This window comes from Pempheris klunzingeri, chromosome 11 (assembly GCF_042242105.1).
Source record: "Pempheris klunzingeri isolate RE-2024b chromosome 11, fPemKlu1.hap1, whole genome shotgun sequence".
Taxonomy (NCBI): domain Eukaryota; kingdom Metazoa; phylum Chordata; class Actinopteri; order Acropomatiformes; family Pempheridae; genus Pempheris; species Pempheris klunzingeri.
In genome coordinates this window covers 2,255,118-2,496,861 of record NC_092022.1, presented here as the reverse complement: position 1 = coordinate 2,496,861, position 241,744 = coordinate 2,255,118, and the positions used below count along the sequence as shown (strand labels likewise).

General features: G+C 43.4%; 4 protein-coding genes across 7 annotated transcripts; all 4 read right to left on the bottom strand.

Annotated features, from left to right (window-relative positions):
* Window positions 1-823: 823 nt before the first annotated feature.
* On the bottom strand, window positions 824-121,512 carry klhdc8b (kelch domain containing 8B). Its single transcript, XM_070840308.1, has 5 exons — window positions 121,122-121,512; window positions 45,192-45,356; window positions 37,466-37,690; window positions 12,241-12,342; window positions 824-1,020 (listed from the first exon to the last, which is right to left on the bottom strand). Exons 1-5 carry the CDS (start codon window positions 121,510-121,512, stop codon window positions 824-826), a joined length of 1,080 nt encoding a protein of 359 aa, XP_070696409.1.
* Window positions 121,513-161,720: 40,208 nt separating this feature from the next.
* LOC139209236 (uncharacterized) lies at window positions 161,721-165,789 on the bottom strand. The gene is made up of 4 exons (XM_070838874.1): window positions 165,544-165,789; window positions 163,488-163,648; window positions 163,271-163,403; window positions 161,721-162,104 (listed from the first exon to the last, which is right to left on the bottom strand). The coding sequence occupies exons 1-4, from the start codon at window positions 165,787-165,789 to the stop codon at window positions 161,928-161,930; spliced, it is 717 nt and encodes a 238-aa protein (XP_070694975.1). The 3' UTR covers window positions 161,721-161,927.
* Window positions 165,790-170,698: 4,909 nt separating this feature from the next.
* On the bottom strand, window positions 170,699-195,278 carry usp19 (ubiquitin specific peptidase 19). Of its 4 annotated transcripts, none has more exons than XM_070838814.1 (26): window positions 194,981-195,278; window positions 193,453-193,847; window positions 186,920-187,048; window positions 186,553-186,689; window positions 185,848-186,432; window positions 184,325-184,715; window positions 183,886-184,042; window positions 183,706-183,777; window positions 183,039-183,154; window positions 181,530-181,768; window positions 181,081-181,273; window positions 180,406-180,539; window positions 180,025-180,183; window positions 179,684-179,794; window positions 179,481-179,591; window positions 179,254-179,355; window positions 178,952-179,092; window positions 178,741-178,859; window positions 178,466-178,609; window positions 177,489-177,877; window positions 177,279-177,389; window positions 176,800-177,016; window positions 176,560-176,712; window positions 176,288-176,454; window positions 175,989-176,164; window positions 170,699-171,896 (listed from the first exon to the last, which is right to left on the bottom strand). In XM_070838814.1, the coding sequence occupies exons 2-26, from the start codon at window positions 193,679-193,681 to the stop codon at window positions 171,756-171,758; spliced, it is 4,623 nt and encodes a 1,540-aa protein (XP_070694915.1). In that variant the 5' UTR covers window positions 193,682-193,847; window positions 194,981-195,278; the 3' UTR covers window positions 170,699-171,755. The 4 variants fall into 4 exon arrangements, with proteins under 4 accessions (XP_070694915.1, XP_070694916.1, XP_070694913.1 ...); XM_070838815.1 differs by having other exon boundaries at window positions 181,530-181,762; XM_070838812.1 differs by lacking the exon at window positions 170,699-171,896 and adding an exon at window positions 174,356-174,929.
* Window positions 195,279-196,547: 1,269 nt separating this feature from the next.
* Window positions 196,548-225,092, bottom strand: lamb2 (laminin, beta 2 (laminin S)). Its single transcript, XM_070838794.1, has 33 exons — window positions 224,930-225,092; window positions 224,679-224,814; window positions 221,328-221,401; window positions 221,025-221,213; window positions 220,281-220,344; window positions 214,815-215,017; window positions 214,590-214,710; window positions 214,311-214,499; window positions 213,863-214,042; window positions 213,395-213,507; window positions 212,529-212,608; window positions 211,202-211,337; window positions 210,924-211,082; window positions 209,621-209,748; window positions 209,397-209,529; window positions 209,077-209,269; window positions 208,448-208,591; window positions 207,791-208,022; window positions 207,414-207,583; window positions 204,033-204,257; window positions 203,719-203,936; window positions 203,519-203,615; window positions 202,790-202,971; window positions 202,497-202,687; window positions 202,150-202,334; window positions 201,821-202,062; window positions 201,460-201,663; window positions 200,635-200,779; window positions 200,323-200,530; window positions 200,081-200,222; window positions 199,766-199,942; window positions 199,515-199,674; window positions 196,548-198,211 (listed from the first exon to the last, which is right to left on the bottom strand). The coding sequence occupies exons 1-33, from the start codon at window positions 224,969-224,971 to the stop codon at window positions 198,075-198,077; spliced, it is 5,199 nt and encodes a 1,732-aa protein (XP_070694895.1). The 5' UTR covers window positions 224,972-225,092; the 3' UTR covers window positions 196,548-198,074.
* Window positions 225,093-241,744: the final 16,652 nt, after the last annotated feature.

Below are 241,744 nucleotides of genomic sequence, written 5' to 3'. Positions count from 1 at the left end.
CGACAGGTTCGACCACAGTCAGCTTTTCTGTAACGAGAAATAAAGAAACACAGTGACTGTGGTCAACGTCAGCCAGCGATTCAATGGTAAATGGATTGGCGCCTGACTAGCAGTTGCTTGAGAGTGAGCACACGTCAGAGAGCCACTGTTGTTGACACTGTGGCAGCGGTTGCTAGCAGCTCTAACTTTCACACATATACAACACTGCGAAGAAAAGAAGAAGAACCAAAACAGACATTCACATTCCCAGAACGTCACTGTCCAAAACTCAACTAAGTGTTGTTTCTAAGGTCATAGAAAAGTGTCCGAGCTTGCTGTCGCAGCAGCTGGGGAGAGCGCCGCCGCTGCTGCAAAGAAGAGATACAGATATGGCCCTATGTTCCTTTAATATCCAGAAAAGTACCCTGCTTTTATTCTGAAAAATGCTCAACAGTTCAAAGGCGTGTTGTTTCTTCAGACACTGTGTGTGTGTGTGTGTGTTTTTTGCTCAATTGTATTGTCTTCCTCTGATTTCCCCAGTGTAGAAAAGCTGTCAGTTATCAGTCCTTGCCAGTCACAGCGGTTGGCTCGAATGTCCTTCATTTTGCGTCCGTGTCACAAACTGTCTCTGCAGCCCCCATCACCAAGCGCTCGTTGAACGTGAAGATGTTTCTTACATCCCAGTGTACAAGAGGAACCCATCAGTTGGACATAAAGGTAGAAAAGTCTCTAAATGCGACCTGTGGATCCAATCCATGTGTTTCTGTCTGTAGGCTTTATGCACATACATGAGTAAAATAACAATGCCGGGTTACATATTCCTGCGTGTGTGTGTGTCTGTGTGTCACACTGTTTCGGGTAAGCAGAGGGCTTCCACAGCATTACTGGGTCCCTGGGCGACTCCACCAATGACAAAGAGCATGCTGGTTGTCTGCAGGAGGGCAGAGGAGCAGCGTGCGGTGGGCATGGGCGCCACATATTCCCACCGCCGCTTCACCGGGTTGTAGCTCTCCACAGAGCCCAGCGGCGACGGCTCATTACCTGAAACAATGGAGAGCAACATGTTAGGACAAATTATACCTCAAATGCAGCATTAACCACATTCACATAGACGTTCCTCTCTTTTTCTGGAGTGGACTATGGAAGCAAATAATGGATGCAATGTAAGTGTAACTGAACGAGTATTAAATACTGCTGGATATAAAACCCTGAAATATTTTACTTGTTTTATTTTACTTTAAAAACCATGAGGCTCTTTTGCCTGACATACTGGATGTTGACGTCTGCCTGTCACATCTTCAATATTAGTGTCTGAAAGTGAAATTAAGTTTTTCAAATGACACAACTTGAAATTTACCACTGACACTTTGAATTATGGGAATTCAGAACAACATAGTTGGCACTGGTGTTGTGGCAGAGCGGCAGCAATTTGAAATGGGATGAAACCCACTGACGGCAGACAGCTCAAAATAGTGGTCGAACGTGTCCGCCCACAACATGGAGCACAATGCTCATCCACGGACCTCCGCTGTCAAAAACATCTAATTTCTGACACTCGAAGGAGAAATAATAATAAAAGATAGCATACTGGCAAGTTATCAAGGACATTTTGGTGGTTTTGTGTTGAAAAATGTTAGAAATATGATTCAAACAGTGCAAGTTACATGGTGTCAGCGATAGCAGCATCCATAGCAACCACCATAGCAACGATATTTCAGACTTCTTGCAGTAACTAAAAAACTAAATATTGTGTATATTCACTGAAGGAAGATTATAAAAGTAAAATGCATATTTCTCACTAGAAAAAGTCATCAAAATGCATTTGAATGAATTTTAAAATATTTCATTTCCCCCTGATAATAATAGCAATTGTATATCTGCCATTCACGATTATGTGGGTCACATACGAATGATAGTGCATCACTTTTCACAAGTGTAAGTGCAAACAGTGAATGAGAACAGCCTGGGAAACACACACACACACAAAAAGCACTTGAAGATTATGACCGTGTACTCATCACACCTCTCGTCAGCGACTTATCTTCTAAGCGGAAAACATGTCGGCGTAAACTGACAAACACTTGACCTCCAGGGCAGTTGTGACATGCACATCTGCAGCTTTGGGATTAACTCGTCGACGCAGTCACGCTTGCACTCGGAGCTAATGTACACACACGTACTGTAAAGACGCTAAATCCAAGATAACACCTCCTACAGCAATGTGACGAAGATCCCCATGACTCCATCTCCCCCGTTGTCATAAACACACTAAAATAGTGTCTGAGCATCAACACAACAATCAATCTTTCCCTATAGGGAACGTTACGTGGTAAAATGGAGGACAACCTTCTATGATTATAAAAATATTTGCAGCTCAGTAAAGGAAACTGATCTCTGATGCAACAGCATATTTGATTTAAAGTCACTTTTTTTAGCAATATTCTAATTTGAAACTTATTATAATACTGAAATGTGAATTATTGTGTGTGTGTGTGTGTGTGTGTGTGTGTGTAAAACTATATATTTAACTATATTTGGACCTTTTTGTGGTTGACTGACATCTGAGAGGTGGCATAGCTGGGAGATACTGTCAACTACTGTGGTGCTTCTACTGACTGGAGAACTGGAGAACATCTTTGCCCTGTAGCCTACGGAAGTGATTTCCCCTTTTTCTACAAGTTCACAGTGTCGTTGGGTACGTAACATTTTAGAATCAATATCTGGAAAAACCCATCATGTTGTGAACGAGTATTTCTCTGATTTAACATTGTCCCACTAACAAAGGACAGTATTTAAATCAGAAATGCAGCAGAACAAGATAGAAATCATCTCTTCTATTCTTTGGATGGTTCTTACTTGTCAAACCCTGCCAAACCTACCTTACCCACAATGCAAGTTAACTGCCAGACACTTTGGAGATTGGGGTGTGTTAATGTAGCCTGGAGCTTCTAGCCTCAAGCAGAGATGAGGAGCAGTCAGCAGGAGTGTGGTGAACTCATGTCAGTAAGCTTGCTTAAGAGCTATTAATAGACTGTTTAAAAGTGGTGGAACTCCCCTTTAAGTAAGGAAAGTGGAAGCTATTAGCCTCGCTTCTGAACATTAGCAGTGATTCCCAGCAGACATGCATTTCATTCATGTTGTTTCAACACCTGCTGAGTCGTCGGCAGCTTGGCCGAAAGTCTACCTAGCGCTGGTCGTCTGTGGTGACAGCAAATGACCAGGCAGTCAAAACTCAAAGGATACGTACGGCAGTCAAGACGAACTCATTGCTCAATAAAAATTTATTTCAGTTGACTTTAACATTGACTGAAGTGACGTGTAACATGCAAGGGGTTACTAGGTTACAGTTTCTTTAGTTCTATGATGTGCTTAAGCATCTTTTGGCTCATTGTTCTGGTTTTATAGCAACTCCGTGGTGTCATCGCCGCTGTTTTCCTACACTAATAACCACACTGTAGTCTACCTGCCCAACACCAAACAACAGACAGACAAAATCAGCCAACAGCTGGTGAGGATTTAGCAGCTAAAGAGACAGATATTTCAAGTTGTTGGACAAAACGGCTAAAAGGGAGTGAGCAGGGCATTTATATTCATGCATATGAATTCTAATGTTGCTCCACGTCTGCTGGATGTGTTAACATTAACTGTTTGTTGTGCTGTCCGTAGTAATGCAGGTTTACAGTTGAAATATGTTGATGCTGGATCATCTCAGAGTACTAATCTGCAAAATCAATGCTGTCTTCTCTTTTCTTCTATGCTTTCCATAATCTTCCCTCTGGAACCAGAGCTGTCAGTATTACTAGTAATTTCCAACCCCCACGTTTAACAGAGCAGAAATATCTGGAAAAACAAAAAGAAAACAAACAAAAGCCCCTGGATGTGCAGCACAGCTTCATGTAAACTCTGTCAATTAACTCGGGTTGCGGGTTGAGTTGCTGTTCTTCTACATAATTTAGAAATGCAAAAGAGCCAAACAGATTAATTTAAATGCAAATGTTGCAGGATATTCATTTCATATCGTTACTGGATTTAGAATTTGCTCCAGGAAATTCTGATACCAAGAGCTCTGCAGCACAGTCACAATAAGCCCAAACTACAAAGCCTTATTTAAGAATTTAGATTTTATTTTATCTACGACACGTTACGGCGTCTCACCACAGATATTCGTCTCCTCTCTGGTGCTGTGATCTTCTCTCTCTCGCCGCTTTCGCTTTCCCTCCCTCCTCCCACTCTTTCACCTCAGGTGCAATGCTCACTGTCATTATACATCAGCCAGCACTAAGTTGTTGCCGTTTCCATGGAGACCCACATCACAGCAAGTCCCCAAATGATATGGACTGGTGAGTGTATGGTGTGTGTGTGTGTGTGTGTGTCTAAGGAGGACTATTATCTTCATTTTGTTGGAAGAACAAAGTGACAGTGCCGAGCCGGTCTTTTCAAAGCCGTTCAGGCCTCGGCTCCTTTATCATTTTTTTTTATGAAGGCACACATATGAACCAACACCCATGACTGCGCGCGCGCACACACACACACACACACACACACACTAACACACACACCATGCTGCTCAAAGGCTTCCTGTCGTCGCTTTGATTCATGGCCCACAGACGTCATGTCAATTCAGTGGCTGCTCATCCAGCCGCTCCTCTCCTCCTCCCTGCTGCTCCTTTTGACCTCCATTCGTCACCTCCCTACACCCATCCTTCTTTGCTGCCATCTCCTCTACCTCTGCTTTCTGTCTCCATGAAGTCCGTTCTTCATTTGTTCCTCTTATTCTCCTCTTCTTATCCATTTCTAATCCTTTCCTAGAAACCATTTCCTGCTTTATCGCTCTTAACCCCTGCTCATCTGTCCTCCTCCTCCTCCTCGTCTACCATTTTTCCTTTCCTTTCCTGTCATTCTCACTAAACATCCAACTCTAAACTCTCCTGCTCTCATTTTGGCTTCACTTTTTTTTCCTCTTTGATGCCTCTCGTCTCAAATTGTCCTCCTTTCTTCTGCCTCTGTCACCCTTCCAGCTCTCAACCTCTGCTGCACTGTTCTTTGTCTAGTCTTACATAAGCTACAGCACATACAACACACCGATTTAGTCTTTTTGTTTGATTCACTGTCGGCCTCCAACACACACACACATCAAAATCATCCATATGATCCCAGTACATGCTTCACTACGGTGCTTCATGCTAATATTTAGGTGAATAGTGCTGCTTCTCATCAGCCCATGATTATACATTAATTGTTGTAGTCACAATTATTCACTGTAATTCACTTAGCCACTATCCCTCAACTTGCCTCACCTTCTTCCTACATTTCCCAGGATGCCTTTCACAGCCTTACTTGGAGAGTGCCAGCAATAACGTTCCCTTACTGCAGACGAGCACAAATGAGAATCAGATTTTTTACTCACTGTAAAGCAGCTGTGTTGTTGTAACCAGACTAACACAAGCGGGATTTGAGTGTGTTCACACCAGAAAAGTGAAAGAAAAACACTCAAAAATCTGTTTTTACCATAGAAGAGAAGAGGGGAAAAATACAAAATGAATGTGGATGGTGATGAAGGCGTTTGCTGTCTTCTTCAACTGTGGCTGAACAAAATAACTCCAGTGATGTCATCAAGGTTATCTTAGGATCTTCATCCACGTTATCCACGAAAAAAAGGATAACTCTATAAAACGATCATGTGTGTGGCTGTAAACAGAAATGTCTGTCTGAGGCTTCTGTCTGTGACAAAACAGTCATCTCCTAAAGGTCCTTGGTGGGTTTGTTTGCTGAACATCTTTTCAAAATAAAGAGCTTAGAAGAAAAGTCCTTGACTAGTTTCCAAGCAAAACTGAACTGTTGATAGATTTTTAAAGTTTTAGACATTTAGATATTCTTGGTTGAAGATACGTCTTGAGAGGAACTATTACGTTTCTTCAACATTATCTACTATGAGTCTTTAAAGTTTGGAATCCTCATTTTATCCCTTTTGAAATAATCCCACTCACCTACTGTAACATGAGTCGAGGATTTATTGAAGTCCTGCTTGTGTCAGTAAAAAGATAAGGTCGCAGGGCGTATAATGCTTTGAGGGGCAAAAGGTTAATCTGACGGGGGCACATAGACCAAGGCCGTCATAGCTGCTGTGAGATTTCTGCCCTGCCCCCACACATCGGCTATTTCCACAATAAACAGGATTTCTTTTACATATTAGACAACATATAGAATATGATTAAGGTTGTAAGTCTTAGCAATTCCCAAAACCCACTAATTCTCAGCTCTTCCTGTAATGAAAACAGTAACCGCATGTCTTGGTAATTAGGGGATATGTTGTGTGGAAAAGTCAGAGGGGAAAAGGTTAAACCTGGAAGTCATGGTGGATGGAGAGATCAAGGCAAAATGGACTGAAGTGCAGAGAGAGCTGGAGGTGAGGAAACCTCAGAGCGAGGTGACCTTCAAGTGGACTGTGGCTTTGCACTGAGACCTCATGGGCTGGATTATAAAATCATTCTCACTCCACACTATTTTATCTGCATTGCTTGCTTTTTTGTGGGTGCTGCACATAGATGAAAAGTCAGAGGATCACCAAGGTTATTACATTTCATCCTGATTTCATGGCAGCCCATCCAGTAGTTGACAAGATACTTCACTTCAAACCACAGACCTGAACCTCACAGCGAGGCTACAGCAAAGGTCAGGGGAGTCCGTCAAACATCGTCTGGGGATCCATGAATGTCCAACACATCCTCATACCGATAAACAACAAACCAGGTAGATTTCCAAACTTCCAAAATAACACTTCCACTATAGGATGGATGGGAACAAGTTGCAAGCAAGCAAATAACTTGACTTATGTTCCGTAAAGTGGTCATAGTTTGCTCAGGTTTAGACACTAAAATGACTTTGCCCACGCCAAGAAAGCATTCATAGCAAAGCATTCACTTCATTAATCTTGTTGAAAACAATTCAAACAAGTGAGATCCTTGAACATCTCACACGGTTGGAATTTGTTCCCACCTGCTGGCACCAACTGTACCAACACACTTGGTCTGGTCTGTCTCATCACAGCTGTAACTGAGCCCTGCAATCATAATGCGTGTCCTCACCATAGGTTGTCCAACTGAATAATCTCCCCAAAACCTCTGAATAGCTGTTGTAAAAATACAGTCCTAGACAATTCATGAGGCTTGAACTCCTCTTACATCTGTTCTGGTCTGTACCTTTTCCATTTGCAGCTCCAATATCAGTTCCATCCTCTGCTGTTTCATCTCTATTTTTCACCCTTTCTGAAGCTCAAGTGTGTATTTTCTGTCTTTTCTGTCCACCCCTCTCTGACCTCCCGTTGCTTCTGTTTTCAGACAGTGAGACAATAGCACAGCACTTTGGGTCAAACACAACACACCTGCAGCAGCGTCTCTTTGATCTGTGCTGGAAATAGTGTCATTACATGCCGTCTTTTCAGCACTTACCATAGTTTGGCAGGTGCGCTAATACGCGGCACTCATCCTTGACCTTCTTGCTGGCTGCCTCCAGTTCTGTGCGACTTATGTTTGTGAAGTTTGTGTTGAAATTTAAGTTCTCAGCGAGGCCTATTAGATTCCACTGCAGTTGTTGGGGTCTGAGTGCAATTCTGACTTGATAAATTATTGGGTTTTATTACGTTACATTATTATTCTTATTGTTATCACATAGTGGACCGTAGTGATGACAGGAAATGAGGAGGGAGACAGAGAGATGGGGAACAACATGCATCAAAGGTCTCTGACTTGACGCGACCCGGGGATGTTGTGTTCATGGTCAGCCGAGTGCTGAGATATTCAAAGTTCAGGTTCAGCAAGCTTTCAAAATGGCATAGTCTGATGCAGTCAATTATCTCTACCTCTCATGTATATTTACAATAAAACACATTTTATTTACACCACACTGTGTCAGTTTGTCTTCATTCATATGTTGTTAGTTCTGAAATGCTTTGTGATGTACCCTAAGACCGGGCTCTTAAAGTTACGACTGACACTCTTATCTTTTAAGTGTTTCTCCTAACTCTGCCAGTTAGAGCTACTTTTAGCCTGAACATGTGAATACTGCCCCTGAAGCACAATGTTTTTAATTCCAAATTAACATTAAAATATCGGTGAACGTCGTGACGCCACTTTGCCTTAACACGCAGATACAGACACAGATACGCAGCCTATCAAAATGTACAAACACAAGGATTTGGCCGCTGATTTGTTGGTTTAAGCCACATTAAGTTCAGATATTTTTATTTATCTGTCATTGTGCTATTTCTGGTGTGCTTCCTTTAATAATACCCTCCAATGTAATCGGCTTAAAGTATTTCATGACGAAAGAACTGTGTCAGTGATGATGATGATGATGATGATGATGTTAAAAGCAAATTTGATAGGTTGAGAGGCACCGATGAAGAAAACAAAGTGTGAATGCATGGAGTTTAGTTGGGAGCAGATATGTGTGTAGGCATTTGTCTGTGCAAGTGAATGTGTGTGTGTGTTTCTGACAAATAATCTGATAATCAAATGATACAGCTGAGCACATAATTGCATCTCAAGTCAGTCCTCTCTGACGACTTGCATCTAATTACAATTTACATGCAGATATCAAGTCGTCGGGTGTTCATCTTGAATTAAAGGCGGGTGGGGGTGAAAAAACAAAATCAAGAAAAGATGAAGGAGAGATGGACTGATACAGGGTGAGTGGGTGGAGGTGGCGAGGACCATCGCATTACTGTCACTCTAACAAATACACAGAGAAATGCACCATACCACACAAGTTGACAGTCACTGAGTAGCTTCTTTAAGTGCTTTTTGTAATGTATTCTTGCATTGTACACTGATGTTCAGCAGAGAAGAGCAATAAGTTTAAAAGCCATCCCAAAGCATAATGTCATGGCTCGCTTTCCTCAGGGCACCTCTTAAACTTGTTATGCCATGTACAGTATTAGCCACCAAAATAAAAGAAAAGTAACTTTAATTGCTTTTTCTACACAGCTCCTCAGGTCTGAAAATAAACTGTAACAAACGAGTATCCAACTTTGCCATCGACCATCTTTTTCACCGTGCCGAAAATGATCATTAGCAGTGAATCAATAAGCAGCGAGGAGCCATCTGGCCTGTTTTAAAGTTTTTAACTTTAAGATTTTTTTTTTAAATAAAAGGACTATTTTAAACTCAGACCTCTTCTAGTTCTTTTTTATATAATTTCAGAATGGTACTTGTCTTTGGCCTTTATTTATGTAGGATGTCTCACAAAGATCAGGAACTATTTTGCACTGCAAGGACGGACACACACACACACACACACACACACACAGATTAAAAACATGGTATTTGAAATAACATCAGATGGATCTTAATGAGAGAAATTAGTGTCTATAACTTGTTTTCTGGTTCATTCCAGTTGTGAAGTACCAGAGACCTGTTTTCCCCACTCAATGTGAACTCATGGTATAGCGGATAAATAACACATCACTTTTGAAAAAATTTCACGCGCCATTTCTACTTATTTTAAGCGTTTTATGTGACATTTAACGTTCGCCTAGCATCAAAACTATACTCCATGGTGAAGTCACCAATAATAAATATGTAACATCTGGTTATACTGCAAAAATTAAAGTTTGCGGAGTATTTTAGGTAGAACTGAAATAAAATGCATACAAGATGGTGTCATCAGCATAGAAAAGGACATTTCTTAATTGGAAAATACATATCTATATATATAGAGAGAAAATAACAGAGGGACTAATATTGATCCTTGCGGACACCTTTATCAACCATCTAGGGCCATGAGCAAAATCATTAAACCAGTGGAAAAGAGCTTATTAAACAAATCCTTCAATAGATCTACAAAGAGTGCAGAACAATACTGCTTTTTAATTGAGTGAGTTCATTTATATTGTGCATACTATGTTACAAGACAAAGACTATACATGTATATATGTGCACATACAGACAATATAACTGCATTAAGGATGCTCTTTGGTCTTTGTGAATGTGTTTTCCTTTTATTTCCCAAGTCAAAAGCTGAGGGTTGGAAATGTGCCATAAACCAGCTATGACTCACAAGCCCAAAATATCCCCATGGATTAGATGGCGAGCCGTCCTCACAGCTGACACTCACACAGAGAAAAATATATCTACCTCTTTTTCCTCTCATATTTCCTCACTCTGTCGCTTTCACAATAGCAAACGCACACACACACCCATTTCATTCTTCTTCTCATACAATCCTCTTTCCCGTCTCTGTGGTGCTGAATTCCTGTCTCCCTTAGCAGGACAACATTGACGTTTTCCTCCCTTTCTCACACACACAATCTTAACAGGTGTCTGCCACATTACTGACTGTCACTCTGAACTGTGGACCGACGAAAAAAAACGTATTAGGTGTGTGCTCTAGGCCCACGTGGGAATTTGTTAAAGCAATTTGAGATTTCAGTCAAAGAACTTTTTAAAGTAATTTTAAACATCTTGACAACCCTGGTAATGCATCTGGGTGTACCTTATTGGTAAAGCTAGCATCGTTTCAGTCTCACTGCATAGATGATGTCTGCTTTCTCTTTGAATTCATGAAGAGGGTAAACATTGCTTACTGATATTTTTCTATAGTATCTCACAATTGATGCAGCCATAATTTAAACCGCAGATGACAAAACACCACACAAATCAACTTTGATTGAGATGTAATAGAAAAATAATTGCCATTCATCGAGCACAGGCTGTGTTAGTGTACAGAGAGACGTTTCTTCTTTGTGTGTATATGTACACCGTACATGCATGCGTGATCCCGCTGATGTACGCAGGTGTACAGAAAAGAGACTCAATATCGGCTTAACAAGCGTGTCATCAAGCACAAACGCAGAGCTCTGATTAATTTGTAGCACTGCTCAGTCTCTCTTCACACTATATTTACTTTAACAAATGCAGCTCAGTCAAGGAGAAAATGGAAAGTTAATGGAAAATTAATTTAGTTGTGTTTGTCTGTGTGAGCATGTATATGGTGTGTGTGTGTGTGTGTGTGTGTGTGTGTGTGTGTGTGTGTGTGTGTGACAGATCAGAGTTGTGGTGATTTTCTAGTAGCATTGAAATCAGCACTAACAACTTCACTGTGGTGAGGCTTTTTTATCATCTGATGAAGCCAACAGAGTATATTAGGGTAATGTCTTCACTGAACAAATTATTGCAATCAGTGGAGAAAATAGTTAGTAATAGTGATGCTGTGGATGTTATAGTAAACCTATAGAAACCACCAGAAAACTACCCCTGATTTATAGGGGCGCCCCACTGGGTTTATGCTCCAGGATCATGAGGACTACTCTGCCTGTGAAAACATTTGCATGTCCTCTCTGAATTTGAAGGTTGTTTTCTAAAGTCAGTAAAAAAGTAAATAGGCTTGAGCCTGAAGACTGCAATCATCACAAACTGGGCTGGAGACGTGAATGTTTACGGGGTATTAGGAGTATAATGCAAAACGGGAGACTGTCAACAGACCGCTATGACCTGCAGGGTCTTTATCAGTACCAAGAGCCAGCTGGATGACGGCTATCGGCTGTAGAAGCTGTGAAATCATTACAGTGGCACTGAGGTGTGTCTCCTTCGTCCTTCATTGTCTGATATTCCTCTAAATGCTCTGAACGGAGCTGCTGGAAGTCTTCAGCCGGGCAACAGACTCAGAAATTTGAGGGAATTGTTCTAATTAAACCACAAAAAAAAGCTCGAGAGGGGTGAAAAATAAAGAACCACAGCAGGTTGAATAACAGCGTGACTGTGTTTTTCTCTGATGTGGAAAGTTTTACTTAGTTTGTGTATATGCATATGCGTCTTCACTCTTCATCTGTTTCTCTTTTTCTACAGACAAGCTAGCAAGGCTATAGAGAACTAGCATAAACTACATCAGCGGTGTCTGTTGGTCATGTGACCTTCATCCCGCAGGTGGCAGCTGTCTGTCAAGTGGTCCCGAGTGAAAGATGCTTTTAATGTAATTGTTTTTACTGGCATGAGAACTTAATTTTCTATTCCCATATAACTTAAGAAGCATTACACCATTTACTTTCTACAGATAAAACAAATAAACACCCACCATTGTAAGGTATGGCCATTAACAGACAAAAGGTGCTGCGACATTGGAAATCAAGCACAGGATGACCTGTGTTGGTGTTCTGCCTCACCTCTCTCCCCGTTTCACCCTTCCCTCTTGGGCCAAAGCACAGTGCTGGATTTAATTGACAGAAAAGAATTGGAGAAAAGGGGGGAAAGAATTGGAGGCACTGACCTAGACCACCAGCTGCAATCACCCTTCCTCCCAGGCAGCCTGCCACAAAGTCGGCCCTCTTCTCCCTCATCCTGGACGTTCGGCTGGGTTTGATCCAGATACCTGCCAGGGGTGAGAGGACACGAGATTCAGTCAGTGATCTGTGACAAGGTCAGTCATCCACAGCGGAAAACTGAAGTTCCTCATCGCAAAAGGACACAGCCCACAGTAGGTCTAACTGTGAAACATTCGATTCCATTTAATTTGTATTTAATTCACCAGATTTTGGAACCTGGCCGCAGGGACGTCCAACACTGTGTTGGGTGATAAAGTCCGGCTCAAAGTTGATGTTGTATTTCACCCCAAAGGTGTTGGATGGGGTGTAGGTCAGAGCTCCATGTATCAGTCAAGTTCTTCCACACCAAACTCAAAAAAAACAACATTTCCTTATGGAGCTGGCTTTGTGCCCACGTGGGAGCACTTACAAATGTTGGGTTTTGGTTACACAATACTCACAATACTGAGCAGGAACAAGCAAAAATATAAAACAGAGATTAGAAAAATGTAATTTACCCAATAACAATAATAACAAGAAAAAGACCACATTTCCCTGTTACCACAAAGATGAAAGCACAACAGGTTCTAAACTGCAGCATTATGATTTCCCCCAATTAGCCCAAACCATGAAAAACAGCCTGGTAAGTACACAAAAGTACTCATTGTCCACATGGTGTATACCAGCGACTTGTCTAAATGCTGGTTTTAAATGGGACAGTATGCACCATTCAAATGGGTCAACTGTCAACTCTAAATGAATAAGAAGCTACACACGACACTGGAGTTGCTGAGCCAAACTGAAATTGGCATTTGTTTTTAGACACCAAAATGCAGAGCCAATAAGCTGAAATCACTCATGTGTGTTTGGTGACTATGAAGCTCCAGCCAGCAGGCGATTAGCTTAGCATAACAACTTGAAGCAGGGGAAAACAGCTAGCCTGGCTCTGGCTCAAAAGTATTACAATAACACACAGTACATGATCCAGTGTATTTTTTTCCAGCATCCTTGTCTTCATGATTCCTAGAAAATGCAAGGTTGACAATCCCTCCTCTGCTTGTAACACTTGAAAAAACAACAAATGATTCATAGATAACAGAAGAGGTCACTGCTAGACAGAGGAAGAGAGAGGGAAGATGCCAAAAGGAAGATGAAGAGGACAAAGTGGAAGAAAGTGCATTCAGGGATGTGTATTTGACAGCACAACAAGGTCCACCTCAGGAACTCCCTCACTCTCCACCTTTCCTCTGTCTCTTTCTCTTTCTCTGGCTTGAAGCTCACTACCCAGCAGCAGATTAAATTTCTATATTTGGGACAGTGATACGTAGTGACACATAGCCTTTCCGACTCCTCCATCTCTCCTCTGCAAAGAGCCACGGCGAGGCAAATGAGCTGCAAATTCACTCAAATGCAACAAAACACACCACAGCACAGGCACTAAAAATGTGCTGCATAGACGTAATGTAAATTAATGCAGAACACTGCGAATGGCCAGATGCTGAGGACCCATCAGTGGGACTGAGGTACTTTTTTCCCCAGCAGTGCTGCAGCCCTCTGGCCTTAAACTCATGTGAATGTCACCAGTCGCCTGTCATCCATGATGACAGGTAACGTGGGCATTCACACACGGACATTATTTCAGTGGACACCCTTTAGTTTGGGCAGTGCAGTTCGCCCTGTGGGAATTACGCCTCCAGCACTGTGCATTGTGGGACTGAAGAGCTTTTGGTTTGTTCTGTTGTTCCATAGCCATGTTTTCTCTACAGTCTGCTTGTGTTGAGGCAGTTTTCCTACAGAAAAGGCACCAAACAGACTGTATATAGATGTTGCTCGTCCACACCTAAAGCACATTTACACCAGGCCCGGCATGAATTAGGGATCCCATCAACCCAGAAAATGCCAAACTCCCGTCCAAAGTGGTCTGAACGCACTTATTTTGCATTGATAAAGCATCTGCAAAATATATCTGATGCCAAAGTAGCGGTGGATAATTCACACATGGCTAAAAGATTGGGAGAGTTCAATTCCAACGAACTTCATAGTCAAGTTCACAGTTGATCCGGTTTTATTTGGAATAGGTGAGACACAAGAAGGGAAAAAAAATTAGCAAACTCATCATAAAGAACAATGTATTTCATTTCCAAAAGGAGAACAAAGAAATAAGATTCATCATTTAAACTTAAACATAAATATTCCAGCTTTCTGCCCCCAGTGCTCACCATTCAGCTCCTTATTCCTTTAAACTTAGTAGATGGTAAACATGTTTTCATATGTGATCCATAAAGTCACACCTCTGACTGTTATACAATGATATTTTTAAGTCTTCACTAATAAAATATATTCTTCTTAAATTGCGTTGACCTGTTTTACTTTGTACATGAACGAGCTCTTAACATTTTGCTACTATTAATTAGTGAGTGAGTGAGTTAGTTTGGTGGTTTTGAAGGACGAAGATTGGATTAATGTTTGTTTTCTCTGTGGTTCCCCACTGACAGGAGCTGCCTGACCTTGCTGCCTTCCTGCGGAGAAATCACTTAAAGGAAGTGTTGGAGGAAATAGTGTTGGGGAGATAAAGGGACATCTGCGCTGCAGGCCTAAGCAGCATGATAGGAGATGGAGGTATTGATCAGAGGATAGATGGATGGCTGAACAAATGAACTGTCATTTGACAGCACAATAAGCTTAGTTTCCCATTGTCCCACAGGTCGAGGCCACTAAATGGCCACCAGGGAGCCGTTATCTCACCTAACAAAGGTGTAGGTGTGCGTTTACTCCAGTACAGACTGACATTTACAACTTTGCTAACACTGAGCACGACAACAATTCAGTTTTTATCAATTCAGCAGTTGTTAAAGTGTCTGAAAGGAAGGTTGTTGTGCATCTGTTCTCTTAAGTTTCATGCATACACATTTCTGATACTTTCCTGTTTACAGCTGAACTGCTGTTCAAATTTGCTATGCATCACCAGCCAAGAGAATTAAAAGAAAACACCAGAAATTCATTTTCTCATTCCTCTTAGTCAGCACTTACAGCAGAGGAAGATAACAGGATAAAAAGTAAGCTCTCAAGAAAATTAAGAAATCAACACATTTTCAATGATGTTCAGAAACTAAAAAAGAAAAATCTTGTACTTGACTTCCTGTAAGCAATGAAAGGCTTGAGGAGAGGAGAAGAGGGGATGAGGAGGAGACTAGGAGAGGAGAGGTTGAGAAGGGGAGGAAGAGGATGAGGAGAGGCACATTTGTGAGATAACACAAATGGCTTGCAGAGTTGCTGTAATGCTGGCTGTAGAAAAGTCACGGAAGAGTTGCAGAGCAGCTAAATGGTAATCTGAGTAAGAGGAGGGGACAGCGGAGCCACCGGCAGCTCACTAATAGATATGCAGGCTGCAACACATCAGCTATTCAGCCGTGGAAAATTGAAAGGCCAGATAACATGCAAATATAGTGCAGATATATGGGAAGAGAGAAGTGAGGAGTCGAGCTTTCAAACAGGCGTGCGAGCTTTACTAAGTTTGGCTGCTTTCTCTTCTTCCCGGAGCAGTCTGCAGAAAAACAGCCATGACAGTGGTGTTGTCTCATCGTCTTCAGTTCAGCTTCTGCACTTCTTCTCTGATTGACTGATAAATGAGTTCATTTACTTATGGATGTTTATTTCCATATAGAGAAGCATGCAGCACGCACACCACATCCTTTACAGCCTGAGCTAGTTTATAATGCACGTCGATAGATAAGCCTTTAACTGTACAAACTAATTTAAAAAAAAAGAGAGAGAGAGAGCTTGGAAGGATTACTTATTTTTAATAATAGCACACTCTTCACGGTTACAGAGGATTTGAGTTTGAGTTTTATCACAGAAGTTAAATTTGAGTTTAAAAATGAGGATGTTATGGTAGTTTTATCACCTTTATCAGATGTGTGTGTGTGTGTGTGTGTGTGTGTGTGTGTGTGTGTGTGTCCTCACAAAGGAACCTGTCACATGTGTATTCTCACACACAGCCTCTCACAAAGCTTGTCAAGCAGAAAGCTACCGAGACACAGAGCAAGCCACTCTCCCATGCATAAAGGAAAAAGTCCCATGCAAGCAAGCATTTTTCACTGCTGCTTTAAACTCTAGGAGGACAAATGAGCCGCTTTGAGGCGGCGATGCTGTCATTTATCAGCACAAATTATTAATTCTATTGTCCTAGCCGGTGACAAACTTTGAGGAAAAGGAATGAGCAGGCGATAATTTACTCTGGCCGACAGTCCTCTTGTTCCTGTTGGACTGAGTGACTGCCAGGGCTGCAGACACACAGGGTCTGTAAGAGAATACGGTGTAAGAGCGGCTGAGCTGAGTGACGTGTGGGGCAGATATGTGTCTGGCGGACCCAGCTGGAAGAGAGGAGAGGGTGTTATTTAAAGCTCAGAATCAATCCTCTTCCTTCTCCTGTTTCACCCTCCCAGACACCAGCACTTCACTGCGTACCCATTACAGAGCTCAATAAGGCATATGAGATGGAAGCAGACGCTCACACACACACACACACACACACACACACACACACATATATATATATATATATACGTATGAAGACACAAGCCTTCAAATTAATACACACACACACACACACAGATGAGCAGATTCTCATATGCATGTAGACAGATGTGGACATGAATATGCACAAGTTCACATGTGCATTCAAAAACTCTCTTTGGCACACAGGCGCACGCACACACACACACACACACACACACACACACACACACACACACACACACACACACACACACACACACACACACACAACATCTGTCCAAAGGACGGACAAGACGCACCCCCCCTCACCCTATTTCAGAATGTCATCAGGAGAGAAACGGGAAGATACTGCCAAGGAAATGAGGTGGTAATGACAACAGTCTCTGTCTAGGATCACAGAGAGGGACAGAAATGCATTGAATAAATCAGGCAGAAATCAAACAGCTACACTGCATGTGATCACAAGCTCGAAACACAAGTTTGTTTCTTTCATAAAAAAAGAGGGAAATATTGGCAAACGTCAACCCTGTTTGTTGCATTTTTCGGCTGCTCGCAGAGTGAAGACAGCTCGTTTTTCAGATGACAGACATTTAAAATGTATTTCAAGCTTTACCGTCCTGAAAAACCAAAGTGCAGTAACTATATATTTAGAGCGAAACTGTTTCCCTTTGTATGTATTCTGTTAGTTTATGGTAGTAATGCCCCGTGTTTTTGTTAAAAATAGAACATTTGTCATTTGGAAAAGCTGCCGTAAAGATAACTATCATAATGGAACACCCTTAGATGTAGTTTGTACCTATTATAAAAGACATATCCATCTCAGATCTCTTAAATTCCACTTATGAAACAGTACAATCCAAGCCATGTTGACAAATGATCCACATTATGAGGATATAATATCACATTATCTTATCTGGAATGCAATATATAATCATTAAGATATTCCACAACAGTGTTCTCCACTCAAACATACACAACACTAATCTCAGCATGTGAATCATCACTGAGAGGGTTTGCAGAATGAAGACAAATGACATTAATAGGCCGAGTGTATTGGAAAAGACTGACTGATTGACAGCTGTGAGAAGTGTGCTGTTGTCGCTACACATTCGACTGAGTTACATCAAGGTCTGCAGTGTGTTTAGATGTGTGTTGTCCCCATATGGTCGAGTGCATCTGACAGGATGATGATGATGGATCCACGCTGACCCGTGCAGGCAGGTAGGATGTGATTCCACCAGCGTTACGTAAAAAAAGACGGAGGCTGCTTCTGAAGTGCTAGCAGTCACTCAGCCAGCAACAAACAAAGTGAAACCAAACCGATTGCTGTTAAAAAAAAACACCCACGTGCGTACAGGCTGGTGTTGGAATGATGCAATGTAACAGGCTGTCAGGCAGCCAAACAGGCAGCCAAACAGCAGATCGAAGGCCAATCAGACTCCTGCAAGTTAGTGTGAGAGGGAGTCGGAAAGCCGTAACTATGAGCACGGCTGCATTTATTTAGCAGAAACCAACATTCTATAACATCAGGTCAGTCAACCAAAAGGAATTCCAAGAAGTGGAACAAGAGTTGCTGAAGAGTGCAGTTTCTTTTCAACCCTTTAATGGTTTCCTCTATTGTGTTATAGAATGTGGCTGGCTGGTCCACCACTTTGCTCCAGACAGAAAAATACCTCAGCTATTCGACGGACTGCCTTGGAATTTGGTCTAAAACATTCATGCCTTACTCCGGAGGAACTGTAATGACTTCTGTAGTACAGTGACATTTCATCTGGCATCATCATCAGGTGCAATAACTACCTGTACAAAGTGTTAGCATGCTAATATGTGTAACTAAGATGGTGATGCGTGGTAATATTGGGATGTAATTGGTCACATCACTTGCTAAACATCAGCACTTTAGCTCTACTCAAAACTGGGCCCGAGTCCAGCCGAACAGAGCCACTGGTGAGCCTGTAGACCCGTGTTTTTTTTAAGTAGTTCAATGTCACAATGATGTACATGTATACCCAAACAATGTCTGACAACTTAAAAAGAATTACCACCCGTTGGTTCAAATGTATGCTAATGTCCACTGAACTTTATTTTAAAAACTGAATATTGCCATCTATCACAAAGCTTTATGGTTACAAACAGTCAATCAAATGAATGTAATGTTATTCCATTGTAAACAGTATTTGTTATTATATTGGCATGACTTTTAAGGTCATTTACAGATGTTTTCAATGTGAACTTTACCGATAAGTGAACACACTGCTAATGATGCTAATATCGGTAATAATGATTCAAAAAAAGACAAATATGAGAACAATTACAGTTGCAGACATTCACCAAATCATTGTGATCACTGGGGACGCTGTAAGGAAATCATCTTCTTGTGTTTGAGTCAGTCAGTAATGATCCTTCACCCAAAAAAAACACTGTTGGACTGTTGCACCACAACAGAATTAATCTTAAAGTCTTTTGATATTACTTCCCAAAGTAACTAAGGAAAATATACAAATATCTTTTCCTCCAGCAGCTTCTATTTCTTCTGCCCCTCTCCATCCATTTTTTAATGCTCACATTTCACTTGCTGCTATATAGAAAGCTTTCCAAACTCTTTGTCTTGGCAGTTCTTTCCTCGCTTAACCAGGTTTTCTGCTGGATCCACTGGTGCAACGTAAAGCCTTTAGCAGTCTCTCTCCCGCTGCACTTCTTTATCTGGCCCTCTGATAGTGAGTATCTATCTCTTCTCTGCCACTGGATTTGCATCCGGGGCAGGCAGATAATCAAACCACACACACACACACACACACACACACACACACACACACACACACACACAAGATGCATAAATGTATATCTTGACGCAGTTGCTGCAATGCAGGTTTGATTAATAGCACTCTACCATTGATTACCAGGATCAATGCACTAATCCGCATGTCTTATAGGGATTTAGAGGATGGCAAAGCAACTGGGAAAAAACGATACGCCCTACAGCATTTAGAAAAATTCCTGTGAGTGCAGCGATAAGAGTGTGTGTGTTCATTCCTAACGTGGAATACAAGCGAGTCCCTCGGCACCGTGGACAGCTCGACGTGACGGGGAAAGGCAGCTGTCAGAGCTGAATGAGGATCTGGTGAACGAGGGGAGGATACTGCCCAGCTCATTTTGGAGATGATCCTGAACAAACCGATTATTGCGGCTCAGTCTTATCCAGCGCGGCTTTAGGGGACACCAAGGACCAACATGGTTCGGGCCGGGAGATACAAGCTGCGGGTTTTCTACTACGTCTGCTAATGAGTCTCCTAATCTCATAAATATTAATCCTTAGTGGGTGGGCCCACGAGTTCATGTGGGCTTCAATCAGTTCCACCGTCATGGCCACATCATGCATCCTAACACTGCTCAATTACTAACGCACAGCATTCCCACGAATGATAATTCCTCTCCACTCTGATGCTCCTAAATTCCCTTTGCTTAGGTGGTTACGAGAGAAGCGTACTGTGAATGACCTTCAGAGTGCAAACATGTGCAGATCAATCAAGCAGTCAGCTGCTGGAGAGAATACAGAATTCCACCCACTCAAAGCAGAGCCCAAGCTACTGCAGGCCCACATGAAGATGAAGAGCACTCGTCTACAGACATCACATGTTAATAAATATAGAAATCTTGGACTCTAAAAGGACTTAACTGCAGCAGGTACATAAGAGGTGCATAAGAGAGCAGCTGTGGGGGGGCTGTGGCTCAGTGGTGGAGCGGGTCGGTAAACATTCATACACTCATACCTGCACCAGCGTGTGAATATTTAGTGTTACGGCACTTTGAGAACTGAAAAGAACATAATGATGCTGTACTTGAGAAAGACGCATGAAAACCATTCATGTGGATGTGGGTGACTCAACCGGTGGCAGGTGTGGAAACGTTCACACTGGGTGAGAGTGTGTCACACTTGTTAAAGCAGCATAAATGTTGACACTGATTTAAAGCAATTATAGCAGCAGTAAACCATCAATAATATTAATTAAAACTCCAAAAGCAGACGCATGAAGCGATAACGTCTCTGTCTGTGAGGAACATAATATGTTGTAAGACGATCCATAATCCCCACTGGGAAGCGGGAAGAGAGACAGCATAGCCAGTGTGTTGCATCACCCTGGCGAGCTAATAGTCAGCAGTGAATGGATGATGAAATAAAGCAAATACTTGCAAAAGGGGAGCTCCTTAAAATCCACAGGGATTTAGGGAAATTGTTTTGACCTTGTTAAAAAAAAACCCTCAATCTTCCTTCACAAATTCTGCTCAGGATTAAAACTGTTGGAAGTGTTGGGATGGATGTCTGGAGTTCACCAGCCAACTTCAGCTGGCCAATAATGGAAAAAGGTGGATCTACAGCTACAGTGCTGTTAGCGCTACATGCTTATACCTGTGATGTGTGAACCATCACTGTACCTTTGACTTATTGGCTCGTAGAGGTTATAAAGGTTTTGGTGCTGGTGGGCAACTATGTCGTATTCTGTGTTGGTCTGTGTTCAGATCAGATTAGTTTTTGTTTAAATTTTATTTCCAAAAGCAAGCATCAGTCTCAGGTCTGGATTGGGTCTCTAATCCTGCAACACCAGGTGTGTGTGTGTGTGTGTGTGTGTGTGTGTATTGCCTACTCACATTCCTGCCGTCCCTGCTGCAATTTTAGGAAAAATTCTGCTGTAACAAAAAAATCTAACTACATTTATACATTCTTATATAGAAATCTACCTTCATCTGAAGATGCAGTTGCATCAAGCTTCTATTTCAGCTCATTCTCTCAGTGCTACATGTGCTTCATTCATTTTTACTGATAAGTACGACCACAGACGACCAATCAGATGGTGGGGGGGGGCATACCAACCAGCTGGCTCTTCCGTTGTTCATAATAGACAAATGCACATCTCTGGAGTCTTTTCAAACAATGAGTAACACACAGAATCAGCTCTGGAGGCTTACAAACCAGAGCAGGAATCTGTGTTTTGAATGCAAAGAGCTTCTTGTGTAAATATTTCACCCACCATCAATTTATACTGCTTCAATTGGGTTGAAATCTTAATAGTCCCCATGGGGACGCTGTGTCATAGCAACAGTTTGGAATAGTAAGTGTTTCAGGTGAACAGGAGAGGAGGACACAGGAAAAGAAAAGAGTTGAATTTCCAAAAGATGGATGTTTATTCTTCTGTTCTAATACTACATTTCTACATGCCAGTTATGATTGATATAATTTCACTGTTTTGCTTTCACACTGTAAGATGGAGCAGGATAAAAAACAGGATTTTTGTCTCAGAATGGTTGCACAGCGAGATCAACGATTCCCCATGAGAAAGGTCCACCTGTCTGAGTCATATGCTTCAGTGTGTCTGTCATTCGCTGTCACCCATTGACTATCACCTATTTATACAGCACCGAGTGGTGAAAGAGATGAAAACATGGTGGGAAAAAATCCAACATCAAAACATCAACTCCTGAACTGACTCATCGTTTCACACCTCTGCAGTCCCCCCCCCCACCCCCCCACGATGAAAAGTATCACTGATTTGCACACCATAATTATTCTGCAGACCGTGCTTCAATAGAAAGAGATGTAATCAGCAGAAGGCCTAACAAATCTATTTGATAGTTTCTGCAATCACGCGATAACATCAGCAGAAGCCGGGCAGAATAACAGGAATTTGGCTGCTGGTTTTTCAGGCCACCGTGGACTGTAATGTCTCTCCCTCTGTTTAATCACATGATGTTTTTACACCTGTGCTTTTTAGTCCAGTTAAATCAGGTTCAGACAGCTCGCCTGGGCAGGTGTGGACACAGTTATCACACTCTGGTCTGGGATGTGCCTATCCAACGCTGGATTGGTTTGTTTGGGTGGGAATGTGATCCGACTTTGGTACAACACACTCCTGCAGCCACTTTAACATGTTGCTCAGTACAGGCTCAGTCATCTGCAGGCAGCAAGTCTTCTTTGCAAAGTGGGAAGCAGTATAGCATTTAATGCATTCGGCTTCCTGCCGGTTTAGCTTTGCGTGGTATATCGTCCAGATACTGATCATGGATATGACCTAATGCCATCTGTGTTGTTGCTCCATGTTAAATAGCAGAGAAATCTTTCTCTCACAGAAATATGCACTGTTCCAGAATGTGGTTTTGTAGTGATGCTTGGGTGCGCAAAGAAACTGCAGTGGTCACTGAAACTTGGACCGGAGCAACCGAACTATAGATGCTCACTCTTTCCGACTTATATCTGTTTCACTCAACGTATTGATTCAATTCCTGAGGGTCAGTCAGGTAAAGATTCACTCTCCTATCTCTCACGCTCCCTCACTTTTCCACCCAACAGCCAGACCCATAAGCATGTGGATAAAACCGAGTGTTGCTCTATTACTGCGTGACACACAGCCCGCAGCGGCCGGGGCGACAGCACAGTCCACGGCCATTAGCCTCTCAGCGTGTGTGTGTGTGTGTGTGTGTGTGTTCACATGTGGTGACGCACAGATATGAGACATATTGTACCATGTATGAGTCAGAGAGGAGCACAGCTTTGTGAATGTGTGTGTGTGTGCAAACTGCGACAGTGAGTGTGTGCGGTCCGAGGCTTTGAGACTTCTGCCGCTGACCTGACACAACAGAGGTGAGTGAAATTTCATCCGTGGTGCTCACAGCATGAATAAAAAACAAAAACAACACTTTTAGATGTGTGAGACTGTGTTAGTCCACAGACTGAGGGTGGTGATGTTCTGTGGATTACCCAGAGCGACCAGGGAATAGTTTCCTGAAAGAATATGCTGCTGTTTAAATGTGACTTCTTTAAGGATGAGGCTGGCAGCAATCTTTACCTCAGCTGTTGTCAGCAAGTCGACAAGTCGAAAATAAAAGGACGTGTCTCTCGGTGCTTTCTGACCGGCCCGTCTGTGGCACGTAGCCTCGAGCCCATTTGTTCCTTCCAAATAAAATGACGAGATTCATCATTTCTTACAACCTTTCAGAAGGCAGACGAAGACGAATGCCTTACGACATTGTTACAAATCACCAGTGGAAGAAATAGAACAGCTGTCTGATCTGACACCACTCTGGTCTGGTCTGGTCTGGTCTGGTCTGGTCTGGTCTGGTCTGGTCGGGCACAAAGACGAGATGCCTTTATTGTCGTAATACACAGATACAGTGTGTGCCCCCTAGCAGCGGTGCTTAAGTAGGTAATAAAACAATAAACACAATAAAATAAATTAACAATAAAAGCAAGGCCGGTAATTGATTGATTGAGTCGCAGTGTGTTTGTTGAGAGTTTGTTTAGGAGTCTAGTGGTACACACAAACTAATTACTACAGTTGCTACTCAAACAACACTGAGAAACAGGGGTCTCTCCAAGTCTTGTCCGTCCATCCACCTGACCTCCGTCTGCAAACTTAACAGCTCAATAATGTCAAACTATTTCATCCTGATGCATGAGACCCAATTTGCATGGCTGCTTGAGGACTTTGTAATTTGAACCTAACATTAAATTACTGGGCATTTTTGTTGAAATGACTACTGAAGAAGAGGACTTTACCCAAACAGGGGTAAAATAATGGCTTCTTCTGGGGCTATTCTCCTCATTTTAGTACTCTAGTGACATTTAATGATAGCAGGACAGTGGACGGTATATGGTACTGGCTCAAAATAAACTACAGTGCCTTTGTAAACCACAGAGAGAGACCATATCACCTGTACCTGTGGCTCACCGATGCATTTTTAATAGCTTTTGGACAACAATGGAGCTCTATGGCACACGAGGGATACAAACAATACCTTCCAGCAGGATACATCCACTGTTATAGATATACAGAATAACATTGCTGCATCCCGGTCCCCTGAAGCATCAGCCATCCATCCATCTATCCATAGATAGTATAGAACAACATCAGACTTCTCCTTTTAATGCCGAGAGCACATAAATAAAATTCCTTTTACCTCCACTGTGTTGGGCTTGCAGCAGAAACCAATGTTTGAGACCGGAGGCTAAAAACTCAGCGCTTGAGTAAACAAAACTAAGTCACTGGAGGTTAATAAGAAAATATGTGTTTTGTTCTGTCGTTCAAAGTGATAAAGAAGTAGCTAGAAAGCGGGTTTACGTTGAGTATGATCGTGTCGGGGAGAAAGATTGGGCCGGAGAGGAAACTATGCTGGATCGAAACAGGGGGTCAAAAAGTCAACACGCAGTCATATACGTGCCGAAAGGAGCCTGGAGGAGGATTGATGGTCTGATGGAAACACTCTCGTAGAGGACACACCACCCGGGCAAACCGCTTTACCCCGACAAGGTCATTTTCAAGAGGTGATAGACTTCTGCCTGTAAAGAAATTAAGAGTCCACCATGTGTTTCTTAGTGAGTGTGTGTCTTTGAATGAGTGCTTGGGGCAGCGGGGTGTGTCAAGTGTTTCTGCAGACCTCTCGATAAAACCTTGACTTTGTCCAACAGGCGATTTAATCACTCTCTTGTTCACCCCTTTGTGCTCTCCTTGCCTGGAACAAACCTGACTCTAGTGAAGAGCCCCGCGGTCAATAACTCAAGGTCATCATTGTATTTACACTCAGCGCGGTGGCACCGGTGTGAGTCATGTGTTTGTGCCGCTGAGATAAATGCCTAATTTTTCATTTCCACTTGTAATAAAAAGTGGATTCGTGTCATTAAGGTCACAAACACTGTTCAGTGCTTAGAGGGCCGTGTTAATGCTCCTGTGCAGTTATGTGTCGCCATGTTTGATCAGAGTAATGACTACTTAAGATGCCAGGTGACGAGACACCGCATCCATTTACAGGTTTGTTTATTCTCCTTCTCTCTTCTCCACAATCCAGTATTCAAACCATTATTGTTCATAGTGGATCTTTAGATTTATGTCCAATGGCAACGTGAAACACCGATGGATGTGTTTTCTGTGGGCTCCTCAGGAAGTAAAGGTGTAAATGTCGGGATGGTAAATGGGAATGTAGCCAACGACTTCCATGCCGGCGTTTGTGTGTCTTATCCTGGAAATTCTGCTATTTTATTAACCAGAGCCACGATCTTTCTCTGACCTTAACCATGTGCTTTAACCAGCCCTAAAGAAAGAAAGATCAGACCATAGCAGCCATTTCGCCATGCTTCACACACCAATGTAGTGCCCACACTGCCCAGGTGCTTAGTTGACCAGTAGCGTCGATTTCTGAGGATGCACACAATCATACAGAGGGGAGCCATAACGAGCATGCAAGTGATTCAGCACAGAAGACATGTTCTGTATGAGGCTTATCGTGAGAAAATGATAATAATGATGAAGAAAAAAAATCTGTTTCCTGTTTTCCTCCCCCTTACTGCACCCAGCCTTACTCATCTCCCCCTCTGATGTTCACACACACTTGGCCACAGCTGGGAATCGCCACTGCAGTGACGAACGAGGGAGCTTCCTGTCGTCATTTTTGGTAAAACATGCCTGAACTTCCTGTCCTCACAAAGCACCATCCCACCACTGCTATCATCTTGTTAACATGAGGCCCATGCATACAGAAACACACACACACACACACACACCATCATCATCAACAACACCACTCATTTAATCACATACTTGGACAACAGACACGCAGCGCCTGCCCTGTGATGAAACAGCTTCATATTTAACGTAATTAAAGGTGCTTGCAGCTCCTGTCAGTTAGAAGATCAGTTAAATATACATGGATATAATTTGCATAAATCAAGTGTTCATTCGCGCACCGATATGTCTGCAGCAGCCACACCTTTGCTTCTGTGCTGCATTATGAGCCAAAACATGCAGGAGGAAAACAAACCACCGTGGTGACCTGCTGCATTTCACCGTCGCTTCAGTCCCCCTGAACAAGATCCCATTTTAGTAATGAGCCTCATCAGCTGGGAGAGGGGAAATGACTGAGAGAGAGAGGGAGCGTGAGAGCAGGTGAGGTAAACAGAGGAAAAGAGAGCCACCAGCTTCAGATTGACTGTTTTTCTTTGACATTTCCAAACTAAACTTCTGTCCTAATCAACAGGCACTCCTAATAAAAAAGCACTAACGTCAACTGAGCTGATTGCTGTGTAATTATCTGTTAATCAGCATCGACGCGGGGAGCAGGAGCAGTGAAATGTGGATTACAAATAACGCCGTGGGTAGTGAACTGGTTTGTGAGAACATTTTCTTATATATGGGTTTAATGCATGTATGAGAGGAACTGAGATTGGGGAGGTAGAATCTTCAGATATCTATTCACATGTTCACTTATTTCAATAACTCTTATGCAAGAATGTTTACAATAGTTTGGATGGGTTTTTTTCCAGGAAAGTCTTCTGGTCAGTGCAGCATGATCTCATGGGACGGTATATGAATACCGGGCCACTGTTAAGGGCACATTTCTAGAGGACACCACACATCCTCATTCCATGAACAAGTTAGCAATAATAAATATGCAAGGTCCAGTTGTTCTTTCACAATAAACCTTGCTGAAGAACATTTCAGGAGAGCAGTCAACACTCGTCGTTAACACTGGTTATCAAGGTGGGGGTCGACTATGGTGAGAAGCCTTAGGTAGGCTAAGTGGCGTTGCAGCCAGAGTTAGCAGCAGGCTAGCCCCCAAAACCTGGATCAGTCTGAAAAAATGATTCAAGCCAAACATCATCTAGACTTAGCAGCTGAAAGGTAGAACCGGTAAAGTACCAGCGGTACTGCATCAGAAAATTAACAGATTAAAACATGATAGGAGGGGTTGCCACAGGATCCTGCATGTCCCACAGCCCCACCCACTGCCTGCATTTAGGCACGGGTGGGTTATCACATGATAAAACTAAGGTAATCCTGTTCTGACCCGGTACAGCATTAAATGTAACTGATATACCACTGTACGGGCCTCTAATCTCAAAAGGAACCCATGTGATTATCATAATCTGAAAATGGATTTATAAAACAACAGTGATAATGGACTTTTTTGAATTGTTACCCTCACACACTGTATATTTTCTATTAAGAGTCTATTTCTATTTTAAATATCTCATATGTTCATTTTCAGGATCATATTTGTAGTCATGCTAAAACAGGTTTACACGGTGTAATGTTAAGAGAACATGTACCATTACCTGATCATATGATATTATTTTGGTGTACACTGTCTCTTTACCACAGCGCTCTTGTATATCTTCTTTATATTTTGCCTTGTGTTCCTATTTTAGTTTTTATTTTTATTTATTTTTCTCACTGTCTACACATACTAGTACTTATTTCTGTCCTGACTGAAGTTACTCTCAGGGGATTGATCTATTTTATCTTACCTCATTTTATCTCATCTTACCAGCTCTGATTTTGCAGAGATCAATCTGTCTACCTATCCTCATGAATCCAGACGTCACTGTAAATATCCCAAATCTCTAACCAGTGAAGCTCAGAATCTGAGCCGATGTCAATCGTAGAGCTGAGATCAGAAGGAGAGCGGGAGGGAGGAAAGGAAGAAATCTTAAAAATGAAGAAGGGGTTGGCATAACATTCCCAATACAAGCAATCTGTTGGCAGATCAAAGCCCCGCATCCTCACCCTCTGAGGAGGGGTGTGCTTGATCGGCACGCCACCTCTGGGAAGAAGGTTTGCAGGCAGACGGGGTTAAGGCTCGATCGCCTGTGTGAACTCTGAAATCCGTATTAACTCTCACATAAGTTTCAGCCGAACGACCTTTGAATGACTTTTATGCCGAGAAAGAAGACTGATAGTAAATATCAAATCAACCCAATGACCCGGCTCAGATGGCAGAGACATGAACAGGCTATTTTTACGCTGGCGAGAGAAGTGGAGCACTCTCATGAGGGCATTACGTTGTAAGAGAACAAGACAGAGACAGAAGGAGATGTAGAGTGAAAGTAGGAGCACCCATCAACACGTCATGCAAAGGGTGTGCAGAGAGTACAGGGGTGTTTCACATGCCAGTCACAACATTGTTACTGAGATTTGTTACATCCTAAAGTGAGTATTATGCAGCACTAAGCCTCCGTGAGTTTGGATTTTTTAATTTATAGGACGGAAACGTAGGTACACAATGATATTTGCTCCAGCGACGACCTACTTGGGAATAGCCTCTCATCTTTCACATCCTTGTGGGAATGTCATTTCACACTACAGACCAAATTTTAATTCATGTGTTAATGCTCTAAACACTGTCTTTTTTTTTTTTACTTTTTCATCAGTAGTTTCCAGTAGTGAGTGATTTAGCAGAATGAGCTTCATTTCCCAGAATATTCCTGAGCAGAGCCACATTGGGAGAGGTATTAAAAACTATTAAACAAGCCAAGTAGTGAGGGTTAAAGCAATTAAAGTGATTAAAGGGCAGGAAATAAGATTTGCAGGAACTGTAAAATATAGGATAAGTGTTTCTACAGCAATTCATGTATTCTATAAGACATTTTTAAAGGTTTAAGTCATCTTCAAACATCTCAGTTTGGCATAAGTGTTATCGTTCTAGGACTTTCACCCCTTTTTCCTCTTAATTATCAGGCTTGGTTAAACTGCATTGGAAATAGAGAATGAGCGTTCACGCTGAGCAGAGGGTCAATTAGTTTGGCCACATTTGTCAGCAGTGTAACTGGCTGTTACTGCCAAAGTCCCTCAGCAATAAAAACCAAACAATCAGCCTACTTGAGCCAAAAGCAACAGGCTGTACTGCAATACACAAAATATATGCATGCACTGGAGAGGAAAAAGACACTGAAGGATCACAACACACTGTGAACCCTGTTAGACAACCACTACAACAGTGGCTGACATATTAAGCTCTGTATAGATGAGGAATCTCTATACACGAGGATGGTGAGTTATCAATCTATTATCTCCACTCTGAAAAATAAAGTGTGTATATAGCAGCATCTCGATGCCGTTGCATGAAGCCTGATATACAGTTGCACCTAAAATCATTCCACCCCCACTACAAATTAGGTGTATTGGTAAAATGTACAAACTTTCAGCTGTGTTCAATAATCAACTCGGACAATTAGCTCAGCACATCTAATATTACAGGTGGTTTCTACAAACTTGCACAATATGCCACTTTTATTGACGACTGCAGTCTCAAAATTATTCAACCCCCTGAATAGAATCCCTCATTAGAGCCCTCATTTGCAAATCAGATGTCGTCTCAAGCGCACCTGATGCAGCTAATCAAGGGCCTCATTAGCTGCATCAGGTGTGCTTGAGATAGAACACATTAAATATCCAGACTGGCTGTGGGTTCTCGTTCACCGTGATGTTTGGTTGCATGTTAGATATATGAGTAAGTCAAGAAAAGTCAAGAGAGGAGATCATTGCCTTGCACAAACAAGGAAAAGGATTAATAGGACTACTGCACTATCTGCACGTGGCAGAAAGAGGAAGCTATCAAAAGCTGCCAGCAGATTTCTGAGGAGGCAGGAGGCCAAAAACCCCGGAGTGACTGCAAAAGACCTGCAGCGAGACTTGGTGGCAGCAGGCACTGAGGTTTCAGTTTCTACAGTAAGGCGCATAACTAAACGCTGAAGGCCTCCATATGCCTGAACTTCAAGACGACCACTTCTGACCCAAAAGCACAAGATAAGTCGGCTCCAATATGCTCAAAACCACATAAATAAGCCACAGAAGTTTTGCGAATCTGTTCTGTGGAGCGATGAAACAAAACTGGAGCGTTTAGGGTGGATGGATGAGCAGTAGGGCGTCTGGAGGAGGAAGAATGAGGCAGATGCTGAAAAGAACACCCTGCAGACAGTGAAGCATGGCGGTGGCTCGGTGATGCTCTGGGAAACGTCATGTCTGACCTGGAACTTGATAATTACTGGCCGAGTTCCCTGAATCACTACAAATCAATTCAATAACATATTTAAATTTAAGTGCTTTGCTGACAAACTGGATGATGAAACAATGAATGAGAGAAACAACAGTGTACCTTTGGTAGAAAGACTGGATGCTGTTGTGTTTTGATGGCATCTACATCCCCTCAGTGCTTTGCAATACTTAGAAAATGGTTTTGAAGCCCGAATGTGAACGGCCTGAGCCAGTTTGACATCAGGGTGTCATGTCACCTTGTGATATTCATTGGTCTGTTGATCCAAAATGAGGCTGCGTGTACTTGAAGTGCCTGTGGCAGTGATATTAGCGGTGTGCTGCAGCTTCTCTGAGCTGAAGATGCTGTACCCTCCACACAGCAGCAGTGACTCACAGCCAACACAAGAGCATCCAGTAACCCTACAAGCCGCTCTGCTGCTCTCCGGCTCCGAATGCTAATGCGGGAGAAACATTTAAATGCAAATCACCTTCATTAAAACATTTCAGAGACAGTACAAAAAATGAAAAGGTAATGAACTTGCTCAGTATTAGCGAAGGCTCAGAGGGTTATAACCTCTATTAGGGAACATAATCACACAACAGCTCTCTTTCACACTCACACGTATGATTATCCTCTGGATGAACGTGATAAACAATCCACTGCGTCGCTAAATTAAACTATATAAGTCTACTTGTAGGCTTTGTCCTCTCATCCTCCCTCTTTGGCTCATTCCTCCTTTTCTTTTCTCTGGTTCTACCTGCTCACTGCTTCCTTGAGGGTCAGACATGTATTGTCTCACTGCATGACAATATGTTGCTGTTGCTCTGATGGCCAGCTCCTCTGATCGATAATCTCAGCGTGTCAATCACAGTCCAAGCCCACAACCCGGCAGTGGGTTAAGGGTTAGAGCCACCCTCCGACTCGATGCCCATGGCTAACCTGGCTGCAGCGCTGCTAGTGGTGGTGCTCCATTAATTCCTATAAAAGTAACATGAATCCAAAAAGCTACTTTGTGCTGTAAAGACATTACAGCTGGATCCTGCTCAGTTAACTCCAGTTAGCTGTGTAAACTTCCAGTTTAGCCCTCTGCTAACTTGAATGGAAATGTTTTTGCCGTAGACTTACACTGTGAAAGAGTACAATGGTGGATGGAAAGAATTATTTTTGGGGGCCAAAAGCGCCACGTAATGGATGCCAATGTTGTAACTGGCAATAAAGCCCAGCGCACTCCCTCAGCCACAGATACTCAAAGGAACAACATTAAGAGACAGCGACAGGAATAAAACGGCAAATTCCCAGCAGCAATAGCGATGCAGGGAAAATTAGTTTCACACACTGACAACACACACAAGTACAGACCACATTAACACACACACACACAGCATGTAAAACCACATAAGACTGAACTCAGGCTTACATTATAAAGTATGAAATGTCAACGTTAAACTGGAGTTATAACAAGAAGACGACGACGTTTGCAAAGAATCATATCAGCAACTGCAATTCAGCTTTTTGTCATTTGAGTACGTTTCCTCTCCTCTGCTGAAAACAAGATTGGACAGCTGCGATGGGTCTTTTATTCTAGTGTACAGACAAAATGAACAACAGGCTGCCACAGTCACAAGAAAAGTTGTCACAAAATTGGTCACCTTCATGCTCAGGCTGAGATAACCCTGCTGACATGATCAGGGCTATTTTCTCCCATTTGAGAAAAGCTCCTTAAGAGCCACAAAAAACATTTTTTTTTTTTGTATTCACACGTAAACCACAACAGATTCAATGCTGCATTTTACTTTGCTTTCAAGTCTGGGCTCCCAGTGAAAGGCGAGTTGCGAACGTGGCCTGATAGCTGAGAGAAAGGCCATTATGCTTCAGAGCCAAACAGATTAAACCTGACTGAGAGGATTCACAGAAGCAAAAGGATAAATCAAATGTTGTATCGCAAGCCGACAGGCACAGGGGTGTGTGAAAGAGCGCATTATTGATATGGATGGATGGAGGTTAGACTCACTTGATTTTACACATAAATGCCCACCCGCACACTACTGTACGCTCAGAGGGGGGGATTCCTTTCTACAGTGAGCAACCGCATAATCTTGCACACACTGAAACGCTTCCCACACACACACATACAGAAACACACACACACTCAGATCTCGGATGCATGCAGTAGTTAGCCCCCTAACAATATCCTTTATGGCTTAATCCATTCATGCAACAATGAGCAGCTAAATCATCCTGAGTTCTGTTGTAGAATATTGAATCGTTCTCCTTCACCTGATTTCACCACAGCAAAGGACACGCCTCAGCGTGTGTGTGTGTGTGTGTGTGTGTGTGTCGATTGACTATTATTACTATTACGTCTGCTTACAGACGTTTCATTTGAAAGCTCAGTAACTGAACCATCACCAACCACTGAACCAGCTGGTCGTAGAGCTTTTTCACAGCATGCATTTTGACTTGCTCTAGAAGGAGCCAGCATGCATTAGATCAGGACCCTGCTGGGACTAGCTCAGCTAAATGGAACGCAGCCCCTTTTTCCATGGCATCAGTTACACTTGTGCTCTTCCAGTTATATAAAGCCAAAAAATGTCAGGAATGAAAGTGGTCCATCTCCACACCACCTGCTGTCCCACGGTGCCTCAGAAGGTGATCCACTTGTGTCCCTCTTCAGCTGGAGGCGAAGCGCAGTAGACGACGCGCTGCTGCCAATCCAGCTGCACGCCGCAATCTTCCTGCCAAGCATGACCACGTTCTGAGCCATCTGCCGCCCACCTGCTCTGAGCAGGTCGGTGTTCTGGGCTCCTCCATCACTTTATTTAATGAAGCTACACCCAAATGAACCCCGCTGTAATCACACAAACCTTTTATTCAACATATCTTCTATTCCACATTCTTCTACCAACACACACCTGGACAGTTTTATTCAAATCAGGTTATCGATGCCAGCCAGACAGAATAAATATTAATGGTAGATTCAAATCAGCTATGTAGGTATGTAGGTAATAAGTTCCCTCTCACTGAAGGCAGATTCTCAAACTGCCAACTGAGCCCAAATGTTAAGTCGGAAGTCGGAAGTAAGGAAGCTTATCAAAGGGGCTTCTGTCTGCTCAGTGTCCAAAACACTGTGAATCTCAGCCATTAGCTTTTTCTTTGTGGTTTTTTTTTTTTTGGCTCCTCAGTTTTCTTTTCTTTCTGCAACTCAAGCTGGATCCAACCACGACTCACTGCACACAGCTTTGAGCAACTGCCATCTATCCATCCACTTCTGAGACGCATTATGAATCAGCACAGTTTCCGTGAGTGAAGAGAGGACATTGCCCTAATGAATATCACAGCTTTTAGGCTCTCTGGGGGACGGAGAAGATTCATGCAGCGAAGCTGCATTTGATGAAAAATACACTTGGACGACGTGACAGTCATGGGTGTTAAATTAGACGGCTGCTGTTCAGCAAACACTGATATTTTCCATTCATCCATCATGCACACACTTCACACTCACCTTGACGTTTGAACTCACATACAGCATTTAGCTGCATGCCCACACATCAGAACTTGTGTGGGCCGTTTCTAAATTTATATTATCAGTTCTTTTTCATCAGCTCTCAACTCTCGTGTAAAATCTGTGTTCCCAGCATTTCGAACTTCATAGGAGGCTCAAGATTCGAAAAACGAATGGTACGGAAAAGGGTTTAAAATGTCAGTGTGAGTGAGCGTAAAAAGCCAAGATATGAGAGCAACATTACACAAACAGTGCTTAGTTATTATTATGGGATGAATCACGACAATGTTTCTGGTGCATGTTTTGCTGTTGGATTGCAGCAGCAGAACATAAGTGTGTTAAAGACGTCAACAGAAAAAGAAGTAGTCTCTGTGATAATCCAGTGGACGTAGCTGCAGCATACCTGTGGAGTCTGCAGCAGCTGCTGCTTAGATTTTCCTGGTTATTACAGTGAGTCACTGCACCATCTTTGTAGTGACATCAGGCTCATCCTGCGGCCGCCTTTAACACTCAATATCCTGTAAATTAAGCTACTGAAACATGACGAATGGAACAGTAGCTGCAGCAGAGCAGCCATCCCTGAGCTTCTTGCTGAGATTGTCTCACTGTGTGCCCTTCTAAATCTAAAGCAGCACATTTGTTTCCATCAACTGTGAATGGGCAGGGCCGGCCTGGGGGGGGTTTAACGGAGGAGCTGATGCAGCTATTGCCAGCTTGTAGCGCACTCAGCCAATAACAGGAGACACTGTTTTCACTCAGGTTGTGGCAGAAGCTCCCATCAGCACCATAAGTCCTCCAAATTAAACAACAAAATACTTCACTGGTCCTCCCCACAACACATGAGTGGTTTCTGATCTGGGCCCCAAAAAAATCACTTAGTACGGGTTAGTGGACAATCACTAGTATGTTAAAGGGGAACTCCAGCTACTACTGCAAATGTAATGAAAGTTGTATAAAGCGATCTGTGGCTCCAGAAGGAGCTGCGTGAAGTCTGATAAATGTCCTGGAATGACGTACTCTTCATCTCTGCTGCAGGCTAGAAACTCAAGGCTACATTAGCGGCCACCAGCATAACTGTCAATGGCCAGCAGCCGGGTTGCTTTGTGGGTAATGTAGGCGGTAGGTTTTGACAAGTTTGACCATGCTAAATCAGTGAAGTAGTCCGTAGAGTATTTAATGTCAGGGAAACATCGCGGTTTGTCGTGGCTTCAGTAAAAACCCTGTAGTTACAGGTACAGGGAACGATTGTGGTCATGTTTAAAAACCTCAATGTTGACTGTTGGTATTTTTTTGTCCTCCATTGATGTCCTCCCTTAATGGACTTAACAATGGATTTCATAATCTGTGAACACACTTGGTGTTAACATACGTAGTTTGTGAGCATTTGCTAAAATGACTGATGCCGTCATTGTTTTTGGGAGGACAGTCTTGAATCTCTGATGCTTCTGTTTTCAGGTGCAGAAACTCTAAATCAGCTGTCGGTGGACATATCTCACATGTTTTTCCGATAATTGACAAGTGTAAAGGTGTAAAGGGGCCCTTATGATTGGTCTTTTGTTCCAGATTCAATCTTACATTAGTGCCTGTGACCTCTAACTGGCAGATAAGTCTCTCCTTTGAATAAGATGTCCTGGCACGGTTGTCTTAATAAACTGCAATCAAAGTCAAGTCAAGAGGGCACACTATATAAATATAATATACTATACAAATATAGTTGATCCACCCTTTAGCCAACATTCAACTTGCTGAGTTACACCAAGAGGAAGACCACTGTCCTCCATCTTCCTTCAAAAGATCATACTGTTTCACAGAGCTGCAGAAACCCATCTGGAATATCAGATGTCTCCGTCTTGCTAACATCAGACATAATTACATCCTAATATATGATGGAGGAACACTTTGTTCGGATTTCATGGTGCTTAAAATAGGATTGGAGCAGCTGTTGTGATGCTAGCACAAAAGTACAAAATAATACCCTGGGCTAATTAAAGCTCATCATAGCCCAAATCCTCTTGTTGTCAAGGTAATGATTCATTTTGTTCCTGGTGCTAATTCACAGTGCAGCAAAGCGCAGCCTTAAAGTAAATGGCACGAGTATGGTACGGAGTTTAAATCACTCGCAGATTTACAGCAGTTGGGGCGTCTTTGAACCACTGATGTGTTTGCTTCCTCTAAATCAGCAAGCAAGTTATTACCCACATTGCATATATGCATTTGGTCAGTTATGTTTTATGCGACAGCATTTCGAGGGAGCCATAACTCAGATGCAAAACGCCCTGCGGGAGCATTTGTTTGTTTCTCTCACTGGTCAGACATCTGGTGCAGGGAAGGAATTTTTCTATCAGCTTCACAATCAGCTTTGATATGATCTGACTCAACTGAGGCATAATCTTTCTATATTTGGGTTGAATTATGAGCACAGAACACATCATGTCCCCCCCTCCAGGGTGGCATTGGGTACACTGTGAGAAACGCAACCAGCAATTGTTTATGGCAGCATCTCTCTTCTTGTGTATTCAAATAAATCAAATTAAGAAGGACTCACCTCCGACTATATATGTTTCCTTATGGCTCCTATAACTCCTCACTAGCTTTGGCCAGTTCTTTTGTCCTATTATTCTATCGTTATTGTTCTATTTATCATTCCCACCTTGTGGTCAGTCCTGCCAGGGACAGACTGGAAATTGAAATGCAGCCCTGGATGATAAAATTTGGACCAGACACCCACACCACCACACGACAAGATTTAAGGAACGTGCTCGCTTAAATTAATTATCATCACTGGTAGAATGAGGACAATGTTGTTGTGAGTGGGACAAAATGTCAAAAACATCTTTCCCTGTATTGTAACATCATCCACTACAACACTAACACAACAAACTAGTAGCAGCAACAAAAACTGTGCCTTAACACGCAAGTTAGCCAGCATGTATGTATGACCATTTACACTGCACAGGTTCTTGTAGTTTTCTATATTCCTCTTGGTGTACACTAAGTACTGTTGGTACATAATTCAACAGTACAGCAGCGACATAATTAGTTCAATAGCTTTTCTTCACTGAATCCTTGTCAAGGAAAAAAAGAAGCCCTGCAAGGGAAGTTTAAGCTTAATCACGCAGACAAAATACTTTGAGTACTTTTGTTTTGTAGGCATATTAGAAAGGCTGCTAGCTGTGAAACAAACCTCGATTTGATTTTCTGTGTCGTGTGGTTTCTGCACACCACTTCAGCTGCAAAACCTTCACTGGTCTTGATGGGCTGTGGTCCTGAATTCACTCCAGTAGGCCTCCTGCTGCCACCACGAAGGCTGCCCGTGCCTCAATAGTGGTAGCTAAACATTATAACATACTGTGTAGAGGAAGGTCAGCACGTACCTTGATCCAGATCATACTCCTCCATGGTGCTGACAAAGTGAGGTCTGGAGTAGAAGTTATGCGGCCCTGGTTGCTGGAGGCCGCCTAGGCTGAAGAGGCTTCGCTCATTCGTGGCGCAGCAGCAAAAGGCCCTCCGGCTTGGGATGCAGGGGTAACGTGTCCAGCTCTTCATCTCCAGGTCAAAAGCCTCCAGCGCCGTCACCGGCATCTTTCCCTGGCGGCCACCTGGAGGAGGCAGGAGAAATTCAGGGTCATTTATGCAGATGTAGGGACTTTGCATGTCCGCAGAGCTTATATATCTGTTATTATATATCTGGAATATGAAGCTGCAATACCCTGCTACAAGCTACTGTCTCCATTGCTAAATAAAAGATGTAGCATCTGCGTATACCATCTGGAAAATGCGATACATTTCAAGGAATATTGGCATGTACATAAACAACACTAAGGCCTCCCAGATACAAATTTTCTGTGAGGCACCGTTTGTCCTTATTTTCTATTCCTCTTTTCTTTTCATTGCTTTTTTAATCCCCTGCTTCTGTCACAAAGTTTTCTTGGCATTTTTATCTGGCAAGCGTGCAGACCTGGGACCACATTTCAGTTTGGACTAAGTGCAGAGCAGAGCAGAGCAGCAGGGCGCTCCCCGAGGACGCCTACAAGTTGTTTACTTCCACAAATCATAACTTAACCTTGCATAATACAACTACAAGGGGAAAGCAAAGTGGTAAAAGAGGGAGCATATTGCAGGATGTGTAAGAATGTGAATGATGGTGAAAAGGGAGGCTGAGGCCAGTGTTGGACAATGTGAGGGGCGTCATGAGGTTTAAACCAAAACCAAAACAAAAGGTGAACTGAAAAGAGAAGAATACAGAAACAGATGGTGAAAAAAAGAAGGCGCAGGACGTGGTGGACGATGACAAAATGAGACAATGACACAGAGAAATTGCGCATGAGTATAGCAGGGAAGAGAGGAGAATGTGGAGGAGGGAGAGAAGAAAGTGGAAAAGGGTCAACTGGAGTGGGCAGGGTGGCATGAAGATCGATAGCAGCAGCGAGACAAAGAGCTGAACCGAGTGGGAAGCATTAGAGTGAGAGAGGTGTGAGGGAAAGAAGGGAATTTTGAGCTGAAAGGTCTGTTGATTACAGTACAAACGCTCAGCATGCAGAGGCATTAAAAATCCGCATTAAAACAGAACTCACCCATGCAGCGTGTGCAGAATACAATTACAGTGCAAATGCCTGTGAGACAGTTTGAGTTTTACCAGAAGGGTCCAAATACAGCTTTTTTTCATACTATAATAAACAAGAGAAACTGTTGCCGCTGATGAGAAAGTGACGTAATCAGTCAGTATTAAAAACTGTCTTCTGTGTAATCTTCAGAATTGACAGAACTGAAGGAGAAAAAAACTAAACGTTCATGCTGAAGAAAAGCCAAAACACATTTATGCTCAAATTACAGTGATATCATGTATCTGGAAACCCAGAGACAAGCGCTCCGTGTTTATGCTGTTTAGCCGTAATCAAATTGGATGCTCTTTAGATAAATAGTCTGACATTTTGGGAATTACACTTATTTGTTTTCTTGTCAAGAGACTGATGAGCACATTCATACCACTTGCTATCCATGAAGCCGGGAGTAAATTAGCTGAGATTAGCATTCAGACTGAACAGCTAACAAACATGTCTACCAACATCTCTACATCTCACTAATAAACTAATTGCATCTTGTCAAATTAAAGTTGTGGCTGTTGGGGGGAATGAGCCCAGCTAGCTGCTGTCCTCAGCTTTCAGTATTCATGCTAAGCTAAGCTAACTGACCACCTGCCCTCGTACCGCAGTTACTCGTGGACATGCGAGTGGCATCGATCTCGTCTTATTCTAGACAATTAAGCAAATAAGTACCAAACTATTCCTTTAGATGGTCATCAGCAAACAGCATTGAAGCTTAAATGTGAACTTCAAAAACAGAGCATGGTGCAAAAACTAATGGTTTCAGGCTCAGCTGTACTTTGTGTTTGGTGTTAATTAGCAAATTATTCAGCATGTAGCTCGTTCATTTTCAACTGTATCTGCTTTAATGCAACACATTTAAACAACATAACGTATATAACATAGCCTACTAAACATGCCAGCTAAAAATGCAAAGGGCGGATTCTGCTGGAGATATTACAACAATATCATGAGTGTTCTTTTATTCTACTTTTTTTTTTTTTATGCTTCTGAAAAGGGCAAAGGAAAACTACTACGTGTTCCTTTCCATCTCGTGTTAAGGAGAACCAGGTATTTACCACCGTGGCAAGCGGTATGAATTTCCATTTGATTTGTTGATGCATTTCTTTTTGTTGCTGCGAGCTGTTTGGCTCAAGCTGCAACAGCCACCATTTGGATCCCTTCCAACACGCCTGAGAAAGCAAGTGAGCAAATTGATGTGTGGGGATTTGTGTTTCTACAGACCATAATGCTTGCCGTTATATCCACTTTCCCTGCTGCATATGAGGTACAAGATACTGACCGCTATTAACACCGGGGGCCACTTCGGATTTACCTGCTGTTATAAAGGTACAATATGCAGCATCGGACCAGAATTCTAGTTTACAACAATCAAAAATTCACATTATCAAGATGAAGAAATGAAGAAATAAGTGTTGCAGAGATAGCATGGTGAGTTGAGTTAGCAGGTTAACCAGTTAACCAGCCTGGGCCCGTACTGTCTCGTACCACTTTGTTCCCATAGACTCTATAAATGAAGTGGCCGTAGCCACTGTGGTTTGTGCACCGCCGTTTTGAAGCCGTGAGTTTCGCTTTAAGGGTTTCACCAGGAGTGGCGTTCATGCCACGAAGACCACCTCTAATCGGTTAGTCATAACGCAGTCCCGCCCTGAAGCAAACGCTGCTTCATTGTCTATTTTCCTCTAAATGGGACCATCATTTACTAAATGAACATCCTGCTGTGTTGAAGAAGACTGTAAACGAACGCCTGAGACCACAAACTCATCAGGAAAGTGTTTACTGAGCTACTAAATCAAGTGAGAAGTAGATTCATTTCCCATTGACTTCCATACAACCGGATGTCATCCCCCCTGCTGGCCATTTGAAAGAATGCAGGTTTAAGGCACTTTCACATTGGCTTCACTTTACAGACCCAGAGGATACGTCCACTTCTAGTCTGATATGATCTAATATACTCTATGTTTGTAGCGCAGGGCCGATAATGAGTCACTGCAGCGTCCAACCTGCTCTCAGTCCAACATGAGAGAAAGAGCCGCACATGTCGCATCTTTAGCGTAACTGTCGTCACAAACTGTTCTGATTCAGCACCATTTGTGTTATAATCTGTTATTCTCTCAGTTTAAGAGTAGAGGACTGTGAAATGATCGGTATCCACACAGACCAAACATCGCAGTGTGTCAGAAATAAACTCATTTAGAAAGGCAATTAAAAGCGTTGGTATTTGGATTAAAGCGCTATGTTACGACCACCAGCAAGACCAGACCCGACAGTGGGCACGGTGGTGTGACCACCTTAGAACACAGCCAGGGTTACAGCAGGATAACAGCTAAGCTAGCACAGCCTGGCCAAGTAACAGGTATCTTTACAGAGACCAGGCTTCATGTCATGTTTCTGTCATGTTGAACTTTTAATGTGAAAGACCATATTAATATCACTCTCTTGTTGCTGCCGTTGACATTCCCACAGATGCAAATTAAAAAGAAATGACTATAGAACTATTTCCTGGGGGTGTACATGTATATAAATAACTGTATATATTGCTTTTATTCTATTCTTGATGCTTGTCTGTTTTACAATTAATCATCTGTAAATGTTTTATGTGTGCAATATTTTCTTTCTGCAACCTTGTGTTGTAAAACAACAAATTAATTAACCTTGAGTCACTCTACATTTTTGAGGACACTGTGAGGTTTATTAGGGCAGAACAAGAACAAGGGTGGGAGGAGGAGGTGAAATCACGACCCCCATTGTATTGGAGCAGGTGGCCAATTTTTATTGCATCTTAACGTGATATATAGTTCCGATAATAAGAAGGCCTTCGGGGAAGTGTGGAGATTTGCCTTTATGGTGATTTAAATTCCTTATCCGTCCTTGCAGCTGCAGGAGGGTGGTGTTACTTTCATATATATCCCACATTCCCTCATCCGAGAAACATCCAATAATACACACACGCAATAAAAGGAGATTCTGCATGTGTGAGCTCAAGGACTGTGTGTTTGTACGCATGTCCTTTTGTTTCACAGAAGAACTTTTGATCATCTTTCACTTGCTGACAGCGTCTCTTTTTTTAGCTGCACTTGTGTGTTGATCACCAACCCTGCAAGAAGATCCTTGATTCAAAATGCACACACACACACACACACAGAGAAGAATTTGAAAGCAATAAGAAGCCCAGTGAGTTATATCATATGCCATCATAAGTCTGGTGTTGACTGGGAACACACAGAATTTAAATTAAAAAGGGGGTTCAGGCACCTCCTGATCCAAACACAGCCCCGAGTGGTGCTGCAGCTGAATATCCAGCACGAATTCACGAGGTAAGTTTGTTTTCAGCGAACGTCCGAATGACTCAGACAGAAATAAGAGAAATGAGAGAAAGAGAGAGAGAGAGAGAGAGAGAGATGACCTTATCTCTCAAATGATTCTATTATTCTCAAATTATTCTGTTTGCAAATCGCTCATAACTCTGTGTGTAATGTGACATAATGTGATTAAACTCCCATGTGTGTTTGCATTTGGTGTGTGTGTGTGTGTGTGTGTGTGTGTGTGTGTGTGTGTGGGGGGGGGGGCTGCACTTTAGACAAGCCACCCCTCTCTGTCTCATGGACTTCCCAGGCATCATTAGCTGCAGCCACTCCAAGATAAATTAGCTTTACTGGTCTGCAGAGAAGTTGAACATGTCGTATTTTGGGGCCAAAATGCTCTTTTTTCTGCATCGTTCTTATCTTATTTTCCATTTTTTTTAATTTTTGTTCCTCCACCAACTCCACTGATACCCAGCACAGTACTGGCTTCACCGTGTCCACCACCTCTCCAGACAGCGCTGTCAGGTGCAGAGCTGAAAACATGTGCACTGGACAACGTCTACAACAGAGCCTTTTTTTTTTTATTATTTTCTTTGTAGTGTGACAGCTCTATGAGATTTTCACTTCGCAGCTGGGAGCTGCCAGAAAAACAACACAAAAATCCCAGGTAGGACGTGAGATCTGATGTGGTAAAAGGTCGAAGGTTTAGCTGCTGTGTGCTCAAAGTTTAGAAACCATGTGTACGGCTACAGCCAGCAAACAGCCGACTTAGCTTAGCGCAAATACTGAAGACAGGCTCCATCCAGCAGTAGTAAAATCCACCTAGCAGCACTTCTAAAGCTCAATAATTAACACGTTATTTCTCTGAAACATCTATGAGACTATTTCTTGACTAGGCACAGCAACTTCCTGGAGTCTGTGTGTGTTGCCTGGCAACCGCTGAGAGTCAGTCCTCCCAACAAGGGATGCAGAAGATGGAATAGGAGTAAATTATAACCTTAAAAATGACGTTTGTGGAGAAACAGAGACAGCCAAACAGGAGCACTCATTACTGTGATGCAGATCTTAACATGTTTTATTCATTCTCACGATAACCAGGAATGTTTTAGCTCAAAAAGGCAAAATACACAATTTCTCTCAAAGTGTTTTAGCACCACGGTGAGATTGAGAGAGCAGAGGGACGACGTCAAAATGTCATAAAGCCACAAGTACGTAATGGTTGGAGGAAAAGTCCAGCTCCTGCCACTGTCAGTGATAGAAATGCGGACTTGACTGAACCGAACCTGAACATCGACATCGATTCAAGGATTATTATGTCTTGTGTGGCTTCACATATAAACACAGAAACACCACAGCCAGAGTGTTTTCAGGGGTCAAAATGCTATTGAACAGTTCTATGAAGCTGGATCATCTATTGATGAAGGTACTCAAACCCAGCTGACAGCACTGTGGGGGGAACGTAGCACAAAACAAGTCGGGAACTACTGGTCTCTATTGTAACCTTATATTTCTGATTGTTATTTTTGTTCTGCCGGACATAAAAGTTCAAAACACAGGTTTCAAACTAATAATCTATAGACTTGGCTGGTAGCAGAAGCATTTTTTAGAGGCCTCTAAATGTTCGTACACTGTAAAAATAAGTAACACTAACTAACTAACTAACAACTCTACGATGTAAAAATACACCATCACAACTATTAGTGCTGAATTCTATTAAAAGCAAAATTACTCACTGAAGAAAAACTATTCCCATGAGTCCCATGTTACTATCAGTTATTATTACGTTTGCATTGACATCTAAGCAGCATTTTAATGGGCATGATGCTAATACAAACTAGGAAATAGCTGCTGATACTTTAATCTATAGCAATGGATCATATTTTATAGACTGACTTGTGGAATAGAAGTGTAAAGTAGCATTACATGAAAACGCGCCGTGTGTCGAGCTCCTTCGGCCACTGCACATAAGCCAAGAGTCATTCTGCCCCTTCGGTGGAGCGTGTGATGAAAACATTGTTATGGAAATGAGCAAAGCTCCTGCTCTCAGGAGGTTACAGCTACTTTGTGCTGAATGTTAACTGCGTTGTTGCTTGTGGCGTGTAGTGAAATGGATTCATCTCTTTGCAAAATGCTTCTTCAGTGAGATAAAATAATCGCGGGCTGCCTCGTGCGATTCCAATTTCTCTCCCAGCAGTGGTGGGAAGTTTTAAGCAAGTGTCAATAAGCAAAAAGAGACCCCAAAGAGACACAATGAGAGCAAATACAACCTGTGATCATGGGTGGAAAGTGACTGCATGAGTGGAAAAACAAAACTCAGGATCTGCCCTGAACACACACTCCCTTTTCTCTCCTACAGAGGAGCGTCTAACTGCACCCCTGATCAATATTGTACAAAGACAGAGACTCCTTCGGACCTGAGAGACACATTTTTGTCCTTCCATCTGGTCCTTTCACAGCTCTAAAACCGCCAGGCAGATAAAGTCACAGAGCTAAAAGGCTTATGGTGAAAACAGTGCAACGCTTGCACTTCTCTAGAAACACGGTACACCACCAGTGTGTCAGACAGACTGGACCAAACTTACAGTTTCTATCCCTTTATCTGCTCTTTGTGAGCACTGAGTGTGAATCAGTGGGGGCCAAGAGGTTTAAAATGGTCCCACAGCACCAAAGCCTGAGCACTTCAAATATGCCACCCGTCACCAGCTGCCAGTGTCCTTCACAAAATGAGTGAACACGTCCGTCCAAACACTACAGAGCCTCTGAACTGATCGCTCAGGTAGTGGGGGAGAACAGTGGTTCCCAGGGGTGCTTTAAGAAAACAGACCTCGGGTGCTGCAAGATGAATATTATCTCGCCACAGAAACAAGGTGACTTTACCCTCAGCTACAGTTGTGACGGAGCAGCAGAAGCAATGGGCATCAAAATAACAGTATTTAAACCTCAGTCTGGGGAAGCTAAGCACTGCGTGATGACAGCTCACAGCTCACGGTTGTTATAGTAACACAGCACGCTTTCCGGCATCGTCTTGTTACACAGTCAGAAATATTGACTGTCAGAGTCAATGATGAAAAGACTCTTGGCCCTCAACAGGACCAAACCTGAGCTAACCAACGAAGAGTCACTTTGAAGCATTGCAACAGAAGACAAAAGGTACACAGAGAGGAATGAGACGATGAGATCTTGGTTCCTACCCATCAAGTAGATTTTGTTTCCTATTACGAAGGGCGATGCTCCGTACCGCGGCGTGGGCATGGAGGTGATCGGCTGCCACTGGTCCTTCTCCGCCTCATAAACCCTCACCAAGGCCTGTGGCGTCGTGTCGGCCCCCATACCTCCCAACGCGTACACCTTTCCATCTGCAGAGAGACATGCAAGAGAAGCACTGTACATTAACAGCTTTTAAAGGGCTTTTTTTTATTATATATATATATATATATATATATAATTGACTGTCTTGGTGCAACAATGCTGTCAGCAGACATTTGCTCTAAAGCTAGCTTTTCCAAACAGCCAGAGAAAGTGATGCATCGCGGTGCCCTTTAGTTCCGCCATTTCTGGCCCAGCTCTCATGTCCTCTACCTGTCTCATCCGTCTACAGTCATCCAAACAATCTGCAATATTTATGCCGGGGTCTCAGAAGCTCCCAGATGACCCTCGGATGACTTTTTCACAAGGGCACGCAAACATTCCCAACTACTGCAGTATCATTAGAATATACAGAGAAGCGAGTGAAAGTGCTGAGCAAGCAAAGACAGTGCTTCTGTAGAAACTCTGGGGGGGGGGGGGGGGGGGGGGGGGACAGAGGGAGAGGAGAGGAGAGGAGGAAACACGAGGAAAGAAAATATCAGTGTGATGGATTAACAGACCATCAGCACTCAAAGTCATGACAACTTAAATGTGAGAGAGAGGCAGAGGAAGGAGAGAGCGTCACCCAGACGACACACGACAGAGCTGCGACTTCAACTGTGAAGAATAAAGCAATAATAAATCTGTCACTCGGCATGCAGATCAACGCAAGTGCGATTGCCACGCAGTTCAGCCGTTATGACTGAGTAAATCCAATTTTACTGTTGTCCATGAAGTAAATGACGTAGCGAGGACACTTTTAGCGCATAAAAAGCGTGTCCCAATGCACACGCACGTGGGGAGGCGGGGCGGCAAAGGAGAGGAGGAAAATGCACACAGACTCCTCAGCTTGTAAAAAAAATAAATCAAATCACCAGGGAGTGCTGTGGGTTGAGCTGAGCACTAACACTGTAATTGCAAAGGGCCAAACTCACCATAATGTGAGCCCGCATGGTGCCGGGATGAGCTCTTTATGTAGTATATCCTCAACATTTAGCCTCATTTGTATTTTCACCAGTGTGGAACCATGGACCCCATAATGACTTTTTATGACTGCATTAAAGGAAGTATTGAATCATGGGTAAATACACTGCACTGAAAAAACAAACTTTTGGGGCTAGTAAAATATATTAAATTGGTATAGTAATTTCTACATTGTAATATCAAGATTCTAGGAGTACTAGAATTTCCTAAGTAAAACTATGCATATTTACACACTTTATTCAAGTGATAAATGCACTGTGTGGGAAAAGTAGCTTTTAATGTGGATTTGCTGATAGCACTTAAGTGTTTTATAGTCATAACATAACAACCTGAAAATAGCGAGTAAATTTTAATCTGAAAAATCCACCTGGTTTGGGCGGGAACTATGGGTGAGACACAGGAAGTGAAGCAAGGCATCATGGGAGCTGGGAAGCCGCGCACATGGGACAAGAGGAGAGAGGCGCATTACCTGGAGTTACAAGGTGTGTGGAAATGCCAATTGAGCCGTAAGTTTCAGTCTCTCTGTTTGTTTAAAGTTGTTATAGATGCTTACGAGTGATATTTTAACTTGTATAACATCACGTGAACGACTATTAATGCAAAAGCATCACTAACTTATGTAAATAACTGCAAACCTTGTTAATGTTGTGTACACATCTGCACGCTGCTGTGCTATTTTAAGTGGTAGCCTCCGTAGATTAATGTAGCATGTCTTAGCGACCCGTGGAGATCTGTAGCGGTAACCTGCCCATGAACGTGAGAAAGCCACAGGTGGAGGTTTACCTGTTGGGCCTGTTCAAACGATAGCTGCGCTAACGGCCGTTCATACTTACTTTACTTGCGTACTTTAACTTGCGGCTACGTCATCTGGGCTACAGCAATCCATCTCTGCAGATAGCTAAGGAGGCTAAAATAAATATAATTCAACCTTTAGCAGGTTTTATGGAGGTTTGAGGTCATGTTTTTCGCAGTGGAATCACTATTTCTATAATAGCCAGTGAGTATAACCCGCCATCTTCCCAGATAACGGCTAATGCCGAGGTCCCCAACCTTTTTTGCGCCATGGCCCGGCTTAAAGTCAGTCAATACTTACGGACCGGCGGGCGGGCGGGGGGGGGGAGTGCCTGAGCTGGACGCTAGCGGAACCATGAATAACATGATCTCGCTGGATACATGACAAAATAAAATGATCCGATCGGTAATTTTTCAAAATAAAATGTAAGTTCAAAAAATGTAAGTTATGTATTTTTTCTCTGCGACCCGCTGTAATGTACACTTAAAAATGAGCATTGTAATTGTTGTTCTATTATTAATAATCATATTTCTTCATTTTTAGGGCAAGGAGAAGAGTCCAGCCGCTGCTGATTTTAAAGAAAGATGGCCGGCTTTGTTTTGTGAAGCTGAGGTAGGTGAAACTCTTGAAACAGGACATACACAAAATGCATCGGATTTCCATTCTGTCTGTTAACCATGGATGTGCTTGTGAATCTCATGTCATTTCAGATCAAGGAAGAATTCAGGAGAATTACAACAATTTCCTTGGAACATACCTTCATGTCTAAACTGGACAACTACACACCTAAACTGATTGCCCTAATGAAAATTAAGGGAGGTGTCCTGGCGACCAAGCTGAGGCCATTACTTGACAAACTAAGTCAGGTGTGTAGACATGACCCAGATTTTTGTCAGAACAGATTGACTGGTCCATTCAAAGATTTGCATGCGTGGCTTCTCACAGTGCTGCACTATTTTCTTCTATTGTTACACATGAATATGTTCCTACCTATGGTCTTGCGTTTTCATTTGTTAATTCCTTGTGTATGATTCATAGTTCAGTATTGACACAGTTTCAATTGTTTGACAGAACCAAGGCATTGAGATGAGGCGTGAAACTGTGCTCCGCAGCCTCATAATCTACCTCGGAGAGAAAGAAGAGGAACTATTTGAAGATTGCCAGGTAAAGCATGGTTTCTTAAAACACCACAAAAGTTTAACACTCATACCTTGTTTTGAAATAGTATGTATGTTAATATTTTTCACTTTTTTAAGCAATCATTTTTATCAACTTTAGCCCTAATCATACATATTAAATATTCAAATAATTTCAGAATTTTAACCCTTTTAAATGCCAATGTTTGTGACATCATCACAAATTCTTATTAAACAAATATTTTCAATATACTGAATGCAAACTGGTTCTTTGGAGCATTATTTTTTGTATAATTAAAATAATTATACAAAGAAATGGAAAATTATATTAACATATGACATTTCTAGTGTTTTTGAAGACACTTTTGTACCTTAATGTTAACAACATAACTATTTTGGTTACAGTGTAAAAATGGTCTAAAATGGAATTTGTTTGAAATATAGAAACTATGTATTACCTGTAATGAGTAGCTGCAAAGTTAGACATGAGAACTCATGTTGAACTTTTTCTGCAGTGTTTATTCAAATTGTAACCTTCACTGTATACAGGGGATGCAAAAGTTTGGGCACCCCTGGTCAAAGTTTCTGTTTTTGTGAATACTTCAACAAGTAAAAGATGAAATGATCTTTAAAAGGCATGAAGTTAAACATGAAACACTCTTTTCAATATTTGTCCGCAACTTCATCCTTTTGGAGATCATTGCATCTTGTACTGTTTAATTGTTCACAAAAACAGAAATTTTGACTACGGGTGCCAAAACTTTTGCATGCCACTGTATGTACTTGCCAGCAGACAACTTCACTGATTATTTTTAATCCCTTTTCTTCTGATCAGAAACCCCATGTCAGTCCTGAACATATAGCCAACATACTTTTCCCCCTGTTCTTTTACCTTTATGCTCAGCCTATATACACCCACCACCCATCTTAGTAGAATTGTGATTTTTGTAATTTTTATGCAGGACGACAGCCGCAGTGATGCCACTCAGCACACCCTAAAGATTCTAGTTGTCCATGGGGCGGATGGAGAAGATCCAGTGAACGTATCCATCCTTCTTGAAGGCCAGGAGATGTTGCCCTGATGTGGCAATACTGCCAAAGCGTGTGCACTGCTAATGGGACTGATTTATGCCCTCAACCTTGCATACCCCTCACCACTGCGCTACACCTGTGAGGTATTTCAGAAACTTTTCTTGGAACTGGATGGGATTAAGTTATCCCCAAAAGTGCAAGCTTTAAAATTGAAATTGTTGTCTTAAATTTTGTAGCCAAGGAAACAGTTTATAATCCTGGCTGACAGTGTTCCCCATGCTTCTCCATCTTGCAAAAGATGATATTTGAAGATATAGCTGTTATAATATTTGAAAGCACTGTTTTATATTTGAAGAAAAGCACTGTTATAATTGAAAAGCCTACATTTTCCATTACATACATGTATGTACAGTAGGTTGCACTGTTTGTTCAAAAAATGTTTTAAAAACAGGACCTGTTCAGATGTGAACTTGGGTAAATAAATGTTTATTCTTCTGTATTTTTAGTTTTGTGATTTGTGATAAAAGTATATCATCTGGTCATATTTACCAAAATAAAATAAGCATAATTTACATAATTATAATGAGTAATACAACTTGATCGAATTGATTTCATTTTAAGTGTCAAGATAAAAATCTACTTGTATTTTTCACAACAGTAAATATTACAGATATATTAGATTTACTTCACTTTTTCATGTTGGGGATTTCCCTGTCTATGGAAAAACTAAATTAATTTTACTTAATTTGTTTGAGTAAATACAACATCTAAATTATATAAAACAAAATAAAATGTACTTAATATTTTCATGAACTTTAAGTTCTGCAGTAAGTACATTTTACTTGATAGTGGTGAGTAAGTTGAACTTGATATTACAGAAGTAAAATTTACTTAAAAACTGTTAGTGCAAATTGTTACGAGGATTTAATCAAGTAAATCTTACAAGTTTGTTTTTTCAGTGTGGGTATTATCATTTTATAGGGGTCACTATCAACGTGGGTGTGAAATGTCTCTAACATGCCGTCATATCTGCCTTCAAGAAAACATGAAAGTTGATAAATTAAAGATTACAAGGACAAGGAAGAGGTGAAGTGAACAGTGTGTGTGTGTCAAAGCTATTCAGCAGAGTCCTGAATGGCCTGAGTGATTTTCTCCTAATGGCTTTCTAATGGTCTTCAACTAACTTTCAAAAAAGTTCTTCATCATTTGCACTTCACAGCCTAAAACGGACAGATACAAAAAAATCTGAAAATCTTGACGAAAATGAGGAATTATTTCAATTTTCAGTGATGATCTCCATTTAATGCTTTAATATTTTTAAACTAGAGTCGTATTTTGACATATTTTGAGTTTGAAATACTAAAAAAGGTACAAAAGCCTTTGGACCAGAGGATCGTCTCCACCAGCAGCTGAGAGCTGCGGCAGTAATCCTGCGGGGAAACCGCGCCAGTCAAAGTCAAGTCCACCGACGGGTTTAGTTTATTATTCTATGTGTATGACAGCGTTGCAGTGAACAGCCGTTATACTGCTGTTTGAATTGGTTTTAAGGTTATATAAGGTTATAATGGTGTTTAGGTTACAGTTGGGTGTGCAGTTTGTGATGGTTAAAGTTACAGTGGGGGGGGGGGGGGGGGGGGGGGGGGTTCATTACATTGATAAAGTCTTCAAAAGTGCAGAAATACAAAGCGACAAAGTGTCTGTGTGAATGTGTGTGTGCACGTTTGTGTCAAAGGGAAAACAGAACAGATAATAAGGAAATAAGTCAGATTAAACAACTGTGTGTGTGTGTGTGTGTGTGTGTGTGTGTGTGTGTGTGTGTGTGTGTGTGTGTGTGTGTGTGTGTGTGTGTGTGTGTGTGTGTGTGTGTGTGTGTGTGTGTGTGTGTGTGTGTGTGTGTGTGTGTGTGTGTGTGTGTGTGTGTGTGTGTGTGTGTGTGTAAAAACAATTCAAAAACAGCAGAAATGAAAATAACTGTCAAGACGTCTGTCAGAGTAAATTGCTTTTACTTGAGCTTTGAGACCTCCAAAAGCTCCTTTGTTACTGCGGAATGATAAGCATTTCCATGTACAATGAAATGAGACCCTGCTCCACGGAGATTAAACGTAGAATAAAGCATTTACATGCCCAGCAGAGAGCTTGGGAATCTGAGGTTTTCTTTCTAAATACATTCTACGGGGAATTTTCAGCTTTTATCAGGCAATAAATCACAAAATGCAACTTTTGTCTTCTTGTAAAACACACAATAAAGATACAAAAGAAACCGTATCTATAACTTTTCCATTATGTTTCCACCTACTGCATGTTACCAGTTGTTTACTATTTCAAAAGCACGTTGTTAACAGTACACCTGATTGTACATAATCAAATGAAATCACTACAGAGCAGAGGTGATAATTAAGAAGTTACAGTTACAGTGACTGAGGGTTTAAGTCACTGCAACTTGAGAAAGCAAGCAGGAGAAGAAAACGTCTTGAACGTGTATGACTGCAAATGAAATTCGTTCAAATACAAGAATGCTGAGAGTTGCACAGATGCCCAAATCAACTCAACTGACTCGCTCGAACTCGAAGGAGCAGCGGTTCCACTCGAGACTGCTGGAGCCCGTCACCCCTGTCGCTAAGGGTGAGCCCAGCCTCCCTCAGAGGGAAAAGTCATTTTATCTGCCTGTCAGGTTGGAACACGCATCGTCCGGTGAATCTAGAGCTGCGCCTTTTGACTCGGCTACCTCTTCACCACGTCAGCAGTAATGACAAGACCGTACCGGGCTGACCTGTCAAATCTCGAGACTCAGCACGGCTTCAGCTCCTGCAAGAGCTCCGGCTCCCTCCCTGCCACTTCCCTAGCAGGACAAAGCCCTCATGACGCCATGCGCAGGCGAGATTACTTCAACCTGAAGACTGATGCTCTCAATCTGGACCCTCACCTGCAACCACACTGCCATGGGAGACCCCGCCAGGAGATAATGTCCCTTTCACCACAGAGAGTAAAGAGAAAAACAGACGATAAAAGCAGATGATGTACTTTAAGGTTGTATAAGGATGTATTTTGTGTTGCTTCCGTGTCAACAAATGCAAATATGCATTTCTTTCCTCGTTTAACGCTCACTTTTTTGAACCCTGAATTGTTGCCGAGGGTTGATGAAGCTGTACGCAGCCTAAGAGGAAGAGCCTCTTTTACTCCTGGCTGAAAAAAGTATCTTCAACTCTTGTGTTCATCATACAGATCATTTAATCTACCGTATATTGCATATGCAGCTAATATCCTTCTGTAACATTATTCTATGAGTAAGACAGAAGTGACCATCAATCATGTTAAGCCAATTAAACACAGCAGTCTGTTATCATGAAGTGCCCCATTTCTATCAAGGAAACATTAAAGCACTGATATAATAGCAGGAAGGAGCTTCTTTTATTTGTTCTTTTTCTCCTTTTGGTTGAAGAACCGGACTTCGTTGCATTCCCCCACTTATGGAAGCAATCCGTTTGTAAAGGTTGATACACCTGGAAATAGAGCCAGTATGACACAATGATAAATATCTACCAATCCAGACTGACTGTAGATGCTTGATCTTCACTGTCCACCCACACGGTTGCCTGTGACCTGCAGGACCTCACAATTAGAGGTGTGTGTGTGTGTGTGTGTGTGTGTGTGTGTGTGTGTGTGTGTGTGTGTGTGTGTGTGTGTGTGTGTGTGTGTGTGTGTGTGTGTGTGTGTGTGTGTGTGTGTGTGTGTGTGTGTGTGTGTGTGTGTGTGTGTGTGTGTGTGTGTGTGTGCTCTCGTCTTTTGGCCCAGCCTTGATCTAATCATGCACAATCTCTAATTAAGGAGACAGTGGTCTATTCTCTGCTCGTCACCCCGGGAGACGCCATGGTAACCACAGCCTAACCTACAGGCTGTTATTATGGGCTGTTTGCCAGGTTGGTGCTCGGTGAACAAAAGCCGCCGTCGCCGCCGCTCATAGCCTGACCACTGCGTCACTATGGAGCTAAATAATAATAAAAAAAAGCTTTCCTGACAACATGTGCACGCTGGACTGAACCTCACCAAAAAGAAACCTGCAGAGGACTGACGGAAGAGATTAAGGACTTGTTACACACTAAACGTGCTTTATAGTTTTGTCCTTCTCCGTCATCACTCTGATGCCCAAACTCTTTGATTCCTCCGCAGCACAACATCTGTCATCACTCTCTGTGTCCCTCTTTGTTGATATCCTGCCGCCTCACTATTTATTTATCTAGTTGTTGGGAGCCCCGCATCCTCCCTTTTCCCTTTCACTCCTTTCATTTAACTTTCATCATTTTCTGTCCCGCTTTTTTTTTTTCCTTTTCAGTTTAACTGACTGCTTCATCCATCCCCTCTCACCCTCTTTTTTCTCTTGCCTTTCATTTTATCCTTTTATCTTTTCATCTCGTTTCCAAGTATTCCTTATCCATTTACAGTTTAGCCAGGGTATTGGATGCTGCTAAAGTAACAGCAGACGATTACTGCAACAATAATGATAATAATAATAATAATAGTAATAATAACCCTTTACGTAAGTTAGAATGATCATAGAAAGCAACACACTAAACACATGTAACACACATTAAAGTTCTCCAAAAGGTTCCCAAGAGGTGATGTTCACTCAGTGATTTGAACATGGACAGTCAAATTCATTTGGGGAGAAAGTTCCTGTCCCCCCAGGTGACTTATTGTAGGTTATTTAATGCAATTTCAATCAACAAATATCACATTATGATAAGAGTGACTTAAGTGGACTTTTGCTTGGAGAGTGTGTAATATGCATGCAGTATGGAATACCATTACAGCTACAGAAAAAGGGAGAAATCCAGTTTTACAGCTTCAGAGAGACGACTCAATGCATGCATAAAGAGTGTGTAATGATATAATAATTAATATTTAGTCCTTCATATGGTCTAATTGTCACATTCTGTCTCCTCAAGGCAGAGCTTAAAGAATGAAAAAGGCTGATTTTGACTCCGATTCACATTTAATTAGTTTGTCCATTCATACTGTTTAATAGACCTGTTGGAGTTCATTATAGCTCAGTCCTCTCTAAAGACTGATAACATTCAGTTTGTCCTGAAAGTCAAATGTTTTTTATTTCTAAGGGCTTTGCTCACTTTTGAAACACTTCTTTACTGGCGACCTGGTGGCCTCTTAAGTTCTAGTGAGGTTAGTAGGGAGCTTATACAATAATCTGACCAGCGATAAATCATCAGACCCGTGCTCCTATTTTTAGAGGCCCAGTCTGGATTAAATACACACTGAGGAAGAGGATGGCAAGAAAGTTTGCAAGAAGCGAGAGAACAAATAAAGAATGAGAGCAAGAGGCCTGGAGCAACATTTCACACCTTTCAAATACATTTTGTTAATCTTTCATACATGGTAGTTCGGCAAAAATGTAACGCTGTTGCTGTTTTACCAAACTAGCAGCTGTATGATTATAAAATGTACGACCCAGAGTTTTTAGTTAATGTTAATAAAGCAAACACAAGCTGGTCAAGTTTCAAGTCTCCAATTTTTTTAATTATCTTTCTTTTTCTTAACCAAGTGCATAAAAGCATGATTGGACACAGACGTGATGTCATGATTGGACACAGACGTGATGTCATGATTGGACACCGACGTGATGTCATGATTGGACACCGACATGATGTCATGATTGGACACCGACATGTCGTCATGATTGGACACAGACGTGATGTCATGATTGGACACCGACATGATGTCATGATTGGACACAGACGTGATGTCATGATTGGACACCGACATGATGTCATGATTGGACACCGACACGATGTCATGATTGGACACCGACATGTTGTCATGATTGGACATCGACATGATGTCATGACATGATGTCATGATTGGACACCGACATGATGTCATGACATGATGTCATGATTGGACACCGACATGATGTCATGACATGATGTCATGATTGGACACCGACATGATGTCATGACATGATGTCATGATTGGACACCGACATGATGTCACAATTGGAAGCTGTATTGCAGGAAAGCAAATGAAAGTAATCAACACGTCCTCATACTGAAACGACAGAGTAGGTTGATTTCCACCGACTGTTATGTTGCATGTGTGAAGTTAGTTAACGTGAAATTGTCACCAAAACAACTTGGCTAGGTTACGGTTCGGGATAGATGAAAGTTAAACGTAAATTACAGTCCAGACGACCGCCGTCCTGTGTTTGTGCTGGGGGGAGGCTGGGGTGGATGGAGAAGTCAGTCTCTTTACATCACCTGACTTCCTCCTTTGTTCCTGTCAAAACTACTTCAGCAATCAGAGCTCACTGACGTAAACATCGGTCGTTTTAACCACCTTGAAAAAGAAAAAACAACCATTGTTGTCCCTTTTGGTATGAAGATGGGCTGATTGATTTATATTCCCAGTGAACATTTATAGCGGGTACATTTTGATAAACTTCTAAGTTCTAATTTTATCTGGACATTTGGAAGACCCCTCTCTCTCTCTCTCTCTCTCTCTCTCTCTCTCTCTCTCTCTCTCTCTCTCTCACAGGATGATTCAAACACAATCAACTACAAAACAAACTTTCTGGTACGTTAGACCGACCTCATCCTAATTTGAATAGCATACAGTAGCTACAGTGTCCCAGATATCCAGCAACTAAGGGTAATAAATGACAATATGAGCGCAGCCTCACATAAATAATGAAATAAACATAATATGGGCTACAAACATAAAACAGGATCTGCATTCTGATTCCGTTCAGCAAATAAATAATAAATATTCTGCATGTATGAGGCTTTTATCCATCATAAGCTTTGTTTCCTCACCAACTCCAGGCTTTAGAAATCTGTACAGTTATGGTACAGATGGTACAGACTTTCCATCTGTGGAAACTCGCAGCAGGGACAAAGTTGTCCCGTATCGACAGCCCTGACGGACGGAAGACGATCTCCCACAGTGACATTTAAAGGGCACTGCTCTCTTCCTAATGAACGCTCGTCAATACAGGATCAATGAGCAGCTACAGTCACCGCGTCCTGCCTTTGGACAGAGAGCGACCAGGCCGGGCTCGCTTCTGTAGGAGGACCTCACAAGAGCGGGAAGATGAGACGAGTCCGGCTACTTCTGTCTCTCCTTCTTTTTACTTCATTTATTTATTTCCTTCATTTATCTCAGTATTCATTTCCTTCATTGCTGTCTGTTTCTTTCTTTCTTTTTATTACTTCCCTTATTTATTTCCTTCATTTTTCAAATGATGCACAAAACTGTTTAATCAATTTTAGGTCTTCTTCCCTGATTTCGTTCTCTTTTGCATTTCTTTCTTTTGTTAATTTCCTGCAGTTCTCTCTTTTTTCTTTCTCATCTTCTCTTTTCTTTTTCCTTCTTCCCTTATTTCTTTATTTTTCAGTTGACGAACAAAACTGTTTAATCAATCTTAAGTCTGCTTTAACTCTTTCTGTCAGATTCTGTGTGATACACGATGGCTGGTCTACCCCCACTTGATGCTATAGACTTAATGTAACAGACACACACTCACACAGAGGGGTCAATAGCAGAGGTGTACACTGGAGCAATCACAATGTCTTTAGCGGGGCTAAGGGCCAATCAATAGTCCCGTCAAAACCTCCATGTGAGGACCAGCTGGAGGAAGGGAAAGATCAGAGTGTGTTTATTGGATTAAAAGAAGTCGGACGATTGTGGAGGTTTAATGACGGTCGCACAAAAGAAGCGGGGCCACATTCACGCCGAGTTCGGATTCTCTCCGGAGGCAGAGCCGAGGTGAGAGCAGCTTCCTCTCAGCTGACCGAGTTAATGGAGAGAACACAGACCTGCAGCAACAGTGTAAGTGGGGCGTCCATTTTCTCTGCACGCAGCATGTGGATTTGACAGAAATAGATGGGGGATATGTATAATGTATAAATATCAGCTCACAGCTACATTCTGTATATTTATATTGAATTTTTTTGTTCTGTTTTTACACATAGATTTCTCGTGTTGGCCACATGAACCTGGGAGAATATTCTGAAATAATTCTGTAGAGGATTTGGATTTGAAACCACAGACTGCACTTAAAGACGGACGTCACGTCTCCACCTCCTCCCGCTGCGCAAAAACTAAGCCAAAACATCCAGACAGAGCCAGCTCTAGCCATAATGGTGCCCTAGGCGAGATGCACACCGATCATTCGCCCCGCGCCCCTTCCATGGTGTAGGACCGGACGGGGGGGTGCGCGCGTCTCAACAGCGGCGGACGGACCGGGGGCGCCACTCGGGGGTGCAAATTATTACCGGCAGCGCCCCTCCAGCAGCTGGCGCTCTAGGCGACCGCCTATATGGCCTATGCCTAGAGCCGGCCCTGGTCCTGCAGATGTTGAAGGACCTCAACCGCCTCAGAAAACAGAGACGGCTCTGGCCCTTCCTATAAAGGGCATCAATGTTCCTCCCCCAGTCCAGTTTGTTATCAATGTGTACCCCCAAATACTTATAATACTCAACAATGTCCACACTGACCCCCTGAATGAAAACAGGGGACACCGGCACCTTGGTCCTCCTCAGATCCACCACCAGTTCCTTTGTCTTTGTCACATTGAGCTGTAGATGGTTTTGCTCACACCATGTGACAAAGTTGTCCACAACAGCCCTGTACTCGACCTCATCACCCTTGCTGATACATCCAACCACCGCCGAGTCATCAGAAAACTTCTTGAGATGACAGGTCTCTCCGTGCAGTAGTTGAAGTCCGTGGTGTAGAGGGTGAAGAGGAAAGGAGAGAGGACAATCCCCTGTGGGGCCCCGGTGTTGCTGACCACTCTGTCTGACACACAGCGTTTCAGGCGCACATACTGTGGTCTGCCAGTCAGATAGTCCACAATCCAGGACACGATGGCGGGGTCCACCTGCATCGCTGACATCTTCTCACCCAGTAGACCTGGGCTGATGGTGTTGAAAGCACTGGAGAAGTCAAAAAACATGACTCTCACAGTGCTCGCCGTCTTGTCCAGGTGAGTGTAGACGCGGTCAAGCTGGTAGATGATGGCATCCTCCAACTCCAAGTTGGGGCTGGTTGGGGTTGGTAGGCGAACTGTAGGGGGTCCAAAAATGATTTGACCACGGGCCGGAGCTGCTCCAAGATGAGTCTCTCCAGGGTCTTCATGATGTGGGAGGTCAGCGCCACAGGTGTGTAGTCCTTAGAGTCACCGGGGCGCGGCTTCTTTGGCACAGGAACTAGGCAGGACGTCTTCCACATCACCGGGACCCTCCGCAGACTCAAACTCATGCTGAAGACGTGCTGAAGAACTCCACAGAGCTGGATGGCACAGGTTTTGAGCACCCTGGGGCTGATACCATCAGGGCCTGCAGCCTTGCCAGAGTGAAGTTTCCCCAGCTGTCTTCTAACATCTTCAGCTGTGATAGTCACTGAAGATGGGGGTGAGGGGGTGGGGATAGAGGTGAGAGAGTGGCCTTCCCTTGAAGATGAGAGGCTGTAAGGAGGGTGAGGGGGAGAGAGTGGAGTAGGTGTTGTTGGGGGCAGAATAATCAAGGTGTTGATGTTAGTGTCTATAGGGAGTGCAGGGGCCTGGGCATCAAATCTGTTGAAGAACAGATTAAGTTCATTGGCCCATTCCACACTGCCTTCAACTCCACTGTTGCCAGCTGACTTAAAACCAGTGATTGTTGTTGCCAGCCCTGAAAGCCCTCTTCTTATCATTCAGGAGGGCCTTGATGTCCTTTGTTACCCACGGCTTGTTGTTTGGGTAACAGTGAACAGTCTCTACTGGAACAATGGAGTCTACACAGCAGTTGAATAACCAATAACCAACAAAAAATTGCAAAATGTATGCATGTTTTAATTCCAAAAGTTCATGAGAGATTCACGTATGAGAGTTACTTTCAAGATATGAATTTAAACAACATTTAAGGCAATATTTTATTTTTTAGGATGGAAATTGTTAATGTAATTCATTGTAAAGGCAAATAAACAGGCTCTCCAAACGTATGAAAAACAATGACAATTAGCATTGTAACAACAGAGAAATAATCTACAAAACTATTTTTGTTGAGTTTATTATGGCATAGTTCTGTTATCTGCACAATAGTATAGTAGAATAGTAGTTACAAACTGCATTCTTTATGAGAAATGAATGTAAAAACTGCAATGTGACCTGTTATAAATATTACAGCATTTTTCCATTATCAGCACAACAGTTGGTGTATTTAACATTTAATATATGTATTTTTAGCATGACGTGTATGCAAAAATTGTGGTTATAGCTGTCATGAATATTAAATCATGTACAATAATGTCCGTTATTAACACAAAAGTAGATCAATTTCACAGGTATAAACTGTCATGTTTCCGTTATTAGCACAATAGTATGTTCATTTAACTGTGAAAAATTGTATTCTTTTCTAGAAATAAATGCAAAAATCACAGTATTGAATGTTAGACATATTACGGCATTTTTCCATTAAAAAAACAGTGTAAGAGTAGGGAAATGTATTTTTTCGAGAGAAAGACTGTAAAAAATAATTTTTTTTCCTGATTAACTTATTTACGGTGATTCAGTGTTGTATAAACAGTATCAAACTGTTTTAGAGTTAACAGATTTTTACTGTCATGATTTGACAGTTTTTCATCGTAAAATCTACGAAATTTTTTTACAGTGTACAACATCTGAAGACATTAGTTTCCAGGCAACCAGCACCTTTGTACATCGTGTAATTTCTAAGCTGACAGATGCTTATTGGGAATGGCAATTATACTCATAATCAGGTCAACAGTGGTAATGCGTATCCCCACCTCAAGAGAGACGTGACCCTAAATTGGAGAACAGATTCTTTAAAAACTTGACTGGACAGCGACAACAAAACACAAATACATATACAGGAATTTTATCTAATTATCTATTTATTATTATTATTATTGTGGTGTGGGGGGAACCAGAGCACCCGGAGAAAACCCCAACAGGCACGGGGGGAACATAAGACCTCCACACAGAAATACACCAGCCGTTTGGCAGGTTCTCTCCGTGGAAGACCACTGCACCTCCATGCCGATGTGAAATGACATGATGTTGCCTTGTTTGGGTGTATGGTTTTCATCATGTTATCAAATAAACCTTTTTCACTGCAGACATTTTGGCTTGTCTTACTATGACAAGACAAAATGTTTGCTGTGAAAAGGGCCTATGGACTTCTTGGCCTCAGTAGGTGGGGGGGGGGGGTAAAGTCCGGTAAGGTGCCTCAGTTGGATGGAGACACGTTTTCTTCTTTCTTTTTCTTCCAGCACTTTGGTTTTCTCAAACCCAGAAAGTGGCGAAATCTTTTCAAGCCTGAAATCCGCTTAGTCTCTGGGAGATTCTCCTGAGAGACATCAGCTTTCTTCAGGGCATCGATAGCCGGAGCATTCGGAATGGCTTCCTCCTGCCCGCACGGCATCTTCTCTAAGATCTTGACCTCCTCCAGAAGTTTGATAGCCGGAGCATTCGGAATGGCTTCCTCCTGCCCGCACGGCATCTTCTCGACCTCCTCCAGAAGTTTGATAGCCGGAGCATTCGGAATGGCTTCCTCCTGCCCGCACGGCATCTTCTCTAAGATCTCGACCTCCTCCAGAAGTTTGATAGCCGGAGCATTCGGAATGGCTTCCTCCTGCCCGCACGGCATCTTCTCTACGATCTCGACCTCCTCCAGAGGTTTGATAGCCGGAGCATTCGGAATGGCTTCCTCCTGCCCGCACGGCATCTTCTCTGGGACACCAGCCTCCTCCAGAAGTTTGATAGCCGGAGCATTCGGAATGGCTTCCTCCTGCCCGCACGGCTTCCTCTCTGGGACACCAGCCTCCTCCAGAAGTTTGATAGCCGGAGCATTTGGAATGGCTTCCTCCTGCTCGCATGGCTTCTTCTCTGGGACGTCAACATCGGTTTCATGTGTCATGGCCGGAGCATTCGGAATGGCTTCCTCCTGCCCGCACGGCATCTTCTCTACGATCTCGACCTCCTCCAGAGGTTTGATAGCCGGAGCATTCGGAATGGCTTCCTCCTGCCCGCACGGCTTCTTCTCTGGGACACCAGCCTCCTCCAGAAGTTTGATAGCCGGAGCATTCGGAATGGCTTCCTCCTGCCCGCACGGCTTCTTCTCTGGGACACCAGCCTCCTCCAGAAGTTTGATAGCCGGAGCATTCGGAATGGCTTCCTCCTGCCCGCACGGCTCCTCCTCTGAGACCTCAGCCTCCTTCAGAGGTTTGATAGCCGGAGCATTTGGGATGGCCTCCCTCTGCCCGCACGGCCCCTCTTCTGAGACCTTCTGACGGAGGGCGTCCAGCTCAGCCCTCAAGGTCTGGATCAGACGCTGGTCCTCTGACACCCTGTCTGCGTGACACCTGATTTCCTTCTCAAGCTCACACTGACGGGTTTCAGCCTGCTGTCTGACAGTGGCCAGGTCCCTTTCATAGCGGATGCTGACCTCATGGTGTGAAGCGCTCATCTTCTCCAGTTCTTCTTTGAGACGACTGATCTCCGTCTGGAGCTCAGCCGTGTACTTCTCGTAGCTAGTTATCACCAATTTAAGCTCTTTAAAATCATCTTCAAGAAGAATCTTCTTCTTATGCCGGCTGGTGTCCCTCACCTGAGCAGCAGCCTCTGCAGCGAGTACAGTTTCTTGATCGCAGCACTCCTGCAGCCTCTCTAGCTGTCTTCTGGTTTCCTTTTCCCTGTTGATATACATTTCTTTCAGGGTTTTCTGCTCGGTCAGTTTCACCTTTATGTCATCCAACTCTTGGACTCTGATTTCTTTCTCACTCAAATTGCGGGCTTTCTCTCTCTCCAAGAGTTCATTAAGCCTCGCAACTTCAGAACGAAGTGAATCAGACTCCATTGGGACATCGGTTTTGTGTGTCATGGCCGGAGCATTCGGAATGGCCTCCCTCTGCCCGCACGGCACCTCTTCTGAGACCTTCTGACGGAGGGCGTCCCGCTCAGCCCTCAAGGTCTGGATCAGACGCTGGTCCCTTTCATAGCGGACGCTGACCTCATGTGAAGCGCTCATCCTTACCAGTTCTTCTTTGAGACGGTTGATCTCCAGACAGAGATCAGCCGTCTTCTTATGCTGGCTGGTGTCCCTCACCTGAGCAGCAACCTCTGCAGTGCGTAGAGTTTCTTGAAGCCTCTCTAGCTCTCTTCTGGTTTCCTTTCCCCTGTTGATATACATTTCTTTCAGGGTTTTCTGCTTGGTCAGTTTCACCTTGATGTCATCCAACTCTTGGTCAAGTTGGACTCTGATTTCTTTCTCACTCAAATTGCGGGCTTTCTCTCTCTCCAAGAGTTCATTAAGCCTTGCAACTTCAGAACGAAGTGAATCAGACTCCATTGGGACGTCAACATCGGTTTTGTGTGTCATGGCCGGAGCATTCGGAATGGCCTCCCTCTGCCCGCACGGCACCTCTGCTGAGACCTCCTGACGGAGGGCGTCCTGCTCAGCCCTCAAGGTCTGGATCAGACGCTGGTCCCTTTCATAGCGGGCGCTGACCTCATGGTGTGAAGCGCTCATCCTTTCCAGTTCTTCTTTGAGACGGTTGATCTCCAGACAGAGATCAGCCGTCTTCTTATGCTGGCTGGTGTCCCTCCCCTGAGCAGCAACCTCTGCAGTGCGTAGAGTTTCTTGATCGCTGCACTGCTGCAGCCTCTCTAGCTGTCTTCTGGTTTCCTTTTCCCTGTTGATATACATTTCTTTCAGGGTTTTCTGCTTGGTCAGTTTCACCTTGATGTCATCCAACTCTTGGTCAAGTTGGACTCTGATTTCTTTTTCATTCAAATTGCGGGCTTTCTCTCTCTCCAAGAGTTCATTAAGCCTCGCAACTTCAGAACGAAGTGAATCAGACTCCATCGGGACGTTGTGGCGAGACACGACTGGGGCCTGCTGACTGGCATCCCTGTTGTATCGCCTTGGCTCGCGTACTGGCCGCATTTCCTTTGGCTGGAAGAACCAATTTAAAAGAAATGCTGTCGTGTAAAGTTGCAGTTGGGCTCTGATGAACAGATGTCGTCTGTATCAGTGGTCTGCGTTGTCAATTCTTCCAAGATATCCTCGTCTCACAGTGCTGTTGAACGGGTTGAAATGAAATGACGTGACTGCCTGAAGAAATGTCACCTACTTATATACTCTTCAGAACCTCACGGAATTCTGTCTTTGATGATGCGAGAACATTCCATCCTGTCGGCGTGTGTCCGTTCAAAATCTGCGATTCAAATGTCAACACAAGAGCTGCCCCAATAACAAGCTTCCAAACAGCTATTAATGATGCAGGAGCTAATATGGTTGCCTCTGTCAGAAGTTTAAATCTAAGACATGCACTTTGCTTTGCTCATTCACTAAATTTAGTGGTGAAGAAGTCTCTTGATGCAGCTTCTGGCCTACAAGACCTACGCACAATGGCACAAAAAGTAGTCACATTCTTCAAAACCAGCACAACAGCAAAAGAGAAGCTCAGAGAAGTGCAGGAGCAGATGAATCACCCAGTGATGAAGCCTATTCAGGAGGTGGACACACGCTGGAACAGCACCTTCCTCATGCTACAACGCCTTTTCGAAGCGAGACAGTCAGAACAGACGTGAGACCTCTGTCCTCTGAGGACTAAACAGCTGCTGCATGCCTGCCATTGCTTGTCCCTTTTACCAGGCAACAGTACAACTGTCCGAGGAGTCTCAGGGTCAAAGGTTATCCCAATGACGAAAATGTTAATGTTATACTTGTATGACACAATGGGGAAAATAAGCCACAACACAGCTAAACTACTGGGACAGAACTTGGTGTCAGTGATGCAAAACAAGTTTGACACTACGGAGAACCAAACAGCACTGACCCTTTCAACGCTGCTGGATCCTAGATTCAAAACCATTGGATTCTACAATCAAGTACAGGCACAGGCATCAGTAAAACGACTGCCAGCACAATGCTCACAATTGATAAGATACACACCACCTGACACACCTACAGAAGCAAGCACCAACCAGCACCAGCAAATGTTGAACATCCATCATCCACAGGTAATGTTATTGATAAAATGCAGGACAAAATACATACAAACAAAAAAGGATACAAATTGAAACCTTTCAGTACTGATGATTACCTTTACTTTTGTCTTTCAGGTATTAACCTTTGGGAAACTCTGAACAGAGATGCTTCTGAAGCGAGGAGGGCAAGGAATGCCACAGCGGATGCTACAGTGGAGGTGCAGTGACTGATCCACCGCTGGAAAGATCAGAAGACCCACTGGCTTACTGGTTGATCCATCAAAACGTGTACCCTCATCTGTTCAAACTAGCCAGACGATTTTTATGCACGCCAGCATAATCTGCTCCTTGTGAGCGAGTATTTTCCAAATGTGCAGAAGTTGTGAGCAAAAAAAAAGAAACTGGCTCAATCCAAAAACAGTTGAAAAACAAATGTACCTCAATAAAAATCTTTGAGTGTTCCCCATCCCACATAATCACCCCAATCTATGCCATATTTTCCCAGCACTCTCTCCTCAATAACACAACACACACATTCATCAATCTTTATTTGTAAATAGACGTGATACTTCAAATCCACTGCAGCCTCGCACTTCGCCAGGAGAGGTCACTGTAACTGAAGCTTCGAGTAATTAACCCATTTTCTAAACAACTGGCTCAAGTGGTTCAGTGCTTCACAAAAGCTTAATTTTACTTTGGATATCTTTTAATATCCTCTTCCTGATTTATAAAGCTCAACTACCTTTTCTCGCAGGTCCTTGGACAGTTATTTTGCTTTCCCCATGGCTCAGTATCCAGAAAAACTGTGCAGCTCTGGATGAAAGGTGCAGGGCTCTCTCCAGATCTAAGAAACCCACTGACTATTTATACACAGACACTAATTACAATCAAACAAGTCACAGGTGTGGACACTTTCCCCTAATAGCCATTTAAACCCGTGTGTGTCAACCTGTGTGAATATCATCGGGTCAAACCTTCAAGGGTATGTAAACTTTTGATCAGGGCCATTTGGGTGATTTCAGTTATCATTATGATTTAAAAAGATAATAAATGGCTTCACCTGACCACTATCTCTACATAAAGGAAAAGTTTTCTGCATGATCAGTCATAATTTCCAAAATAAAAGCCAGGGTATGTAAACTTATGAGCACAACCATATATGACATTGACGCAAACTCTCTGCGCACGTCTCAACAGCGGCGGACGGACGGGGGGCGCCACTCTGGGATGCAAATTATTACCGGCAGCGCCCCTCCAGCAGCTGGTGCTCTAAGCGACTGCCTATATGGCCTATGCCTAGAGCCGGCCCTGCATCCAGAATACAGGATTTTACTTTTTATAGCATCAAAATAAAAACAAACGTATCAGAAGGAAGAAATTTACATACATCAGCGTGATAAGAAGTGTATATACAGTCTATGGTTACGACGTTGAATTAAATTGAGTAGATTTTAATTTAATTTAATTAGATTTTGTAATTTCGTAGTTTTTGGCCTTGATCTGAGAAAACATAGTTGACATTATAGAAACATCACTTTGTGGGATTTCACTGGATCTCATAAATCTACTGAAGTGTTCTTTCTGACTGCGATATTAGATCTAAACCTTTAAGCATATTAATAATGCATTCAGCTCATTAATTAGACCATATGGTTAATTGGTCCACTACAATAGAATATTAATGACTTTTAATAAGAAAGTATCAGCATCGCCAAATGTTGTGGTGGAGCTCAGCCTGCACGTGGCCCCACCTCGTCACTTGTCTCATGCTCAAACACACACGACGAAAGCTGAATGCCAGAGTTACATTGTTATGGAGCGACCAAAGGGGAGAGCGTGGGGGGGGGCTGAAGGTCAGGCATCAGCACAGTCCAAAAATAGTCCAGTCTGGCGCTAAAGATAGACACCCACCAACAGAGGCATCATCTCGTGAAAAGGGCAGAATCAAAGATGCACTCCTGATTACTACAACCACTCATTTTGATTTGTGGATCATGCAATTTCATGCAACATGCAAACTTGAATTACCGCCCTGCCAAGATTAGTGTCACCAGTCCAGGATCCAACCAAATCTGAATCACAATCTGCCCTTATGGTGGAGTTATGGTGTTAAATAACAGCTGAGAAAGCATTTTGCAAAATATTACCACGCCACAGCGAAGTTGATTTTTGATCTTTTGTATATAAAATGTCGTCACTTCATCATTCCATCCTGTTAAATGTCACATACAGCTTCTCTCTCACAAATGAAACACGTTTTCCCTCTAAGTGCTCCCAAATGTGTGTTATTTCTGTAATTTCCTCTGTATTTTCTTTCTGCACTGCTTGGGTGAAAAAAATATGAAGTCACAAAATACCTCAAATTGAGATTGAATTTTATGCTTCCAGAAAATTACTCCGTGGGTGTGAGAGGCTCTTACACTTTTACATATATACATACATACATATATACATAATATTCACATTACCAGTGCATGCAAACAGGAAGCAAAACTGAGCTGCATGTGTTGATCGTGAAGTGGCAGCCTGAACAACAGGCCCCACGGTATCAAGGACAAATATCACCAAAAAAAAATGTTTTATGTTTGAGTTGGAAAAGTTTGCATGAATAAAAACAATATGTGACAACAATGAATTAATCATGACAATCTGATGAGGAGACTAAACATTCTTACATTCATACAACAAAACAAAAACACCATCCTTCCACAGTTTTCCATCCTTCCACATTGCTCGAGTTTGTTCTGCGCTCTTTTGATATCACCTCATAACGTCCTCTTCCTCTTCTATGGTTTAATGACACCCGACTGAGGAATTTGCATCACCAGCTGTTTAACTTGACAAACCAACTCCTAATAATCATAATCATGTGCATTGGCTGGAAACTTCTATTAATCAGCATTTTCTTTTGCTCATCTTCCGGAAACTTGTTTAAAATGTAGGCAAAATCTAGACACAAATCTCGTCTGTCTCACCTGTTGAGTGGCTACAAGAGTTCTAGGTTACTTTATGATGTGATAAATCTTAAGTTACAAAACTGTAAAGATAATGAGCTTCTTTGGGATACTTTACAAATTGTATTAAACCGTCTAATGCTCACTGTTAGTATTAGTGAGGTATTACAGAAATATTAAAGGCTACTGGTTTGAAAAGACAAATTAGTTAACAAGCGCTCCAGATTTGATGAGTTGAGTAACATAACACATCTCATGCAGTGCTGAAATATTACCTAACATCATCAACAACAACTAAAAATATCACATTTAGCTGTGTTGTTTTTTATAAATGGAAGCCCAAAACTGACAAAAGGCATCAAAAATGATTATATCAACAAATGATGCTATAAAACTTTATCATACACTACTCACAAAAAGTTAGGGATATTCGGCTTTCAGGTGAAATTTCAGGATGAACCTAAAATGCATTCTAACCTTTCCAGGTGAACTTAATGTGACCTTCTCTAAACCTTTGAATGCACATGTCCAACTGTTCAGTGTTTCAGTACTTTTTGCACCAGTTGCTGTTCTCTAACAAGAAGTTTAACAGCAACATTCACAACAGGTTTGATCCATGAATCCACCAATACATTTCCTGCTTCAGTTAGAATTGGTATTTAAACAGTCCTCCTCATCCTGCTGTTCACATTCTGACATCATGAGACCAAGACGACACCTAACAGTTGATCAGCAGCACCTCAACACTGGAGGCTTCAAACAGGAAGTCCTCAGACGGAGGTGTTCACTGAGCTTAGAGGGTCACAGAGTGTCATCAGGAGGTTGGAACAGTGATACAGAGACTGGAAGAGTCACAGAAAGGAGAGGAGTGGACGTCCTTTGGCCACATCCCAATTTATTGAGACACTGAAAATGTTTTGTTGTGGTATACCCACCACTGTTGTTAGATTTTCTTTCAATAAATTGTTTAAAATGAATAAAATGACCATTGCATGCTTCTACTTAAATGTCCTACTTTCATGATATAATATCACTGTAGCATTCACTTTTTACATTTTCCATATATTTCACCTGAAAGTCGAATATCCCTAACTTTTTGTGAGTAGTGTATATAGAACTGTTTAAAAAGGGAAGAGAAAAGCTTTGCACTTTTCTTTTTAACCACCAGTTGATAAAATACCGCTGATACATTTCAATAGCTTAACACACCGATGAATCTTTATTTATATGGCGCCAATTCATAACAGCGTTATCTCAAGACGCTCTCCATAGAGAGCAGGTCTAGACCAAACTCTTTAATTAAGAGAGAGACTCAACGATCCCCACGTGAGCAAGCATCAGATATTTATATTAGTTATGCTAATCAGCCATCACTATATAAACTCTGGTGACAGTGGCTAAAGCATTAAGGGAGTCAGATCACTGACTTTATGACTCTTCCTCACTTGTGCTACTGTTACAGTAGCTTAGCATGTCAGCTAAATGCTTCGCAGCACCTTTAGTGGTGGACGTTGAGCACAAGTTACACGCTGCAGTCTTGCTTTAAGAAATGAAATACTCTCATTTTAAACAGTCTCCTCCCTCGGGGCGCCACCTGTGGACCAACCAGCACACAAACTTCTAAAGCTGTGAGCAATTAGAGGTCAAGCAACTTTCTCAAGGAAGGGCAGAGCGTTCAGAGCAAAAAGAGTTTCAAAGGTTGACTCCTCTGGTCTGATCGGCCACCAGGAAGCTGCCTCATGCTCTCTCTTTCACTTAACTCACAATCTCGCAGCACAAAACCCCCTCTTGCCCTCTTACCAATTACTTCTGCGTCCACTGACATTTAAGTGTCTTTCTGAAATAAATGATTCATGTGACAGCATTGTGCATGCTGCACTCCTAAAATAGTCAAAATGCCACTGAGGCTGGGATTCAAAATCATAATTACAGTATCTGCTGGTGGCATCCGAGCTCATTAAGCGTTGTGCTGCTCTGCTTTGTTATGTGTGGTAGCAGTGAGCACACGTCTTTACACTCGGATTGGGGTGCAGGAAACCAGGCGCTCAGAAAATTAGCTTTTGATTTGAAGCCCAGTGAAAAAGTCGATTCGTTGTTCAGAGGGAGGCAAAGTAGAGACTCACATTAGGTCTGACAGGAATCAGAAGGTGCGAACAGGGAGAGGCTGTGTTAATTATTGCTGCTGTGACAAAGATCTGCAATGCTCAATGAAGTGCACTTGAGTTACAGACTTTTACATGTAAAATAAATGAATGGCTGTTATATTCAAGCCCTTGTTCAAACAAGGTCACACAATCTGTATTTCGAAGTACCTTTGAGTTTTTAAATCTGCCGTCTGTGGCAACATTTCCATGCCGGCACACTGGTAGCGACGTGTTCCATCTACATCTACCAGCAATGATTGGATGGTCGGAGCTGAAGGGTGCAGCGAACGCAGCAGCTGACCCGTCTGCATACGTCATGAACACACGTCGACAGTGTTTAATCTCACCGCCAGAAGCAGGAGACAAAAGTTCAACAACACAAGTGTTTTCTGCCTGATTGAAGTTAATTCAACTCGTCAAACATGCCAAAACATCGTCCTTTTGCATGCTGGTACCCCGTTCAGTTTAGCTGACACAGAGTTGAATTAATGCTGTAAGGGCTCGTCTCCCCCTGGGGCTCCAATCATTTCCATTCACAGCGCTGCAGGTTAGGTTTTAGCATACATGGAAGCACACGCAGAGAGAGCGCTGCTGTACTATTTCAGGGATGAGTGAACACTGCCCTCCCAGTCTACTTTAAATGGACCATTACCTGCGGAAAAACACTTCAAATCGCAGCATTCAGTTGGAAAAATGTCATCACAGATCATTTTTAGCATAAGATACAAACGTGTAATGATTCTATTCGAACTTCTTCACAAGTGGCCACGAAGGAAAAACTCATTTCAGCTTCAATATCCAATAAGAGCTGATGAACAGTAGAAAATCACCTCCGTGGTTTCTCTGATGCAATCAGACTCTGGAAATGACGACAACCAGGTCGTATGAACGTGACTTGTTCTGACAGTTTGGTAATTTTATTTTGCTGGTGTTTGGTGCACAGGCGGGAGCCTCGTTCAAGTGAGGCAGCGCAAAGCCAATCGTTGGCAATTTGGCAGAATCTGTGTCTCAGTCAGTGACATGGAGAACAGACGTCTCAGGGCCACATCCTGGTGCAACGGCAGTGTGCTGTCAATCAGATGAACAGCAGCAAACTACATTTGGAACAAATAAATACACTGCACGGCATCAGAGACACCTTTCGACCAGACGACCTCAACTTACTATCTTTATATAGAGTGTTTACTACTGTTTTATTATTTATTATGTGTATTTATTTTATCTGATTCTCATATGTATATTTGTGTATAGCTTTTTTAGTTTTACTTTTATTCTGTATCTCATTACAAAGCTGACTCTGAGAAACTGTACCTGTTCTTACTTGTGCAAACACAAATTGGTTAAATTCCTGGAGAGGAGGAAAACAAAATGGACAGTAAAAGGCCTCTGATGTATTATGTTTGTGTACGAGAGCAGGAGCAGGCCGAGTCTGGAGAACTACGCTTCATAATGTTACGATTAATACTGAAATGATGTCAAGTACAGAAGTGGAGCACTCACAGGGGAACCAGCATGCACTCTGTGTGTCTTGAACTTTTTTTGCAGACTCAGGCAGAATGGAAATGGATAAAACAAAGACTATTTGACATGTAAAGAAAAAACAAACAAACATTCAGGACAGGCTGAGTGGCAAAACCTCACCCTGCCATTACCTCCTTGTTTCCAAAGTAAAACTGCAGCGCAAACTTTCTCTTGAGCTGCGCGTGTCCACTGTAAGTAAGCAACAACAGCAGCAGCTATATGCTCATTGATTTTACTCCTATTTCAAATTCACAATGAAGCCAGCAGCCATCGATCCCCTGCAGACAAGCGATAAACTGCTTGTTGTTGAGAGAAAATTGGGGGATATTGATATCTGGCAGCCTCTCCTCTCTGCAGATAAACCCATCCAGAGCATTCAATTTCCTGATCAGCGTCCTGATCCTCCTCACTGTGCTGTGACATTTACCACACGGCACAGACTCTATGTATAACCAATTAGCACAGAGTCGGGGGGGGGGCGACTTCTTACAGTAAATGGCGCATATGAGTGATTTATGGGAATTCTCTCGCATTCACCATTTTGTATTGAGACTTTTTTCTCTCTCCTGTGATATCAGTCAAGCACGAATAATCGGTCTTAGAGGAGTTCACTAGTGGCCCTGAGAGCAGTCCCCACTTCACTAAGCTTCTACAGCGCTGCATATTTCACACTTTTCAGCTCCACTGTGACCAGGCCTTTATTCTGAAGGATTTTGAGTTTAAATATGTGTCTCTTTTTTTTCTTTTCTTTTTTTCCCTCTTAGATAACATTGTTATGAATAAATGAAACGCTCTGCAAAGGGAGGGAGCACAACGGGAAGCTTTTATATTGGCATTTCATGGCCACAATGATTCAAATTTCATATTAAGGCGGCATTGATCAAGCTGGAACACAATAATTTACAACACGTTGCAGAATGTGGTTCTAATGTTCTTGCATGAGCCTCAGCGTCACTGAAAAGGTTGTCTTCCATCTGTGTGCTGCTGTTACACATCCTGACTTCATCCTGCCGTCTACGTCTGCAGCTACTTGCATTCATGCACGCTGTTTAATCACATTTTCACATCACAGTTCCCTGCTGTTATTAACACCTTACAGCACCTCTCCACTCTTACAGCTGCTTCCTCTCCACAGTCTCAGGCTGCCGCTTCCCTCTGCACGCCGCACTAATCAGATTTCCCGTAAAACCACTGTTGAAGTGATTGGGAGCAACTGTAATGAGTCCTCTGTTTGTTAACCGCTGTTTTAATTGGTGAGGCTTTTACAAAGAAGAGCATAATAGATTCTGCCTGCGTGCACTTGTAATATTTAGCAGTGGGAGCATTGCAAAGGTTTGTTTATGAGTTTTGTGTTTTTTAAAAAAGTGCTAAAAGCCTAGTCGATCATTGACGTACTTGGACAAATTGTCTGACTTGGCCTTGATGGTGGTTAATTTACCACACCATCAACGCAAACAGGGATCTCAGTTCAGCACAATTGCCCTTTGCATTTAATGGGATTCGCACCTGAAGAGGCTGTGAAACAGAAACAGCTTGAGAGTCTGTGGGAGTGAATCTCGCCATGCACTTTTGTGTGTGTAGATGACTTAGAGCCGGGGGAATCAGCACGGATACATACATGTCAGTGTGACATAAAGTGTGTGTGTGTGATGATGAGATACTGAGACAACCCAGCTGTGATGTTCTGCAGGCTTCTCCTTGTTTGTCAAACACAAGGTAGCGGACATAAACCTAAAGTGACAGCTTTGGCAATGCAAAGCACAGGCTACTGCAGTCTCTCTCACACACACACACACACACACACACACACACACACACACACCATCAGTTTATGGCTTTATTCATCTTCCTGTTTCTCTGTCATGGTCTTGATGACACACACGTAATCAGACATGATCGTACCCCCCTCCACCCCTCCACCCCTCTCAGATACAGACACACACATTGTCTAATTTCTCAGATCTGCCCCATTCTGCAGATGTGACAGCGGTGATTGTGTTTGCGTCGCCTGAGCTGATGACAGGGTGGCGACACAGCGAGCCGGCAGCAGGCGCCGCTTCGCACGGTTCAAACGCAGTGACAGAACAACATCATTACCCGTCAGTCTGCGGGTGTCAACACTGACACAAACGGGCTGCGACAGCCCGTCTCCTTCCACTGCAAAACAAACAGTGTCTGAGGGTGTAAATGTCTGTCTGAGGGTTGCCGAGATGGTTAGCAATGTTCTTCTGGGCAACAAAATCAGATCAGTGTCAGATACTTCGACACAACTGCACACAAGTGTGGGGGCTACACAGTCTCCATGGCACTGAACCACCTCGCCCAAATTGCAAAAACAAATAATGACTTAGTTTTACACACTCGGGTTTTAAGACATCTGCTTCTGAGGTTCAGTGCCTCCACAGCAATACAATGGCGGTAAAAAGAAGTGAATTTGTGGTGATCAAGCCGCTGAAAATGGCATTGGAAATAACTTTTATTTCCAGAAATAACAGGGTCCAAAACAAAACCACCATGTTATAAAACACTGATCAGTTTATCGATCAAAACGCCAAACCACTAAAGGACAGACGGCCAAACTACCTCCAGCCACAGCAAGATCAATACCAAACTAGATATTTCATGCAAAAGGATTCATTTGCTCCACACACTCATACAGCTTCTCTTATTCATCCACAATAACATCTGCTTCACTGTAAGAAACCGCCAAGTTGTCAGACCTATGGGGGGGGGCTGTTAAATGATGCCTCTACTTATTTCCATTGGACAACGTTGCTCTCCTGATAGTATGATTTGCCCATTGGTGCTTGAGCATCTGTGCCTAAGTCCAGTTTATTCTGCATGATCGACGGACCCTGTTGCACCAACTAGTCCTGCAAGTAGTTACTAAGCTTCCAGCACCACATGTTTCACAAGGACGTGTGGGTGAGTGTCACTGTGCTACTTGTTATTGTGACAAAAGCGCACAGTAAATAAGATGTGGATTTATTATATATACTGTCTATTTCATTTACTTGTGCTTCAATAAAATAGCTCCGATGCAACCAAACGCTGCAGCTCTCCGTCAGTTTGATCGTTTTTACCTTCAGTATATTTCTTCAGGGAAGGTCGTCTGAGAATCACAGAAACAGCCTGATACACATTCATCTGCTGAACGCCGCTTTCATCCACCTCGCAGATATGAGTCACACTGAGTGCCTTGCTCAAGTGCCTCAAGACAACGCAGTCATCAAGAATTTCAAATTGCTAACGACTTGCGCCCCCCCCACCCTTCATGTGCCCCTCTGAGAGATGCAAATCCCAGAATCTACTGTAATCATCTAGGATTTGTTTTGCTCTAAAAATGTGCCAGACACCATCCTCGGCGTTCAATCCAAAGAAGTTTAAGAGATTTTCTTCTTTTCAATATGCAGTAAAAAAAAGAAAAGGGTTTTTCATTCTGAAATCAATGGACCTAGATGTCTCATGAATGTGGGTGATCTTGTTAGTGCAGAAACATCCCATCTAGGGTCTCTCCTTGCCTTTTTGTCCAATGGATGCCAGCTGCAACCCTCCACAACCCTGACAGGCCACATAAATCCCACTAAATTCCCAGTTAGATCACCAGAACAGATGTAGAAAAACGTAAAGATATTTATGGAAAAAAAAACATCTCCACTTTCTCTGGGTTCTCCTTAAATGCACGCTTGTAAGATGTCGACACAATTGTCTTTTATTCCACCGTGGCCGACACACTGCAGTGCGTCTTCCCTGGTAAGCTTGGCATGATGCAAGTTTTGATGGCATCGTTAGCTAATGTTCCGCTGAGGATTTCGCTGAAGCAACACAGCTCTTCCAGCACACTGGAGCATAACCAGACAGATGGCCGGGATTCGCAGAAATAACCGGAGCTCTTACACAGTCCCCGAATACACTGAGACACACACACACACACACACACACACACACACACACACACACACACACACACACACACACACACACACCAAGAATACAGAAATGAATCATACAGTAGCAGGTGAGAAAGGCAAGGTAGGACTTTAAAACACCAGTTTCAGCAGCTCTTTAAGCGTCTAGTTGATTAGAAATTATTCAGCATCTTGAACATTTTTATGTTTCCAATCAGAACTCCACATGGGACCTATGGCTTTTGAATTAAAAAGTTTAAAATGTCTCTTCACAAGATTCAAGAGTTGTACCAGTTTTCTTTCCCCCCAATTTGCATTAATTAGACTGGACCTTTATGCAAATGTTAAGCAGTCAATGTGAAGTGCCCCCTACTTGAAACACTGCTAGCAAAATGCATATATAACATGGAAAATTAATGGGAAAGCTTTTAAATTACCTCCATCCATGGCATTTATCAAAATATATCATTAGACTCCAGTCTGAATGACCCCAGAGGCCTCCGAGATGCATACTGTAGGAGTTTAAACTCAGCTAAGGTACATATCGACCAGGAGGAACTGTAGGTCAGGACAGAGAGCAGGTGAATGTGCTGCACTGTATAAATGGCCACTGCCTGTCGAGCTATTTACTCCACTGAATGTGTTTATGTGGACGTGATACAGTTTTTCAAGTATCATGTTTCTGTGTTTAAGCATGTGAGCATCATATCCCAACTTCAAAATCTTGGATAACCTGGTTTTGAGAAACCCGAATATGTGAGCTGGAGCACTGGACACTGTTACATGCAAACATGTTATCCAGGTCTCTGACCCCTGCTGACTATCAGCTTCAGCCAAGTGACGTAATAGAAACACAAAGAATGGTGGCAGCACTTCTGGAGCAGTGAAGAAACTGAATGGTAATGAAAGAACTGATTATACCTGGTAGTTAGGTCTGTAGTGTACAAGTTATTGAACGCCAGTTTCCCAACGCGTGCAATTTCGCACAGCAGCCCTCTGTAGCACAGCTCTGAACACTCTTTAAGCTCTGCAGCACCATCTCAGCAGCTGAGAGTGACCTTCCACAGCAAACTTTGTGCCAACTGCACAGGAAGTCATTTTTTCCACAATGTGTATAACAAAACTTCTACAGCAGCAGTTTTTATGAACATAGAGATGAAACACAGGGATGTTTTCTTAGTATTGACTGACATCATGGAAATAAAGTTGCTTAAAAAAAAATACTTAAAAAATAAAACTTGGTTATGCGAGATTAAAAGGAAAAAGAGCAGCAGTAGTCGTTTTTCCTAAGTGAGCTGTAGAGCGTTGAAAGGTCTTAAAATCACTTGCTAAAACTGAATTTGGCCTGTGGAAACGGCAGTGCGGTAAAGAGAAAGGGGCCCCAGAACCCCGTCGCCTTATTAAAGTGATAAATGGTCTGACAGCCACCTCGGCGCTCATCTCATTCCTCCTGCATAGAGCAGAGCCAACAGAAAAATGTAGTCCTCCTCCGAAGCAGAGCAGGTTGCAGACAAGGCAGCTGCTGTTCTCTTGACATGATGGCGTCCCAGCGTGATGACAGTGTTACAGCACTGTGCCTTAAGGTTTCTAATGGAAGACATTCCCCCGTTGCACCTCACACAGTGCTCGGGCAAAAGCTTGAAAGTGTGCGTAGAATATCAAGAACATACGGCACCAGGCACGCCGTCTCCCTCCTCACACAAGCAGTAAGACACTATTTCAGTCAGCAAGTTGGTAGATAGCAAATTATTCTTCATTATGGTGATGTGTTTCTTGAGTATGGGCCATTAGTGGAGGATGGCATGCTGTTAAGAATTCATTGGCTGCTCGCTTTATTTGCTCTGGGGAGGTCTGAGTCATTTGTCAGAAACAGAAGGTGTTGGACGTATAAACAGAACAGTCTTAGTCGGACTTAACAGGGTTAGAAGTCATTGAGGATGTCCAGCAAGACTGTTTAAGGTTTTCTTATTGAATTAAATCAGGTGTCTGTTTTAACAGCTGTTTAACAATTACAATCATTCACATGCGATATTCCAATATCAACCAGATCAGTGGCCCCCGACACGCCGACAGGCCGTAGTTAAGCATCCAAGGTCAACCATCACCCGTCGTCTTTCCAGTACGTCCGGCTCTATTATTGGCCTTAATTGTTCATCTGAGTTGATTGAGTTTTACACATTTCTTCTCCTTTTTCTACCCCTCTACCTACTCTGCTCTAACTTTTTATCAAACTTTTTAACTAGCAACGTGAAAACGGGAGGCTAATTTGTCTTGCTGTGAAGTTTCTAGCCTTGCTAGCATCACGGTTCTGTGATAGCACTACCAGATGGTCGGTTGGTTGGTCAGTCGAACAACTATTGGATGGATTTGCTATGAAATTTGGTGCAGATACCCTCGGTGCAGAGAGAACGATGCCTAGTGCCTGTTCTGATCCCACGACTCTTCCATTAGCGCCGTGAGGAGGTGGACATTTGTGGCTTCAATTATTGAATTGAGCATCACGAAACTTTGTTGTTACTTCGTATCAGACAGGAGCAAGACATGAGTGAACGTCTGCATCACTCGGCTGTCAGCTGTCGTCTTTGCATCGCGCTGCGTTCCAGTGCAACTTTTAACAGAAGCCATGAGACACGAGGCGACGTGAGGTGACATAAATTGTTTGAGCAGCCAGCTTTTGTCTGCGCAGGTGTTTTGAGGTTGGCTTCGTCTGTCAGGGCCCTGAGAACCCAAATAGGAGCCAAATGTCCACTACTTTGGGTACAGTCACTGCAGTTGTCTGCAGAGTGCAACAGAGAACAGATCAAATCATGTTGAGATACGAACGCATTAAATCACATTTCAAACGACTTTGTTTGGTTGAGATCTGCTAAAGGGCTAACTCTGCACTGAAACATTTAACACATTGGGTCTCTCTGGCTAGATAACTGAATGATGTGAGTAAAACAGCAGGTAGGAGAGCCCGTGGCAACGTGGCTCATACTCATCGTTCACTCACACCAGCTTGAGCACCCACATCATATTAATTTCCAACAGCAACATATCAGAGTTTCATTGCAAACCAGCGTGGACAGAGAGAAACACAGTGAAGCACCGATACTGGTCTCACCAAGGGCTGAAATGTGCTATTATTTATAGTCCAAGTTCAAGATGAGGCGAGTTAGGAGACAATCATGCTCGTGTGTGTGTGAGAGAAGAAAAAAGGCTTCTTCGGGAGTCTTTGTACAACAAGTCTCATGGAGGTGAGGTGTGATGAAAAATAAGTATAGAAGAAGGCTGATTATATGGCATTTAAATCCAATTATAAAGCCTGGCCGGGCTGCCATACGAAACAAGGGTGGATGGGAACGATTACATTATTGAGGTTATGGAGTGGGCAGCTCCTGTCACTGATACTTCCTATTCCCTATCCACCCCCTGTGGATCTCTGCAAGGCAGTGTCTGATTCTGATACCCACTTTTTCAGTCACCTGTCAAGAGCTGGCAAACCAGAAGAAAAACACCTCCCAAACTGTATTTTTCAGCAGCAACAATAATCAATCATTTGCAGTTTTCACACAAACATGCCGGCCTGCCTGTCAGGGCGGCCGTATGATGCCAGATTCGAGGGTGGGAGCCTCGATAGGACAGATTTAGAGATTTCATTTCAGGCATGTTTTTCTACGTATCAACACAGGGAAATAATCTGTGACTGAAGACGGGCAGAATAAATACTGGATGAAACAAAGGCTATTACATGTTACCAGGCAGAGTGAGCTGACAGCACTATGTGGGAGTTCACTTTGTGCCTGCACACCTACACTCACCTAGCAGGCTTGATTGTGCATTGTGTGACGTTCAGGCTCACAAATTGACACAAAACTGATGCTGAGAGAGGAATCAGAAAACATTAACCAGCTGGTCTGTGGGTGACAGCATGCAAAGTTTTGACAAAATCCTTCACCTTCTTCTTGCAAAGCTAACAATTATGTTATTACATTAAAAAAAACATTCGGATGCTTGCCCTCATCTTCATCTTCAAAGAACTCCAGTGTGTGCACACAGTTGGGATTTGTTTGTTTCCATAAATTAACATTATTTAAGACTAGAAAAAAAGATAAAGATAAAACCAGACTTGTGTTATATGTGATGGCCCCAGATGAGGTTGACAGCTCCTGAAGCATAAGTAGTAACCTTTGACCTTTGTTAAATAACTGTAGAGATTAATTCATGCGATAAAGCAGAAAAAAAAGAAAGAAGTCAACATTGGTTTTCATTTTTGTAAAGAAACCAAAGTTTAAGGCCAAGCTGTGTTTAAGGCAGGCAGGTCTTCGACTTCACATTTTACTGAGCCCATTTCAAAGCTTATACAGTACGATGGATAAAGTAAATTCTTTTCAGCCTTTTTTCCTTTTACAACAATCACTAACATCAAAGTGAAGCCCATTACAGATTATGTTTGCAGTTATGAGACAGATCAACACCAACACTTACTTACTAAATTATTCTCACCGACCTGAAAGTGTAGGAGAGTGAAAGCTGCAGATGAATAGTTTAAGACCAGACGGAGCCCGGAATCCTTCAGTCCCGCCCCCGTACAGTGGGCTGAGAAAAGTCCTTTGGTTGAAGAGGAGACAGGTCGACCATGAGGCCAACCAAGAGAGAAAACTGCTTACGTCAACCCGGAGATTTTATCCTGATGGAGGACTCAACACCAGAGCCTGACAAAGAGCTGTGAAGACAGACATTTTTCTACTTCCTGCTTTTCTCTCTGCACTAACAGAAGCCACTTCTGAAAGTTCCTGCAAAAGGTCTATAGGGACGTGATCCACAATGACACCAACATGCTTTTTTTTCTTCCTTACCCTCTATTGTGGGTTTCTCTATTGATTTTGGCCTTGATTTCTGGATCAAACTCCGACCTTTATGTGTGTTGTCAGCTGTCACTGAGCATTGCTACTACATACTCGTACACTGAAAAGCGCAGACTTCAGTATTTGAGACACTCAAGTAGCTGCATGGGAAATGAACGGCAGCAGTGAGTTGTTTGAAGCATGAGGCCATATTGTGCATTTATTAACCTTTAATGTATCCTGAGGGGTTTACCTCGACGCGCTCTGTTGCTACAACACGCTACACTTCTACGCAAGCTGTCTGGTATTCAGTGCCTTGCTAAAGGGCAAATCAGTGTTGTCAGAAAAGAGGAGGAACAACCTTTATTCTCCTGTTATTTCTGCTGTGACATGATTCAACAGTAAAGAAAAAAAAAAAATCTGTTACTACTCATGCAGAAGTCAACAATTCCAGGAGTTTAAGTGTTCGGTCAACAGCAAATGTGCATGATGCATCTCTCATAATAACGACTATGAAACCTGCTAAATTAGCTCTGCAGCCTGTTGAACTTCGCTGCCATCCACACCACTGCTGTGTATCTGACATCTGAGTGAAGCTGTAGCATCCACAGAGAGGCTGAACGACAGTCAGCACACACAAACACACACACACACACACACAACAGCTTAATCCCTCATGGACAGATTTCTCTTGCTGTTCTTGATACATGCGACCCGTCACTCATCCTGCCTCACCTCTTCCACTTCCCTTCTCTGAGTGCTGCAGCCTGGGCTGTTGCCACCCGATGTTATCACCATGTGATCTGTCTGATGAAACACTTGGTGTATTTTCATTTTCCGTATCTTCTCTTTGTGTACGTTTGCTACACGTCACACAGCAGGTCAACTACCATCTGCAGCAGCTAAATCAGTCAAAGTTTACTTTCTTGAAGCTGTGGACGGTTTACTGCACATTAAGCTTCGTGTTCATGCTGAACTACTGTGCGTATAAGACGTTTGGTTGTTTCAGGAGCGTTCACCCCACTTTCCAGGCAAAGTCTGGATGGGATCAGGCTGCAGCAGCAGAGGGCTGCAGCAAAAGAGCTCCAGTCCAGTTAATACAATACTTAAAATTAATGTATAGCCGAGCATTTACATTTAAAGTGTGTTTTTGTAGCACATAAGTATGTGAATGACTTTGCATACACATCATGTATCATGTTTTCTGTCTCTTTGGCTGATAAATGTCATTTATGAATCCTTCATAAAGGACCAGACAAATGAGTCATGTTATTGATCAAACACCTGAGTTAATCAGTCCTTTGATCAGGTGACAGACAGACGCCTCCGATCATGCCCTTAATTAAAAAAGATTTTTTTTCCCATCTCACCACAATGTGGACAAATCCTAAAACAAAAACCAGGCGTGTCAATGAATGCGCATCGTGACAGCATTGTTTTCGGTTTTGAGTGCCCTTCAAGCATCTCTTCATTGAGAATAATGAACTTGTTTGCAAGGTAGGATGCATTCTGGTCATTTTGCCAACAGGTGGGATGGCAGTCCTCCCTCAGGACACCTACTAGAAGCAGAAATGTAAGAGCGCTCATAGAAAACACTCTGAATGTCTAAGGATGGCTGTTACGTAACGTGAAAAAGGGAATAAAATGCACATAGTGAGTGTGAATGAGTGAGGATCTGTACCGGCAACAGCATCTCTGGTCTTTGTCACAAACCTCCCTCCTGTTCTGTTCTCTGTTAGCACATGGTGCATGAAGGAAGAGCGTCGAAGTGCCATATTGAGTCCTATAGGACATCTTACATGACAATCCTCATTAGAGCTGAGATCTCCCCCGTCTCTCTCTCTCTCTCTCTCTGGTGCTGACGGACGCCCACACCTACCCAGCTGGAGGTTCACCAGTCAGATATCACACTCACTCACTTTACAGCACACACAAACACACACAGGGTGGAGAGAGGGCTGCAATCAATAAAGAATCTAGCAGACAGGCCATCAAATGCCTTTTTTGTACGGCCATTAACTGTCAACTGTACATATATACTGTATGTTAATGACCAGCAGCCACCTGCCAGGAACAAAAGCACACAGGTGGTGGTGACCTCCTCTGTGCAACATGCCCACACTGTGAGCAGAGAAACAAACACTCCCTGTTTGAGTTTTCCCTCTTCACCTTCCAGTCTCATCTCAAAAGAGCATCGCATATTTGTCAGGATTATGCAGCTCTAAGGAGTGCGAAATGTCATTCTTCCTTTACAATCACTTGTACCTCCACTTTTTCTCTCCCAGCTGTTGCCTGCAGCTTGATCTTACAGCCGGAGACGCCGGAAAGAAAGGGGAGATAGTGCTAAGTGTATGTGACACGTTTATTCCATCTGTATGATGTACGCTGGCCTACATTTCATTGCCTCGCGCTAACACTCCGGAGGCTCCCATTTATATTTAATGCTAATCTGTGATAATTTAAGTACACATGAAGTCTCATGCCGAGTTCCCTGACAGATTATTTATGTGTGTTGTAAACAGCTCAGCAGCTGGCTTTGGCTCTGTAAGGTATGATTAATCAATAGGTGACCACCATATCTGCTGCTGAAGACTTCAAATCAAACAAAAATACAATTAAAGATTCTTAGATGCATTTCTTTTGTAAAAATACGTTTACTGTCATATTTAAATTGTAAACAAGGACGATTATTTAGCTTTTTGTCTTTAACCCTGGAGAACCCATGGGGTCAAATTTGGCCGCTGTTAATTGCTGCTACCCAAAGTGAACAAACATAACAAAAATTGTCAAATTTAACTTCAAAAACCCAGAGTGCCACAGAAGTGACCCCATGGGTTCTCCAGGGTTAATAATTGCATTTCAGTGTAGTTCAGCAGAGACCTGTCACTATCAAATACAAAGACGTGCAAGGAAGCATTTTCTATTCTGAGAATGAGACACTTTGTCGGTGCTAAAATTAATCAACTGTCCGATCAGAGTTTAGGGGCATGAGCATGGGAGGGGCGATAGAGTAAATCACAAAGAGAGCCAGATGTACAGTACTTTAAAATAACTTAAGACCTTTAAAGAACTTTTAATACCACAGAATGCAATTTAATACCCGTTTCATGCAGCAATAACCATTTCTAATGATACAGTTAAATGAATGTAACCTGGACTCTGGATAAGCGAAAGGCAAAAAATGGATGGATGTTTTAACCAAGATGAATTCATTTTGGTCCTTTAAGTCATTAAAGCTAAAACTGACTCTGGCCCGTCGTGACACGATGAGCCTCCGAGCCACTACAGCTGCCAACAGCAGCGTGAGCCACAGGTGCTGAGCAGCATCCCGCACAAAAGCCACAACATGATTTATTCTATAGATGTATATAATGTCTACCAAAAGGCCGCGATCCTATAGGAAACCATTTCTAACCAAGCTAACTAAAATCAACACATTTTAAAACCTTTCAAAACCTGTTCAGACTAGAAAAAAGCTCTCCGTCACGTCCTCATGAACATTAACCCCCTTAATTAGGACAGTGAATGCACAAAAAGGAAAAGGAAATGCACATAATAATGTTCATTATTTCACTTTCTTTGTTGAATTTATTTTCCTTTAGGCACTTTTAACCTTCCATATGTCTGCTGTACATACTTGCCACTGAAGTTGGCCCTCAACACACTGCAGAGGCAGACCGTTAACACACGCAGGTAGGAAAATACTGCAAGTCTCTGGGGATCAGAGATTCTTCCTTTCATACTTCTGTCTTTCCTCCCTTCTCTTCATCTCTATTCCTGCAAACAAGTTGGCTCATTAACGCATCATAAGACAGCAGCATTAAGGAATGGGACTTCATTATGCAACCTGGCTCTCTCTGGTCTGTATGTACGGAGGGATGAGGGGGAACAAAAGAGACGGCGAGTGATTCAGACAGACGGAGAGGAGTCCGCTGAAATGATGGCTAAGGAGGTAGAATTCAAACTACTCCTGCAGCACACCCACACGTTCAGTACCCAGGCGGATGATCCTGAAACAGAAAAACTAATCAAACAACAAAGCTTTTTGCCTGTCGGTTCGGCTTCTCTCTTCCCAGATCGACATCAGACGTCTTTTCTCTCATCGCCGCGGGAAGAGGCAGCATCTGCTCCGTCTCGCCCTCATGATATGTGGCACAGGATAAAGCTCATGGTCCCCACGTTCCCTGTGAGGACCTGCGGACGCTGTAAGCCAATTACAAGCTCCGCTGACTCCCAGGCTTCTCATTTTAAAAGTGTGCTCTAAAATCAGCGTGACAAATATGCAAGATTGGTGCAGCTCATTCCCGTGGCCTGCAGCAGCAGGGAAACACCTTGTTATTGTTGTTTGCTCCTGTGTTTGCAGAGTAATCTTTGTTTACTGGCGATATCTGGTTAATCAATTAGTCCTTTTCATGTGGGATCAGCCTTTGTTCGTGGGGTGCAGCTTTTCTGTGTGCTGAAAGTTTTTGCAACCTCTCATCCAGGTAAAATGCAGGAAAGTCAGCGTTAATATACTAATATATAGAACAATGTGCAGTACAGTAGATGCCAGTATATGGGAATGAACTTTTCAAGTATAATATTAAATATTTCAGCAGAAAGCTGGGTTTTTTTTTCCAGGTGTCAACTAACCCAGCAACTTAGCTCTCCTCCAATTTTCTTAGAAAATCAATAGGCCACCCAACTCTGAATGCAGCGATCTTTCCATCTCAAACTTTAAATCCTCTGAAAATCCCGGTAACACCTCGAAATAGACCGGTTCAACAAGTGAAACCGGATAAAATCCCAATAATGTCACAGCTACCTATCAATGCATGGAAGTCTTCCTATTTCACTGGCCAAGGATATAAAATGCTGATTTATATTCACAAAAGTTTCTCATTTTCACTTTTGTGTTAGGCTTTATTTGTCCAGGTTTAGCGATATCCATCTCCTGGATTTCACCCCACACACAGATACCATGAAGGAGACTGGACTTTGGTTTGTGACATCAACTGTTTATAAACCAGTGTGACGTCATCCACTGGTTCGAGGACTGCGGTTTGAAGCCTCGAGTGGCATTTTGCTCATTTTGACGTGATGCAACAAGTGGAGTCGCCCCCTGCTGGTTTAAGGCACTTTTCAGCCCCAGAGACGACGTCCACTTTTACTGTCTGTGGTCAAAGTTTTCAAACACAAGCATGGACAACAGTCCAGTTCGAAGCCTTTTCAACAGTGTGGCATGTATAGGCATTGCTCTGTTCTGTCGCTGTGAGTGACCTGTCAATCACAAGGTGTCATCTGTTTACTCTACCTGGGATGATAATTTACTAAATGAACATCATGCTGTGTTCAATACAACTCCAATCTATCGACTGAGACCATAAACTCATTAGGAAAATGTTTACTGAGGTAATAAGTAAGGTATAAAATAGGAAGTAGGCACATTGTCTCATAGACTTCCACACAATCCGATTTCTTTTTTGAAGCAAGTGGAGTCGCCCCCTGCTGGCCATTAGAAAGAACGCAGCCTTCAGCTTTGGCTTCACTTTTAAGACCCGTTATTTGCCCCTCGGTTTGTGAGTAGGAAGCATTTTCAGTGAAAACTAGTGAATCTCTGCTCCTCTATGTAGCCGTCTACTAGATATTTCCACTGTCACGTGGTCAATCTGTAAATACGGCTGGCGATACAAACAATAGAAATGATTTGGGTTAGTAAAAAGAATATTATAATCCTTGATGTACTGCCAGTAAGACAACCAGTTATATCTCAGAAATAGGAATGATTGCCCCCCTCCCATAATTTGCATGTGGGTTTGGGTGGTGGCTAAACGCCTCCTGTTGACTGGCTTGGCAGTTTATATTCAGTCCCATACACACTGTCCTGTTTCCCCAAATACTCTTCAGCACACCAAATCCGCCGCAAATAAACAGTCCAACAAACTCACTTTCTACTCCTGTTTGTAGATTTTAGCAAATGTTACTCAGACAAAAGAGGAAAATTCATAATCGTCCATTTTTAAAAATTCATGTCTTCATTAGGAATAAAATGAGCTTCTGTCTGAGAGCCACAGACAGAGAAGACGTCTGGATGTACTGATGGACGGGCCAAGACAGAAAAATACATATATCACCAGCCTTTTCCTTCCTTTTAATAGTAACTTACTTTATATCGGGAAATGTGTCCATACCCACACAGAGGTGTGCTTGTCACACGAAAACAACCTTCACCTTCAGTCAGCGTCACAGTGAAGCTGGAAGCACATCCAACGTCAGACCACGGAGAAACATGTCGTTCCACGTGAGGTGCTTGCATGACTGTGTTTGGCATGCACATGTGTGTTGTTTATTCATGTGTAAGTGTGTGTGTAAGTGTGTTCTCCCTTTTATCTATGTGCACTGCAGCATGTAGATTTTCTTGTGCCTGAATTAGTGCGCGTTTTTGATTTTCCTCCGCTGTTGATGCGTCTGCGTTCAGCCTATTTAAGCAGACATCCCTTAGCCGGGCAGCCAGAACATTACAGTCATTTATCCTCATAAATATATCCGAAGCTCCTGCAGTCCTAAACAAACGCTCTAATGATCCTAAGCACTCAAATGAAGTGAGCTCGTGTTACATGAAATTACAGCACAAAGCCTGGTATGGAATGCATAATGCTACAAGGCGGTTGTGGCGAAGAAAAGCTAGAAGAGAGAGCAAAGGGTATTCACCTATCTTCTCTGTGTGTGTGTGCATGTCACACTGAAATGTGTGATTTGTGTCAAAGATTTCAAAACAGTGGGAGATGGAGAGATGGAGAGATGGAGGAGGAGAGACGGTGGTTCAGGCAAGTGGGTTGGTTGATCTCACACACACACTTCCCTCCTTTGAGTGCCTTGGGCATTTTCGGGTTCAGTAGGAGAGCATCGTGTGTACACTGGCTCTACGAAAAGCCGAGCAGCCAAAAGGCAACGCACTGGGCTGTATGATCAACAATGACATGCCCTTGTGAGACCAGGGGAGAGAGAGACACACACACACACACACACACACAGATAGACAGAGCCGGAGAGGAGGTGGTGGGGAGAAAGGCGATGAGGAGGAAGCAGACCAGAGACAGGTGAGAAACGGGGAAGGCAGCTGAGAGAGATGAAAGCTACAGGCAGAGATCAGGTGTAGAAGATGTCATAGCATTGACAGCAGTGAAACCTCCAGACTCCCAGAGTGAACTACCGACCCTGAACCTGACTGTAAGCCTTCAGTCACACGCCACGCTACCTAGAAATATAACCTGTGTCTTATATCTTCTACATCTTATTCTTAATACTCAGATATGCATTTCTGTACAGATGAATGAATTACTAGGCCAGAGCCTCGGAAGAGATCGTTAACATTCATCATTCATCCATTATCTGTACTGCTCATCCTTAACGGTCATAGGGGGGCTGGAGCCAATACCAAGTCCACCTTGGACTGGTCACCAGCCAATCACAGGGCCGACGCATAGAGACGGACACTTCTCGCTCACACTCACACCTGCAGGCAAGTTGGAGTCACCAATGAAGTCATTCAGAGTGACCAATGAAGGCCGAGTACCCGGAAAACACTCAGACAAACAGAAACAGAACAGACAAACAGAAAGGCCCCAGTCGGCCTCGTATTTGGAATTTGTTGACATTTGTTGACATTTCTTGTTGGTCAAGTCAATCAAATGACCGTGAAGAGACTCAAAAAGGTTACTAGGAGACATTACATAAACACAAACACTCAGCACCTGCTCTTGGACTCTACCGCCCAGAGGGACTGCAGGTCACTGGTCTCTGCTGCTGTGAGGCTCATCAGTCATGCTGTTCTCTGTGGTCCGCAGCGGATGTGTTCAAGTTCAATGTAACCTATACCATACTTTGTTGGTGAAATAAGCTGCCAAGGGCTGATTTCTGAATTCGAATCAATAAACTGACAGACAGGTTCGACTCTGTTACATTTTCTTCTCCAAAAGATTTTCTGTAACTCTGCAAACAGTGTTCCGAGACTGCAGATGCACAACTTCAAATGCACTTGCTGGACTTGTAATGATTTTTTTGATGACGAGTGCGTATTGCTCCAGAGATCTCTTCTGCTCACAAACTTTTCAGCCTTGTTCCTATTGAAGAGAAATGTGTTTTACTCCATGACCTCTGAAGTCACATGTAAAAGGCACAAAGGATGTTAGTTACTTGGAGTTTACTTGGTTTTTTTTTGGCTTTTTGGTTTTTCAGTTGAATCTCTGCAATAAGTGAATTCACTCCCGGGGGGAGGAATCATGAATCGTTTGGTGAACTTGAGACGTGAATTTGTGCCACTGACTGACAGCAAACCATCTTGACATCGCCGTCCTTTGAGAGGCCAGAGAGTTAAAAAAAAAGAAGGGGAAAATGCATGATGTGATATTGACCAGCGTCAGCATCAGTTGAGTTTTTACCAAAAAGTTCTATTTTGGTTTCATCTGACCATATGACATTCTCCCAATCCTCTTCTGGATCATCCAAATGCTCTCTAGCAAACTTCAGACGGGCCTGGACATGTACTGGCTTAAGCAGGGGGACACGTCTGGCACTGCAGGATTTGAGTCCCTGGCGGCGTAGTGTGTTACTGATGGTAGCCTTTGTTACTTTGGTCCCAGCTCTCTGCAGGTCATTCACTAGGTCCCCCCGTGTGGTTCTGGGATTTTTGCTCACTGTTCTTGTGATCATTTTGACCCCACGGGGTGAGATCTTGCGTGGAGCCCCAGATTGAGGGAGATTATCAGTGGTCTTATATGTCTTCCATTTTCTAATAATTGCTCCCACAGTTGATTTCTTCACACCAAGCTGCTTACCTATTGCAGATTCAGTCTTCCCAGCCTCTTAAAGAAGAAGTTACAGACAGACCAAATACTTATTTTACCGAGGAATTTACCAATTAATTCATTAAAAATCCTACAATGTGATTTCCTGGATTCTTTCCCCCCATTCTGTCTCTCATAGTTGAAGTGTACCTATGATGAAAATTACAGGCCTCTCTCATCTTTTTAAATGGGAGAACTTGCACAATTGGTGGCTGACTAAATACTTTTTTGCCCCACTGTACATGTTCTACTTCATCATTGCACCGCGTTCTCCTTTTTCGTGACCCTGAGCTTTTTGTGTGGAGGCAGAGGACGGGGGTCTGTTGGTTGGGGGTTAACGTTGTCTAGTGAGGAAATGTAAGAAAGGAAACAGCTCAGAGAGAAAGTCAAAACTGAGAATGAGAGATTAAGAGAAAACAGTCTGAGCTCTCAGTCCCCTGTATAATGAGAATTTAACTGTCAGAGCATCAGAACGAAGACGGCGACTCGACTGTTTAACTGGTAATTTCAGCCTTAGGAAAAATTGAATACTTTGCATGACTAAATTGGGTCCGACATCATTAAGCCTGCTGCTCCCTTGTTGATGAAAGCAGAACGATTTAATACAGAGCAGTTGATAAGTGTTGCAGTGGCACTTTTGTTTTGTCTTTTGCTTTAGTCGGCTGAGGAATTAGTCGTCGTTTCATTTCAAATCCAAGAGATTAAAAGTGCTGAGTTTCAGCTTTGAGGGTTGCTAGATGGCGTTTATAGTCCCAGAGCACTGATGCGAGTCCAACAGAGCATATGCTGAAGCCCAGTTTGAAGGCAAAGGGAGTTAAAGTTAGCAGGAAGGCTGCAGCGCAGGCTTGGCTGAGCATCAACAGGGACGATAACAAGTGTCGGCCGATGTTTGTAGGTTCAGAGACTTCAGAAAGTCATTGACAACTCACGTTTCAACACTAAAAGTGTGAAAAGTGTCACCAATAATTCATACAGCTATGGTGCAACGGATGAGAAATGTTGTATTTCCCTTTCAGGCGCTGCTGCCAAACTCGTTTTTTTATTTCATTAACTGATAATTTCAAAAATCAAAAAAACTTGTCTTAAAAATATTATAGGAGTGGTTCTTAACATCTTAGGAAATATGTTAATTGGAGTTGTTCCCAAGAGTAAAATGGGAATAACGATACCATTCACATCTGTGTCTGTCCAACATGAAGCTACAACTGATTAGCTTAGCCAGGCTCTGTCTGCCAGAACCTCTAAAGCTCACAGGTTAAGATGTTGTTTCTAACTGTGGTTAAATGCTTAACCTATAACGCACCTGGAACTTTCACCTCACACAGTACGTTTGCCTCGTGTCTCCTTTCACCTCAGTTAGAAAACCTCAGCTTAAAAAAACATTTGGAAAATTACTGCCATTCTATTCTCTGCTGCCAAAGAGACTTCAAATCAAAACAGAGCAGACCCGCATTTCCTATCGATTTATTTTTGGCGTCCACCACAACAACGACTGCCACATATTTATTCTACATCTTTACTATTCAAAATGCGTAAAACATGATTCAATTGTGAAGCCGTCTGCTTCTTAACCTGCCGTCTCTCTTACAAACGCCGTTAGCAGACCCGTCTGTGAAGGGGCCCTCCTCTCTGTGCACCTCGGCCACAACCGCAAAGCAGTTTGGGGTACAGATACTGAGAAGAATGAGAATGAGAATACACTGATGGTCCAAATCTGGGTTCACAGGGGAGAGAATCACCGCTGGTTCAGGTCGCGGCTGACGCTCCCTCAAACCCCAATATTCTAAATGAAAAAGATAACAAACTAATCTCATGTTGCCTCAGTGGGCTGGGGGGTCCTGGTACCATGATGCTGGAATGAGCTGCAACATCACCCCCTGGTCGGCCACCCCCACACCACAAACAGCATCAGGCCGCTCTATTCCTTAGAGGAAAACATACACAGAACATTTATGTAAGAGTATATTTAGACGAGCAGAGTATTTCCAACCCAGTCAGACTTTCAGACACTGATTCAGTAAAAAGAGTGATGCAGTGTGAGCAGGATGGCTTTGAGCTGTGATGCAGCAAAATGTCCACTGCATCCCCCCTCCCTCCCCACTCGATTTTCCTTACGCTCTCCTCCCTCGGCTCCCTATCTCCCCCCTCAGCACTCTACCCGCATCTACCCTCCCCCCTCTGTCAGTCACCTCCCACACCTCGCAGCTCTCCTCTCTCTTCCTCTTTCTGTCTCCCATCACTTTTTTTTCCACCCCGAATCGCTCTGGTTCTCACCTCCTCTCCCATGTAAGAGTGGCTGAACTTATCTCCCAAAGGACATTGGCAATGAAGTAATTTGCCACTCACTCACACACACACACACACACACACACACACACACACACACAGGTTTCAACTGTACTACATCTGCAGGCAGTCTGCAGAGGCACAACAGAGCAAGGAAAAAAAAAAAACTCTCATACACAGAAGATTACTTTTAAGTTGCCTGCAACAGCTTATGCCCTGCACCATCTTGTGCTATAAATATTCAGAGTTATTAGTTTTTGGATGGATTACAGTGGAGTCGGGATAAGACGGTTCAGTTGCCACTGTCCTGACAAGGAAAAGGAACCATCTCCAAAACCGTCACTTTCTCCTTTTCCATCCCATCTTCCTCAATCTTTTCTTTCTACGACGAGCCTTTGTGCTTTCTGTGTTCTGGTGGCTTGAGTCCTAAATCCTCCTTCTTTGTCTGTGTCAGTACTTCAGTTTTCCACCGACCAGTTGGGCTGCTCTGCCTCGTCCTTCACCCCTCTCCTCGCCTGGAAGCCTGCAGCTCGGGGCAGCTTTGCAGTTCCTTCCTTTTCGGCAAATTAGCAATTCAGATGAGCGTAGAGAGAAGAGGTAAGGCAGCACCTGATCCCTCGCTGACCGCTAGTGAATGTGTGGCACCGTTGCATCAAACATCAGGTGCAAGAGGAGGAAGCAAATTCTGATGGATCGATTTTAGAAATGGTTTGGACTGTTTCAGAGTGTTGTCATGATGAACACGAAGGACGAGGGCGAACTCCTTCCCTGGCCCGTGTGACCGTACGCTCTCATACAGTTTTATAGTTGACGCTCACGCTTTCCTCTTGATGAAAGGCCCACAGTGATCACAGCTGAGGATGACACCAGAGCAAGGACACCAAAGCTATCCTGAGCTCCAGTAGATTCTTTATTAGCCGGCTGATATTTATGTCACTGTTATCCTCTCTGGTGCCTGGATGTGCACAGGTCACTGTCAAGGACTGTTGGTGGATAAAATGATACTAACAAAGCTAAAAATACTCAAATAATCCAATGTGTCTGTGCCATAGTGCACCACGACAGCCGGGTGAACTCCCTCTGCCCACACGACAGTTACTAATGGCCCTCGTGCTGAGATTGTTTCGTCAACTGCTGTTTTTCCAAGGTCGAGAATGAACTTTCCGTCTAAAACATACAAGAAATAAAAACACTGTTTCAAACACTCTTTTATATAACATGAAACGCCCACATTATTTTTCACAAAGTGACTTTTTTCCCACACTCAATAGTGTCGGTGTGGACCGAGCAGAGCAGGACTCTGCAGTATCGACCTTTCAGGAAGTCCTCCAGCCTCAACGACAAAATAAATCTTGTGACATTTTCTTCCAAAATGACTCAGAAAATGATTTTCAGCATAACATCGTGCGTCTGCTGCCTCCATGGTTTGGTTGAGTTTAGACACAAAACAGAACTTAACTGTTAAAAGCAAACAACTGTCTCTTTACTATTTAACCCAGTGGATTTCAAATTGCCGCCTTTTTTCAGGCCCACATTTACAGACCTGATTTATCTTAACTACAAAATCACCTGACTTTTGCCATAAAAATGTGTTATGGGGTTGAAATAACGCAGCAGAACCGTCATGAAGCATGAACCCAAAAAGCTCGATTCAACACAAAGGAGTTTAAGTATTCAATTAAAGTTCTCATTAGAAAAGTAGAACAGGAAAATCCCTCGTAAAGAGGAGAAGTTTAACTAAAACACACGAATCAAAAGGAAAATATGATCCAAAGCTCTAAGAAAACACACATGGACTTGACCTGACTAAATACTGGCTCTCTGACACAAAGGGCAAGACAAACTGGCACAGGATGGAGGGAAACATGGACTATAAATACATGGCAAGGTGCGTGTAGACAGGTGGAAACAATCATACAGGTGGGCAGGAAGTGAATCTAACAAACGAGAAGGAAACGGAAACTACAAAGTAAAACTGGAAACCACAAGATAACAGACACAACAGTCCGTCAGCCTTCCCAGGCCAAACCCTCAACTTGCTCTCAGTGTTAAAAAGGAAACAGCCAATTAGTGTGCAATGATCTACTGTAACAGCCATGGGGGAGCGCTGTGGAAGGACATATTAACCCCCCGATGAGGAAAGTGGTGTGTGCCTTCAAACATGACTCTGGTATCTCAGCATGAGGAGCAGCTGCCACTGCACTTCTGCGTCTTTGGAAGAAGTTCAAATGAAAAGGAGACAGAGACTCTGATCTAAATATGAACGCTGTCACCGGCTGCAGCGTGCTGCGAGTCACGTCACAGAGTTCTCAGCTGTCAATCTGAAGAACAGAGACTAAATGATAGAAAGAAGTTTTATTGAAGCGGGAAGCTGGAGCAGTCCAGTGAGTAAATCTAAGACCGTCTCAACGGGGCTGCAGAGCACGCAGAAACCACAAGAATCCTCCTCTGCGTCTAATTCAGTCGTTCCCTACAGTGAGTATGACAGCACCCTGGGGTGCCTTTCAGACAGGCCAAGGTGCTGCAAGCTTTACTTCTATTTTTGTTGCCACACCCACACACACACACACACACACACACACACACTACACATTATACACATTTTTCCAAAAATTGTGAGTTGATATGAAGATTATTTACAATCCAGAATTACAATAACTCTGATACGACCTGAAGGCATCATTAGCTCGTGTTCGCTCGTGTTCAGCACGTCATCCCCCTGTGAAACCACAAACGGTTGTTTTCTCTCTTTGGTTTTTGCACCGATTGAACAAGCAAACATTTCCCGTAGCCGGGCTAGCTGTTCCCGGTCTTTATGCTAAGCTAACCTACCCGGCTACTGTTCCGTATTAAGCACACAGATATGAAAGTGGCATCGAAGGTGAAGGAGCAACAACCATCACAGAGTCCTCAGAGGAACAGTGAGGCTTCTGCGTGGCTCCGATTATTTACACCTGGCAGTGGTTCTAGTTCTACATCACCTGAGTGTCCAGTTCCTGCTGGATTGTGAAGTTGAGTGAAGTATAAACTAGCTCCAAATTTGGGCCGAGCAGGGAAACGTTTCTCAGGCTCATGTGGAGCAGCCCGGACCGGGACAGACCACGTCCGCCCAGTGTGATGCATTTGGTCTACAGATGCCCCTAAATTGGGACACAGCACCTGTGTTGCACATGCTAACCTCTCCTGTCATCACCTGACCCACTCATCTGCCCACCCAGCTGCTCCTCATTCGCAATCAGCCACCATTCATGTCAGCGGATATCCATCAGTCACGCTCTGCCAGGTCGTCCGTGCTGCCTGAGCAAACGTAGCCTTTATTCTGTCGTGGCCGCCTGCATCCGTTCTGAAGACCATCTGCTTGCTTTAACCCCGTGGATTATTTCTCCTGGTCTGACTGCCTTTTGACCCAGAGCAGACTGTTTTTAACCACACCTGTTCTGCCTCCTGAGCCTTTGTGCACCAGATTTGTGATCAGCGTTACATAAATAATGTTTCACAAATGGGTTTTCAAGCCAGAAAAATATTCAAAGGAAATTACAAAACGCTAAATTGGCCATTTTACCATCAGCTGGGCAAAACATTGTCAGACACTACATCCATTAAAAGAAATTGCAAAATGGCACCGCTGAACGGCACAGTGACTCAACCCGATTCATTTACAGACAGGCACACACATACATGTGCACTGGTGTAACAAGCACTAGCTCAGGGAGCATGTTTTGCACAGCTGGCATAACTGTTACCCCGGAGAAATCCTGCACTGAGCCCTCTCAAATTAAACATGTCGGCAGCAGGTGTTTTGGCCTGTTTTAGGCTTCGCCGTCTTTGCTCTTGTGGGAACATGACTTTTGTGTTTTGGAGAAAATGTGTGTTTATTCACACAACTGTGATAGTCTGTGTGATAAGAGCCTGAAGGTCTCATCCTATTGATCATATTAATGATTTAAGTATATTAAGGGAAAATCAACTCCCCTTGTCAAGTGGTTTGTAGTTTTTACACATTTTTGTCAAACTGAGCGGGAGTGTGATTTTAAAAAGATTAGAATAGTGGGAAGTGTGTGGCAGGTCACCAACATCCATCCATCTTAAAAGTAAGAAACTTAGCTTTTAATCATATTACAGTTTGCTAAAACTTTGTGTGGTACTTCAGCGTGCGTTGATGCAGCGAGTCTGACAACATGACAGAAAAGGGCTTAGAGAGGCTTTTATGGGCTCACTGAGGGAATTCCAGCTGGCAGCGGCACCACAAGTTCTAGCACAAGGACCGGGCTTCTGACTTTTGTGTCTCAGCATGTTGGAAAACACTTTGAGGCCAGCCAAGCGTTCCCTTGCAGCTACATGGCACTGCATCCACTGCAAGTTATTTTGGGTCGGTTCAGCTTCATAACAACTAATCTATATGATATTGGCAGAAACACAACTGGGTCTGTGTTAAGGCCTAGCCTAGTGTGAGACACAAAAAGTCTGGATACTCACACACATAAACACACACAGTATTAATGTTAAATGAAGTCCTGCAGTGGTTATCAGGCTGTCTTCGGTCTTATCTACTGATACCAGTCTGACCTAAGGCCCCTTTAAAGGATAAAGTTTGGGTTCGAAATGAGTGGTGGGTACAAAAGTTGAAAATTAGACTCAGTCCAGCAGATCGCCTCGACAACAAGCCGACAAATGGTGGCCAACGAGCTACAGTGGCTGTAATGTTGTCCTTCAGGGCAATTGCACCAAATCAAATTACTTTCACTAAATTGCTTGTTTTGCTCGGATTCATGTCAGACAACATTAAGCAAAGGATCCCTACAGAGATGAGCCTGTAAGATCGTGTTGTTTCACCAGAAGCGGCCGTTATATCAGTCAGTTCAAAGCAACCAGTCGTCATTAGGAAGAGCAATTTTACGCGGGTGTTGCTGGACCACTGCTGCCTCAATCAATTAGTTTGTTTGTGTTATTATTACTCTGGATTTTTTTTAAAGGGTTAGCTCAGACACAACATAATATTTGTGTAACGCACAATAATGCAGATAAACTAACCAATCGAGGCAGGAGTGGACCAGCCAGTGTGCTGGGTGTGAATAGAGCTGGTTAAGAAATCAAAAAAAGGATCTTCCAGGTCTCTCTCTGTAGGGATTCTCTCTATAATGTTGTCAGACACTTTGAATAACAGTCTGAGTCTGTCGGTGGCTAAAACAAGAACTTAGGGCGAAGGATTGCAGCTTGTTCAAAGTTTTTTTTTGTTTTAATAACCATAAATCCCTTTAAGCTCAATGTAAGTCCTGTTCTCACCCAAGCAAGGAGCAGATACTTGGATGCTTAATCCGTCCTTATGTCTATATTGTGTGCGCTTCACCTAAATTACAGTGGCTGACTCGATTGACAGCTTCATCCAAATGTCCCGCTGGTCTTCCCGATAACCACTGGTTAACAATCCCATATGAATGTGTGCTCCAGTATCCCAGCACCACCAAATAATCCAACAGCTATTTCACCTTTGCCATTAACACTTACTGTCCGATGACGAGCCAACACCGTCAAGTTACATGTCCGCTTTGCTGTAACCTTTCCCTCCGCTCTCGTACCTATCTGTTCATTTCTCATGTTTTTCACAGCACGTCGTTCACAGTTACCCTTTCTGTGACTCGGGCTGCAATCAAAGAGCATATGTAATGCCTGAGTTGCTTTGCATGCCTCAAAACGTGAAGCGATAATAAAATATGTAGCATATATTTCTATAGAGAGGTGCTTTCTCTGCTTAAAACAGTCAGCTATAAAAACATGACTACCTGCTAGGTCGGATCTGACGATACAGTGTTGTTTTTCTACGATGCCTCTCTTTGTGAAGTGTAAACCTTCCTGAGGAGCACATTGGAAAGACAGCTGATCGTAGATGAGTACAAAACATGGCAAACACTGATATCAGAAGTGAAGTTGGCAGAAAATAACAAGCCATCACAGTGCTCTGAGCGTCCCTGTGTGCCGCTATAAATAGTGGGTGTGTGTGTGTGTGTGTGTTACTCACTTTCATAAGTCAATTATTTGTGGAGGCTGTGAAGAGAGTTGCATTGCCACATCACCTAAGGGCTTCGTGGATTGCAAAATATTATATAAGACAGTGTAATATTCATCAGACACCCCCGATGTAGTGTTCAATGTACAAAACATGCATATGCAAGCATGCACACCTCCTCTAGCATGCATCTAAATAACTATTCTGCGGCAGAGAAGCAGCATGAACGGCCTTTAATCTTTCCACCGCGCTGATCCACCAGGGCTCCCCTACATTATTCATCTGATTAGCTTCTCATAGAGCAAAAACTCAGCCTCGCATGTGGTAGCTCACACACACACACACACACACACACACACACACACACACACACACACACACACACACACACACACACACACACACACACACACACACACACACACACACACACACACACACACACACACACACACACACACACACACACACACACACACACACACACCAACTGGACACTGGGGTTCTTGGAGCATGATTTGGGCAATCATTGACGCAGGGGAGAGTGAGAGCTGGAGTCGTTACTCTAAATATATTGATTGCTACACCAGCTGCAGTCCACACAGCGTTTTCTTGCGTGTGGCAGATCTGCCTACTGATGCAACAGCCTGGACAGCTGCTCTGTATTTGTTTAATGTAAAACAATAAAAAGCATGTTGTGTTCGAATAATGTACATGTAATAATGTGATCTCATATGAATGGAGATTAAACCTTTCAGAGCTGAAGTAAACCAAGGCCGTGCTTTGCTAGCGAGGCTTGCAACTCTTTCAACTGTCACAAAATATTATTGCTTTCTTTGATTTTTATATGTATTGAATACCGTGTTTTGAAAAAGACACACACAAAATACCCAGGCCATGTCAGCTGATGCCAAAAGCGGAAGACATCTTGACCAGCTAGGCTTCACTCAAAGGCTTATAGACGCAAAAGCAAGCTGAAATCCAAATAAAACTCAAAAGTCACAGCAGATAATGTTACAGCAGCCCCCCAGAAAATGGCGACACTGTTCACTTACTGTCGAAACACTGTATTTGCAACTTTAGAGTCAGCACCTCCTCAAACTACAGTACACGCGGCATCGGCTGGTTATGTGCTGGATAACGGATGGTCATTATAAAGAGCTTGATGACTTTTAAGCATCTTTATCATTAAATTAATGGCAGGACCCCATCAGCAGCGGCAGGCCGACAGAACTGAGCACCAGACCAGCTCTCCGGAGTCAGGTGTGTCCCTCGGAGCAGGTCGGCCACGCCGAGAGACGCCTGGGCAGCTTCCTCTCTCACACTGGCAGCCCTGCACAATACCGGAAACGTCACAGGATTCTGGAAATACCATTGCTACCAGAACATTACCTGGAAGATTATTATGCAAGTTGCGTACTCCACCCAAGGCCAACCTCACTAAGCCCCACCAACACACGCTCTGCTTTATTAGTTGGCTTGTTTGCCATGTTGGAAACCAGCTGTTACCCCTGGTACTTGGATTTATTATCACCTACTGAGCAGAGGGGGGCAGAGGTCAGAGTCATGACCTCAGAACTTCTCATTAAGTTCCTGTGGTACAAATTGGCTGATTTATCAATAAATAAAGGGTACTTCTGAGAATCGATCTGCTGGATGAATTAATAAATGTGCTGCGTTTCCCCTCAAGATTACTAGCAGAACAGAAGCCTTAGCCAGCTGAGCCAGACACCATCCAAACCTTCAGTTGCACATAATCGCAATATTGGAATAACGGTGTCCATTTTGCATGTGGAGATGTCCAAGTCATTAAGTACAATTAAAAAAGCAATCAGTGGTCCATAGATAATATTAGCCAACAGTCACAGACCTCCAGTATGGCCGTCCGAAAGCCTTTCACAGGTTTTCACACTCCGACACTGCTGTTATCCCTTAGAGGGATAAATGGATTCGGCCCATATATGAATAATAAAGGGATTAGATTATACAGGGGGAAGATGGCGGTAGATGGAGCAGCCTACAGAAAGCAAGAAGGAGAGCTTAAAGATGAGAAAAATTAGTCAGCATGGCAGAAAGAGTACAGATGGCATTCAAAGAGGGACCGTTAGTAGATGTGTGGGTGTCCGAGAGAGAGAGAGAGAGAGAGAGTGGATGAGAGAAGAATATACCTTACCTACCTCTACGGATCTTTGGCCATTTTAATGGGCAATTTGAGAGGGAGAGGGAAACGTGGTTGGCGAGCCACAGAACACATTAACTAAATCACTAATGAAACTTCCCTCCTTAGAACGGAGGTCCCATCCCACCATATAGCCGCCTCCAGTGGAGCAGACCAAAGCCAGAAAGGATGGAAAATTGAAGGTAGTAGCAGGTGGGAGAGGAAAGGCGGCATGTTAAAAGAAATTTAGTCCAACTGAATTAATCAAATTCAGAATGGAGTGATGCTGCAGCTGCTGTATATATACACACACGTTCCCATGTTTCACGTATATTAGTGGAAACAGCATCTAAGCTTGAGGCCTTTCCCACGGCCGAATGACATCTGTGACATCTCCTTGTGCTACTGGACGAGTGGACGCTCCACAAACCAACGGGTGACATCATGGCGGCTACGTCCATTTTTTATATACGGCATGTTTCTACTGAAGAGGAAGTAGCAGCTAGTTAGCCTAGCTTGCAAGCTCTCTGTAGTCTGGTGGAAAAAGGGAAAGAAGTGTCTTGCTTTAAGGCAGTCCTTCTCAAATAGTGGGGCGCGCCCCCTGGGGGGGCGCAGTGCGATGCCAGGGGGGGCGCGTGTGACCCCGGGGAATAGGGTTTTTTTTGGCTGTACTAGAATAAAGTGTAGTTGCACGTCCCCTACAGTAGGTGGAAGCCAAATAAATTAAGGTGTCACTTAAAGACATTACACCCCGATCACGCTCAGAAGCCGCTTGAGTTTTTTTCGGCGAAAACGTGCCGAATATTGTCAACAATCATGCGGCGTTGTGAAAGCTACTGCTAAACATTGAGCAGGAGCTGAGAGTTGCAGTATCATGCTTCAAACGCTGTGCACTGCAAAACGTGCTCATTGTAGCCTAATAATCTAATCTTTTTTTCTTTTTGTTGTTTTCTTTAATGTTAATAAGGATGCATGTGATGCAGAGGTGTACTTATAACAATTACAAGAATTATAGACAAATGATCCTATTTATAGTCGCAGCGGAGAATGGGGGGGGCGCGAAAGTTTTTCTTCTTCCTGTGGGGGGCGTAACAGAAAATAATTGAGAAGCACTGGCTGAAGGACATCGCTATCTTGTTTTTTTTTTAGTGACATTTTTTAGTGTTCCGCGCTAAAGCAAACCCTATTTTATCGTCCATTTTCCTCTAAATGGGACCATAACTTACTAAATGAACATCCTGCTGTGTTGAAGAAGACTGTAAACTAGAGACTGAGACCAGAAACTCATCAGAAAAGTGTTTACTGAGCTAATAAATCAAGTGAGGAGTAGAGTCATTTTCCCTTAGACTTCTATTCAACCACAGTCGCCCCCTGCTGGACATTAGAAAGAATGCAGGTTTTCCGCATTGGCTTCACTTTACAGGTCCGGAGAAAACTTTTTTATATCGTCTATGGGTGCAAACTAGTTAGCCCCAATGTTAAAATAAAAAAAACTACATCTCTTGGGAATCTGTCCTTTCTTATAGAGAGGATTGGGCTAGCTAGTTAGCCGTCTCTCACCCAAAGAAAAACACAACTCAACTCTGTGATTGTATTTTTTTTTTACCAAATAAGTACATATGTCAAAAAAAACTGTTTTAATTCATCACAGCTTTCTCGTAAGCAGCTGCTGGGACAAAGTCTTATGTAAGATTTATGGAAAGCATGCGGTGGGTCTACTTTACATGTCACCCACTTAAAAAAACACCAAAACACATTTCTAAATGGTGGCTGGCAAAACACCAAACCACGGCACTCAAAACCTCAAATCTAAATACAAATAGAGAGAGAAATATAAAAAAGGAGAAAGCAGAAATAACAGAAATTTAACTAATCTCAGAGGAAAACATTTCAAGTTCTGTTCCCTCTTCTGTTCCTTTTGTACCCTTTAATATCAAGCAGCCGCACACATTGGCAAACATGAATTCATTCTTTACTGGATCCATGTTGGGGGATTCAGGCTGAACTACAAAATTCAAACTGTTACAGCTCATTGCAGTTTGGGGCGTTGCTGCAGAGCAGCTTTAGAGGAAAACATGCACTAAAGCTTCTGCACTGACGCAAGCCAATGACATTTATCTAAACATCATTACAAATCAAAAGTCATCAAACTGGACTTGAATCTTTCCACAGAGATTTGGATGAGTGATTTGTTAGATCAGATATTGATTCTGAATTCTCGTATAAAGAAGAGGAAGCCAAGATAAAGTAGAGCCACTACTTCAATTTCCAGACCCAGAAGCTACGTCCACTTCTTTTATCGAGTCTCTGGCAGGTAGACAGGCAGGTCGGCCATCCAGTCGAGTTCGTGACACCTGATTTTTTGTCTTTTTTGTCAACCCATTTCACTTATTAGTTGCTGCTGAGCTGTCAGGAGAATTCCAGCCAATATAAGAAAAGGTGCCTCTAAAATAAGCTGCGGATCCTCCTCTTAATCCAGACGCGTTTGACTAACCTGGAAAGATTTTGTGGAAATGGCAAAGGCCAGAGTGTTAAAGAGAGACAGAACGAGGACAAAGAAGCACGAGAGACGCCAAGGGGAAGGTAAAGGAGGTGAGGGAGGTGAGGGAGGTGTGATTAAGGAAGGAAGGCCAAACATTTTGCAGCTTTTGTCTTAAATCATAGTAAATTAAGTAACTTTGGGTTTTAGACTGTTGGTTTGGCTAAATGAGCTGTTTAAAAATGTCGCCTTGGGCTTTTTCTGAAACTAATTCTGAAAATATCTGCTACTTGCTAATCCTCTGACCTCACTTATTGCACATATGTCTACACACTTTGTTCAGGTGTCCATATACTTTTGGCCATGTGGGGTATGTACATGTAAGTCCTGATGTATCCCAGACAAAGCTTGAGATACTGTAGGTGTCTGCTAGTTTATAAAAACCCTGCTGCTGGTGATCTGTTCTTATTTCACTATTACAGTTTATCTGCAATGCTTCAGTATCCACAGATTGAATGCAATTTCATTTTATCCCAACAGGGCAGATTGTGGTTTGTTCTAGGCTGTCCATTACAGAGATAAGTCAACACTTTGACAAAGTAAACAACCTCCACGGGGACTATTAATTCTCTACGACGACGTCCCATTCCTCCCCGTTTTATTCTTCACTTCCTGTCCTGAATAGAAGCAGATGTGTTCCTGAGCATTGTGCTCAAAGAAACTATTGTCCTGTTGGTGTTGCCGACCTCGGTTAATACACAGACCTCGAATCTGGTTAGACAGATTAAATTAGAGTTTCTTCTCAAAAGGAGTGTTCACCATTCTATTTGTAATCATCGTTATCTGTCCCCCTACCTGCCCCGAGCAATAATGAGCCTCTCATCCATATTCACACGGTGTCATCACGACACCACTAATACTCTATTATCTAGCTCACCATTATTATGCAAGCGGAGACGGAGCGACGGCCGGAGGCAGCCGCGTGAGACGAGCCGGCGTGAACAACAACGAGTGAGAATTTGTGCAAAATGGGAAAAGAAGAAGAAAAAAAAAAGATGAGGGATGATTTGAGAGAGGGGACGAGAAGCAAATCTCTCCAAACAAGCAGCCAGTCACCGCCACGCAAACACACACACACCGTTAACCAACTTTCACCCGAGAACTCGCTCCTTTTAGCTGTGCAGTGAGGCTCATTAGTAGAGAAAACACAATTTGATCCAATTACAGGAAACAAACCGAACACAACACAACAGAATCCACGAGGAAGATTTGGGAGCTGGTAGTCAACAGTAATTAAGTAAATTAAAAATGTAACCCAGGCAGCACGACAGAGAACCGAATACAGACCAGTGATAAGAGGAACAGGCTAGACCACAGCCACAGAGCTTCCTGTAAAAGCAAAGCGCCTCAATAAAAAAAAAAAAAACTCTGAAACATTGAAGTGACAGCATGAGCCATGAAGCTTAAGAGCAAAGCCACACAAATAATGTGAGGAGCTGCCCTGCAATTATGGAACCCACGGACTTGCTGCTCCTCATCGTAACATCTAATGGCCCACAAACAAGGGAGCAAATCAATCTGTTTACATCCCAACAAGTGAGGGGTCGAGTATTGAGTGTGCAGGTCACTGACTCACTGGGTGTTAATGTAGGCTGTTATCAGGTCTTACACTTCACTCTTTAATTCCCTCCAAGTGTCTTTAATATGCTTTGATAGCTGGTGTCTTTATTCTCGTGCTCTTCTCCATTCTCCTTTTTAATCTCCTCACATATTTTGCATCCGTTCAAATGCACTTCAGCACGTAACACAATAAGAGTGCAAAATACACAAATCGCTGTGGCTCCAGTTTGGGGAGGCGCTCACAGACACACCTCTCTACAGGCGCCTCATTCACTCCGTTCTGCAGCTTCACGTCTGTTACAGCTTCAAATCTGCACAACACATCCTTTAATGCATTAAGAGAGACTCTCAGATTAATCAGGCTCAACAGGTTTTGTTTGTTGTTTACAGCCGTTTGGATGAGTCTATTAAACATCTGCTGGCATCACACAGCAGCAGGATCCCATGTGATGCTGCACGTTCATGCCCTCGACGTGATGAAGAATTAACAGCTTTCACAGAGGACTGAATTTTCTTCGCTGAACCTGGTGGCTCGTGATCTTTGGGGTCAAAAAAACAGAACAGCAGGATGTCGAGTGCCCACATGTGGGTGCCAATTAAAGCCTTTTTTGTTGATTTACAGTGTGTTCAGAGTCCTGCTTTTACAGCATTTTGACATTTTTTATACACGGCTTTGGTGATCATATATAATACAATATAATATTGGTGAAGTACACAGGCCGTCGCTTATGCATAACACTTGTATATCATTGCTATGAACAAACTTCTGATAGTGGAAGGTATAAGATCATTTTTAAACCAATGAAATTAATATTTCATGTCAGATATTTGGTTTCTTTAGTACGAAGTTATGTAAGAAAAAAGCCGACGGGGTGATGCAGGTGATCGGCCCTCACATGACTGCCCTTCTATAAGGGCAGTCAGCGAATATTGGTGCTTCAATTCTCCGTCATAATCTCAGTGACACTAAATGTAAAAACTGATGAATGATAATAAAAAGTACTGTTAACACACTGTGTGTCAGTCTGACTGTGAAAATAAGATTCATTTCATTCATTGACACCAACTAAAACCATCATAAACTCTGGATTCCCCTTGTTTAGATCCTTTGGTAAAGCACCAGATATAATCAAGCAACATACGTGCACAAAACCACCAACTTGACAACAGCTTACAATAAGATCATGTAGTTTGAAAAAGCCAAATCTCTCAGATTACTGCGTGCCTGTCCCTCCTCATCCTCCTCATCCTCCTCATCCTCCTCATCCTCCCCGTCAGGAGGCGCAGACAGGCAGTAAAATCTAAATTCCTGTCCGTCAGTTTCATTCTCGGCAGTCGTCGTATTTTTAAAACTTTCCTGTCGAATCTATTTAAAGTATGACACATTGTTACGTTCTTTAAAAAAAAAAAAAAACGATGATTCCACAAACCGTCTCTTTAACCGTTACACATCACTCTGCTTTGCTAATTATATAAATCCCTGAGTGCATGCTGACTCGCACTAATCTCAAACATCTTTTTTTTCTTAATACATTAATCGTGCTGTTTTTAAGCCCACTAAATTTAACATCGTGTGAGAGTAGAAATAAAGTCCATGCGTGATAATCAGCTCTGTTTATAATCCCCACAGCTCCTTCCTGTAGTAGAAACAATGGATTTGTAATAGTTTCCCCAAACCTCCATACAGTAGATAACATAACGGCTATTATTTATCCCTTTCTGGGTGTTGCCCGTTTAATTGGCCTTATTATCAATGAGCTGGAAGTGAGCGTGAATTCTCAAGTGTTTTTACTTTACAACTTATTTGTTATAATAATTTGTTTTATGTGACATGTGGTTTTACACTTCATTAATTATGAAAACTGCAGTCTCTTCATTATTGGTTCTCCTCATTCCCCCGTTAAAAACCTTCATTGCTACTTATTTCAAAGTGTAAACTCTACTTCAGCTGCTAATGTCAAGTCGCCCCTGAGGAACGCTCAGCTCCACTACAGCTGTTTAGTGGCCAATAGAGTGTGTGTGTGTGTGTGTGGTGGGGGGGGGGGGACAGCACAAACAAAGGCTGGTGCAGCACACTAATGTCCACAGGTGTCTCTCCTTTCATAGGAACCATTTTAATTTGATTAATTAAAAAAAAAAAAAAAAAAAAAAGGTGGCTTTTACACAACTCTGTTCTATCATCTTTTCTGTGTTATATTGCATCTGTGCAGCTCTTATCATGCTCATGTTGTTTATAAGTTCAGGCTGCAGTGGTTAACAAAACTAAATTCATTTGTTTCAGAATTTAAATCTGTTCCAAACAACCCAAATCTGTCTGAATCGGATGTTGTATTGTGCGTCAGCCACTGGAAGGTGCTCTAATAAAATCGTCTAGCAGATTTCCAACATGGTGGACGGGACATTTTGGTGTCCTCAGCCAGTTATACACCGGCACCCCAGAGGGATTTGACAGTTTCCTTACAATATTTTGCAATTTTGATACTTTTATAGTGTTATAACAACTTCAGCTTTATTTACTTCTAGTCTGCGTCATGTCATCACCACTATATAGTCTGATTTATCTTGTTCTGGTTTGGGCCATGATACAGTACGGATCGCAAAAATCCAGCTCCAGTTGTGAAAATAAAAATGGATCTTGATCATGCAGATCAACCCAGGACGTGAATTACTTTCATTCTAATTACACGGTAGGGACGTGCGGTCAGGGGAGGCAGGTGAGGCACTGCCTCATGAGATGTATACTAATGATAAAATAAATATTTGTCCACTGATCTGTGCTATAAATGCAATTTCTGTATGATTCAAATAATTTCAATCATTTTTATAATCAAAATCGCTGTATTCTACGTATTTCCTGTTCAATTCCAGCGTAGGCAGCCAGGTGAGGCAGCACCGAGCTGTGCCTCACGTCAGATTGCGCAATCCCCTTCAAACTGGGTTGGGCGCCTGCCTTTTGCTTCCTCAGTCTATGCTACCAATGTAATGCTTTATTAAAATGTTTTTATACATTGTAGACATTTTTATTATATGTCCTGACTTTCCATATAATAGGTAATGTATTTCATGTATGTCTATCACTTATTTAGTGTTAGGATCTGACATAAAGCCGCACTGAAAAGACATGAGGTGAGGCAGGCAGGAGCTCTGCCGCAATGAAGAGGGCGTCCCTGAGCTCACGTTTCTTCTTGTTCGGTGGTTGCTCTTCTTCTACGTAGTCAAGTAAAGTTCAATAGGAGGTAAGACCAGTGTGCGAATCCTGTGTGTGAGTGAGAGAGAGAGAGCATCCACCGTGGTGTTTTTGGGAGGCATACTGAACAGTTACTGTCATTATTTGATACTTGGTGTTTTCTTTCATTTTTGCACTTGATAAAACGTCGTTTTTGAGATCAGACTGTTGTGACATGGTCCAAGGTGTTCTTATTATATACAAACCCTTTATTCGCATTTTTGCTTAAGAAATGAAGAATTCGTTGGAGAACAGATTCTTTAAAAACTTGACTGTACAGCTACAACAAAACACAAATACATATACAGGAATTGTATCGTATTTTTTTAATTTATTTATTATTATTGTTATTATAAAAATCGAAATCTTTTCCAGCCTGAACAAATGTCACCTACTTGATGCAAGAACATTCCATCCTGTCGGCGTGTGCACATTCAAAATCTGCGATTTAAAGGTTAACACAAGAGCTGCCCCAATAACAAGCTTTCAAACAGCTATCAATGCCACGCTGAGGCTGGATTGGGAAAAGCCTGTTGCATACTACCTACAAAAGCAGTACGTAGTATGTACGCCATACTGTGTACTGCTTTTCACAGTGGCATGCGGTATGAAATTAGATAATTAGGATTATCTGTCCCCTGCTGGGGATTATTAAAGGAATTCTGATTCTGAAAACACAATTCTGTGAAAGTTCAAGCCTGCTGATCAGTAATGTAACTATACATACACTACTCCCAAAAAGTCAGGGATATTCGGCTTTCAGGTGAAATTTCAGGATGAACCTAAAATGCATTCTAACCTTTCCAGGTGAACTTAATGTGACCTTCTCTAAACTTTTGAATGCACATGTCCAACTGTTCAGTGTCTCAGTACTTTCTGCACCAGCTGCTGTTCTCTAACAAGAAGCTTAACAGCAACATTCACAACAGGTTTGATCCATGAATCCACCAATACATTTCCTGCTTCAGTTAGAATTGGTATTTAAACAGTCCTCCTCATCCTGCTGTTCACATTCTGACATCATGAGACCAAGACGACACCTAACAGTTGATCAGCAGCACCTCAACACTGGAGGCTTCAAACAGGAAGTCCTCAGACGGAGGTGTTCACTGAGCTTAGAGGGTCACAGAGTGTCATCAGGAGGTTGGAACAGTGATACAGAGACTGGAAGAGTCACAGAAAGGAGAGGAGTGGACGTCCTTTGGCCACATCCCAATTTATTGAGACACTGAAAATCTTTTGTTGTGGTATACCCACCACTGTTGTTAGATTTTCTTTCAATAAATTGTTTAAAATGAAGAAACTACCATTGCATGCTTCTACTTAAATGCCCTACTTTCATGATATAATATCACTGTAGCATTCACTTTTTACATTTTCCATATATTTCACCTGAAAGTCGAATATCCCTAACTTATTGTGAGTAGTGTGAATGACTTATACTGTAATATAAATACACTAATATTAGTTATTAAGGTGGTTGCGTGGCACTTAATGATTGCTACACAGCAGTGTTAGCAAATGAAGTGTGGGGTCACAAAATAAGTGGCATCAAGCAGTTCCAATTAATTAATGACAGCAAGTGTCACCCCCCAATAATTAGTGTACAGAGCAGACTGCTTTGAGGAGCCAGTATACAGTGCAGCATGAGCAAAGGGGTTTTTAACAATGTAAACTGCGGCTGGTTTGGGTTCGAACTAATTTTATGACATGCTGCAGTAAGAACATGTGTTAAATCTCTGACAGCCATGTTCACACACCAACTAAACTGGGCTTTGAAACCGTGCAGTCACACTGCAAACATTATCAGCACAAAGAAACAAGTCTGAGGTCTGATTTCACAAAAAGTGATGAGAGACATTTGAGACAGACTGTTGGAGGGCTAAAGTTGATCTTTCACATTTCTCAGCCACTGCTGCACCAACAGACAGATATGGGGCCATTAACGGTCCTCATTGTGCCAACAGTGTCAGGATGCAAAGCTGCAAATACAAAAACTAACACCACATTAAAAGAAAAGAAAGAAATCCTCATGCTGGGCACAGCTTCAGCCTTCCAGCAGTGTGTCTGTCTGTCAATGTGCCTGTTGGGACAAAAAGCAGCCACTGAGCCCGAGCAAATCAAACAGGATATGCTAATGTGATGTGTTGGGTGCTCTGTAACACTTTATTAGTCTGCTGATAGCAGTAAACACCAGAGAGAAAGTGCTGCTGCAGCCGTCTGGCGGTAACTACGTGACAGGAAGGTGTGCAACTGTGTGCATTACTAATGTCAAATAAGACAAATATATAGTAGATCAAAACTGCAATGTTGTCATTCCTAAACTGCAGCGGATGTTTTATTTGCTCCTATTATACACAAACTAAAGCAAACCTCAAGGCTTAAAACACACAAGACCAAGAGCCAAATGGTGAATGGACCGTTTTCACTTTTGTGCCTTAACGAACAAAAGCACTTTACAATCGGCCTGCAGAGCCACAGCTGCCCCACGCTGTAGAGAACCCCCGCGTACCACAGGGCACGACCCCTCTGCCAGCATGCAGCACTTCCTTTGATGGGTGCCGAAGTGACAGCGAGGAGGAGGTCAGACAGAGAATCACAGATGGAGAGAGTGTCTCTGCTGAGGTGGTGCCACGGGAGAAAATCCCTGCCTGCGGCGAAATGTGCCTGTTAGGGCAGACGGTCTTCAGAAATACAGAAGGTGCACCTTCAGCTCCGTCTTAGTTCTCCGCAACTTTTAAAATACAAGAATTCTGCTGGAAAAAAGAAAAAGGAGCCTTTTACCCTTTCACTTCACATCTGTAAGAGGAACACGGTGTTAAATCTCACTTTGAGGTTCGTCTGACTTCATCTGCTTTCTGAGCGGCAATGTTCAGTGGGAGCACTCAGCGGTCTTTAAGCCACCAAATTTAGTTCCATCTCCAAAATCCCCTTTTAGTCCCCCTAACGTTTATGTAAACCTTGTGATCTGTTCATTGCATCTCTGTGTGTTTGTGTCTTTATAGTCGTACGTGTTTTAAGTCATATATCAGTTTTATTGTATGGAAAGCACCTGAAAGCACTGTTTTTTGTAGGCTATCATCATTGTTATTACCATTGTTACCAATTAATTGATTCAATACTATCATTTCCATTCCTAAAAGACCATAAGATTGATTAAGTTAATTAATTAAGCTATGAAACTTACAGAAACTGAAGGTTTCTAATTACATTAAGGAAACATGATCAGTGTTTATATCGTTTCTCGAGGTTTACATCATCGTGTGACGTCACTTGAGTCGGCCCCTGTTTGAAACAGTTTGTCTGAAAACACGCTGGTGGTTTGGGGTCAGAGAGAGGCGAGCTTAGCAGAGCTGCTCTCCCCTCCACTGCAGGCGAGAGGCTCCAGGCTCCATGAGCGGCTACTGGCCCAACCCAGACTGTGTGTGGGCCCCCAGGAAGAGGATTACTGGTTGTGCTGCATCAGTTTTTATACTTTTTACTTAAACTGTCCATCACGAGCCTGAAAGTGTTGTGGAGTGAAGAGTTAAATCTGTGGAGTGCTCTTTTAAAAAGGAGGATTAGTTCATCCATCAGGATCTTCATTGCTGCTCCGACCATCGTCTCACTTAAAGCCTTTTCTGCTAAACCCGACTGTGTAACTAACTGCTATTAATGGTCAATTATTTGATGCGTCTCTCGTCATGATTTGCCCACTGCTGTGTTCTTACACTCAGTGATGTTTTCAAAAGGACATGCAAATGAAAATTGAGCTCTATGTAGGCAGATTTTTGAAAAAGCCAGAGAAACATTATTATGTGAAAGCAAAGCTGGGTTCATAATGAGACCTCCTCTGGCCTCCATCCGAACGTAGAAACGGGCAGAAAACCTAAAGCATGAAACACAATGTTTGCTCAAAACCGCTGCTCCCCTTCAGTTAATTGATGTCTGCATCTTTAATGTCTGGGCTTATTCTTTTTAAAGTTTCCTGCCAGAGTTCGCTGCAGCACCCAGACAGAAATAAAGGAGAGTTGACTTCCAGCATAACAATTTAAAGTGTTATCAACATTCATCCAACTGAGCTCAAAAGCAGTTTTAGTCATAACATTTTACACTTTTGATTCCAACAGGCTACACGTTTCTCTTGTTTTTACTGTCTTGTCGTTCATTCTCCTCCAGCTCTGCGTTCTTGCATCTCTTTCCTCTCGAGCACCGAGAGCTCCCCATCCAGAACAAGAAACACGAGCGAGTCTCGTCATTTTTTGCTGCCAGATTTCTCACTGTCAGGCAGCCAGCTCCTTGTTTGTGTAGGTTTTCCTCTGTAATCATCCCCTCTCTGAGCTTCTAATGAAAGCCTCAGCGGGGCTCCAGGCTTCCCCTGGTAAAGAGCCTTTGCTGAGAGGATGAGGCACTGCCACTAGAGTCTACGGTAAATGGAGAGACTATCATGAGACACCAGCCTCGCAGCATACGTAATCCTGGCTTTCAGGAGTCAGCACCTCTGTCTTTGGCCAAAGCGCCTCAGGTCTAGACTTACAGCTCGGCTGGGTCAGAGTAGCACAGGGAATACAATCAGAGGGTTTTGACTATCGATGTTCACTACTTATTTTCTCTTCAGCGTTCTCAGACTGATGATACAAAACAACTTGAGAGTATCTGTCTGTCAGCGGGCTGTTTTTGCCGTTTGCTCTTCTGCTGCTACACCTACCTTTACTCTGAGAGTCTTATACTTCCTCAATGTCTTTTGACAGAAGAGGCTTCTTGTTGTATGTTTTGCAGACAGTGTGTGTAGGTGCAGACAGCAGTAGCTGTACTTAAAGTGATCAGAGGGAGGGTGTTTTTCCACTTGAGAGAAAGCTAAAGCCGTGCTCGACTCCACGTGTGCTGTGGCTGTGATGCACTGTGGTTTATGGAGGCAGTCACCGATGGTTCATCTGTGCCTCTTCTGCACTGGAGTTCTCCCAGATTAACCTAGAATGCCTAGAAGCACTTTGGGAGCTATTACAAACATTGGTAGTGAATGGAAGTTCCTTCTTTAATTAATATATTTGATGTCCTGTAAATATCTTATGACAAACTTCACTCGGCTGGCCGTCGATGGAATCAACAAAAATGCATTGACAATAACTTTTTTTTTTTCGTGGTTAACGGCGATGCACCTGTAAGGACACCTGTAAGCACCAAACTAGATTCAGGACAAGTTTAGCCTAGCTTAGCATAAACTCTGGAGAGAGCCAGGCTCGCTGACTCGAGGCCTGTACTTAAAAGAAGACTATTTTGATGAAACAGTTTTGCTCAGTTGAACAAAGTGCTGCTACAGCCTCAGTCTGTTATAACCAGTAGCTTGTGTTAGCCAACATGAGACAGATACTGCTGTGGGACTAGCATTACTAAATCATTTTACTGACTCTACATATTGACTATATATATATAAAAGCTTTTAGCATTTTGTAATTGCTGTTTTTGGCCACAGTAGCTGTTTTAATGAAGATACGAGATTTCCACCAGTCTTTTAACCTCAAGTTTGGAAAGAGACCAATTCACATGTTTAGTGTATTTGCGAGAGTGTTAAAATAACCCTTTAAAGCAACACTATGTAGATTTCTTTTGTTAAGTAATAGCAACTGTAGGCTACACACAACCGACAGAAAAATAAGACAGTAACACTAGCACAGGGCAGAGTCGTGACGTTTGCCCAGAGTTTAAAGTAAATGCAGATGTTTCTTCAGCTGCTTGGTTCTTCTAATAAGCGATGCAGCAGTGGCTGAGACTTGAACACGCAGAAGCAGCTTGTGCCCTCCAGCAGAACATCTCAACTTCAGCTGAGCCGGGCCACACTATCAGAGGCTTCTGTCATCAGAGACTGATGCCTGGAATAGAAACCACCGCACTCAGCACTGGTGGCTCAGGGCTTTATGAAGAAAAGTAGAAAAAAAAAAGTTTGCATTTTTGTTCGAAGCACACGCTCTATTATTAAAGTTCACTGAAAGAACGCTGAAATGAAAAGCCTCGTCAAGCAAAGCAGCCTGAGAATGAATGCCAAGTCTCCACAAACAAATGTCGGTTTGAGGTCATTATTCTTTGGCTTTTCTGCTTCCATGACAACAAGACTTTAAGAAGTCTTTCATAGCCACTTCTGAAAACCTGCATAAACGTTTGCACAAACAATCGATGCTGAAAAAAGACGTTTTCATCATTTTAAGTGCTGAGATACGTGATGCGGACTAGAAGCTGCGCGGACGAGAAATTCAATGTGTGTTTTAATGAAGAAAAGCAGGATGTGTAAACCACAGCGGGGGAAAAGTACACAAGTGTGTACACGCAAAACACAAAGTACAAAGGCTTTCACACACACACACAAGCAGAAAACACACAGATACACATGTATAATTAGGATCTGCAGTGAACCGAAGCCAGCTCATTTGAAGCTAAATGTAGAAAGACCTCAAAAACACACACACACACACACACACACACACACACTGCGTCTCTGAAGTGTTGGTCAAACCTGAGCAGTAATGCAGGCAGAGGATCAGGAAATTAGATCAAAGACTCCTAACATCCTCAAACAGGGATTAATGGCTGCATCCCATTCAAACAGAACAGGAGTTTGTGTGTGTGTGTGTGTGTGTGTGAGAGAGTGTGTGTGTGCACGCATGCGTTCTTCCCATATGTCACTTCATAAAGTGTGTACTTCATGCAAACATGCATAGCTTTTGTCTGAATCTGTACAGTAAATGGAAAACGCTGCAGTTTCCAGACTCTAAACCATTCACTCATGTTTTAGTCCAACATGAAACATAACTGGCAGTTAAATGAAATAAACAAGTGACTTTCATTGAGACCAGTCAGTTTATGTCATTGCGTTAGACAGTGTAGTCGACAGTTGTGTTAATTGACAGACATTTTCAACTAACTAAATTAGTAACAGATTAACCGGTACTTGATTATTTGACATTCCTACAGCATATTAAGGAGAGTTTAGATGTCTAGGGTGAACAAATGCTGCTGCAGGATGTTCTTATATTCATATTGTTTTAAGAAATGAACCACAAAGTGAATTGAGCCCTTTTTTGTGCTGCAGGCATCCGTCTGCTGTTTGCTGCACACTTCCTGGGATACCGATACCTTTTCATTCGGTCCGAAAGAGCAACAACCATCCAGTATCGCCTCTCAAAATTCAAGCTCCTTTCAGCCAACTCATTACTTGGCTTTTCTTTGAAACCATGTTTTCATGTTTCCTTTGTGTTGTGGAGCCATGCAGAATGCATAAAAGGGGTTTCTTTTCATACCACTGCAGCAAATACAAAGGAAGTGATCAGCGAAACGGGTCTGGGAGCAAACTGGAGCACTGCAACCTGCAGCTACCAAAACCCTTTGAGGAGGCACCCTGAAAACCATTACAACATATGTTAGATAACACTGTACAATAGCTTCCCGAAGTTCCCTTGAAAGAACAACAGTTTGATTCACAGACACGGCTGAGGAATCCGTCTGTGTCCCGTTGTGTCCTCTAGCACTTCTTTACCTCGTTACCACAGAGATGTAGAGACAGAATCTGGATTCTGTCAATATAAAAAAAAGAGCTATAAGCTCTCAAAACCTTGAGAAGATTCCTCATCTCATCCCTCCTCCTCCTCCTCCAAGCATTCTCACTATTTCAATGGTGACACATATGCTATAGGATGTTTACCTTCTTTCATGTTTACTGTTCACAAGACGGTGAGGACATGGTTAAATCACACGTCAGGATAAAGTCCCTTCAGTTACATATTTCTTTCCCATCAAAAATCCACCGCATGACCAAATTGACCCAAAACACAGCATATTATCACATCACAGAACACTACAGCAGCCCTGCTTGTAGCAGCAGAATGGAGCAGACTCTTGCATAATGCATTTTGAAGCTCCAGGAGCACAGAAACCAGGTCATTGCAGGTTGCTCAGGAAAAAAAAACAACAAGCACTAGGAAAGATGTGGAAGTTGCTATAGGAAGTTCTGAGGCGCAAAGACAGCGGAGAGATCCACATACTGAAGAACACGATGCAGCACTGCTGCCTTGAAAGAGCGCCGATTCTCTCCTGCGATTGTGTTTGTCACCGAGTTCGCACCTCCTCTCTCCCCCAAAAGAACACTCTCCTCCACCACTTTGAAGCCATTACAGTGTGCCTTTATGTTTTTCCTTGTAGATATGTTGCTTATATCTTTCAGGAGCTTGACAGCCCTGCGGAACAGTTATTTTTGAGTCAGGCGGCGTGCAAGCAGCTAATGGACGGACAGTTACTGTTGACTAAGGAGAGGGCAGCGGCTGTTAGTCACAGACTGAGAGGAAAAAGTGAAATTAAACTCACCAGAGCAGGAGGAGTACGACACTTTAGAGTCATGCGACAATTAGGAAGTGTTTCCTCTGAGGCACGTAGACGACAGCAAGTGATTGCATTTATTATACACAATGTTTCACGTCCCTGTACAAACTGAGCTAGGCCAGACTAGAAAAAAGAAAAAGTGTGTTTGCTGAGGTGTGAGCTGCTCCATGAATGAAGTGAAAGAGGCGAGAGATGACATGAAAGGGCAAAGCCAAGGCTCGAAGCAAAACAAGGAGTGGGACGGGGGATTTCTTTGTTATACAGCACTATTTGGGATGAATGATGAAGCATGAAAAGACAGACGGAGAACACTGGAGGATAAGAAAGTCAAATCCATACACACACACGGTTCAATGCCCTCGAGGCAACAAAATTAACACCAACTTTGTCAAATGCATGTTTATCTGCTGCTACACAGAGAATGAACACACACACACACACACACACACACACACACACACAACTAATCTGCTCGCTCCCTATGATTAGTCTAAAAACAAACAGCAGTCACACACACACACACTTGTTGCCAAGCAACAGCAATGCTTGCTTGCTTGATCGGACGTCTTGTGAAATGCCGAGAACGTCGGCAGACAGACAGGAAAGCAGCTAGAGGGCGACTGGAGGAGAGTAGAAAACTATATTTTAAGCTATTTTTTAGTGTTTCTACCACATTTTATAAATTTTAAAGATCAAAACACTGTTGAGGATACGTTACTAAATATACAAAACCCTCCTCGTGCAGGGAACCACCAGGGTTTGTGGAACATGAACAGAAACACACAGGGAAACAAGCTAATCCTCTTGAGATGTACAGCAAAGTTAAATTAATTCAGAAACAGCTGCTGCCAGCTGCGACCAGGCTGAAGACTTGATCTAAAACAGGGCTGCTTCTCTGCCGACAGGTGTGACCTACTGACACGCTGTAGGAATATATCTACATACATACAGGATTCACTGAAACCATATACACACTTGATGCCACTAGATCGGCTCCTTTGATCAGTTCTTCCACGTGGATAAATGACAGTATTCACCTCCTTAAATGAGATTGGAAGCCGATGCGCCTCATTAAAATCCACCTCATTACATGTTCACTAGCTTTATGTAAAACAGCTTTTGATTTTGATCAGTTTGGTGAAGGACGGCAGAGCTGCTGGGCTTCTGTGATCTCATGTGAGGATTGCAACACATTTCTTTCATTCTGCTCCTCTCAGCCGACAGTCTCGGAGAGGCACATCAGGAAACATTTTGTGTTAACTGAAGATGGAAATGTTCATTCATGCATTTCTATCTTAAGCTATTGTAATAGCTGCATTTGGCCTTAAACACTGCCGCTAAGCTTTGCTACCAGGTCCTCCAAAAGGTCTCCTGTGACACAGATTTTGATTTCTCTTCACCGACCCCCCCCATCAAATTCAGAATCCAATTTAAGATGTGATCACTTATAGCTCTGCAGGAACTTGGCTTCATTAGAGATCTACTGCAGCCCTATCTTAGCAACAGATATCTTCAGTTTTAAGCCCAGTTAGGAGGAACAAGCAACAAACCCCCGATCAGAGGAGTTTAAAGACGTGTTGCAAATGAGGTTGTAGCTCCTAAACTTTCCCTGGAGATCTGTGGACACCTTTAAAAATGTACTTTTCTATTTATTTCTATCCATGCAATGTAAACTCATGAGTTTTATTCTTAGGCCACATGATGCTCGTCTTTTCTGCTGCTCTGCTGGCAGGTTGGTAAAAATGCATTTGATATCCTTTTGTATTTTGAAGCCTCAGAGCATCTCTGCTTTACAAACATGAGATGAATAGTTCTTTGTCTTGCTTCGAAGTTGTTCACCCGTACTTTACTGTGCCCGTTGGCAACAAACGGCAGTAAACAGCATCCATATATCTGCGTCTTCAAAACAAACATACTAATCATGACAGCTTGACAGGACCAGTGGGAGGATGTAAACACTGTATGCACTCAGAGTCTGGGTGTTCTGCCAGATCAGTGGTCCAACGCACGGCCATAACAAGCCAGACATGTTTGGTCTGAGGAACTTCACCTTCCAGCTGCTCCTCTTTCATGAGACTCCAACAATTAACATAAACATGCCGCACTGACACTGTTGGACCTTTAGTATTAGTGTACTGACCTCCTCACCCTGTCAGTGAATTAGTCTATTGTTGTCGTCTCTAGTTTAACTCTGTATTAACAGAGAGCTTCGCTGAACCAGCACACATTTTGAATTCTAAAACCGTGGGTGAAGGTGGCGTTATGAGCCGACTTTGTAAAATGCGACTACCCCTTTACCACAATGACGAGTAAAATGAGTCACCTGTTAACTTGTTACTCAAATAAGAGCCAGAAGAAAAAAGAAAAAACATCCCACGTGTTGCATCCCAGCAGTGACCATGACATCCTGATTTTAAATTCACTGGATGCTTTGCGTGTGCACAAACTGAATTGCCTTGGGTTTATTATTCAAAACGAAGCAACGGGGTCAAAACGCCACTATTTTCCGCAACCTGCTGTGCCAAACCACTCTCATCAGTGCGCCGCCGTCAGCTCCACACTGACTCCCATTTAAATTCTGCACCCTTACGGGCAGATTGCAGAGCCTCACGTGATTCAGCTGCAGGCAAACTTTCTTTGATGTGACTGTGCATAGAGAGGTGGATAATGGCTTCACAAAACATTTTGTTCCAAATCCTGGAAGATTTGGGAGCAACCATAACACCACATACTAGTGGGAATAGTGTAGAATTTTTCCACACACACAATATAAACCATGTATTGTCAAGTCTGGCATCCAATTAAAGCAAGTCTCTCCACCGTTTCCCCGTCAACAGCCATTCCTGGTCAAAAACTGTCAACCAGCTTACAGCAATCAGGCTGCCACAAGTACACACACATAAGCACACACACCACACACACACACACACACACACACACACACACACACAGTGGTGATACAGTTGGCTATTTGTCATACAGATGTCAGAAGGCATCACACAATAACACCGTCGTGTTGCTTAGCAGAACATCACAGCACACACAAAGTCAGTTGCACCGTTTCTACAGTGATGACGTTGCAGCACTTTCCAGCACTAGTGCACAACTGGGCGTCATCAATTTGGAGATTTATGTGCACAGCAGCAGACATAATCCTCACAGATTAACACTGGGTCCTGTAGCGTCTTAGTTAAATAAATTCCAAAAAGGATTTACTGGCAGTGGTGATTATCAACTCCACCAAATCTCTGCTGCCTTCCACAATCACTGACGACTGGAAACAGTGGGAATGAAATAAATAGCTGTAAATGAATGATTTCAGCTGACGGTCTCATATGCAATTCCTGCATATGTTGCTGTTGACACTATTGGTGCGAGGAGAGGAAAATGCTCTCTGGTGCGTCTCATTGAACCTGAAAACGTGCACGTCTGAGACGTTAATGTTGCTTCTCTCTTTTGGGAGTTTTTCCCTCTAATGAGTGTGACAACATCCTCTTAGGGGAGAGCCTTCACTGCAGGGCTTTCAAGCAGAAGTCTTCCACTGAAAGCGTGTCCCGTCTCGATGCTCATTACAGAACACCACAGACGCCAAAGTGATAGCTTCTTAAAAAAACACTGTTCTCTTTAGTAAACATAAATATTTCCTGATTTGTTTTTAAGACCTGAGTCACTAAAAACATTAAAATATCATGAAGGCATTGCTAAAGAGACTGTGGCTTCAAGTTCTGTAAGTCCGACACAGAATCAGACACTTTTGGAACAAAGAAAGAGACTAAGTGAAACTAATGCAGTAGCCATGAGGCTAATATTACAAAAACAGATTAACCCTTCATGCCCTCAGCTACTGTTGCGCCTCCTGTCCAGCAATTTAGCATGATACATATTCACGTCACAATAATAATACCAATAATAATAATGTGGAAACATTTTCCATCAAAGTACTTTTTGAAAAAGTGTAAAGAAAATAAAAAAGCAGCCAATAATCATATATTTTATTAACCAACTTTAGCTCCATGCACTGGCTGAAAACACCGTCTCTAGGTGACAACAAGAACTGGATAAAAAAGGTCTTAAATATGCACTTGATGCCCACATACTAGATATTATGGAAAAGATGGAGGCTAGAGTTGTATGTCCCAGGCCAAAAAGAAAACAAAAAAAAAAAGAGTAATAAAAGAGCAGCAAAGGATACGCAACACCATCTCTGCTAACCCAAGTTTCTCTTGGGTTGCTGAACCAAGTCCAATGCAGGGTAGGGCAGCGCCACAGACATTAGCCTGAACTATGATGGAGCATATCCAGGACAGCTCCCACATGGTGAACGCTCCAGCTCCAGGTGTAACAATTTTAATGTTTTATGTTTGAATTATTTTGGTTATATCATGATCACTAATGCGTTGTAACCAGGTGTGAGTATATACATATGAGAGAAAGCTATCATAAATCTGTAACTCCACATTATAACAGGTTAGCTAATGAAACACCTTTGGAAGGGAGGCCATGTTAGTGTGTTACTACACCTTTGGAAGGGAGGCCATGTTAGTGTGTTACTACACCTTTGGAAGGGAGGCCATGTTAGTGTGTTACTACACCTTTGGAAGGGAGGCCATGTTAGTGTGTTACTATTGCAGGCAGTGAGCTAGTTAGACATGCAAACATGTGCAGCTTATATTATGGCAAATACACACACAGTCAGGTTTATTTACCATTTTGCTCTTGTGTTTTTGGTTTTGGAAAGGCTACACACTGGTGATACACCACCATCCACACTCTTTGTACACAGAATATCACTCTTACAACATGGGATTCTCATCCCAGCCGCTTCACACTCGGCTGCAAACCGCCCCAGTGCACACTGGAGGCTCGGCGAAGCCAACATGACAACATCATCCGCAAAAAGCAGAGATGCTATCATGAGGTCCCCAAACCGGGAATGCCCGGCAAACCCGAATGCCTTCTCCAAGTCCACAAAGCACATGTGGACTGGTTGGGCGAACTCCCATGAACCCTCGAGCACCCGATGGAGAGTGTGGAGCTGGTCCAGTGTTCCGCTATAAGCAAGCCCACACCAGCCTGTCGCCGCACACCTCGGGCAACGCCAGAGAAATGGAGAGTCCAGCCCCTCTCGAGGAGCTGGGTTCCAGAGCCCAAGCTGTGAGTGGAGGTGAGCCCGACTATATCTAGCCGGTAGCTCTCAACCTCCCGCACAAGCTCCGGCTCCTTCCCCCCCAGCGAGGTGACATTCCATGTCCCTACAGCTGGAGGCTGTCTCCGAGGCCCGGGTGGTCGGGGCCTTCCGCCTCGACCGCCGCCCGTTCCACATAGCACCCGACCCCTACAGCTCCCTCTGCGGGTGGTGGGCCCACAGGAGGTGCCCTCAGTCTTCTGTCAGTGTCATATTTCAAATCTCTCTGGTCTATTTGGCTACAGATATTCAGTACATCTTTTTTCCCCTATAATGGCCTGTGTTCATTTCATTCTCCTGTTTCCTTCCTCCCGCTCCTTTCGTCCTCATGACTCTCCCTTCCTCAGAGCCAACATGCACAACCGCAGACAGCCTGCACACGCCTGAGGAATGAGCATTAAGTCCAGTGTGTTTGTTCAGCGGAGGTAGACTGCGTGACGACTGGCTCTTCAACACGAGCCATGTTTGACATTCAGCTAAAGTACACGAGGAAGCACACCCACCCACAAACAGACATCCATTTACATCATCTATTGCCGCTTTGTCGCAATATTAACTGAACCTGAGCCCAAGTTCAACACCTGATTTGTGACTTGCGCGAGCAGCCATCGATCTCAGCGTCTCTCCTTTAATCACAAGCGAACGGCTTCCAGTCAGGAGACACATGAGCAGTTTCACAGACACTGAAAAGTTTGGAGGGGGCTCCTCCCAAAATGTGCTGTTAATTAGTTGGCTTCACCTCCTCAGAGGAATGGGGTTGTTGTTGCTGTTGTTTCAAAAATCTTATGAACATGTCAAAGCAGCTGCATCAGCTCTTAATGAGCCTGCACAAAGTTTTTGCCAGCAGTTGATGAGGTGAACGCACAGCGAATTTAGAAATACAGGAACAATGGAGCACACCTCGTAACGGACCGAGCCCACAGGTTAGAGTTATGCTTTGCATGAGAAAAGGATTTGACAAAGTTGAGTTTGGCAAAATCATGTTGAGGAAGCTTCCCCAAATCCAATTAAGGGAAGATCAGAGCTGCTGGTTAACCTTACTTTAAACTTTTCATTCTGTCAGTATGAGACTTCTTGGCACATGATACATCTGCAGCTGCTTCAGGTAAACTAGCAGAGACCTACAAAGGCTGGACAAACCACACAAGGATCATTTCTGCCAACATGCACAGAAGGAGCACAAACCTTATCAGCTGCTTATCAGTAACCACTCAAGTTCTGGCACGATGAATTTACCCAACGACCGTCAACACTGGCTGACCCAGACTGGTCCAAAGTCAAAGTTAAGTATATTCATATCTTTAGGACACGCAGCTCTATCGACAAATAAATCCCAGCTTCTTACCTTTCTCCACAGTGGTGACTCCCATAGATGGCTGCCCCAGGCTGGCCCTCGTCTCCCATTTTCCCTCGTCGGGGTGGTACATCTCCACAGAGGCCAGCGGGGTCTGCTGCTGATTCATGCCTCCGAGCACCATCACCTGGCCCCCCAGCGCCACAGCCGAGGCCCCCGCCCGCGCAGTGGGCAGCGGCGGCAGCTGGGTCCACGTCTGGCTCTCTACATCCAGGACCTCGACGCTGTCCAGGGGCATGCCGGTCTCGCTGCAGCCCCCCAGCACGTAGAGCAGGCCTTCCTGGTAGACGGGAGTGCAGTAGACGCGGCGTTGCGACATGGAGGGGAACTGCTCCCAGTACAGGGACTTGACAGGACTCACCGCCATCTCCTGCACAGGCATGTCTCCAGGACCGAGAGGAGGGGACGCACCATCACACACCCGCCGTGGAGGAGGAACGGAGAGCGGGAGAGGGGAGAGGGAAGGGGTGGAACACAAGCAGGGGCACAAGCTTGTTTCTGCCTGTTAGAGCGACTCCTTTGAACCCCCGTGCCCACAGAGGGACAAGAGACGAGAGAAAGTAAAGGACGAAGAGGAGAGGGATGCCAGAGAGTAAAAGAGTGGACAGAATAGGTAAAAAGACAGAATGAGGAGAGTCTAACTCACTCCTCAGCCAGATGTCACGACTTCCTCTCTATTCAAATGTTTTATTCATCCGGCTGTTGGTGTTTTCGAGCAGTAGAGCCATCTGCCCTTCAATCCCCTCTATCCCTTTCTCTCACTGCATCTCGCTGGAAGGTTGTTTTGGTTAAAGTTTTGGCTTGAGTATATTCCTGGGAAGCAAAGAGATGCTTGAAGAGGGTGTTCCAGGGCTCAGTGCTTAATCCCACAAAAGCCTCAGAGTCAAGAACGAAGGAATTGAAAATATAAAAAAAAAAGAAAAGAGCAAGTGGGGAGGTGGCACTCGATGAAAGACCCAGGAGGAAAGACTAAAAGAACACTGACCTTCACTAGTTCCCTGATAATCCAGGAGAAAGCCTTTATGGTGGAGAATTTTATATCTTCAAACAAAAAAGGCAATTACTCAGAACTACCAGTCCCCCTCAGCTGCAGTTCTGCAGTTATATTTGCACCCTGGTGATAGAGCCCACGGTGAAACAAAATCCTTTAATAAATTAACCAAAGTCTTTAAATGAAAACTCTACGGGAGTGTAATGACTGCAAGACTTCATGCATTTTAAGAAAAGATTTTCTTCCCTTAATTAAACAGGAAATCCAAATCTTGGGGTCCTTCCAAACGGTGTGCTTCGTAGTGTCCTGGTTGCATTAGAGAGGATGAGGGTCCCGACCTAGAAGAAAAGAAAACAGGATTAGAAGATCATAGTTACTGTAATCATCTTTTTTGTTGCAACAAACCGTAGATAAAAACAGTAGAACAGTGTTCATGGTACAAAGTAATCCACCAGAAATGTGCCCAGTACACTTTTGCCAGAGCCTGATGAAAATGCTTCTCCATGCTAAAGTTGGTCTAAACGTGGCCTCAGTTCAAATATTTCCTTTAGCTTGCATTACTCTCCAAAACTACAGAAGATTTGACCGAGAAGAGTGCTTACGGTGCTAAGAAAGGCCAGGATAGCTAAAGTGTTTATTGCATGGAATGAATCATTAGGATCAGATAAATAATTACATGATCATCACAAACTGTGTGTACGGCAACGGTTTAGCCTTCAGCAACCTGAAATGCAAATTCAGCAAAGCACCATCGCTACATTTAATCATTCTTCTGATCAAACTGAACACTGACCGAGTATTAAAGCACCGGAGATATATCAGGCAGATTGACTGATGTCAGTTCAGCTTCAGCTCAAGCAGCTAAAGTGGTGGTTGGTATCATCTCCTACCTCCTAGAAACACTGTCACACATGACCTACCAGCAGTTTGTTAGTGTCACCATAACTGTACAACCATATTATCAATAGTGTCTTATGTTAAATATACCATAGAGTCAGAAAATGTGCAGAAACAAAGTGTCAGTAACAGAAGTAGTGCAAAAACAAGGGATATATTAAAAAAGTCTATAAAAATAAATACAAATATACAAGAAAAATATAAATATATACACATGTATGTTTTGCACTTGTAATTGCAAAGCTGCTCAGAAAAATCTCAAATGTATTCCTCACATTTTTCAGCCCTTTTAATCAGCGTAGTCTGCTGCAAAGTTACAGTCTTTCAGTGTCTGGCCTTCACACCTCCTCACCAGCAGCAACAGGACTCCAGTCCAACATGCAGGCAGGAGGTCTGACTGATTTATGGAGTCATTTCCTTGTCATTATGAATCTGAATCGTTCAGTCATTAAATAAATAAAACCTCAAGTTTGAAGACAAGTTTGAAAATCTCTTGATTTCCGATTGCTTTTTACTTTACAGATTTCCCCACATGAACGACTCAAGGCCGAGTTAGAAGCAGACTGAGGCAGAACGAGTATTCCTGTCAGGTCTCAGCATAATCAACATTGCATTCAGACTGTAATGCATGTTATAATCACAATAATCGGATATATCTATATATTCCTCGTCCCAATTAGTGGCCTGAGCCCTGCAGACACTCTGACCTTTTACAAGTGAGAGGGAAAGAAAAATGAGGGCGACAGTGGAGAGGTGTGCATGTGTGGAGGCATTTAGGAATTCATTTGAGAGTGTGTCTACAGGAGGGATGAGGAAGGATTTAAGAAAAACCCAGAGGAGCTCAGGATCGTCACACTTCCTGACAGCGGTCAGTGATAGTGCCTCAAAAATAATAAAGACAATATTGTGATAGGATATCATAAAATGCTGAAAACACTACTTTTCCATGCAGGCGCTGCACTGGTTGGACTCTCCCTTCTAATACATAAATGATAACTGCATACATTGTAGTGTAAACAGCGTTTATTGTGCAGTTTCAAGAGAAAAATTTGATGAGATGCCATGAACAGCATTTCTCCACAGGGGGAAAACTTTGTTGTCAAATTTAGTTTTACAGTTTTGGGAGTATTACTACATAAAAAAGTTGTATCAAGCCATAGATGTTCATTTTCAAAGTTGTAGTCTTCAAACTAACAATCTGAGTGTGAAATTAGAAAGAAGTCAGCTTAGCAGACCTCTTTTTGTAGCCCGATCCCAGCTGCTACGAGCATAACAAACACAAATCTACGACTGAACTGTCGGGCAGCAAGGTGCATTGTGGGTAATATGGGCAAGGGTAAATTATGGGTTCTGCTGCATCGATTTTGGACGAGCATTTCCTAACAAATTTGTGCAAATAAGAGTCAGGTGTGTTTGTGTTACTGGCTGTAGCTTATCTGTTTTCTTTGAGCTCCCTGCATGAGTAACACTGTGCTGATGGCCAAGCACAAAAATAAAAAGGCAAATGAACAATCACGGTGCTGTCCGTAAGACGAGCCCCCAACTGTCAACTGTGAGGTGAACAAGGAAAAAGAAAAAAGCATTATTCTGTATGAACTCCGGTTCTGTTCATTATTTTTATGGACAGAATTTCTAGGCGCAGCCAGGGGCCGGAGGGGGTCCGGTTTGGGGACCGCATGATAGCATCTCTGCTTTTTGCGGATGATGTTGTCATGTTGGCTTCGTCAGGCCGAGTGCGAAACGGCTGGGATGAGAATCAGCACCTCCAAGTCCAAGGCCATGGTTCTCGACCGGAAAAAGGTGGTTTGCCATCTCCGGGTCGGTGGAGAGTCCTTGCCTCAAGTGGAGAAGTTCAAGTATCTCGGGGTCTTGTTCACGAGTGGGGGAAGGATGGAGCGTGAGATCGACAGGCGGATCGGTGCAGCGTCTGCAGTAATGCGGTCACTGTATCGGTCCGTTGTAGTGAAGAGGGAGCTGAGCCAAAAGGCAAAGCTCTCGATTTACCGGTCGATCTACGTTCCTACCCTCACCTATGGTCATGAGCTTTGGGTCATGACCGAAAGAACGAGATCACGGATACAAGCGGCCGAAATGAGTTTCCTCCGCAGGGTGGCCAGACTCACCCTTAGAGATAGGGTGAGGAGTTCGACCATCCGGGAGGGGCTTGGAGTAGAGCCGCTGCTCCTCCACATCGAGAGGAGCCAGCTGAGGTAGCTCGGGCATCTGTTTCGGATGCCTCCTGGACGCCTCCCTGGGGAGGTTTTCCGGGCATGTCCCACCGGAAGGAGGCCCCGGGGAAGACCCAGGACACGCTGGAGGGACTATGTCTCTTGGATGGCCTGGGAACGCCTCGGGGTCCCACCGGATGAGCTGGAGGAGGTGTCTGGGGCCCGGGAAGTTTGGGCATCTCTGCTAAAACTGCTGCCCCCGCGACCCGACCCCGGATAAGCGGTTGAAAATGGATGGATGGATGGATGGATGTATGAACTCCCCCTGCAGCTGCACAGCAAATCTCAAAGCAACAGTATTTGGCACCATTAAGGGTTGCATGTACTTGTCATTATTAGCCATTGTTTGTTATTTATGCACAGACATTCTGTGGGTGTGCAGAGATTAAAGCTTGATATCTAGCCAACAGTGAACCATGTGTGATTATGCACATTTAGTTTGGGAATTGTGTTCAGCTAATCCTCTTTCCTGTTTGACATTTAAAAATAGACACTGAGAGAAAATATGAAACAAGTAATTAAAGATATCAGGAAGTTTACATTTGTTGTGGAACACCGCTACAGATCTGTTTGTACCCTCGATTTTAAAATTCTTTGATTTTGAGAGGAATAATACAAAATTCAAACAGTTGGTACACTCAAATGACTAAACCCTGACCTCAAATGAATTCAAAAAGGAATAAGTTTGACATATGTTAGTTGCCTTACCACCACCCGACGATGAGCCTAGCTTAGCATAAAGACTGGGAGCAGGGGGAAACAGCTAGCTAGCTCACTGCAAAATTCAAAACCACACCTTCAAAGCTCAATAAGAACCGACTTCCTTCATTACACCTCCAGACAAATAGTTCCAGCACACACATCCCAGTAACACCATCTCTGTTTGAACTTTGGAGACAGCCAGACTGGCCGTTTACCCCCATTTCCTGTATTTATGGTAAGCTAATTACCTTCTGACTCTACATCGTTAGTACACAAACATGAGAGTTATCAATCCTCACTCAGAAGTGTCTCTAGCGATGCAGACACTTGGCACAAAACAACGCCTCGGCAAAGTGCATCAGGCAAAACACTTGGTGCCCATGTGGAACTGGGCAACCAAAATTTGAAAATGGTATCAAGTAAACGCCGAGCTCTTCCCATTGTCGTGCTACTGGATGAGGAGGAGAAGAAAAAAAAAGCCCATAAAAAGCATCTGAGATTTTGGATTCACGTCAGCCTGAATAAAGGAAGCGGCACGGTGAATACCACCGACTCCTCTGAGAGTCGTGTCCAGAAGACGAACGCCGGCAGTCGAATAAAATAAATTTGGTTCACCAGTATTTGTTATTGCTCCACATCTTCCAGCATCAAACCAGCAGGGAAGTGATAAAATAGAGCCCACCTGTTTGATTTGACTGGCTCCAGTGAATGCCAGGTGAGCCACGCCATGGGAAGACAGTGATTTTGGCAAAATGTTTCTAGCAACGTGTCTGTAATCCGCTAGTAATTCTCCACAAGAAAGCAGATAATCAATATTCCCTTAAATGTAAAATATCCCTTTATTTCATTGCCCACCAACTCTACATTTAGATAAATTACATTACAGACATTTGCTTTTAAAGCTAAAGACTCCACTGTTGCAAATATGGTTTGTGTTGTGTCTGTATCTCAAGTAAATATGTGTGAGAGTGTGTGTGTAATGATGAGAGCACTGTTGTTCATCCACATCCCAAAGACTTGGAAAGCAGCTACAAAAAGAAAAATATCTGACTGAGTTTTTAGTTCTTCTTCTATTATTTAGCAGTGTTCTATGGGCGCCAAGCCTCCTGTTTTGTTACAATGGGAAAATCGGCCGCACGCTCGTATGAGATGGGAAATATGCACGGAGCCGCTGTTGCATTTGATGCGAAATACGCGGGTTAAGTCTCGCTGCTAAATTTAACATCTGAAGCTCGTCATATCATAAACTGTGCACCCACATCCTCACACCTCCGAGAGGAAGAGAGACATCAGTGCTTCCTGTGGATCCCTTTTACTTCCAGCGAGTCTACCGCAGAGATTAGCGCACATGGAAAACTCTGAATTATGCAAATGCATCTTATTTAGTCCACAGTTCATTACTTGAAAATAGCATCTCTCTCTCTCTCCTTGCACTCATTCGGTCTTTCCATCTCTCCTCCCCAACACTGTGCTTGCTGATGTCAACAATAAGCGATTTAAAGGCTGAGACGTTGTGAATTTATGAATTGCCCGTGTTTGGAACGACTGTAGGCATTTCATTTAAGGATCTAATCGAGCCGTTTCATTGCATAATACCAGCAGGCTAAAGAGTGCACACCTTTCTCCCAGTGCTCAGCGGAGGTTATTAAAGTCTGTGGTTGTTAGCTGTGAGTGGTGATGTGTTAGAGCGTGTGTGGCAGATGTGACTATGACCATGACTCCCTGGGGTGCCCCGTTCCTTCCAGCAACACATACTGTCAGCCAACAACACAACAGCTGAACGCAGGGAATCAACCACCAAGTGGAGGGAAATAAGGAGTGTATTTACAGCAGTAGGACTCTTAAGGGATCCTGAAGTTCGATTTTACTCAGAAAACGTGTTAACGTTCAAAATTTAGCAACAAGAAACCATTTTACAAAACCCGGACCCTGAACACGGCCTCATGTTTCTTAGCCACAGCAACCGTAGAATAAGACGACCCACAGACTCAAATGCACAACACTAACATGGGATCACAACAACAAGAACAAAGTCGCCAGGCGCTCTTGCTTGTGATTCTTTTCTTTGAAAGGAACCAAAATAGAACTGCTACTGTAATCTTGGGACTCCTGCACAGCCGAGCACGGTTGTGAGGGAGGGACTTCACAGCAGTTCGCCTGAGGATCTCCGAGATAAAATCTAGGATGGAAAACAGCAGCAGCTGGAAGGCCCTCCCATGAGACAAAAGGAACTTCCCCTCCTGGATATAAGGCCTACAAAAGTCATTAAGATGCAGCTTTAACTGCTGATTTATGAATGCACAGAGTCTCTGGTAGACTGGCATGTTGGTCGGCTCAAGTGTGAAGGCTGTACATGCTCCATGTAAACAGAGTCTCATCCTAAATACTAACATTTTAGCAGGTTTTGGATCATTTACAGCCAAAGATTACTTACTACACGGTAATAAATCAGAATCAGAATTACTTTAATAATCCCCAGGGGGAAATTGCTTTTTGTTACACACAGCGCCAAAAGAATAAGAATAATAGGCATAGGCAAGCTATGAATGAAGCAAGTGTCCTTATTACAATTTTACAGTTTATTAAGCAGCTACTTTGATATATAATGCTTTTTTTTTTAGAAGCTTGTGTTTAAATGTTACACAGAAAGTCTGAAAAAAAACTGACTGGAGCAGAGCTGCAGCTAGCACGCCCGGCTTCAGTACAACAGAGCTGTAACCACTGAACCATAACCAAATCTGATTGCAGCTCAGTCTGCAGCCAGCCAACAGTGAGTTAATTACAGTGAAGATGTTTTGTGCTGTGAAAAAAAGTTTGTAGCTTTTAGGCAGACAAAGACAATATTCCCAAAGCGCCAAGCAATGACAGCATTGGATCAATTCATAAATCTGAATCCATCAAATCTATTTCGCAATAATTCTAATTTTAAGCGCTACCTGTTGATATTTTCATTTTAAAAGTGATCACGTAACATGTAAAGTGGCTTGAAATATTAAATCAAATATTCATGTTTGTTATTAAAAGAAACATTTTAAAAAACACATTTTGGCTAAAACTAAAAATGTGACTTATTGACCACTTATTTTCCCAATTAGTTGATGAAAAGTTAATATTGTTTCATTACTACAAATCGCTACTGTAAATACTATGAGCAAATAAGGCAATTTAGATAAACGGAGCTCACTGCAATACAATTTTATAGATTTGCTTCAAGTCAGCGTGGAGTCGCTACATGAAAAGATCTCACCATCTTAACTTCAATGAGTGTGGAGCAGCTCATCTAAAAAAGGACACAAGGTCAGTTACCTTTAGATCCCACTGTCAAAAGACTTTAATAATGAATGAAGGGATGCGCTGTGCATCAGAAACTGGAGTCTGCAGAGGCGGCGCACATTTTCCTGCTGCTGATGGCTGCAGAAAAGGAACTTTGTTCACTCGACAAGCAGTTTTAAATGACAGCATTAATGAGAAAGTCAATTTCCTGTCGGGTTCTCTTTCCTTTCTGCAAGTGCTGAGTATGTGGCTCAGCTATTTATCATTGCATTATCATTTCCCCCCCCCTCTCTCTGCCTTGGCATTTGTGCGACCCGACAGTATTTTGGCCTTCACCACCAATGCCAGCCACATTGAACCAAATGCATGATTGTGAATGTGATTAAAACATTAACACTCCACTAAAATTCTAATTTTGACTTCTACATTATGCATTTAAATGAGTAAAAAAAAGTTTGGTTGTTCAGCTAATATAATATTTGGTAAGGTAGCAAACACCTAGACCAGAGGTGCCCAATACGTCGATTGCGGAGGTAGTGCCGGTAGATCGCCTGACGTTAAAAAAAATAAGTTAAAAAAGTCGCGTTTGCGACTTGATTGACGTACAGGGCGGCCTACGGGTCCCGGGAAGGGACATGCGCGGTCAAACGCACTAGCTACTAGCTAGCCCTCCAATTTATATCTACTAAAGAAGGGATACTCTGGGATGGGGAACAGGATAGGAAGGGATATTTGACTCCATTCAGTGCAAGTCATCAGAGGAAGGTAGTGACCATAAATGTATTGAATGTTCCAGTTACTCTTGTCACTTGTGTGCAGTATTGATGGTTCCATCACTGTTTGTCACCTATGTGCATTACTGCTGTCAATTTGTATGTGTAATACCAAGGATTACATTAGCTGCAGTTATGCCAACATGTATTGTAAATATAAAGTATACTCAGTATATATAGAAGTTAATATATGTTTAGCATTTTTAATGTAGGTAGATCATTTTGACCTGGTCATTTTAAAAGTAGCTCGCGAGCCGAAAAAGTGTGGGCACCCCTGACCTAGACGCACCATACATCTGTAGACACTGTTCACCATCTTCAAGTACCAAATATAGTTCCCAACCAGCCACCATCTGTGGGAACAATAGTCTCCTCCTACTTCAGTTCCTCCTGTATGAATGTTAAAGCGCTTTGAGTATGAAGTGACAGAACATTTACTGGAACAGTTTCAGCTCTTTCATCAGAACAAATCACAAAATAGAAGATACACTCGGCTCCAACCAGATATTTCTTCCCTTGTGTCGACCCAAAATATATCAAGTCTCCTACAGCTAGCTGGGTTGTAACTCCTAAAAATACAGGGAGGGACAGGGACAGCATGCCATCAACCAAATGATACCACGTGTAACTGGTGACAACGTCCTCTTCAGCTAGTTTCAGTTGTGACATCCTCCAAAAATGCCAAAACCGAGAGAAATAATTTAGAAATAATAATAATTTAACGTTACACACAAGCCCACAGGAAGTGCACCTGGCTCTGAAGCCAATGTGACATAGACTGTAAACTACAATGACAAGAGCAGCAGTCATGTGATGCCACTGGGTCCAAAAAGACTTTTACAGACTTACATGAGCCACTGAGTAACTTTCCAGTTCTTTCCACATCCACGGTTACACCACAAAGACTCATCATATGACTCGTGAGAACAATTAGCTTAATGCAAAGCTAATGTAGTCACCAACACATGAATCTACAACAGTGCATGCAACCTTGTCACAGAAGCACTGTGGTGGTAATTAGAGGCCATTTTGTCCCTCAAAGCACAAAAAAAACAAATGTACAGACGTATTTTAATGAAGCTGACCAGCATGACAGGTCTGTCTACCACCAGGAGTTCAGGCAAAAGAGGAAGCTCAGTAATGATGGAAAGAGAAACTAACATGGCAGTAATAAAGACAACTGGTTAAATGGGGTAAACATCAAGTCTTCATACAATATAATCACCAGGGAGAAGGTAACCAGGGAATAACACCAGCTTGGAACAATTTGGGGGAATTAATTTAAGTAACAATCAACAACACGTATTGTTCCTACTGAAGCAAAAGTAGCTGGCTGCTATTCAAACAAACCAGATACTCAAATGAGCTCTGATGCAGACACGTCAAATCCACTGCAGGAAAACTCCTTAGTTTGGGAGAAACTCAACAATCAAGAATAAAATAATTGGTTTTTCTGTCCCCTATGTCCACCGTAATCAATTCTTTTTCCTGTTCAGTTGTTAAGAAATGTTAACAGCATAGATTTTTGGCGTTTTTTTTTGGCGTACTGTCACTGAGGGAATAGCTCAGAGCGATAATGTCGACATATTGAAGATGAACACTTGAGTTGATGAGTTGATGAGTTGATGAGTTCACACTCTGAAACAAGTCAGTTTCCCTCGACAGAATCTGCGGCAGCGATATAAAAACCTCCATAATTCAGGTGGAAGTGCTCATATATTCATGTCGATGTGAACATGTGCTTTTATTGTCTTTAGGCGAGTAATAGAAGACGGAGGCTCGTGTGTTTTGCACCAGCGTTTAGAGAATAAATAAAGGAGGATGAAGTTATGGAGGACAGACTGACAGATAATTGTATATTTTAATGGCTTAAAATCAAAATGCTTGTGATGCTCCCAGCAGTTTGATGGTTATCTTTACCCCACTCGTGTCTTTAAATTATATTTCCTCATATTGTAAAGGGAATCGAGGTGAATCTTTAATTACAGTCTAGCAGATGATGGGAATTTCAATCACAGAGTGTCTTGATTCAAAGAAAACAAGGCAGCTGAGCCCTTGAACTGCCTCCAGGCTTTGAGGGACAAACGCAGCACATACAGTGCACACGGGAGCCTTTACCGACGATCAGCACAGAGCGTCACAATTAATCTGACTTCAGATTCATCAAGAGTTATCAGCCGGTGTTTCAACGGGTGCGAGCCGTGGCTCGTCAGCTGAAATCAAATGGAGGAAACTGAGGAACAAGGTTTGTGTATTACACATATGTAAATGAGTCTCGCAGCAGCACAGGTGACAGCCGTCACTTTTGTTCTTCTAGAGGTAGAGTACTGAAGAACGGCACCAAATAATGGAGTGTAGCTAGTTAGCACAGTTTACAGTCTAGAGGCCATGTCTTTGGGGTTCCTCCGATTGAGCTTCACTACTTTTCTACTCTGCTGCGACTTTATTTTTCAGCCGGAGAAGCAAAACATCAAAAGGGATTCTTCACAATGTCACAACAGAGTTGTGAGGTGGGAGGAACTATTTCAGGCACCCCTCGTTCTGGAAGTGAGACGCTCATTCAGTTTTCCCCACACGCAGCGTTACGTGACTCACAGTCGCACAGAAGACTCTACAGCTTGGATCAGGCTGAGATTCCTCCAACTTAATCATCAGTCCAAATGATTGAAAACTGACAATATAGCTGGTTCTTTGATCAAAAGGTGCGATAAGCTTCTGTGCATAAAATATTCAAGGCGAGAAAACTAGAGGAAAAAAATACATTCTGCTGTTTAAATTAAGTCAGTTTACTGCTGAACTTGTTGACAAACCACAGCAACATAATTCATCCAAAGCTCAAAAGTTGCTAGACAATACTGTCTCCTGTATATGCACCTTTAGGAAGAAGAAGCAGCATAGAGGTTTAGCTATTCAAAAAGGAGTGTTCTTGAACGTTTCTGTGACTAAACAAAGGAGCAGCAGCCTAAAAAAAACCTGACAGTTTGAAGTTCTTACTCTGATCACAAAGGAGCTGTGAGTATTAGAGTTTGACAAGATCTGTTTTCTGATCACGGACTGTATTTATCCTGACCGAATGTCTTTTCCTCCATGCTACATGGACATGAGCACAATAAATCCACTAAGTTCTCACAGCTGGAAGGACTAACTGGTGGGCTGAGAGACAAAAGTGAGTGACAGCTTATTTGCTTATATCCTTTAAGCTAAATCCGAAGAGAATCAAGCACTCACGGTGCTCCTGTTTTCTCCCACAGCCTAAAGACATGAATGCTGTGTAAGTTGGTGGCTGAGTGTAAATTTACCATTTGAATTTTATGTGATCCAGGTGTCGAACCACCTCATACGTCAACGAGCACTTCTTTGCCCATTCAGTAACTGGAAGTCACGTCTTCTTACGTCATGTCGACTTAAATTGGGAGATTACTTCTTGATGAAACGTAAGCTGACGTTTACAGAGATTGTTCAGAAGCCTGTGCAGCCTATGGTTATCTTTAACACCCGTCTCTACATGGACACCAAGAGCTGTTTACAGTGGTAAGGTTGATGGGCCGATGGTTGGCTCCTATGTCGGCATGTCGAAGTGTCCTTGGGCAAGACACTGAAGCCCAACTTGTGAATGTGTGAAAGAAAAGTCTCCTTGGATTCCTCCTGAATGAATGAAGTGTGAACGTAATGTCAAAGAGCTTTGAGTAGTCAAACTGACTAGAAAAGGTGCGACACATTTCCCATCTATGTTCTGAGAACCATAGTCTTAGCTTCACAGCGACCTTACCACTGCAACAAAGTACAAGTCAAACCAATCAGTCTATCTATATTGAGCCCATTCATAACAACATTATCACAAGCCACCTGTAAAGGAGTCAAACAAAGTTCTTGTCCGATTGTCTAAAGCACCTGAAACTCCCTTCGCCAACACCCGTTGATCGGAAAAGGCTGTGTCGAACAATACAACTTCTCTCTCAAGCTCTTTTCCCCCCCACAAAACTGAGAGCAACACCATGAAGGCTTCATGGAAAGATGGCGTGCGTCGTTCCCCCCCACCTCACCCCCTTTTTCTAATCACAGACAGACCTCCACCTCAGGTAACACTTTTGCCCTCAGACACCGCTGGAAACAAGTCTAACGAAACGAGTTTGTTTCAGCCGAGGTGCCGTGACTGAAATTAACCATGTAACGTTAATTTAGGATTAGACTACACGGGTTGTGTTCAAATTAATTTGAGCGAAACACACGTCCTCATTCATTTAAAGTTGACAGCCGACGACGGCAGCAAGAAAAGGAGGCTGAGGAGGCGGATGATTGACACTTCTCATCTAGGTTGATGTAGGCTACTTCGTTAGACGGGCTCGTCCTGTATTTAAGTGAGAAAAACGGCACACGCCATCGTTTCCCTCTGCGCTCGCCCATCTGTCGTGTGTTAAAGACATTGTTCCTGTTACATGCACAGAAGTCATACATCTACTGTATGTGCTGTATATCTGTTACCTTCAATTAATCTGTTTTCATCCTCTGTTAAGAGTCCCCAGTGTGCCTACGCTTTAATATTGCTAAGAGGGAAACATTAGATGTTATAATACCTGCATATGATGTTACACATGCAGAGTTATTGATAGACAAGCCTGCAGCATTCAGACACTCGGTTGACTTGTCAGCTGATTCATGCCGGTGTGCCAGCATCCTCAGACATCTTGTGCAGCAAAAAAGGTCAAGCATGTTTATATTTCACTTCCCACAACTCGGAGCTGGAGAGCCTCTCCACGCAGAAACTGTGAAGCGCGTCGAGACAGACGCGTAATCACAGCGGCTGCTGCGCTGGCTTCACCCGCCGCTATGAATTCTTAATAGCCTTTTAATTTCCTCTCGGCCATTTCCTCATGAAGGCTGTTTTCTAGTGCACTGAACAAATGAGTCAAAATCCAAGTCCACCCCGAGCCCAAAATAGTTCAAGACAGCTTCCCACTGTGTCTCCCCTCCCTCCCTCCCTCCCTCCTCCTCCATCCCTGCTGCATCCCACATTCAGTCTGAAAGTTTGATGCCGCCTGTCATTCATAATTCAAACCTGATGCGCATTGTGTCCTCATTCCCCCACTTCCTCTGCCCCCCTCAAGATTTTCTCCCCTTTCTGCCACCTTCCACATCTTGATCAGTATATCATGGTCACTGCTGCAATGTTTATGTGATAAGAAAGGCTTAGTCACCATTGGTGTTACTAATATGCAATTTAATAAATAATTCTAATGGAAAGCGCTGGTGCAGAACAGGAACAGCATCATACTGGCTGTTATAGAGGGTGAGGAAGAACATTTAGGGAAAAAATGGGGGGAATTTAAGAAGCCAGTTTCCTGAAACATAACTACACTCCGATGTAGAAGTGCCCCAATGCTCATGTGCTTACAGGATGCTACTGAATCAAAAGGCTTCTTGAACACTGCAGCAGCTGTGACATTTCTCTTATTGCACTTTAACAAGTCAGTTTGACTTTCTTTGGATAATAAGAATAAATAAGCAGGAATTATACCGTCTAGCTAAGTAAATGACATAATTTAATAAAACTAGTAAAAGTAACCTTGCACAAATGAGCCTGCTTGAAATGTGATGTGATTTGTTCTGCATATTCATAATGCTGCATTGCAGAAATACGACAAAAATACACACAGTGGAATGGCACTTCAAGTTCTGTGGGTGGGGGGGAACTATCTGCAAATTAAATATTGCACAAAACACAGATGGGCTGAAGATCAAAAATATCATTGTACCATTTGATTTGAGACCAACCTCAGTCACAAGGAACCTGAAGTCACACTCGGCTGTGTAGCCGTCATCACAGGTTATGTGAAGATCGATGTGGAGCCCTACACCGAGCCAGCTGTCGCTGCAGTCTGAGCCTGGGAAGCTGCGTTCAGCATCGTCACTTAGGATCTTACACGGAAACTATACAGTCATGCAAACTGCATTAGGAGCCGCTAGGAAATGGAGATTATTTCCTGTGGGGCTGAGCAGAAAACATTTGTGTTGAGCCGTTAATACTCTGAAGTGTTAACTTGGAGTTACACTGGTGAATTATTCCTATAACGGCAAAAAAGGAGGGCTTGATAGAGGGCTGCATTTTTAGATTGTCATTCCAGCTATTTTCATTGCTCTAAGCAAACACAATCCGTTCCAGTGTGTTTCAGGAGGGCACCAATACAATAATACCTCTATATTCTGATCTGGCTCAGACACACTGGCAATAACTCCTTTTGCTGAAGCAATATTGTGGATGCCAAGAGCGGAGATTCCCAGATACCCACTCCTGCACCAGAGTCTGGGCAATAACACAAGAGAGACTAAACAGTTGGACAAAAGTTGTGTGCAAGACGACGATGAACATCTGTAACAAGTGGCCACTAACAGAACAGGGAGCTGTGTGACTGGATCCCAAACTTGTGACTGGATCCCGACTCTCAGCACTGGTGGCCATCTCCTGTCCTCCCTGTTCATGCATTACTACATGGTCACCCAACGCTCCAACACTGTCATTGGCCTGATCACAGACGGCCTACAGAGAGGAGGGGAAGGCCCGACGTCTTGGTGCCAAGATAACCGCCTCCATCTAAGCATCAAACTAAAAAAGGAGCCATGGGACCATGATGGCTTCAGGTTCCTCAGGGCTCATATCAGTGAGGACCCGTCCTGATCTAAACTAACACAGAGCAGCGAGACAACAGGTCTCAACCTGGACTCCAGGATACTCTGCACCTTCTCATAAAAGTCCTCCTGATGGGCTGCATCACCGCCTGGTGTGGCGGCTGCACCGCCCTCAACAGCAAGGCATCACAGAAGGGCGGCAAAAAAGAAAATGCACAGCACATCACCAGGACCGAGCTGCCATCCATGGACGACCACCCATCCGATCCCAATAAGCACCACAGCATCCAGTCCTGCACCACCAGGCTCAGGGGCAGCTTCACCCTATAGACCATGGATCCACTAGGACACTTTACTGACACATTTGACTTTTGTTTACATCTCTATACATATATTTATTACCATTGTTTGTACCTACAGTTTACGTAATGTGTTTATTTCACCGACTTATCTACGTCCACAAACAGCCTTCTTACCACAGTATTACCTTCTATTCTACTTTGTATTCTGTTTTGTTTTTCATACATTATATTGTATTCCGGCGTTTTAAATTCTCCACTTTGTCTTCCATCTTAGATTCTTTTTTACTTTTACTGGTGTGTTTCTCTTCATCATACACACAGTTTGAGCATCGTTGGAACGAGCCTGAAATTCAAGACCGTCATTGCCAATTGCTTCGCTGTGACTGATAAAGAAGTTAAGTACCACTGACAGCTGCAGGCTACATGCATCCAAAAAACAATCTCTACCTCCAATAAAGACGCGTTCAACCATTCAAGTGTTGACGTCCTTGTTTCATTGTCTAAATGAAGAAGTTCTTTTCTTCCAGGAGGTCTTGACTGATGAGACGCTGCTTGCTTGATCATTTGAAAAGTGTAATGTCTAAATTGTGTTCATTGATTCATTGCTTGGATGCTAAACAAGGAATACACCTTTGTTGCTAGCAGCTAGCTAACCAGCCAGTCAGCACCCTTACGATAAAGTGAAATCTGGTGATACTGATTTATTGTAAAAACTCTAAAACTTGAGTTAACTTACTTATTCCCCAAGTTTATTTCTTAATTTTTCTATTTAACTAACAATATATTGTTGATACCAGTCCGAGTAGTTGTCAGGATATGACGTTTTTCCATAAAGAGTTTGTTCGGCTTTAGGGCTTAAATGTCAAATAACTCACATTTCCAGTGCCTAAGAATGAATATCCGATCAATTCATCCAACTTTAAAAAAAAACTTGAGCAGCAGGACACTTCAAATAAATGCGTCCTTTGTAGAGGTTCCTGAGGTACAGCGCTGTATATCGAAGTGTGAATGGGCTCTGGCTCAGTCATCCTGTTCTCCATAAAGCCTCCAGACAAGGATTCAATACTGGAACCAGTGACTGTAAACACAGGGTGGTGAGTTTCGATAGAGATCAGCGCAACCAGTGTGAAAAAATCATTTAGTGCAGCACAAACATGCACTGAGAAAGACAAATGTACACACACACACACACACACACACACAGTATAGAGACACATGCACACATACAGCTGAGTCACATTATGACCAAAATAGACCAAGAGCAGAGACGGTGTTCAAAGCAGAGACAGACGGAGAGGAGAAAGAGAGAGGAGAGAGAGAGGGGGGGGTGGGGGGGGTACAGGGGAATGAGTGAACGCAAAATGCAAAGTGGTTGCAATTTACTTGAAAGAAAAAGATAAAAAGGAAGATAAAGAAACAAAAAGGAGTATAAGAGGAACAGCCACTAAAATATGTAACGGAATAAAAACATAGCGGCAAGGGGGATGAAAAGCGCTGGGAGTGCTGGTGAGAAACAGAAAGCAGATAGAGAGGACGGTCACACTCGATGAGGCGTGTAAGAGCAAAGAAAAATGTGTTTGCATGGGAATTAAACCAACGCTCGCCGCCGGCCGGCCAGACTAAATGAAAGCGTTTCTCTCCGGCGCACATTTTCCATCAGTCCCACTAAGGGGAACAGCAGGCCCAGTTGGCACAGGTGCCCCTGAGGTTAACTGTCCAATCAGTCGCTCCACTACCCGTCTCCACGGAGACAGCCCCAATGACATCATTGCGGTGCGAAGGCTGGTGGAGTAACACAAAACCGATAACCACGTCACTCGTGCCGTGACCCCGCGGCCACGTACAAGACTGTTAGTATTATGTCGCATGTTTCACTTCAATCTGCACCATTTAATCTTCTAATCCTCTTAGTCCAGATTTCACTTTCTTTGTCTCCCCCCTCCTCCCCCCTGTGACGTCTGATGGTTAATAGCTGCTGGAGAATAAGCAGAAACGCATCCATTGGCATTTAGGGTCACGGTGCAATGCAACTTCACGAGTTCGTTTTTTCCATGAGAAGTTATCGGACTCATTCAGTCTTTGCTGCACTGAACTTGGTGCTTTCCTTGTAGGGAGCGACGAGGTCAGAGCTGAGCCCACAGATATTAACATGATAACGCATAAAGCTGGCTGGAATATGTACCATGTCAATTGAAGGCTGCAGTCGGATCAAATAAAGGTGACGGCTACTACTGAAAGGAGACACCGTTTCTAAATGATCTCCGCTAATAAGCAGCAGATTTATCAGTCTGGTTTCAGCTGCAGACCTCAGTATTTTCCACAGGAGCTAAAATGAGAGTGAACATTCGTCAGGTTTCCAGAAACAACACTAATGTAGCTCCATATCTGCTTGGTGTGTAAATACACTGTGTTATGAGTAAGACATTTCATCTTAAAAAGCTGATAATGTCAGTGTTGTGTTTACAAGTTATTAACACTGCTGGCTAAGTGGTTTAAATATATATATATATATATATATATATATATATATATCTGTTATTGCAAATTCATATAATTTAGTTGAACGTTTAGCAGCCAGGAAATTACAGCGGTCTTCCCTGAAATTAATCAGTGGTTTGCTGTTTGTCAGTAATATCAAATACCCGTTAGTGTAATAAATGCTGAATAATGTTTTAAAATGCAGCTGTAAAAGCTGCTAAACTTCCACCTTCTCCTCTCTTTCTACCAAAGCATCTTTCAGAGACAGCTTTAACAGGGTGCCCCTCGTGGGACTGACCGTCCTCATCTGTACACACCCATCAACCTTCACTCCCTGACCCCATGACCTACAGCTAACTCCACTCTTATTAACCCAGCCTCCTGTCCGTGTGAGCCGTCACTTTTCCCTTTCAGCACCACTGGTGTCAACCATCACCATCGACTCCTGTGCTGATGTCCCACACTAACCTGCACTAACAGGATGACCTTTGCCTCGCTACAGTAAGGCCTGATCCATGTTCTAATTAATGCCCAGAGGCCCCAGTCTGAGGGGACTCGGCACCAGCAGGCCCAACTGTGTTAATGTACCACTGATACCGGCTTACAACAGAGATATACTGGGCGAGATTGTCCTTGATAATGTTTCTGTGAGGAGAAATAACGAAGTTTTTCTGTTGGCTTTCAATGGACAAAAAGGAAACTGAGGATTTAGTGAGGAGACTTCATCATCCATGTTGGAAAAACTGGCCAAAATTATGTCCTTAATAAGTCACTATTCTAAAGATCTACAAAAACGAGGTTGCACAATGAAAAGCTGTAGTTGTAGACCCAGTGCACGATAAGTGAAAACTGTTTTTTTAATGGTGGTGAACAGAGGGTGAATTAAAGAGCTCTTACAGCCTGAGGAAAGAAGCTACTCTGTAGTCTGGCGGCAAAGCACAAACAGGATCTCCAGCCAGACGGCAGCGGCGTGAACTGATTCATTATAAAATAGGAGTTACGGCAAAACCACAAAGCAAATTGCTTTTGGCACATATAGCAGGTAATTATCAATATATCATCTCCATGTGCACCCAAACACATCCAATTCTACAAATACAAGCCATGTCCCACCCAGACTTTAAGTTATAATCCATACAAGCTTTTGAAAATGGGATCTAATTTCATCAATAGTATTTATTCAAGTATTTCCTGTCTGTAATCACCTCTCCATAAAAGTACTTTGATCAATAGTGGCGGCGTCCAACATTCGCACAATGGTTTCAAATCACTTACCTCCACACAAGGGATTTACAGGACACAGTGAATGGATGTAATCCAGCATTAGCATTTGTAATTTTATCTAACTGATGCGAGTGTTTACGGTTCATCCTCCTTCAGCTGCATCACGTTACTGCTCATGCAATCCAACACAATAAGAGGGTGAAACTGACAAAGTAGCTTCTCAAGAAGTGATGACTTGCTGATACCAGCGACCACATGTGACGCCAAATCAACCGGGACATTTTCACAGCTGATTGTGTTACAACAGGCCAAATGTTGGCCTTCAGCATTAAAAAGAGGTAGAAGTGAGTCAAATTTGATTCAAAACATGCATAACGATCAAACATTCACTCCGTAATTTGAATTAAACTTCGAAAGAGTGCAAGTTCAGCTGGCTGAGCGTTGCGCTCCAGTAGGCGGCGGTTCTAAAATGAACCGTCCTGTTGTTCTCCGTAAACTAGGCTATAGTTGTAATCTGTCGAGACAGAATGGAGGAGAGCAGCGTGCATTTCAGACTCGACACCATAAATGGAACAATCTTGGATAAAAGTTGTAATTTTAGTTTTTTTTAACTCAGCTATGACGTTTATTATTATCATTATTCGCATCTGATGTTTTTGTGACAGCCTTGCGTGCTCAAAATGTCTGGTTTGACCCACCATCAAAAGGACGTGTGCATGCTACACCAGCCTGTCCTGCTCCGAGTCCATCTGTTTATTTGATAACGCCAGCCTGAGTTTTAATCTGCAACTGGGTTGAGGTCATAGGTCACACACACAAGGCTGGAGATAATACTAATGCCTGACTGGTTTAATTGGAACAGGAGGGATATGCTGGGTGGGTTTTTACTTTTTCTTCAAATCCCCAGAGTTGGAGGGTACAGTGTCTTCATCCCTGCAGCTGTGCACTTTACAATTCATACGGTGAATATATTCAGCGTGGAGCAAGATGAAAATCTTCATTTGAGTTCAAGAATATGATTGATGTTCACATTATTTATAACACTTGACACCCCCTTTTACCTCCACTTCTGTAGAACTGAAATTGACTCGCACCGACAGGCAGGCTTTCATTATTTATTTCATTTTAACAGTCTCACCGTGCGGTCATATTGAGTGATGCGCCTTCCTGCAGTGAAGGGAGAGAGAGAGAGGGAGAGAGGGAGAGGGAGAGAGAGAGAGAGAGAGAGAGAGAGAGAGAAGCCCACAGCTCATCTCTCATCTGAAGTTTTCCGAGAACACAGCAGCGTGCTGCTCTGTCCCACGGAGGTGTTACACTTGACATGAGACATAACAACATTCAATAAGAACAAACAAAAAAAAACAAGAGACACGGAGAGCAAAATGCAGTAAAAGAGGCAAGTACCTCCACGGAGCAGCCGGGAAATCACAAAGTAGGTCAGATTTCTAAAAAAAAAAGACAGCTTGGAGTGGTGGGGTGAGGAAAAGGGGGACGATGGATTGAGACATGGAAAGTGGGAGAGCGAGTGGATCTCCGCATGGAGAGCAGGCCTGTTGCAAACATAAACAGAGATATATCAGCTAATTTAGGCGCCGCCGCCGAGGGCTGTTTCTTCCTCAGAGAAGGGTTGCCTGGAAACAGGACTTAAACAACTAACAAATGAGTGGAGGAGAGAGAGAGACATTTGATGATGAGATATTTTACAGAAGGTCAGAGCAACAAAAACGAGTGAAGACAAGCAGCACAAGAGGAACCAAGGTATTTGCTTCAAAAATCTTCTTGCTTTAAAGACAGAAAACAGATAACACCACGTGATTTTAGCCATGTTATGGCTCTCTCACGGTCACACAGCATCAGATCAGGCTGCACTCCACTCTGTCTCACTGGTATGTCAATGCAGCAGCAGGGGGGTGGGGGGGGTGGGACCATGTGTACTGATGGTCAAACAGTGGCAAGTAGTGTGGAAAATATCAAATCAGGGTAGAATATTGAAGAGAAAAGGCAAAGTGTGAAAGCATCTTTCAACCAAACCCGAAGATCTTTCACAGGTGCACAGTGAAAACTAAAAGCTTTTTCCATTTCTGACCAATACTGCAAGCAGTTATTTCTATACATTTAACTATAATCATTTGTAGAATTGAATAGTTGTTTTGTGACTTTAGTCCAAGTACGAAGACTACAAATACTTTTGCCAAGGGCTTTATGTTGTAAAAATATACAGTACACCTGCACACAAGTAAAGACACAAACTAAAATTGTTTCTGAATCAATAGAAATAGATAAAATGATTGTTGAGGCCCTTCAGGGATTCAAACCAGACAGAAAAATCAGCTTCTGTGTAAAGTAGTTTTAGATCTGAGACCACTTTTAGTTACTGGCGTGAATAAAGCAGCTGGCATTGAGTTTTATTAAAGAAACGTATGAAATGACTGAAAACACCGACACCGTCTTTGTTTCACTCAGAATTACATCAGGATGCAGAAGTTAGCATTTAGCAGTTAAAGAGCTGAATATTTCCCTCAGGCGTTTGGTGGAGACCAAAACAAAGCTAACAAAGGGGAACTGAACATTGGACCTGTATTTGTCAGGTGGCCAAAAAGTGAATGCTAATGTTTTTTTCCACTCCGTAAATAAGCAACTGTTTGCTAACAACTTCATCATATCAGCTACAAAGGCTATGATGTCCCAAGTGGCCAATAAACTGCTCTTCAGCAGCTTAAGCTTACGTTAACCCAACAACCCTGGCAGGGCCGGCTCTAGGCATAGGCCATATAGGCGGTCATCTAGAGCGCCAGCTGCTGGAGGGGCGCTGCCGGTAATAATTTGCATCCCCGAGTGGCGCCCCCCGTCCGTCCGCTGCTGCTGTTGAGACGCGCGCGCGCATCCCCCCCCCCCCGTCCTACACCATGGAAGGGGCGCGGGGTGAGTGATAGGTGTGCATCTCGCCTAGGGCACCATTATGGCTAGAGCCGGCTCTGAACCCTGGACAAAAAACAAAAAAGTGGATGCAGCTTCCAGGTCTGACAGGTGAAGCCCAGGTGGGTGAGCCTTCAAGCCCAGCAGGGGGCGACTCCACCGGCTCCCATACAAGTCTATGAGAAAATGATTCATTGATTGATTACCTCAGGAAACATTTTCCAAAAGAGGAGTTTATGGTCCCTAGTTTCAAGTCCTTGTGACAGACCAATCAGAAGTGGGTCATGCCTAAACCTAACCACTATGTGTCACTGATGCAGCTGCCAAACTGCCTGATAGCTGCCTGTTTCAGCCCCATCAGAGGCACACAGCCTGGTTCGTCTTGTAACTCTGTTGGTTCTCTTTATTGTTTCATCAAAAAAAAAAAACATTTGTGGCGTTTCCTCTTCAAAATAAAACCTATTTGGCCAAGCATACATATACAGTCACCAGAGACTCTAATTAACCCAGGCAGCTTTCTTTGTTCTGCCAACTCACAGAAAACGAAGTTTACTCAGCTGTGTCTAATTAACGAGAGAGTTGTCATCACAGGCAGTGGAATGAGTCGCCAGCTTAAACTCTGACTTGCTACCGCCTGTTAAAACATTTATTTATACAAGGTATTAGAGCTGAAGCTCTTCCAAGTTATTCGAAAGCCTAAATTCAAACAACTTTTCATTTCCATACACTCATCACAGACACGTTTGCACAACCTGAAGCTCATGACAGATCTGGACTTTGGTCCCTTTTTGCCAACACACTGCGCCGTTTTTGCCACACTAGCTGTTGATTCACAAGCAGGATGATTTTGTCTACAGCATTTAAGTGGTTTGTTAAGTCGCACCCGTCTGGCACGACCAGCGCCGCTATCATCTGGTTTGGAGCGTCAATTTGTTTAGTAATTGCCTCCCTCTGCTATCTGATTTAGATTCCCTTCACTACAGCTGATTTCTCAAATTCCTCATATTCATACAGCTCGCAGGCATCAAGCTCGCTATAAACTGTAAAACATCATTTTTGTTCATTACAACACAGGTGCTGTTTCTTTTTGGTTTTTTTTATTGTTTTTGCCATAATTTCTATTTGCTATGATAACAAGCAATCTAATTGCTGAAATCTGGAAGCTAGATGAGGAAAGAAGCATGAGCAGCTGAGATTATCGGACCATTTTATTTGGGAGGGAAACTAGAAAGTCCACCAAAAATGTCGCTAATGGTTCCTTTAGCATGCAAAAACTGTGTGTGCCCCCAACTATGGCAAGTAAAGTAGGTCAAAGTTGAACCATTTGGTCAGTAAACTGTCAACTACCAACTGTAGCTCACAACATGTATATCATGTATATCAGCAATGGCTTCTTCTGCTGTCTGTTCCTCGGGTTTGTCTCAGGTTGATTTGTTTGTGTGTGTGTGTGTGTGTGTGTGTGCGCGTGTGTGTGTGTGTGTGTGTGTGTGTGTGCGTGTGCGTGTGTGTGTGTGTGTGTGTGTGCGCATGTTGCTTGTGCAGCATTCAGGGCCTGCAGCAGCCCTGAGTCATTGTGGAGCAGAAGCATTACGACGCTTTGACAGCGAGACAGGACGCAGCAGAGGTGGAGCTCAGCACACTGTGTCCCCCTTTTTTTTCTCCATCTGCTGCCATTTCCTTTTTTTAAGTGTTTCCCTCCGTCCACTCCTCCTCACTCCAAACAGTTCTCTCTTATTCATGCCGTTGCCCTGTTCCTATCCGTCTATCTGCGACAGTGCACCGCCCCGTCTCTTGTCCCCCCCCCCCACCACCACCACCACCACCACCACCACTTTGAAGCATGAGGCACATCAGGGGACTTGCTGTGCCAGTCTGGCTAAATCTCCCCACCCAGCCCTGCAGATGCTGCTTTCTTCCTTAAATAGATAGGATGTAAGGACGAATTACAAGGGGAAGATACAGAGGGTCAGACAGTGGGAAGGAAGGAGGGAGGGAAGATGATGGAAGAGAGAATAAACAAGGAAAAAGACTGATAAGACGACAAGAAGGAGAGCCAGAGGGGAGAGAGGAAGGAGGGGGCTACAGGGTAGAAGAAAAAAAAAACATATACACATATATAAACACACACACACACACACACAGTTATGTAGACTAATGCGCACAGTGGCCTTAAAAACACAATGTAACAAAGAAACTAATGTGCAGTGAGGAAAAGATGGAAACAGGGACACGAGATGAGAAACGGATCCAAAGGGGCGATAAAGTTAGCGACACGCTCGTCTCTGTGGGGATGTTATTTAAATGTAGAGCCACGATTGTACTGATGCGAGTGCAACACATGAACGATCCCAGCTACGTTTGATTTCATCAGGCAAGATTCAGAAAAGGGGGAGAGTTCAAACGATATGGGAAAGGTTTCATTATACAAGTCCTACAGCAGCCCACTGAACATTTCCTGGCGAGCAGAGATTCCCACATCAGATCCCCTGTGTCAATACTAGCGATCATTTTAGATTTGACTCAAACCTACCATTTAACAACCCTTTATCCGGGCTTTTACAGGCACGCATCCTTCAGCTGATTCAGCTAAAATTAAATCTTTTCCCAACAGCTGCAGATCTTGAGGAGGTAATCCATAATCCGGTAATTCACTTTATCCAAAATATCACAATCGCTCTCTTTCTCACATCTTTGCTCTGGCTCCGTGTGAGTTTTAGGAATTGATTTTGAGAATTTGCTGGCACCTTCTGAAGCTTTTGCACCCCCCCTTCCCCAGTTATACTGTTGTGCTAATTCACTTATGAGCCTGAGATCCTCAGACGGGGATCTAATAGTTGTTCCAAACACTCACTTTGTTGCCTGCGGCCTCTTGTGTCCGTGTCCCTGAGCTTTGGACAGCTTTGGCAGGCTAGACTGAGCATCTCAGGCTAAATTAATCATCTCTCCTGTTCACACACACACACTAGTAATGTCAGAGGTCCAGATTGCAGATGAAAAAGTCAAACATGTGTGAAATAATCTCAGTGGAAGCAACTGACTGCATGTGGATCAAATGGAAAACTGGTCTAATCTCCCAGCGGTCAGGCTGGAACAGACTTGGCCAACTCGTCTGTCCTTTATGATCAGTATCAGTTGCTCAGTCTTACACGTGTCTTGATAACTGGAAAGAAAACCCAGCCCAAATTAGTACAGGGAGTTTCAGATTTAAAAAAAAGGAACAAAGGCGGTCGTGCTGCTCTGCATTATGACGGCCATCTGTTGGATTGTACATTTAGTGGATGCAAACAGATTTTACTGAATGAACTGTTCTGAGAGAGAGTGAGTGCATTTTGTTCCAACAGTGGTCCGATTTGTTAGAGAACACTGGCAGATGGATGTGGTACAAAGTGGGATTATGATTATAGTTGTAAAAAAAAAAAAGAGTCAGCAGCTACGTGAGGCTGAGGCTGAGTTGATGATATAGCCAATTATAATATAATGAATATAGTTTTTTCTTAGTAACTACATCTGAGGAAAATGCTCAGATTTCCAACAGCCTCTTATTTCCTGCATGGACGTCGCACCACCCGCTCGCTCAACTCAAAGAAGGGGCCAAAATCTAAAACAAAAGTGACTATGTTTTATTCAGAAATATGAATTTAAACAGCCAAACTTCAACAACTTTTCCTCAATAAAATGAATAAATCAAATTATTTTTTGTCTCATTGTGTCATCTTGTGTTATATTCTTTCATTTCGGCGACATCAGCTCCACAAACGAGATGGACGGGTTTACCTCCGATATCAACAAACAGGTCAAACTCTGAAAACCGGGACTTTCAAAGCAGGTGGGAAGCCAAGTCCACTTTTCGTTTCGCCATTGAGTTTGGGGACCAGCTTAATGGTCCCTATAAAAGGTGCTGATTGGTGTGTCATTATACCTGCGGGAGGAGGGGCTGCTGCACGGGTCTCCAATATCAATCAATCTTACTAGCGCGGCAGCTGCTCAGTGCATTGTGGGATTTGTAGTATGTAGTAGGTGGGAGTGCCGTTTACCAGCGGGCCTTTGTTAATAGCTGCATGAAATGATCTCGGCCTTGAGTTTGACATGTCTGGTCTAGAAGGAACCGTGGCTTTCCATGTCGTAACCACAAGCTCCATTTGAAATCATTGTGTCATTTAGGAGTCACAAACCTGATGCCACCACCAAACCATGGCAAAATGGCACAGGTGCGCTCATGAAAGCGCAAAAACACCAGCTGTTGAATTTTGACCCACCCTCTCTGCCCCCCCTTTCTTCCTGGCGCTCCACATTAGGCGTTCAGGGTCCTGGTGGCTGCCAATCAGCCCCAACACTGCTACTAATGTGTGGGAGAGAACAGGACCTAAGGGGCCTGTAATGATGTGTCAAGGAGGATAGGGACATAATGAGCAAGAGAGTGAAATGAGGAGGGAGAGCTACAGCGAGGCCCAGGGAACACAGACCCTGTGTGAGAGTTAGCGAAACTGATGAAACCAGCACTTTGCTCGCTGCATACAGAAAGGCTCTGGGGCTGAACGCCAACAAGAGCCTCCCCTCAGACTTCTCTGCAGAGTATCAATTAATCTGAGGTGAATTATGCCATCTGCATTACAATCATTACACTGAAAGATGGAGAGTTCTCCATAGAGAGATGTGATAGGTCAAATAGGCAAAGTCTTTTAGACTGCCACACTTAAAAGGAATAAAGCCTGGGGCTCCGAGACGGTGCGATGGGCATTTTGCCTCAACAATGAGTTGGTTAAATAAAAATTAAAAAAACATAATGCATAAAATAGAATCAGCTGCAGCCTTACTCCATGTGTCTACCGTGTGCTAGTTCTCATTTTCATGATAAATCCAAGCTCCTTGATAAAAAAAGGGTTCAGCCTTTGTGGCAACTTTTCACACGCCTCCCCAGCAAGAGCCAGCATAAAAACCAGTGTTTCTAGTGGCGGCAATCACATGAAGCGATCAAAGAGCAATCAGTATCCATGAGCCGATGCATCTCCTCGCCTCTGGAGAACTTGAAATAATACCCACTACTCCGTGTGGCAGGAGTTGAGCAAAGCAATCACACAGCGACTTGTTTCCCTCCTGTTGGAGAGCAGAAGCGGTCATGGCAAATAATGAAATGGCTGCGTCTCTACTGAGCCGGGCTCCTTCAATACTGAGCTAATATTTAAAGCCATTACAGTGATTATTTAATCAAACCTTCCCCTTTGTTCCAAGTTGCTACAGACAGTAATGGGCCGGTAATCACTGAACTAATTTCAGCCTGACGGGGTTTTTTTTCCTTTAAACATACAGCTGTTGATGTTGTAGAATATATGGCTCAGTACGGGAATTTTAATTATTATTTATTTCTGCATCTGAGGGGGTAAGCGCTCATCTGTGCAGGCTTTGCTGTTGCTGGCGTTTATAATTTGGTTGACAGTGACTCCAAATGACTTTTCATTCATTATAGCTGACTGAGATCGATCTCTTTTCTACACACAGAAGTTTCAGCTACTCCTGATTTCGTTCACAATATCAACGCTGCAGCGCTCTCCTCAGCTGGCGGATATATATTTATATTTGTGGCAGTTCAATTTAAGAAACAAAATAAAAGCATTAATAGCTGAATTGTGAAATGATGCAAAGAAAGTTGCTTATTTGTTAAACGTTCCTGTGACAAAGTGGAAACCAGATGCCAAAAGCTAAATATATAATTAAAGGGCAACTTCACAGATTTTACACATCAGTCTGTTTACGGGTACTTTTTTGTTGTCCCTCTACAACAACAAAAAAAAAGTTGTACAAGGGTTAGAGAAGGGGAAGAGTTGGAAAGGAGTGAGCTCAGCTGATCTGCACAGCCTGCTGCTCCAGGCTACATTAGCTGCTGCCAGCACGACACACCAGAACAGCCGAGTTGCACTGTGGGTGATGTAGGCACCATGTTTTTACAAGGAAGAAGAACGTGTGGATTAAGGAGGATGATATTTCTGGTTATGCTACATTAAGTTTGATCGTTTTTCAAATAAACGCTCAGAAATTTGACGTTATGTGTGCAATATTATTCAACCGGTGGCCTACTGAACTGTAATACCACAGTCTCCCATTTACAGATTAAGCATGGAGCCCCCACCGTCACCGACTGCAATCCTAATTTCTCCCAATAAATCTAATTTTATCTTATCTAATAAATGACTTGACTGCAACGGTTATACGTTTATTGGAAGTCACTTATTCAAACTAACAAACAGCCCTGGAGCCAGTAAATGTCCATAAAGTGCTGGATGATGAGCAGGGAGCCCCTGAAGTCAACCTTAATGTTCCTGTTCAATTGCATTTACCAACAGTGTATTGATACAAGTCCGTAGAAAATTGGCAATTGGACAATTGAGTTTCCCTCAAATGAGCCACAAGGTTCCTGTAAAGCAGGGAAGGTCTTTATTCACCGTTACGCTCATTAAATCAAACCAGCGCGCGTTTACATTCAGTAGCTGGTGTTAGCGTAGCTCAGAGGTGCTAACATTAGCTAATGACTGATGCCATATAACACCAATGTGCTGAAACGTACATCTTCCAACCTCGCTATTAAAACCTGCTCCATGCACAACGTTTAACCACAACTAGCTCAAAACCGTCAATCTCAAAAATGCTGCATAAGAATATACAGAGCACGGCAGCGTGGTCATCGGACCCTGGTCAGTGATGGCTGAGGCTGCACTGTGATTGGTCAGGTAAAATCAGGCACGTGAGGCAACCCTCACATGCTTTAGGTGTGTGTGTGTGTGTGTCTACCTCCTTCTAAACAGCACATATTTAAATGGACACGTCATAACAGAAAAGGCGCAGGTGTAGCTAATAACATTAACCATTCGATTTAAGTGTCCCACTAAGCCATGACAGTGAGTCAGCGTGCACAATACAGGGCCCCGAAACCATCCGAGATAAATGGAACCCAGCCGTCGTTTAGGTTATTAAGTAGTCCTGTGCTCTGCTGTGTCAAAATATCTGCTGTGAATAAATAATCTGTTCAGCTTCGTCGTCAGTTGCAGAAAACCGACAGTTTTAACTTGCATGTTTCTGAACGCAGTTGTTCCTAATAAATAATATTTAATGATATCCAAAAGAAGAATTTGAACTGGTCCTCATCTAAATGCAGAAATGTTGTACCGCGTATTGCCAAATAAAGATGTATTTTGGCCATAACGCTCAGTCCAGTCACACAACTGGCTGCACCAAGTTTGCTCTCATGCTTGTTATTCTAAACAAAGTGCTGCTGGAAAAGTATTTGGCTTTTCCCCAGAGGACCTCATTTTGTTCCCATTATATCAACGGGATGTAAAACGAGTACATTCCAACATATTTCCCAGAACTCCAGTGTCTTCAAGTGTCCGCCTCAGTGATCATGACCCCCCCCCCCCCGCCCCTGTGCCGCCTCAGATGTAGCAGGTCAGTGGGCCTGATGAGGGGAAACGATGTAAACAGTAAAATGTAGTTGGACAATAAGGCAGCTGCTGACACACACACACACACACACACACACACACACACACACACACACACACACCTGTGCGCTTGAGAGAATCCTACCTCCTCATACAACAAGCTGCTAATTAACATGGCAGCAACCTGCTGACATGAGGACCTGCAGGGGAGACGGGCTCACACAGCGGATCGGTCCTGCAGCTTCACAGATGGAGGGACAACACAGAGAAGGCGGTCACTTTGTCTCTACAGCTCACTTCCTCTTGGTCAGAATGAGCAGAGATTAAAGAGATAGTTTGACCTCTTGAGGAAGAGTTGGATTGGACTGATGGCGCCCTCATGCCTGCAGCCAGCAAGCTTAGCATTAAACAAAGGAGAGCTGTGCCTCCCATGGCTACAGTTTGCCAGTTTACACATGGAAAATAGTCTGCAGTGGCTCAGAGGTAGAGCAGATCGTCCATCAATCGGATTTGGTGGTTCGATCCTCGGCTCCACATGTTGAAGTTTCCTTGGCAAAGACACTGAACCCCAACTTATGAAAGAATGGTCTCCTCCAGCTTAGTTTCCTTGTGTGTGATTGTAGTGCTAAAGTGCCTTAAGTGGTCAAAATGACGTGAAAGGTGCAAGACAAGTACAGACCAGTGTCCATTCTAGTCTCCTCGACCACTCCAGACCACTTTAACACGACATTCACACAGGTGGCAGCTTCCTCCATCAGGAGGAAACTAATCATTCATTTGCTCTGGAGGAGCCGGGGATCGACCAACCATCTCCTGACTGATGAACAGTGAACCTGCGCCGCCTCTGAGTTCAGACACACGTGTGGAACATTGTAAATGTCGACCAAAAGGCTGATATAACTGATATTATTTGCGCTGACTGCTAAAATCAAAATGCCTCCATACTGTTGAATTCCCCCGCCTGGTTTTTGGGAGTTTTAAACTTCCCAGATTTGGAGTGACGCCCTCCATCCTTAGCTAAGCTATGTTAAGATTTATTGCCAGAAATGGGAAATGTGTTGCATTCATGCGTCGTCAGATAAATAACAATACGTTCTGTGTTGGGCTACTTCCTGTTCAGTGCTGGACTTTACATTTTACACGATCTCCACTGTTTTTGTCTTAGTCTGCTTGTTTTAAATTCATCTTAATCCTTGCTTTTGTTCAAGCTGTTACTCTACTTTCTTTAGTATCCTGTTTTGCTTTATTCAAAGCACTTTAAAAACTGTTTAAAAAAAAAAGGTGCTGTTCAAATAGATTTATTATTTATTACTACATTTTCCCTAAAAGAACTTGAAGCATCATGTTAAGTGGGCTAGTCCGGCCGATGTGACTGACCCAACCTGAACCTCAGAATAGTTTCCAACCTGTTGGGTCCCAGCGTGTCCCGTTGGACTGGAGTGGGTTTTCCACCTTCTAGCACAGACATGAGTGGTATTGCTGGCCCTGCTGATGTGGTCCTCTGGTTCCTGTAGGTCCTGGTCCTGGTCCCGCTGTAGTGGTTCTCGGGTTCCTGTGGATCCTGGTCCTGGTCCTGCTGATGTGGTTCTCCATCAGCCAATGGATGTGCGTCTGTCCAAGGCTCCAGCCTGTCCGTCCTTGGGAGCTGGATCTCTCCTTCACTGTGGTGCTCCCGGAGGTTTCTCTTTTCCCACTGGGTTTTTTGAGTTTTTCCTTCCCGAAGAAGGAGGGTCATAAAGGGCAGGTGATGCCTCGGACTGATCCACCGGACTGATCCATTGGCCTCATCGACTGCTGGACTCTTTATTAGATTGTTTGTTCGCTTACACTTGTTTATTTCAGTGAACTTTGTAAAGCACTGTGAGACACTCTGTTGTGATATTGGGCTATACAAATAAATTGAATTGAATATTGAACCTCAATCTCTCGGTGCATATATATATATATATATATATATATCCCAGAATACAGAGCCATTTCTTTCAAAACACTAACTCAATTTTCTGCCTGCTTGAGCTGCTTAATAGTTCTTCTCTGTAGATGCACTGTTTTATTCCTCTCTCCTCAGACGTGTCATCCAGGCCTGCATGCCTCCTGTGCTGGCAGGCTGAGTGTCCAAACTGTCCACTGAAAGCATCCCACTTAATCCTCTGATGGGAATATTGGCTCAGTTCCACATTCATCCGCCCGGGTTAACATGTGTAGCCGACTGGGGTGTGTGTGTGTGTGTGTGTGTGTTAGTCATATCTGTCCCACACAAGCCACCTTAATCAGATCTAAGGACATTTTGTACTGTACACACAGGTCCACCAGCTCCAGTCCAGGGGCCTCGTTTATTAAAGCACGCGCAGAACAAGTTGTACATGTGGGAGCTGTCCGGATTTATGAAACGTGCACCTGTAGGTAAACCTCATCTACTTGTGCACTCACAGGCTCATTTACACACAGAAACGCCCCCCAGAGCACCACATATTCCCCATATGTGGTGCTCTGGGGGGCGTTTCTGTGTGTAAATGAGCCTGTGAGTCCCTTCTCTCTGAGTGTCCCGATAGCTTTAATGTAGAACTGTTGTTAACAGAAGTGGCAGCAGGGAAGACGCATAACATGACAGTGGAGTTTAGACACTGCAGCACCAGGTAAACACACCAAGATTCATTTCATGTGCGTTTCTACAGTGAATTTGTTGTCCTACAAGTCCTCATTGCATGTGAATGTGGTCATACTTTGTGATGCAATGAGCAAAAATGGTAAATGGTCAAATTCTTCCTACTGTGTATAAATTAATGGCTTTGTTGAAGTGTTGCTGTGCCTATTGTTACCTCATTAAAACACTGTAGAATGTCAAGCAGTCACTGTATTAAAGATTCATTGCTGAGAAACCTCCACGGTACCAAAAGAAATTCAGCTAAACTAAACTGTTTTTATTTTTAATGCAAGTTTCTTGTCCGAACATGTAAATGAATGAAGATGCAGAATAGAAGCAGGTGAAAAAACAAAGATTATCTGATGGCTGAATAATAAAAACAAAACACTAAAGAAAATTAAACAGTTCCAGCATATGTATGGCTTTATTAAATCAATTAAAGTCAATGGGACCTAAACCTACTAGATCACTGTTGAAGGAGAACTCCAGTAATTTTAAATCTAGGCACTATCTTTACATATTTTCAGTTCAGAATTACTTGGATGTACAAAAAAAAAAAAAAAAACTTCCAAAGCCTTTAAAACAAATCGTTCGGCATCCAAGAACAGGCGACAAAAAAGCTACAATGACTAATCTAATCCTTTGGGGGCAATTTCACCATGCAGGGTTCAACAATAAGGCCTGTCCGCTTGCTCAGGGCAGCGATTAAGTAAAAAAAGGGATTAAAAATTACTTTTAGTCTTAGTTTTATTCATTTGCGGTTATCAAAAAACAATTTGTTAAAAAGGGCAAGTAAAAGTTGACTTTGGGCAAGTAGATTTCTGACCGACTTGCCCTGTTGGGCAGCTTGACTGAGCGTATGAACTACTCGACAGGCTTCAGGTTGTTCCGAGTGTCTGACATCATTTACAGGAAGGATCCCTGCAGACCTGGAAGATGCTTTTGGTTTAACCACAAACGTGCTGCTCGCTTCAAAGCCACCGGACTCCACTGACCAAAACAGTAGTTTTACAAGGAAGCTGCAGGTCTGCCACTGTAGACCGAGCTCTCACGTCTTCTGAGAGGTAAAATTACTGATTAGTTAGTCGTCTACGTGTGCAAAAACAGATCCAGATTCTTTGTGCGGAAGTGAGAACACACATCATCTATGTGCTAAACTCTGCGTGTGCTGGCAGATACAGTAGATGTTCTCAGGTGATGTTTTTATCAGGTGACAAATATCCGGTCATTTATGGATAAGATCACCATGAAAGAGGCAGAGCAGATGTGAAATGTGGTCATTTGCTCGGAGAAACCGCTTCATCAGAAATAAGTGTGTGTTTTTGTCATGAGGAGAGCGACTAGCTTCAGGACTGTGTGTCCTCATGAAGGCCATGGTTTGGTCTTACAGCTGTGAAGTGAGCGGCCCAATGGTTTATGCAGCGAAAGTGGAAGCAAAAAAAAAAAAAAACGACGACCCAACACTAACAAGCAGAAATGCATTTCCTCCTCCAGACAGAATGATGCTCATTAAAACCGTTAATGGATGAGGCGAATCAATTTGCAATGCTCATATCATTTGGAGGGAAAAAAGCATTTTAATCTATCCGTTTATGTCTAAAGAGCCATTGTGCCAACTACAACATCAATAACTCATTTCATACATGAATTATTTCACATTCAGACAGTGTGCTGGTCTTTGCCCTCAGTCCCTCTGCAGCGCCGGCCTGTTGGAGCCTTCCCGGTGAGGCTTGATTGAGGGTGGCATTTTGCTGGCACAATGAGAGCTGCCACGGCACTACGCTTCTCTGCTGGATCCAGCTAGACAGGCCCAGACGCTGCGTGTCAGCTGTAATCCTCATTATGCAAATGAACTCACACCGAGTTAGGAGCCATCATTGCGGGTCAGATGGGAGAAGTAGCACCAAGAGAAGGCAGAGGGAGGAGCGGTGGGATCTGTTGGGAGGTGCAGACAGCAGCAGGAGAAGGGGAGAGTGTGGGATGCTGCTCTGAGAAGAAAGTGAGGATGGAGGAGGGAGAGAATCCCATCATTCCCATCCCCTCAGGTAGATGGAGGAGGGACTCCATCTACCTGAAGACAACTTGGTAAAAAACCAAGAGCAGAAAGTTGAAGGTGCTCAAAAAAACAGAGGAAAGACTGATCCAATCTGCCAGTGACTGACAGCCAGATGTTGGGCAGCGCAGCAGATGGCACAAGCTTGCCCAGAAAAGACGCATCTCACCGGATGGACAGCTGGATGGATTTGCTCTGCAATCCAGTGCCCTAAACCCCCGAACCTGCACCAAAAATTACGCATGAAAAGCTTTGCTCCAGAGACACAACACAGGAGCAGCAGCAGTCCCTGCTGCTTCGACAATCATTCGCCATCCAAACTTGCAAAAGCTCCGCATAACCACCGACAAGACATTACATCCACCGTGTGAGCAGCCCTGCAGTGCCAACCTGTGAGGGGATTATTCTGGATATGGCGCTCAAACTGGTTTATGGAGATATTGCGTTTGATCTTCGTCCACCATTACATCGCTACAACTGGATCTCATCACAAACTTGGGTATGACGAGTATCCACACCGATTTGATGCCCATAAGTGGCTCCGCAGCGCCCAACAACAACAACAACAACAACAAAAACGAGAGAATCTCTGCACATGTGCGCGGAGGTGAGGCGCGATGCTGCACCATCCCTCCGGATCTGAAGTCTGGGGGGTGATGAGCAGCTTCAAAAAAGTCCGCCTGTGCGTCATTTTGGCCGTGTGGCATTAAGACAGAGAGGTGGAAAGTTTGGTGACAGACGGCGAGCAGCCCTTACCTTTCTGTCCGGTGGGTGGACGGCAGGAAGTCAGCGGAGCGTCGGAGCCCGCCGGAGCAGCTCCGCGTAAATGTCCGAGCGCATCATGTCAGGCTGCGGTGGGGACGTGGCTCCTGCTGTGTACCTGTTCAGTGACACAATCCAGCGAAACCAGCAGTTACCATCGTCCTCCTTCCCTCCACTGACTCACCCCCCACCCCCTGCATCATCTTCCCGTCCCTCTCCTCCTCCCCTCACTCACCAGTGCGCATTTACGCATTCCCGAAACACGGCAAACTCTTGCGTTCGCGGCGCCAGCTGTTCCTCCACCGCCCCGGAGTGACAGCAGCCGCCTCATCACCCCGCAGACTCCGGCACTGAAACGCTCCCGTGTCGTGGCGCGCCGAGACGCAGTGAAGCTGCTGGTTTCAGGCTGTCAGCCGCCTCCCACCGGCAGCAGGTAACTCCTGACACACCTGAAGGGACGGATGTTGCCTCAAAAGGTGAGGGGGGGGGACTCCAAAAGGTGCACTGCTGCCCTCATGTGGAAGGAGGGAACTCCTGATCCATAACACACACAGACAAAACATTAGTGAATATATGATGGGAAACAATGGTGTTACACACATTTTTACCCACAATACATTAGAAATTAAATATAATTTTAAAAAAGGACGTTTTGTCTGTGATAGTAATAATGGTCCTGCTCTTTATATATTTAATTCTTACAACTTATTTTAACAGTAAGTTATTTACCATCAGAGAGACTCTGAAAGGGATTTCATCTAAGAGCTGAGATTAAAAACTAATTTAAAAAATTAAACTTTCAAGCTTTTTAAGCCAAATGAAGAGAGTCAGCATCTCTACAATACCCAGACTATTTGTCCAATTGTTCAAACCATGAAATGAGGAAACAAAGGCTTTAGTAGTCTTAAATCAAAGCCGTGACCTTCCTCATTCCAATAAATGTTTGATTTTGAAATGTCGCCTAAAATAAACTTTAATTACAAAAACACTAACATGAAAAATGAAATTAAAAAAACACAAAAACTCACCTCAGTGTTTTGTGCGTCTCACACAAAATGTCCAGATAGAGCATTCAGGTACAAGCACAGATGTATTCAATGGCATTAATCAATGCGGGCTGTATTCCATTTAGCGGGGGGGTTCGGGCGTTGTGCTTGCTGGAACACTAAATGGAACTGGGCCATCTTTAAAGGAGCAGGTGAGCAAACAGGTGAGCTGCAGCATGTCAGGTGCTGTCGGCCCTGTTTTAATCGAAATCATCGAAACTGTCAGAAGAAGTCAGTGATAGTTTAACTATCGGTCAGCTCTCTAATAGAAAAGTGTCTTTCAATCTCAGTCCAGATTCTGAGAGATTACTGAGTTAACATGACACTGAAACCAACTTTCAACGTTAGAAACCGTTTTAAAAAAGCAAAAATGGGAGATTTCACTGCTTTTTTCTAGACCACAGTGGACAAGATCAAAAACCCTTAGACACAAAAAGGTTTCATTAATCAGAAAACGTCTTAAAGCATCTTCAGCCGCTCTGGGACAGTCTAGTCCAGGTTGGATCAGTCTAAGTATGCGGGTCTGATGTGGTCTCTAGGTGTTTTAAAGCAGTTTTCAGACACTGCAAAGGCTTTAACACCTTTTCACAACAGCAAGAGGTGCAAGAAGAAGCAACAAAAGCAACAGGATCAGTCGCACAGCAGTGCAAGAGGCGTTTCCCTTCACTTTCCCCTCAACTGCCGAGTTGTAAAGTGCGACTTAGAGGATGACTTCAGTGTCTGAGCTGCAAAGTGCTTCAGATAAAAGCCGTAGTGGTTCACTGTAAACACTAACTGACACAGCAGAGCTAAACATGTTGGTAAATTACTGTTCCACACAAACACAAATGTTCCCAGTCTGCTCGTCTTGGCCGACACTGCTGCACCACCTGCTTTGTAAATAAACCATCAAATCTTCAGTCAGTGTCCCGACCATCCCTCACCACCATCACCATCACCACCACCACCACCACCACCACCACCACCACGGGACAGACCCCAGACGTGACCTCTGCCTTAATGAAGCCTAATGGCTCAGTTCAACACCAGCGTTGTTGTCTCCTCCTCATCATCACTTGGTCTTCTGCTTCCATTCATTATTTCCACTTGAAGCAGCTCCGTGTCGCTGCAGGGGCGCTGATGAATGTGTTTGTGTAGAAGATAAGAACATTTGCTTCAAACCGGCAAGAAGAGAACAATTACAGACGCCTTTAATGGTCACGACAAATTAATGTACTTAAAACACTTTGTACTTTCTTTAATTATCCCCCAGTGGACCTGACCTGGTCCCCCCCACACACACTGATCAATATCCTGTTGTTAATTTATGCATGAGCTGTATCTCATATATTCCTCATGGTGTCGACTTAACTTTACCTGCTGTGTCTCTAACACACTAACAGCCATCTTGTGTTACACTTAAAAGCCAGTTATAATTATGCAAAACACCAGTTTAACAAAAAAAACTTACAGGTTTATTTAATTTTAATTTAAAATATTCAACATCAGAAAAACAAATGTTCAAGTTTTGATGGGATGTGCATTCAAATGCACGACAGCGTCAGACTTCATAATAACCATGTGATGTAGATGTGACTTACAGAATCTGAAGTTTTCACAGGAGAATTTCAGTGTGCTGAAGTTTAATTTTTAACCATAAGATGCTGTCCTTCTATACAAAGTGCTGAATACTAAATCACACGCTCAGTCCTCAAATCAGCGGAGTTATTGTCGGGTTAAATGCTTATTACCGAGCCAGCAGTTCATTGGATCCTACTTCATTTTAGATGATCAAACTTAGCAGGAGTGCTGCTGCAGGAGTGCCTGAAATGGGGTCTGCAGTTTCATGTTTTGTTCTGGGACTTAAAATACATGGAACTTGTGAAGTTTGAAGCTTTTATGGGACTTAAAAAAAAAAGGTGGTTGCTAACTTGTGCCGAACCTTCATCTACTCACTAATCCGCCTGTGCAGCCTTTAGTTCGCTCCTGCTAACGATTCTAACTTTTCCAATTTGTACATTTATCAGTTTACAGCACCGACTGTACTGAATAAGTGGACGAAGCCACCGTGGAGTTTTGCTTTTCAGGCGTCGCCATCTTGGTTTTTTGGAGCCAGAAGTGAAGTTCTTTCCAAGAAGACCTCCTCTGATTAAAAGTTAATCAGAAAGTAATCGTGCTTCGGCTATTCTCCCTCTAAACGGGACCATAATTTACTAAACTTACAGAAGACTGTAAACTAGCGACTGAGGCCAGAAACTCATCGGGAAAATGTTCACTGAGCTGATAAATCAGGAGAGAAGTCGGCTCGTTTTCTCATTGACTTCCATCCAATCACACTTCTGTCGCCCCCTGCTGGACGTTAGAGAAAACGCAGGTTTGAGGCTCTTCAGCATTGACTTCACTTCACAGACCTGGAAGTTACGTCCACCTCTTTCAGACACTCTATGATTTATAGTCGTTTGTAGTTCTTCGCCGGTCGCTGTGTAGCTTAGTGGTGGTGACGGTGAAGTCATGTGACCACGGTGTAGTTTATTTAGAGCCCAATGTTAGCTTTTTAATTCTGGAGATTGCATTTACGCTTCAAAAATCATAACAGCGGTGTCCCTTTTGTGAAGATTATCTCACTTTTGTCCACGCAAGCAGCATAAACATTTGCTTTCCACAGAGATTATTTTCCAATTAACTTTTTGTCGAGAACCACTTCTGGGTTGGCCTGCAAAAGTACGTCGTCTTTGTAGCACAAATATCTAAAATCTAAAAATAAAAGGTCTTAAATAACATAAAAACACATTTTGGTCACAGGACAGAAAAGTCATTACTTGTCCTTGTTTTAATGGCCACTGCAGACGGCTCTGATGAGACGCAGTAGCTGTTCAGCAGCATTAGTGCTCTGATGCTCTGATAAACCTGTGCGCCTGTGGGATGACCTGCTTGGATGCACATGTTCTTTGCACATTCAAACTCTGGTGTGAAAACTGTAATGTTACCACCACCGCCAAAGCTTTCCGTCCCAGCTTTGTCTGCATTTGTCTGATCTTGTGTAACATTTGCATGTTCTCCGTTTAAGAACCACCATTATCAATATATACTCGAGAAGAATGACATTTGTTTTCTCACTGCGGTGTTCTCAGCGGTCCTTTCCTTTAAATTACTGATAACATTTGCATTCAGCCGTCTCTCTAAATCTGACCTGAGGAATTAAAAAAACTCCCTGAAAGCTTAAAAAAAAATATATATATATATATATATATATATATATATATATATATCTTTAAAACCCTCAAAGCAAAAAAATGACCATAACTTCCACACAGTCAATTAATTAAATGTTTCACACATTTCCAATAATAAAAACCACAATAAGTTATTCAGTGCAAACACATCCCACAGCCATGTTTGACCCAACATCACGTGCTACTGCACATGATATTACTTTGTATAATCAAACTGCAGCGACAGATGCATCATGGGTATGGATTACTGATCAGATGAAGAAACTACATGTCGATATGAATCTACTATGGCGTCTTTTATAACACTTTTATAACAGTAGTTATAGTTTGAGGTAAAAGTTACACAGTCAAACTCAGTAATCAGATTTTTTTTTTTCTTCATCAGGAAATATTCAAGTACATTTGCGTCTAAAGGGAGAAGCTACATGGAAGTTTAAACACCCTGAGGATGACAAATGAGGAGCTGAAGCAAAGCTGCTCTGGATTCTACTCACTGGACAACTAACGCAACATTTGACAGGTTTTTAACCCCATCAGAGCCCAAACGACCCTCCGCTAAGCCCCTTCTGTCCTATCCGACGTTAACAACCAGAGCGAGGGAGGCCTGTCAAGCCGTCAGATGATGCCACACGTTTTTTTTGTTTTGGTATTGTTCCCTTGTTCCGAAAATTGTGCTAAAATAGTGTGTGCGCATATATATATGTATGTGTGTGTGTGTGTGTATATATATATATATATATATATATATTCAGAGAGAAGATATCCTCAAAGTTTACATTTAGAGGGGAGTGTTGTATTTTTATGCTTTTTTATCGAAGCCAAAAACGAAACAGCAGAGGTGTCGGATATGAATTCATCTGTGAGGAAGAAACCACCTCTGTTTGCTCTGAGGTCAGACGCTAACTGACGCTGTTTAAAACACGCGGTTCACCTTCGGGCGGCATTTGAAGTGTTCTTTATAAGCTGATATCCTGTTGGTGATTGAACACTTTTAAACCTCTCACTGAAATGCATTTAGCTTCTGGAAAGTTCTAAGAATATTTGCTCTTCTCCCATTTGTGTATTTATTCACGTAACCTTCCTGCATGTGCCGACTTCTTCCATTTGTGTTTGGATGAACCCTCTCCTACCTACAGTCTACTCCGTCTGCATCCTCGGGTTATCTGGGTTGATGGAGCCCCAAACGGGAGGTTGTCTCAGGGATGGACAGACCTACGGGGAGCTGGGTTTGAACTGTGTCTATCCTGCCCCCTGCTGGAGGTTCCTCTCGTAGTTCTTCAGGCAGATGTGGACGCGCTGAGTGAAGTAGCTCGGGTCAGAGATGGCCTGGAGGAGGTCGGTCTGGACCAGCGTGATGTCATAGAGCTCAGAGGTGCAGGCCGTGCGAGTCTCTGCACCACCCGGGTCCAGGAAAACCTGAGAAATGTACATTCACATAGAGAAGAGGGAGAAACCAGAGGGGAGGGAATCATACAGACTGATTACAATTATGAGCAATATCTTAATACCATCTCTGGCAAAGTCCAAACTCTCATAATACACATACACAGCAGTACCTGTAGAGACTAAAGCACAAACAACTCATTGTCCATAAATATAGAGTGTATGCAGAGCTGGATCACCCATTATGTTTAATGTGTCTGATAACATTACAGAAAGAATCTTTCAAACAGAAAGAGAATTTTTCAAACTCACCAGACTCCATTGACAAAAAAAGGAATTTTATCTTGCAAAAACTCAGGTGTGACTGGTCTACTGCTGCCTCAATCGGTTAGTTTGTTTGTGTTGACGTGTGTTACACAAATATTGTGTTATATCTGAACTCACCCTTTAAACCACCACAGCAGCACAATAGCAAAAACAACCAAACTGATCAAGACGGCAGTAGACCAGCAACTACCAAGTAAAATTACCATTTTTGTCAATTGAGTCTGGTGGCTTTGAACCAAGTTATTTAACAGCAACTTCTGGTTTAAGGAAAAGGTTCTTAGAGGTCTGTCTCTGTAGGGATGTTTTCAGACACTTAGAATAACAATCAAATCAAGCACTTTTAATGGATGTGCTTGACCTTTGGCACAATTGACCGAAAAGGTTTACGTTACGTTACAAATACAGCAGGTATTCTTTAGGTGAGAGTTAGTGCAAACAGGATATTTGCTGCTTGAATGCAGTTTCTTTTAAATTCTCTGACATAATTGCACAGAGTAAAACTGATTTGATCCAAACGTGTTTGCACTGCAGGATGAGAGAAACCATATGGCCTGCTGTTAATATGAGGAAGAGCCTGTTCGACACAAAGACGTTGCGCCCCTGCAGCTGATTGCTCTGGAGCTGCTCCAGGAAAAAAAACATGAAAAACTGTGCTGAGGTTTTGTTCTGACAAACAAAAGTCTTATCTGTCCATCACCCACATCTGTGATCCCGGCTCTAATTAAAAAGCTGAATCATCTCCAGAGTGGGATTAGGAAAATGAAAATACCACTCATTATTTGTCTGAAATCTTAGTCTGCTTCGAAAACCTGTCAATCCAGGTACAGCATGATGAGGTCATGCTGACATGCCTGGAGCAGAAGCGACAGTACCTTGGGATGAACTATGGTGTCCCTGTCGTTCTGCCGTATGTTGTCGTCGATGAAGATGTGCTGAACATTTTGGTCGAAGGGGTCCACCCACAGCGGCTTCCCCCCACAGATGGAGAAGGTATTCTTGGCCCACCTGGAGGAGAATCGGAGGTACAGAAAGATTTGAAAAACGACTGGACGGAAGGATAAAGCCCACATGAACTGGGCTCGTACGCACCAGACAAAGTGGTCCTGAAAGCCTCCCAGGCCCTGGACCGAGCTGAAGTACTGGTACAGGCCTCTTTCTCCATCACAGGTGGACACGCGGTCCTCGGCTCGGCTCAGGACGACCCCCTTCTTGCTGCAGCGGATCTTCCCCGAAGTCATATTCACACTTAACTGAGAGCGACAAGAGGAGCTTTAGAATAAATAGTCCCAGATAGCCACCACAGAACTACCAAACAGAGTGGACATGATGGAGTCGATGATTCTGGACTCGAGTGTGTTACTGCTGTATCCTACAGTCTGCTGCTAGGGGTCAGTGCCACCTGACAGTGGAGGCTACAAAATTATTTTCAAATCAATAAAATCACTTTTAAGTGAATATTTTCTGTTGAATTATTGATTTGATCCGTATTGTTTTTGAGTAGCGTTACGTACGCAGCCTTCTTCCATGTTTGTCTTGGCGTGTTAAAGCGCTCCACATCCGTCCACTCACACTGGGTCCGTCACACGCTGTGGAAATAAATGTTTAACCGTGGCACGATTTAATGGTGCTGCCATGTAGGTTAAAGTAAAGCACTGTGTTGTGCACGTAGATGTCACAGGACATTAGCAGGGAGTCAGAGATCAAGAAGATTTAACGAGCGTACTGCTCGTTAAAGGTTCGTTCATCTTACTAATAGTAAAATTCAAGCATCTTCAAGGTACCTAAACCAAAAGATGTATCATCAATTTATCATCACATCGAAATTGCAACTATAAAAGAACTTTTTCAAAATGACTTTGCAGCCACAACGACACTGTATGTTATCACTTTGGTTATTTAAGCAGCTGTTCATATTCAATTTGATTGTGTGTTATTTACTTCGTCCAGAGTCCGGGGTGACCAGAGGACTGAAAACACACAAACACGATGATGGGAAGTAACTGTGTGAAGGAATGACCAGATTATGTTGAAAATCTGGCATTTTTCAAGGCGAATATTCAAATTCAAGCATATTCAAGCATATTCAAGCACATTCCCAACCTTGGAAACATAACAGCTAAAATGAAGCTGATAATTAAGCACCTTCTCCCTCCTTTAGACATTTCCCAGACTTGACAACAATGATACTGAAGCTGTGGCGCTCAGTGAGGCAGGAAAACAAACAGCTCAAGTTCCTAACCTGATCAATCACATTATGTCCTGTGATTGACCCCCCCCCCATGAAGGTATGGATGAATACCATCTGACAGGAGACGGTCTGAATAAGATTCCCACTGCGCTCCCCGAGTCTGACAGGCTGACTTCCCGACATCTCCTCCATCTCCTCCCCACCACCCCTCCATCATCCCTCCATCCCGCTCTCTGCTGTTGCTCTCAAAATCGACGTGTTCCACTCCAGCAAGCTCGCAGGTATAAAACCCCCCAGGAGGAGAGGCAGGGAGACGCACGAGTGTGTGTGTGTGTGTGTGTGTGTGTGTGTGTGTTGGTGGGAGCATCTACGTTAAAGGGCAGAGAAGGTCACGCCTCCATTATTATTCTATTTTCTCTACAATCACTGATGCAAAGAGGAGCACGTAACTGACTGACTGCGGGCAGATCTTGCCGACTCGGACTTCTCACTCCTGAAGTGAAGCCTGAAGACTGACTGACTCAGCTGGTTAGGAGATTAATGGAGGACATTTTGTGAATATGACCGCAGGTCAAGTCAGCAAACTCTACTCAAGTATCTTCAATCTCATCTCATAACCTGTTTATTCTAAACAGGTTTCTTCTGCCCAGTTTGTTCTTTTTGTTTGTATTTGATTTAATATGAATTCAGATGATTTTTATTGTCTTTTTTGCAGCTCTGAACCATAAAAGTAATGTTTGACTAACTTAAATGTGTGTTGGGAAGTGTTGTGCTACACTCAGATGTGTGATATTGGGCTACATATGTACACTAGACATCCCCCCCGGTGAATTAAACTCAAACTTATAGCTTCGCTTTAAACACTGAGGGGAAAATGTGTTGTAATTTGGGTGAACTGACCCTTTAATCTACAACTGAGAGAGTGGCGGGAATGTCTCGCCGTAACTGGTGCTGCACCTTGAGATCAGGCAGATCAGGGAACAGCGGATGAGCCCCTTCGTTCAGTGCTCGCTGAACGGCCCTCAGCACGCGAGGCAGGTCGGTTCCAAACGTGCGAAAGAGGACGGCGAACTCCCGTCCTTCCTGCACCAGGTCTTTGAGCAGCTGGAAGAAGGAGGGCAGAATCCAGTGGTACAGGCGTCCATCCTCTCCCTTCACAGCCAGCTCTCTGTCTGCCTGCAGGAGGAACAGAGTCACGAGCATTCAGCAACACGTAACTGCATCTGGGATCAAAGATGCAACAGCAAAAGATGCTCAGCAAGTTGGATTTATTTCTACACAGCAACTTTATCCCCCATCAGAGGAGCCACTTTGTCAGAGAAAAACTGATTCACAAGCAACAACTGAACACTTAGAAAACCATACGTTTTGAAAGCTACAAATTATTCCTTATTATTTTGTTTTTAGAAGAGAAAAACATGTTCAAGCTACAACCTATGAGTCTAAAAGCTGCACCTGAACCTCCGCAAGTATACTCTAAAAGTTAAAGTGCTTTATGATGAGCTGGGAAAAATCCCCCTCATCTTGGACTTGGTCCAGTTTATCGTTTCAGGTGGCAGCCGAGGGCAGAACGGGCTGCAAAATCCTTTGAGGCAATGTGTCCGTCCAAAGTATATCCACTAAAAGTGGTTGTTTTGCCAATAACAGACTCAGATTGTTATTCAAAGTGTCTGACAACATTACGGAAAGGATTCCTACAGAGACAGACCTGTGAGATCCTTTTGGTTTAACCAGAAACAGCTGTTGTGTTGTGCTATTCAAACCCACCAGACTCCATTGACAAAAATAGTCATTTTACTTCACAGAACACAGGAGTTGCTGTGCTACTGCTGCCTTCATCAGTTAGTTTGTTTGTATTATTGTGTGCTACACAAATAGTGTTGGATCCAAACTAACCCTTTAAAAGACACCAAAGTCACACGATAACACAAACAACCGGACTGATCGAGACAGCGGTAGACCAGCAGCTAGCACGTAAAATTATCATTTTTGTCAATGGAGTCTGGTGGCTTTGAACCAAGTGATTTAACAGCTATTTCTGGTTAAAGAAAGGGGATCTTACAGGTCTATCTCTGTGTTGATCCTTTCTGTATTGTCGTCAGGCACTTAGGATATTGTGTTGGATAGAAACGAACCCTTTAAAACACCAGAATCACACATTAACACAAAGAAACTAACTGATAACTGATAAATGAACTATGTCAGTAAGTGATCTTTTAGAGGGGTTTAAATTGGAAAAATGCCTATTATATAAAAACCTATATCTATATATATTTAATTTGAGTATATGAGTGGAAGCACAGGGGGGAAAAAAATCAGCCAGGTAGATGTGAAAAGGTGGAGAGGGGGATGTTTTCTCAGACATCTATCCATTATCTTCCAGCCTTATCGGGCCTATATGCTGCTTGCCTTGACGCCCTCAGGCCAGCGGAGCAGATCCAGGTGCTCATCCAGAATCCCACGAAATCGCCGTCCTGCAGCAGAGGTAAAACCTGGCATCCGTCCAAACTGAGAGTAGTAACTAACAGCATCATGGCACGGTGGGAGCAGGGAGGGCGCGTCGCTCAGCCACTCCCACGTTCCTGCAGGACGGTGAGGAAAAATTTTAAATAGATAGTGGAGGATGGGTCCTAAGGTTGTGCTCAAGCTCTCACTGGAAATTAATATTTCTAAAAAGAAGTGAACATGTTTAAACAGACAGATCAAGTGCCCTATGAACGGGCCTGGATATTCTGCCAAACTTTACTTGAAAAAATCTTAATTTAATGTTCACTTCCATTTTAACATAATAAGAACATCCTAGAAAATGACTTTTGATCTTTAAAGGATTTAAATTATTCTTGGGCTGTTGTTCAGCATATTCCAATCAGGCATTTGATGGAATTTAATATCTCTTGCTGCAGTAGTGCAGTATAGTATATTTAAGGACATAAAGATAGTATCACTTAAGTTACACAGGAACAAAATCCATATGGATGTCAAAAGAAAACACAAGTGAATGTGCTAAAACAAACAGATCAGATGTCCTATGAATGGGTCCAAATATTCTGCCAAACTTAACTTGAAAAAGCGTTAATTTAAGGCTCAATTCCATATTAGCATAATGAGAACATCATAGAAATTTACTTTTGATATGTCGACGATTTATATTATTCATGATCTGTTGTTCGGTATATTGCAATTCAGAATTTAATCTCAATAACATGTCTTTTTTGTGTGGATGTGTTCAAAACATGTCGTTACTTATATATTGAGCAGAGTAAAGGATGACTTTAAATTGTTAGATTTCTAAATGGAATTCAGCGTGTTCCTTTAACTCCATGGGAACAATAACTTCGCTGCATCACCTGACTCATTCTCATGTGATTTACTAAATTACTTCCCAGTTCTCCCGCAGTTTACCGTGTTTGCTCATCTTCCCCCAGGTGACCGACGTGAGGAAATAGTCCAGGGCAGCTTCGGTCCCCTGGCTCGTCACGGCGTCCGACACCAGTATGGTGTTGTTCAGGTCGACATGCAGGACCAACTTTTTCCTCTGGTCGTGAACTGAGGACCACAGACCACCTGGCAGCGTCACCGCGGGGTCACCTGTCCCACACAGAGGCGCAGCGACATGTCTGCTGTTCGTCCCGTCGTGTTCTTCCGCTTGACCGCCGCCAAAATCCGCCATGAATGTAACACACCAGACGACAGGTATCAGTTTGGAAATATCTCAAGTAAAAACAAAAACTTTCTACCAGACCGGATTAGCTGTCTGACTCATTTACCGGTAACGTTACTTCCTGGTTCTCCTGCTGACTTCTTCTTCGGCTGTTTTCTGCGGGCTAATAGCTACTCACCGCCTGCTCCTGCAGAGGAAACAGCGCCCTCTATCGCGACAATTTAATAAGGCAGGAACACCTCAGTGCATTCAAAAGGTTTCTTCAATAAAAACATAAAAATATATTTAAAGTACCCAAAGTAAAAGTACTAATTGGCTATTTGTATTGTAGATTTTTTGGATTAATTAAAATATGGCTTTAATTTGAATTATTTTCATTATTTTGAATTATGTCGTCCAGTGGTGGAGTATAATGAAGTGCATTTGTACAAGTACTGCATTGAGTACACTTTTGAGGTACTTTAATTGAGCATTTACATTTTATACTACATTTATATTTACTACATTTTATAGACAGCTTTAGTTACTAGTTAATTTGCAGATTTGGGTTAACAGAAACTATTTTACACTGCAAGTATATAAATAATTCAAATGAGCTCCACCTTTAACAGCTGCAACATTAAGTGGTTAATACATCAGTTACTATAATATAATCAATAATTAGGATCCAGTGAAGTATTATTCTCTGTGAGGACTTACTTTTTGGCACTTTTAAGTATGTGTAGATGCCTTTGTAATTTTGTAAAAGAGTATTTTTACACTGTGGCATTGCAACTTTTACTTAAAATATATGAATAGTTCTTCCACCACTGAATATATCACATTTGTTAATAATATTTTGTATTAATAGATGTAGGTAGAAGCATAAAGTGACATAAAATGGATCTACTTAACTAAAGGGAGACTTAATCAAGCTCTAATCAGGTACAATAATTAAAAACATCTTGTAAAGGTGGGACAGTGACACTGTGACAAAAAGAAAACATGTTTTAATATGCTTATATTACTAAAATAGCTTATCATGTCCACTAGAAGACATTGTGTGTAATCTTATACCTACAACCTTTTATTCTGACTGAATAACACCAGAGATATTTCAAATTGTTACAGCAGTTATTAAACCTCTGCTGAAAAAGCCTCATCTAGATGCATCAGTGATGAATAATCAGATATCAAAAATCGCCTTTTTCTGGGAAAGATCATTGAAAAGCTTGTTTTTCTGCAGCTTAACACCTTCCTGGTATGAAACAATTCTCTCAGTCTGGATTTAGACCACACCGCAGCAGTTAAAGTTTTAAATGACATCCATCTAAGCAGCAACGCATCAAAACCTTTGAATCTAATTTCTTATAATTTGATACTGTTGACCATAAAATGCCGTTGGACAGATTAGAAGAGTAGGTGGGACTTTCTGGCACCGTGTTAAACTGGTTCAAATCATACTTACAGGATGGGGACTACTTTGTGTCAATTGGTAATTTTAAATCCGCGCAAACATGGAGCTCCTCAGGGATCCATTCTCGGACCTTTAATGTTTATATGCTTCGCCTCTCTCAGATCATTGAATCTTACAACATCTCATATCATACTTATGCAGATGACACACAACTCTGCGTAACAGTGTCTCCACATGATTACGATCACTTAAATTTACTGAACTGAAGTGCATTAAACACATCAATGTGTTTAACTACAGCTGAACACAGATGAAACTGAAATAATTGTTTTTCACCCCAAAAAAAGAAACATAAAAAGTCAGTGCTCACTTTGAATCCATGACATCAAAACAGCCACGTAAAAATAATCATCAGCTTACTGCCACCTTAAAAATTTAGCCAAAAAAAAAAGGATTTCTGTCTAAACAAAATACAGAAAAACTTGTTCATGCTTTCATTTTCAGCAGGCTGCAGACTGCAGCTTGTCCCAAGTCCTCACTCGTACCAAGAAGTTGGAGCACATCCCACCACTTCTTAAACCCCCCCACTGGGCTCTAGTGTGCAAAAGGATCAATTTTAAAACCCTGTTACTTGCTTATTAAGCACTAAATAGTCTTGGGCCCCAACATATTTCTGATTTACTGGAACGCTACGAGGCATCCAGACCCCTCAGGTCACTTGGTGCAGGTCTACTCAAGCGTTCCTGAACACCTGAGCTCTGCTAAAACTGTCAGCGTGTTTAAATCAGGCCTTAAAACATCACTGTTTACTGAGGCTTTCCAATAATAGAGCTACATAACTTTGTGGTAACTATTATATCTACTATCTTTTAAATGCATTTTCTCTTAAGCTTTAACCATTTGCTTGTGTTTTTTTATCTTTTACATGCCATTTTAATGTTTTCTGTCTTGTTTTTAAGTCCGTGTAAAGCACTTTGAATTGTATTGTGTCTGAATGGTGCTGTATAAATAAATTTGCCTCCACTAGAAGTGTAAAAACACACTAATCAGCAGGTCCCAAAATTGTTTTTTATTTATATTAACCATTTATATGTATCCACAGCAGTATTCTTAATGATCCCCACTTTATATACGCGGCCCATTACAAAGGAAGGGGGGGGGGGTGAGACTGGACAACTCACGCTAAACTGAAATAATGAAATGCAGCAAAGTTTCAGGGACAGGGGACACAGCTTGTATGAACATGCAGTCATGCACATTTCAGTTTATACCGAAGCCTCTGACGATTGCATCCACAGGATCGAATATCTAAACAAGTACAAAAAAAAAATAATAAGAATGAGAAAAACAAGAATACGCTACAGCAACAGAATAAAGTTTATAAAGCAACAAAAACAGAAAAAGCGTGTGCCCTCTGTATTAAAAAAAAAAGTAGCAGGACAGCACCCATCTCATTTTCTTCTTCTTTATATCAGTTGCTACGATTTCGATCCAAGTTACAGAACAGCCCGACACGAACAAATCAAACTTGAAAAAACAAACAACAAAAAAAAGGGTAAAAGGATTTACACACATTACAACAATCTTCACTCAGACTCCTCAGACTGACCCTAATCGTCCACCGTCGCTTTAGCCAGGGGTTAGCAGGTCTGGTCTGGGTCAGCGATGAGGTTTATAGCTGGGAACCAGACCACAAGGTGCATTGGTGCGTTCCTCTGAACTCCGTCAGGTGGTCGAGGACGAGCTCCCGCAGCAGCAGCAGCTTATAATGAGCTGCTGACAGGAGCTCTGAGATCACAGAAGTGTGTTAGCTTCTGTGTGTGTGAGACTATATGCACAGATTGAATATAACTACATATACTTGTTAAGGGTTTTCCAATGGGTAAGTACATTAATGTGAGTATATCAGTGATGTGTGTGTCTAGTTAGTAGAGTACACATCTATGTGTGCGTCTGAGGGTCGACCAACTCCAGATCTCGAAGCTTCGCAGCGTTGTTCTTGACGCCCGTGTTGATTTAAGGAGCACTGATGTGTCTGCGGCTGAGGAGCAGCGTCCACTCGGGACCCGGATCACCAGCTCCGATCGGCGTTTGCTTCGGTCCGCCCCGCCACTAGTCCACCTCCTCCATGTTGCTGTAGGATGGCGCCGTGCACTCTCCGGAGTGGGCGAAGAGGTCAGAGGGAACCTCTGGGGTCAGCGTAGGCGGTCCTTCGGGGTCCAGGTCGGTCCCAAATAGCGACTGGCTAGAGGCCTGGAAAATAAACCAGTGTTAACAATAAATCAGGCCGGTTTAGTATTCTGGCTGATTTCCTCTGTTTGGAGAAGATGGTGAGGATGAAACATGACAGAGGAAATAAGAACAGATATAATAATATACATACAGACTAGAAACAGGAAGAGATTTTATTTCCAAAAGGAGTACAAGGCTTTATATCTATATTAGAGAGCAGCATTTAGACGGAGGTATCTAGATACATTATTGCAGAGAAATTAAAATATGATTTTCTTTTAAATACAGTACTTGCAGGATGTTTCAATTTCATGATTCAAAGTATATTTTACACACACACACACACACACAGACGTTAGACCATTTAATTACAAAATACAAGTCATGGATTATTCTTTCTAATTAACTTTTTACAGCACATTACACACACAGTTCCACCCTTCACACACACGTCCATTTACATCCAGTCAACTTAACTTAAACACTCAAAAAGCCTTTAAGTTGAACTTCAGCTGACTGGATGAGTTTGACATCCGTTGATCCCACTTATTGTCATCATCATTAATATCATTACTGGTGTTACTTTTAATTATCATTGTTGAGATTTCACAGAAAAAAGTATTGTGAGCACAAGCTGAACCTTCCAAAAGACGCTTCTAACTAGACAGACGTCAGCGTTGCATATATCTGAGTCAAGTATGTGCAGTCTGACGGCGCTGAGCTGTGCTGAACATTTAAGGCAAACACAGGTCGGTGCACGCCGCCGTGCTGCCGGAGGAGCGCTGGGATTTCCCTGAGACCCACATACGCACAATCGCTGCTGCAGCAGCAGAGTTCAGGGCCGACCAACAAACCGTTTGGAGACTTTAAACGGAGTTGGAAATGCTTCATATTCTAACTGACGACGTGAAAAAATCTGCTGTCTTTGTGGTATTTCAAATTAAAGCAAAGAAATTAACAAGAAATCAAGTAGTAGTTTGTACATTGTGGTTTAAAAAAAACGAACGTCTAGTTTGAATTAGGGGTCCCAAACTGCTTTTTACTCCAAACACACTTTACATTCAGAGGTGGACGGCAATCCCTTCATCAATAACTTCAAAATCAGCTCTCGTCTCATTTTGTAGGACTTGTTATTGTTTACTACGTTTCATCCTGAGCATTTTAAATCCTCGACTGGCTATGGCTTAAAAATGTTACATTAAAAGCAACTAAAACATTTTGACATTTCAATAAAAAATGAAAATAGAAATATTGTGGAAAATAGAAAGACATTACAGTGAACTACAGTACATATTGCTGAATTTAAAAACAGAAATTTGAAGGTTTTAAGGCCCATAAATCTGACAAAGAAGGTGATGGACAGAAGAACATGGAGGGTTCTTTTCGCTTCATGAGAGAACATTTAAAATGAGTCACGGTTGAAGTGCCTCCTCTCACGTTTGCATTTGTACTGCAGGGATCTGCAATCTCGTTATCTCAGAGTGTAGTGCAATACAAACGAGGGCAGGCCTCCATCTTCTTCTACAGCTCAAGTTTCTTTTTGTACAACAATCACTTCAGCATAGTTCTCAGCTTATATGCATCTCTTAACATTTCTGTACAACTTTATAGTTTCTTTGACCAAAAAATAAAGTAATCCCAGCTAAAAGGATCCATTTACAAGCTTTTAAGCCACATCTCATGGTCCTTCCTGGTCCTTGAGTTAAGATTATTATTAAACTACTGCTTTTAAGGTACTTTTACACCTAACTGTGTAGCTCCAGGATAAAATGTTAGTGTAGGCGACTAAGGTTGTCACGGTATCTGAGAACTGTTCTTAAAAATGGGACACTTAAAACGGCAAATTTGTTGGACGCAAGAGTCGATACGATGTAAAGAGTTAATAGTTTACACTCAGTACACCTGTGCTGTGCTGATAGCATCACCCTGCTGCAACTTTAAAGGATCAATCTGCCATTTTGAAATGGCTTGTAGGTAAAAAAGACTTACCACTAATAGTTCTTGTTTTTGCCACTGAGAGGCTCAAATTGTTATTTGACGTGTCTGTCAAAGAAGGACCTGTAAGATCCTTCTTGTTTAACCAGAAACTTTACAGCTTTATAAAGCTCAGCTTAAAGCCACCAGACTCCATTGATAAAAGCAGTAATTTTACACAGGAGTTGCTGATCTACCTCTGCCTCGATCACAAGTTAGTTGGTTTTATTGAGCACCTTTGCCGTTTTAAAGGGTTAGTTCGGATCCAACACAATATCTGTGTAACCCACAACAACACAAATAAACTAGCCAATCGAGGAGCAGCAGACCAGCCACTTCCATGTTCTGCAAGGCAAAATGACTGTTTTTGTCAATGGAGTCTGTGCGTTTGAGCCAAGTGATGGCTGTGTCTGATTGAAGGAGGATCTTACAGGTCTCTCTCTGTAGGGATCCTTTTCTGTAACGTTCTCAGACCCTAAACAAGCACTTTTAGTGAACTTACCAGTCATTTCAAATCCCAAAAATGTAATGTAATGTAAAAATGCCGGAGTTATCCTTTACCTAAAAGGTTTTCTTATGACGACGGCCCTCAGTGTCCTTTAATGTGTGAAGTAGTGCACACAGTATTTTAAAGGGTTGAGCTCTGGAAACTCCTACACGTTCCTGTACAACGAGTGGTGAAGTGTTAAAACTACCTCTTTCTAATTTTCCTATCCAACCTTCTCCTCGTTTGACCAATCTCACATTCATATTTTTTGAATCCCCGGCCAGACCAAGTCACCGACTAGCCTCTGCTCAGGTCCAGGTGGATTTGTAAAGCAGGGGGTAGACCAAATTAATGACCAGAGCAAACACTGCTGCCAGGGTGCCCAGAACAAAATATCGCACACAGTCGTCGTCGGGATAGTCCGACATCCTCCGCCTGCGGTGACGTCGCATTGATCCTTCGGTTTGGTCTTCGTCTTCCTCGTCTCTGTGCCCTGCCGTTTGTCCCCTCCACAGCGCAGAGCGGAACAGTCCGGGAGGGCCTTCATCGAGCCTCTCCTCTTCTTCCTCCAGTTCCCGCCATATTAGAGAGGCCTGCGATTGGCGGAAACCGGTGTCAGCTTCTGGGAAAAGGCGTGGTCTAAAATACTATGATCACAATGAGATACATTCAACTGGCCTAGCGCACAGCTTCAGATCAGCCGTGGCGATTACAGGGATGTGTACAGAGCTACAACCACATTCCCTCTCTGGTGATGGTTTAGCGTCACACTGGGACAGCTGGAGAGGCTCGTTTTCCAGAAATCAGTTAAATGTGGAGGGCGTTTACGTGATTGTAAAAGTGATCACAGAAATAAATCAGAAGTAAATCAATAGTACTCCTCACGTCCTTTCTTGTGAAATCCCATGGTAGAAAAAAAAGTATGTTTTACCCAAACTGTCTACAACACATATCAGAAAAAAACTGCAAAACTGATATGAAAATAAATATAGTTCCGTCTTTGTGTATTTATGGCACATCAGGACCATTTCAAGCTATTTCATCCCATGAAATCACACACAGCATCACAAAGGTTACACCTGAGAAAGCAAAGACGTCACTATTGAGGGAATCCATGCGCTGCTCTCTTTCCCCACTGAACCTCTCGACTCCAAGTGGATTTGCAGATATTTAAACAACACGCACGGCTCTCGCTCAGCCTCATCAGCTGAACAGAAATCCAGATATCTTGCCCATCTATTTAGTTAAAGCAGCGGAGGCTACAAAAAAAGTGCCACAAGCTGGGTTTCGCTAAAAAGAGCATCTCAGTGACGGATCTTTCCATTACGAACCCACTGGGCTCTACTTATTAAACATTTCACCTCAGGAGCTCCTGTCAACACTAATTGGAAGCAGGCATTGGTACTCAGCAACGCTTCTCACAAACAACCTGCCAAATGCTGATAAGTCTTAATTACTGGCCGACCCACTGCAGCACAATGCAACACTTTCAGAGTCAGTGTTGCTTTTAATTAACCCATTAAACTGGAATGTGATGATCAGAAATGTGTGCAGAAGATGGGAGTTAGCCAAGGCATATTAAAAACCCCGGCGACCACATTCCAATATGAAAAGCTCCTCTAAAGACACAGATCGTGTTGTGGCGCCCTCACCTGGCTGGCAGTCGCTCCTGCAGCTGTGGGCGACTCGGCTCCCACGGGCCTGAGGAAGCGCGGCGGCCTCTCCACGGGGGAGTTTCGTCTCCGGTAGAACAGGACGTAGGCGTAGCGCGTCACCACCTGACTCTCCTCCACCATCGTCACGGTGCTGTCATCAAACAGACGCCAGCCTGTGGGGACAGGGCGGGTGGGTGGAGGGGGAGGAAGGGAGGAGAGGTCAGCAACAGAGCGGCAGAGAAGAAAAAGAGGGGTAACGGGGGAGGATGGAAGTCGTCAGATCTACTGACACTCACCGACATCACTGCGCTGGCTGTTCTTGTCACTCGGCAGGCGAGCATAGGCCGTGTAGTGGCCTCCTATCATTCCTCCATAGTGATTGATGACTGCATACAAGTCGTAGATGGGTGGCTGCTGCATCTCATCCTTCTGGCCAATGCAAAACTTACTCAGATCCAGATTCCTAGAGGAGAGGATCATATTAAAAGGTATGGAAACATCTTAGTTAGGGGAAACAAGTAGTGTGCTGCACACGTGGTGGAAATTCATCTTTTCACTGTGCAGGTACCTGACGGGAAAGTCAACCATGTCGTTGATCTTGTCCCTCCAGATGAAGCTCCTGAAGGAGAAGCGTTTGAGCTGGATGATCAAAACGTTGGGCAGGCGCCAAAGCAGCAGTTGCTTAGAGGCCTCTCGGTGCTGTTGGCACTTTGGACAGTACCTTAGAACCAGACAGAGTGTGGATTTAGACCATTGCACATCGCTCGCAAAATGTTGTCACGTTCAATCACAAAATAAAGATCCCTACCACGCCTCCTCTGGTGCCAGCACCTCTGGCTTTGTGAAGAGGTTGAGGCACTGCTCCAGGGTGAAGTGTCCTGCTCTGGCCGTCTCACTCAGAGAGCCGGGGTCCTCCTCGTACTCCAGCTCCTTGGAGCTCACCAGGACGTACTCTTTAAGGCGCTCGTTGTTTTTCCACACCAGCTCCAGGGTGGCGTCTTCGGGGAGGTCCGCCAGTGCGTCCTCTGCAGAGGAGTTAGCAGGAGGCACGGAGGAAAACATCACTGGTGTGTCTGAAGTAACAGTATATATGAAAAAAAATGCATAGCCTACACAGAGATGAGGAAAGACTCTACTCGCAACATAATGAAATAAATCAAACAATGGTCTTAATATTACTACAGAGTATTACAGTAAATTAACACCTCTAAGGTGTCTCCAAAAAACTGGAAGATAAAATGTGAACATGCAACTTCAGATAAGTACTGATGGTAATTCTGGTCGTACCTCTCTCATCCAACCTCTGCTCCTTGTGGTTAGAGTCCAGCAGAGAAATGTAGAACTGACTGGCATGGCCTGAAGCCGACTCACTTGGATGCTGATACCCCGTTACCGCAGCTGCAAAAAGTGGCAAAAATGAGGAACAAAAGTGGACGTGGAGACAAAAACAATCACAGAAATAAATAGTGAAGCATCTGTCAGTTAGCAGCCAGCTACCTTCTGGCCGCACTGCCTTCTCACAGGACGTCTCTTTCTCAGCATGAGGGTCCAGAGAGCAGGAGGTGGAGGAGAGTGGCTCAGAGAAGCCAGAGTCTGTCGTCCGCGTGGTGGAGAGTGAGGTCTGGGAGGAGGCGAGGGAACTGGCGTCCCCAGAGTGGAGGGCTGAGGCCTGAGCACACTCTGCCTGGGATTCAGGCAGCAGAGGGGGGCTCTCCTGCTCCACATCACTTGCTCCTACAGTACTGCTGCCACCCATGGCTTCATCCCCGGGCCCGAGACCCTCAGGAGAGCCTGCGGGCATTGGGGGGAGGTCAGCCCGGCACTGGGATGTTTCGGGGGATGTCCTGCCTGACTGGAAAGGAGGCTGGAACACGTTGACAGAAAACCTGCACAAAGAAAGACATTGGTTAGAGTACATTAAGAGCTCATGACTTTAAAGGTGTGCTGTGACCAGTTCTGTCCATATTTTAACACTAAATGATGACACAGCCCTGACAAGCAATCATAGAAAGCACAAAAAGGAACCAATTTCTTTGAAAATAAAGGTGAAATGACTAACAAGCGTGTGGTTTTGTATCCAGAGTTTAAGCATGGAAAAGGTAACATTGCTGCCTTCATCTAACTGTTCAAACTATGGTATTCATTCAGACTTATGGCCAAGAATCACCACATTGTTTTGTATTTTCCAGCAGGAAACACCAATAATTCCTACTGATTTAATTACTTAAACTAATGTATCCTGGACCCAGATAAGCAGCACAATCCCACTTATGTTCACAAGTGTACATCATCTACCGACAGCCCACAAATATTAACAAAAACATTTCAGAACTAACATTACTGCCTACACGACAGGCAAAAGAAGAGATTTCAGACATTTGTGAATGAAATGTACAGATACGCCGTCCTAACAACTCTATGTTCTGTTTTAATGATGATGATGAGCACCAATGACTGCAGGTTAAACTGGTTACCTGGAGTAACCCTCTAGCAGCTGGGTGAGGCGGGCGTAGGAGAGGCGAGACTCCGGCACGCTGACCAGGAAAGGCAGGCCCACGTTCTCCGTGTTGGGTCGGCACAGGCCCTTGTGGTTGGGCCAGTGGGTCCTCTGACACACTCTGGGAGGGAAATTAACAAGTTAGTGGGTTTAATTTGGAAGAAAACAACAGATGCCTCAGAGTTTACGGGAAAACTATTTTTCCAAACAGTTTTATGCGACGCTGAGAGAGCGCTTTCTAGTAGAACTCACTGATTGCAGTAGCCCACACGATAGCAGCGAGTGCACCGCTTCAGCTTGTCTTCCTCCGACACTGGAGGCTTCAGGCAGGCAGCACACTTTGAGATGGGGATATTGGGGACCTGGAGTCTCTGCGGGGCAAACAGAGGGCAAAGAGAGGCCTCTCAGTATCAGTAAACTCCACAAAGTAAGAAGCATAAAATCAGGACCTTGTTTCTATTACCTGCTGCACTCGGAGCAACACGACTCTCTCTTTGGCCATGTCTTTGGAAAGCACCTCAAAGCAGAACAACATGTCAGAGGAGGACACCGTGTCCAGGGAATGGGATGGCAGGAACATACGGTGGAAGCGGTTCTTCCCCACCTGAGAGGAAGAAAACAAGTCTAATTTAGTTTTTGAGCGAAAACATCTCTAATGGCTCCATTTCTGCTGAGTCTTCACTGCCACCACTGCTCATCGGGTGTCTAGATGCCCACACACCGAACACAGGAAAACATGTGAATCTGATTAGTCGTTTCTGTCACCTCTGCCAGTCTGAGGTTCTCCGGTTTGACCCTGACATTCCTGGAGATGGATTCAAGGACTTCAGCAGTGCTGGAGTTTTCCTTGCTCACGCTCACCAAAAACTGAGACACACATAAATAAAGAGAACAGTGGTTAGTGGGAAGGTGGAAGGCATCTTCAAGTCAGTCAGATTTTCTGTATTACAACTGAGACAAGTGGAGACTGAAAACCAGTTATCTTATCTTACCTTGATGGGTTTTTTATGAGGCTCCTTAGCAAAGTAGAAAACTGAGAGCACCTTTTGTTTCTGGGGCAAGGGCACGGGCAGATAGAGGAAAGGGTCGAAGGTGATAGACACCTGAAGAGGAAGACACACAGGTCATCATCACTGCAACAAGACAAATTATTCAGAAGCTTCTACTTTTGAAAGTCAGTTTTTTTTAACATTACCTTGGAGCATGTGGGGCACACAAGCTTGGATTTGAACTGGCCTTGGAAGAGGTCCACTATGAAGGAGTCATTTCTCATCTTGTGCCTCTGCCATGCCTCCTCTGCCACCACCTGCACCAACAGACAGAAGGCAGACATTAGGTAGGAAATGTAGCTGTGACTTGGACAAAAATACCCTCCAAGATAACTTTCTTATACTCTGTTATCCTGTAATTATTTAAGTGTAAATGATTATACTTACAAATACACAATAAACACAGCAGCACTTGCAATGCATTTCCTGCCATAGATTTCAAAACCAGGCCACTTCCAGAAATCCCACGGCTGAGAAAAACACCCACCTCATCCAGCCGTCCGTCAGAGTCAACCGTCTCTGTGTAAGGTTTATTCTGGATGCGGTTCAAGTCCTCGTGGAGCCCATCTAGCAGGAAAGCCATGAACTCCTGGGCATCGTGCTGGGCGTAACCTGTGAACTGACTGGCTTTACTGGCCACGATCGCCTGCACAGTCGCAAACAAACGACAACATATTGTATCATATTGTACTTTATATGTTCAACACAAACAGGTTTCCTCTGAGAAAAGAGTGTTAAAAACTGGATCCAGACAGTCAGAGACAGATTGAACTATTTCCAAATAAAACACCACACTTAGCGGCTTCAGCACATAAGAAATATTTAGTAAATATTCCTGGAGGAGATTCTGTGGTTGCTGCTTGCGTACCTTGAGTTTGGAGGGTTGGAAGGCATGATGTGTTCCTTTCCACAGGGCCCTGAGCAGCACAGCAAAGCCAATAGCCAGCCTGCCTCCTGTTCCCAGTGGATTATTGCAGTTAATTTCTGCCTCAAATGCTCGATCTGCAGGGGCAGAGAGATAATGTGGAACCAGACATCAGCCACTTAAGTCAGTAATGAAGTCACAGCTTAATCAGCTAACAAATCATCCCTGCAATGTTTATCGTCTATCAACTTCTGGCTAATTGCATCATGGCCAAAGAACTAGGTGACCCACATTTTGCAGCCATTATTTCAATGTTTTAAATACTTAAAACTGCAGAAAATAACAGTATATCTGGCTTATGTGGATAAAACCAGTGGAAGCTACTGAGTCCCTATTACATCTGCCCCTGTGAAGCCACTTGTGTGTCCGTGACAGCAGTGCTTGGGACTATCTGCGAGCAGAGGCAGCCGATTTAACTGCAATTCATTTTGGCAGCATTTCTTACATTATCAATTGTTAATTATTACAATATGCATTATCAATGTATCTGTGCACCCATGCACTAATAAAACAGTTTTATTGTTAGTGAGATCACTGTCTTTAACAGCAATATAATAAATGACGCATTAAGTAATAACTAATTGCAGGTCAGGGCCAAACAAACGCGACACTACTTACCATGGAAGTAATCCCTGAGTTCTCTGGTGTTGGACAGGGACTGGATGACACTGTTCATGAAGCAGGTGTTGCCCAGGTTGACTAACCCTGTAAAACCAGGCAGGCACACCTTCTTCTCCTCCTCTTCTTCATGGCGCTCATTGCTGGCAGGTGGTGCGTGGGTCATGGGCTGCACCATGCAGGTAGGTTTAGGCTTAGATTTAGAAACAGGAAAGATTTACACCCATTCTAGAAATCAGAGCGATACATTTGTCATTCTCACTTTAGCCTTCTAGCGACTGGACTACACTAAAATATAGATTTATTGTGATAGCATGGTTAAACATTAAGCCAAACATCGGGTTTATATAGTCAATATCTCTTATCTGTCCTCAGCTTTCTCTTCTACGCTGTGTACAAACAATAGTACCTGCTTTGCTCATCTCCTCTGTGTTTATCTTTCTACTCACCGTGGTTACAGTGGGCTCTGTCTTGGTGATGGAAACGTGTTCAGAGACCGTACGAGGAGCCACAGTATCCAGACCGCCATCTTCCACTCTGGGTGAGGCCTTAGGGGCCTTGGGTTTGTCCTCCCCGACCCTCGGAGGCTCCTCCTTGGCTGGCAGGCTGTGCTGGCTGCTGCCTGGCTGGCTTTTCTCCATGCATGCGGGGCTGGAGGGCACAGCAACTTTGGCGCCACCCACTGCACCTTAAACAGAGGACAATAGAGCTTGTGGTTAGTAGGGTTGGGCATTTTCCAGTTTTTGAGATCTTCATATTATTGTGTCAGTTCACATGTATCCAAATCCAAAAACTCAAATGTTGCTCTCAGTCTGTGTGTTTTGCCGTTTTCCTGAGCCCTTCCAGAAACAGTTTCCCACGTGAAACCGACATTGGTGTCGGAATGATGACATTGCACCACATTGTAAACCTCCAGTGTGTGATCGATCTTTCGCATTAGCCATTAGACGTGTTATTGCACTTCCCTTCCATCTCCCGACCAGCTACTCTTTGTTCTTCCTTCTCCTATAACCTCTTTTTTTTTTTTTAAAAAAACTCTATCATTAACATTCGTTAGCCTTCCAACAGGGACACATGGGAGATGGAAGCGGTGCGAGGAGCTGGCTGTCAGTGTGACTGTGTGGGTTGAGGGAGCGAAGGGCGTCTGTGCTGTAACTCACACCGTTGCTTTTTTGCTAACAGTTGCATCGACATTTCTATTTGAAAAACAGAAACAAATTCAAGTCGCTCTTTAAAGCCTTTTCATTCGGACATACGTCTGAAAAACAATATTTCCTTGTTATAATTAATAGCGCTGACAAATCACTTCTGCAATTTGAGCAATCAATCCAAATATCTTTTCATGTTGATATTAAATCATGGTAACACTTTGATTTACAGGTCTGTCAATATATATTCAGTACTCTTTTCTTATCAGAAACTTTATTCTCCCTATATTTAGAATTTAATGTTTGCGTATACACGTTTTTTAAGTGATCCATGTGTACCAAAGGGACACACTGTCTCCATTTGCCCTGTAATCAGAAGCAAATTACATATTTAATTTCCGGGAAAACTTACAAGGAAGATACCGGTAGGAGGTATTTCATTTATGCCCATTTTGAGCCACGTCATTGGGCTCTCAAGGGCACAGAGCCTTGTGGGTTGGAAAGGGAGGGGGTCACACAGTCACATAAGACTAGCAGGGCAGACTAGCACCTATATCTTCTTACTGGCTAAGTTACAGAGTTCAAATTCCTGTCACTGAGAACTACCCTTACACACACACGCATCTGCCTCAGACACATACAACACTGCAGCTTTAAAGATACTGTTTAAAGCTAGTTTTACATAAGATGCATGTAATGAATGACGATTTTACGATCGTGTGTTTTCAAATTCTGACTAGATCGTTCACATCACAACATCTAAAAGTTAAATCCACACAGTGTTAAACTAGTAGAAGCCTGGCAGCACACCTTGTGTGGCGGGGGCCTCCAGACCCCCCCAGCGCTGGCTGTGCCTCTTCTTCAGGGTGATGTCCAGTCGGGACGGGGTGAAGGAGTAGCTGCACTGCTCAGGCTGGATCAGGTTCCTGAGGCGTGGGAGGGAGAAATGTAGACAGGTCAGACTGAAAGACGAAAAGGGAGTGACGTGGAGCTAGAGCTCACCACTAATCTGTTAGTAGTGTTTTTACACTTTACTACAATTATAGGGTTGATTTATGTCTATTTTAACATAAAAACCTTTTTGCTGATCTGGACTATGTTGTAATTTGATTTTGAAAGGCAAACAATGCTTGCTATGCCTTATAGCTTTTTTTTTATGAGTACTCCAGTAATATGACTAAGAATAACTATCTCTAAATAATCTTTACGCCATCCTCACTACATACATTTGGACCAAGTATTAAAAACAAATAAAAGGAAAACATAGGGACCGAGTCAGATTATTTGCCATTAAAAAGTACCACACTATCTATTCTATGTGTGTCGACCTGATGTAACACCAGTGCTCTAGCACCATTTTGTTTATTCATGGCTCATGAGGCCCAAATAAGTGCTCCATAAGTTGTTGGTGATACTGAAGATGCTGACTAGGTTTCCTGGAACATTTCAGTTCAGAAAAACAAACTACAACAGTTACCTGAGTTTAACTTGCCACTTGAAGACTGTGTTTGGTCCACAGTCTGAATGAAGCCGCAGAAAGTTACTATCGCTGTAAGAGGATGACAGAAAGATTGCTCACAGGTTGTTGTTTGAAGACACTGCAGCATGTCGAAACAGTGCAACCATCCTGAATTTGGGGTGTATTCACATTGACTACCTTGTCTGGAAGATGAGGGTGAAGTCCTGTTCCCTGAAGATGACCCTGGCTGTGTCCCTGCAGATCCCCTTCATGTAAACATTAACCACCATCAGGTCCGTGCCCTTCTCGTACGAGTCGTTCTTCACAAGCTGCAGGTTAACCATCGGCTCTGGGGCTGCAGGACAATATCACAGGTATCAGCAAACTCACATTTAACTGCAGAGTAAGTCGGTGCTGACATATGGAAGAGCTACACACCTGACTGTGTATATACACTACTTATTTCTACATTTACCATACAATCCCTATACAAATAGATAGACTTTTGTGATTCTACAAAAATAAACTCAATGGAAAGCAGTTGGTTTACAATCAAACAATGACAAACTTAATACAAACCCTTTTACGATAATCTGATTCCAAAGCCATCTGCATTCCTTAAACCTTCTCAACTAACCTTCCTGTTGCTTTAATTCCAGAGGAGGCTCCTCCTTCGACTGGTCCTGCTTCTCCTCCCCGTCACAGCTGACCTGCCTCTGGGCTAGACCGGCCGACTGGTCTTGTATGGCATGCACGCCGGCAGCTGGCGCCGAACCTGCCTGTGTTGATCCAAGCTGCTGGTGGATCGGAGAATCCTGCTCCGATTCCTGGTCAACAGGCTTTTTCTCAGGCTCAGAGTCAGTTCTTTCTGGAGCCAGCGTTTCTGGAGGAGAGGCAGAATCCGCGTCGTTGTCGGGACCCACGGGTTTGAGGCTGTCACTGGTGCTGGCGGGAGCTGCTGGTTGGCTTTCACGGCCGTGTGCTGTTGCTCCGGACCTATCTGAAGATTCATTTCGCTTCTCTGCCACCTGAATCAGAAAAGACAAGAAATTTGACCGACAAACCTCGAGAGAAGAATTTTCACTCCCTAGGGACTGAATATGAGACCAAGTCAACAGTAAGGAGAAATGGATTCTTTGACAAGGGTTTGTCAAAGACTCTGGCTCAGAGGTAGAGGTGGAGCGGGTCATCCACCAATCACAAAGTTCAATCCTCGGCTTCTCCTCCAGTCCACAAAACGATTCCATGAGAGCTTAAGCACTGCACGGTTGACTTTTGACACTAGATGCCGTGACGACGCGTCAGTACGTTACACACACCACTCAGAGCACAGTTATGTCTCTCTGCTTCACTCCCCGTTGCTGGGAGACTGCCGACAGGTGTTTGCAGCCATCAGATACTCCTCCTTCTGTTAATTTGGAAAGGCATTAATAAAGCTTTGCTGTTTGTACTATAGTTCAAGTAAATTAAAAGTCCCTTCCGAGCTTGAGAGAAACTTGAAAAGGCAGAGCCCACACAGTGCAGATGGTGTTATTGGCTGTAATCTTAATCAAATGGTAGTGCTGAATAATTTGAGGATATCCAACTAGTTTGAAATGAGAATTTTTCTTGCTTCTAAATGAAACAACAGATGACATAATGCAGTTGCTTGTTATTGAGGTTCCACACAAGTTTGACTAGTTTTGAGTTTGACTCTTAAGAAAAACTACAGTACAGAAAAAGTACAGAACATTAGTAGTTAACATTACTAAGACTATGCATTGACAAGAGCTACAGAGTCTTGCTGACAATAACAAACTGCTGCCGTTGGACAGGCGTGTAAGTGTGTATATTGTTTAAAGAATGCCAGAATAAAATCACATTTGACAATTTCAAAGGTGAATCAACCTCTGGACACTTAACCCATTAGTCGATCAAAAGAAAAGGATACAAGTCAATGTTTTAGGCTGGTTCCTTATATATATTTTATGGATGTCACAGACCTCTTTGATCGTAAACTGGATCAGCTCCTACTGCTGCAGTTGACCCCACCGTACTCAGCTACTGAAGCTAACATTAGCGGCATGTGCCGACATTGTAATAATCCTGTTGAATGATGTACGGACATCAATCCATTTGAAGTGTTCAGATCAGCAACCAAGATGCAGCAACTTCTCTCACCTGAGTTTTGTTGGTATGGCTGCCAGCAGCGACAGAAACTCCTGCTTTCTGTTCCTGGCCGCTGCCTAGTCTGTCTGCTCTGTTGTCTCCGTCTCTGCGTTGTGTTTGTGGGCTCCGACCAGCGGGCAGGTGTGTGTGTGGAGCTTTTCCGTTGGCTACTGTGGACCTGACGGAGTGTTTGTCCTTGTCGGCCGGTGACGTGGCCCCCTTGGTGGTCTTGGGCGGCCGTACGATGGTGCGCTTGGCACTGGGTTCCTGAGGCTGCTGCTCTCCTCTGGTGGCTGTAACAGGCTTGCTGGTGCTGGCCGAGACATCTCCAGCTCCACTTTTCACCCCTACAGAGTCCGCAGTGGCCTTGTCAGACGCCGCTTTGTTTTTCAGGCAGCGCTTGACACCCCGCTCGGCTTTGCCACCGTTGCGCCTCAACTCGCCGTGTGCGGGTGAGGAGGGAGGCTGGGGCTGGAGCTGTGGCTGTGAGGAGGACAGCTTGGGCTTCTCGGATGAATCCAAGGCAACGGGCTTCGTCTCCGGCTCCTTGACGTTTTTGGTCTCTGTGGACGCTGGCTCCCTCTCCTTCTTGTTTGACTGAGTATGTACAGAAGCAAAAACTTTTTTTAATCGGACTGAGCTGAGGACCCCGTTTTCAGTGTCAGGTGTCCAAATATTATGAAATAATATGAAAGAAAGTCCCCGTACGTGTCTCACCTTAAGTGAAGGCCAGATGTGAAAGGGAATCTTCTTCTGCATGACGACATGCAGGAGACCTCCCTTCTCTTTGTACTGGACTCTGCTACACGAGGCCTCAATTTCTTCCTGTAACTGGCAGCTCCACTGCCGTCCATCTGAAAAATGAAAACATCCAGACAAGAACAGTAAGACGAGATAAACAAGCCAGAATAAGATTTTAACATATACTCTATGTTTAGGGTAAAACATATGTGGTTAATTTGAAACAGACCTGAAAACAAGCACCTGTTCTTTTGTGGTTTTATTTTGAAATCATTCGACCTATTTTCATTTACATTCCACTGTTATAGTTTCTGTTTGTGCCACATGCTTTATTGTGACTCACCTGGGAAGCTCACAAAGCAGTGTGAATCAGTGAAGGTTGTGTTGATATCCTCTATCCTCTGCACCCCCTCCCCACAGCGCAGTCTGACGGTCACTTGATTGACATTCTGCTTCCAGTCTACGAACACATCTGTAAAAGCACAAAGGAACAGACATGTCACACAGATGTGAAACCGGAGGAGGAACAAAAAAAAAAACAATGCAGGTCCCTATAAACCAAGGCTGACTGAGGAGAAAGCATCAATTGTTCATAGGAAGTGGACGCAGCCACAGTGAAGTCACCCGTTGGTTTGTGGGCTGCTGTTTGATGCCTCCACTTTGGCATTTTCAAAATCGCCACCTTGGTCTATGGCCGGTGCCATCTTTGATTTTCAGAGCCAAGGGTGGTGTTCCTCTGACTGAGGTCATAAATCAGGTGGGAAGTGGGCTCATTTTCCTTGACTTCTGTACAGTCAGACTTCTCTGTGGAGCCAGTAGAGTCGCCCCCTGTTGGCCATTAGCCTGAATGCAGGTTTAAGGAACTTCAGCATTGGCTTCGAGAGAAACTCTTTATTAGTGTATGCTGCCATGATGATATTCTAAGACTCTCACATTACTGTGAATTTGGGGGGCTCGGGGAAGTGGCATTGATTTTGTGCCATAATCACCAAAGTTAAACTGAAAATCGATTTTTAAAGACCATCCTAAACCATACATACAAACCATATATTTATAAAATAGATTTATCACCCTTCTCTTTTCTAATTTAGTTGTATTTTCTGTTTCTGTTGTGGGAGCAGATAACAGCTTTGTTAACATACTGATTAAACATGGTGATGAACTTTAGTCTTTAGTATTTGATACCTACTAATAAATAAACCAATTTGTAAAGGGGCAAGTAATTAAAAAAACCCAAATCAATCAATCACAGGCCTGAGCAAAGCCAACACTGCGGAATTTATGAAGATCAGATAACAGAGAGGAGAAAGAGTCAACCCCATCTGGCAAATAGACACAGAGAATGAAAAAAAAAAGCCTCCAAATTATGGAGCACAAGCGCAGAACGCCATTTAAGGCTTTCATGTAAGAGCAGCGGTGAACATACTGGATCTCTGCTAACCTGAGAGAATACAGACACGCATTGAAACGCACCTGCTCACAAAGTCACACAGGCCACACCAGAACAGTACAGTGGACTCAGCAATCACAGACGGGACATCTAAAATTATCTGCGCCACTCAAACTGTACACCAAGTAAACAAAAGCATGACGGCAAATGATCCACTTACTTTGGGCCAAAAATTACTACTAGGCTATTCACATGCTTTTAAAAAAAAAAAAAAAAAAAGGTAGAATCAAGAGTGGAAACTTTGGCAAAACAAGACAAACATGTACCAGTTTTCATAGTGACCTCTGAGTCGCAGCAGTGACTGAAAATCAAATATCCCAGAAGTATGAGAAGCGGACTCCCTGCTGGCAAAGGACTCCGGTACAGAGCGCCTCAGCTTTCCCACTGCCGCTTCTTCACTCTCTCGCTCTCTCTCAGCCCCTCTTCTCTGACTTAATCGCTCCAGAAAGGTCACAAACAACACCCAATCCCTTCCAGCGGGAGCAGTTGTACTCCCAGCGCAGACACACCACACTGTACTGTCACTGACTGACATTCATGATACGAACACATCAGCAGCACAAATGAAGTAATTTAATCTTCATGGCCAAAAAAAACCCCAAATAAACTAAATAAATTAAATAACAAGTTCCATTATCAAAAATGGAATAGTTCAAGTTCAAAATACTTTATTTGTCCCTTAAGAGCCAATTTGAGGGAGCAGGCGTGCAAAACAATTCATTTACGCACGCAAAATACAATCCGAGAAAACGAATATTATAAATGTGTTTAAGAATTAATAACAGAGGTCGATCCAGCAGCTGCAAACACCAGAAAGGACGTGTTCTTAGACATTCATCAGTCTAAGATAGGCTGACCCCTCCTTGTTTACTAGTCTAATGGCTTCAGGAGCATTGGTTTAACATACTGGCAACCTGAAAGGCAACAGGTCGGGAACAAGTTGCCTCTCACAGCGTACGCCATGTTGCTACAGTAGCCCGGAGCAGACAAACCTTTCATATTACTACAGCAAAGCGGCAGCTAGAATTTGGTGGTGAAGATGCAAAATGAGAGGGAATAACATTTTGTGTGGTTTTGTATTATTAAATACAACAAAAATCACGGGAGAGTTAAGCCTCACTGGCCACTGTAGCTCCTCTACGAAGCAAGGGGTATTCAGTTGGTTGTGATCCGTCCAACACGTTGAACATTTAATCATTTCCTGTTCTCCTTTGTACAGTTTCCAATAGTGTTGTGAGCCAAAGCCAGTAAACTGCCAATTCAAATTACTGCCTCACTTAAGCAAACACTGTTTAAGTAAAATCTATAACGATATAATGTCAGTTTAATGCCAGAATGCCCAGAAAACTATCATATAAGGCTTGGCTCTTTAGTTTTTTTTTTTTTTTTTTTTTTTTTTTTAAATGTGACCCAGACACACATTAAAAAGGACAGTGCAGTTAAAAAAAGAAGAAGAAATAACTTGCAAACCTGCAATTTCTTGGTACTTTTTGACTGATAAATACACATATCAATATATCTGCTCAGATCAGCCAATATATCATCACCCTGGACAATCTGAAGGTGAATTTTCTAATTCCAGTCGGTGAAAATTGTTGTTGTTTGTTATATTAAGCCTTGTTTATCAAGAACGTGAGTGCTGCTGATAATAAAGTACGGCAACCAGTGAGACAAACGATCACCGCTCTAACAGTGTTAGTGCTGGCAGTACTGAAGAAGATGGTGGTGTTGGGACAGAGACCATGACCCCTCATGACCTTGACAAAGCCAAGGGGCCGAGACTCTCTCCGCTTGAATTACAGAACTTCAGCATTACGCAGACAACCAACAACACGGTGGGAAATCATACCAACGTCATAACAGCCCCAGCATACTGTAGACACACACACACACACACACACACTAACTCATTTCAACTTATGATTCATTCACAAACCAATCAGAGTATTCAAAGTGAAAGTAAAAGTAAAAGTCTAAGTTTATGTCATCGTTCAAAGTGTTTTCTGCTGATAGAGCAACACCAAATGCAGCATGATGGAGTATCTGCCAAAAGCATGCAACATCAGGTATCAATACTGGAGCTGCTCCTGCTTGATAATGAAGAGCTGTATCAGCTGTGTGTTGCCATCAACATAAGACCTATCATTAAAGCTGTACTTTAGCTTCTGATCTAATTACATTACTGCAAATCTAACACCCTGCAATTGGACAAAAACACTATTCCTCACAAAAGTGTGAGGTTGGTGCAAGTAGCGATGACAGATACCATGCCACGTTTACTTAAACTTTTAAACGTGGGGTCTATTTTTTTACATATCTTGGGTTTGAAATAAGCAGAAGGTACAACAACCTTTAGGACTGGTCCAGTAGATCGCTTCAGCCAGCAACCGAGAGCAGGCGGCTAATGGGCCATAATGGCTGCAATGTGATCCTTCAGGCAAAGTGCATCCGCTAAAAGTTCCTGTTTTTGCCACTGACAGCCTCAGACTGTTATTCAAAGTGTCTGACAACATTACGGAAAGGTATGTTTAGCCAGAAACAGCCCACTGTATAGTACTATTCACACCCACCAGACTCCATTGACAAAAACAGTAATTTTACCTCACAGAACGCAGGAGTGCCTGGTCCTCTGCTGCCTAATCGGTTAGTTTGTTTGTTTGCGTTAAGCAAATATTTTGCTGGATCTGAACTAATCCCTTAAAACACCAAAGTCACACAACAACAAAGAAACTGACCACAACAGCGGCAGACCAGCACCTGTGTAGAATTACTGTTTTTATAAATGGAGACTGGTAACATTGCACCAAGTGGCATAACAGCTATTTCTGGTTAAACAAAAAGGATCTTTTCTGTAATGTTATCAGACACTTAGAATAACAAGCTAAGCCTGTCAGAGGCAAGAACAAGCACCTCTAGTGGATGTGCTTTGAAGGAAGGATTACATTACAGCCATTGTAAAAATACTGCAGTTATCCTTTACTTCCTTCTTTTTTTTTTTTTTTAACCACAGCTTATCTCAATGTTAAGCCAGGACAAATTAAGCCTCATGAAATGCATGTATCTAGATATGTGATTCATGGATAACATGTATAACATTACTGGGCTGAATGAAAGATGTACCCATTTCACTCCACACATTTAGAGCTCACACCTGTCCTGTGGCCGTGTCACACCTGCGATAATCACATGCTGGGTTCATCCGAGCTTTACATTAAAGTGTTAAAACGCTACAGTCAGTGTCACAATGGACTGGCACTCCATGCTGGCACATACTCAACATTTATACACAATAATGAAACTAGAACTGCTTTGACATGCATCTTCGCCGACTTTATACTCCTATGAAATGGTGTCGTGAACATCCTGGCTCTTTGGTCAAGGGCTTATGGGGAATGTGATATTCCTTGCATCAGCATTTCTGCCTCCAAGGATGAACCGGTGTCAGACATAACCACCACTTGAAGCAACTCAGTTACAGTCATGTACAGTGCTATCACAATACTGCAATCATTCCCATGCAGTATGGTTGTTTTCTATTTGCACACCTACAGGGCTTAGCCAGTAGGTTTTTTTTTTGTTCCTACTAAAAAGAGCATTAAGCGTTTGCGGAGTAGATACAGGGAAGGATACCTTAAACAAATGGTACTGTAAATCTAATTTACAAGTCCTGTGTAAGGATTATGCAGAAAAATACCCACAGTAAATCCTTCAGCAGTCAGGAAGGACAACCTACAGTTTTTCCTTTTAAACTCCTAAACTGAACAAAAAGATTTGTCCTATATAATTTCAAGGCATTTCCTGTATCTTAAGAAAAACACAAAGCAGGGTTTAAGTAAATGTTGGAACCAAGAGATATCGACATGTTCTTATTGTGAAATGTTTGTGTGGGGGCGCATTTAAAAACAAGAAGCCCTAATCCACATCCACACATGTATATAAAAGGCAGACAAAAACTACTTCTGATGAGACACATGCAGCCCACTGTGTATAAAAAGTACAATATGTGCTCACAGAAAAAAGCTTTCAGGCAGCAGCATGAAGGGATGAAGTAACAGCAAAAAGGACAAGAGTGTAACTGAATAACAAGCGGCTGGATGTCGTCTATTACTACAGAATAATGATCGCACGAGACAGAAATAAAAACGCTTTGGGTTATACGGAGTATGCAAGAGTTGTGTGCTTCAATGTATAATAGAAAAGTAGGTTAGCAGGCCAAAGTATTGAGAAGCCGCTGCAAAAAATTCATGCCAGAAATGTGTGAATAAATGAATTTAAGGACGGCACTGTGCAGCCATAATGCACTCAAAACGTTAATCTCCCAAAAAACGTGTTTTCAAGACAATGACGCCGAATTATGGTCGAAGCATTTATATCAATATATTAGGTTTTGTGATCTACATTTTGTTCAGATTTTAACACAGCTAACAATTATCTTAATTATTATTATTTTCTTGATTAAATCAATTCATTAGTTAGTCTATTAAATGTCAAAAAAAAAAAACGGTAAAAGAAGTGCCCATCACAGTTCCCTGAATGCCAAAATATCCTAAAAAGAAAACTGCTTATTTTGTACTATATGACCAAGACTTCAAAAGCTCAAGATTCAGTTTCCAATCACATATGACAGAGTGAACACACACACACACACACACAGTATAATTTATAGACAAACCTAAAGTGACAATCCTTTGTTTACTAAGCAAATATGGTATTACAGCACAGGCAGGTGCTTCATTTTAAAAAAAAAAACATGTTTGCATTTAGTGTTTCTCGGCAAAACTCACTGTGTGCTTCCTTGAGGTCATAACACATGTTAAACCCACTTCCTGCCTCATTAAACATTTGCGATGCATGATTTCATTAAGACCATTCATTGGTTACATCCATGTTTTCCAGCTCAGTGTCTTTTTCTTTCTTTTGATGATGGCACTGCAGCGTATTTTGGATCATTACTGCAGCAAACTGTCGATCGGTGAACATCATCAATGTGACATATGAAGGAGCGTAGCAATGCACCAACACGGGCAGGGAGGAAGTGGAAGATAACTATTTTAAATATTAGAAAAATCTGTTCTGCAAATACAAGTATTTTCACTGTCAGACCTTAAAGACACACACAGTGCAGATTGGTGAGAAACAAAGAGTGTGTTTGCGCATAAGAAAATTAAAGGCATCGTTATATTGAATGCCGCACGGCATCGTGGGTATAATGTTGGTTTGCAATTTATGGTTTCACACATTTCAGATCCTGTGATAGCTGAAAAGCTCGACCATATCTGCAAGATGTACGTTTCCTTTATAACGTACTACCATTCCTATACAGCCTTGTGGTTATGATGTGGTCTAATAACAATTCAATCTCATAAATAATGTGCATATTAATCAATAAATGTTCATTAGTTGCACATCACTTCAGTGCTCCTTACCTTTCTTGACCTCTGCGATAACCCCGTCTACTGCTGCAGCAGCTGCTGCGGCCGCCCTCTTGGCCTCCCTGCTCTCCTGGTTGGCTCGGTCCTTCTGCTTCTTTTTACTGGTGCTGGAGGATGACAGCTCCGAGCTGTTGTCCCTACCGCTGCCTCCCCTCTGCTGAGCCCCACCACGGCGGCCCACCGCCTCACTACCGGCCACACCACTACTGCCGCTGCTGGCCATCTTCAGGCACTTGGCACTAACAGGCCGCCCGTCACCTGAATCGCTACCGCTGCTGGGGTCTGGATCTGAGGTGTGCCTCTTCCTGCCTGGCCCGGCTATCTTGGCGATGATACTGGTGTGAACTCTCCCAGAACAGAATCAGGAAGGCTAAGTGAGGGATGGGGACCTGAGGGAGGGAGCAGAGAGACATTTAATAATGGAGAGGAGGAACTAATAGTAAGATACACAGTATATTTAGCATCTATTTGTGCTTTGGTCAAGGTCTAACAGGGTGTAAAGTTAGACAACAATAACAATCAGCCTTTTCTTACACACACACACACACACACACACACACACACAGAGAGGGAAGAGTGGGTCACTGCTTTAAACTAATTAAAAGCAGGTTTCATATGACAAAGCTGAACCAGATGAGCACATACCGTCTTACAAAAGAAAACAAACTGTTTGGCTGCATATAACGTTAGCCGACATTGAGCCTTGCCTCGCTTCCTTAGCATAGCAACAGTAGCGAGCTAGCTTGGTTAGCCAAATGACAAACAAAGGACAACAGCCGATAAACCAGCCGTTTTAACCGGCGTTCAGCAAAGCGCATTTATTAAAAAACACCGGTGGCATTCCTGGAGCTGGCCAGCGGGGTTAACGGCGTAGCTCCCCGTCCCTCCGGGTAGTTAGCTTGGTAACTGGTGGTGTTAGTTAGCCAACCGACTGCGGGGGTGCGTTTGGTTTGAGGCACACGTGTTGTGGGTCTGTCATGTGTCCGTCGATATGAGACACGCAAACGCGCCTGTTGGTATTGTTGAAATATTATATTCACATCAAACCCATTAATATGAATTATTTAAGTTAGTTTTAGTCAATAAAATATAAAATGTTGCCGTTGCGTACCTGGTTCACAGTGAGGAGTGTCGGACAAAGCTGTTTCTTAAGACACTTTGGGGTTTAAACGCTTACTGTGTCTAAATTAGCATTTCTAGCCTTACTTGCTGTAAATCAGCACCCACATCTCCGCTACACAAAGCCACAGGTGACTTTATAGGTCGTCTATCGGTCTGATCACTCCATTTGAGCCGATCTGTCGTCCCACGGAGCGCTGAGCGGGTCGATAAATCAAACGCTCCCACAGTCTTCGGTGAGCTAATGTCATTAGCCACATCAAGCTAACGCCTAGCTGACACGACAAGGGTTGACATGGCTACCCGGTTTACACCGCCAGCACACCGTGACATTTCATAACACCTGACGCCAGTTTGTGATTAAAACGCCAGATAAGTGTTGACGCCAAAACGGGAGACTTACGGGGCTTCAATTTGGCGAGAGTTTAATTCCCTTCCTGGCGCACAATGGCCGGCGACTCCTCCTGCTGCTCCTCCAGGCTGCTAAGCTCCTTCGCGGCGGCGGGCCGCAGCGCAGTCCTCGGTGTTTCTGGAAAAATCTCTCATTTATCCGGGACCCATTTCTGGCAACTTTTAAACTAGTTATGTCAGAGATCCGAGCGAAGGGGCGGCGGGTGTTTTTCCACTCAGTCCGCTGGTGTCATCTGGCCTCTGCGGCGTGAGCTCCACTTTGTTTGGAACAAAACACACACCGAGCCTGAGAGGAGGGAGAGCACGGGCCACTTCCTGGCTGGCGCGTTCACGTGATCTGCAGCTCTTCCTTCAACCCCCCCTGTCTCACACACACACACACACACACACACACACACACACACACACACACACACACACACACACACACACACACACACACACACACACACACACACCATTTCAGTTTCAGTTTTTCAAGCTTAAGAGAAGATGCATGTGGATAAGATAAGATAAGATCAACTTTATTGATCCCAAAGAAAATTATTTAGCCAGAGTACAATATAAAAGTTGAAGTACGAAGTGTAAAGTGTCTCTAAGTGTGTAAAGTGTCTTAAGTGAAAAAGCAGAGAAATAGTGCCTAACAAATTAGTACAAAATCAGTAGTTGAGTTAAAAGTAGTAGTAGTTAAAAGAAAGTTCTGCAGCTCTGTTATTGTGATGCTTTCAGGCCTGATTTAAGTGCGCTGGCGGTTTCAGCAGAGCTCAGGTGTTCAGGAAGCTAAAAGCTGCTTCACCTTGCTTTGGTTCTGATAGTGGGAGCGCTGAGTAGACCTGCACCAGGTGAGCTGATGGGGTCTGGATGCCTCAGACCTTATGAGGAAGTCAAGTTATGTATTTGGGTCCAAGACCTTTTATTGCTTAAGAAGCAAGTAATAGGATTTTAAAATCTATCCAGTGGAGGGATTTAAGAATCGGTGTGATGTGATATGACTTTGTCATATCTGCTCAAATTGTCCTGACGATAGAAGATAAGACAGGTGATCTGTGATAAAACAGCTTCCTCCTGGTGCTCCTCATTTGTAAGAATTCGCTGTGCCTGAATGAAATCGACCAATCAGACTGTTGAATGTCAATCCTACCACCTGCAGCTTTAATTCTACTGCAGCCACTTCACTTTTGCTTTCTCTTTGAATCCTGTAGTAGCAGTAGCGTTGGCCGTGCTCGCTCCCGCTATCCCCACACATATACTGTGAACACTGCCCACACGCATGGCACGGCAGATACTGGTGCAAGGTTTGGGTAAGAGGCAGCTGTGTGCAGAGACTCACGGCAGCGCTCAGTGGCACCCTTTCAGAGGACAAAAATAGCAGTCGGACATCTTACACCCCTGCAGTCCCTGGCGTTCACGCATGCACATTCAGGCCACAAGACAGCACGGGCAGAAAATAGAACACGGAGACTTTTGCATATGATCAAAATGTGTAATATGACTTCTAACTGACTACAGATAAAGATGCTCAAAGAAGCGACTGACATGAAGAATTAAGTTATCCAACCTTTATTCACAAAACTGTACACAGTTATACTTTTTTTTTTGGTATTTTTGCTTTGGCGATTAGTTATCAAAATCAAAATATGTGTGTGAAACGTGTACAAAGTTATTTTTTGGGGGGGTTTTGCTATGTCCTAAAACAAAAATCGTCATGCAACAAGTACATGAGTAAATGTCCGAGTCCTGTGGCATAATTATAAGGCACAATCAAACACCGTACACACTGTAGAATACTAATCAATTACTGCAGATCTTCCATATTCCATCACAGTACATTTGATATACAAACCGTCACAATCTGTGTATCACACGTTTGGCATTCAGAAAAATCAATCCTGGTGATAACTTAAAGGAATAGTACAACATTTGGGGAATTACTCGATTTCTTGCTGAGAGTTAGATAAGAGAGGACCGACACCGGTCTCTCTCATCTGTCCATGATTAGTTTAGCATACAGATTGAAAACAACTAGCAGGACTCTAACCAAATATAACAAAGCTGGCCAACCATCCAAAGAAGGTCATGTTGTGATTTTATGAGGGGGACTATTTCTCGGCCAGGAGCAGTGACGTGCTGGAGACTCGACAAGAAGACTCGAGGAAGTCAGACATAACATTAATTATAATAATAATCTTTAAGGGCCGTTTCTCGGCTATAGTGTCATATACGATCAGTCTTACTCTAAGTAAGAAGACAACTGATTTCAAAATGTCTGACTAGTCCTTTAAGTTTGTCCCAAAGGTGCTGCCAGAGGGAACACCATTTTGTTAACGGTGTATTCTCCGTTAGCTTACACTGCTCTCTACGTTATTCCTGCGTAGCATTAGCGTGCAGCCGTCCTCTTACTCCAGGCAGAGGTGGGCTTTTTTTGGGGGCTGGTTATTTTCTATTGGCAAAGTTAAACGGTTCATTGCATTTTCACATAAAAATGATCCTATTATTTGTTTCCCTGTAATTTATATAAAGGCTGACGTAATATAAAAATGGATTCCTAGCACCGCAGCTTTAATCTGAAAAGAAAAGCCTTCAATTTAAAATCCACAATGTGCTTCTGAAACAACACAAGGAGTTACTAAGCCCTCGTGGCTCTGTATTTTGGCTTGCTTGAAAACAATTAAAGCTTTATGATTTTATATTTTTACCAATCTTAATGAAAAAAAGTTGTTAAATTTGACTGTGTTTTACTTTTCCGAAATATAATTTTCTTTTTTTTTTTTATGTTAAAAACACAAATTTAAACACAGATACATGTCCAGACTGTTTTGAAAATTAAAATCAGAAATAATGTACATGAATTGCAATAAAAAATAAAATACATGATATCGGACAAACTTTACATGTTCAGTCTAAATATGGCAGCAACCGTTTTAAATACTTACATACAGTAAAAGGCAGTTTTGCACACAAAATATGCGAATTCAGCCACAGAGTGATAAAATAATCAGCCCCCTTTCTTTAATTTTTCAAAGTCGATTGTAACAGCAGAATAACATGATGATTGAGCTGTTTTCTTAATGATGTGGAGTAGTGAGTTACTGGCATGTGTTGTAGATCTGGATCTGTTTGTTGATATCATTGAGGATGGCTTTCATCTTGTCCTCCAAGCCGTCCAGCTGACGAGCTTTCCCCTCCAACCTCCTCTGGTTCTCCTCATAGTTTTTCTCCAGCTCTGTGGGAAGCAGGAGAAGCATTTGCATTTGTTACTCCAAGACATTGTTTGGTTATTCTACATGATCTGGGTGCTTCTTTTAAACAGGCAGAAAGAACACATTGGCCTGTCTTTAACTCTCAAAATATTTAACAGTAACACGTGGGGTTCCTCAAGGATCAATTTTAGGGGCCTCTTTTTTTTAACCTATGATGACACACAGCTTTTTCCTCTTAGATGTATTTTGGATATTAGAGCCCAGATGCCACAAAACACTTCACAGCTCAACCAGGATAAAACCAGAAAGAGAAACTGGACTTACGTCGAGCCAAGAAACCTCTATGACGTGTTTGACTTATGGAATACTTTGATAAATATGTTTATTCGCTTTGTTTTGCCTTTTCTGGAGATTTCTTGTAAATATCTGTATGGTAAATATGAAGCCATCATTAGTGTCATTAGTTTAGCACAAATACTGGATACTGGGAGACTCAAAATGTAGCCAAAGACTGTACCAGCACCTCTAAAGCTCACTAATGAACACATTTATTTTTGTTACAAGAGAATAAAAACAAAAACAAAGTGTAAATATGAAACACAACACTTGTGAGCTGTTTCCTCGTGGTTTCAGTCTTTGTGCTAAGCTAGGCTAGGCTAAGCTAAGCTAAGCTAAATTAACTGGCTGTTTATATTTATCCCTTTATCTCAGACATGTGAGTTTTCTCTCTGCAAGAATGCAAATAAGCATATTTCCAAAAAAAGTCAAGCTACTTTTGTGCAGCAATTTTTTCTGACACTTGTTTATGAAACACTTCCTGGCCTATTTGTCTGATTTATACTTTCAATGTATGAGTTTTTAATGTCTTTAATCTATTCTATTGGTTTTATTACTTCCCTTTTATCATTCCTACTTTTGAGGTGCATTTGTTTCCATGTGTTCTGTTATTCCATCAGCTTGTCAGTCACCGGTAAAGAGCGTTGAATTGCACCGGCTTGTATGGACGATGGTATATAAGCAGAGTTTGACTAATTCTGGAGTCTAGAAACTTTGAGCTTGAGGATCCAATTAGCAGTTGATCTTCTGTAACTATTTTCTGTCTCACATTTGTTTATTTATACAGCTTATGTCAATATGAACAGTAAAATATTTTTTCACGAATCTGTAACAGATTCTTAGTGCTGTATAAGATGCAACTATTGTATCATTGAAATTATGAACCCATGTTTCTCTTCTTTCAAACAAATGCAAATACATAAAAACTGCCATCATCTGCATACACACAGGTACACACACGTAAACACACATATAAATATTCATAAGCACCTGCTAGTCTCTGGAGCTTGTTCTGTGCATCTCTCAGAAGTTCCTTTGCTTCGTCTCTGAGGCTCTCTGCCCTTTTCTTGGCATCCTTCACAGCCTTGGCCTTTGTGTCAACCCGCTGCTGCACCTCGTGGTATTTATCTGTCAGCTGGCCGTCTAGAATCTGAGCATCAGGACAGGAGAGAGGCTTTTCTGTAACAGCTGCGTCCGCTTTTAATGAGGCAAAGCGTGAATGGGCGCTCACAGACACACACCTGCTTGGCTTCATTGGCCTTGTCTCGTGCCATGGTGGCCGTCTCTTCGGCCCGGGCCGCTGCCATGCTGTTGTTGGCACGTTTGGTCTTCAGGGCGCTGATCTCCCGTCCCAGAGTGCCGAGGCGGTCCATGGCGTCATCGAGGTCCTTCTCACTATTGGATGTCTCTGATTCAATCTGAGGAGATGCCCAAGCAATGTGAATTCTGGAGTTACGTTTTCATCATATGGATTTCTCTAAATTCAGTCCTGGTTGTGGCTATTTGTACTATGGGACAGCTGGCTCGCAGCTTCATTTTTTTTTTTAAATGGTTACCTGTGCCAGCCGGGCCTCAGTCTCTCCAATGTCAGCCTTGGCTCTCGCTATGGCCTTCTCTGCTGATGTCTGGGCAGTCTTAGCATCCACCAGGGCCTGTTTCACTGTCTCCGCTGTGGTCTTGACCCCCTCAGCATGATGCCTTAATGACAACAAAGTGTTAATGATCAGGAGTGGTTTTAGAAAAGATTAACAAGTCTATACCAATACATTTGTTTTCAGGCTGAGTGTAAGATGACTACCTTGCCCTCTTGGCATCCAGCAGCAGCTGCTCTGCCTTGCGGACATCGTCCTGCGTCTGCTCCAGAATGGCATCCACATTCGAAAGGCTGCGAACCCGATCCTTGATTTCATCTGCAAGATGTCTGATCTGGAGGGGCGAAGCAGGGATGGAGAGCTCCAAAACACGGTTCGCCACCGCCTCAATGCTGTCCGGGTCTGCACCCTCCTCTGAGAGAAAGACATGAGAGGTGGCAGCGTTGATACAGGAGGGTTGATCAGGGATGGATGTGGTAAACTTACATGTAAAATCTATCATAGTGTATAAAACTCACGTGTGAGGAAGTCTCTGATCTGTTTGATGAGGTCTCTCAGGTCGTTGTTGGAGCGCTCCACTTTGTTCTTGGTAGCGGTGGCCTTGTCCAGAGCAGCTTGGGCTTTACCCTTGGCCTCTTCTGCCTTGGTCTTGGCCTCAGCCACCTGAATGTAACACAGAAGTGCGTATAAAGAACACAAAGTCTTTGTCTAAGTGCACACATGTCCCAGAATGCACCTGGACTGCTTACAAAATGTCATTTTAGGAGCTGTAAAATAAAAGTGAGCATTATGGATGTGAAGTAGTGCAGGGGTGGGAGGTAACTACTTGCTTTTCATGTTCCTTTTTTTACTCTACTCTTAAATCAAGTATATTTTTCAGCCAGAAATCTATTTTTTGTTCTGCAACATCTCACATTCATATCATTGTCACAACTAGTCTGCTCTAAATGCAGGGATTGAATGTAGGTGGGGGGGGGGGAAGCACCACCTGTCTTTTGACCAGGATGAGATGATGACGGAGCAAAACCCAGAACAGGGGGCGGCTTCTAGCGACAATCCCTGGTCACACGTTATAAAAGTTTCATCAAAAAGTGCTGTTTTTCCATTATTTTGCACTGTTAAATTGCACTTTGAGCAATTTTTACTTTTACTTGAGTCATTATTTATGGGAGCTTTTCAGTACTCCACCCACTTTATTCTATAAAAAATCCTCAATACAATGGATTCCCCTTAATCTGGATTAGGGAATATAACACTAGCAAATAAGAAACACAATATATACATATAACAAGATGCATTTGAAGTTCAAACGTCCAGTCACTGTAGTCGTCATGCCTCCGCACCTTGGTGAAGAGTCCCTCCACCTCTCCCATGGCTTTGCTCAGCTCCCTCTCTGCGTGTTTGGCTCTCTCCAGGGCGTTGTCGGCGACTGCGACAGCGCCGTTACAGTTTAGGCCTCCACAGTGACGGTTGCCTTCGTCGTCACGGCAACCTGCACCCCCACAGGGACTTTCCCCACAAGGAGCATCACCCGGGGCACCGCAGACCTGGTGGGGCAGGTGAACACGCACTTGTGTTTGTATGGAAATCATCAGGTGTGTGTGAGACATTTCACTCCTCTGCCTTTGCTCACGTCTCTCTGCCTGAAATGGCTGAAAACAACAGCAAGAGTGCTGCTTCAAATAAAGAAGAATGTTATCACACCTTCTCATTGATCTTCTTCATGTCCAGGCCCTGAGCTTTGGCGTTGAGCTCTCCCAGCGCACGCTTGTTAGCAGCATTTTTACGGTTGAAGTCGTCTTTCTTGGCGGCGATGAGGCGCTCTGTGCGGCGGCGAGTGTCTGCTGACTGGCTGACTGTGCTGGGTCTGGTGGTCGTTGATTCGTTGGCGCGCCGCTCCGCATCACGAGACTTGTTGTAGGAGCTACGGATGCTGTCGTACGCACCTACAGGAAAGAGGAGGAAGAAAGTAGTAGCACACTAGCAGTGTGAATGCTCCAGTACTGGGGACCTATCCTCCCTCTTGTCCTCACCTAGGAAGTTGGAGTTTTTTAGGATGTCCAGTTGGTGGTGTAGCTGCTCTGAGGTGAGGTTTAGCTCCTTAGCCTCTCTCTCCAGTGTACTCAGCTCCTTGCTGGCCTCAGAGTTGCTGTCCTGGACGATGGTTAAGTCTCCTTCCAGACGGTTCAGGGTGTCAGTGGTATCACCGATCTGTGCTCTGCAGGGCAAGACGAGCAGTTACTAGGGGATGTAAATTGTAATACTGCTCTGATTTCAAATTCAGGTCCGTCCCTATTTTGATACTGCTATCTGGTGAGACATCTAGATGGACATTTTCACATGGGAACTCTTAAAATGCAGTGGAATGTAACTGCCGTACCTCAGATCTTCAATAAGCTCCATTAGGGTAGCGACGGCTGCAGCAGTGGCGTTGCGAGCGTTGACGATGCCCTGAGCTTGTCCCAGTTTCTCCTCCAAGTCCTTGAAAACCTTCTCATAGGCCCCGGTAAGACCTGTGGTCTGAATCTCATGGGCACGCTCTGCCAGAGCCTTGGTCCGCACTGCCAGGTCCTGGAAATCAGACAACATTTTGAAGGTTATGCTTGACTTCTAATCATTCAGTGTATCCAGCAGGATGAGGATTACGTCTCTTCATTTGCATTCAAACGGCACCTGCACAATGCGATCCCAGTCGCCGAAGCACTGGTGACAAGGCTGACAGTTGGGGAACTGGCCAGAGAAGCCTCTGGCACACTGGTCACAGCGCACACCGGACACCCCCTGCTGGCAGACGCAGTGGCCGGTCACCCTGTTGCACTGAGACGTCTCAATGCCACGCCAGTCACAGTCACAGGCTGGAGGGGGGAGAAGGAGGGAGTGTGCCGTGAATTAGGGAACAACAGCTTTTAATGACAAAATCTCATCTGATTACACCAACGTGTCTGTGTTAACTGCAAGGCAGAGCGGGAGGTTGTTGTAAGGCTTGTTGTAAAAACTGCATAAATTCTACTTTCAGGTAGTTTGTTATATATCTTGACTTTAATTATTCATCAAAATCTGATATCTCTTCATTATCAAACACTCCTGGCTATTCTGAAAATAAAATGTAGAAAGACATCAATTATTTAAAGCTAATAAAAAGACTTTTAAGAGGCGCATTAATGGAAATAGGAGACTAAAGGAGTAGATATCTCCTATCCACCTAAAACATAGTCACACTTTCTGTTTCCGGGGCTTAACTTTGACTTTTGTCTCCATCTGATACTGGCTGAACAAAACCCGACCCATCTCTCTGTCTGAGCCCTACAGCGCTTCACTCCACTGAATCTCTCTGTCTCTTCATGTCCGTAAGAACAACCCCATTTCCCGAGAGCACGCATCTCACGGCATGATGTTTCTAACCTCTGCACTGTGTCCGGGGGTCTCCCCAGTAGTTCTCCTGGCAGTCTGTGCAGGTCTTCCCTCCAAAGCCGTCACGGCACTGACACTGCCCGGTGAACTGCACAGCAGAAGCATGATGCATCGTTTTCTTTTCTTTCTGCCTGTGTGAATGAATGTTCGCGCTCCTATTGCTCGTGTGAATGCATTCATGTGCTTCCTACCTCATTACACGAGGAGGTGACTGAGTTGTTGGGATCACAGCCGCAGGCTTCACAGCCGCCCCCGCTGGCCAGGTTCCAGTGGTTGGGGGCGCAGTGGTCACATGTCAGACCTATGACGTTGGGTAGACACTGGCACTGCCCGCTGGCGCGCTGGCACACGCAGTCCTCACGCTCCATACACTGGCTGCGTTCAGTGCCCAGGAAGTTACACGTGCACTCTGATGGGCGGAGAAAGCACGCCATAATTATCATGTTACTGTTTTAAACAACAGCACACAAACACAAGACTTTTTGTCGATGAAAATGCTGCTCACTCCTGCAGTTGCGTCGGGAAGCGTCCCCGAAATAGCCGCTCTTGCAGATGCCACAGGTGGGGCCCTCGGTGTTGTAAAGGCATTTCCTGCACTCTCCGCTCTGTCTGTCGCAGGCGTCCACGTCTGACATGTCTATGTTGTTGTTGCACTGGCACGGCTGGCAGCGACCTCCGGACTGAGAGGGGTTGCCATAATAACCCGGGGCACATTCCTCACATCGGGCGCCTGAACAAGAGTTACAATAAGAAAGAAGTGGAGGGAGGAGGTGTGATGACTGCATAATTGCTGCTGTTATTTGCAATGACACGTATTTGCAATAAGAATAGGTGAGGTGCTCTGCAGGATTCCCCAAGCTGTTTTTAACCCTTAGAGGTGCGCGGTCACGTGTCGTTTTCATACAGCAGAAACAAAAAAACCTCGGTCACCTGGAGCGCTGCTGTCAACTTCACTTCGAAAGTGCAGATTTGAATCTCTCTCCCAGTTTTTGTTTGACGTTGATAGACCATGTAAAAAATATTTATCTGCACGTAAAAGTGGGATGGGCAGGTGTTGCATTTCATTTTCGTTTTACATGGTCTATCAACGTCAAATAAAAACTGAGAGAGAGTTTCAAATCTGCACTTTCAAAGTGAAGTTGACAGCAGCGCTCCAGGTGATCTAGGTTTTTTGTTTCGTTGTCTTGAAAACGTCACGCGATCACGGACCTCTAAGGGTGAAGGTGAACGCAACAGCAGGAAGCAGGAAATCTGTGAATTTAGAGCTGCAGGTTCAACAGGTGACATAACCCTAACCCTAAAGTAATGAGGACCCTCCTCGTCTGAAGGGAGGGTCTAGAATTGGATACTTTCACTGTAAAAAAAAAGAAAAAAAACATCTCAGCAAAGCATAAACGTTATTATATTAATACGATATGTTACATCCATCAGTTTTGTTACCAACCGTCACTCAGGGGGGGCGGGGGGGGGGGGGGGGGGGGGGTTAACCAGCTCTCATTAGTTATGTGTCTTCATCATCACACCCTGATTATGCAAAACATTACTGTGCTAATTGATTACATCATGGACGATGACTTTAGTCACGTCTGCTTCAGGAAACTCCACAGAGAGAGAGAGAGTGTCAAGAGCTACTGCTACGAAGTGTAGCACACAGCTACAGAGAGGCAGAGTCCTGGATTTGTTCTGTCTCATTTGCTGTCCCTTTAGACTCAAAAGGAAACAAAAAAAATACTTGGCATATTTGAGTCTAGCAGGAAAAGGAGCACAGAAGGAAATGAGAGAAAGGTGGAATGAGCGGGTGGGGAGAGGTAAAGAGCAGGGCTGCGCTGGCAGAGGAACAGCTGAAGTACAGGGGAGATTAAACAAGAAAGTTAGATGAAGGTCAGGAATGAAAGAAAGGGAGGGAGGGGGCGAAGGAAAGTAGGAATAGAAGTGAGAAGAAGGAGGGGAAGTAGGGTAGAAAGCAAATGTAATTGTCTACAGTTGAGTTCTTCAGGTCCAGAGCCTCTCTCCTCCTGTACTTCTGAAAGTCAGCCCGCTCCATTGTGAAAAACCAGGCTGTTCAAAAAAGTGACACCCGTGGAATTATCCAGGCTGTATGGCTGCATTGTCCTATCGGCACAGCTCTTTTCTTCTCTAGCTGCTCATCCACCTCCAAACATCATCCACTCACATATGAAGAGGAGCAATAAAGTTTAGTTCAAACACAAGAGACAGAAGCTGACCCAGACTCACCGAGCAGCTGTGTAGGAACCTGAGGACACGTTTTAATCACTCAGACATAATGATTCTGGGTCAGGTCCTTTGATTGGGAGCACTTACACAGACCTGGGTCAAATCTTGTTTTGGAATTATTTAACCACTTATAGCATTTAATCTTATATATATAATATAATTTTAGGGACAATTATTTGTCCGTTAGGTGCCATTTAAAACACGGGCAGTAGAACAGAAAAGCATTTGAAAAGTTTTGCCGTTATTCTTTGAGCCAGGTCTCACACATGGGCAGGAATGCTCGGTGGCACAGCACCAATGATGGGAGGAGTGCTGAAGCCATGCATGGGTGGGATTGGTAAAGTGGAGGGCTGGTGGTAACTAGAGGAGGAAGAGGAGGTGGAGGAGGAGGAGGAGGAGGAGGGAAGGGGGCCAACCATCATTACTCACGCTTAAAAATGGTCGCCCCGGAGCGTTTAACAATCCCTGTGCCAGTAATACAGGGGAGGGAGGGAGGAAACGACACGTTACCATCCACCACCGAGCAACATCATTCCTACCGCATTCAGTTAATGCTGCATTTACAGGGATTCAGACAGATGGAGGACGCAAAATGAAAAACGCATGACGATACGTTACTGTGGAGGCGCTGCATTGTTTAAAAAAAATAAAACAAAGTAAAGCATGTTCAATTGTCCTAATGTGAGAGAGCGATGTAGCTTCCAGTGGTAAACTAACATTGTCTGTATTCTCTTCCAGCCTCGCTTAATTTTACCGTCCTGCTTTCATCCACTGAAATGATTTGCACGGTTGAATCCATGTGAATGCAGCATAATCACCTTTGCTTTGTCACATGAGGCAGAAAAGTGTCATGTTTATAACTAACATATTCAGAACTGCTGTGTAGTTGACCAAAAACATGAACGCTGCTTCCTTGCGATCAACATATTGTTCCATGGAGAAAGCGTCCAAACACAGGGTGTCTACATGTATCTGCAAGTTAAGTTTAAGACTTTAATATCACAGTTTGATTGAATTTAAGGCCAATTTTGCAATAAAATAAACATAAAATCTGGAAATATAGTCATACAAATACATTCGCTGTCGTTTCACTAGAATAAGGCAAAAGGACAATACCTGCTTCAGTTGAAGAGCAGTAGCACGTTTGTTAATGTGAAAGAATACATTTGTCCTTAATGATATTAATCACTACAGCTGTCTTACAGTCAGAGTCGCAGATGTTTCATGTTCAATGTAGCAGAACAGTAACAGGATGACAGAGACCTGAATAAGGCCTTTCATTTGTAAATGTGAATTTAAGACCTCTTTAAGGACCTTTAGCTGCCCTGACACAAGAGTCTAACACCGTGCTAGCAGCTCTGTGAGACTGTGTGTAGAGACAGTGGTGTTTTGGGCTAAATGCTAATGTCAACATGCTAACATGGAGAAAAAAAAGAACCAATCTCTGTAGTTTCAATGAATTACACACACACACACACACACACACACACACACACAGCGATCTAGACACAGCCATGATTTCATCAGTGTCACTTTTGCGTAGGACGAGGAGGAGAAACCGAGAGGAAGAAAGCCGAGACCGAAGGAGCAGGAAGAACAGAGACAGAAGCGTGGAGACAGAGGAAGAGTGTGAGCATCGCCTTGGGTTTACCTGTGTAACCCTGGTTACAGTTGCAGATGATTTGTCGGTTGCGGTTGTCCTGGTAACAGGATGCAGCAAAGTGACGCCCGCTGTTGGGCCCGTCTGGACAGGGGCACGGACGACACTGACCACCGGACGCTACGCCCAAGACTGGGTTACCGTAGTAACCGTTGGCACACCTACAGTGATGACAAAAGAGTTTAGGCAAGTAAACACCACAGTTAAAGGTGATACTACTCAGCTTGAGTAATATGCAAAGTGGGCAAGCAAATAAGAACTGAGGAGTTTGTTTTCTGATGAATATAACTACATTTTTACTCTTTAAAGCCTCTAAATCTCTTTCTTTATCCCCATGTCCTTATGATATTTATGTATAAACACCTCACCTTTCACACTTGTCTCCTCCGGTGTTGCCTCTGCAGCCGACGCAGGCTCCGGTCCTCTGGTCGCACTGCTCGGCGTGTCCGTTACAGAGGCAGGGTCGGCAGCTGGGGAAGCCCCAGTGACCCGCCTGGCAGCCGTCGCAGCGCTGACCGAACGCTCCCGGGCGGCACTGGCACTGACCGGTGAACTTGTCACAAAGTCGAGTCACGGAGCCTTCCAAGCTGCACCCGCAGGCTGGAGTGAGGGAGGATAAGGAGGGGTGTACAGGAGGGATCATGGGTGGGGGTGAAGTGGAAAGGAGAAAGTAATCAAAGGTTGAAAGAGAGACTACCGTCAGGACAGTAGGGGGCACCAGCACCAAAGCAGTGCAACTAATCAAAGGCACTTAAAGGCACTTAAAAATGTAAGAAGAATAAAAAAATAAAAGCAAGAATTAAATTGTTGAGTATGAATATTATCATTATGTCAGCTCTGAGATATTTGTTGATGTTTTCCTATGAAACTCTATTAGCTGTCACTGTTTATAAGCCGTACGAGGCCACTTTAGGGGAACCCAAACACATTAGGGGTGTAACAATACAGAAATCATAACCATCTATCTCCCCAAAAACACGTCTGGATTTCAAGGAAAAATGACAAAAAGGCCTAAAGTTATTCACCAATGCAGCCTGAGGGTCCAAAGCCGTAAGTTCCCGGAGCGCACTGATCACAGCGCCGGCCAATCACGTTGGGCCGGCAGCGACACTGGCCGCCGCGGACATCACACATGGAGCTGATGGAGCCCTGAGGGTCGCACTGACAAGCTGGAGGACAGAGGAGCACAGGCATGACGTCACTGAACCCTGACGTATGAACAACAGGAGCAAACAGCTTTAACTGGAGCTGAGGTTAGAACTGTGTTCACATTTTTGTGGAAAGGAAATAGAAGCTATGATGCTGCAAATATTGTGCATAGTTTTAAGCAGACGGTGGGTAAAAAAGGGTTTTTTGGACTTGATGCATATTCATTGTTATCACATTGTCATTCGACTGCTTTGAGATTCTTTAAATTATGTCCACTTGATGAATTACTAGTAGTTAGAGGACGTGTTTAAATGTTGCAGTTTGAAATATAACCAATCATGTTAACCTCACTGATCCACATAATGAGGTTCTGTTTTCTTTTCTTCCACAGGGAGGTCAGAGGTCGGGGTAGAAGTCATGCAACCCTGCAGCCTTCTGCTTTGTAAACATCATAAATGTCATTCAAAAATCTATATAATCAGGCTTTTTGTTTTTTCCCACTCACGCAGAGCCCCGTCATTTATGATGGCCGACATGCTGGTGATTAGCTTGGCACAGGTGTCACTCATCAGTGGGCGGGTCACACTCTTGGCCCCCTCGTGGCAGCGGTACCGCTCATAGGTCTGCTTCCTGATGTTGGAAGCTGGATCCCCTGCGCTGAACATCTCCATGTAGGAGTGGCGAGGCATCAAGGCAATCTGCAGCAAAGAGTATGAGGATGTGAAAAAGTCAGAGAGGGAGATGTTTGTGTGTGGAATGAAAACCAGAATTGCTTTATGAGTCAGATGCTTATTTTAGAAGACCGGAAAAAGAAATTGATCTCACAGAGTCCACGAGGAGGACGGCGTTGGCCGCTCCGTTGAGGATACTGTTGGCGTCCTGATAGCGTCTGAACTCAAAGCGGAGGGTGTACGTCACACCTCTCTCCAGGCACACGGGCTGAGGAGGGACCATAAACCTGGAGCCAAACGCACAGGTAACGTTACTGTGAATGTGTGAATGTGTATGTGAGTGTATGTGTGTGTTTTGTGAGCTTTGGAGCCACAGACCTGGCTCCAGCCGGCAGGGAGACGGTGAGTCTGTCGTCATCTGGGATGGTGTTTCCACAGGGGCTGCTGGTAGGAATCGGCCCTGGACGGTGCACCGTTATTCGCACCTCCTCCCAGTCTCGGGGCATCTATGTAGAATGAGTGTTATATGATTCATTTGCAGCCAAAAGAAAACCCATCATGAAATATGAGAGAGTAAAACGGGGAGGAGGACAGCTGCAAAGTAATGGATGATGTTTAAAATATACATGATTTGGAGACAAAGAGCTGAAATGTGCAAAGCCATCAGCATTTATGTTAATAGTCAGTGGAAATGCATAGTTTGAAACTGTAAAATATGCTTATCTGCCTTCCTGTAGAGAGGAAGATCAGTGCCACTCTCATATCTGTCCATCAAATGTGAGCCAAGAGGCACTTAGCTTATCTAGCTAGGAAACAGGTAGCCATGCTTACTCTAAAGATAACAAAATCTGCCTACCAGCATCTCTAAATCCTTTTTATTTAACCAGAAACAGCTGGTATTTTGCGCAGTTCAAAGCCACCAGACTCCATTGACAAAAACAGTAATTTTACACAGTAGAGTTGCTGATCTCCTGATGTCTCGATCAGGTGGTTTGTTTGTGTTATTGTGGAATCTTGGCATTTTGCAGGGTTAATTCGGATCCAACACAATATTTGTATAACACACAATAACAAAAGCAAAGTAAATAATAAAGGCAGCACTAAACCAGCCACTTCCCTGATCTGCAAGATAGAATTAGTATTTTTGTCAATGGAGTCTGGTGGGTTTGAATAGTGCGATACAATGTCTGTTTCCGGTTAAACAGAAAGGATCTTACAGGTTTATCCCTGTAGGGATCCTTCTGTAAGGATAAAATAACAATCTGAGCCTGTCATTAAAGCCTTTACAGCCCATTTACCGCTCGTTCTAGGCTGCTGGTGGATGTAATCTAATGGACCAGTTCCAAAAGTTTGTGTACCTACTAGTCATTTAAAACTCAAAATATGCACACAAAAAAATAGGGCCCAGCTTTAAAAATAGAGGAGTTACCCTTTAAAACGTTCTGTGCGGTGACGTCTTGGAGTCTTCTTGTCACCATTTAAGAGAAGAAATAATCCAGCCAATAATCTTATAATCTAACTCTCAGCAAGAGAGAGAATAGGTTGATTTAATAAAAAAAAATGTAACTGTTCCTTTAAGGGCTTCAGACTGATCTCTACAATCAGCAGAGCTGCTAAACACAGACACACACACACACACACACACACACACACACACACACACACACACACACACACAGACCTGTGATTCATAGCGGATAAGCAGGTCATATTCCATGGAGTAGGGGACGTTACTGATGAGGAACTCCAGGGTGCCACCCTCAGGCACCCGAGCAAACCCCGTGCCCGTCCACGAGGCGGGGCGACCCGGCTGGTGCTCCCTGATCTCCACTGCGCAGCCCTGAGAACACACACACACACACACACACACACACACACACACACACGTATTTAGACTCCTATTCAAATATTTTATCATTCTGGAGCCGCAGAGTCACTTCAGTACAAGCGTGCGCTCACCTGTCCCATTTTGGCCAGCTCAGCCTCGTACAGGAAGTGATCCAGAGCCATGAAGAAATATCCGGACTCCACCTGCACACACTGGCGTCCTGTCATGTGACTGCGGCAGCGACACTGGCCGCTCTCCATGGAGCAGCTAAAGACAACACATACACGGCTTCGTTATTTCACAGCCGCAGGCGATATGATTATAGAAGCCACCGCTGGGCGCCTCGTCTTCAATCAGTGATATTAACGGTTCAGTTTTCACAGCGAAGCTCCTTCTGAATCTGACGGCTCATGGTGGCGCCAGAGGAGAAGTTAGAGGGTCGCTGAAGTCAGAGGGCTTCATCCTCTGGGGACCATGAATATGTGTACACATTTACAGTGTGCTGTACATGTGCTGAGATATTTGAGTCCAGAGCTGCACTGACACCAATCCCAGTACCCAGAATGCCTCCACTGTATCAGCTGCACCGATCCAATGTGTAATTTATTAGCCCAGAAAAAAAACGCTGATAAAATGAAATCAGTTTTTCGCTGCTTCAAAACAGTTGCCTGCACAGACAGACAGACGTGTGGAGAAGAAGATATGTTTTCCGATAATCTATTTACTTGACAATCGCTCATTGACGATAGCTGACATTGTTTCCCTGTGTGGTGTGTGTGTGAGAGAGAGAAATGTGTCAGGCATTCAGAGTGGAGGTTAGCTCGGCTATGCTAATGTTGCTTCTTTCATTCATTACTTGTTTTTATTGTTCTTTTTTTCCGATATGACTGACGATAAAATAAAGTTCCCTGACAGTCATTATCAGGTATGTATTTGTTCATGTTTTGGCCACACAGCAATGATAGCAATAATATCACATCCGTTCAAGATAAGTAGTAAAAAAGCTGTTTAAAAGAACCAAAATCACTCAGTATCAGCTGATACACAAGCTCGGGGACTGGAATTGGTATTGGGACGAAAAAATCTCTACTAATAGCTGCAAATATAATGTGTGCAATACGGTAACAAAACCATCAGGGAAGTGAATTATAGCCTGGTGTTTGAATAGAGGGTGTCAGTCTCTCGGTGGCATCGAAAAGGGATCAGTTAATTAATCAGCGTGACAAGAGGAGAAACAAATTACTGCTCCCAGGGTTGAAGTGCAGGCCAATAAATCTGAGTACACAAAGCTGCAGCTGCTATTTCAGGGATTGTGATTAATCTCTGAGTGTTATGTCTCAAAGACAAAAACACGTGAAAGGGGACTCCACGCGGTGTAATCTCATTTGTAGCAGCCTCACACTTGATGTACGAGCTGCGGCTGAGGATTAAAAAAAAACAAACCACGGCACCACTCACTGGTTGTCCAGGGCTCCTCCGATGTCGCACTCGCAGCCTCTGCAGCCGTTCAGGTCGTGGCTCAGAGCCCAGTGTTCTGGCTACAAAGCACACAAGGACAGACAGAGGGCAGAGTGATTGACGGACAGAAACAGGCAGGGCATCACTCTCCAAGCTGTTACAGAGTGAGAGGGGAACTTTCCTCTGCAGTCCGACCGTCCTAAGTGAGTGTGACTCATGGAGTTATTCTGCATCCAGCTCTCTAATCCAATAAAATAACATTAGTAGCTTTGGGGCACATCATTACAGCCCATTTTCTTTTTCAAAAGCAGCTGACTTGACTGTGTGATTTTTTTTTTTTGCAGTCAGCAATTTCACTTCTTCAACATGAGCATGTTTATGTGTGGACAAAACCTTATCATCCATCTATCTACAGTTATACCAACATTAACTTTTACTTTTGCTTTGACATTTATAGTGTTATTCCTGCAGGTACTTCTTCTTTTCTGGAGCATTTTTAATGATGTTGACATTACACTAATGCCATTAAATGAGGCCTCACGGGGCTCATCAGAAAACAGGATCCACTTTTGGACCAGGTTCAGGCCCTGACCATTTTAGGCCTGCTGTAACTCACACCAACCGGACAAGCCTCAAATCCCTGGGCTAAATTTAGACACAGGGCCCAGGCAGGAGCTCACATTCCTGCCTACACTATTCCTGGCTGAGTAGATTTGGGACAAGGGGGTGAATCGCAACAGGAAGCCGATCACCAACCACCAAAGAGAATTTGATACTAAATCACATTGGGGCTCACTGACAGGGGCAGGGAGAGAAAGATGGAGACAGAGTAAATGACAGATACAGATGTGTGAGGTTTTTCTCACCAAACACTGGTCACAGCTGCGGCCAGTGACCAGACGCTTGCAGAAGCAGTCTCCGCTGACTGGGTCACACTGGGAGCTGCCCGACACCGTTCCCCTGTGGTCACACCGGCAAGCTGGTGGCGCAGGGCGGAGGGCAAATTGAATTAAGGAGGTTTTATCACAGATTTACAACGAGTTACTGCAGCACATTAAAGAGCAGGGTTTTACAGTGATTAATAAATAAATGTGAGTACATTTTATGGGCAGTAGCAAGTTATTAATGGACTGTTCTTGCCCTGAGATGTATTCTGTCCTCTCGGTGGAGGCTGCTGGTGCTGTATGCAGCCTGAGAGAAAGACCTGCAGACACTACGCAGGGCTAAAACGTCCCCCCCCCACCTATTTCCTCCTTTCTTTTAGGCTACCAAACACTGTCAGCTCATCATAACATTTCTAGGTGTGGGTGAGACGTAGCAGAGACGGCACTCACGTTGGCAGCCCTGAGGGTTGTCGGCACTCAGGCCGAAGAAGCCGGTCTTACACTTGTCGCAGCGCGGCCCCTCGACATTGGCCTTGCAGCGGCACTGACCTCCCATCATGCCGAGGGAAGGGTCGGTGTGGCTGTCGCACATTCCTCCGTTCTGGGAGCCATCGGGGTCACAGTCACACGCTGCGGGACAGACGGGAAGTTTAACTTAAACTATCTAAGTTCAGTCCGTCTGGTTTTGTACATTGAGAGTTGGTGTTATGTCCTGACCTCCAAACACAAGTATGAACTTGTTGAATATGGAACCGTTAGAGTCGATTACTGCATGAATTACCTTAAGATGGTAAGCCTTAATTATCCGTTCCCCCTCAACTTAAGCAGTCTCTCACATTTTCTCCAGAAAATACCATTAGTAGTTGTTCTGTGATTGGGAACGCAGTCACACACTCACCTACACAGGCTCGTGGGTCCCTGATATCCTTATTAGGGTCTTTGTAGTAGAAAGGTTTGCACATCTCACAGTTGCGTCCCATGGTGTTGTGCTGACAGTCGTCACACACTCCTCCGCTCACATTCCCAGTGGCCAAATACACCGCCATGTCAAAGTGGCACTGGGGCGAGTGGCTATTGCAGTTACACTCTAGAAAAACAAGACTTTTAATTTAACTCAAGCTGATTATTCATAATCCTGGAGCTGTAAATGTGTGTCTCTTCTCTCCTCTGCACTCACTCTTGCAGGCGTTGGTGTTGCGTCCCTCGGCCGGTCTCCAGGGCAGGTCGTTGTAGAAGTTGTCACACTGCTCACAGTTCAAACCTTTCGTGTTGTGGTTGCACACACACCTGCCGTGAACCTTCAAAAGGGAGGCAAGGGAATGTAAATGGGACGAGGAATCAAAAGCTTCGAAAGTTTGACTGGCTGCTAATTAAACGTCTTCACTGTAACAGACTCTCTCACCATTCCCTCTATGTCATCCCTGATGCCTTCAATGGGAGCGCACTCGGAGGCATGGCCGTAGCAAAAGCAGTTCCCGCGTACGACGAGCTCGTATATAGCGTAGTAATACTTTTCTTTGATTTCAGCTCTGGGGTCCAGCAAGTTGTCCCCCAGCGTGTGAAGCTTGGTGAAGTTCACTCTCAGGTTGGTGATCTTTAGCTGGTCTGTCGGGGAGAGAAACGCGAAGAGAGTGAGACAGAGAGGAGCGGTGTGACAATGAGGCTTCTTTCAGGTGGACGTTCTTTGTTACATGAAGGCCGGCAGCCTTATGGTGGATCGTGTGTTCAGGTAAAGGATGAAGATGAAAAAAACTGCAAACAAACACACACATAACATGTGTCGCTAACACTTTTAGTTTTGTCAGTGACAACAACAACATGGCTCAGAGGAACATTGTCCTGACAGTGGGGTCCAGCCAAATGGCCCCACATAACACTGCTGGCCCCAAACTCTGGGTGTTCTCCTTGTTTTCTGGCCCCATTAAGTTTGTAATGCAAGTACACACACACACACACACACACACACACACACACACACAAGCAAGAGGAAGTCAAGGCCAGTGGAGCACGACAGAACTGAGTGTGTGGCAAAGCATTATGGGCGAGCAACAGTTAATGATCTGGGCTGGTCTGAGGATTAGCAAGTCCTCAACCTGAGGTTACACTGTGACAGGGCTGAAAGGAGTTAGTTTTAACATGGAGAATGATTCCCACCGTGTCTCCAAGGCCAACGGTAAATCTATAATAGGTGCTTTTATCATTTCTACATCAAAATGTGGTGGACACCTGACCCTCCAACATCCCTATGATAGAGTTAAGTTATATCTGTCTTGTTGGGTTTCCTTTTTAATTTATTTTATTACTGTGCCTATCCTTGTACACGTATAGATACAGCTGTAAACAAAAAAAAGGAAAATTGAAGAATTGTGAATATTAATGTATAAATTGTTCAAAAAAAAAACAAAAAACGTGGTGGACACAAAGTACACAAAGCCATCACGTAGATACTCTACGTCAAATATTTCTCCAATATGAGTGAAAGTTACTTTTCTACTTGAGTTAAACTTGCTTTTATTCAAAAATACATTCACTTATTCATGTCACTGCATTGTTGTATTGTTACCACAATGTATTTATAGAGCCTGATGAAACAATCCACCGAACTGGACCTGCAGAATCGCTTGTAGCTACAAAGCCTATAAAAAATACCTAGAGAGAGAGACAGGAAATGCTTATCTGGAATTAAATGGATATGAATCTCTGCTGACAGTACATTATAAATAGTATAGTGCTTAAATACGTGCAGTTTGTTACTGTCCACCCCTGAAAACATGACTACTTCTGTTACTGTGAGCTAAATGCTAACATGTTCAGCATCTTAGTTTAGTGTGTTAGCTTAGCATGCTAACATTTTGTCAGTGCAACTGAGGCTGATGGGAATGTCATTAGTTTAACCCCTTGTTGACTGTTGTTGTCGCGAATTCGCCTCAAACCTCTTCCGGTCCTGATGCAGCTGAGGTGGCCTCTGTATCCCACTGATGCCGGTTGATGTATATTCTATGTATACATTATATATACATAGATGCATACATATATAAATAACTAAATATATATTCTGTGTGTATATACATATATATTATATTATACTATTATTATATTGTACTAGTCTATGCTATGCTATATTCAAATGAACAATCTCCACTTCATTTAACACAAATAATTAATTTTTTTATATGATTGTAAATAAATTCAGGCAGTAAGGGGTTAACAAGCATGTGGTCGTGCACCAAAGTGCTGGAGAAAGTCACATTTTATTTGTTATCCTCCAGACAACATGGACATCTGTACTGAATCTCATCTTAATCCATCAAATAGCTGTTGGGAAATTACAGTTGGGTCCAAAGTGGTCGTCCGACTCATATCTATGGAGCCACACGGTTAGTATGGCTAATAAAAACCACGAATCCAAAACCTGCAACCTCACAACTATTATGTGACATTATGTTCATCCACCCAGACCTAAATCTGTCTTCACCTAAATGAGAGAATAGTTTGGAATTCGTCATTCGACTCACACGGGCAGCGCTATAACCTGAGCTGATAGCTTCGTGCTAACACTGTTCCCTCCAACATGCACCACTACGAGTTTGCTGAAGGTGGATTAGCTCGTGTTTGAGAGCTCCCTGAAAAAGCAGAAGCCTTTTTTTGGCCACAAACCTTGACTGAACTGAAGTGCGTCTATCAGCTGACAATAAGGGAATTAGTCAGTGTCTCGCTTTTATTCAAATTCATTTGAGTCATTCGTGACTTTCAAGTTCATTTCCAGAGGGGAGGAAATCCAAAAAAATGACTGACAATAAAGGAATGTGGTGTTGAAATGGTTCTTCCCACATCCTGCATCTTTATCTTCTCCAGCTATTCGGAGGAGGAAGTTCCTAATAGGGAGAAAGACGACTCCTTTCCTGGGAGATCAGTCCGTCAGAGCAGCCGAGGCCCCGTCATCCTCTGCTGTTACTGTCCAGCTGTTCGCCAGTAGCCATCAACACACACACACACACACACACACACCTTTCCTTTCTTTGTTAAGCATAATTACCGGCACTATTCTGCTTCCCAGGGGGCGCCCATGCATTGATTTACTAACAGTATCGCTAACAAACAACAGAAAGAGAGGTTCTCATATCGCAGAATTAAAAACAACTCTTACAACGTTAGATTAGTAAATGAGGCAGAAAACAATGTGACAACATGATGAATATAATTATGAGGATTATGAACATTTATAATTTTGCTGCAGCCTTTGTTCCAAGCTGCTCCTCCCCATTAAGGAAATTGGCATTTAAAAACACGTCTCAGCCTCCTGAGCTTCCTGTCATTGTAAATCCTGCTGGAGTCGAACCTGCAGTGTTACAGTAAAATGGGAGGCTTCACTTTCCAAACTGACTCTGCCAACTTTATCTTTATCAGTAACAGAATCCCCCTCTGACAGACAAGAGCTAATCCCTGCAGCTCCACTGCACTAAGACACTGTCTGTTCCCCCCCGACGCTGTAACAGCAGAGCAGAGAACAGTCCTCCGACTCTGTAAGCAGCCCGAAGGACTGACATATATTATACCATATATATATATATATATATATATATATATATATATATTACCAGCTCTGTCGAACTGAACATTTAAGGAGAGCTGAGAGGAACTTTTCCATGAGCTGGCAAGATTAAAAGTGTTCTGCTGGCAGTGGATGAATAAATACTGAAGAAAACGTTCAGAGGTTTCTTCTTCTGTGATTTCTAAAAGTATTTATGTCGAGATAACAACATAGCACACAAGGCGATCAAATGTAATTGATGTCATTACTGAAAAAACTACTCACCTCATCTAATTTCTGCTTACTACTGAATTAAGTCAAGACAACTTAGTGCAAAGCCTGGTGGAGCTTCCCAGCATGCTCTGAGGCGATGTATCATAAACTGTGTTCTCATAAATAAATAACTAAACTAAACTAGGTAACTAAATATGTAGTAACTCTTTTTATGTGTACTGCTCACTTAACATAACTCAGATTTTATAGTCAAACTAATGAATCAAACAACATGAGGTGTTTAAACACACTTCTAACTCAGCTTTGACAGCTTCTGTTGCTACAATAATATAAAACCTTTTACAGAAATGACCTTTCTCCATTTCTGTTTTCTAATTCAGGGCATATTTCACAACATGATTTGAAAGGAATATCTCAGAATTACTAATCTGTAACAAGTCTTTTTTAAATCTAAAATACCAAGTTCAGGGAATGCTGGGAGCAAAAGTCTGTAGTCATTCAGTTATTTTTCTTCTCAACTGATCCTTGTTGACACACTTCCTCTGACTGTTATCCCCGAAAGGCAATACCAGTCAAATACTTTAGCTTACAGAGGGTTAAATTAGATTCAGGGTTATGGTCTGCCAATCAAAGAGGCAAAATATGTACAGAGGAAGGTCTGCCTGGAAGTCCCCCTCAAGAGTCTGCCTCAAGTGATGCAGTAACAAATAAAGAAACAAGATTTAACTTTGGATGTTGATTCATTGTCTTGACAACAGCGGGCAGTAAATATGGACTGCTCAGCTGTGGGGGGGGGGTCAGGGGTCTTCATGTGGGTCGGTTATAGGGGGATATTTAACAACAGAACAAGACAACCTCCGCTGCTGAGCTGGAAACCCAGCTCTGGTTTCTGGGAAAGGCTCTCATGTCCTGCCAGTCTAAACACGAGGGCGAGGACGGCGAGGCTGTGTGGGAGAGGGACAGCTGCTTTTCACATCTCCCCATGTCTTCCACACAGCGGGGCCATGTTTCGCACCCCAGAGAGAGCCTGTTACAGTCCGTAACGTGTCACAGCTGGATAACAAGAGCCGATTGTGTCGGCTGGAGTTTGATTTATGGTGACAAATGTGGCCGCAGCTCTCAAAGGAGGGGGACAGAAACAAACCACGATGATACTGCAAAGCAAGCGAAGCTGGGTTGATGGATCGTCACAATGTGCATATATATATATATATAGTAAAGGGGAATTACACCACTTTTGAAAAGATGCTGGCCTCAACAATTACATTTCTGCAGGGGGAAGATTTTGTTATGGCTGTGCACTGAACTGTTGCTTCTTTTTATTTCATTCTTGACTTTGTGCAGCTCGTAAGTGTTGAATTATTTCTTTTTGTCCACCGAGATGTGATTTTTGTGCCTTGGCTTGTCCTACTTCCATTATATTCAAAGTGTGTCACCCCATTATGTGCCTTTAATGTTAAATGTTAAAGTGTATGTTTTTGGAAAATACAATAAATGTATAATGTCAAATGAAGAAAAAGATATTGCAGATATTGTGCATATTTGTGGAAACATAATTTAAGCTTTTTTCTCACGACACCTGAGGGCTGTTCGGAGACCTGCTACCTGTTAGGACACTTTTCTGCTGCGCTGACGACCGCAAGACGTCTCAAATCTGTAAAGCCTAATGTAAGTGTACTAACAGGTACACAGGTCAGAGCTACAGCAAGGTTTTAGATACTCAGTCATTCACAACAATGAGTTTTATTTCAGTTCGACTCATTTTTGTAGTATTTCCTATGTGATAGTTTGGTTTCTGTTATCATCAGAGTGATGTAGTTCATGATTTGTTTGTAATAAGAGCTTTTTTGCCCAACATGTCCTGAACTTCAGCTTGCTGTACAGCTCTTTAACTTTTATAACCCCTTTCACCAAAAAGCCTGCACAAAAACATGGACAGACTTCAGACGCAAACCTTTTACTTGCTACTTTCCTGTTAAGTTTTCTATGGGAAGATTTCAAAATGAATCCCACCCATGCTTCTATCCAACAAGACTGTGTTGTTTTGCATCGCCCCGTAGCGCTACACCATCAATAAAAAATAAAACAAAGAGTGTGACCTACTCTGGATGCTCGGGCTGTATGGATCCTCAATCCTGATGGCCGGATCCAGCACTCTGTAGATGACCTAGACACACATATGCACACACATATTTACATATTATGAACTATCAGAGACTTGAAATAACAATCAAATATCCAGCGACACATGCAGCATGAGCCTTCAGTGTCAGCGTGTGCACCAAAGATTGTGTTTGTGCCTTTGACTTGTGTTGGAGGAATTAAAGAGCAGGAGTTCTTCATCTTCTCTGTTTGCACGATGTCTTTTTGCTAGAAACTACATCCCAGGATCTGTGAACTAAAGCGGCATTGACTGAACTGGAAACTGGCCGTGCAACATACTGCATTAGTATTATTAGTACACCACTTATCACTTTCTTGACTTAAAAACTTAGATGAGAAGTTTGTAACAAAGACTGGAAACAGAGGAAAGAACTAGCGTTACTCTGAAAGTTTAAAAACTAAAAACACTACTAACATCCGCCTCTGAATCGGACTAATTAACCAATTAACACCTATTTCCCCCTGCTGCCTGTCTTTATGCTAAGCTAAGCTAACCATAGGCCAACAGAAAACTTTAGATCCAAAATATTGTTAAAAAAACAATGAAGATTTTCACACCAAAAACCACAAATTCTGAAACTGGACAATTTATGAGCCTCATGTTTCTTCAGTACATAGAATAAGCTCAGTGTTTATTTGCATCGACTGACTTTATTTGGGCTGCTCCTTTAATGAGTCACTCACCTCGCCCTCCGTTGACGGCTCGATGTCCGAGTAGCGCGACTCACAGATGATGTCGTTAATGTTTCGCAAAGAACCGTCGGAGACGCCGGGAAACGTGGCAGAGCAGTCGTGGGAGAAGTACCGGTACACCTTCCAGGTACGGCCAAAGTCTGCTGACCGCTCGATGAGCATGGCTGCCGGCCGGAAAGTCTGCGGGAGACAGAAGCGAGTTACTTTTGTTGAGCAGAATAATCCAAAAGCTCAAAACAAATGCAGGTATTAGTCACTAGGTGAGTAAGCTGATGACAGGAGCTTTTCTTGTACCTTGAAGGTCATAATTAGGTGAGTGAAATGAAACTCTGCTTCCAGATCCAGCTGGATAAAAACATCCGACTTTCCTGAGAGAGACACAGACAGAGAGAGGTGTGTTAATTTTACATGAAGAAAACATTTTCTGTTACAGCTAATGACCTTAATGTCACTTAGATTGAACTGATAATTCATAAACCACCTGCACTCGTTTTCCATCTTTATCGTTACTTTCTGACAGATGGACCGTGGAGATTAATGGCGAATGGCAGTAAGTGAAGCAGCAACAGCGCTTTTTGGCTTGAGGAATGGTGTCTTGACAGGAAAAGGCATTCAGTCTTGGCGGGGGAAAACGTAGAGAGCACGCTGGAGAAGCCAGCCTACACACTTCCTGAGCAGCACTGCACCAAATACAGTGAAGGGCCACTTTCACTGCTGTTCTGGCTGTTTTGTATTACATGCAGCGTACAAAGCCAAGAGGACTTTCCCGTCCCTGAATAATGCATTTTACAACTTAACACTCCACAACCAAGTAACTTTTGTGCAGCAACACATCCGTGTGTCCTGGGGAATCACCGTAACACTTAGATCTGGCAGGTAATGACAGCGTGCAGCACGCAGGACTTTCCTGTTAATAAAAGCCCAAACCAGAGCTGGAGAGCATCAGAAGGGAAAACATCTCTGATGGATTCTAATGTTACCTTTATGGTCAGCCAGCCTGTTAAAGCTACACGAAGCCATATTCTTATATATTTCTATAGAAACAATGACTGTGTGTAATGTTAAATGTAACAATTTACTAGTGTAAAAGGTCTCGTAGCACTAAAGCTAAATGATAAGTAGCTGTGTTTTGTAGGACAAAGTGAACATGGCAATTTTTTTCTTAAATAATATTAAAGAAATAATTGATCTTTTGCAGAGCTCCTCCCTAAAACGGCCGCTGTTGAATCTTAGTAACCGTAACTAGTCACAGGAGGCCTGTTGAGCTTTCAGCAGACAAGAGAAATGTGCTGACAGCAGATATCCTAAAAGTTTCGATCAGACGGAGGTGTCATGTTGTTCGCTTTTCAAAAGCCAAAAAATCCAAGAGCAGAAATGTCAAGAAAGGGACGAAACAGTGTGGGAGACCTCGCTGACGGCTGAATCCACTGACAATCAACAGAAACTCCTTTGTTTGCTCCAAGATAAGACACTTTAAGTGGTAACTTTAACTAATAAAACTAGTGTAACTACCTGCTTCCTGACTTAGACCCTTCTACTGCTAATATTAATATTATAATAATAATATAAAGTATAACTTTTAAACTTTCAAACCAAATATCATTTACTTTAACTCTGTCTTTACCAGAGTCAACAAAAGGATGCTGAATGTGAGATTTAAAAAAGAAATAGTACCATTAGGGGGCAGGAACTGAGCCCAGGTCCCCACATGTAGATAAAAGTAATAATTTCTTTAAATGGTTTAGTTAACCAATCCCCTAAATGCTCACAGAGGCGCAAACACTTCCTCAATCAAGCACAAATCAACAGCAGGAAGGAAAGAGATGGAACAGAAAGAGGAGGAAGGGTGCGACACAGCTGATGAGACAGAGAGCAAGTCAAAGGATCAAATGTAGGGAAGTTTGTTAGACATATTAAACTGTGAATGGAAAAGACGCACACCTGCTCCAGTGTTTAGCCCACATTCACTTTCACATCTCAGTGCCTCATAATGTCGGCATGTGTGTGTGTGTGTGTGTGTGTGTGTGTGTGTGTGTGTGCATGTCCCAGGAAGTTTCCAATTAATAAGTGCACACAATCAAACCACTGTGCTGTGCCACCAGCACCATGGAAATGCCATAAAGATGCCACGGAAAAGCAGCAGCAACCAGGAATAAAAATAGCCACTATGCTTCCTGTCCCCCTTCTTCTTCTTCTTCTTCTTCCTCTTCTTCCTCTTCTTCTTCTGTTTCTCTCTGCTCTATTCTGGGTCTAGCTGTCAGCAGCAGCAATCCATAACAGCAGCATGGCTCACAAACAGCTGAAGTGAGCCTTGTGTCCAGCTGGCGTCTCTGCGCTGAGCTTCACTGTTGCTCATTGTCACTGCGAGCGAGTGGAAATACATCAGCTCAACAACCCCCCCCCCCCCCCCCCCCCCCCCCCCCCCCCTCTCCCCCCCGTCCAAACTACCGTCTCACCCAGTCCTCAACTTTCACTTTTATCTTCCCATTAGAGCTTTTACTTTTCTGCTCTCCCTGTCATCCCCCCTTCTCGTTCTCTGTTGAGATGCCAGAGCAGGACCTACTCTGTTATTAAGCCCATCTGTAGCTGGTCAAAGGATGTTGGCCACAGTGTGTGTGTGTGTGTGTGTGTTAACCTAAACCTCTCTTCAGCGACTATTTGCTTACTGCTTGTGGTTTCAAAAGCTTTTAGTATCTTGCTCCCCCCCCCGACAATTTTCCTTCTTTCCAATTGAATTATTTCTGCTTCCAAATATCCATGACCTCACCTTTTTATATCCCATCATTTCCCCCCCATTCTTCTCTTAAGATATCAATAGCTTTAACTATATACCAGCGCCTATAATTGGGGGCCATATAAGGTTTATCACACAACCAACTCCGCTCAACATTTCAAGTCAATGCTTGTGGAAGCAATTTAAATGAATTATTCCACATCTCATTTATCACTCAGTTAATCTGTAGACATGAAGATGAAAGATGAAATCACACCGTATTACAAACACATGCTGAGAAAATGACGTATATGAGGTTTTCCTGCCTCTAATACTAAGATGAGCTGAAATTAAGGGGTTTTATATACTTCTCTGTTTCTGTTTACTCTGTGCATTTTTTTTCTCATGCTCACTCACACTCAAATGTACCTGTGCTTGTTAAACAGAACAATAATTCCCAAAAAGCATTGCACCAAGAAAATTAGGATATCACCTTCTATTTGGGCAAAGAGCATAAAAGCTGTAGCTGATGGCTTTGTTGATGCTTTACAGATCAGTTATGGCTCAATTCTAACTTTTTTTATTTAGACTTATAACTAACCTATAAGCCAGAGTCTCAATTAGGTTTATTGTCAAGTAAGTTTTCACATTACCAGGAATGTGCCTTGCTGTATTGGTGCATAATCAAGACAACCTAAATATAAAAAGTAAAAATATGAAATAGAGATATTTACAACACAGAATAACAGAATATGAGAAAAGATTTACACTACATCTGTTTTTAAAACTGAAAAGAGCTCAAATAAGCACTGAGACATTTTATTCACTGTAACTGGATATTGTTTCTTCCTGTTTGAGGTCCATATCTATTATTCTAATAGTTAGAATCATCTCAATTATGTTAATACACTGTGACCACAAAGTCTCCTCACCGTTCTCCGACTGCCACCAGGACTTCTTGCGGTGAGGTTTGAAGGTGGTGATGACGTTCTCTATGCGGTGATTGATGGTGTTGTACACTGGGTCATAGGGCCGTCTCGAATCACAGTCGAAACACTTCTTCTCATCCTGCAGCACGGCAAGAAAAGGTCAGGGTCACACGGTCAGGGGTGGCGGACGTCCGGGGTCGATGAGAAACCCACACACAGAGAGAGAGGACCCACAGATGTGTCCAAACACTGACCTGCAGATGGCTGACGATGCAGTAGGGCTCTTTTCTCCTCATCCCACATGTGGACGAGGCCTTCAGGTTCTTCTCTCGTCCAACCAGCAAGTCCCCCGTTGCGGGGTAACAGCTGCCATGGGCACAGCCATGGCTGAAGTCGGGCTCCTGGCCAACGGCGGCAGCCAGGCCTGAGGAGGGCGGAGCAGGAAATGAGTTACAAAGAACAGGAAACAGCATCGTGTTGACAAATAAAGTCGACTTGAAATCCGTACCTCTTTATCAGTCCTAAGAAAAAGACACACATCATCAAAAGCTCTTATCGCTTCCTGAGGAGGAAAGACTCCTGGATGAGAAGTGAAACTGTAAGAAACTCAAGAGCTGAATGTTTTTAACCTGACCAGTGAATCTGAATCAGCTCTTCACTGTCCCACAGAGACATTGTGGACATTTATAAAAGGTTTCTGTGGGATGGAAAACAGCCAGGATACAGAATCACTATGTTTGGTTTCTTGGACAAAAATCAAAATGGACCACAAACAGCATGAGTATGTAGGAGAAGAAACATGAATATGAAAGATTGATAAAGATCTTAACTTAGGATCCGGTGTTTAGGAGAACGTGGCGCGTTCAAGCGTACACTTTTGTTTTGGTGTAAAATCTGATGGTCTCAGGCTAACGGGCAGACAGACTGTGAATCTGTGCTTCAGAATATCAAGGGTGTTTCTCTAAATTCATAAATGAGACTGATTTAGTTTAAGGTGCTATGTTATTTCTCCATAATGCCTGGACTTGACCTGAGAAATAATACGGATTGAAAAGGATTTTTCAACTCAGCATTTAAAGCAAAAAAAAAAAAAAAGTGTCATGTGTGACAGACATTAATCACAGCCATATTTGCTGCTGCTTTTGTGGACATGGACAGGCTAATTTTGGTCACTTTGGTCATATCTATCATGGTTTATAGCTCTTGAGGAAAACGTAGAGGTCTCATGGAGGCCGTAAACCGCAGGGTATGAAGGTCTTATTGCTCCGGACACTGGCCCCCCACAACTAGACAGCTACTGCTTCGTCAAGAGCCGACTCGGTGTTGAAACAACATCCAGGGTGAGGGGGGGATTATCTCCAGGCAGTCCTGCAGGTTAACTGGCTCTGCTGTCTGCAGGGGTCCCACTCAGCTGACCCGACAAGAGGCCCTCGCTACGGGCTAAATCTGGACACCAACCGACGCAGGTCATGCAAAGGTCAACTAAGACAGAACATCTTGAAAATCAGTGAATGATTATTTCCTCACAGCTGAGTCTTCCAGATGAGGATGCGACATGAAAATATGATCATATAAGAAAAGCTTGTTTTATAAACTTGGTGCAGACAACGTGTCGCTCTACGACGCGGCGCTGGAGCCTCGCTGTGACTGAATATCCCTGCTATGTGTGGGAGTTAAAATAAACCTTATAAACTTTCATGACAACCAGCAGCAGCCGTCACACATTCCTCTGGGCCTCTCGACGTGAATCTCTCCTCCTGCATGCCTCTGGGAGCTGTAGTCTGTGTCTGCTGCTGTGAGGAAACTGGTGTGAGGGGAGGGGAGACCTGCTGTCAGTCTAAGGCCTGTCCACAACAGGTGCTTCTAATCCTCCCTCTGTGTGTGTGCAGACTACATGGCAACATGGAAGAGCTCTGCAAAACACCCCAAACAAGCTTTGGTTTCTGTTCACATTCCCTAAAAGACAAAAAGATGAACACTAAGGCTTTTCCTGTATCCACTTTGTATTAACAAAGGAGGTTTTTCACTGCATGGTACAGTTAGACCGAATCTGTAAAAGCTGTGAGTAGCACATGACACCTGAGCAACACGGGACATCCTGCAAAAATGTTTAACTACCAACCACAATTTTGTTTTTCATGGCAGCTCACAAAACCACAGGGTGAAGTGCTGACGTAACACAATCCCTTTGATATCCTCTGTTATAAGAGTGTGTCAGTGTCAGTACATGTGAGCGGAGCAGAGGGAAAGGTTAGCTGTGAGATTAGCAGTCTCTGAAAATGCTCCAAATGTCCCGTCGTGCACAAACATGTTTCATTCATGCAGGTTTTCTATGACGGTTCAGGACCAGCAACCTTTCCCTTTAAGAGTCTCTGGACATGAACAGTCTATCATGAGTTTTTAATCATATGTTTGTCCATTAATGCGTTTTTTTTAAGTTACTTTTTTAGTTGTGGTTGTGGTTTTAGTCTTTAGCATCGCAAAGAATTAGATTAGGACTTCAAAACCTTGAATAAGTAATAAGTAATTTCACAAAGCGGCATAGCACATCCTGTTTCCCTGACATACACAGTGCTTATGTACTGAATTAAGATGAGACACGGCACAAGCAATGAATGGCAAAAGGCACTCGTCCAGATTTCTGCTGCAGATTTCAGTAATATTTATAGATTGTTGCCTACACACTGCACAATAGTGAGATTTCAGAACTTTAATGCTGACAGGCATGCAGGCAGACTGGCTGCTGTACCTGCCAGTGCCTGGATGCTCTCTGCAGGTCTGATTAAGGTAGACAAAGGCAGCGTATTATCACAGCCTGACAGCGCTGTAGGGCTGTCAGGCTGATAGGCTGGATAGAAAGTCTGCTGGGAACAGTGCTTGGGAGGATTTCACATGGACACACACACACACACACACACACACACACACACACAATCTTGACACTCAGTCGAGAGGAAACCTGTGTTTGCCTGGCATCTGGACAAGTCCCAGGTTGGTGCCAGCCGAGTGAGCAACAAGCAGATATGAGGTTAACATCCTGTGGGTCACAAACACACACCTATGGCAGGGAGGCCCATATGTGCACCTGTGCATCTTAGAAGAACTTGACACACAAACCCAACAAGTACAAAACATTGTGCACATGTTCAAGTGAATGTAGGCATCAAGTATGTGCAACACAAAAAGCACCAATTAGAGGATTTGTTCAAGTGTAAGGTAACAGCCTGAGGTGCTTCACTTTTAGCATTATCAGCGATAAATGACTGACATAATGGCCTGTGATCAAACGCTGAGGATAAGGGAACGACCCTTATCCTTTATCTGACTCTGAGGGAGAGGAGAGGAGGTCAGGTGGGTGATTTGATGGCTGAGAGAAAAAGGAAGACAGACACAGTGCAGAGCCTTTGTGCAGACAGTGGGAAGAACTTGATATCTGTACTGGAAACTTTTGGCACACACTCAAAAGGTCTGTGTGTGTGTGTGTGTGTGTGTGTGTGTGTGTGTGTGGAGGAGAAAGACCAGAGAGGGCGGAGGAGCGACGCAGACGTCTGATGTGTCGTATAATCACTAGGTTTCTTGTCGTCTTTTATCTCTGTGTATCCGTGTCTGTGTTTGTCTACTGCACAGCTGATATCACAAACAAGACATACAGGATGGTGATTGTAAACTTCAGGCTCACTTGACGGCGTGTGCTACAGTCCATAACCTCATCAGTTTAAATGTCAAATTACAAATCATGTAAACTATGCAAGTGATGATGCTTTTCTTCGCTGTTATCATGTTGTGAACAACAGGAGTGGCGGGGTGACGTCAGGGTCGTATAGCTGACAGCGATCAGACCTGATGTAAACCAGAGCACAGAGGAGGGAGGGAGGGAGGGAGGGAGAGATAAATGGATGATGTTTATCATTTGGTATTTGACACTTGTGAAGTCAAAGCTTTTCACGGCACAGCAAGTGAATATAGACTTTTAATGTAAACGCTCTAGCTGTGTGAGTGCAGCACACATGGACTGCCGGAGCTGTGGACGCACGGTGTGAAGAGAAAGTGAAGAACACCAAAGGTGGAGAAAAAAAAAAGAGGTGACAGGGTGAACAGAAAGTGGTGAGGAGGAGCCAGCAGGCGCTGTCACATTATTCTAAAAGATTTGGCCCCTCACAGCAAGAAGGTTTTGGGTTGGAACCTGCTGGGAGTTAGCAGGTTCTCTCTGTGCATGCAGGGATACTCTAACTTCCTCCCACAGTCTAAAGACATGCAAGACAGGTTAGCTGGTGACTCTAAACTGCCCATAGGTGCTGTGTAACTTTGATAAATGGCAGATTAAGTGACAATCAAATAATCATTATGCACACTGCACCCACATTTTTTGTTTTTGTCTGCTTCTTTACGCCCAGTGGAGGCTTTCCAGACGTGAGGGAGAAGCTGGCAGGCAGCTGACCAGCTGAGAGGGAAGTTTTAATCGAGGCTTAAGCTCCTCTCCCTCCTTGTGGGTGAAAATTCAATATTGTAGCTTCAAGGACGGAGGTGACACAGTGGCTGATTAGACATCAGAGTTTCTTTTCCTTCTTCTTTTCCTCTGTAGCCTTAAATGGAGACGCTGGGAGAAATGCAGGCTGACAGCTGAGAGAAGAGAAGGGGGCAGTGATGTGTGTGTGTGTGTGTGTGTGTGTGTGTGTGTGTGTGTGTGTGTGTGTGTGTGTGTGTGTGTGTGTGTGTGTAGGGACGGGGGGGTCTCAGCTCACAATGCACTGCTGTTCAACCAGCCGCTAGCCTGTAACAGCAGGCTGTGCACTGTAGCTCTGCACCATAGTGTGCACTATTCAGCTTGTGTAGCCTCTCATAGCCTCACACCACAGTAAGGGTTTATTATTAAGCTGCTTTTAGCGTCGTGCAGGTGACAGTCTTCATATCACACCACAAAGACGGCTTTTTCTTTAGATGGTACACACTGACACCACTGTGGCTGCATTCTTGCTGTTTAGGATGTCAAGCAGGTGACGAGCTGCCCACCGTTGTTCACCTATTCCGGGCTAAAAACAGGCACGATATCATTATGCTGAAATCTGACTCGACGCCAACAAATCTTCTGCATGAGGCAATGCCTGAACTGTCAGAGGCAGTGATACAGAACGCACGGCACAGTCTGCAGGGTGTCCGAGTTTCATGCCCACAAATGAAATCCACCCCAGCCCCCGTCAGCCCAGGTGAGCTCTGCTTTTATTCCAGGCTTTCAACCCGCCTTTGATTTCCTCTCTGCTTTCGACCTGCCAGTAAACCGAAAGTACAGCATAGAGGAGTGGCCTACCACAAACTTTTATTTTGAAAAAATGTGCCTTAGCTGACAGACAGAAAACTCGAAAATCGCATATGATGCAGCATAAGAAAAAACTGTCACTAAAAGGCAGTGAGGGGAACAGACCATCACATCTGTCCTGCTCTGCACAGAAGAGATACTTTTATGAGTTAGTTGTCATGCTCGAGGCTCCTTCGCTTGTAAAAGTTAAACACATCTTTTAAAATCACAAATAATGAAGCACAAATCTCGCGTTAGTTGTTCTACAGCAACTATCTGAACACTGTTATGTTTGAAGGTAACAGCAATGGGCCAGCCTGCAGTCAGGGATAACTACAACTATCAGACCAACACTGCTCCTTTATTTCTACGCACAAGTTACCTCTTCTGCATCGATATTAGACGCTCAGAACCTTCATTCCGAACGGTTCTCATTCCCACATCTTCAAGTACTGGCGCCCCTGATCATCTAATGTTGCCAGAGGCAAACTTAGTCATGGTAATAATAAAAAACAGGTTGTAAACATTCTGAAACTGTTTGGTCACGTTTAGGCACTAAAAGGTCAGTCAAGGTAGTTTCTCGGACACAGACCTTGAACTCTTGGGTCCAAGTTCCGTTCCGTTTCCATCCAACTGTCTCCCGACTACATATGCAGACTTTTTGACATCCTGGGAATGAAAACGGGCTCCCAATCTGGCAACATGGAGGGGCAGGCTTTATGACCTGCACTACAGCGAGACACCAGGGGGTGACCAAGGTGTTTTGGCTTCACTTTAGGGGAGCTGTCTCTTTATCTCTATACAGTCTAAACTTTATATACAGTACAAGCTTCATGTGTGTCACATTACTGGGGGATCCAAGAGAGTAGCAACAGTAATTAGAGGAAAAGTTTGACTTATTTTTGGTAAATATTATTATTCACTTTTATGTGGAATGGTGTTCATTGCTGCAGTGGAGATCAGGGGCTTGTTGAAGTTCTAACCTTCTGGACGCTTGTGGTAGCTCACTTACTTACTCAGTTGATTTGGGGATTTTTCCTTTAATTTGTCACGCATCTAATCCCACAGTGTTACTGCCTCCACCTGCTCTAAGGGTTGGAGAGGGATGTGACAACAACATGGCACATTCCACCGGGACCGGCACAGTTTGCTGTCACATCTAGCAGCGTAAACGATGCAGGAAAAAAACCCAAGACAAACAAATAAATGGACAGAAGAGCACACATGGACGCTGTGGAGGCACACACACGCTCACACAGGAGGAGGGTTCAGACTTGAATACACCACATTGCCAAGAATATTAAAATGACAGTGAGGTCAGATCCAATATCAGCACGTCTAGCGCAGTGAGAAGACGAGAATAGCATCATTTTAAAACAGTTGCATACCTGACCTGACTGAGCGTGGGACTCACCACCAGACAGCTACTTTAAAGCCCGGGCAGAGAAAAGTCAACAGCCTTTTATATTTAACTCCTCCTGGCTAATTAGTTTACATTCTCCCTCTCTGCGTCTCCGTCCTCTCTTTGCTCTGCACTTAGCTGATGGATGGTTAACTCCCACAGCCAAACATCCAGCTGTTCTCCTCCCTCCTCGCCTCTTTATTATCCTCAGCTCTCGCCTCGGCAGCTCCTGACTCCCCTCTCTGCCCCGCCGTTCACCTTCCTTGTGTCTTTCATCCTCCCTTCCTTAATCAGCGTCAAGGTCCTTGCTTACAAAAATGATGGCTGACCTCAATGTCATGTATTATTTAGGAATATGAGGAGAAGAAGATGTCCAAGTGGTGTGAAGGGTGGTGATAAGGCTACAGGCACGCAGCTGGACAGAGCAAACCAAAATTCCAGCAGTATTTTAATGATTAAAAAATGCGAGAATTTATTAAACAGTCGACCTTGTCCAGGCCTGGTCCACATAAAAGTCTCACCCAAAAGTAATTTTAGCATTTGATATATCACAGAATTTGCAGCAATATCTGTTCTAATACCACTAGTGGCTTGGCTATAAGCTTAAAAAAAATATATAAAAGTCCCCACCTCTCTATGGAGACCCGTAAATATTTCTTGTGGTGTGCCTCATGGTTCATACCTGGGCCCTGTTTTTTTTTTTTTCTCTAGACTGCAAACCAGCTCTATATCTCTGCTTCACCTGATGATTTGAACTTTCTTGTAAGATGTATTGTATTAATTAGTGATTGGGTGGCTCAATCTTCGGTTAAATAAGGACAAAACAAAGATTTGGGTTACAACAAGCACATTTTGCATCTAAAAAGAACGTTGTCAAAGTGACACCATTTCTCTCACAGGACAATGATTCATCTTGATAACTCAAATCAATTACACTCTTTTAAGGGGCCTTCCCTCAAACCTGATCAAACATCTACAACTGGTTCAAAACAGTGCAACAAGGATTCCCCCAAAACCAAACTGAGCACACACACATCACCCCCTCACTAAAATCTATCCAGTGGCTGCCTGTGACCTGTAGACTTGATCTGAAAGTGCATCTCATCAAAATATCACTGTGTTCACAAACTAAGCAATCAACGTAATCAGCTTTGAAACTGCAACGTACCAAGGACAGTCAAAAAAAAAAAAGGACTCAGCCACGCAGGGTCTCATGCGTCACAAACCTAAGGAATCAATCATGGAGGATGTGATGCTTTTAATATCATGTGCACCTACTTCAGTGTTCCTAGGCAGAAGAGAATCCAGGTGTTTGCAAACTTTTCACGACTTTAAAAATGATGGCAGAGGCTTTTTTGTTATTCGGCTGCAAGTTCACAAAGGGATTGAGCCTTCATTTACTTCTAAAGGATCTAAAAATCAGAGGGAAATTGTAGTGGGCCAAAGCCTGCAGTGAAGTCCAAAGACTCTGGGTGAGGTGTCAGATAAAGTAAAGTTTTCCTTTAAAGGTTGTAAGTAAGGTTAAATCTATGGGGAAGTTTTAATTTTTATTCATTAACCTATTTTTCTTAAATATTTTTTACTTTCACCTTTAAAAAATCCTTTGTTTTTTAACATTTTGTGATTTTAAATTGGATCTTTTTGGATGATACGTGAATTTAAAACACTCTGCATAATATGAAACTATCCAGGAAATAGGAGTTCTCTGGTTTCAGGGGAGTTGTATCAGATATTAAATTCATATCACAGAACTTGTTGGCCCAGACCTGTTTAAATTTGTATTAGAAAATCGTTCATTAATTCCAAACCCAAGAAAGGAAGCCTATCTGTAGCTGTACCTGTCACTTTTCATAAATTTGGACTGCATTCGTTATATGTTTTGTCTTGGCCTGACATGGTCTTTGACTCTTCCTCAGCTGTTTTGGAGTTTGTCGCTGACTGCCTGCTGGTTTTCGGCGAGTGAGGCCAGACGCTGGTCATTACACAGGCTGTTAGATTAACAAGGCATGGCACTGGGAGGCAGCTGGTCCCACTAGAGGAGACATTCACATTCCTGTCCCATCCCGGAGACGTCTGAATCACTCCGTGTTGGAGAGGAAACGTGGAGTATCATCAGCAACAGGTGGACAGCGGAAAGTGGAGCCGTATGGAAACTCAGAACACAGAACAATGTTTGTTCTTAACTTTGCGGTACAGCAGACGTGTGACACACATTCGCTTCCCATCCTGCTCCTGCACAGCCTTCGTTAACCACACATGTGTAGTTGTACTAACAGAGATTGGTGTGAAACAACGTTTTTTACAGTCTGTCTGACCTCAGTGTTCACCCAGGGTAAATGTATCCTAGGAAATAACCACTTCTAAGACACAATTAAAAACCAAAAAACTATTGTGCAGGCACAGCATATAAAACTTATGCAGTGGCACTGATGTGATTACAATGATTGTATCAGTAAAGTTCTCCTCTGCAGCCGGCTGCCGCCTGGAGCTCAGTAAGTCCACCAGCAGACAGCCACACATGGCCAGCAGATGTTGGGTGCAGCCTGTCAGTCACCCAGCGTCCCCATCGCTTGCTCAGCCGAGGAGAGTGAGCTGCTGCGGGTTTTGGTGTGGCGATTACGGCGCTGTATGTTTGTCCTGGGTGCTCAGCGGCAGATTTGGGAGACGTGGAGCACTGGGCAGGGTGCAGATGTGTGCGCTGTAGGTGCTAATCAGAGCCTCTGCTGGAGAAAATCTGGCTCCACTTAGAGGGAAAGCTCAGAGAAAACGACGGCACGCGTGGGACTTGTCATTAATGGAGGCGTTTGGTGTGTTTGTGTGTGTGTGTGTGTGTGTGTGCGTGTGTGTGTGTGTGTTTGTCACCACAATACAAACGCTTGTATGTGCATCTGAGTGCATTTGTGTTCTCCAGCATGCTCGTATGTGTACCAATAACCAGGAATGAGCTTAATAACGTAATTACATGTTGCTTAAATGTAATTAAATGAATTAAATGTAATTGTTTTCCTGTGAATGAGAGAAGAGGGCAGCGTCTATGCAGCCAAAGGCAAAGGTCAGATACTCTGAGTGTAATTTAGAACACACGGGGGAGTCGTGCATGTGTGTCTGTGTGTGAAGTCATCTTTCAACCTTTGATTTGAACCGATGACGACCCTTGGGTGTCCCCTGGGAGAGGAGCTGGAGGGAAGACAGCGAGAGAACACACATCTGCCAAACAGTGCTTGAAAGTAAGCTGACGTTACACGACATCTCGCCCGGTATGCTCGAAGGTTTTAGCTCCTTGTTTTCTAATCACGTACACATTTTTTCCTACAATAACGAAGGAACAATAACAAAATCACTTGTGGTAATTTTCCAGGTATATCTCGATCTGTGCTGAGTCAACACTGACTGTCTCTCCGAAGCCCTAAAACTGTATTACGGTGTAATTCTTAATGCTGATTTGTTGCATAATAAGTTGATTTTCCCAACATATGGAACTAAATGGAGACGAATAGCTGCATCTCCACCAAATCTATGTATATCTGGACAAACCTCCTAAAGATTCAAATATAAAAACCTCATAAATCAGCTCAAATGTTTCTCTCGGGGTCACACCAGCAGTAAACACAGAGGTCTGCCCTGTGGATAAGCTACTGTAGCTAACAGGGATCTGCTTCCAGGAGGAGCCACACTGGTTGTTTGGTGCAACGCACAAAGTTATCATGAATCGCCCGAATCTGCCCTCTGGGATAAATAAAGTCCTCTATGAACTGTTCATAATACTGGGATGTTTATCAGCCTGCCGTCATCATCATCATCATCATCATCATCATCATCATCATCATCATCATCAAACTTTGGTGGCATGGAGCGAGCGTGCAGGCGATACAGCTGCTTTCACTGACACCAGGTAAATGTCACAATACACCATTTACAACAACACGCAGGGTTTCTTTTATCTCTCGAGCACAGGTGAGCTGGAACATGAGACGGCTGGCCTACTTTTACAAGCCAAACACCTTTATGTGTGTGTGTGTGTGTGTGTGTGTGTGTGTAATTACAGGGATGAACCCACCACACACTGTGGCTGCAGGTCTTCCAGGACACCAAAATATGAAGCAGAAATATCTCAGGTAAATAATTATTGCATTAAATGCTTCCTTCCCCACTTTCTTCCTTCCTTTCTTTGTCTCCGTCTTCCTTCCTTCATCCCTTCCTTCCTTATTCCTCCTTCCATCCTGACAGTATCGCTCCATAATTGCTGCTTGTCTGCCATTAGATAATTAGAGGTGTGGAGGTGTCTGAGAGCGCTTTTTAACAAGCCGCGCGACACGACCTGTCGTTAGACGTGGCCTGTGGCCATAGAAGAATCAGACAAATAAAGATCAATAGGAACGCTTTCTCGTGTAACGCACAAAGCTGTTGTTTCCATCCGAACGCAGCACAACATTTTCAGGAATTGAGCAAAATAAAATGCTGCTAAAAACAGGTGGATAGAAACGGTGGATAGAAAGGGAGAGCCGCATTGTGAATGCAGCTCTCCCTTTTCTGTGCGTTTCTATCCACCTGTTTTACACCAGGACCCTGAAGCTGACACAGCTAAATGGAACGCAGCCATTATTAATCCTAATTTACACCTGTGCTTGTCCTGCCGTGAAAATGGCCTATTTTAGGGTGTGTTTCACAAAGTGACATACAAAAGTGAAGACCTGTAATTACAAAGTGTCCAAAATGTGGCTGTGTTTTTACCAACATGGCTGCTCTCCTCTGGACTGTAGGTTCCCCACTGTACCAGCCACCTCATTGTTTTTAATGAGACCATCTCCATTTCCTATTCCTCCTCCCTGCTCCCCCGAAAAATCCTCCTCCTCCTCAGTCTCCACCTCCTCTTTTCATCCAGAAACCCCCCCCAACAGGATGGAGAAACCTAACTCACCATCTTTTCATCTGAACAAACCTGTTCCCTCTCTCTCTCTCTCTGTCTCCCCACCCCTTCCCCCTGTGCCTAAAGTCTTTCTCTCCCTCTTTTCTCTTTGTCCCAACTCTTTTAACTCCCCCCCACCACCACACACACACACACCCCTCTCTAATTTTTCAGCCTCTCTCCCTCTCTGTCTCTAGTGCTGGTGGTTTGTAGGCTTTATGCACCATTGTTCTCAGATCCGCACATTTCCGGAGGCTGTCGCTTACAAAAGCATTCGGGAACACACTCTCTCACTCCCACTGCCATAATGCCAGCCCTCACCTGCCCACACACACACACACATCTGAGGAGAACATCAGTAGTTCAACAAAACCTCATTCCACACACACACACACACACACACACACACACACACACACACACACACACACACACACACACAAACCTCTGAGAAAGGAGAATTACAACGGATTTAGCACAGTCCTCTTTCATGTGAAGTTTTCCTCCCGATTCCTCCCATCCTCTTGGACTTACTTCCTTCTTCCAAAAAAAAGGAGGTTTGCTCCCTCAGTGGAACATAATCACATCACTTAATGAAGAATAATTAGCTAAATGACACTTAAAAGCAACTACTGAGGGGAAAAAAGCTATAAAATTATGGTACTTTGGCTAAAATGCTTTAAAAGTTCAGTGCCCTTTGGTCTGGAGAGTTTTTTTGCTCAAAATGAAATTGGCTTAAGACACACACACACACACACACGCACATACACACGACCAGTGTCCTCCAGGTCCTCCTTCCACCCCCCCAGAGAAGAAGAATAGAAATAGAAAGTGAAAAGAAAAAAGTGAAGAGAGGAGGCACTGCTGCTTCTTTTGTCCCTGTGATCAGGCCGAGTCCTTTCAGTCTCTCATTCTCTGTCTCACACACACACACACACACACACACACACGCCAATTAACCCCGTCTCTGACCTGGGGGTTTGGACGCGACCTTTGACCTTGGAGCTTGTTCTCAGAGGCGTCGGGAGTCTGAATGGACAGTTTCCCATCTCTATAATGACAGTGCGTGAATTTTTACGGACACACAGGCATGTTCTGAGTCTGCTGAGATCAGATATCTGTTTACCTGCTTCCTCTCCGGACACCTCAGTCCTCCTCACACCACACAGTGACCTCCTTCCTTTGACGGGGCCTCTTAACTTCAGTAATATACTGTAAATACTTATCTTAGAGATGGATGGCTAAAAAACAAGTATTTAAGGATAACTATGACCATATTTTGGCCTCAAAATGACTGGTAGGGACAAAAACTTTTGCAAGAGAATGAGTTGTTTTGTAATCCTTTGGTGCAACTGCATCCATTTATACCAGTAAAAGTGCTTGTTTTTGCCACTGACAGGCTCAGATTGTTGTTTGTAGTTTACAGCATTACAGAAAGGGTCCCTACAGAGATAGACCTGTAAGATCCTTTTTATTTAACTAGAAACAGCTGTTTTATCGCCTGCTTCAAAACCACCAGACTCCTTTGAAAAAAACAGTAATTTTACCGTACAGAACTAAAGAGTTACCGGTGTACTGCCACCTCGATCAGTTCGTTTGTTTTTGTTATCGTGTGTTACACAAATATTGTGTTGGAGCTGAACTAACCCTTGCAAACACCAAGGTCACACAATATCACAAAGAAACTAACCGACTGAGGCAGCGGTAGAGCAGCAGCTACCATGTAAAATTATTGTTTTTGTCAATGGAGTCTGGTGGCTTTAAACCAACAAATATAACAGCTATCTCTGGTTAAACAAAAAGGATGTTACAGGTCTCTATGAGGATCCTTTCTGTAAACAAGCAGTTTTAGTGGACATCAAATCGCCGACCTTCTGACTGATGGAAGACCCACGCTACCTCTGAGCCACAGCCACTGTTTTACTCTCAAATAAGGGTCTAGATCTCCCCCAAAATAGTGGGAAAAAGCAAGACAACATGTGCAGAGAAACCGTCTTGTTAACCGTATTGTCTTTATTTATGAAATCTGAATTCAAGCCTAAGCTTCTGTATCTCCGTACTCCTGCCTCCTAACGATGTGGGCGATCAACACATTGAAGCTCATACTGATTTGAAGCTGCCGAGGACAAACAACAACAACAACAGCAACAGCAGCTGAAAATGTACAAAAAAAAGCCTCGAAAAACGTGAAATCAGAAGTTACAAAAACCTGCAAAGGATGCAGCGTGTCCTGATAACCACCTCCGAGCTTATCCAGCCATCGTGAAGAGCCGCAGCTGTGATCAGAGGGAACACCCTGGGTGCTAACAGCAGGCACTAATAGACTTTAACTGGAGCTGTGAGCCCATTGTCTTCAGCCCGAGGGAACAATGTGTTAGGAGGCTTTTTATTGAGGCTCATTACTCAGATAAATAGCTCACTTTGCTTGGAGTGGGGCAGGTGTAACTTTCTGGCTTTAAACGAGATTTAAAAAAAGACACGGCCTCCATCGGACGCTGCGTGGTGTGTGATGCTATTTCCCCTTTATTCCTGTCAGCCGCTCGCAGGCATCCAGAAGGGTCCTCAGCAGTGCTGCAGGACGCCGTGGAGTGGGTGTCTCTATTTGCGGATTCAGCTGGGCTGTTTTAGGAGGACCATAAACAGAGCGACACCACCCACGGAGAGAGGCGACAGAGAGGCCGACGGACAGAGAGAGAGAGAGAGAGAGACAGGGGACGACCCCGGGGACCCGGAGGGCACCAGGGGCCCTAAAAAAGAAACATCAGCTATCTTATCTCTGTGCAGGGAGATGCAGGGCCGACACTCCCATCAGCCTGTTCTGGCTCCTGTTTCCACCAGACCCTATACATTTTTTTAAACATTTTACACTTTGGTGTTTATTGATAAGGAATTAGAGATGTTCCAATCACATCTGTACTGGAAGTTAATAAGAGACACATTTGATGGCTGTGCTTGAATAAATATGTTTTATAAACTTTTTTTGTTTTTTTTGCTTTGACTTGGAGTCTCAGTTTTGCGTTTTTCTTTACTATCAAGGAGTTAAATACAGGAAAATGTGAATGCATTTTGCACAGAGACAACTTTCAGGTGAGATTCACTGAGATGAAAAGCTAAGAGAAATTAAAAGATTGTTCTTTCCCAGCTGTTTCGGTGCAGAAAAGTTGATCTTCTAGGACAAAGCGGCCTCTGATCTTGTTAAAAATCCCTTTTATCTTGAAAACAAGTGAACATTTCTGCAAAGTGGGGGCTGAGATATTACTTCTCTCACTTGCACAGACCCTCTGGAGCAAGTGTCAGGGTCTCCAGCAGGAAAAACACCTCCTGCTAAAGATTCACATAAGCTCCACATTTTCCAGAGACTAATCAAAGGGAGCCCGGTGACCTGGAGACGGTCTTTAGCCCCCCATGCCCGCTCACTGACTCACTTCTGAGGGTCTGTTGCGGAGCAGAAAACACGGGCTGACTGCTCCGGTCTACTCACCGCAGACGAGCATTAGCAGCGACGCTTGCATCTCTGAGCGCGCATCAAACCCGCGGGGCTGCAGCGGCAACCTGCGGCATGCAGCAGCCAAATGTGGCCCGGAGAAGTTCCACAGGCGCAAAACACTGATGGGGAGAGAGAGGGGGGGGGAATAAAAAGTTTGAGTCTAATTACAACAGGAGTCTTCTCAGATGTAATGTCTCCAGCTGCGTCCGAGTGTTTCTCCCTGGTAAAGTTGGTCGGATCTCCCCCCTCCCCAAAAAGTCCCTCCTCACTCACCGTGTCGCTCCGCTCTCTGATGGCCGCCTCTCGGTTGGGTGTCCGCAGTTTCCCCGTCGGTCCCGGACAGATGCGGGGCTGCGCTGCGCTACTGCGACGACGAGGAGGAGGGAGCCCGCAACTCCTGCGCAACTCCGCTGGAAACCCCGAGCTGGACTTCCGGAGCGGAGCGGAGCCGGTGGGGGGAGGAGGAGGAGAGGGAGAGAGGGAGGGAGGGAGGGAGGGGGGCGAGGGGTGAGGAGGAGAGAGGCGGTCCTCCATACACAGTGGTTGTTGTTTCTAATCCCCTAGAGGGCGGATGAAGGATGAATATTAATCTGTTTATTGGTCCAATTGGTTCACTGGACCAGAGACCCCAATAATCCACATTAATATAAATAAAGTCATGACAGACAGTGATGTCAAAAACACTTTGTGTTTGTGTGGAAGTTCGGAAAAGAAAATCCTGTAAATCATAATGACAAATGATCACAAATAAATGTCAAAATAATGAGAAATTATCTCAAAATAACGAGAAACTTGAGATGGAAAAAGTTGTTATAATAAAGAATCACGGCAAACTGTCTCAAAATAATGATTTAGTTGTCAAAAGAAAGTAGATCACAATATTTGAAACTATGTCCAAATAATGACTGAGTATGTCAAAATAAGGAGAAACAACCTCAAAGAATAACGCAGAGTTAAATGTTGTGTGCTTAAATGCATTCAATAGTAATAAGAACCACACTTTTACTATTAATCAGCACATTAACCAGTTGTTTTTTTATGCATCACACAAAAAACCTCCTGAAGCAGAGCAGGACAGAAAGTAGATTTCATATTGTCACCTTGTGTTTGGGGGAGAATTAAGTCTAATTCTTGATTTAAATCAAGGCTAGTTGGCTCCAAGTAACTTTTAACAGACAAATAAAATGTTTCCTCACTTTGTCACACACATAGGAAGTTAATCTCTTTCACTTAACTGTTGCAACTTGCAGAAAAATACAAGTGTGTTGCTGTGAAGCTCAGCGAACAGAAGCATATAGGAATGTTTACTTTTTACTTTCACACACACACACACACATATATATATATATATATATATATATATATATATATTTCTTTAATCCTCCAGTGTAAATACCCCCCCGTGAACTGTACAGTCTATTTAATTTCTTTTGCACTATTTTCATCTTTGCACATTCTGTCTTTTTGCACCTTTTCGTTGTTTTTGCACTGTCCATGAGAGCTGCTGCTTTTATTTCAGTTTCGTTGTGCTTCGTGCTCAATGACAAATAAAAAGAATTCTGATTGTGAATTCATAAGTCATGTCTCTCTGATGGCAGCTGATCATTGGTATCACTTCCCACTGTAATATTTCAGCCAAGAGATGCAGTTTGAAGCTGCTTCCTCTCTAACTTCTCCTCTGCAGACCCAGCGCATGTTTTCTGGTGAGCCCCCCCCTGTCTCGGTCTGGGTCTGGGAGCAGGAATGCGCGCTCCCTGCTGGACGGATTAGATTCCCTTTGATTGCACCCAATGAGAACCCCGTGCCCGCGCACACACACACACACACACACACACACATGACAGAACACACCCTCTGACCGGCTGCCTGCTCGGCCTAAAAACATCAGCCTCGTCCAGCAGGTGCTGGGGGGCCACTTCCATTAAGACTCACAGATCGACTGTAATGTCAGATTAAAAACCTCAGGTTGACCTGAAGCTTT

What these genes read in the sequence shown, in the direction of transcription:
- klhdc8b (XM_070840308.1), bottom strand. Translation starts at nt 121,512, where the DNA reads ATGCCTGTGCAGGAGATGGCGGTGAGTCCTGTCAAGTCCCTGTACTGG. An exon ending in AGTCACCACTGTGGAGAAAG is followed by an intron (nt 45,357 to 121,121) that starts GTAAGAAGCTGG and finishes GTCTCTCTGCAG; the next exon opens with ATGGAAAGGTGTACGCGTTG. An exon ending in AAACAAAATCTACTTGATGG is followed by an intron (nt 37,691 to 45,191) that starts GTAGGAACCAAG and finishes TGCCTCCTCCAG; the next exon opens with GTGGCCGCCAGGGAAAGATG.
- LOC139209236 (XM_070838874.1), bottom strand. Translation starts at nt 165,789, where the DNA reads ATGCTCGTGACTCTGTTCCTCCTGCAGGCAGACAGAGAGCTGGCTGTG. An exon ending in CTGATCTGCCTGATCTCAAG is followed by an intron (nt 163,649 to 165,543) that starts GTGCAGCACCAG and finishes TGTCGCTCTCAG; the next exon opens with TTAAGTGTGAATATGACTTC. An exon ending in TTTCAGGACCACTTTGTCTG is followed by an intron (nt 163,404 to 163,487) that starts GTGCGTACGAGC and finishes ATTCTCCTCCAG; the next exon opens with GTGGGCCAAGAATACCTTCT.
- usp19 (XM_070838812.1), bottom strand. Translation starts at nt 193,681, where the DNA reads ATGGCCAGCAGCGGCAGTAGTGGTGTGGCCGGTAGTGAGGCGGTGGGC. An exon ending in GGAGGCCCCCGCCACACAAG is followed by an intron (nt 181,769 to 183,038) that starts GTGTGCTGCCAG and finishes CCTCTGTTTAAG; the next exon opens with GTGCAGTGGGTGGCGCCAAA. An exon ending in CGTGTGGGCTACTGCAATCA is followed by an intron (nt 178,610 to 178,740) that starts GTGAGTTCTACT and finishes TTTCCCTCCCAG; the next exon opens with AGTGTGTCAGAGGACCCACT.
- lamb2 (XM_070838794.1), bottom strand. Translation starts at nt 224,971, where the DNA reads ATGAGGAGAAAAGAGCCCTACTGCATCGTCAGCCATCTGCAG. An exon ending in AGCTGGCCAAAATGGGACAG is followed by an intron (nt 211,083 to 211,201) that starts GTGAGCGCACGC and finishes GTGTGTTCTCAG; the next exon opens with GGCTGCGCAGTGGAGATCAG. An exon ending in CAAGCTCCAGAGACTAGCAG is followed by an intron (nt 198,212 to 199,514) that starts GTGCTTATGAAT and finishes TGCTTCCCACAG; the next exon opens with AGCTGGAGAAAAACTATGAG.